The 205468-nt window shown below is 40.3% G+C and overlaps 4 protein-coding genes across 6 annotated transcripts in view; 2 read left to right on the top strand and 2 right to left on the bottom strand.

The window, feature by feature from the left end:
- The window catches only part of LOC133616398 (desmoplakin-B-like), a 58742-nt gene extending 55096 nt beyond the window's left edge, over positions 1 to 3646 (bottom strand). The window contains exon 1 of the mRNA XM_061975596.2: positions 3348 to 3646. Coding sequence (XP_061831580.2) covers positions 3348 to 3556 — 209 coding nt within the window. The 5' untranslated portion in view covers positions 3557 to 3646. The remainder of the gene's footprint in view (positions 1 to 3347) is intronic.
- Positions 3647 to 62499: 58853 nt separating this feature from the next.
- LOC133616400 (solute carrier family 22 member 23) lies at positions 62500 to 116889 on the top strand. Its single transcript, XM_061975600.2, has 10 exons — positions 62500 to 63465; positions 73714 to 73817; positions 77847 to 78001; positions 92125 to 92311; positions 96654 to 96781; positions 100379 to 100481; positions 100790 to 101016; positions 102743 to 102775; positions 102888 to 103011; positions 113562 to 116889. Exons 1-10 carry the CDS (start codon positions 63055 to 63057, stop codon positions 113980 to 113982), a joined length of 1893 nt encoding a protein of 630 aa, XP_061831584.1. The 5' UTR covers positions 62500 to 63054; the 3' UTR covers positions 113983 to 116889.
- Positions 116890 to 116901: 12 nt separating this feature from the next.
- psmg4 (proteasome (prosome, macropain) assembly chaperone 4) lies at positions 116902 to 122918 on the bottom strand. Its single transcript, XM_061975601.2, has 3 exons — positions 122742 to 122918; positions 120069 to 120144; positions 116902 to 117699 (listed from the first exon to the last, which is right to left on the bottom strand). The coding sequence occupies exons 1-3, from the start codon at positions 122916 to 122918 to the stop codon at positions 117578 to 117580; spliced, it is 375 nt and encodes a 124-aa protein (XP_061831585.1). The 3' UTR covers positions 116902 to 117577.
- LOC133616399 (serine/threonine-protein kinase MAK-like) lies at positions 122905 to 190630 on the top strand. 3 transcript variants are annotated; one of them, XM_061975598.2, is made up of 16 exons: positions 122905 to 123052; positions 125183 to 125338; positions 125456 to 125598; positions 154860 to 154914; positions 157960 to 158081; positions 160201 to 160283; positions 163638 to 163770; positions 165509 to 165680; positions 174920 to 175087; positions 178780 to 179094; positions 181640 to 181836; positions 181905 to 182026; positions 184957 to 185067; positions 186622 to 186723; positions 186880 to 186957; positions 190149 to 190630. In XM_061975598.2, the coding sequence occupies exons 3-16, from the start codon at positions 125498 to 125500 to the stop codon at positions 190298 to 190300; spliced, it is 1911 nt and encodes a 636-aa protein (XP_061831582.2). In that variant the 5' UTR covers positions 122905 to 123052; positions 125183 to 125338; positions 125456 to 125497; the 3' UTR covers positions 190301 to 190630. The 3 variants fall into 3 exon arrangements, with proteins under 3 accessions (XP_061831582.2, XP_061831583.2, XP_061831581.2); XM_061975599.2 differs by having other exon boundaries at positions 122914 to 123052; positions 125267 to 125338; XM_061975597.2 differs by lacking the exons at positions 125183 to 125338; positions 125456 to 125598 and having other exon boundaries at positions 122914 to 123052.
- The last annotated feature ends 14838 nt before the right edge of the window (positions 190631 to 205468 follow it).

Below are 205468 nucleotides of genomic sequence, written 5' to 3'. Positions count from 1 at the left end.
AATATTGAACATTACCCACAGCGCTCAAAAATCTATCAACATGTTTTCGTACGACTTTGGTAAGCTATGTAGCCGCACCACTTGAAGGATTGTCGGCGCATTAAACATACGAGTATTATTATGGTGTGTGTATACGATAAGACATATTATCCAGTGTTTTGTTTTGCAATATTATGCAGAAGCAACTTTTCTTACTTTCTGGTACATGCTGATCTGTATTTGGGATCTGTATAAGTCCTGAAAAATTGCGTGCGTCACAGTAAGTTTCTTCTTTTTCTCTATCTTCTTGTTATGGGACATTGATCCTCCCCTGTTGCCATTTCTAATATAAAGTAGTGTAAAGTTCTTATTTATATCTGTCAGTAAACTTGCCATGAAAGCGCTAAAACATACCGGTGTAGTGAGTTTATATTATTCACCCAAGGATCTTTAGTTATTAGAGTTCCGGTCGGACGGTTTTTCACGGGACACATTTCCGGTGTTGTTGTTTCCGGATGAGGAGATACTGCTCCGTTGTTGATTTAAGTAAAGTCTGAATGTCATTAAAACAGTTAGCTCCATCTTTTGACACTTCTTCCACTCCCGTCCTTGCACGCTACACCGCTACAACAAAGATGACGGAGAAAAGACGCTGCCGAAGGTGAGCCGTGTAAATAAGACCGCCCACAAAACGTCACATCCAGAAGCGACTGTCAGAAAACGGCTTGGTCTGTAAAACATAATCTATGCAACATTTTGACCAAAGAACCACAATTACATGTTATGTAGAACACAAGGAAGTGTTTTACATTTAGAAAAAAATTATGATAATATGACTCCTTTAATGCGCCCTATAATCCTAATATATGAAAAAAGATTTTAAAAAATTGACCATTCATCGGCAGTGGGCCTTATAATACGGTGCGCCCTATGGTCCGGAAAATACGGTAATTATATGTTAAATGTTCATCAATATGGATTTTCCATTTTTAAGTAAACTCAATGTAGTTTTTTTCTGCATTTACAAGACTTACATGAATGAACTTGGTATCAAAGTAAAGGGGGATGTTAATTCTTACTGTAACTATTACAATGTAGATATCTATACTACTGTGTAAGTGTAAATGCAACTTTTTCAAAGGGTTTTAGGGGTAGAATAATGATACTTGACAGATTAACTAAGTGTTAGTTATCAAGGTAGGCCAAGTTTGTTGCATTACTCTTTGTTTTTTTATGAAATTATTCATAAAACATGCACAATGGTCTAAGAATGTACATATGGTTTCTACTTTAGCCTGTGGTTTGAATTGCCTCATCTGGTTTCCCACAATACCCCAAAAATGTAACTTTTGGCGATATACTTTTGGTTATGGTGACATGTGTTTGTTGACATTGAGCAATTATCTCAGCATCAACGCAACCGCCCGTCAGTGCTGGGGTTAATAATCATGTTAGTCCTAAAACGTATGTCTAATACTTTAATATTTAGAGCCTGTGGCAAAGTGGCAACAAAAAAATCCTGCCTAATAAACTCGATGTAAAGTTCCTGTATGTGTTGTTGTAAGAAAATTAATAGTCTAACATAATTTTCAACCCAAGAGAGAAAAGTGTCAGGTTGTCAAACTACAGTAGTGTCTCCACGAATCATTTTAGCTTCAACAAATGAGGTATTAGTCACTGAGAGGGATGCCTCAGTGAAGGAACACAAATCATGTCAGCACATTAGAGGAAAGACATGCACAATTTGCATCTATATAACAACAATGGCAATGCTTTTCAATTTGCAGATTTACATGGGCAAGATATGGTTTGATTCAAAATTGTACTTTCAATATGGGATTCCTTTGGAACTGTGTGTGTCTGAAAGTACTTCACTTTTGTAAAATTCACTCTGTGCCCTATTTGTGTGCCCTTGTGTGCATTATCCGTTCCATCCTTTGTAACTGAGCTACTGTGTGGAACAATTTCCCTTGTGGATCAATACAGTTTGTCTAAGTCTAAGTCAGGGGTCGGCAACCCGTGGCGCTAGAGCCGCATGCGGCTCTTTAGCGCCGCCCTAGTGGCTCTCTGGAGCTTTTTCAAAAATTTATGAAAAATGGAAAAAGATGAGGGGAAAAAAGTCTATTTTTTGTTTTAATATGGTTTCTGTAGGAGGACAAACATGACACAAACCTCCCTAATTGTTATAAAGCACACTGTTTGTATTAAACATGCTTCACTGATTCGAGTATTTGGCTAGCGCCGTTTTGGCGGTCCTTGAACTCACCGTAGTTTGTTTACATGTATAACTTTCTAGGACGTGTTTTATGCCACTTCTTTTTCTGTCTCATTTTGTCCACCAAACTTTTAAGGTTGTGCATGAAAGGTGAGTTTTGTTGATGTTATTGACTTGTATGGAGTGCTAATCAGACATATTTGGTCACTGCATGACTGCAAGCTAGTCGATGCTAACATGCTATTTAGGCTAGCTATATGTACATATTGCATCATAATGCCTCATTTGTAGCTATATTTGAGGTCATTCAGTTTTCTTTAAGTCCTCTTAATTCAATGTATATCTCATGACATACTATCTGTATGTAATATGGCTTTTAATTTTTTGCGGCTCTAGACAGATTTGTTTTTGTATTTTTGGTTCAATATGGCTCTTTCAACATTTTGGGTTGCCGACCCCTGGTCTAAGTCTAAGTCTAAGTCTAAGTCTAAGTCTAAGTCTAAGTCTATCTTATACCTTTACATGTCCATAGAATTAGATAAGAACCTGAAAGGGGACATTTGTGTTACATGTGTTCTGTTTAAAAGGGGACCTATTATGCAAAACAAACTTTTCTTACCTATTAGTACCTGTTTTTGTGTATTTGGAATTTGCATAAGTCCCGAAAGTTTGAAATCAAACAATCTTCCCTTCTTTTATACTTCCTCCAAACGAGCCGTTTGGAATTCACCCAATTTGTAAAATGTTTTAAATTGCTGACATTAGCTGATATCTCCATATATCGAAAAGTTTTACTCGAAGAGCTTTGCATGAGTCCGCCATTACGGTTCGACGCTGTAGTCAATAAGTTCCTCCCTTTTCTCTATCCTCTTGTTGTGGGGCGGACTGGCTCGTACATGCACGTGCTTCCTCCATTGTCATAATTCCTAATACAAAGTAGCGTAACGTTATACAGTAATTAATGTATATCTGTCAGGAGACTAGGAAGCACTAACAATTAGTCACAGTCAGAAAGCAGCTCGAAGATGGTCTGTAAAACATAACCTATGCAAAATTTTGACCCAAAAAACATTGTTACATGCTTTTTTATACCGGCATTTAACACTCTGTGGCCCATTATAGATGGCTAAAAGTAAATCTTATTCAAACATACCTCAGTCCGCCTTTAATGGCACCTGCCGTTCTTCCTGGGTCTAACGGCAGTCCTCCAACTGAAGACTTGGAAAAGGTGTTGTATCTCTCCATGGAGTTGTATCCATTACCACCTCCGTGCACGAACTCGCTCCGGGAGTAGCGGACGGACCCGCCGGCGGCCAGGTCGCCTCTTTGAGTCAGCGTGTTCTGGGAATCGTACTGACTCATTCTGGTGAGCCGGTCGAGGCCTTGGGACGATACACTGGGAAACGACAGGACCAGAGGCCATGCAGGTCACTTCCTTTGCTGCCAGCTGTCAGCTCATGTTCCCAGGAGCAGACTGCACCCAAGCTCCGGGAGGCTCGGTTTTTTTGGAGCCTGCAGTAACCACACCTTCTACTCGACCTGCACAGCCAAAAAAAAAAAAAAAACTCCCTTTCCCCGGGGAGCCACTCCTAAGCCTGCTGGGGGCAGAAATGTTTTCCTATTTGTTTTGTTTTTCATTTAAATGCATAATACTGTATTTAAAATTTGCTCTGGCGGTGTACGACGGCTTTGTATACAGTAGGCTCTGATATGAGTATTGGAAGAGGGACGCCCGTGACTGTAACTTTACGATGTTGCATTCAATTTCCATGAAGTTTGGGATACATTTTAAGATGACTGACAAGCACATGTGTGCCAAATTTGAGCAAGATTGGTTGGAAAACATGGCCGCCATCAAGTGGTATTGCAACAAAATAAATACATAAATTCCTGCTGATATCGTGTCTGATCAATAATATATTGGCCAATACTCTACACTCTTAGAAATAAAAGTGCTAAGTAGAACCATATAAGGTTCTTTGGCTCGTCCTCATAGGAGAACCCTTTTTGGCTCCTTGTAGGACCTTTTTATAAAGGTTCCACCTGGAACCCTTTTGGAGGGTTCTACCTAGAACCCAACATGAAGGGTTATACCTAGAACTGTGTGTGTAAGGTTCCGCCCAGAACCCCTCATGAGAGGTTCTACAAAGAACCCACGCAGGGAGTTCCACTAAGAACCCTTTCATGTTTCAAGGGTTTCATCTAGAACCCACACAGGGAGTTCCACTAAGAACCCTTTCGTATTTCAAGGGTTTCATCTAGAACCCACACAGGGAGTTCCACTAAGAACCCTTTCGTATTTCAAGGGTTTCATCTAGAACCCACACAGGGAGTTCCACTAAGAACCCTTTCGTATTTCAAGGGTTTCATCTAGAACCCACGCAGGGAGTTCCACTAAAAACCCTTTCTTCGGGAAAGGGTTTTTCAGAAGTAAATGGTTCCAGTTAGAACCTCAGCCTTTGTAGAAGAACCCTTTTGGAACCCTTATTTCTAAGAGTGTAGGGCAGTAGCCATACAACCATTGAGTGAGAAACAATCACTTTGTTTACATTTTGTAGAAGAGAAAATGTTTTACTTTTTTCTACAGGCTTTTTCGATTAAGGTTTTTCTTATTTTTGCTTTCTCCAAAATCATTCGAGATTAACTATAATGCTTTATACGGGGTTACCTCCATTTTGGAGTGCCTCAACTCAGTGTTTTGAGATAAGAGCTGGCTCTCGGCTTATTGTCATGCTTTCATTTCCGAGCAAAAATTTGGGATACAAGCATCCCCACCATTAGCTAGCTTAGCAAATGCTAAAGTGAACTCGAAATGGTATTTATGGCTCTCTGAAAGGATCGGGATCTTGAAGAGCCATTCCGTTCAAAAGACTGGCTCGTTGTTATACAGTATTTCGATTTTAGAATATTTTCAGAATTTACTCGTTTTTATGAAGGAAATAATCACTGGCAGAGGTTATGCAATAATTCACTGGAATTCTGAAATCCAGATTTTCATCAATGTATACTCTATTTGTGGGAAATATTGTAAAATATGGTAACATTTTAGTATGGGGAACATATTCACCATTATTGAGTTGCTTATTAACATGCAAATTAGTAACATATTGGCTCTTAACTAGTCATTATTAGGTACTTATTAATGCCTTTTTCTGCATGGCCTTATTATACAACCAGTAAGCCATTAATTAAGACTCTTCCCTCAATAACCTCAGAATTATTGCTTATTAGTAACCCTAACTCTAACCTAACCCTAACCCTTATATGTTCCCTTAGTTGCTTATTAACATGCATATGTTCCCCCTACTAAAGTGTTACCTAAAATATTATTATAATTTCATCTGGGTTGTGTTTTCACAGTAAACGTTCTATAAGGTGGTACTTTCTCTCAATGCTGTGACAGTGACATCATTATTTTGAATTATCTCTCACCAAGAACCTTTGTGGCACAATAAAAACGATACAGGCTACCGATAACCTTCATTTTAACAATACAGGAAGAAATATGAATGCAGCAATTTACAGAGACATCCTGGAGGAAAACCAACGCTTCCCATCCAACTCAGTGAAGCTTGAGAGGTGCTGAAAAGAGGAATGGGCGAAACTGTCCAAAGATAGGTGTGCCAAGTTTGTGGCATCGTATTCAAAAACACTTGAGGCTGTAATTTCTGCCAAAGGTGCATCAACAAAGTATTGAGCAAAGGCTGCAAATATGTTGTGTAGTATGTAAATAAAAACAGAATACAATGATTTGAAAATCATTTTCAACATATATTCAATTGAATAGACTGCAAAGGCAAGATATTTAATGTTCGAACTGAGAAATTTCATTTTTGATTGCAAGTAATCATTAACTTACAATTTAATGGCAGCAACACATTGCACAAAAGTTGGCACGGGAGCATTTTTACCACTGTGTTACATGGCCTTTCCTTTTAACAACACTCAGTAAACGTTTGGGAACTGAGGAGACACATTTTTTAAGCTTCTCAGGTGGAATTCTTTCCCATTCTTGCTTGATGTACAGCTTAAGTTGTTCAACAGTCCGGGGGTCTACGTTGTCGTATTTTAGGCTTCATAATGCGCCACACATTTTCAATGCGAGACACGTCTGGACAACAGGCAGGCCAGTCTAGTACCCGCACTCTTTTACTATGAATCCACGCTGTTGTAACACATGCAGAATGTGGATTGGCATTGTCTTGCTGAAATAAGCAGGGGCGTCAATGAAAAAGATGTTTCTTGGATGGCAACATATGTTGCTCCAAAACCTGTACGTACCTTCCAGCAATAATGGTGCCTTCACATATTTGTAAGTTACCCATGCCTTGGGCACTAATACACCACCATACCGTCACAGATGCTGGCTTTTGAACTTTGCGCCTATAACAATCCGGATAGTTATTTTCCTCTTTGTTCCAGAGGACACGACGTCCACAGTTTCCAAAAACAATTTGATATGTGGACTCGTCAGACCACAGAACACTTTTCCACTTTGCCTCAGTCCATCTTAGATGAGCTCGGGCCAAACGAAACCGGCGGAATATCTGGGTGTTGTTGATAAATGGCTTTCACTTTGCATAGTAGAGTTTTAACTTGCACTTACAGATGTAGCGACCAACTGTAGTTACTGACAGTGGTTTTCTGAAATGTTCCTGAGCCCATGTGGGGATATCCTTTACACACTGATGTTGCTTTTAGATGCAGTACCGCCGAAGGTTACGTGCAGTATTTTCTCCAGAATCTGTGAACCTTTTGATGATATTACGGAGCGTAGATGGTGAAATCCCTAAATTCCTTGCAATAGCTTGTTGAGAAATGTTGTTCTTAAACAATTTGCTCACGCATTTGTTCACAAAGTGGTGACCCTCGCCCCATCCTTGTTTGTGAATGACTGAACATTTCATGGAAACTGCTTTTTTACCCAATCATGGCACCCACCTGTTCCTAATTAGCCTGTTCACCTGTGGGATGTTCCAAATAAGTGTTTAATGAGCATTCCTAAACTTTCTCTGTCTCTTTTGCCACTTGTACCAGCTTTTTTGAAACATGTTGCAGGCATCAAATTCCAAATGAACTAATATTTGCAAAAAATAACAAATTGTTCCAGTTCGAACGTTAAGTATCTTGTCTTTGCAGTCTATTCAATTGAATATAAGTTGAAAAGGATTTGCAAATCATTGTATTCTGTTTTTATTTACAATTTACACAACATACCAACTTCATGGGTTTTGGGTTTTGCACATTCATTTTTATTTTTTTTTCTATTTTTAATACATTTGCAAAATTTAAAAAAAATAAAACTTTTTCACATTGTCATTACGGGGTATGGGCTGTAAAATTTTGAGAACAAAAAATGATGTATACCATTTTCAAATGAGGCTGTAAAATAACAAGATGTGGAAAATGTTTTCTGGATGCACTGTACATGAATATTACAGTCACCCACAATAATTATTTGATCTATATAAACAAACCGGATTCTTCATTCCACCAAGATGTGGTATGACACATCTTGGACTTTTACTTCCTAAATAAGAGCAGGATGTAAAGCAAAGTAGGGAATTTTCACAAAACAGAATACCTACCTTTTGTTGTTTGAGTGTTAGAGATAGATAGAAGGTACAATAATGCATCTGAAGAATGTAATTAAATAAACCAACACCCTGCATGCCACTACTCTCCACCACAGGTATTTTCAAACCTTTACTTTAGCTCCACACACCCAGATCATCCACTATTTGTCACATACGCGCACAAACACACACTTGCCTCCAGCCAATGGGTGTCGCCCTGAGGAAAAACAAGTTTGTCAACCATACACAATAGTGTCTTTGGGTTGGATATATAAGAGCTGAGGCAATTACAGGATAGCAGGTACTACTAGATTGAAGTTTTCTGTGTGTAAATTATGCAAGCACCTTATCGGTTTTCTTTCATTTCGTTGTTACAGATTGAGTACCTTTTGTATCTCATAAACAAAAATTCTGGATAATGCTTGTTTAACCTTGTCGCTCATCACCAGGAATCACCAGTCCTGGAGGATGTTCATTTACAAAACACAAAACCAGTGAAGTTGGCACGTAAATCGTAAATAAAAACAGAATACAATGATTTGCAAATACGTTTCAACTTATATTCAATTGAACAGACTGCAAAGACAACATATTTAACGTTCGAACTGGTAAACTTTGTTATTTTTTGCAAACATTAGCTCATTTGGAATTTGATGCCAGCAAAATGTTTCAAAAAAGCTGGCACAAGTTGCAAAAAAAACTGAGAAAGGAATGCTCATGAAACACTTATTTGGAACATCCCACAGGTGAACAGGCTAATTTGTAACAGGTGGGTGCCATTATTGGGTATATAAGCAGCTCCCATGAAATGCTCAGTCATTCACAAACAAGGACGGGGAGAGGGTCACCAATTTGTGAATAAATGCGTGAGCAAATTGTTTAAGAACAACATTTCTCAACCAGCTATTGCAAGGAATTTAGGAATTTCACCATCTAAGGTCCGTAACTTCATCAAAAGGTTCAGATAATCTGGAAAAATCACTGCACGTAAGCAGCAAGGCCGAAAACCATCATTGAATGCCCGTGACCTTCGATCACTCAGGCGGTTCTGCATCAAAAACTGACATCAGTGTGTAAAGGATATTACCACATGGGCTCAAGAACACTTTAGAAAACCACTGTCAGTAATTACAGTTTGTCGCTACATCTGTAAGTGCAAGTTAAAACTCTACTATGCAAAGCGAAAGCCATTTATCAACAACACCCAGAAACGCCGCCGGCTCATCTAAGATGGACTGATGCAAAGTGGAAAAGTGTTCTGTGGTCTGACAAGTCCACATTTCAAATTGTTTTTGGAAACTGTGGACTTTGTGTCCTCCGGACCAAAGAGGAAAATAACCATCCGGATTGTAATAGGCGCAAATAATAGCCAGCATCTGTAATGGTATGGAGGGTGCATTAGTGCCCAAGGCATGGGTAACTTACACATCTGTGAAGGCACCATTTATGCTGAAAGGTACATACAGGTTTTGGAGCAACATGTTGCCATCCAAGTAACGTCTTTTTCATGGACGCCCCTGTTTATTTCAGCAAGACAATGCTAAGACACATTCTGCATGTGTTACAACAGTGTGGCTTTGTAGTTAAAGAGTGCGGGTACTAGACTGGCCTGCCTGTTGTCCAGACATGTCTCCCATTGAAAATGTGTGGCGCATTATGAAGCCTAAAATATCACAACAGAGACCTTAAGCTGTACATCAAGCAAGAATGGGAAATAATTCACATGAAAAGCTTCAAAAATTGGTCTCCTCAGTTCCCAAACGTTTACTGAGTGTTGTTAAAAGGAAAGGCCATGTAACACAGTGGTAAAAATGCCCCTGTGCCAACTTTTGTGCAATGTGTTGCTGCCATTAAATTCTAAGTTAATGATTATTTGCAAAAAAAAAATTAAGTTTCTCAGTTCAAACATTAAGTATCTTGTCTTTGCAGTCTATTCAATTGAATATAAGTTGAAAAGCATTTGTAAATCATTGTATTCTCTTGTTATTTACGATTTACACAACGTGCCAACTTCACTGGTTTTGGGTTTTGTAAGTTTTCTGTTTTGACCCTGAGATGTTTTCCCTGGTCAACCAGTATGTTTGCCTTTTATAACCTTCCCATGTTGTTTGTACTGGTTCTAGATTTTGGACACAGCTAACTGGACAATCAAGATCTTTCATCAACACTGCATGATGAAGAAGTTTGATAATCATTTATTTTGTTTCAATCGACATCTTTTGTGTTGGAGCCATGATTCATGTCAATCCACCTGGTGCAACAGCTCTCCAAGGTCTTGAAAACTACATTTTAATTGCTAATTAATGACCGCATTTAATCTGTAGCAGAGTAATTACTTATACTTCCTCAGAATGGAGTATTCCATAATATTCACTCTGCTTGATGCAAAAACAAAACTGTTGCAAACTACCATTTATTTTCTTGATTTCTTTCAGATTGTTTTCTGTTCTTCAAGTCAGAAAGTCACCTTTTGAAATTATTATAGTTCTATTTCATGTCCGTTGTCTTTTTTTTACCCACAACATTAAACAACTGAATGGACATTCTCTAAGTCTGGAGAATGTCTGGAATTGACAGGTATTGTGACTTGTTATTTATTCCCTCTACAGCAGGGGTCCCAAACTCAATTTACCTGGGGGCCACTGGATGCAGAAACTGGGTGAGGCTGGGCCGCAAGAAAAGATTTAAAACAAAATATAACATGCACTTTTTAATGAATTCACCTTCTTTGAATGGCTTTCCTGCCCTAGCAACCATCTCACTCACCATGTAGCTAGCTTTGACTGCTGCATCGCTCTTTTCGCTTGCTTTCTTGTAGAAATCTTGTTGCCTCAGTAGACTGGTTTTAAAATGTACAACCCGGTTCACTCTCTCATCTCCCTGGTATTTTGCATACTCCTCAGCATGTCTAATTGTATAATGACGTTTCAAATTGTATTCCTTGTGCACCGCAACTTTCTCTGTGCAAATAAGTTGCGGTGCCCCTGTGCTCAACAAAGAAATATTGCATCTCCCACTTTTCCTGGAATTGTCTTTGCTCATCACTAACCTTTCTCTTCACTGCAGGCTTTGAAAAAGACATGTTTGGGGTTGTGGAATATATTTGTATTTAGCCAACGCACGGAGAATAATGTTATTTCCGCAATGTGTGTCGTTCCGCTTTTCCTCCCTACAGCAATACGGTGGTCGGCGGAAAGTACCGGGATCGTGAGCGCAAAAAAGTGACGGCTACCGGAGTGTTATCCGGCATCATATAAAAATATATGTAGTGTTCATCGTGTGAGGCAATGCAAATTAATCAATAAAAAAAACAAATAACGGTTTGAATTGGTCCAGGTTATCAGGGACTTTATTACTGATGGACAGGTGTCGCGGTGTGACTGCAGCCAGGCACGTAAGAAAACCCTCATCTCCATGGCAACATGGGGTATTTTGGACCCAAAATAACAAAAATCGTCTCTGTCTGAAGCCAACGAGAGGTGGGGTATGGGGCTTGCTGTGGAGTTTACAGTTACGGTAGCACAATTAGCCCCGAACGGGAGAGAGAGACTCCCGATATTCAGTACCCCTGCCGAGAATCTCCCGGGGCAACTATTCTCCCGACTTTCACCTGTACAACAATGTTGGGAGCGTGCCAGGATGGCGTACCGGCCAAGTCACATGTTGTATGCAGGTTCTGCAGACACACGCAGGTAACTGCAAGACATACTTGGTCAACAGACATACAGGTCACACTGAGGATGGCCTTATAAACAATTTAACACTGTTACAAATATGCGCCAAACTGTGAACCCACACCAAACAAGAATGACAAACACATTTCGGGAGGACATCCGCACCGTAACACAATATAAACACAACAAAACAAATACCCAGAATCCTTTGCAGCCCTAACTCTTCCGGGCTATGGAGATTGGGGGTGTGGGGGGGTTGAGGGGTGGGTGGGGCGGGGTTTGGTGGTAGCGGGGGTGTATATTGTAGCCCGGAAGAGTTATTGGTACAAGGGATTCTGGGTATTTGTTCTGATGTGTTTATGTTGTGTTACGGTGCGGATGTTCTCCCGAAATGTGTTTGTCATTCTTGTTTGGTGTGGGTTCACAGTGTGGCGCATATTTGTAACAGTGTTAAATTGTTTATACAGTCAGCCTCAGTGTGACCTGTATGGCTGTTGACCAAGTATGTCTTGCAGTCACTTACGTGTGTCTGCAGAAGCCGCCTATATTATGTGACTGGGCCGGCACGCTGTTCGTGTGGTGAGAAAGCGGACGCGACGACAGGTTGTAGAGGACACTAAAGGCAGTGCCATCACGGCACACCCTTAATAATGTTGTCTGGGAGAAATTCAGGAGAATGGTTGCCCCGGGAGATTTTTGGGAGGGGCACTGAAATTCGGGAGTCTCCCTGGAAAATCTGGAGGGTTGGCAAGTATGCTCGCGGGCCGCACTAACATTAAACTTCATATTAAGGTGGGGGCAGCAAAATAACGTCTCGCGGGCCTCAATTGGGCCGCGGGCCGCGTGTCTGAGACCCCTGCTCTACAGTACCTGGATAGTTGCAAAAGAAGAAGCAGTCCAAAATCATAATTCTCACCATTTCTGTAGGTATGGTGTACAGTACTTTAAGTTATGTTTGGTGTTGTTTTTGCACAAAGTATTTATTTTGGAATGATGGCCAAACGGCAATAAACTCATCTAATTCAACGATATATTAAAATGTTCGCTGGGCTCCTGCTGTCTTGTTAGATTGATCGTCACATCCCCTCAGTGGCGGGCTGTGCATTTCCCAACCTACGCCTTCAGTGATGTCCTACTTGGTCTGACTTTAATAAATACCCCTCAAAATATCATAATTTATGTCACCACATAACCACGGCTTGAGAAATACTATACAGAAACATACTCGTGCACTACTGCATATTGAATCCCCTCAACAGTGTACAAAACAGGCTATATTTCGGCACATTTTAAAAATCAATGAACCCGCATCAACATTTAAAACATACCTTACGTGGCACTGTCAAAATGTAAATAATTGTAAAGAACATATTAAATGTGGAAAAATAAATAAATAAAATATTTGAACTTTTTCTTTGTGAGTTAAAAAAGTGAGAACCGATGATTTCTCTGAAATCACAACTTGTGATTGGATTCTCACTTGGGAGTGACAAGTGAAAATCCAATCACAGTCACGTTTAGTGTAAGGCTACCTAGATGGGCTACTGTCAACAACTCGTGATCTGATTGGCTATCGCAACTGTCTATCAACTGTCTACCAAGCTAGCTGAATTCTGATAGGATAAAAGCTCTAACGTAAAAACAGGCAACACTGGAGCCTAACAAGACATGAAGAAAATATGATGAATACTTTATGGAAAGTGGATTAAAATTAACTTTTATTAATCTATGATCATGATTTATGTTCGGCCAGCAGAGAAGGCCTTGCTGGCCATAACAGCACACCACTAATATAATGGTGGAGGAGACCCTGATCTAGTAAAACCAACCACTGTCCAGGAATGTGCCATGTAAGTGTGTGGGATCAGGAGTTATGCATTGGCATCAACTCTAAGCAAGGGTGTGTGAAATAGTGTTTTTAATTTATTATCAAGCAAAATTTGAAGCTCTTATGAGGCGTGCAGACTCATTTGAACCATTATACAAACCCTGTTTCCATATGAGTTGGGAAATTGTGTTAGATGTAAATATAAACGGAATACAATGATTTGCAAAACCTTTTCAACCCATATTCAATTGAATGCACTACAAAGACAAGATATTTGATGTTCAAACTCATAAACTTTTTTTTTTTTTTGCAAATAATAATTAACTTAGAATTTCATGGCTGCAACACGTGCCAAAGTAGTTGGGAAAGGGCATGTTCACCACTGTGTTACATGGCCTTTCTTTTTAACAGCACTCAGTAAACGTTTGGGAACTGAGGAGACACATTTTTTAAGCTTCTCAGGTGGAATTCTTTCCCATTCTTGCTTGATGTACAGCTTCTGTTGTTCAACAGTCCGGGGGTCTCCCTTGTGGTATTTTAGGCTTCATAATGCGCCACACATTTTCAATGGGAGACAGGTCTGAACTACAGGCAGGCCAGTCTAGTACCCACACTCGTTTACTATGAAGCCACGTTGATGTAACAAGTGGCTTGGCATTGTCTTGCTGAAATAAGCAGGGGCGTCCATGGTAACGTTGCTTGGATGGCAACATATGTTGCTCCAAAACCTGTGTATACCTTTCAGCATTAATGGTGCCTTCACAGATGTGTAAGTTACCCATGTCTTGGGCACTAATACACCCCCATACCATCACGGATGCTGGTTTTTTAACTTTGTGCCTATAACAATCCGGATGGTTCTTTTCCTCTTTGGTCCAGAGGACACAACGTCCACAGTTTCCAAAAACAATTTGAAATGCGGACTCGTCAGACCACAGAACACTTTTCCACTTTGTATCAGTCCATCTTAGATGAGCTCAGGCCCAGCAAAGCCGACGGCGTTTCTGGGTGTTGTTGATAAACGGTTTTCGCCTTGCATAGGAGAGTTTTAACTTGCACTTACAGATGTAGCGACCAACTGTAGTTACTGACAGTGGTTTTCTGAAGTGTTCCTGAGCCCATGTGGTGATATCCTTCACACACTGATGTCGCTTGTTGATGCGGTACAGCCTGAGGGATGGAAGGTCGCAGGCTTAGCTTCTTACGTGCAGTAATTTCTCCAGATTCTCTGAACCCTTTGATGATATTACGGACCGTAGATGGTGAGATCCCTAAATTCCTTGCAATAGCTGGTTGAGAAAGGTTTTTCTTAAACTGTTCAACAATTTGCTCAGGCATTTGTTGACAAAGTGGTGACCCTCGCCCTATCCTTGTTTGTGAATGACTGAGCATTTCATGGAATCTACTTTTATACCCAATCATGGCACCCACCTGTTCCCAATTTGCCTGTTCACCTGTGGGATGTTCCAAATAAGTGTTTGATGAGCATTCCTCAACTTTATCAGTATTTATTGCCACCTTTCCCAACTTCTTTGTCACGTGTTGCTGGCATCAAATTCTAAAGTTAATGATTATTTGCAACAACAAAAAAATGTTTATCATTTGGAACATCAAACATGTTGTCTTTGTAGCATATTCAACTGAATATGGGTTGAAAATGATTTGCAAATCATTGTATTCTGTTTATATTTACATCTAACATAATTTCCCAACTCATATGGAAACGGGGTTTGTATGTTGGGAAACTACTCTAACAGCGCTGCTAAGTCTTCATGGCATTTTAACCCGGGCATACATTATTTACAGAAATGATTCCTAAATAAAGCAAAGTGCTGTATTTTTCTTTCTCTGCACCTAAAGTCTCACCTTCCCATCAGATTTTGCCCAGAGGCAAAAGATACAGGAGAACTCACTTTTTAGCAGCTTGTGAAATCACACGGATGCCAACATTTGCAGAACAGCATTCCACTGCAGCTTCACCTTCTGAAAAGCTCCACTCTCTTTCTGCACTGCAAAAACTGAAATCTAAGTAAGATTAAATATCTCAAATAAGGGTGATATTTGCTTATTTCCTGTCTGATAAGATAATTCTTCTCACTAAGCAGATTTTATGTTAGAGTGTTTTACTTGTTTTAAGTCAGGGGTGTCAAACTCAAATACAGAGTGGGACAAAATTTAAAACTGAACAAAGCCGCGGGCCAAGGTTGAACAAAATTAACCTTTTAATAGGGACCCAAACAAGTTTTGCATTGAATATTGAACAAGCAAGGCTTATATAACTTTATAGTGACATGCAAAATCGAGTTTCAAATAATAATAATTACAAAATATCAATGGCATATCAAATACAATTTAAATAAAAATTGAATGCCTCTTTTCTATTTGCAGCCTTCTGAGGTAAATATCAAAATAAACTTTTTCCACAGGCTAATAATACATTTGAAAATGAAATAACAATAATGAATGAATCAAACATTCAAGACTTCAAGTAGCAAGAGAAAGTGCATGAATAAAACGTTAATTATTGCTCACTTTGCTACACTGATTTGCTTTAACACCGAATATGAAACAATCAACGCTTATATAACTTAATAGTGCAAAATCAACTTTCAAAAAACAAACGAAAAAATATCAATGGTATATTAAATAAAATGTTAACAAAAAATTTAATGCCTCTTTTCTATTTGCAGCCTTCTGAGGTAAATATCAACATTTGGTGGTAGCGGGGGGTGTATATTGTAGCGTCCCGGAAGAGTTAGTGCTGCAAGGGGTTCTGGGTATTTGTTCTGTTGTGTTTATGTTGTGTTACGGTGCGGATGTTGTCCCGAAATGTGTTTGTCATTCTTGTTTGGTGTGGGTTCAGAGTGTGGCGCATATTTGTAACAGTGTTAAAGTTGTTTATACGGCCACCCTCAGTGTGACTTGTATGGCTGTTGACCAAGTATGCTATGCATTCACTTGTATGCGTGTAAAAGCCGCATATATTATGTGACTGGGCCGGCACGCTGTTTCAATGGAGGAAAAGCAGACGTGACGACAGGTTGTAGAGGATGCTGAAGGCAGTGCCTTTAAGGCACGCCCCCAATATTGTTGTCCGGGTGGAAATCGGGAGAATGGTTGCCCCGGGAGATTTTCGGGAGGGGCACTGAAATTCGGTAGTCTCCCAGGAAAATCGGGAGGGCTGGCAAGTATGAGTACTGGCGGTGAATGCGGTGTTACAGCGGTACCGCTGATGTATAATACCTGCGGGCCAGCTCTAATATTAATTTGATATTGCCTCAAGGGCCAAATTAAATTACACGGCGGGCCAAATTTGGCCCGTGGGCCAGAGTTTGACACCGATGTTTTAAGTGTTTTGGTCCTAAATGATCTCAGTAAGATATTACAGCTCGTTGCTGAGATTTGATTACCTATATTGAGTAAAACATGCTTAAAACTAGAATATCAACTGATGCAAAGCTGTGTCATCAACACTCACAAGTATAAAAGTACTTTTTTAAAGTAATACTTTCTTATTTATAGCATGAAAAAAATATCATGATTTTGACACAATTGTGTCTCATAATTAAAACAGTTGACAGCCCAATGGACTTTGTTTTATTTTCAATGAAACAATAGAAAATACGTACTCATATATACAGTACAGTTGGCACAGTACAATAAACTTACAGTTAATATTTAAACATTTAACATGTGACATGTCTAACAATTTTGAACAGAAATAGTTCATGCACATTCAGATGAATTCTTCAAAATTTCAATTAAAAATTTTTTGGCCGGGGGCCAGGCTGTATATATTGCACTAATTGACTGAAAGAGCACGCACTTGGCGCAATGATGTCATGTTATCAATGGAAAAATGCATTTTTAGACCATATGATTTGCCAGAGCGGCTAGTAGACCCCGAGAGTAACAAGCGGTTGCCTTGTTGCCTTTCCATTAAGAACAATAAATTAGTTTTTAGTATAAGTTTGCTGGTTCCAAGAAATGTAATGCAGAGTGCATATCATTATGTCAAGATAATGGCACTAGCATTTACTTAATTTAAGAATATTTTTCAACATATTGAGCAAAAAGGTCTCATATTTGTTTTTTCTATCAAGAAAAGTGCACTTGTTATTAGTGAGAATATACTTATTTTAAGGTATTTTTGGGTTCATTGAAGTTAGCTGATTAGGGACCGCAATGTCCCTTTGGGACAGAGGACCCTATTGTATTTTGTGCGTTTTATTATTATTATTATTATTCCGCCGCCTCTTTGAGCTGTAATTTGACCCCCTTAACATGCTTCAAAACTCACCATATTTGACACACACATCAGGACTAGCGAAAATTGCCATCTAATCAAAAAAAAACCAAAACTCAAAATTGCGTCTTGCGCACCCTAGGAAAAAACATAGACAAAACTACTTGTAACTTCCGGTAGGAATGTCGTAGATACATGAAACAAAAACCTTTATGTAGGTCTGACTTAGACCTAGATTTCATCAACAATCAACAGGAAGTTGGCAATTCCCCCTTCAAAACAAAAGTTTACTAAAAACAGTAACTTTTGCCTCTTTGAGCTGTAATTTGACCTTAACATGCTTCAAAACTCACCAAACTGGACACACACATCAGGACTGGCAAAAATTGCGATCTAATAAAAAAAACAACAACCCCAAAACTCAAAATTGCGCTCTAGCGCCCCCTAGGAAGAAAACATAGACACAACTGCATCTAGGAAGAAAACTCAGACAAAACTGCCTGTAACTTCCAGTAGGAATGTCTTAGAGACATGAAACAAAAACCTATATGTCGGTCTAACTTAGACCTACATTTCATAGATTGACAACCCCCAGCAAAAATCAACAGGAAAATTGTAATTCCCCCTTCAAAACAAAAGTTGTTATCACAGGAGAGAGATTGAACCCTTCTGATTAAAAGTTGACCAAAGAGTTTTAATTACTGCTCCGGTTTGGATTTTATGTGCCGTCAAAGTCGGTCCCGTCCATCGCTGCTTGCAGCTTTAATTTTACTTGTTTTGGAAAGTCTTGACAAGCCGAATTTTCTTGTTCTATTGGCAGATAATTTTGCTTAGTTCAAATAAAATACCCCTAATTTTTGTATATTTTTTTCTTGTTTTTGAACACTGACTTTTTGCAGTGTAGTCCGTCTTATGTAAAACTCTGACAGCTGGGGACTAATAATGTTAAGTTTTCAACTCGAATGGTGTCTGTGTAAACATGTTTTAATAACCGGCTGTCGGCCATAATAAAAGAGCACTTGGGGAATGAGTCAGATAATGTCTAGGGGTGTATCCATGGGCCAGGTTTGCCACCTTTCATTCCTGCATTCAAGATACAGGATAGGGCTTGTATATTGGCCAATAACATAGGATAGTATATTATTATATGCAACAATGATAATGGATTAGATTTATATAGCCTTTTTCTCAACAGTCAAAGTGCATCACAATGAAGTGAGAACCCATCATTCATTCACTCCACTGCAAAAAGTCAGTGTTCAAAAACAAGAAAAAAAAATACAAAAATTAGGGGTATTTGATTTGAACTAAGCAAAATTATCTGCCAATAGAACAAGAAAATTTGGCTTGTCAAGACTTTCCAAAACAAGTCAAATTAGCTAACCTCAATGAATACCTTAAAATAAGTATATTCTCACTCATAACAAGTGCACTTTCCTTGGTAGAAAAAAAAAAGAGACCTTTTTGCTCAATATGTTGAAAAATATTCTTAAATTAAGTAAATGCTAGTGCCATTATCTTGACATAATGATATGCGCTCGGCATTACATTTCTTGAAACCAGCAAACGTATACTAAAAACTAATTTATTGTTCTTAATGGAAAGGCAACAAGGCAACCGCTTGTTACTCTTGGGGTCTCCTGGCCGCTCAGGCAAGTCATATGGTCTAAAAATGCATTTTTCCATCGATAACATGACATCATCGCACCAAGTGCGAGCTCTTTCAGTCAATTAGTGCGCAAGGAATATATATACAGCCCGGCCCCCGGCCAAAAATTTGTTAATTGTAATTTTGAAGAATTCATCTGAATGTGCATGAACTATTTCTGTTCAAAATTGTTAGAAATGTCACATATTAAATGTTTAAATATTAACTGTCAGTCTACTGTACTGTGCCAACTTTACTACTTTATGAGTACGTATTTTCTATTGTTTCATTGAAAATAAAACAGCAAAGTCCATCCGTTTTAATTATGAGACACAATTGTGTCAAAGTCATGATTTTTCTTTTCCTGCTTGAAATAAGAAATGATTACTTTAAAAAAAGTAGTTTTATACTTGTGAGTGTTGAAGACAGCTTTGCAATACTTGATATTCTAGTTTCAAGTATGTTTTACTCAATATAGGTCATGAAATCTCAGCAACAAGCTATAATATCTTACTGAGATCATTTAGGACCAAAACACTTAAAACAAGTAAAAACACTCTAACATAAAATCTGCTTAGTGAGAAGAATTATCTTATCAGACAGAAAATAAGCAAATATCACCCTTATTTGAGATATTTAATCTTACTTAGATTTCAGTTTTTGCAGTGTCCACATGGACGGTGGTAAGCTACATTTGTAGCCACAACTGCCTTGGGGTAGACTGACGGAAGCATGGCAGCCAATTTACGCCGACTGCCTCTCCGCCCACCACGAATCTGGAACCCTCAAGCTGGTGGCACGACCACTTTTTCCACCACGCCATGTCAAGACTTGGACTATGGCTTGGTTTGTTCTCCCGAGGTGCAAATGAACATTTGGACCGGATGTGGCGTGAAGGTAAATACATTATTTATTTAACACTATAACTACAAAGAAAATGATCAAACAAAAGGCGCGCACAGGGGCGGAGGTACAAAACTAGACTATAAACACAAAACTTGCACATTGGCAGAAACTATGAACAATTAAACAAAACACTAACTGTGGCATGAATCGAAACAAAACTTACTTGACATGGCATGAAGTGCGCAGAGGTACATAGAGTGTGACAGGGGTAAGAATGCGGGGGTGTCGTCAGGACGAACAACAGAAAATGAAAAGCTTAAATAACACAGACATGATTAACGAAAACAGGTGCGTGACTCAAAACGTGAAACAGGTGCGTGACGTGACAGGTGAAAACTAATGGTTGCTATGGTGACAAACAAGAGTGCACAATGAGTCCAAACGTGGAACAGGTGAAACTAATGGGTAATCATGCAAACAAGACAAGGGAGTGAAAAGCCAGAAACTAAACAAAACATGACTTAAAACAAAACATGATTACACAGACATGACACGCCACGCCGTCGTGTTTTCAATAATAGCAAAGGAAAGCAAAAGTGTAGCTGTAAAGGTCCCTTAATACAGTATGCAAAACAACATACACATCATTTGGTGGTCATATGTGACCACCAAACATACTCCACCCCTGCAAAAAAGTATTTACTTTATTTTCATGCTGTGAAAATGTAATAGTGGTTGTAGTGTAATGATCCTGACTGATTATTGCATGTAATGGCAACTCATTTCTTGTCTTTTGACATGATTAGGGAGGACGTGTTTAATTGTTTTCCTTTTCACAGTCTGACAGAACTAATCATGCCAGTTCTCAGACAACCAGCAAGTCCTGCAGGTGTGTGAATGCGTGTCTGCGCACGCAAGTGTGTGTGCGCGTGCATATATGTGTCAGGAGAAAGTTTTCAATCATCTTGGTGTTGCTGAGTTATGCTGAAAATTGCTGTGTGCTGCGGCTGCTTGTGTAACATTGCATTCAGGCATCTGTTCCCTGAAATATTTGAAATGTCAGTTTTCGAATTTTTACTTTTTAAGGTCAAGGCCTCAAGGAGGGCTCATACTTTAGGGCACCAAGGCAAACATTATTATCTTTGGATGCAGGGGCTCCGAAGCATGCATGTACATATATATACTGTGTATATATACTGTATATATACGTTAGGTCAGGAAAAAACACAGAGGCTATTTCATCCATACACTGCAAAAAGTCAGTGTTCAAAAACAAGAAAAAAAAATACAAAAATGAGGGGTATTTTATTTGAACTAAGCAAAATTATCTGCCAATAGAACAAGAACATTTGGCTTGTCAAGACTTTCCAAAACAAGTAAAATTAGCTAACCTCAATGAACCCAAAAATACCTTAAAATAAGTATATTCTCACTAATAACAACAGCACTTTTCTTGGTAGAAAAAAAATACCTTTTTGCTTTTGAAAAATATTCTTAATTGAAGTAAATACTCGTGCCATTATCTTGACATAATGATGTTTTTTCATGCTTGAAGTAAGAAATTATTACTTTAAAAAAGTAGTTTTATACTTGTAAGTGTTGATGACACAGCTTTGCATCAGTTGATATTCTAGTTTCAAGCATGTTTTACTCAATATAGGTCATAAAATCTCAGCAACAAGCTGTAATATCTGACTGAGATCATTTAGGGCCAAAACCCTTAAAACAAGTAAAAACACTCTACATTAAAATCTGCTTAGTGAGAAGAATTATCTTATCAGACAGAAAATAAGCAAATATCACCCTTATTTGAGATATTTAATCTTACTTAGATTTCAGTTTTTGTAGTGTACAAGCCTGTTTCGCAGGTTTCCCTGCTCTTCAGGGGATTTTATTTATTTATTTATTTATTTATTATAATAAAATCCCCTGAAGAGCAGCAAAACCTGTGAAACAGGCTTGTAGGGATGAAATAGCCTCTGTGTTTTTTCCTGACTTAACGTATATTCTGCTCTACCTCGGTATTGAACGCTGTATAACGGATAAACCACAGAAACCTTGACTATATATATATATATATATATATATATATATATATATATATATATATATATATATATATATATATATATATATATATATATATACACAGATATATATGCACACATACAAGTATATGAAATACAAGTAATCAAATGTCAATAAATTAAAATAGTCTATCATATAGTGCAGTGTTTTTCAACCTCTGTGCCGCGGCACACTAGTGTCCCGTGAGATACAGTCTGGTGTGCCGTGGGAGATTACCTAATTCCACCTATTTGGGTTAAAAATATTTTTAGCAAACCAGTAATTATAGTTTGCAAATTATGTGTTGTTGTTGAGTATCGGTGCCGTCCAGAACTCGGCAGAGTAACCGTGTAATACTCTTCCATATCAGTAGGTGGCAGCCGGTAGCTAATTGCTTTGTAGATGTCGGAAACAGCGGGAGGCAGCGTGCAGGTAAAGAAGTGTCTAATGCTTAAATCAAAAATAAACAAAAGGTGAGTGTCCCGAAGAAAAGGCATTGAAGTTTAGGGAAGGCTATGCAGAACAAAACTAAAACTGAACTGGCTACAAAGTAAACAAAAGCAGAATGCTGGACGACAGCAAAGACTTACTGTGGAGCAAAGACGGCGTCCACAATGTACATCCGAACATGACATGACAATCAACAAATGTCCCCATAAAGAAGGATTAAAAAAACTGAAATAGTCTTGATTGCTAAAACAAAATAGATGCGGGAAATACCGCTCAAACGAAGACATGAAACTGCAACAGGAAAATACCAAAAAAAGAGAAAAATCCACCAAAATAGGAGCGCAAGACAAGAACTAAAACACTACACACAGGAAAACAGCAAAAAACTCAAAATAAGTCATGGCGTGGTGTGGCAGGTGGTGACAGTACACCTACTTTGAGACAAGAGCTATAGTCATGCATGCTTGGTTATGGTTTAAAGTCATATCCAACAATTGTGACAACAACTTTTTACTGTCAGCCGAGTTTCGTTTTTTAATGATTTCTGCTGGTGGTGTACCTTCGGATTTTTTCAACGCAAAAAATGTGCCTTGGCTCAAAAAAGGTTGAAAAAAACTGATATAGTGTATGACCTAACTTGTACTAAACTTTAGTAAAGTTGTGTACAAACGAATATATAAAACGCCATGCAATTTTCATTCCATTATTGTTTACATCAGCGATTTATGTTCAACGTTGACAAAAAAGTAAACAAATCGTGGTCTTTGACAGCCACGAATCAAAATAAACATTTACGATACAGCACATAAACAACATTGACGGGTCTAGAACTGCTGAGTTTCGAGGACAAACGATCGACTAATTTAGCACTTCATTTAAACTGTGAACCTAAAGAAGTTGTGGAGCTTGCTGCATTCTTTCCCAACAGCCTGTAATTGTTGATGTTTTCTATATTTGTTTCTTTCCTTACTCGGCATTTTGAGAGCTGCCTGACCTAAATTCACCGAACACCTGCCGTCCTTCCAGACCCTGATGCAACTACCGGTAGTGTATCTCTCGGAAAATCTCGGAACAACTCGGCTGTTCTCGTTGTCGGTTAACCCTTGATACACCCTGCGCCCATGTTGCGTATACCGATTAACGTTAATTATGCAATATTTTAAACAGTTGAAAATGTAAGAAAAAAAGTAATGTCGGGGTGTTTTTATCACATTATTCGACAAAACAATTACGTTACAATTATCCATTGACACATAAAAAAGTCAAGGGCGGTCACGGCATGTTCTTGTCGTTGATGCTGGTCAAATTTTTAGGGCATTACGGCAAGTGACAAGGGCTGCCGCGGCACTTGTCGCTGTTGCCATGGTTAAATTCAAACCCTGGAATGTGTCACATTGATGCTATTCTTTAACAGTCTGCATAATGAACAGAGTTGGTGCATCCCTTCATTGTGTTAACCTAAAGGCATTGTGTTAACACCTTTGCATGGAGGCTACTGTTCCTGCAGCACTATATAATTATGTGCAGAGGGTGAAAAAAACAGGGATTTTTTCAATAGGCCTGCCTTTACACATGTCCAATGGCAATTCATTCCATCAGTGCATAAACGTATTGCTCTTAAAAGCCTACTGAAACCCACTACTACCGACCACGCAGTCTGATAGTTTATATATCAATGATGAAATCTTAACATTGCAACACATGCCAATACGGCCGGGTTAGCTTACTAAAGTGCAATTTTAAATTCCGCGCCGAAATATCCTGCTGAAAACGTTTCGGTATGATGACGCCTGCGCGTGACGTCACGGATTGTAGAGGACTTTTTGGGACAGCATGGTGGCCAGCTATTAAGTCGTCTGTTTTCATCGCAAAATTCCACAGTATTCTGGACATCTGTGTTGGTGAATCTTTTGCAATTTGTTCAATGAATAATGGAGACAGTAAAGAAGAAAGCTGTAGGTGGGAAGCGGTGTATTGCGGCCGGCTGCAGCAACACAAACACAGCCGGTGTTTCATTGTTTACATTCCCGAAAGATGACAGTCAAGCTCGGAGTCAGAGACTCTTACCAGGAGGACTTTGAGTTGGATACGCAGACACGGTACCGTGAGTACGCATGCAGCTGCGGCTTCCAAACATTTGATCGCTTGCCCGTACGTGCGTGCCGCTATGTGCATGTCACGTATGTAACTTTGGGGACTTTGGGGAAATATATGTGCTGTATGAACTTTGGGGAGGTAAACAGTACTTTGGACTGTGGGATTGAGTGTGTTGTGCAGATGTTTGAGTTGTATTGGTGGGTTATATGGACGGGAGGGGGGAGGTGTTTGTTATGCGGGATTAATTTGTGGCATATTAAATATAAGCCTGGTTGTGTTGTGGCTAATAGAGTATTTATATATGTCTTGTGTTTATTTACTGTTTTAGTCATTCCCAGCTGAATATCAGGTCCCACCCGCCTCTCACAGCATCTTCCCTATCTGAATCGCTCCCACTGCCCTCTAGTCCTTCACTCTCACTTTCCTCATCCACAAATCTTTCATCCTCGCTCAAATTAATGGGGAAATTGTCGCTTTCTCAGTCCGAATCGCTCTCGCTGCTAGTGGCCATGATTGTAAACAATGTGCAGATGTGAGGAGCTCCACAACCTGTGACGCGCATATCGTCTGCTACTTCCGGTACAGGCAAGGCTTTTTTATCAGCGACCAAAAGTTGCGAACTTTATCGTCAGTGTTCTCTACTAAATCCTTTCAGCAAAAATATGGCAATATCGCGAAATGATCAAGTATGACACATAGAATGGACCTGCTATCCCCATTTAAATAACAAAATCGCATTTCAGTAGGCCTTTAAACAGCAGCATTAGCAATTAGTTAAATCTAACTGTATGAAAGTGTACAGTTCCTGAAGCTTTGAGGTTTACAATCCTTTTCATTTAACTTATTTAAACCGATGAAACAATCAGCCAGCTAATAGTAAAACTCAGTTTTCAGTATTTTAGACACTAAAATGTATTCTTGACAGGTTGGAGTGTAGCTCAGCTAAAACAGGGATAAAGCGGAGTGGCAATATGGTGAGCCGTTTGTGGTAGCTTCTTTATGAAGCTCATTGACTCGGGACTCAATTGCAGTCATAGTCGGGTAATAATTTGCACGTGTCGAGGCTTGTTGGTAGAGAGTAAGAACTGGTCTTTCATACAAAGACAAGACTTAATTACTGCTCAAGGCACCTAAATCCACATTGAAGGCAGTCACAGTTCAGATCACTGGTGGGAAACGAGACACTCTGCACACTTCTTCACACGCTCATTACGTAAACATTCTTTTATTTATTCTTTTGTTTATTAATCTTACTTTTCCGTGTATCGACTTTTGCAAAGTTCCCATTCAAGCAGAAAACAAACAAATAATTCAATGATTTAAAAAATAATAATACAAGATGGCATGAGCTGCACTGGAACTTCATGCATATAGATATAGTCACCTAAAAATTGAGGATTGAGGGCCGAGAGTTCACCCTGATCAAAAAGACACATGTATGTACAGGCCAACCTGAAGTTTGTCGCTAGACACCCAACTCAGAGAAGTCTTAAGGAGAATGTGATGTGTTGAGATGACACCAAAATTAAGCTCTGATGCATCATCTCGACTTGTTTGATGCAGACAAATGCTTACAAAACCACTATCCTTACTATCAAAACATTTGGACTTGGGGCTGTTTCTTTTGGGGCCATTAGGCATTGAAACTTTCATGAGAACCTTCTAGCTATAGCCAGACATGAAGAGGGGCTGCGGAAGGGTCTTCCATCATGACAATGTTCTCAAACAAGGCAACAAAGGAGTGACTCATAGAAAAAGCACTGTAAGATCCTGGTGTGACGTACCCACTCTGTGGGTCTTAATATCATTGAACATATATTGGGAGAGGTTTGATTGATTGATTGATTGATTGAGACTTTTATTAGTAGGTTGCACAGTACAGTACATATTCCGTACAATTGACTACTAAATGGTAACACCCGAATAAGTTTTTCAACTTGTTTAAGTCGGGGTCCACTTAAATTGATTCATGATACAGATATATACTATCAGATATATACTATCATCATAATACAGTCATCACACAAGATAATTATCAGGTATATACTGAAACGACGTGGTCGCATCGTGATGCGGATGTGGTTCTCCCTAGGATGCAGACGGCTTCGGACACAGCTTGCAGGTAGGAAAATGATTTATTGAAAATATAAATCGTACGGGGATCAAACAAAAGACGTGCAAATAGCAAAAGGCAAAAACAAAAGGACTAGCGTGGGAGCTAGCAGGAAAAAATAGCATAGCATGAAATCTAAGTTGTCGTTATCAGTTGTATGGGAACAAACTACGAAGCCAGACAGAGTGAGGCCAGAGCAAAGACTAAATAGCCCTCTGATTAGCGCCTGGGCAACAGGTGCGCGTCCCGAACACTAACCAGAGGCAGGTGCGCACAATCTGCCGTCATGGCAACAGAAACAAACTAAACTCAAGGTGCTGAAAACACGTGACACAAACATAAACAAACTATGATCCGTGCAGCGGATCGTAACAGTACCCCCCCCTTAAAGGACAGATTCCAGATGTCCCTTGACACTAAATAAAACTAGAACCCAAAAAACAAGAAATAGTTCGAGAGTCAAGGGAGGGTGGAGGGAGGATTTGGTGGTGGGTCGCCAGGCCACGTGTCCCCGAATCCACCGGGGAAGAGTCAGGTGGCGGCGGCGAGTGGAACGCCGCTGCCGCAGGCGAGGCGAGCGACCACGGAAAGGCCACATTCGTGGCTGCCGAGAAGGTGGGCGTGAGTGGCGCCAGAAGTTCAGCAGCCGGAGAGTTCTACGACTACGTCTCGGGTGTCGCTGCTGTTTGCGCCACTGGCGTCCATAAACAAACCTCCGAGAGCGCCGCTTGCGCAGCCAGACCACTCGAGGTCGCTGAGACGAAGACGAGGAGAGAGCAGACGTCGCCGTAGAAACAGGAGGAGCCGACGTCGCCGTGGAGGCAGGAGGAGCCGACGTCGCCGTGGAGGCAGGAGGGGCCGACGTCGCCGTGGAGGCAGGAGGAGCCGACGTCGCCGTGGAGGCAGGAGGAGACGTCGTCGCCGTGGAGGCAGGAGGAGACGTCGTCGCCGTGGAGGCAGGTGCAGGTTCTGGTACCAGCCGTGGAGCAGGTGCAGGTTCTGGTACCAGACGTGGAGCAGGTGCAGGTTCTGGTACCAGCCGTGGAGCAGGTGCAGGTTCTGGTACCAGCCGTGGAGCAGGTGCAGGTTCTGGTACCAGCCGTGGAGCCGGTGCGGGTACCAGCCGTGGAGCCGGCGCTGGTGTGGGTACCAGCCGTGGAGCCGGCGCTGGTGTGGGTACCAGCCGTGGAGCCGGCGCTGGTGTGGGTACCAGCCGTGGAGCCGGCGCTGGTGTGGGTACCAGCCGTGGAGCCGGCGCTGGTGTGGGAACCAGCCTTGGAGCCGGCGCTGGTGTGGGAACCAGCCTTGGAGCCGGCGCTGGTGTGGGAACCAGCCTTGGAGCCGGCGCTGGTGTGGGAACCAGCCTTGGAGCCGGGACAGGGGTTGGTCTTGGAGTCGGTGCTGGTGTGAGAACCAGCCTTGGAGCCGGCGCTGGTGTGAGAACCAGCCTTGGAGCCGGTGCTGGTGTGAGAACCAGCCTTGGAGCCGGCGCTGGTGTGGGAACCAGCCTTGGAGCCGGCGCTGGTGTGGGAACCAGCCTTGGAGCCGGCGCTGGTGTGGGAACCAGCCGAGGAACTTGGCATTGTGGAGCTTGGCGTGGAGGAGGTACAGGAGACGAAGCTTGGTGTGTCAGCCGAGGTGCAGGAACAGGTGCTAGCCGAGGTGCAGCTGGAGGTGGCCTAGCTGGCGGTTGTGGCTTAGCAGGACGAAGGACTGGTGGCGGTGGCCGTGCAGGAGGTTGCGGTTTAGCACGCCGGAAGACTGGTGGCGGTGGCCTTGCAGGAGGTTGCGGTTTAGCACGCCGAAAGACTGGTGGCGGTGGCCGTGCAGGGGGTTGCGGCTTAGCACGCCGAAAAACTGGTGGCGGTGGCCGTGCAGGAGGTTGCGGCTTAGCACGCCGAAGTTGTGCCACCGCACTAGCACAGTTCCCAGTACTAGCCCCCCCCTCAAGACGCGGATACCAGACGCGCTCTTTGCGGTTTGGAACTGTCTTCAAGGGTGGGTGGGGAGGTATGGAGGGGGGTATACTCTTCTTCAAATTGTCCAAATTGACTATTATCATCCCCCACTTGAGATTGGGTGGGAGCACAGGGGGAAAAAATATGTGCAGTGGGCGGAGCAATAGTCACTGGGGGCGGAACCAAAGTCACTGGAGGTGGAGTCTGAAAATCAGAACGTGACTGACTAGACTTACGCTTAATAAAAATGTCCTGATAATGTCTTATCTTACAATGAAAGTCATTTGGTATTGGCTGACAGAAAGAATTAGAAGATGGAAAAAAAAAATCTTGTTCAATGATGTCATCAGAAGTGGGCGGAGTTACCTCTTCGGGAGGCGCCAATGACATGACATTACTGTTGCAACTGTCCATGTGACTTACAGCCCAATCGGAGAACTTTTTGGCGAAGTGGTCGATGGGGTTGCCAAACATCTGAGGAGGGGGAGTTTGGGCTGAATGTAGCTTGCTTCGGTCCGAGGGAGGAGTTTGCAGGAGCGGCGCGTCTTGGCGGCGAGGGAAAGACCTCCTGGCCGGCTTCCGTCTTTGACGGCGCGCACGGTACTGCGGTGTAGCGGCGATGTCTTCCGACCAGAGGGAATCGATGGGGATAAGAGAGCCTCCAGGTCCCCACATGAGATTCGACCTCTCCTCCGTCGAATAGCGAAGCGTCTCGGCTTCCATCGCTCGCAACACCATGAGCGTACCTTCGTCCAACTCCTCGTTAGCCAGTGCGGGAGAATTGTTTTCTGCTGGCTTCGTACTGAAACGACGTGGTCGCATCGTGATGCGGATGTGGTTCTCCCTAGGATGCAGACGGCTTCGGACACAGCTTGCAGGTAGGAAAATGATTTATTGAAAATATAAATCGTACGGGGATCAAACAAAAGACGTGCAAATAGCAAAAGGCAAAAACAAAAGGACTAGCGTGGGAGCTAGCAGGAAAAAATAGCATAGCATGAAATCTAAGTTGTCGTTATCAGTTGTATGGGAACAAACTACGAAGCCAGACAGAGTGAGGCCAGAGCAAAGACTAAATAGCCCTCTGATTAGCGCCTGGGCAACAGGTGCGCGTCCCGAACACTAACCAGAGGCAGGTGCGCACAATCTGCCGTCATGGCAACAGAAACAAACTAAACTAAAGGTGCTGAAAACACGTGACACAAACATAAACAAACTATGATCCGTGCAGCGGATCGTAACATATACATTGAATTATTTACATTATTTACAATCCGGGGTGTGGGATGTGGGGGGATGGAGGAGGGGGCGGGGGGGGGTAGGTTTGGTTGTTATCATCACTTCAGTCATCAACAATTGAGAACAGAGAGAGAGAGAGAGAGAGAGAGAGAGAGAGAGAGATCAGAAGGCATATGATTATTTACATTTGATTATTAACAATCCGGGGAGGGTGTTAGTTTAGGGTTGAAGTTGCCTGGAGGTGTACTTTTATTGCGGTTTTGAAAGAGGATACAGATGCCCTTTCTTTCACACCTGTTGGGAGCGCATTCCACATTGATGTGGCATAAAATGAGAATGAGTTAAGACCTTTGTTAGATCGTAATCTTGGTTTAACGTGGTTAGTGGAGCTCCCCCTGGTGTTGTGGTTATGGCGGTCATTTACGTTAAGGAAGTAGTTTGACATGTACTTCGGTATCAGGGAGGTGTAGCGGATTTTATAGACTAGGCTCAGTGCAAGTTGTTTTACTCTGTCTTTCACCCTGAGCCAGCCCACTTTGGAGAAGTGGGTAGGAGTGAGGTGTGATCTGGGGTGGAGGTCTAGAAGTAATCTGACTAGCTTGTCCTGGGATGTTTGGAGTTTAGATTTGAGGGTTTTGGAGGTGCTAGGGTACCAGGAGGTGCATGCGTAATCGAAAAAGGGTTGAACGAGAGTTCCCGCTAGAATCTTCAAGGTGCTTTTGTTGATAAGAGAGGAGATTCTGTAGAGAAATCTCGTTTGTTGGTTGACCTTTTTGATTACCTTGGTTGCCATTTTATCACAGGAAAGATTAGCCTCTAGAATGGAACCTAGGTAGGTGACCTCATCTCCACTTTTATAGTGAAGTCATTGACTTTCTTAAGGTTGATGTGGGACCCAAACAGGATGGATTCTGTTTTACCCAAGTGTATGGATAGCTTGTTGTCAGCGAGCCAGGTGCAAGTTCTTCAGAGTTCAGCACTGAGGATTTTCTCCACCTGTGACTTGTTCTTGTCTGATACCAGCAGGGCCGAGTCATCCGCAAACAAGAAGAATTCACAGTTGCATGCTGATGACAAGTCGTTTATGTATATTAGGAACAGTAAAGGCCCTAATATACTGCCTTGGGGGACTCCACAGCTTACTGAGAGAGGGGGGGACACGATGTTGAAAGTGTGAACTGCCAAGCGACAATATCGAAACTTGGTAGGACGAAGAGTATTTGTAATGACGAGTGGACTACAATCTCCCAATCTGTGACCTGTGTACACGACAACAATGGCTTCTCCACCAAGTGCTAAATAGAGTTTTGCTTTGGGATCAAATAAAAATGATCAACCTTTACTTATTGACTTTTTTTCTGGACATATTTTTTTTATAAAAAATGATAAAACGGAAATAAAACGTACAAAACTCAAAACAATTGAAGTTGGCATGTTGTGAAATTTGCAAATAAAAACAGAATACAATGATTTGCTAATCTTTTTTCATTTATATTCAATTGAATAGACTGCAAAGACAAGATATTTAACGTTCAAACTGGTAAACTTTGTTATTTTTTGCAAATATTACCTCATTTGGAATTTGATGCCTGCAACATGTTTCAAAAAAGTTGGCACAAGTGGCAAAAAAGACTGAGAAAGTTCAAGATTGCTCATCAAACAGTTATTTGGAACATCCCACAGGTGAACAGGCTAATTGGGAACAGGTGGGTGCCATGATTGGGTATAAAAGCAGCTTCCGTTAAATGCTCAGTCATTCACAAACAGCGATGGGGCGAGGGTCACCACTTTGTGAACAAATGCGTGAGCAAATTGTTTAAGAACAACATTTCTCAACCAGCTATTTCAAGGAATTTAGGGATTTCCCCATCTACGGTCTGTAATATCATCAAAAGGTTCAGAGAATCTGGAGAATCACTGCACGTAAGCGACAAGGCCGAAAACCAACATTGAATGCTCGTAACCTTTGATCATTCAGGCGGTACTGCATCAAAAACCGGCATCAGTGTGTAAAGAATATCACCACATGGACTCAGGAACACTTCAGAAAACCACTGTCAGTAACTGCAGTTTGTCGCTACATCTGTAAGGGCAAGTTAAAACTCTACTATGCAAAGCAAAAGCCATTTATCAACAACACCCAGAAACGCCGCCGGCTTCGCTGGGCCCGAGCTCATCTATGATGGACTGATGCAAAGTGGAAAAGTTTTCTGTGGTCTGACGAGTCCACATTACAAATAGCTTTTGGAAACTTTGGATGTTATGTCCTCCGGACCAAAGAGGAGAAGAACCATCCGGATTATTATAGGCGCAAAGTTCAAAAGCCAGCATCTGTGATGGTATGGGGGTGTATTAGTGCCCAAGACATGGGTAACTTACACTTCTGTGAAGACACCATTAATGCTGAAAGGTACATATGTTGCCATCCAAGCAATGTCTTTTTCATGCTTATTTCAGCAAGACAATGCCAAGCCACATTCTGCACGTGTTACAACAGTGTGGCTTCGTAGTTAAAGAGTGCTGGTACTAGACTGGCCTGCCTGTAGTCCAGACCTGTCTCCCATTGAAAATGTGTGGCGCATTATAAAGCCTAAATTACCACGGACTGTTGAACAACTTAAGCTGTACATCAAGCAAGAATGGGAAAGAATTCCACCTGAAAAGCTTCAAAAATTGGTCTCCTCACTTCCCAAACGTTTACTGAATGTTGTTAAAAGGAAAGGTCATGTAACACAGTGGTAAAAATGCCCCATGTGCCAACTTTTTTGCAATGTGCTGCTGCCATTAAATTCTAAGTTAATGATTATTTGCAAAAAAAAAATATGTTTCTCAGTTCGAACATTAAATATCTTGTCTCTGCAGTTTATTCAATTGAATATAAGTTGAAAATGATTTGCAAATCATTGTATTCTGTTTTTATTTACGATTTACACAGCGTGCCATCTTCACTGGTTTTGGGTTTTGTACAAAATTAGATAAGTGCACAGAGCTATGTCAGGATGCTGTTCATTGATTACAGCATTGCATGCAACTCCATCAATTCACGCAAACTCATCATCGAACTGCAATCACTGATTCTAGGGATACCTCTACGCCGATGGATTGAAGATTTTCTCACCAACAATAGGGACAATTAAAGACATCTAATCCAAATACTTACTCCACTATATGCTGCAGGAGAGCAGACAGGTTCCAGCCAGATAATCCTGTGACAGTGCTGTACCTGTGCAGTAAGGTGACATGAATATGCCTCCTGGGATGTGGAGTCAGTGGCTCGGAGTAGAAGAGGGGGTGGAAGAGGTTGATTGAAAAGAAGGGGCCATCAGAGTAGTTCAATGATACCTGAGCCTGCCTGGGGAAATAATGTGTGCTGCGCCACCTCCAGGTACACCAAAATAATGTACTTACATGAAAATACATTTGCATGACTGAATTTCTTTGTCGATATTGTATCTCCATATTTGTGTCTTCACATTCAACCACATAGATTTAATATGTAGCTGTTTACATATTCACACAAGAAGCCTACTCAGTTGCCAGGGTTGAACTGTCCCCCTAAAATGTTTACTTTGTGTATGATTTTTTTTCAGTAAGCCTTATTGGCTTGGACCAGATATGAAGACACACCCTGAATTAGTGTGTGTCAAAATGGTTTCAATTACAGAAGGATCCTGACATGAAGTCCTTTGCATATACCCATAAGCACTTTCATAAACAAAAATCACTCCGCTTGGTACCTCTCCTCACCCATATCCCAACTTACCTTCAACGTACAGGTCATTCCTCTCTCCTCCTCAGCAACAAACCTGGGAGTTCGGCTTGACCCCTACTTGACCTTTAAAGGCCTACTGAAATGCAATGTTTTTATTTAAACGGGGAGAGCAGGTCCATTCTATGTGTCATACTTGATCATTTCGCGATATTGCCATATTTTTGCTGAAAGGATTTAGTAGAGAACATCGACGATAAAGTTCGCAACTTTTGGTCGCTGATAAAAAAGCCTTGCCTGTACCGGAAGTAGCAGACGAGTAGCGTGACGTCACAGGTTGTGGAGCTCCTCACATCCGCACATTGTTTACAATCATGGCCACCAGCAGCGAGAGCGATTCGGACCGAGAAAGCGACGATTTCCCCATTAATTTGAGCGAGGATGAAAGATTTGTGGATGAGGAAAGTGAGAGTGAAGGACTAGAGGGCAGTGGGAGCGATTCAGATAGGGAAGATGCTGTGAGAGGCAGGTGGGACCTGATATTCAGCTGGGAATGACTAAAACAGTAAATAAACACAAGACATATATATACTCTATTAGCCACAACACAACCAGGCTTATATTTAATATGCCACAAATTAATCCCGCATAACAAACACCTCCTCCCTCCCGTCCATATAACCCGCCAATACAACTCAAACACCTGCACAACACACTCAATCCCACAGCTCAAAGTACCGTTCACCTCCCCAAAGGTCATACAGCACATATATTTCCCCAAAGTCCCCAAAGTTACGTACGTGACATGCACATAGCGGCACGCACGTACGCGCAAGCGATCAAATGCTTGGAAGCCGCAGCTGCATGCGTACTCACGGTACCGCGTCTGCGTATCCAACTCAAAGTCCTCCTGGTAAAAGTCTCTGTTGTCCCAGTTCTCCACAGGCCAATGGTAAAGCTTGACTGTCATCTTTCGGGAATGTAAACAATGAAACACCGGCTGTGTTATCCGGCACAACAGTCAGGGGGTGCATTCTACGGCGGGGGTGCGTTATCCGGCACAACACCTGCCACAATACACCGCTTCCCACCTACAGCTTTCTTCTTTGCTGTCTCCATTGTTCATTGAACAAATTGCAAAAGATTCACCAACACAGATGTCCAGAATACTGTGGAATTTTGCGATGAAAACAGACGACTTAATAGCTGGCCACCATGCTGTCCCAAAATGTCCTCTACAATCCTTGACGTCACGCGCAGGCGTCATCATACCGAGACGTTTTCAGCAGGATATTTCGCGCGAAATTTAAAATTGCACTTTAGTAAGCTAACCCGGCCATATTGTCATGTGTTGCAATGTTAAGATTTCATCATTGATATATAAACTATCAGACTGCGTGGTCGGTAGTAGTGGGTTTCAGTAGGCCTTTAACGACCACATAAAACATCTGTGCAAAACCTTATTTCACCACTTTCGCATCATTTCAAGTCTCTGTTCCACTTGATCCCTCCCAGAAGCAGAATAATTGGTCCATGGCTTCATTTCCTCAAGGCTGGACTACTGTAACGGACTCTTCTTCGGGATACCTGGCAAGACCATCCAGAAGCTGCAATACATCCAAAACAACGCCACCAGGGTCCTGATGAGAGCCTGTAAACATGAGCACATCACCCCCATTCTCGATCATTACAATGTGCTCCCAGTCTCAGTCCAGATCAACTACAAAATTATGCTATTCACTGATAAATGCCTCCATGGACAGGCACCTACTTAGCTTCAAGAACTCATCACCCTACAATACACCACCCGCACCCTCAGATCCACAAACCACCACCGTGGTCCTCCAAGTCCCCAGCACAAGGCTCTCCACCATGGGAGACCGAGCTTTCTGCTTGGCCGCACCACGCCTATGGAACAGCCTCCCAATCCAGCTGAGGACTATCAGAGACTGGACTCTTAAAGTAGACCTGAAAAACTTTTTTATTCAGAGAGGCATATGATTGCTAATTACTAATATCATTTTCAACCTTGTCTTTTATTGAGTATGTTTTGTCTCCTCCACCCTATTTTTTTATTTGTAGCACTTTGAAATCTTGTTTGACGAAAAGTGCATTGGAAAGAAAATGTATTATTATATGTACTAAGTCTGTAATCCTCCATGTTTGGAGGTTTTATAAACAGAACAAAAAACAATTACCTTCCAACCTCTCTGGATCATTTAGGCACAATTTGAATGGAGGCCCCAAATTTGCAGAGTGCACCATATTTTCCGGACTATAAGGCGCACTTAAATCCTTTTTTTAATTTTTTTTTTTTATCAAAATTCGACAGTGCGCCTTATAACCCGGTGCGTCTAATGTAAGGAATAAGTTTGGTTGAGCTTACCCATCTCGAAGCTATTTTATTTGGTACATGGTGTAATGATAAGTGTGAACAATAGATGGCAATCAAACATCAGAGATACGTGTAGGCTGCACTATGATGGCAATATGTCTCAAGTAAACAACACCAACATTTTATATGTTCCATTGAAAATATAAAACATTACACACGGCATTCAAAAATCTATCGAAATGTTTTAGTTCAACTTTGGTTAACTATGAAGCCGCACCGCTCAATGGATTGTGGGCGCATTAAACACACGAGTATTATTATGGTGTGTGTATAAGGTAAGACACTTTATCTGGCGTTTTGTTTTGCAATATTATGCAAAAGCAACTTTTCTTACCTTCTGATACCTGCTGATCTGTATTTGGGATCTGCATAAACCCTGAAAAATTGCGCGTGTCTGCGCCAACGCCGTAGTCAATAAGCTTGTTCTTTTTCTCTATCTTCTTGTTATGTGACATTCATCCTCCGCTGTTGCCATTTCTAATATAAAGTAGTGTAAAGTTCTTACTTATGTCTGTCAGTAAACTCGCCATGAAAGCGCTAAAACATACCGGTGTAGTGAGTTTACATTATTCACCCAAGGAACTTTAGTTATTAGAGAGTTCCGGTCGGACGGTTTTTCACGGGACACATTTCCTGTGTTGTTGTTTCCGAATGAGGAGATGCTGCTTCGTTATTGATTTAAGTAAAGTCTGAATGTCATTAAAAGAGTTAGCTCCATATTTTGACACTTATTTCATCCCGTCCTTGCACACTACACCGCTACAACAAAGATGACGGAGAGAAGACGCTGCCAAAGGTGAGCCACGTAAATAAGACTGCCCACAAAATGGTGCATCCTGAAGCGACTGTCAGAAAACGGCTTAAAGATGATCTGTAAAACAATCTATGCAACATTTTGACCAAAGAACCACCATTACATTTTATGTAGACCACAAGGAAGTGTTTTCAATTTAGAAAAAAAAAATAATAGTATGACTCCTTTAATGCGCCCTATATTCTGGTGCGTCTAATATATGAAAAAAGATTAGAAAATAGACCATTCCTCAGCAGTGCGCCTTATAAGCCGGTGCACCCTATGGTCCGGAGAATACGGTAGTTATAAAAAACTGTAGTATCTTAAATATGTACAACAAGAAAAACAGTCATCTCTTTCCGGACATACAAAAGCGAGTTTTTCCTCTGTGAGCCATACAACCAGAGGCATACTTGCCAACCTTGAGACCTCTGATTTCGGGAGGTGGAAGTGGGGGGTGGCGGGGGGCGTGGTCGGGGGTGGGGCGGGGGCGTGGTTAAGAGGGGAGGAGTATATTTACAGCTAGAATTCACCAAGTCAAGTATTTCATATATATATATATACATATATATATATATATATATATATATATATATATATATATATATGTATGTGTGGGAAAAAAAAAAATCACAAGACTATTTCATCTGAGATGAAATAGTCTTGTGATTTTTTTTTTTCCCCACACATACATATATTGCGCTCTACTACGGTATCGAGCACTATTTTTTGGATAACCTTATTAAGACATATATATATATATATATATATATATATATATATATATATATATATATATATATATATATATATATAAGAAATACTTGACTTTCAGTGAATTCTAGCTATATGTATACATATATTTATTTTATTATATATATATATTTATTTTATTATATATACATATATATATATATAAATATATATATATATATATATATATATATATATATATATATGTGTGTGTATATATATATATATATATATATATATATATATTATTATATATACATATATATATATATATAAAAAGAAAATATATATATATATATATATATATATATATATATATATATAAATAACAGAAATACTTGAATTTCAGTGTTCATTTATTTACACATATACACACACATAACACTCATCTACTCATTGTTGAGTTAAGGGTTGAATTGTCCATCCTTGTTCTATTCTCTGTCACTATTTTTCTAACCATGCTGAACACCCTCTCTGATGATGCATTCTGCTTCGTCTCCTGATGACAATACTATTTGTAACAACTAATCTATACTTTACACTATAAAGTAAAGGGAAATGTTGTATAATGGTCGATCGTGTCACAGTCACTCTCCCAGGACAGAGTGACTGTGTGCTGCGTGATGAGCCAAGAAGACACCAAGAGGAATCGTCAAACAAAAAGTCATTTGTTTCAGCGAGCCTCAGACAGGAACTGCAGTTTCTAGGAGACGGAATGGGCAGAATCTCTTCTGATGTCCTCTCGGACAACTGTTCTTAAATACCTTTTTACATAAAGACCCTTACTCTTTGTGGTTCTAGCCTTGATGCCAGTCAGTCTGGCCAATCAATCTTTCCTTGACATTATTCCTCTGATCAGTTTGAGTCGGGTGACCTCCGAACGCTATCCTCTACCCTATCTGTGGGGCTTCCTACCAGATGTTGCTAACTTCTTCATTATCTCTCCTAAAATCCAACTACTGCAATCCCTTAAGTTCCTCAATGTCCTGGGGGCAAGAGCCCACTCTCTGGAGCGCTGGTGCTGGAACTACTGCAATCCCTTAAGTTCCTCAATGTCCTGGGGGCAAGAGCCCACTCTCTGGAGCGCTGGTGCTGGATATGTGCACTTTTGACCTTAGTACAATAATCCTCTAAAGCATGGGTGTCAAACTCTGGCCCGCGGGCCAATATTTGGCCCGCCGTGTAATATCACTTGGCCCTTGAGGCGATATCAAATTAACACTAGAGCTGGCCTGCCAATTATATTCAGTGGCGGTGCCGCGGTAATACCGCATTCACAGCTAATTCTCATACTTGCCAACACTCCCGGGAGAGTCCCAGATTTCAGTGCTCCTCCCGAAAATCGTCACATCCGCTTTTCATCCAGTCCAACGTGTGCTGGCCCAGTCACATAATATGTGCGGCTTCTGCACGCACACACAAGTGAATGCAAAGCATACTTGATCAACAGCGATACAAGTTACACTGAGAGTGGCCGTATAAACAACTTTAAGTTTTGTTAGAAATATACGCCACACTGTGAACCCACACCAAACAAGAATGACAAACACATTTCGGGAGAACATCCGCACCGTAACACAACATAAACACAACAGAACAAATACCCAGAACCCTTTGCAGAACTAGCTCTTCCAGGAGGCTACAGGTCGGGGGGGTTGGTGGTAGCGTGGGTGTATATTGTAGCGTCCCGGAAGAGTTAGTGCTGCAAAGGGTTCTGGGTATTTGTTCTGTTGTGTTTATGTTGTGTTACGGTGCGGATGTTCTCCCGAAATGTGTTTGTCATTCTTGTTTGGTGTGGGTTCACAGTGTGGCGTATATTTCTAACTTCATATGGGCACCCTCAGTGTAACCTGTATCGCTGTTGATCAAGTATGCTTGTATTCACTTGTATGTTCATTCAGAAGCCGCACATATCTTGTGACAGGGCCAGCACGTTGTTAGAATGGATGAAAAGCGGACGTAACGACAGCTCGTAGAGGACGTTAAAGGCAGTGCCTCTAAGGCACGCCCTAAGACTGTGGTCCGGGTGGACTACGAGATATAATGACTGATGAACACCTTCGGTCGATAATGAAGGTTGCCTCAGCTCAAAGCCTGAACCCCGACATTAATGAACTGGCATCCATGAAAAGATGCCAGGTATCTGGCTTGGGCACATCAGATTAGATCAGTGTGTTGCAAACTGAGCAGTTTAAAGTCCTGAATGGTTGGTTTATTCATTGTTATTTTATTTTCAAATTTATTAGCCTGTGGAAAAAGTTAATGTTGATATTTACCTCAGAAGGCTGCAAATAGAAAAGAGGCATTCAATTTTTATTTAAATTGTATTTGATATGCCATTGATATTTTTTAATTATTATTATTATTATTATTTGAAACTGGATTTTGCATGTCACTATAAAGTTATATAAGCCTTGCTTGTTCAATATTCAATTCAAAACTTGTTTGGGTCCCTGTTAAAAGGTTAATTTGTTCAACCTTGGCCCAGTTGCTCAGTTTAAAATGTTGGCCCATTCTGTATTTGAGTTTGACACCCCTGCTCTAAAGGATTCTGTGACCAAATACATGCTACCGGTACTTCACATTCATATAAGACAACTATATACGGTATAATTTACCTCAGAAACTTGACAGATTTATGGTAAATGGTAAATGGGTTATCCTTGTATAGCGCTTTTCTACCTTCAAGGTACTCAAAGCGCTTTGATTGATTGATTGAAACTTTGATTGCATAATACAGTACATATTCCGTACAATTGACCACTAAATAGTAACACCCGAATAAGTTTTTCAACTTGTTTAAGTCGGGGTCCACGTTAATCAATTCATGGTAACGCTTTGACACTATTTCCACAGTCACCCATTCACACAAACATTCACACACTGATGGCGGCAACTGCCATGCAAGGCGCTAACCACGACCCATCAGGAGCAAGGGTCAGTCAGTCAGTCAGTACAGATTGGTGTTCTATTGCATTTCCTACCGTTTGTCCCTCTCAGGATCGCAGGCTTGGCTGTAGCCTGTCCCAGCTGCATTCAGGTTACAAACTCAGAAGCCATTCAGCAGCTGACGCAAGAAGCTAGCTTACCTCTTGCCGTAGCCAGCTCACGGCTAATGTCGTAGCATGCCGTCCAAGGCGATGTGTTACTATGCTAGAAAAATAGTTCCTCAATGTTTGCTCTAACATCCAACAATGTCGCTACAGCTTGGTTATTATACAGGTTACGGAATGTAAATGAAGTATTGTTGGCGGTTTATAGATGCATGTTTAAAGTGATTTAGTGGTAGAATTGAGTTGTCCCATTAGCTGCACTGCTAGCCACCTAGAACGAGCCGATTATTACAAATTAGACCTCTTGTCTTCTTATCTCTGAAAAGGATTTGAAAAGGATAGGCAAAATTCTAAAAAAAAATGTTTTAAAAAGTGCAGTTCCCCTGCTATCCTCTGTTTAATATTTGATCTGTTATGAACGAGGTTTGAACCCACTTTTTCTGCTTCAAAAACATCAAGAGATCACGTGACGTAAAGGTAGGAACCACAGATTCCTTCCCCATCAACAACATTGCAAATCATGCAGACTTTGTGAGAGCCAACAACGATTACTTCGGGAAAATGATGATCCAGAACATTCTATTGTTGATCCTGAATATAAGGAGGATGGTCTTCAAGTTTTAGAAGCTCTGCTAACCACACCTCCCGCCACCTGAACAGCTTTTTCCCCTCGGCCATCAGGCACATGAACAATAACAAGATCTGATAGCTCAGTTGCAGCTGTTTTTATTACCAAATCTGTGTTATATGTGTTTTATGTTGCACGATTGCACCAAGAAAAATTCCTAGTTTGTGAACCCGTTCTCAAACAATAGCAATAAAAACTATTCTGATTCTGATTCTGATTCTGAAACAGAGCCAGCTTCAGTGAATCACTAAGCATCATGTATTGTTAAGTGCTAAACAAGAAATACAAACATAAGAAAACAAAAGCTTACTGTACAATTTATGCTCTCACTGCGATGACGACTGATAGGATGTCCATATCTTCCCATTTAGATCATCTTGATTCACACGAAGGGTTAACAAGGAAAGGTCTACCTGCAGACCTCGTCTTCGGTTGTGTGTGTTTATCTCCATGTATGAATTGAATGTCACAAATGAACAACTTCTAGATTTATGGCTAAATAGCTGGAATCGTGCACCTTGGACCACTCAACCCCTCAAGCAACTGAATGAAACAAAGGAGCGCAGCACAACCCATGGTATGTGAAACTCAGTTCATTCATACTGTGAAGTATACTTGCCCGGACATAGTTGATGCTGGATACTGCTGCACATTGGATAGCTGTGGCAGTCATTTCATGTCATTATTGCTCGGGATTTAATTAACCTGTGAAAAAGTGGATCGCTTATTTGTGCACATTAAAGGAGTGATGTTGGATGTGGAAGTTTGATGCATTTATTGCTGATGGTCAAGCCTGAAATAAAGTGTGGATTTGGAAGAAACAGTAATGACTTCATGTTGCATCCTTGGACCCAGCGTGTCAGACAGAGCCCTGCTTTCCACTCTCAGTGACTAATTACTTTCTGATAGTCACACAACACCTCCTATTATCCAGGTGAGAGGCATTTAATCTAAAATAACTTTGACGAACCGGGACTCGATGATGCCGCAGAGGGGTACTAAAAAAAGGTTTGTCTGCGTTAGCGCTTATAATAACATCATCGCTAATACTTGGTTAATATTCAGGTCCCGATATGCATAAATAGTATCGTTGGCGGGTTTTGGATGGTTATTTCGAGGATTTTGTGGGCGAAATAGAGAGCACCCATTGACTACATTGTTAGCGGACTTTTTATGTATTTATTTATTTACGATTTAGAATGCATTAAAAAAAAGAAAACATATGTGTTCATGTCTTGTATAGGGATTGTGAATTATAGACAGCACACCTCTGTCTAATATTTGTGTATTTCTATTATGACTGATCTGATACTATGGTCAGGGTTCAGAAGTGTTGCTCCAGTGACGTCAATCTACGTTAATAGCCAATGGTATCAATCAATCAATGTTTATTTATATAGCCCTAAATCACAAGTGTCTCAAAGGGCTGCACAAGCCACAACGACATCCTCGGTTCAGAGCCCACATAAGGGCAAGGAAAAACTCACCCCAGTGGGACGTCGATGTGAATGACTATGAGAAACCTTGGAGAGGAACGCATATGTGGGTAACCCCCCCCCCCCATCCCCTCTAGGGGAGACCGAATGCAATGGATGTCGAGTGGGTCTGACATAATATTGTGAGAGTCCAGTCCATAGTGGATCCAACATAATAGTAAGAGTCCAGTCCATAGCAGCGCAGAGATGTTCCCAACCAATGCACAGGCGAGCGGTCCACCCCGGGTCCCGACTCTGGACAGCCAGCACTTCATCCATGGCCACCGGACCTGTGTGTCTCCCCCTCCACAAGGGAGAGGAGAGCAGAGGAGAAAAGAAAAGAAACGGCAGATCAACTGGTCTAAAAAGGGGGGCTATTTAAAGGCTAGAGTATACAAATGAGTTTTAAGATGGGACTTAAATGCTTCTACTGAGGTAGCATCTCTAACTGTTACTGGGAGGGCATTCCATAGTACTGGAGCCCGAATAGAAAACGCTCTATAGCCCGCAGACTTTTTTTGGGCTCTGGGAATCACTAATAAGCCAGAGTTCTTTGAACGCAGATTTTTTGTCGGGACATATGGTACAATACAATCGGCAAGATAGGCTGGAGCTAGACCGTGTAGTATTTTATACGTAAGTAGCAAAACCTTAAAGTCACATCTTAAGTGCACAGGAAGCCAGTGCAGGTGAGCCAGTATAGGCGTAATATGATCAAACTTTCTTGTTCTTGTCAAAAGTCATGCGGAGCAAAATATTTTAAAAATGGCTGAATTTGTGGCATTTTTTTATGTTTAAACAGTGTTTGTACATACTTTGCGGATCGTAAATATGATTGGATATGGTTTATTGGATACAATGAAACACAATTAACAGTGACGTGCGGTGAGGTTGATGGCTGGTGAGGCACTGACTTCATCACAGTCAGATTTACAAACATATGAACCCTAAAGAATATCTTATTCACCATTTGATTGGCAGCAGTTAACGGGTTATATTTAAAAGCTCATACCAGCATTCTTCCCTGCCTGGCACTCAGCATCAAGGGTTGGAATTGGGGGTTATCACCAAAAATGATTCCCGGGCGCGGCGCCGCTGCTGCCCACTGCTCCCCTCACCTCCCAGAGGGTGATCAAGGGGATGGGTCAAATGCAGAGGACACATTTCATTACACCAAGTGTGTGTGTGACAATCATTGGTACTTTAACTTAACTTTAGCTTTACACATACAAACTGTAGCACACAAAAAAGCACATTTAATTAAAAAAAAACGTTATTATGGTCTTACCTTTACTTATGAAATAAGTCCATGAGCCGCTGTTGTGCTGGATTAATGCACCCCCTGACGAGAGTATTATATCAACTAAAGCCCTCACTTAAACTTTCCACGTGCAAGATTGAATCTATTTAAAAAAGTGTAACAGAGGGTTTATAAATGTCGCCTATACTGTATGAAATTACAAAATAACAAACACGGAGGCTCCAGTATACACGAGGATCACTTTATTTACCTTCTTTCAAAAACTTCCGCTCAACTCTAATGTGTCATCACTTCCGCTCTTAGCGCCTTCAAAATAAGAGCTCAAGGCATATACTGTATAACAGCGCATAACAGGAACTTAACATCACAAAGAGAAAAGCCCATAAAAATAGGTTACAAAAGTTATTTAATAAGAAGCCAAAAAGTGCAAAAACAATAATGTTCGTGTTGGAGTTGTGGCCCTGCAGTCAGTCACAACTCCTCCAACACGAACATTATTGTTTTTGCACTTTTTGGCTTCTTATGAAATAACTTTTTTAAATAGATTCAATCTTGCACGTGGAAAGTTTAAGTGTGGGCTTTAGTTGATATAACACTCCCGTCAGGGGTTGCCGTGCATTCTACAGCGGGGGTGCAGGAGGCGAGCCTCAGCCAGTGCGTCTTTTGCAGCCATTTTATGATCGCTCAGCACAAGAAATACTTTACACACATACAGTTGTTGACAAAATACACTGTACATTATATACCTCAGCTAACTAAACTATGGAAATGTATAATATAGTTCATATAGCAATACGGTCTCACTGCACAGCAGGCCAGCAATTAGCCGAGTCATTGAGCAATCCATGGTGAGGCACAATTGAGTGACGTGCCTCAACTGGCTACTGATCACCGCACCGTCTCTTCTCAGTATTTGAACGGCAAATGTGAAAATTCAGCGATTTTAAATAAAAATAATCTAAAACGGGTGAAGTTAAATGGAAAATAACTTTATAGTATAATCACTGGATACATATAACAATTTAATTAAAAAAAAATATTTTTACATTTTTTTTCTTTCCATGATGGCAGGTGAGGCCCCGCCTCACCTGCCTCTAGTGACTGCACTTCACTGACAATTAAGCATATAAAGTCAACTTATTTTTCCACTATACTGGTAGTTTAAAGTATAGAGTCATATTTAGAAGTTTTTCTCTACACTGAAAACACTTCCTTGTGTACATTTTATGTAATGGTGGTGCTTTGGTCAACATTTGCATAGACTTTGCTTTACAGACCACGTTCAAGCTGCTTGCTGACCTTATTTACATGCTGAAGTCCTCCTCCAGGCCAACCCCCCTTCGACTATGTATTCACACCGTCAGCCATGTTGTAGTTTTTAGCGCTTCCATATCCAGTCCACTGATAGATACAGTATAAGAACTATATGCTACTTTTTATTAGAATTGGCAACAGTGGAGGATTTTAGAATGCATCTGCATGCACTAGTCTACCTCAAAACAAGAGGATTGAGAAAAATAAAGAACTTATTGACTACAACTTTGGACTACAACCGAATAACAATGGCGGACTCGCGCAAACCTTTTTAGGTAAACCGCTACCATAAAGGGAGATATTCACTGACATAGCTGAGGCCAAATACCATATTTTTCGGACTATAAGGTGCACTTAAAATCTTTTAATTTTCTCAAAAATGAACAGTGCGCCTTATAACCCGGTGCGCCTAATGTACGGCGTAATTCTGGTTGTGCTTACCAACCTCGAAGCTATTATATTTGGTACATGGTGTAATAACAAGTGTGACCAGTAGATGGCGGTAACACATAAGAGATACGCCAGTAAACAACACCAAAACTTTAAATGTTCCATTGAGAATGTAGAACATTACACACGGCTCTCAAAAATGTGTCAAAATGTTTTTAGTACGACTTTGGTAAGCTATGAAGCCGCACTGCTTGATGGATTGTCGGCGCATTAAACATACAAGTATTATTATTGTGTGTGTATAAGGACCGCAAAATGACACCTATTAGCAGACATTATCTTCCGTTTTGTTTCACAATATTATGCCAAACCGACTTTTCTTACCTTCTGGTACCTGCTGATGTGTATTTGGGATCTGCATAAATACTGAAGATTTGCGCGCCCCCACCATTGTAGTCGATAAGCTTCTTCTTTTTCTCTACCTTCTGTTATGTGGCACTCATCTTCCACTGTGGACATTTCTAATATAAAGTAGTGTAAAGTTCTTACTTATATCTGTCAGTAAACTAGCTATCAAAGCGCTAAAAACTATAGTGGGTTTACAAAATTCACACATGGAACTTTAGTTATTAGAGGGTTCCGGTCAGACGTTTTTTCACGGGACACATTTCCGACGTTGATGTTGCATTATTGAGCCACGGATGAGGAGATGCTGCTCTGTTATTGATTTAAGTAAAGTCTTCAGACTTTCATGTCATTAAAACAGTTATCTCCATATTTTGACACTTCTTCCACACCCGTCCTTGCACGCTACACCGCTACAACAAAGAGAAAAGACGCTGTCGAAGGTGAGCCACGTAAATAAGATCGCCCACAAAACGGCGCATCCTGAAGAGACGCTCAGAAAGCTACTTGAAAATGTTCTCTAAAACATAATTTATGCAACATTTTGACCAGAGAACCACCATTACATGTTATGTAGACCACAAGAAGTGTTTTAAATTTAGAAAAGAAATCATAATATGACCCCTTAAATGCACCCTATAATCCGGTGCGGCTTTTGTATGAAAAAAAAACCTGAACAGACACGCTCATCGGCAGTGCGCCTTTTAATCCGGTGCGCCCTACGGTCCGAAAAATACGGTAAGTCACTAAATTCTCAAATTCAGAATATTTCGTTTGGAGCAAGTTTTAAACAAGGCAAGATTGTTTAATAGATATCTCTGCCATGCCTCCGTGGTTTGATTTCTAATTTCCGGGATTTATTGGAATCCCTAATACACAAAATCAGGTCACAACAGTTATAAAAAGTTGGTTTTGCATAATAACAGCCCTTTTAGGCGTCCCTGCCTATTAGGGGTGTGGGAAAAATCGATTCGAATTTGAATCGCAATTCTCGTGTTGTGCGATTCAGAATCGATTCTCATTTAAAAAAAATATATTTTCAAAAAAATATTTTTAATTTTTTTTAATTTTTTTTCAATTAATCAATCCAACAAAACAATACACAGCAATATCATAACAATGCAATCCAATTCCAAAACCAAACCCGACCCAGCAACACTCAGAACTGCAATAAACAGAGCAATTGAGAGGAGACACAAACACGACACAGAACAAACCAAAAGTAGTGAAACAAAAATTAATATTATCAACAACAGTATCAATATTAGTTACAATTTCAACATAGCAGTGATTAAAAATCCCTCATTGACATTATCATTAGACATTTATAAAAAAAATTTAAAAAGAACAATAGTGTCACAGTGGCTTACACTTGCATCGCATCTCATAAGCTTGACAACACACTGTGTCCAATATTTTCACAAAGATAAAATAAGTCATATTTTTGGTTAATTTAATAGTTAAAACAAATGTACATTATTGCAATCAGTTGATAAAACATTGGCCTTTACAATTATAAAAGCTTTTTACAAAAATCTACTACTCTGCTTGCATGTCAGCAGACTGGGGTAGATTGCTGAAATCCTATGTATTGAATGAAAAGAGAATCGTTTTGAATCAGGAAAAAAAAAAAGTTTTTGAATCGAGAATCGTGTTGAATTGAAAAAAAATCGATTTTGAATCGAATCGTGACCCCAAGAATCGGTATTGAATCGAATCGTGGGACACCCAAAGATTCACAGCCCTACTGCCTATACAGCTGCCCCAATCTCATTATTCACCCATAATCACTTTTATAAATAGCAAAAATATTTTAAAATACACACAAAAAAGTGACATGTTGCACTCATTTAATAAAGCAGCATCAGGAAAATGTCGTGCTCTGTGTTTTAGGCTATTGCTTAGCAAAAGGTCATTCTAAGACATCTTGAAGATACAACTTATTTTGCAAGGTGAAGGTGCAGAAATAAATGTCGTTTCTGTGACTGCCAAATAGGGCTGTTTATAGGTTGGTTGATCTTTTTAACACAGCTGTGTTACAACTCAATTTTCTTCTTAGCTCTGGTTGACTGTAAAAACTCTGCATGCTCTTTGCCGAAACGATTTTGCAAATGTTTGATCAAATTTGAGATGTTGAAATGTCCAATGTTGCTGCCACTGCTTGAAACGCAATTGTTGCAAAAATTGCATTGTGATGTTTTCTGTTCTGTGCACGTATTTGCACCATAATAGCCAACCCTCCTGAATTTTCCGGGAGACTCCCGAATTTCAGTGCCTCTCCCGAAAATCTCCCGGGACAATCATTCTCCCGATTTCCAGCCGGACCTGAGTGAGGACAGCCTGTCGTCACGTCCGCTTTTCCTCCTTATAAACAGCGTGCCGGCCCAGTCACGTTATAACATCTACGGCTTTTGGAGCTCAGTGCGCAACTGCACACACAGCAAGAAGGAGACTATTATATATGTCTCCGTTATCCATAGGTTTATCTATAACCCATAAAGTAGGCAGGCACGGAGCTATTGCTCAGCGTGTGTTTATTCCAGTCGGCACGTTAATACACTGACACACAACATCCGGATTCCCATCATGCATTGCTTCAAAACTACGGCAAGTAGTAATGTCCAAAAACATAACAGAGACGAAGCAGAAGAACGAAGAAGTGACAGTCATGGCGACGACGAGTAAGAAAAGAAGTACGCTTGCAAGTTCCAAAATGATTGGAAACAAGAATTTCAGTTCATCCAGGACATCTCGAAGGGGAAGGGGTATGCTAGGGAGAGATGGAAGATTCCAGACTCCGCTGCATTTGATGAAGGCACTTTTGTGCGTGCCACACAACAATGCATCATCAGAGACAGGGTGTCCAGCATGGTTAGAAAGATAGTGACAGAGAATAGAACGAGGATGGACAATCCAACCCTAAACTCACTCCTTTCCTGCAAATTAAATTTCACAGATGCTGCCCATACCTATGCTCTTTCAAAGGCTGTGCTACTGGCTGCAAAGCATTGCACTTTCAAATACAACAATGAGTAGAGGAGTGTTATGTTTGTGTATATGTGTAAATAAATGAACAGTGAAATTCAAGTATTTATTTTATATATATATATATATATATATATATATATATATATATATATATATATATATATATATATATATATATATATATATATATATATATATATATATTTATATATATATATACATATATATATATATATATATATATATATATATGTATATATACTGTATATATATATATATATATATATATATATATATATATATATATATATATATATATTTATATATATATATACATATATATATATATATATATATATATATATATGTATATATACTGTATGTATATATATATATATATATATATATATATATATATATATATATATATATATATATATATATATATATATATATATGAAGTACTTGAATTTCAGTGAATTCTAGCTATAAATATACTCCTCCCCCCTTAACTCTGCCCCCTGGACTGCCCCGCCAACCCTGACCCCGCCAACCAAAAAAATCTCCCGAATTCGGAGGTCTCAAGGTTGGCAAGTATGATCTCCACACAGTGAATATGACAATGCCACAAAGTTGATTGACTCACGTTGCAGCAACAATTGATTGGTTTGCGCTCCTCTACTGCAGTGGTTCTCAAATGGGGGTACGCGTACCCCTGGGGGTACTTTAAGGTATGCCAAGGGGTACGTGAGATTTTTTTTAAATATTCTAAAAATAGCAACAATTCAAAAATCCTTTATAAATATATTTATTGAATAATACTTCAACAAAATATGAATGTAAGTTCATAAACTGAACATCAAATCAAGTAGGCTATTCCATTCATTACCATAAAGCCAGAGTTTCCCCTATGCCATGATGGTTTGACCCTCACTAAAATGTCTGTCAAAAAGAACTGTGAAAAGAAATGCAACAATGCAATATTCAGTGTTGACAGCTAGATTTTTTGTGGACATGTTCCATAAACATTGATGTTAAAGATTTATTTTTTTTGTGAAGAAATGTTTAGAATTAAGTTCATGAATCCAGATGGATCTCTATTACAATCCCCAAATAGGGCACTTTAGGTTGATGATTACTTCTGTGTAGAAATCTTTATTTATAATTGAATCACTTGGTTTTTTTTCAACAAGTTTTTAGTTATTTTTATATATTTTTTTCCAAATAGTTCAAAAAGACCACTACAAATGAGCAATATTTTGCACTGTTATACAATTTAATACATCAGAAACTGATGACATAGTGCTGTATATTACTTACTTATCTCTTTTTTTCAACCAAAAATGCTTTGCTCTGATTAGGGGGTACTTCAATTAAAAAAATGTTCACAGGGGGTACATCACTGAAAAAAGGTTGAGAACCACTGCTCTACTGGCCAATACTATTTTAGTCATGATAGTTTTAGTTTTTTACTGTTACTGTAAAGTTTTACTGTTTACAACATATTGAACATTCACGTCATAGTTTGGGGTTTTAGATCGGATCGGACTGGTAATATTTTTCTTATATTATCTGAACAAGTACATTTGGCCTACAAAATAAATATAGCAACAAAATCATTGTACTATAAATACTACAATATGATTGATGTAGTTATAGGAATACTATCACGGTCCAGCCAAACTGAATGCCATTCTGTTTGAAGCACCAGGAATGCCTCAGCTAGCTTTGGTATGTGTTATAAGGGTGTGGTTGACTAACAGATGACAGCACACAGCCATCTTTCTCCTCAAGCTAATACGTCCCTGAGAAGCAGGAAGACAAGACTGACAACACAATTTGTAGCATCTCGGTGACCCTCTCAGACAGGTTAAATAATTCAGAAAAATAAACAGTAACTTACCAGTCAAGATTAGGAATGGGTCCCAGAATGGCAGGGTCGTGTCTTTATGCAACACACCATTCACACTCACACGTTTGGAGCTAACACTTTTAAAACTATTAAACTTTATTGGTATTAATTTGTCATTAAGGATCTGTCATGTTTCCTTCTTACGCAGTGAAAAATATGTTGAAGTGTCCTGCACTGAGAGGCAGAGATGTTAAAGTTAAAGTTAAGGTGTGGTGAAATTACTCTCTGCTTTTGACCCATCCCCTTGTTCCACCCCCTGGGAGGTGAGGGGAGCAGTGAGCAGCAGCGGTGGCCGCATTCGGGAATCATTTTGGTGATTTAACCCCCAATTCCAATCATTGATGCTGAGTGCTAAGCAGGGAGGTAATGGGTCCCATTTTTATAGTCTTTGGTATGACTCGGCCAGGGTTTGAACTCACAACCTACCTACCAATCTCAGGGTGGACACTCTGACCACAAGGCTACTGAGCAGGCTGTGGGTGTGTGGGCGTGTTTTTGCGGCTAAGAGGCATCTGAATGGTGGAATATTGACATTCTATACATATTCATCTTTACACTTGGTGAAACATGTAGTGCTCACATTTAGATTTAAATTTAAGATTTGGATCTAGATTTAACATTTAGATTTAGATTCAATATTCAGGTGTAGATTCAACATTTAGCACTCACACTTAGATGTAAAGTTTATATTTAAGATTTAGATTTAAGATGTGGATATAGATTTAACATTTAGGTCCAAATTTACATTTCAATTTAGATTTAACATATGTATTTAGATTTAAGATTTGTCTTTAAGTGAAAATTAAATGTTGACTTTAAATGTCAACAATTATATTTAGATTAGGTTTAGATTCAACATTTAGCGCTCACATTTAGATGTAAGATTAATATTTAGATCTAACCATTTGGTTTAGATTTAACATTTAACTTTCACATTAACATTTAGATTTAAGTTTTCGATTTAACATTTAAGTTTAGATTAACATTTACATTTAAGATTCAGAGTTAACATTTACATTTAAATTGAACATTTAGGTTTAGATTTAATATTTAGATTGCAATACATCAGTTAGGTTTAACATTTAGATTTATAAGTAAAATTTATATTTATATTTAAGATTTGGGTTTTGATACAACATTTAGATTTAAGATTTAGATTTAACATTTAGATTTAGATTAAATATTCAGGTGTAGATTCAACATTTAGCACTCACACTTAGATTTAAAGTTTATATCTAAGATTTAGATTTAAGATTTACATATAGATTTAACATTTAGGTCTAGATTTACATTTGAATTTAACATTTGTATTTAGATTTAAGATTTGTGTTTAAGTTTAACATAGGTTTGGATTCAACATTTAGCGCTCACATTTAGATTTAAGATTAATATTTCGATTTAACATTTTGGTTTAGATTTAACATTTAGCTTTCACATTAACATTTAGATTTAAGTTTTTGATTTAACATTGAGGTTTAGATACACATTTAGATTTAAGATTTAACATTTACATTTAAATTCAACACTTAGGTTTAGATTCAACATTTAGTGCTCACATTTAGATTTAAGATTGATATTTAGATGTAACATTTTCATTTAGATTTAATATTTAGCTTTCACATTAACATTCACATTTAAGTTTAGATTAACATTTACATTTAAGATTCAGATTTAACATTTACATTTAAATTGAACATTTAGGTTTAGATTTAACATTTACATTTAGATATATCAGTTAGGTTTAACATTTAGATTTATAAATAGAATTTATATTTAGATTTAAGTACAATTTAGATTTAGATTTAAGATGTGGGTTTAGATGCAACATATAGATTTAACATTTAGATTTAGATATATCAGTTAGGTTTAACATTTAATAAGTTTAAATTTTTTATAAACTTTTAATAAGTAAAACATACTTGCAACCCTCCCGAATTTTCCGGCAGACTCCCGAATGTCAGTGCCTCTCCCAAAAATCTCCCGGGACAACCATTCTCCCGAATTTCTCCCGATTTCCAGCCGGACTTAAGGCACGCCCCCTCCAGGTCCGTGTGGACCTGAGTGAGGACAGCCTGTCGTCATGTCCGCTTGGCCAACCAAAAAGTAACCACAGAACACTATAGTGTTCTGTGGTTACTTTTTGGTTGGCCAACAGTTTACGTTGTATTGCGCACCCTGACGGCAAGTGTGGGAGTCGGTTCTGAAGTATGAAGTAAAAAGACGTAACTTCATCACCTCGCCTGGTTATTGACTCCAACCCAGAATATTACACTGCTCCTACCTATGCTCCTTCAAAGGCTGTGCTACTGGCTGCAAAGCATTGCACTTTCAAATACAACAATGAGTAGAGAGGAGTGTTATGTGTGTATATGTGAAAATAAATTAACACTGAAATTCAAGTATTTATTTTATTTATATGTATATATATATATATATATATATATATATATATATATATATATATATATATATATATATATATATATATATATATATAGTTATAATTCACTGAAAGTCAAGTATTTATTTTATATATATATATATATATATATATATATATATATATATATATATATATATATATATATATATATATATATATATATATAAGAAATACTTGAATTTCAGTGAATTCTAGCTATAAATATACTCCTCCCCCTTAACCCCGCCCCCAAGGTTGGCAAGTATGAAGTAAAATGTATATTTATATTTAAGATTTAGGTTTGGACACCCCATTTAGATTTAAGATTTAACATTTGGTTAGAAACTTTAGATTTAACATTTAGATATTATATATAGAGTGAACATTTAATTTAAACCTGCATGTGATGAAAAAGAGCTAAATGTTTCAAAAGTGTGTCAAACGTGAGAAAAGTGTGTTAAATGTGAGAAATATATCTCCTAGAAAATTGTGACTGAACGTTTACATTCGGCACCCTATATTTGGTGAGCTCAAGAGCAACTAAAAGGTTTTTTTTTTTTTTTTTACCAAATAATTAAAATAGGCTCCAGCCACCCCCGAAACCCGAGAGGACCAAGCGGTGAAAAATTAATGGGTGTATGTGTAAATGTGTCTTGAAAACGCTTCTTTGACGTCAGTGTAAATCTCAAGGTCACGCACAATCAATCATTACAGGATCGAGCTCCGTCACATGCACATACATTCCCCTCCCACTCTAAATGCATGTCTTCTGTTCCCTGTAACATAGTACAAACGCTCCTTAATAGCTTCATGTGTCAAAAAGGTCTAATAAACCATAATAAACTGCTTCAAAACATGAGTAAGGGGGTGTTTGCGTGTTGTGATTGTTTGTCTCCCCCTAGTGGCTAAATGCGAGGTAACATTCCCCCCAAACACTTAAACGCCCCTCTATTGTCTCCTCAAATCAGCAAATGTTGCCGTGAACGGAAAAGGTAAAAAAAAAAAAAAAAAAAAAAAAAAAAAAACACGAGTGAAAATGGAGGATAACAAAATAATACAACACCTAATCGTTACAATTTGGTAACGAGGCTGCTTGATTGTTTGCCGGGCAAGAAGCCGCACAAAGAGGGTCATTGTTGGCTGCAGAAGTCTCCCTTTGCAGACTATCCAATCACAGCGCATAGCGCGACCAGGGAGGGCGGGGCTTGATGACCCCAACCCATTGGGCCGCCTGCGTAGGGGTGGGTGATACTGCACATTTTGGTATCAACTTGATACCAAGTCAATACGGTACTGATACCATTGTTTTGGGTTTTTTTTAAACTTGAAAGACTTCAAGATCTTTAAATGAGTTTTGTGATTTTGCGTTTAATTCGAAGCTGGGGATTGAATATTTGGCAACAAAATATTCATGAGGGAACTCTCTTGAAAGAATCAATAAAGGACTATCTATCTAACAGGGAAAAAACAGCCAGCAATAAATGTTCAAAGTAACTCTCCACACACGATCCAGAATCAAAGCTGTGAACGCATACACGTGGGGGTATAAGTGGGGACCTAGTTGGGCTTTTGTAAAGTTAGAATATTTTTCATCCGCAATTTAAATATGTAATTTATTTAAAAAAAATACTTAATAGATGTTTATCCATCCATCCATCCATCCATCTTCTTCCGCTTATCCGAAGTCGGGTCGCGGCGGTAGCAGCCTAAGCAAGGAAGCCCAGACTTTCCTCTCCCCAGCCACTTTGTCCAGCTCCTCCCGGGGGATCATGAGGCGTTCCCAGGCCAACCGGGAGACATAGTCTTCCCAACGTGTCCTGGATCTTCCCCGTGGCCTCCTACAAATCGGACGTGCCCGAAACACCTCCCTAGGGAGGCGTTCGGGTGGCATCTTGACCAGATGCCCAAACCACCTCATCTAGCTCCTCTCGATGTGGAGGAGCAGCGGCTTTACTTTGAGCTCCTCCCGGATGGCAGAGCTTCTCACCCTATCTCTAAGGGAGAGCCCCGCCACCCGGCGGAGGAAACTCATTTCAGCCGCTTGTACCCGTGATCTTGTCCTTTCGGTCATAACCCAAAGTTCATGACCATAGGTGAGGATGGGAACGTAGATCGACCGGTAAATTGAGAGCTTTGCCTTCCGCCTCAGCTCCTGCTTCACCACGACGGATCGATACAGCATCCGCATTACTGAAGATGCCGCACCGATCCGCCTGTCGATCTCACGATCCACTCTTCCCTCACTGGTGAACAAGACTCAAAGGCAATGTTCCCTCTAATTGTTCATGTGTGTGGGCAAACGCAAAAACTCCCTGAGCAACATCAGACGTGCACACTGTGGCTACACCAGCAGCACACCTGTCCCAAACCTGACTAAATAACAAGTTCAATCTCCATCCATCCATCCGTTTGCTACCGCTTGTCCCTTTCGGGGTCGCGGGGGGTGCTGGAGCCTATCTCAGCTGCATTCGGGCGGAAGGCGGGGTACACCCTGGACAAGTCGCCACCTCATCGCAGGGCCAACACAGATAGACAGACAACATTCTCTTATTATTATAATCAAATGACAGCAGTCATTTCCATTAGGTTATTTTCTAATATAAGTGTTTAAGCCCACTTACAATGACAATAACAAAAAATATAGTTTTTCATGAACTGTGTACTTGTATTGTTTGTCTGGGTGGAGGTCCTGCTTTGGAAATAGTTTGTACCCCTTTCAGACATTGCATTTAGTTCCCATTAAAACATTCACATGTTGCACAATGAGATGTAAGCAGGATATCATGTGTACATTACTGCAACTTCCTGTTTGTAAAAAATATTTTTTTATTAGTATTTATTTAATATACTAATAGCATTTCATGATTAATATTTATAAATTAAGATTCCTAATAAATGACACTAGAATAAGCACACATTTGATTGGTAAATCATAGTGTAATGACCTGGAATGACACTTTATGTGTGGTGTTGGAGTTGTCCGACCTTTTGTGTGGCTGTAAACGCATCACTGGCTGCTTGTGTTGGCGCAAGTGAGAAAGAGCGAGCAGCTGCTGTTGATATAACAAAGTTGCTTTTGGTCTGGTTTGTACTGCAGAAAATGACCAGTTTTGCTAGATATCATTTTTTTTACTAATGTTTTGGTGATGTGTTTATGGCCGACAATAAAGAGTTTTGCTCAGTAAAGTGATCGATGGAATTCATGTCCTCAAAGCGTCTCGACAGACGTTACAATATTTGAACAATGATGACGAAAACTGTTATCTCTATCGTGTCCGTGTGTCGAAAATTGTAATGCGCTTATTTTTTCATTTGATTTTGTGCGTGGCATAGATTTGCCGGGCACAGAGTATGCTTGAGCAGTGCGCAATTGCACAGGCGCGCACCTTAGAGGGAACGTTGCTCCAAGGTACTTGAACTCCTCCACTTGGGGCAAGATCTCCTCCTCAACCCATAGATGGCACTCCACCCTTTTCCGGGCGAGAACCATGGACTCGGACTTGGAGGTGCTGATTCCCATCCCAGTCGCTTCACACTCGGCTGCAAACCGATCCAGTGAGAGCTGAAGATATTGGCCAGTTGAAGCCATCAGGACCACGTCATCTGCAAAAAGCAGAGACCTAATCCTGCAGCTACCAAACCGGATCCCCTCAACACGCCTAGAAATTCTGTCCATAAAAGTTATGAACAGAATCGGTGACAAAGGGCAGCCTTGGCGGAGTCCAACCCTCACTGGAAACGGGTCCGACTTACCGCCGGCAATGCGGACCAAGCTCTGACACTGATCGTACAGGGAGCGGACCGCCACAATCAGACAGTCCGATACCCCATACTCTCTGAGTACTCTCCACAGGACTTACCGGGGTTCACGGTCGAATGCTTTCTCCAAGTCCACAAAGCACATGTAGACTGGTTGGGCAAATAGATGTTTATTTAAAACTAAAATACCCATGAAAGTTCAGTAATAAGGTTGCTCAAATCAAATAAAGAATGTCTTGGACTACCTACAACAGAGGAGTCAAAGTCGTTTTCACTGAGGGCCACATCACAGTTATGTTTGGCCCCAAAGGGCCGTTTCAAACAGTGAATACTATTATTACACAATTTTTTTTAAAGCTTTTTATTAGTAGATTTAAAAAAAACTAAAACGTAAAAAAATATATGGTAAGTTGCAATTATTCCACCTCAAAATTGAGTGTATATTACTGTAAATGGAAAAACAGTACTGCTGTTTTTATGGTTTAAAAAAAAAAGGCAGCTCAGTTGCCAGAATTTTACTGTAAAATTTACATTTGTTTTTTACTGTAAAAAAATAATAAAACAATTTACAGTAAAGTAGTGGGCACCTGAAAAAGTAGCAATATATTTCATGGTAAAATTGTGAAAATTTACTGTGGTTTTTAAATTTTACTTTGGGAACTCTCCTGAAGGAATCAATAATGTACAATTTATCTATCTATCTATCTATCTATCTATCTATCTATCTATCTATCTATCTATCTATCTATCTATCTATCTATCTATCGAAAGCATTTTTCTCTAAATGAAAAAAACTGTACTTTCTTTTACTGTAATAAACTGTGGTGCCACTTTGGCATTTACAGTAATACACAAAACAATCTACAGTTGTTTATTTGAATTAAAAAATAAAAAAACTACAGAATTCTACTGTAACATTTACTTTTTTTTACTGTAAATAAAAAAAACTGCAATTTTACAGTAAAATTTTGGCACCTGAGCTACAAGTTTGTTTGTTTGTTTTTTTTTAAATCACAAATCAGCAACTGTAGATTTTTCGGTGTATTACTGTAAATGCCAAAAAGGCACCACAAGTTATTACAGTAAAAAAAAGTACTGTTTTTTTTTTCATTAGAGAAAAATGCTGTATAAATTCCAGTAAATTTCACAATTTTACCATGAAATGTATTGCTACTTTTACATTGCACAATTTGATGGATAACTTGCTTTGAAATAATTATTAGTATTAGTATTTATTTCTATTTAAAAAAATGTTTGATAATATATTTTTGCATAATTATACAATATTTAAGCGAACATCATTTGTGATTACATAGAGTACATATATGTATTTTTTTTCCCAAAATAGAAAGAAAGAATACATTTAGCAAAAAAAAAAGTTACAATACTTTATTGATACATATTATTTCCAGGCTTTCGAGGGCCAAATAAAATGAAGTGGCGGGACACATCTGGCCCCCGGGCCTTGAGCTTGACCCCTGGGACCTACAACATCCCCTATCGAAAATACAAAATTGCTCATTGGAACTGGATAGAGGCAAAGCCATCATGACATATTTCACTCAACACTGCCATAACGTCGCCATAACTCACATTGAAGTATTCACACACAGCAGCATTTTGGAACAAAGATGAGTTGGATAGAAGAAAGGTAATAACATAATTCATCTATTTAGCAGCATGGGAGGAAGTCATATGAGAATGTTCTTCTGCATCACATTGCACATAAATGTGTTGAGTTCAAAGATCTCTACTTTACACTCCGATCATATTTGAGTGAGTATATGATTATTCTGTCCACTTTATATTGAATTTGTTGGCTTTTTGTAAACTACTTTTTTTTTTTTTTTAACTAGTGGTATGCCAAAGAGTAATTTGACACAAGTACAGTGTTATGTTTTCTTATATTCAAACACAGTGTTACTGTTAAAACTGTGTGGCCAAAAATATAAAATGTTATTGTTAAATAAATAATATGCCGTAATCATGTGCCGTAATGCCCAAGAAATTGATCAACATTTGACTTTTTACTTGTTAATGGACAAGGGATGTAACAATAAACGGTATAATGATAATTTGCAATAATTCCCGACGGTTAGTGATACCGTTTAATTTTTTAATGACCGAAAAAACATAATTTATTAATGCATTTTCGGCAACACAAAGTCAGGCGCATGCGTACTACCGTCGTTTGGCTTGATAATCATGGCAGACCAACGACACCGACTTTGCTGCGGAGATTTCCCCTCGGATTAAAAGGAGCCAAGCGCTTGGTTTAACGTCATTTTCCCTCGCTTCCCGTCGTGTGTTTAAGAGCACACTGCTGTGTTTGGATGGAGACAGGTGTGGACAATATTGGCGACACTTGTCCCTACACTAAAAGTATACAGCGAAGGAGAAAACTATTTGATGTTTTGCAGCAGGCGATGTGTCGTGAATGTTGTCACAACTTGTTTTTAAAGTCTTTACTCAGTTTACTGGGATGTTCACTCCTCCTTTATTTAACTGCAAACTGTATCAGTGTTCAAAAAACATCAATACTAGCTCAAATGTTTTAACATCTCATTGAATTGAACGCAGGCTGTGAAGATTGTTTGTTCGATGTGTGAGGTATCACTCCGGGTTTTTTTTTTGTTGTTGGCCAAACTATTGTACTGAAACACTAGGGAGGCGTTGGAGAACAACAAAGCTTGTTTATTAGACTTCATCTTCATTAGCCAAACTGTTTTGTGTTTTATTTTGATATCAAAAAGTAAACACCAGGTTGTTTTTTTCATGTCACTTCAAAAATCATTCATGTGACATAATTGTGTTAACGTGTATTCCTATACGACATATTTCTGCTCAAACTCATAATGAATCTGTCCCGATACATTATCTACATCAGTGTTTTTCAACCTTTTTTGAGTTAAGGCACATTTTTTGCGTTGTAGAAATGCGGAGGCACACCACCAGCAGAAATCATTAAGAAACGAAACTTCGTTGATAGTAAAAAGTCGTTGTCGCAATTGTTGGATATGACTTTAAAGCAAGCATGCATCAATATAGCTCTTGTCTCAAAGTAGGTGTACTGTCACCACCTGTCACATCACGCCATGACTTATTTGGAGTTTTTTTTGCTGTTTTCCTGTGTGTAGTGTTTTAGTTCTTGTCTTGCGCTCCTATTTTGGTGGCTTTTTCTCTTTTTTTGGTATTTTCCTGTAGCAGTTTTTAAGTCTTCCTTTGAGTGATATTTCCCACATTTACTTTATTTTATAAATCAAGAATATTTCAGGTTTTTTTTATCCTTCTTTGTGGGGACATTTTTGATTGTCATGTCATGTTCGGATGTACATTGTGGACGCCCTCTTTGCTCCACAGTAAGTCTTTGCTGTCGTCCAGCATTCTGTTTTTGTTTACTTTGTAGCCAGTTCAGTTTTAGTTTCATTCTGCATAGCCTTCCCTAAGCATCAATGCCTTCTCTTAGGGTCACTCACCTTTTGTTTATTTTTGGCTTAAGCATTAGACACTTTTTACCTGCACACTGCCTCCCGCTGTTTCCGACATCTACAAAGCAATTAGCTATCTGCTGCCACCCACTGATATGGAAGAGTATTACACGGTTACTCTGCCGAGCTCTAGACAGCACCGACCCCTCAACAACAACACATCATTTTCAGACTATTTTCAGACAGCTACCTGCTGTCACCTACTGATATGGAAGACTATTACACGGTTACTCTGACGAGCTCTAGACAGCACAGACACTCAACAACGGCACATTTGCGGATTATAATTACTGGTTTGCAAAAAATATTTTTAACCCAAATAGGTGAAATTAGATAATCTCCCACGGCACACCAGACTGTATCTCACGGCACACTAGTGTTTTTATTAGACATTACAAATGACATGATGATATTACGTTCACACCCCAACACTGCTTTACTTAACAATCAGTAATCATAATTTCATAATTGATAACAATAATCATAATTATTACTTTGGCCATAATTGTAAATATATATATATATATATATATGTATATATATATATATATATATATATATATATATATATATATATATATATATATATTAGAGATGTTATCGGCCGATAAATGCTTTAAAATGTAATATCGGAAATTATCGGTATCGTTTTTTTTTGTGTTTTTTTTATTTAATCAACATAAAAAACACAAGATACACTTACAATTAGTGCACCAACCCAAAAAAACTCCCTCCCCAATTTACAGTCGTTCACACAAAAGGGTTCTTTCTTTCTGTTATTAATATTCTGGTTCCTACATTATATATCAATATATATCAATACAGTCTGCAAGGGATACAGTCCGTAAGCACACATGATTGTGCGTGCTGCTGGTCCACTAATAGTACTAACCTTTAACAGTTAATTTTACCCATTTTCATTAATGACTAGTTTCTATGTAACTGTTTTTATATTGTTTTACTTTCTTTTTTATTCAAGAAAATGTTTTTAATTTATTGATCTTATATTATTATTATTATTTTTTTTTTAAAAGGACCTTATCTTTACCATACCTGGTTGTCCAAATTAGGCATAATAATGTGTTAATTCCACGACTGTATATATCAGTATCGGTTGATATCGGTATCGGTAATTAAAGAGTTGGACAATATCCGAATATCGGATATCGGCAAAAAGCCATTATCGGACATCCCTAATATATATATATATATATATATATATATATATATATATATATATATATATATATATATATATACATATATATATATATATATATATATATATATATATATATATATATATATATATATATATATATATATATATATATATATATATATATATATATATATATAGGCTCCAGCACCCCCCGCGACCCCAAAGGGAATAAGCGGTAGGAAATGGATGGATGGATATATATATATATATATATATATATATATATATATATATATATATATATATATATATATATATATATATCCATCCATCCTTTTCCTACCGCTTAATTATTCCCTTTTGGGGTCGCTATATATATATATATATATATATATATATATATATATATATATATATATATATATATATATATATATATATATATATATATATATATAGCAATACTTGCCTTGACCTTAAAAAGTTAAAATTCGCCTATTTCGCTACGGTCTTTGAATGTCGGTCATATCACTTGGTGAAAAAAGTTTGAGAACCACTGGCATAGGGAAACATAGTTTCCCCCAAACCCCCCTGTGCCCAATGTAATACCCCTCGAATATAGTTATTGTTTGTATGCATATGAGAATAAACAAAAGAAAAATGTCGAGGCCGGCGCTGTAATTATCGGTATGATACCGATGCTACCCTTGTGTCGATATCCCCCTCCTCGCCAACTGTGTGCCATTGGCTCGACAGTCGGCACCAACATATTCCTCCGCGTCTCTTACTTTATCACGCAGACATGCAAGGGGAGCGCGCAATCTGAGGTCCAGCCGAGGTACTCCGGATTTGAGGACCGAGTAGACGCGCACCTTCAGGGGTCATAAAGGAGAGCCGTTCCGGTGCAATATGGATCGTATGCCCCGCATTCCACGTCCGCGCCGAGGCTCGGATTAGAACCGCATGGATGGTCGGCGCACACATGGAGTACAAAGCCGATGTTGACGAGCATGCTTGCCTTTCCGAGCCCGATTCTCTCAGGGAGATTTGTCCTTTCGGATTCGGTCCAGGACCCTTCACCATGAGGGCGACTCTTGGGTGAATTGGTGCACTTTTTTTTTACTCGGCGACGCGGGCTCTCCTTTGTGTCCGACCAGGGCTTAACTCGGAGGCGCTTTGCTTCGCCCAGCTGTTCCCGGGGGTCGGCAGTGATGGCAGCCGGCCGCCCCCAGGCACAGAACCACCCGCCCGAGAACGGCTTTGCCCAACTGGACCTCCCGGCACCCAGGCTGCTGCAGCACGTCGACGGCTCGGTTCTACCGTCTCTCGGGGGGTTCGGGAGGCATCAAAAGCAGCTTGTAGTTCTGACCTGGATACCAGCGTTGTTCATCGGCTTTAGCCAGTTCTCGGATTATTTCCTCTTGGCACAACCCAACGGCACGTGTTTGCAGCGTTTGTCGAACGAGAGCAATGTGACCGTGGAATTCCCCGCGGTGACCGGTACCGACCTCACGGTCAACATTACCGGGGAGGGATACGGTGACGGTAGTGGTGTGCTTTGCGCCTGCAAGGAGAGGAGGCTGGAGCTGCAAACTGGGCTAAGTCAGAATGTGGTTACCAAGGTAACGACAGAGCACGACATACACCCACCAAAAAATGATAATAATATCTTTATTATATAATATGCAAGTGTTTGTGTGAACGTTGACTACAGCAGCATCTAATACAACTCACCCACTGACCTCAATCTCAGTGTGTGTGTGTGTGTGTGTGTGTTCTTGTATTTCTACCCTTCTTGAGACGTCAACAAGGAAAAGTACCTTCCATATGAGGACCGGTGAACAAGTTAGGACCGAAGTCATGGTCCCAATACGGACAACCATTGCGTCTAATAGGGCAGTGTTTTTCAAACACTAGTGTGCCGTGAGATACGGTCTGGTGTGCCGTGGGAGATTATGTAATTTCACCTAATTGAGTTAAAAATATGTTTTGCAAAACAGTAATTATAATCCGCAAATGTGCCGTTGTTGAGTGTCTGTGCTGTCTAGAGCTCGTCAGAGTAACCGTGTAATAGTCTTCCATATCAGTAGGTGACAGCAGGTAGCTAATTGCGTTGTAGATGTCGGGACATGGTTTGTCGTGATCACAATATGCGGGAGGCAGCGAGTAGGTAACAAGGTATCTACTAACACTTAAACCAAAAATAAACAAAAGGCGAGTGCCGCCAAGTGCCGCTAAAAAAGGCATTGAAGCTTAGGAATGGCTATGCAAAACAAAACTAAAACTGAACTGGCTGCAGAGTAAACAAAAACAGAATGCTGGACGACAGCAAAGACTTACAGCGTGTGGAGCAGACTGCGTCCACAAAGTACATCCGTACATGACATGACAATCAACAATGTCCCCACAAAGAAGGATAGCGTCCGCGCAATTTAAATTGTCTTGATTGCGAAAACAAAGCAGGGGCGGGGAATAGCGCTCAAAGGAAGACATGAAACTGCTACAGGAAAATACCAACAAAAGAGGAAAAGCCACCAAAATAGGAGGGCAAGATAATAACTGAAACAGTACGGTACACACAAGAAAACACCAACAAACTCAAAATAAGTCACGGCGTGATGTGACAGGTCGGGACAGTACATCTACTTTGAGACAAGAGCTATAGTGATAGATGGTTGGTTATGGTTTGAATTCATATCCAACAATTGCGAGTACGACTTTTTATCGTGAATATCGGCTACTGAGTTTAATTTTTTAATTTTTTCTGCTGGGGGTGTGCTTTAGAATTGTTTCAATGAAAAAAATGTGCTTTGGCTCAGAAAAGGTTGAAAAACACCGTAATAGAGAGCCAAATCCTAGAGTCCGTGAACATTGCTCCAAAGTCAGGATTTTTTGTTGATTTAATGTGCATACAAAAGTAAACATTGACAGGTGCAAAGGCAGCAATATATGATAAAACAAGACGGCAGCTAAAGAAGGACTTCCCTATTCCTCCCCGAAATAACCCGCCAGTTGAACAGCTGAATTTACGACTTCCGGTGCTGACATAAGTGACCGTAGGATGAACAAATACACTACGGTCCTAAGACTATAGTGGCCATTGACAGTTAGCTTCTACAGCTGGGTTGCCCAAATTTTGGCACAGGGGCCATCTGTGTTCCGTTACTCGTTTGTCATTGGCCTTAAGCACATTACAAAAAACAAAAAATAGAGAGCTCATTTGCACCCCTGGTGGTGAAATCTATCAAAATGAGGGTGGTCCCAAAAAGGAGAGAGTTTTCCAATTGACTGTGTGTCGGTTTTAAAAGTGCTCCCCCTCTGGACAACATATGAAATAACAAGTGTATGTAAAAATTAGAAGTGCTCCCCCTCTGGTCAACATATGTAATAAGTGTGTGTACAAAATTTAAATGTGCCCCCTTTGGCCAAAATTAATACAAAAAAAAAATATATATATGATAAAGACATAATGTAATAACTTGAAGTAAATAATGAAGATTAAGAACCAATTACAAACAAACAATAAATAAATTACCGTATTTTTCGGACTATAAGTCGCAGTTTTTTTCATAGTTTGTGAAAGTTGCATAATGTTTTTTTCCTTCTTTATTATGCATTTTCGGCAGATGCGACTTAAACTCCGGTGCGACTTATACTCCGAAAAATACGGTAACTAAAAGCAGTCTTTTTCTCACAATGTGTCGACTTTTTTCCTATACAATTGGGAATAATTTCTCATTTGTTTCTGTAATATTGCAATAGCTTCTCGTAAAATTATTACTTTTCAATGCAAAATGGTAACATTTGTAATATAAAATTCTGACTTTTATCACATTTTTTTGAGTAAAATTATGACATTTGTCACAATTTTGCCAAGTAAAATTCTGATTACTATTATAATATTGCCAACATTTTTAAGTTCTCTAATAAAATTGTGACTTTTGTCGAGTAAAATTACGACTCTTTTCATAAAATTGCCAAAATGTTAAGATTTTCTTGTAAAATTGCGACTGTTATTGAGTAAAATTCCAACCTTTATCATAATATTGCACAAATGTTCAGTTTTTCTTGTAAAATTTTGACTTGCGTTGAGTAAAATTACGACTTTTATTATAATACTGCCAAAATTCTAAGTTTTTCTTGTGAAATTGTGAGCCTTTTCTTGTGAAATTCCAACTAATTTTTAAAAGTTTTTTTATATTTGCGTAGTATGTATATATTATTAATGTTGTATATACAAATCTTTATATATCAAGAAAGGGTGGTCCTAAAGAGGTAGGCATTTTTCAGAGGTCTCAAGAAGGTAAGAAATACAAAAAGGTGTGTGTGTGTGTGTGTGTGTGTGTGCGTGTGTGTGTGTGTGTGTGTGTGTCTCCTAATGTTAGGAATAGGAAGTGCGTGTGTATATGGATGCTAAAGCAGGGGTTCTTAACCTTTTTGACCTCAGGGCACAACTTTTCCACTACAGAAGGGCTCGGGGCAGACTCAAATATGAACAGTGAATTAGTAATCTTACTCTTGATTTGAATCATATTCAGTATCTAACCTACACATGATATGAAACCATGTGTCAAGGGGCTCATAAATAACTGACCAAAAATACATTTACATTCAATTATGTCGTGCTAAAATACATAAAGTAAATTTTTGCACTGAAGAAACTCCTGTTTGACTTTGGCTCCAGGCTTCTTCTGTTTGTTTGAGATTTTCTATACTGCCGTTTGTGGTAGAAAAGTGTATTACAACTAGGGATGTCACGGTATGAACATTTATTATCACGGTTATTGTGACCAAAATGATCACGGTTATCATTATTATGGTGGTATTTTTAAATGCGTTCAAAAAATACTTTCTGTATTTTCCGGACCATAGGCGCATTGCCAATGAATTGTCAATTTTTTAAATCTTTTTTCATATATTAGGCGCACCAGTTTATAGGGCGCATTAAAGGAGTCATATTATTATTTTTTTTTTCTAAATTGAAAACACTTTCTTGTGGTCTACATAACATGTGATGGTGGTTCTTTGGTCAAAATGTTGCATAGATTATGTTTTACAGGTCATCTTCAAGCTGCTTTCTGACAGTCGCTTCCGGATGCATCGTTTTGTGGGCGGTCTTAATTACGTGGCTCACCTTTGGTAGCTTCTTCTCCCCGTCATCTTTGTTGTAGTGGTGTAGCGTGCTGGGACGGGAGTGGAAGAAGTCAAAAGATGGAGCTAACTGTTTTGATGACATTCAGACTTTACTTAAATCAGCAACGGAGCAACATCTCCTCATCCGTGGCTCACTAGTGCAACAACGCCGGAAATCCTGTGAAAAACCGTCTGACCGGAACTCTCTAATAACTAAAGCTCCTTGGGTGAATGATGTAAACCCACTACACCGGTATGTTTTAGTGCTTTCATGGCGAGTTTACTGACAGATATAAGTAAGAACTTTACACTACTTTATAATAGAAATGGCAACAGCGGAGGATGAACATAACAAGAGGATAGAGAAAAAGAAGAAGCTTAGCGACTACGGTTTATTAGGATTTATGCAGATCCCAAATACAGATCAGCAGGTACCAGAAGGTAAGAAAAGTTGCTTTTGCATAATATTGCGAAACAAAACGCCAGATAATACTCGTATATTTAATGCGCCGACAATCTTTCAAGCGGTGCAGCTTCATAGCTTACTAAAGTCGTACTAAAACATTTTGATCGATTTTTGAGCTTTGTGTGTAATGTTCTATATTTTCAATGGAACGTATAAAATGTTGGTGTTGTTTACTTGAGACATAGTGCCATCATAGTGCAGTCTACAATTATCTCTTATGTTTGTCTGCCATCTACTGGTCACACTCATCATTTCACCATGTACCAAATAAAATAGCTTCGAGGTGGGGAAGCTCAACTTAACTTATTCCTTACATTAGGCGCACAGGGTTATAAGGCACACTGTCGAGTTTTGAGGGGAAAAAAGGATTTTAAGTGCGCCTTATAGTCCGGAAAATATGGTATACTGAAATCTTTTATCTATGTTTTATTTTAAAAACAAATAACACAGTCAAAATTATGTACTTTGTAGACTAAACATTATTGTAGATACCTGTTACATTTACCTCAAGTAAAAATTAAATGTGCATATGAAAGCAACACAATCATTATTAACAGAGTATTATGGCAGAAACTAAATAATGTAAAACATGTGCAAGATGGCATATGATGGCCATAAAATGTGACTATGAATTGATTGATTGATTGAAACTTTTATTAGTAGATTGCACAGTACAGTACATATTCCGTACAATTGACCACTAAATGGTAACACCCGAATAAGTTTTTCAACTAGTTTAAGTCGGGGTCCTCGTAAATCAACGAAATCCTTCATGACTAGGACTGCAACAACTAATCGATTAAAATCGATTATAAAAATAGTTGGCGATTAATTTAGTCATCAATTCGTTGGATCTATGCTATGCGCATACGCAGAGGCTACTTTTTTTTTTTTATTCTTTTTTTTAAATTTTATTTTATTTTTTATAAACCTTTATTTATAAACTGCAACATTTACAAACAACTGAGAAACAATAATCAAAATAAGTATCGTGCCAGTATGCTGTTTTTTTTCTCAATAAAATACTGGAAAAGGTAGTTTGTCTCTTTTATCCGATTATCAATCGATTAATCGGAGTAATAATCGACAGATTAATCGATTATCAAACTAGTTGTTAGTTGCAGCCCTATTCATGACATATGCTAATCTCACATTGCTAGCTTGTTTCCCACATTAAGCGTTTGTAGTTTAAATGGCTTTCTGTATTCTGTTCTCCTACAACTAATTTGGTTGAGCTTTCAGCTGATGTTCTTCTGCTAACATAGGTGTGTGTATGTTGATACAAGCGTTGTGTAGCAGTTACTATATGCAGTGTTGGGCACGAGCAAGCTACATGTAGCGAAGCTGTGTAGATAACTACATTTCTCAGTAGCTTGGTGGTAGCTTCACTACTTTTTGACCGAGTAGCGATTCCTGTAGCTTAGTTATTTTTAGACCCATGTAGTGAGGTAGCTTACATCAAAGCTACAAGCTAGAAAAAGGTTTGCAAATCCAGTCCAAAAAAATATAGATAAAATCCAATGACCTGGATAAATGAGAGCATCCATTAAGGGTGTAACGGTACACAAAAATTTCGGTTCGGTACGTACCTCGGTTTAGAGGTCACAGTTCGGTTAATTTTCGGTACAGTAAGAAAACAACAAAATATAAATTTTTTGGTCATTTATTTAGCAAATTTGTAAACAATGGCTTTATCCTTTTTAATATTGGGAACACTATAATAATTCTGCCCAAAATAGCTCTGTGTGTGATGGATGTGAGCCACCACTAGGCTGATCAGTGCAACAGCAGGCAGTCATGAATGCTAAGCATAACAATAACATAGATATACACACAGGGTCCATTGCCAGGGTTAATGCGGTCAACATATATAAAATAAAAACTAAATAAGATAAGGCTCAGAATGGTTTCTTTACAAAACCTTTCTACATATAAAGTGCTTTTTTTGATTGATTGATTGAGACTTTTATTAGTAGATTGCACAGGACAGTACATAGCAAGAGGGTCTTCCAGCTCTGGCTTTTACATGTTGTAGTAGCCCGGTCGTTGCTAGCATGCCGTGTGTTGTGCATTGTTTACACAACGTGCGGTACGCTACTTAATATGTCCGTGTGGAAACTCGTTCGGTACACCTCCGAACCGAACCGAAAACCCCCGTACCGAAACGGTTCAATACAAATAAACGTACCGTGATGATAGGTTGGTGTTCATTTGATGAGTCACAATTGGCTAAGATTAGGGTGAAACATTATGGACTGGCCAATCAGAGGCAAGATAAGACCGGCCATTAAAACAAGGAAGCAAAATCATAACAGACATGCACTCATGTTACATGACAACGAGGGAGTCAGAGACAGAGGGATGCTTCAAGCAGACGACTAAAAACAAAGAAACATACCTGAACATGGCAGAGGGATTCTCTCCCGCAGAATAGACTTTCCTTTAGTGATTAAGACGACGTCCAGGAAACCTATAATAATGTGTGTCCTCATTTGGCCAAATGTATGGGTTTGAGAAAACAACACCCCAAACCTTAGTTTTTAATTGTTTACTCTGTAAACCAAAATCATAACTGCTCTCTTCATCTAAGAAGTCTAACACAAATTTAGGAACACACATTAAGGTGGGTTGAGTTCATTAAAAGTTTTACTGCACATACACCGTTACCAATTGTTCCCAAAAAACACACAAGGCATCGTTTTTTTTTTTTTTACTGTAGTCAGAGAAAATAAATAACATTATAGGGGTGGTCCAAAAGGCAAACTAAAATAAATACGTAGACCCATTAAATTGACCCTAGTGTGTGAATGTGAGTGGGAATGTTGTCTGTCTGTGTTGGTCCTGCGACGAGGTGGCGACTTGTCCAGGGTGTACCCCGAGTGCAGCTGCAATAGGCTCCAGCCACCCATGCGACCTAGAGAGGGACAAACGGTGAAAAATGGATGACTGGATGGACTTTACATAACAATGTTAATTTTAACATCCATCCATCCATTTACTACCGCTTATTCCCTTTGAATATTTTATTTATTCTAGGTTGAAGAGGTTCAATTTGAGAAAATAACTACCGGTATTCAAAAAAGATATATTGATATTCCCCACAGAGAAAATCATTTTGAAAGATTCTGCAACATCCAGAGGATGCTTACCGTATTTTCCGCACCATAAGGCGCCCTGGGTTATAAGCCGCGCCTTCAATGAACGGCATATTTCAAAACTTTGTCCACCTATAAGCCGCCCCGTGTTGTAAGCCGCATCTAACTGTGCTAAAGGAATGTCAAAAAAACAGTCAGATAGGTCAGTCAAACTTTAATAATATATTAAAAACCAGCGTTCTAACAACTCTGTTCACTCCCAAAATGTACGCAAATGTGCAATCACAAACATAGTAAAATTCAAAATAGTGCAGAGCAATAGCAACATAATGTTGCTCGAACGTTAATGTCACAACACACAAAATAAACATAACGCTCACTTTCTGAAGTTCATTCATAAATCCCTCGAATTATTCTCCTTCGTTGTCCGAATTGAAAAGTTGGGCGAATGTGGGATCCAAAATGTCGTCTGGCGCTGTCTCCCTGTCTCCCTGTCTTGGTGAACGTCACGTGTGTTTGCCTTCTGTCATCCACTGTTCCCACGCAGTTAGCAGTCTAGCTTCGAATGCCCTGTTGACACCAATATCTAGCGGCTGGAGGTCTTTTGTCAATCCACCCGGAATGACGGCGAGTATTGAATTAAGCGCGTAAGCGTGTCTCTTAATGTGATGTTATGAGCTAGCAAATATAACAACTACACTACCCAGCATGCAACGATAGTGACGAGCATGCGCGGTAGCCCTGAGAAGCGTTGTTGTATGCTGGGAGTTAGAATGTGGTTATGAGCACGCTGTGAGTAAATGTTGAGAACTCAGTTAACACGCCTCGTCTGCATTATTTATAATTAGACAGACAACACACTTAATAGGAGCCATTTTGGGGTCTTTACATAAACACACAAATGGAAATGAAACGTCACATATCCCAGCATGCACCGCGCGCTTCTTCTACGGGGAAAAAAGATGGCGGCTGTTTACCAAAGTTGCGAGACCGAAACTTTATGAAAATGAATCTTAATATTTATCCATATATAAAGCGCACCGGGTTATAAGGCGCACTGTCAGCTTTTGAGAAAATTTGTGGTTTTTAGGTGCGCCTTATAGTGCGGAAAATACGGTAATTTAAGAGTTGCAAGTTGAATACTGCTTGTTTTTAGGGCTGCAACTAACGATTAATTTGATAATCGATTAATCTGTCGATTATTATTTAGATTAATTGATTAATAATCGGATAAACGAGACAAACTACATTTCTATCCTTTCCAGTATTTTATTGGAAAAAAAACAGCATACTCGCACCATACTTATTTTGATTGTTGTTTCTCAGCTGTTTGTACATGTTGCAGTTTATAAATAAAGGTTTATAAAAAAAAAAAAAGATTGCCTCTGTGCATGCGTATAGCATAGATCCAACGAATCGATGACTAAATTAATCGCCAACTATTTTTCTAATCGATTTTAATCGATTTAATCGATTAGTTGTTGCAGCCCTACTTGTTTTCACAATAAAATATTAATTTCTGTCTTTAAAGTCTTGCTCATTTTAGATACCATTCCAGATATACAAATTTTAATCTAAGATGTCTTATCAAGTAAAATAAACTAGTCTTTTTCTCTTATATTTTGTCAGCTCTTTTTTGCAGTGATGTATTAGATATACTTCCTGCAGTATTTAGCTATCATTTAAAAATCATATTGGTCACAGGTGTCTAAAGTCTGGCCCAGATCAGCAGGTACCAGAAGGTAAGAAAAGTTGCTTTTGCATAATATTGCGAAGCAAAACACCAGATAATATGTCTTACCTTATACACACACCATAATAATACTCGTATGTTGAAGCACAGTACAAGCCATCAAGTGGTGCGGCTTCATAGCTTACCAAAGTCGTACTAAAACATTTTGATAGATTTTTGAGCGCCATGTGTAATGTTCCATATTTTCAAGTTGTTTACTTGAGTCATATTGCAGTCTACACGTATCTCTTGTGTGTGACTGCCATCATATTGCAGTCTACACGTATCTTTTATGTGTCACTGCCATTTACTGGTCACACTTATCATTTCACCATGTACCAAATAAAATAGCTTCGAGGTCGGTAAGCACAACCACAATCATTCCGTAAATTAGGCGCACCGGGTTATAAGGCGCACTGTCGAGTTTTGAGAAAATGAAAAGATTTTAAGTGCGCCTTGTAGTCTGAAAAATACGGTACTTTGGATTGGTTTTAGCATTTTTAATGTACAAAATGTACCAAAGTGGCCTCAGCTTTCTTCAGGTTTTCTGGTTGGAAAAAAATTAGGGCTGCAACAACTAATCGATTAAAATCGATTATAAAAATAGTTGGCGATTAATTTAGTCATCGATTCGTTGGATCTATACTATGCGCATGCGCGGAGGCTACTTTCTTTTAAATTTATTTATTAATTCATTTTTTTAATGTTTTTTTTATTTTATTTTTTATAAACCTTTATTTATAAACTGCAACATGTACAAACAGCTGAGAAACAATAATCAAAATAAGTAGGGTGCCAGTATGCTGTTTTTTCCCCAATTAAATACTGGAAAGGATAGAAATGTAGTTTGTCTCTTTTATCCGATTATTAATCGAAGTAGTAATCGATTAATCGAAGTAATAATCGACAATAAAATTAGTTGTTAGTTGCAGTCCTAGAAAAAATTCAGCCCACCGCCTTGTTTGTGCATGCATGGTTCAGAATAAGTATATTTTATCACTACCACCAGCCATGTTATAGTTATAATAATCATGTTCCTCTCTCTCTGCATCACCTCTTTTGGTGTGGGGGTATATTGCGCAAATCTCTGCCGAACTCCATCACAAATTTCACACGCAGCGTTTTTCCCCCACACTTGTCCTTGACTGACTTTCAGATGCTGAGAGCTGCAATGTGTGTGAACTGACCCATTGGTTTGGAAGAAACTACTGTATTGATTTTTGATATGCCCACATTGCGGAAATGTGTTTGTCCGACTCCCTGACATGTCCATGCTAAGGATACACATCCAAATTTAGTAATTCAAAAGTGTGGGAGCAACTGAATTTGAACTGTTTAATCAGCAGCTTTTAAATGCACATTGTTTATCTGCCAATGTTTCCCTTTCATCACACAGGGATAGTGATGAAAAACCTGACAAATATCTTGTGGTTTTTTTTTACAGTGGAATCTGGTGTGTGACTCAGCTTGGAAGGTCCACATTGCCAAATTTTCTTTGCTGGTGGGCTCAATATTTGGCTACCTTGTGATGGGTGTCATGGCTGACTGGTAGGCTTTCATTACTGTTTTTTGATTGATTGCTTGCTTTCTGTGACGCTTGTGTTGGGTTTCTGTAAATACACTAAAAAACAACACAGCTCAGTTATTAGAATTTTGCTGGAAAGGGTACATGTTACAATTAAAGCTTAGTTTTCGGCAGTAAATTTTTAAGACAAATATTATGAATCCATTTACAATAATTGTCTGTAAAAAAGTAATAGCTTTTTTATCAGTTCACAGGAGATTGTAGTAACAGCATTGGCAGGCCAACAAAATACCGTATTTTCCGCACTATAAGGCGCACCGGATTATTAGCCGCACCTTCTATGAATTACATATTTCATAATTTTGTCCACCAATAAGCCGCCCCGGACTATAAGCCGCGCCTACGCTGCGCTAAAGTGAATGTCAAAAAAACGCTGCGCTAAAGTGAATGTCAAAAAAACAGTCAGATAGTTCAGTCAAACTTTAATAATATATTGAAAACCAGCGTTCTAACAACTCTGTCCCAAAATGTACGCAAATGTGCAATCACAAACATAGTAAAATTCAAAATGGTGTAGAGCAATAGTAACATAATGTTGCTCGAACGTTAATGTCACAACACACAAAATAAACATAGCGCTCACCTTCTGAAGTTATTCTTCATTCGTAAATCCTTCGAATTCTTCGTCTTCGGTGTCCGAATTGAAAAGTTGCGCAAGCGTGGTATCCAAAATGGCCGGTTCCGTCTCGTCGAAGTCATCGGGAGTCAGTGTCGCTGTTGTTCTGTGAATCCTGCCTTCCGGAAAGCTCGGACCACAGTTGTGACCGAAATATCTGCCCAGGCATTTACGATCCACTGGCAAATGTTGGCGTATGTCGTCCGGCGCTGTCTGCCCGTCTTAGTGAAGGTGTGTTCGCCTTCGGAGCTGTGTGAAAAAAGCCACCCGGCCTCTTCGCGTAAACTTCCCTTAACCACTCGCTCATCTTTTCTTCATCCATCCATCCCTTCGAGTTAGCTTTTATGATGACGCCGGCTGGAAAGGTCTCTTTTGGCAAGGTCTTCCTTTTGAATATCACCATGGGTGGAAGTTAGCATGGCAAGCTAGAACCACAGTGAAGGATGACTTCTCATTCCCTGTGGTGCGAATATTCACCGTACGTGCTCCCGTTCCACAGTGCGGTTCACAGGAATATCAGTTGCTGTGAAATACGGTAGTAATCCGTGTGCGGATGGAGAGATTGCGTCTTTTTATGAACCGGATCGCTTAGTAGGAGCCATTTTGTGGTCTTTACAGATGTAAACAGGAAATGAAACGTACGGTGATATCCGCGCGTTTTTTCTTCTTCTTCCGGGGGCGGGCGGTAGCTTACAGTAGAAGAAGAAGCGCTTCCTGTTCTATGGGGGCGGGTGCTTACCTTGGCGGTTGCTTGCGTAGAAAAAGAAGCGCTTCCTGTTCTACCGGGAAAAAAGATGGCGGCTGTTTACCGAAGTTGCGAGATCGAAACTTTATGAAAATGAATCGTAATAAAGCGCACCGGGTTATAAGGCGCACTGTTAGCTTTTGAGAAAATTTATGGTTTTTAGGTGCGCCTTATAGTGCGGAAAATACGGTAATATAATAGCTCACAATTTAATTGCAGTGAGTTTGTAGTGATCTTTTAGCTAGGATTGACAGAAAATTACTGCAGATATTACAGTCCAGTCGTCCCTTGTTTATCACAAGTCCCTTGTTACGGAGTTGACCATGATTTGACCATTTTCGTGAAGTAATACCTATTAATACATCAAATATTTTCATATTTCTAGCCACAAAACAGTTTATGACTTTCTAAATATAATTTTGGCATTTGACTTGGTAGAGCGGCCGGCCATAAACTTGAGGGTTCCCAGTTCCAGCTTTCGCCATCGTAGTCACTGCCATACATGTTCTGAGCAAGACACTTCACCCACCTTGTTCCCAGTGTCACCCACACTGATGTAAATGTACACAACCCAAAACCAGTGAAGTTGGCACGTTGTGTAAATCGTAAATAAAAACAGAATACGATTTGCAAATCCTTTTCAACCTATATTCAATTGAATAGACTGCAAAGACAAGATATTTAACGTTCGAACTGATAAACTTTGTTATTTTTTGCAAATATTAGCTCATTTGGAATTTGATGCCTGCAACATGTTTCAAAAAAGCTGGCACAAGTGGCAAAAAAGACTGAGAAAGTTGAGAAATACCCATCAAACACTTATTTGGAACATCCCACAGGTGAACAGGCTAATTAGGAAAAGGTGGGTGTCATGATTGAGTATGAAAGCAGCTTCCATTAAATGCTCAGTCATTCACAAAGAAGGATAGGGCGTGGGTCAACACTTTGTGAACAAATGCGTGAGCAAATTGTCGAACAGTCTAAGAACAACATTTCTCAACAAGCTATTGCAAGGAATTTAGGGATTTCACCATCTACGGTCCGTAATATCATCAAAAGGTTCAGAGAATCTAGAGAAATCACTGCACGTAAGCGGCAAGGCCAAGACCTTCGATCCCTCAGACGGTACTGCATCAAAAAGCGACATCATTGTGTAAAGGATATTACCATATGGGCTCAGGAACACTTCAGAAAACCACTGTCAGTAACTACAGTTTGTCGCTACATCTGTAAATGCAAGTTAAAAAAAACTCTACTATGCAAAGCCAAAGCCATTTATCAACAACACCCAGAAATGTCGCCGGCTTTGCTGGGCTCATTTGTTTTTACGGTAGAAAAACTGGCAGCGAAGTTGCCAGAATAAAAAAAATAACTTGTACTGTTTTTCCAATAACAATATAATGTTGTAAAAACCAATGTAAATTTATTAGTAAAATTCTGGCAACTAAGCTGCCAGCTTTTTCCGTAAAAAACAAACAACAGAACAGTGGTACTGTTTTTATATTTACCGTAAAATGTTGTAGGAAATAAAAAAACACTATTTTACAGTAACATTTTGTAAAGGTAAAGTTTTTACTGTAAAATCGACAGTCTACTTAAAACAATTTATATATCTAATAATGAAATCCAGAGGCATATCCATACATTATTCGCTGTTACAAGCGGCCTTCTGATGACAGCCATAACTGCGATGTGGCCCTCAATGAAACCCAGTCGACTAAAAATAATTAGTTGCAGCCCTGTTGAATAGGCGTATTTTTTGACTAATCAAAACATTTGACGACTGGTCGTAGTCAAATGCAAAACAGCAAGGACAATAATGTATTTATAAATATATGTATTATTTTTATGATTATTATTACTAAAAAAAATTAAATTGAAAGTGTAAGTGTGATGTGGCAAAGGACACCTGTAATTGAAATCCTGTAATGTCTGGCATTGTTTTTTTACAGTGAACTACCAATACTATACAACCACTGAATACAGATCTTTTAAACCAAGGCCTTGACCATTACTAAACTACTAAAACATTTTTGTGTTTCCATTTTTATGAAACAGATCAAACTGTCAAGTAAGTTCACAATTGAATTATTCAATTTGATATTCGTGAAAACAACACAATAAATACATACAATGCCTGGTCCATGCCTGATTGACCGCAAACATAATGTTCAAGAGTCTAAAGTTGAGAATTATAATACGAAAATCCAAGTTGGTCAAACTAGGTAGTTTTCAGTTAAGACCTGTCTATTTTATCTACAGTACAACTATATTTTGGAAAATTGCTGTTTATTTTGGGTTGACATCAGTCATCATCACAACATTGTATTAGATTAGCAAAACATTTGTTTCTTAATTAATTGAAGTGAACTTTTAAGTCAGATCATTGTGGGAAACCAACCAGACTCCCTCGTGGGAAAAAAAGCATTTGCATTGTGTTATGGATCAGTAACCATGGAAACTATGTAAAGACATTTTCAGGGCACCAGGGCTTTGCGCTAACCTGCCGTACTGACCCAATGACCCCCTTAAACCAGAGAGGCAACAATGGCAACAATGCTCTTGTTTAGATGACTGACTTCTATTCTCAATTTGAAACTCTTTGTCTTTCTTCTTCTCTCTGATTCGAAGGTTTGGTCGACAGCCAGTGTTGATTCTCTCTGTGCTCTTCATGCTGGTGTTTGGTTTGAGTGTTGCCTTCTCTGTAAACGTCACCATGTTCAGCACCTTGCGCTTTTTTGAGGGTTTCTGCTTGGCGGGCCTCGCTCTCTCTCTCTACGTGCTAAGTAAGTACACGCCTCACACCTGTCTGCTTCTCTGCTTTCTTACAATTCCTTGTCCATTTCCCCTCTTTGCTTGTGTTAATTATATGTACATGTATAGAAAATACAAAAAGACAAAGGTTAGATCTGTAAGTGCTTGCAATATTTTGTTTGTTTACCATGAAAAAGTTAAATGTCACTTATTTCAGGGAGTGAAACCCATATTTTTTATAGACTCATTGCACTATGAGCCTTCATGAATATGCAGAATATATGCTGATTATCAGTACCCCAACAAAAGTTTGAGAACCACTAGTCGAGAATTCCGACTTTTTAAACAGCAAAAAATTGATCGCAACATGGCTGAAACTTGGCCACAATTGGGTGTTGCAACAAGACAATGATCTTAATCAGAAATCCTTTCGGACTGGATGAAGCAGGCTAATATTAAGCTGTATTAGGCTAAAAGCTAGATATCTGCCAGGAAACCAACCGATACAAGAACTCCACCAATTCTGCCAAAAAGAATGGTCATAGAAATAAAAGAGATGTTTACATAAAAGGGTCTGGTCGAGGTGAAACTTCCTCAGGGACATTTAACATACAGTACAGGCCAAACGTTTGGACACACCTTCTTATTCAATTCAATGTGTTTTCTTTTTTTGCATGACTATTTACATTGTAGATAGTTACTGAATGCATCAAAACTATGAATGAACACATGTGGAGTTATGTACTTAACATACAAAGGTGAAATAACTGAAAACATGTTTTATATTCTAGTTTCTTCAAAATTGCCACCCTTTACTCTGATTACTGCTTTGCACACTCTTGGCATTCTCTCCATGTGCTTCAAGAGGTAGTCACCTGAAATGGTTTTCACTTCACAGGTGTGCTTGAAGCTCAACGAGAGAAGGCCAGGAGTGTGTATATAAAACATGTTTTCAGTTATTTCACCTTGTTTTTGTTAAGTACATAATTCCACATGTGTTCATTCATAGTTTTGATGCCTTCAGTGACAATCTACAATGTAAATAGTCATGAAAATAAAGAAAACGCTTTGAATGAGAAGGTGTGTCCAAACTTTTGGCCTGTACTATATATACATTTGAGCCTTTAATAATTGTGACTCTATGCAATTAAAAAATACAATAATATGTGTGCGCCTAAATAAATAAAAAAACACTAATGATTCATGTTGTATACCAGGGGTGTCAAAGTCAAATACAGAGTGGGCCAAAATTTAAAACTGAACAAAGCCGCGGGCCAAGGTTGAAACCGATACCGATAATTTTAAAACCGATACCGATAATTTCCGATATTACATTTTAAAGCATTTATCGGCCGATAATATCGGCAGACCGATATCATCGGACATCCCTAGTATTAATGCCCATGATGAGTAAAGTTTATGTAAACTTATTGCGACTTCTGAGGGATATTTATTATGCTTTGTAATCAAAAGACAGCTCAAAAGGATTTGCCTTTTTCTACAGCAGCTGTTGTCACAGCATGTACAGTGCATTCCATGGCTGACCTACATTTATGACAACAAAACACATTAAAACCTGCAGAAACCAAATAAACCTATCCTCTGCTGGTGTACACCCCAAAACAAAGCCAAACTCAATTCCTTTGTGTCACATTTACAGTATGGTATACACAATAAATACCTGAAGTCAGTACAATTTTGGTATTGTACTCTATATGCTGCATCACCCGACAGAACTACTTGTACGAGTTGCACAAAACATTTTATGCTAGTAATGGTAAGTGTAAGTAAGTGTTCTGTGTAGTGATCCTACCACAGTTTAATTGTAATGACAGGATTGTTATGAGTTCAGTGTTGGCCATTACTTGCCCAAATAAAAGAGCACATTCCTTTAAGCAAGCTGTGGAGTCTCTACATCTGCTGTGACTAAGATCACAATATGTTACTGTGGAAATAATAACTGCACCGAGTCGGTTCTGTACTCTCCTGGATTGTTTTACATACAATAGAGTGAAAAAAAAAGTAATGATGCCATGTAAATGTTGGAAGAATAAGTAGTGCTGCTGATTCCAATACCGATCATCCTTGAGTGAGATCGGCCGATACCAATATCGATACTGATCACATGTGTTGACTGTCATTTTTTAAGATTAATTAATGGTGAGTGCTATGGACAGTTTAACAATATCAACACAGTATTTAAACTAGCTTCTCATTTTCCTTTATCACAATTGTTTGAGAAAAACTAAGTCAATAGTTCCCTGAGTTTGTTAACATAAGCAAAACATATACTGTATACAGTTCAGGCCAAAAGCTTGGACACACCTTCTCATTTCAATGTGTTTTCTTGATTTTCATGACTATTTATATTGTAGATTGTCACTGAAGGCATCAAAACTATGACACCTGTGAGGTGAAAACCATTTCAGGTGACTACCTCTTGAAGCTCATCGAGAGAATGCCAAGAGTGTGCAAAGCAGTGATCAGAGCAACGGGTGGCTATTTTGAAGAAACCAGAATATAAAACATGTTTTCAGTTATTTCACCTTTGTTTGTTAAGTACATAACTCCACATGTGTTCATTCATAGTTGTGAGGCCTTTAGTGACAATCTACAATGTAAATAGTCATGAAAATAAAGAAAACGCATTGAATGAGAAGGTGTGTCCAAACTTTTGGCCTGTACTGTATATTTTGAGAAAACAAAAATATCAACCTAATCACTGATACTACATTTAGTATCAACTCTACCAATTTATAGATTGATCGGCCATCTTCTTACGCGTCATGTACTGAGTGAGAATGCTGACACACCAGCAATTGTTGTTATATTATCCTCTCTTAACTGGTCTAGACTCTTACTTACAGTATCTACTTGTTAATGACTTTTTAATATCCGCTTATTTTCTGCAATTTTTTCTTAGTTTAAAGCGAGCATAGCAGTTAGCATTTTTGCTCCTGGCTTGCTCTTGGTGTGCCTTATCCTCCAGAGATAAGGTTTTTTGATAATGACACTTCAGATACTAAGAAATTTTGTTTATTTGCCACAATGGAGTTGCTTATTATTAGGTCCACACTCACATAATTAGCTGATAGCCAGGGGCACTAAAAATAAATACAGTTTCAGCCAGATGGTGGAATTCAATTATTGGTGTTCATAGCTGTCAATCACAGACAGCTCTGCTTCGTGTAGAGATTGTGTACTCCTTGGCTGGATGTTCAAACTTGGGACCCAGGGTTTGTTGAGGTTTGGGGGCCCTCCACCCTTAAATTAAGGCAGTCCTGGGCACATCCCTATATAGTCGTAGTGTGTATAATCTGCTGTAAAACCTGTATATTCACATGACCGTTCCACTTACAGTAGTATTGTAAACATCTTCTTTTTACACACCTTTATGTTATTTGTCCATCTTAAATGTGTATACAATTAGAGCATTGTTAATGTGCAAACAAAGGCTTTCTGTTGGCTTCCAACAGAATATGAAACAAGTCTTTGTGTTGTGTAAAGAAAAAAAAACAGTCTTCTTAAAGCTGTAATATATTGTCTGTGTATTTGCTTAACATAATATCAGGGATGAACGATAATAGAAATTTGAACCAATAACGATAACCGATATTTATTTGTGTGTACTGTATTTACATAAGATTTTGTTAGATCAAATTAATTTAACTGTCCATACTTTTGCCCAAAATGTACACACTTTAACAAAAACATAACAAATCCATTGTAAGGATAAGGTCAACTGATATTTTTGTACGTAATTAACTGTAATTTGAGTACAAATACACTTCCTACTATAATTCTGACCCGTGCAAACAACTAGAATCGTTGCTTAAAGTAAATACTTTTTGGAATGTATTATTCCTCAACTTTTCAATTATTTCATTAATAGACAAAAAGCATTTCAAATATTTTGATTAATATTTCATAAAATGAAAACAAATGTCTCCAACACAGCATATATAAGGAAGGCCAATAGAACTAAGACAATAAGATTATGTGTTGCAGTTAACAACAACACTAAAACAAGTGGAGTCCAATCTCTTGTTTGTTGACAAAAATAAAATAAATACAATTCTATTTTTCCTGACAGTAATAAAGTAAGTAAAAAAGTAAGTAAAATAATAAAAATAAAAGTGCCTGTCACTTAGAAAGGCAACATTCAATGCTATGGTGAGTTCGAGAACCGCCAAAATTAGTAGGACAAAACGATGTTCACTAAATACTGTCATCAGTGAAGCATACACTCAAACATATTAAACAGTGGGCTTTCTAAAAATTCGGAAGATTTGTGTCATGTTTGTCCTCAAACAAAAAACATACTAAAACAAAAAATATTTACAAAAAAGTGGGACCCCAAAAATGTACTGCGGGACCCCATTTTTATGATTTGATTGATTTAAATGATCTTTTTCCATTTTTAATCTTTTTTTTTAAATGCTCTAGGGAGCTACTAGGGTGGCACTAAAGAGCCGCATGACCCCCGAGCTAGACTAATTACAAATACCGACAAGCAACGTAAATTCAATATCAGTAGTAATTGTGAAAAATATGAATATGTTAAATTACTATGGTAACATTTAGGGATATCCGATAATGGCTTTTTGCCGATATCTGATATTCCGATATTGTCCAACTCTTTAATTACCGATACTGATATCAACCGATACCGATATCAACCGATATATGCAGTCGTGGAATTAACACATTATTATGCCTAATTTGGACAACCAGGTATGGTGAAGGTAAGGTACTGTTTAAAAAAATTAATAAAATAAGATAAATAAATTAAAAACATTTTCTTGAATAAAAAAGAAAGTAAAACAATATAAAACAGTTACATAGAAACTAGTAATTAATGAAAATTAGTAAAATTAACTGTTAAAGGTTAGTACTATTAGTGGACCAGCAGCACACACAATCATGTCAAGATTGTATTGATATATATTGATATATAATGTAGGAACCAGAATATTAATAACAGAAAGAAACAACCCTTTTGTGTGAATGAGTGTAAATGGGGGAGGGAGGTTTTTTGGGTTGGTGCACTAAATGTAAGTGTATCTTGTGTTTTTTATGTTGATTTAATAAAAAAACAAACAAACAAAAAAAACGATACTGATAATAAAAAAACGATACCGATAATTTCCGATATTACATTTTAACGCATTTATCGGCAGGCCGATATTATTGGACATCTCTAGTAACATATGCTAGCTCGTGGTCTTCTTGTATATTTTTTGTATTTGAAAAATTTAACTTTAAGCAAGTTGCAAACAGTCCCTTAAAAGGGGTCATATAATGATTTTTTTCCACATTTAAAACATTTCCTTGTGGTGGTTTGCCCAAAATGTTGTATTGACTTCGTTTTACAGACCATCTTTAAGCTGCTTTTTGACCGTCTGTTAAGAATGCACCGTTTTGTGGGCGGTCTTATTTACATGCCTCCACTTCAACGGTGTCTTCTCCCCGCCAGCCATGTTTTAGTTTTTAGCGCTTCCAGATATAAATTAGAAATATATGCTACTTTGTAGAAACGGCAACAGCGGAGGATTTCAGCATGTATGTGCATGTCAAGCCAGACTGCCTTACGACAAGAGGATAGAGAAAAATAAGGAACTTATTGACTGCAGCTGAATAAAAATGGCAGACTTGTGCAAATCTCCTCAGGTAAACCTCTACCATATATGGAGATATCCACTTACCTAACGAAGGCAAAATATGTCACTAGAGACTCAAAATCTGAACGTCTGGTTTGAAGCAAGTTTGGAAGAAGGGAAGATTGTTTTATAAACAACTCCACCAAGCCTCCATGGTTTGTTTTCAAATTTGCGGGACTTATGGGGATCCCAAATGCACAAAAAAACAGGTACCAACAGATGGTTTGGCATAACAGGACCCCTTTAAGTTAAAACTGAACATGAGCTACAATTTAGAAAAACACAATCCCCTTTTACAACGGCATTAAAATGCCTATCTTTTTCAGTCACTGTTCTTTGCATACTGCACCAACATGCAATGTTCCTGATGCAGAATAGTATTAGAGCCATAAAAGAGGTGGGACTTATTCTCCAATGCTGAGACACACTTCTCCCATTGATTGATTGATTGATTTAAACTTGTATTAGTTGATTGCATAGTGAAGTCCATATTCCGTACAATTGACCACTAAATGGTAACACCCGAATAAGTTTTTCAACTTGTTTAAGTCGGGGTCCACCGTGCACGTGTTTTTATACATCACACACTAGACATCAAAGTACCTAACTGTGGGAAGCAGAATCTCAGTTACAGCATAATCCCACTTTGTGTTCTGTGTAAAAGGCACAGCCAATGAATGCAGAATCTGTTGTATTTGTACAAGAGAGTTTACAGAAAGTGGTTCTGCCTTAAGGTCCGCCAAAGAACAACAAACAACACAAAGAGGCTGTGTCTCAAATCCAATAAATCCCTCTGTACATTTCAACATGTACACTGTGTTCTTTGTCCCTCCATCCATCTATCCACTTTCTACTGCTTGTCCCATTTTAACAGCTTGAATTTTGACAATGTCGTTTTGTCAGAAATCTATTTCTCCCATTTAGTGGCAATGTTGATCGCAATATTTACCTGCTCTTTCTTCTTCTTTTCACTACTTTTCTTTAATAGAGGTTGCTCCTCGGTCACCATTATTTAAAGTCAGTCTATCCTGTTACACTACTTAATAAAGCAAAACATGTTCTAGACCAAAAATCACTTCATATTCTCTACTGCTCGCTAGTGTTACCATATCTGAGTTATTGTGTAGAATTATGGGGAAATAACTACAAAAGTACACTTCATTCATTAACGGTGTTACAAAAAAGATCAGTTAGAATAATACATAATGTTGGATATAGAGAACATACAAACCCTTTATTTATTGCATCAAAGATACTGAAATTCCACGACATAGTGAATTTGCAAACAGCTAAAAGTATACACAAAGCAAACTATAACCTGCTACCAAAGAATATACAACAATTATTCTCAAAAAAAGAGGAGAAATATAATCTTAGAGAAAAATGTAATTTAAAACATTTGTATGCACGTACAACACTTAAGACTTTCAGTATATCTGTATGTGGAATTAAATTATGGAATGGATTAAGCAAAGCAATCAAACAATGTACTAATATGATCCACTTCAAGAAACTCTTCAAACTTAAAGTGTTTACAAAGTACAAAGAAGAAGAACCATGATAAACATTCTGAATTTATTTCATCCATCCATTCATTCATTCTCAAAATAATCTTACTCATCTCATCATATGAAATGTAACTTACTTCACCGAGTATTATTTATTTATTTATTTATTTTTATTGTGATTACTTATGCAGTATATTGTGAATAAATTGAGAACAGGAAGTGAACAAAAGTTATAGCAACTGTTATGTAAAAGAAAAGGGGTAGGATTAAATAAGCTCTGCTTCTTCCTACTCCTTTTTGAACATGTTGAAAAGAGAAACTGGAAATTGTGATGTGTCATGTTGTATGCTTGCATGTTCGAAATAAACTCAAACTAAGATTGCAACTACTGATGTCCTTCATTGTACACATCTTTGGCAGTTTCGAGTGTAAAATTCGGGTACTATCAGCACACTGCATTTTGTCATACTTTACAGTGTGAAAAAACTTATGCACTGAAAATGCTAAGTCTAATAAGTGCAGAAATGCGCTAAGTGGTAGTCAGCTATTTGTCGTCAAAGATGGGTTGGATCAGGGGTCCCTAAACTTTTTGACCCAGGGGCCGCATTGGTTTAAAAAAATTTGGCCAGGGGCCAGGATGTGTGTATATATATATATATATATATATATATATATATATATATATATATATATATATATATATATATATACCGTATTTTTCGGACTATAAGTTGCTCCGGAGTATAAGTCGCACAGGCCGAAAATCCATAATAAATAAGGAAAAAAACATAAATAAGTCGCACTGGAGTATAAGTCGCATTTTTGGGGGAAATTTATTTGATAAAACCCAACAAAAAGAATATACATTTGAAAGGCAATTTAAAATAAATAAAGAATAGTGAACAACAGGCTGAATAAGTGTACGTTATATGATGCATAAATAACCAACTGAGAACGTGCCAGGTATGTTATGTAACATATTTTGGTGAGAGTCATTCAAATAACTATAACATGTAGAACATGCTATACGTTTACCAAACAATCTGTCACTCCTAATTGCTAAATCCGATGAAATCTTATACGTCTAGTCTCTTACGTGAATGAGCTAAATAATATTATTTGATTTTTTACGGTAATGTGTTAATAAGTCGCTCCTGAGTACAAGTCGCACCCTCGGCCAAACTATGAAAAAAACTGCGACTTATAGTCCGAAAAATGCTTTGTATATATATATATATATATATATATATATATATATATATATATATATATATATATATATATATATATATATATATATATATATATGCATACAGGTAAAAGCCAGTAAATTAGAATATTTTGAAAAACTTGATTTATTTCAGTAATTGCATTCAAAAGGTGTAACTTGTACATTATATTTATTCATTGCACACAGACTGATGCATTCAAATGTTTATTTCATTTAATTTTGATGATTTGAAGTGGCAACAAATGAAAATCCAAAATTCCGTGTGTCACAAAATTAGAATATTACTCAAGGCTAATACAAAAAAGGGATTTTTAGAAATGTTGGCCAACTGAAAAGTATGAAAATTAAAAATATGAGCATGTACAATACTCAATACTTGGTTGGAGCTCCTTTTGCCTCAATTACTGCGTTAATGCGGCGTGGCATGGAGTCGATGAGTTTCTGGCACTGCTCAGGTGTTATGAGAGCCCAGGTTGCTCTGATAGTGGCCTTCAACTCTTCTGCGTTTTTGGGTCTGGCATTCTGCATCTTCCTTTTCACAATACCCCACAGATTTTCTATGGGGCTAAGGTCAGGGGAGTTGGCGGGCCAATTTAGAACAGAAATACCATGGTCCGTAAACCAGGCACGGGTAGATTTTGCGCTGTGTGCAGGCGCCAAGTCCTGTTGGAACTTGAAATCTCCATCTCCATAGAGCAGGTCAGCAGCAGGAAGCATGAAGTGCTCTAAAACTTGCTGGTAGACGGCTGCGTTGACCCTGGATCTCAGGAAACAGAGTGGACCGACACCAGCAGATGACATGGCACCCCAAACCATCACTGATGGTGGAAACTTTACACTAGACTTCAGGCAACGTGGATCCTGTGCCTCTCCTGTCTTCCTCCAGACTCTGGGACCTCGATTTCCAAAGGAAATGCAAAATTTGCATGGTTGGGTGATGGTTTGGGGTGCCATGTCATCTGCTGGTGTCGGTCCACTCTGTTTCCTGAGATCCAGGGTCAACGCAGCCGTCTACCAGCAAGTTTTAGAGCACTTCATACAGGTATACATATATCCATCCATGTTCTACCGCTTATCCCGTTCGGGGTCGCGGGGGTGCTGGATCTCAGCTGCATTCGGGCGGAAGGCAGGGTACACCCTGGACAAGTCGCTACGTCATCGCAGGGCTAACACAGATAGACAACATTCACACTCACATTCACACACTAGGGCCAATTTAGTGTTGCCTATCAACCTATCCCCAGATGCATGTCTTTGGAGGTGGGAGGAAGCCGAAGTACCCAGAGGGAACCCAAACGCCACACAGAAAGATCCCAAACTCAGGACCTTCGAATTGTGAGGCACATGCACTAACCCCTGTTCTACCGTGCTGCCCTGCCCTTGTTTTACCCTCTCTTTCATAAGCACTGAAAATGCTAAGTCTAATAAGTGCAGAAGTGTGCTAAGTGGTAGTCAGCTAGTTGTCGTCAAAGATGGGTTGGACCATACAGTATGTTGACATCTCTTGCCTTCTGTTCTCTTAACTCCCCTTTCTTTAATGACAGTTTTTGTTTTCTGTTCAAGTGGCTAAGACAATGACAAAGACCCTGGTAATGAATGAGGGGTAGATGACCAAAGAGGATTGGTAGATGTGGGGGTTGGGAACTTGGAGTCTGAGCCACCTTAGAAGCAGTAAGTTAAGGCTGGTTTATAGCAACAGTGTACACGCAGGCTTTCTCCCTCGCCTCCAAATCCTACAGCGTCGCATGACGTGCACTTTGCTAAAAATCTGTGCACCTGCGACAAAGGAAGCCAACAAGATAAATAGTGTCATGGTTAGGGGTGGTGAGATAATCAGCACAAGGAGGACCATTCTCCAACTCGGTCAGAACAAAAGTGTGTGTTTGCATTTTTTTTGGCTGTGTGAGCGCAATATCCCAGTTGAGTTTGCAGCAGAGAAAACCTCCACAGGGAGTTGGGGATTGTTTTTTGTTTTGTGAGGTCGGTGTAAAGTACATTTGATTTCTCTTGTGTGCGTCATGCTCAGTCTGATACGTAACCGATCTTTCCAAGATGTGAAACAACAGTATCTGTTACACCACAGAGGCAGGGTAAACAAAGCGAAATGAATAGCGCGTGCATTCTCACAAACAATTTACATTTTATAGTCTTTCAGAGAAAAAATAGCCCTAACCCTCAGTATGTTCAGTATTATTAAAAACAAGGTTAGACGACATTGAAGTATTGCTCACTCAGCAATAAACGAGCATATAATGAATAGTTGTGAAGTCAGCAATATTTTAGCAAAATCATTTAACATCTTATAAGAGTGGAACGGGTCTTATACAGCTCATGTCTGAATATACTATGCTATTGTGTAGCTATATACTATTTTTTTGCGTAAAATTCTGGAAGGTGTTTTATTCATCAATAAACAGGCATACAATTACAGGTAAATGGCTTACAGCAGTGATTCTCAAACTGTGGTACGGGTACCACTAGTGGTATGCGGGCTTCATCTAGTGGTACGCCTAAGAATCACTTAATTCATACATGCCAACCCTCCCGGATTTTCCGGGAGACTCCCGAAATTCAGCGCCTCTCCTGAAAACCTCCCGGGACAAATTTTCTCCCGAAATTCAGGCGGACCTGAGTGACGTGTCGACAGCCTGTTTTCACGTCCGCTTTCCCACAATATAAACAGTGTGCCTGCCCAATCACGTTATAACTGTAGAATGATCGAGGGCGAGTTCTTGGTTTCTTATGTGGGTTTATTGTTAGGCAGTTTCATTAACGTCCTCCCAGCGCGGCAACAACACACAACTACAGCAGTCATGTTTTTGTCTACCGTAAAGCAGTTCGTCTGCCGTAAACAGCAATGTTGTGACACTCTTAAACAGGACAATACTGCCATCTACTGTACATGCATATGTGACATTAACATCTACGGCTTTTAGAGAGTGCAGTGCACAACTGCGCACACAACAAGGAGACGAAGCAGAATGCATCATCAGAGAGGGTGTGCAGCATGGTTAGAAAAATAGTGACAGAGAATAGAACAAGGATGGACAATTAAACCCTTAACTCAACAATGAGTAGATGAGTGTTATGTGTGTGTATATGTGTAAATAAATGAACACTGAAATTCAAGTATTTCTCTTATTTGTATGTATATATATATATATATATATATATATATATATATATATATATATATATATATATATATATATATGTCTTAATAAGGTTATCCAAAAAATAGTGCTCGATACCGTAGTAGAGCGCAATATATGTATGTGTGGGGAAAAAAAAATCACAAGACTATTTCATCTCTACAGGCCTGTTTCATGAGGGGGGGGTACCCTCAATCATCAGGAGATTTTATCATCTCCTGATGATTGAGGGTACCCCCCCTCATGAAACAGGCCTGTAGAGATGAAATAGTCTTGTGATTTTTTTCCCCACACATACATATATATATATATATATATATATATATATATATATATATATATATATATATATATATATATATATATATATATATATATATATATATAGCTAGAATTCCCTGAAAGTCAAGTATTTCTTATATATATATATATATATATATATCTGAAATACTTGGTGAATTCTAGCTGTAAATATACTCCTCCCCTCTTAACCACACCCCCCCAACCACAAAGTTCCTGAAATTAAATGAGCAGAACAAACACAAAGTCGTCATAGCAGCAGCAACGAGCGTATTTACAAACGAAGCCTTCCAAAATGGCCAACAGCAATGCATTGTGGGAAATGGCGAAAAATCCGCAGCCATCTATATGATGTGCAGTACCATTTTCAAATTTCCGCTAGTCTTGAACAAAACAAACTATTCCAATGTTTAGAATCTGCGCTTATGAGTGACATATTGGTTGTTACGATAGTCATAGGGCAGTGGTTCTTAACCTGGGTTCGATCGAACCCTAGGGGTCCGGTGAGTCGGCCTCAGGGGTTCGGCGGAGCCTCCGCCACGGAGGTAAAGAGACATCCGACTTATCGGTATCCAAACATTGTTTGGATACCCCCAAACAATGTTCCCTCTAATTTTCCATCTGATTTGCAGGTTTTTTGATTGATTGATTGAAACTTTTACTAGCAGATTGCAAAGGAAGAGAATACACAGTACAGTTTACACAGTACAGTACATATTCCGTACAATTGACCACTAAATGGTAACACCCGAATAAGTTTTTCAACTTGTCCACGTTAATCAATTCATGGTAATGTGTGTAAGGTGTGTAATTTGTTGTGAGTTCATGCACTGTGTTGGTTTTGTTCTTTGAACAAGGTGATGTTCATGCACGAATCATTTTGTGCACCAGTAAAAAAACATACAACTTTTTGTTGAATTTGAAAAAAATATATACCGTATTTTTCGGAGTATAAGTCGCACCGGAGTATAAGTCGCACCTGCCGAAAATGCATAATAAAGAAGGAAAAAAACATATATAAATCGCACTGGAGCCCGGCCAAACTATGAAAAAAACTGCGACTTATAGTCCGAAAAATACGGTATATATATTTTTTTCACTAAAGAAGGGTTTGGTGAATGCACATATGAAACTGGTGGGGTTCGGTACCTCCAACAAGGTTAAGAACCACTGTCATGGGGACTCTGTCACAGCAGCACCACGCAGACTAGGCATCGAAGAGTGAGCGAGGTTTCTTTTCAGAGCAACCAGCACGAGATGCGAGTGCCAGGGAGAGACATGGAAGCAAAATTGAGCAGAAAAGTGTTTTTTACACTTTGAGTACATGTTTTGTCATGTTTGTTGCATTTTTGTTGTGTTTTGCTTGATCATAAAAAAAAAGTCAATCCAGGAGGGAGGGCGTCTGGGATGTAAACAGGAGCGACATTCATATGTTCTTAATATTTTATTGCTCATAGCTAATATTGTTAATCCAACATTCTTTATTTTCATGTACATTCTGGGTATTTTATTCAGTAAAAACTGTAACATTCCATTTTATGGTGGTCTGTCATAACGGTTTAGCTGTCAATCAGTAATTTCTGTGAGTTTTATCCTTATTTACGACATCTTAAGAATGTTTTTAACCAATGCCCAGCAACCTCCTCATGTTTAAAGCACATACATGCATGGTCTGATGTAGTAATGCTACATAAGCTGCGTCTTTGCTGCTTCGCAAGACCCGTGTCACGTGACTACAAACTTGACACCTCATTGGTTGGTTCTGAAACAGCAGTGGGTCTTAAGTTTTAAAGCAATGCATGTGTCTGCACTGAATTTTTCGACACTGAATTTCACTAAATTTGAAAACACTGTATTCAAATTTAAAAACATTTAATTTGTTTTTTAAATTTTTTAAATACAGAATTTAAAAAACACATTTTCTCACAAATGCAATTGACAGCATCATTTCAGTTCATAATGCAGCTGGGATAATATCCAGCCCTCCCGCGACCCCGACAAGGACCAGCGGCAGGAAATGGATGGATGGACGGAATTTCAGCTCATTCATTCCACAGACTGACAAACACACGTCTGCCAAATCTGAGCAAGACTGTTTGAGAACAATGACAGCCATCAACCAAAGCATCTTTGCAACATTTTTCTATTGACTATAAAACTTTGAGGATCTCTCGGTACCATGTCTTTCAATGCATTTTGAGCACAATCCATAAAGGCCCATGACGTTTTTTTTTCTTTTTCTACATGACTTTAATCGTCACAATTTCTGACAATGTTTCTCTTCTGGCTGTCTCTTTATTTCAGGGGTTGAGCTTTGTCTGCCTGGCTGGCGTTTCTCCATGACCATGGTGGCCAGTTTCCTGATGGTGGGCGGGCAGCTACTGATGCCAGGGGTGGCAGCTTTGTGTCGCAACTGGCCAAATCGGGATGACTGGCAGGTCCTGCAGATTGTAATAATAAGCCCCTTTGTGTTGATGCTGCCCTACGTTTGGTGAGTTCACTGAACCAGCTTGTACCTCACACACATTACATACTGTACTACACAGCCTCTTTGAGCACAGGATACGATTTCTGCTAAACAGTACCCTATTCTCTTTCCTTCACTTGCTTCAGAAACACATTTTGTTGCTGTTCCAATTGTGCAACAGTGGGATATCTACGAATATCAAAAAGCAATAGGCAAAGTATTGTGTTTAATGTATGTGCATCATGTGACCAGAACATGTTATAAAACAGCAGTTAAGAGGTCCCACGTCCCTAATACCATTTATAGTGATGTTATAGCTTTGGAATAGTTATATCTGAATACCGTATTTTCCGCACCATAAGGCGCCCTGGGTTATAAGCCGCGCCTTCAATGAACGGCATATTTCAAAACTTTGTCCACCTATAAGCCGCCCCGTGTTGTAAGCCGCATCTAACTGCGCTAAAGGAATGTCAAAAAAACAGTCAAATAGGTCAGTCAAACTTTAATAATATATTAAAACCAGCGTGATGTGGGCGCGCATGGAATCGTATATCAACATGGACGGAGCTGCGTGAAAAAAGCCACCCGGCCTCTTCGCGTAAACTTAAACTTACCTTAACCACTCGCTCATCTTTTCTTCATCCATCCCTTCGAGTTAGCTTTTATGATGACGCCGGCTGGAAAGGTCTCTTTTGGCAAGGTCTTCCTTTTGAATATCACCATGGGTGGAAGTTTCTGGCCATTAGCATGGCAAGCTAGAACCACAGTGAAGGATGACTTCTCATTCCCTGTGGTGCGAATATTCACCGTACGTGCTCCCGTTGTATCCACAGTGCGGTTCACAGGAATATCAAAAGTCAGTGGAACCTCGTCCATGTTGATAATGTTCTCTGGCCGGATCTTTTTTTCAGCTATCTTGTTTTTACAATATGCACGGAAAGTAGCCAGCTTTTCTTGAAAGTCTTTAGGCAGTTGCTGTGAAATAGTAATCCGTGTGCGGATGGAGAGATTGCGTCTTTTCATGAACCGGATCCCTGTCGCTTAGTAGGAGCCATTTTGTGGTCTTTACAGATGTAAACACACAAAGGAAATGAAACGTACGGTAATATCCGCGCGCTTTTTCTTCTTCTACGCGGGCGGGTGGTTGCTTACAGTAGAAGAAGAAGCGCTTCCTGTTATATGGGGGCGGGTGCTTACCTTGGCGGTTGCTTGCGTAGAAGAAGAAGCACTTCCTCTTCTACGGGGAAAAAAGATGGCGGCTGTTTACCGTAGTTGCGAGACCGAAACTTTATGAAAATGAATCTTAATATTAATCCATATATAAAGCGCACCGGGTTAAAAGCCGCACTGTCAGCTTTTGAGTAAATTTGTGGTTTTTAGGTGCGGCTAATAGTGCGGAAAATACGGTAATTAAAGACAGTGTTTGGTTTAACATTTCACACCAAGTGCTGTTTTTTGGTTTTAACAACAAAAAAAACTACTTAATGAAACAAGAATGGCAGGAAGACAAGGACTCTGTGGGAGAATTAAGCTTAATATGCTGGATTTTCTGTACAATAAACCGCACCGGTATATAAGCCATACCCACTAAATAGTAGAAGAAAAAAATATGTTTTCGTATATTAAGTCGCAGATTTATACCGGTACATTGTAAAATGCGACGTTAACATAGAAATATTTTGTAAATGTTTATTTACGTATTTCAATTGTTTCCACACGATGCCTGTAACATTGCAGTAAAACGGCTAATCAAACAAAACAGAAAAGTAATTGATGTTTTTATTCATCCTTTATTAGATGAATCAGTTGTTCTTTTTTGATAGGGTCTTCTTCCTTGCACTTTGTAAACACTTTAAGTCTGAACAGCTTAAAGTGGATCATTTTAGTACAGTGTTTGATTTCTTTGCTTAACCCATTTCATAATTTAGCCATTGGCAAAGAGAAATCAATAGATTAGCCGCACATTTGTATAAGCCGCAGGGTTCAAAGCGTGGGAAAAAAGTAGCGGCTTATAGTCCGGAAAACACAGTAAGCTATAAAAAAAAGTACAAAAATATTAGACCTCAGTAGAAGACACTTCAGGAAGATGAGAACAAGATACAATATTCACAGTTCTTGACAAAGATGAACAATCGAGCATCGTTCTGCCATAGCGCTTTTCAACACCAGCAATTGGGAAGAGGCTGCAGGTGTGCCAGGATACTCCATTGCAAAAACATTTCTTGAAGCATCACCTAATAATTTGACGACAAGCTCAAACCACATAATTGATATACTTCAACATATTATTTTGTGCTGGTATGTACAGTATTTTCCGGACCATAGGGCGCACCGGATTATAAGGCGCACTGCCGATGAATGGTCTATGTTCGATCTTTTTTCATATACACACGCACCGGCTTATAGGGCGCATTAAAGGAGTCATATTATTATTTTTTTTTTTTCTAAACGGAAAATACTTCCTTGTGGTCTACATAACATGTAATGGTGGTTCTTTGGTCAAAATGTTGCATAGATTATGTTTTACAGATCATCTTCAAACCGCTTTCTGACAGTCGCTTCCAGATGCGCCGTTTTATTTACATGTTATTTATTTACGTCTTATTTACAACTTTGTTGTAGCGGTGTAGCGTGCAAGGACAGGAATGGAAGAAGTGTCAAAAGATGAAGCTAACTGTTTTAATGACATTCAGACTTTACTTAAATCAATAACGGAGCAGCATCTCCTCATCCGGAAACAACAACACAGGAAATGTGTCCCGTGAAAAACCGTCCGACCGGAACTCTCTAATAACTAAAGTTCCTTGGGTGAATAATTTAACTCACTATACGGGTATGTTTTAGCGCTTTCCTGGCGAGTTTACTGACAGATATAAGTAAGAACTTTACACTACTTTATATTAGAAATGGCAACAGCGGAGGATGAATGTCACATAACAAGAAGTTAGAGAAAAAGAAGAAGCTTATCGACTACGTTGTCGGCACGGACTACAAAGGCGAACGCGCACAATTTTTCAGGATTTATGCAAATCCCAAATACAGATCAGCAGGTACCAGAAGGTAAGAAAAGTTGCTTTTGCATAATATTGTACAACAAAACGGCAGAAAATGTCTTAGCTTATACACATACCATAATAATACTCATATGTTTAATGCGCCGACAATCCATCAAGCGGTGCGGCTTCATAGCTTACCAAAGTCGTACTAAAACATGTTGATAGATTTTTGAGCGCCTTGTGTAATGTTCTATATTTTAAATGGAACATATAAAATGTTGGTGTTGTTTACTTGAGTCATATTGCCATCATATTGCAGTCTACATGTATCTCTTATGTTTGACTGCCATCTACTGGTCACACTTATCATTACACCATGTACCAAATAAAATTGCTTCGAGGTCGATAAGCAAAACCAGAATTATTCCGTACATTAGGCGCACCGGGCTATAAGACGCACTGTCGAGTTTTGAGGAAAAAAAAGGATTTTAAGTGCGCCTTATAGTCTGGTAAATACGGTAGTCGTATCTTGTCCTTTTTGTTTGTAGTCAAGGAGGTTTTTAGTCATGTCCAGTAAATTGTATTGAGACAATCTCATCTTTGGGTTATTTAGGGATAGTTAGTTGCACAGGACAATGTTTCGGTTTGGAATACAATTTCTTGATCGGTTTTGTTACTATTAACTGGTAAATGGTGAATGGGTTATAAACTACCTTCAAGGTACTCAAAGCGCTTTGACACTATTTCCACATTCACACACTGATGGCGGGAGCTGCCATGCAAGGCCCTAACCACGGACCATCAGCGGCAAGGGTGAAATGTCTTGCTCAAGGACACAACGGATGTGACTAGGGTGGTGGAAGATGGGGGATCGAACCAGGAACCCTCAGGTTTCTGGCACGGCCGCTCTCTCAACCGGGCCAAGCCGTGACGTAGTTTCCGTCATTTGGGTTTTGCAAAGTAAGCCTACATAACATGCGTTACTGACCAATTTGTGGATCCCCAGAACATTGTTGCATTCAAATATAACTACAACACACTCACTTCTGTTAATACTGCAATGCTTGAAATGCGCGGCGTTAGCCTTGCTTGTGCATAAGCTCTGTTTGAGGTTTTGACTATACCGTAACTTAGTAGCATTGGGCTAGCATGTACTCGCTGTGACCCATCCATCCATCCATTTTCTCCCGTTTGTCCCTTTTGGGGTCGCGGGGGGTGCTGGAGCCTATCTCAGCTCGCTGTGACCAAAGAACATTATTTGGATGTTTGTTGTTTTTCTTCAAAATATCTGGTTTAGTTTTTTTATATGTATTTTTTGCAATTGACAGAGAATGTTAAGCCCTGTGTACTGTTTCTTTTCCTCTCGGCAGGATCTTTCCTGAGTCTTTACGCTGGCTGTTGACCACCCAGCACTACAGACGCTCAAAAGCTATGATGCTTCGTATCGCAAGAAAGAACCAAGTTGACATGACAAGCGAACCAAGCGGCGTTCTTTCAGGTAAAACAATATTTTAGGCAGGGTCAACAGTGCTACAAAGTTCAATGCACAGCTTTCGAGCAGTAAAGATGTACTGCTTACTAAAAATTAAATTAGTGCTGCAGTTTATTGAGGGAAACATTAAGGACCCTGGATTTTTGGGCCTTGTTTTGAGAATATTGTGGTCCTAAATGCCTGATTTTGCAGGAGCTTTTACAAAATAAATTACAGAGGGAGTTTTAACATCTGCAATACAATTGATTGATGTAACAAATAGAATAACACAGAAGTTGCATATCCCTGTTCTAAAATATGCACCGAGATCCCTAAAAGACAATATATTTACTGCTTTCTGAGCTGTACACGGACTATGTTTTATCTAAGTCTCCTTTCTGTAGTATTGTCTTTTTTGAAGATATAAAATGGTTGAAATATTAATATGTACTCACTTCTGTGAGATTATATATATATATATATATATATATATATATATATATATATATATATATACATACACACTGTATACAGTACAGTACACACAAGATTCAAGATGTTTTATTATTGTCCATTCTTTAACATGTACAAGACACATAAGGACTGAAATTAAATTTTCGGCACAGTCCCACTAAGAGCAGACAAGGGGGGACAAGATGGGACCGCCAACGGATCAGCCACTTACGGCGCTCCTTAAAAAAGGTGGGAAAAAGGTGACATTGGGAAAGGGGGTAGAGTAAAAAAAGTATCAGTCTAAGGCTGGACCCTCGGGAGGGGTCCAGACTGAGTCCAAGGAAAAAACCTCACATAGAATAGCACACATAAAGATGATACATTTAATCACAACAACTCGCAACAGAGGGGGGGGATTTGAGGCCGGCTGTCGCTATAAAGCGCTACTCAGCCGTCCACAACCCCGAAGAGGAGTTAAGCAATGGTGAAGGCGTTGATTGGGGCAGGGGCCGGTGCGTGCATGTATGCCCAATTAACTTGGGTGAGATGTTGAAAAGTTTTTGTGGACTGGGGCCGATCTCAAAGTTCGACACCAGGTGTAATTGAAAAAAAGGAAGGTCAAAAGCGTCCATCATTGAGGAGTCCTAGGGGGAGTTTTTCAGAACAGCCTGATCCTGATAGCATCAAGGCCATTCGAGGGAGTCAAATCGTAGATTAAGATGTTGTTTTCTTCGAGCAGTCAAAACAATGACATTCCTGCTCTGTGTCCATGCTGGCTCTCTCAAGTTCAATTTAATTTATCACCTTATCATTTCAATGCGTTTTCTTTATTTTCATGATGAGGGATTCTTTTCCTTAGACTTTTCTTTTAGCGATGTAGACGAAGTCCAGGAAACCCACAATGCGTCTACTTGACCACATTTGGACAAATGTAAGCGTCTGGATAAAACAATGCCCAAAACATTCATTTTAATTGTTTACCATGTAAGCCCAAATCAAAACTGCTCTCAGCATGGAAGATGTGGAATACACATTTAAGAACACACATGGTTGTGGCAGACATGTGATGACTTTTGCTACAGCCTGTCTAAATGCTACATTTCATTTTCATTGGTGTTTTAGAACAGGACAGTAGCTGACATTTTGTTCATTAGTTCTACTGTTTATATTTTGACATTGAATAGCTGAATCATTTTGAAACATAAACAACATGACTGCAAAAATATTTGTTATTTCATGCTATAAATCACCAATGGCTATTCAGATAAAGGAAGTTTGTTAATAGAATAAACATTGTTTGTACTCATTATGATTTTTGCATTTGGAGCAGTTAGAAGTGGAGAGGGAGTCAAAGAGACAGAAATTGGCTATACAATCCAAGGCAGAATCCACTAAATCAGAAAGAAAAAGGAAAATGCAAGCTGCTCAGAAATTTGCCAGGAAGGCTCATGTCAGAGCCATCAAAGCAAAAATGCCAAAGTGATGTGTGAATGAACCAAAAAAATGTGTAAATAATATAAATAACTAGATCAGGGGTCGGCAACCTTTACCAGTCAAAGAGCCATTTTGACCAGTTTCACAAATCAAAGAAATCAATGGGAGCCACAAAAATCTTTTGAAATTTAAAATGAAATGACACTGCATAGGAAGTTTTTTTTTTTGCTTTGTGCTATGTATAAACCAAGGAATTCGAGTTGGTATGAATGGCGCTTGACAGCGTCATACTTGTCAACCCTCCCGATTTTTTCAGCATACTACGAATTTCAGGGCAACTATTCTCTCGAACGTGCCGTGAGAGTATAGCATTTGGCGCCCACTACATCCAGCATGCCGGCCCAGCCACACGTGGTACGGGACTTCTGCTTGCTCACGGAATCGACAGCAACGCATACTTGGTCAACAACCACATAGGTTACACTGACGGTGGCGGTATAAACTTTAACACTCTTACTAATATGCGCCACACTGTGAACCCACATCAAACAAGAATGACAAACACATTTCGGGAGAACATCTGCACCGTAACACAACAGAACAAATACCCAGAATCCCATGCAGCCCTAACTCTTCCGGGCTACATTATACACCCCTGCTACCAAACCCCGCCCACCTCAACCGACGCACGGAGGGGGGGAGGTGATGTGTGGGGGAGCAGGGTTGGGGTGGGGGCGGGGTTTGGTGGTAGCAGGGGTGTATAATGTAGCCCGGAAGAGTCAGGGCTGCATGGGATTCTGGGTATTTGTTCTGTTGTGTTTATGTTGTGTTAAGGTGCACATGTTCTCCCGAAATGTGTTTGTCATTCTTGTTTGGTTTTGGTTCAAAGTGTAGCGCATTATTAGTAAGAGTGTTAAAGTTGTTTTATATGGCCACCGTCAGTGTAACCTGTGTGGCTGTTGACCAAGTATGCCTTGCTGTCACTTACATGTGCAAGCAGAAGATGCATACAACAAAAGGCTGAGCTACACGCTGTTAATACAGATTGTAGAGTGCGCTAAATACTGTACCATCATGGTACGCCTTAATTATTAATGTAAGGTTGAAAATCGGAGAATATTAATCCCGGGAGGTTTCTGCGAGAGGCACTGAACTCCGGAAAATCGGGGGGGGGTCGGCAAGTATGATCAAAGAGTGATCAAAGAGCCGCATGCGGCTCCGGAGCCGCGGGTTGCCGACCCCTGAACTAGATGAACCATCTGTGGCTGTGAAGTGAACACTAGTAAGGGTTCTGAGTAGGCTAAATGTGGTTTCTGTGGATGTGAACACAAGTTGTTGGACCTGGCTGGGGACCTGCGGCCCCAAGACCCCCGGCTTAGTTTCAGTCTTTTTCATTAAGTTCAAATGACATGCCTGTCAAGGACATAACAGACGTGACTAGGATGGCCGAAGATGGGTATCGAACCAGGAACCCTGAGGTTGCTGGCACGGCCGCTCTACCAACAGCCTATAAATACACCCCTAATTTATATACATTATTTTCTTTAGACTGCACGACCAACTGAACTCTGAGGGACTGAACAGACATAGATGATGTCAAAGTGAAGTTACGTTACTAATTATAAGCGGCCATGGCCTCTCTTAGGTAGAGTAAAGTTGTGTCTCTCAGTGGTCACAGCCTCATTTCATTCTGAAAAGAAAAATGTCTCAAGGTGTGAGTGTCATGTTTCCTACCAGAGCTGGAGCAAGAACTGCACAAGAAACCCCAGAGAGCCTGCATTGTGAAGATGATGAGCACCAGGAACCTGTGGAAAAACATTGTAGTGCTCTGTGTAAACTCGTAAGTGTGCTTTTTCACTTTGTTTTGCTTCCCACTTGGATTGTAGCAACGCAGTCTTGCCCAGGGTGTCCAAGGCTAAAGGGGACTTGTGACTTTTTTTTTTTTTTAGCATTTAAAGCGATTGATGAAACATGTTTTGGATAAGCTTTGTGTTTCAATTTTGCATACATTTTGCTCCACAGTTACTTCTTTTTTGAGTCTGTCTGTGAGCTGGTCGGTTGTCTGTTACATGACTGTAATTAATTAATTGTGATAAATTAATAAACAAATATTGCCTTTTCGTTGTGTCTGTCTTTTACTTTTTGCAGGTTGACCGGCTATGGAATCCACCACTGCTTTGCACGAAGTATGATGGACCCTGAGGCCCAGCCGACTGCTTTATGCCACACAGACTACTATACAATGGCTGGCATCGCCGTGGCAACTTGCCTGGCACTGTGTCCCATGGTGGGACTCATGGGTAGACGTGGAGGGCTTCTAACCTTCATGATCATCACGGCCCTTGCATCACTACTGCAGCTAGGCTTGCTCAATCGTGAGTTATCATATAGACATATATTTATACTGTTAAAATTGGTGAGCGTCCTTGAAGTGAGGAGACATGCTAACTACAAACCCCAAAACCAGTGAAGATGGCACGTTGTGTAAATCGTAAATAAAAACAGAATACAATGATTTGCAAATCCTTTTCAACTTATATTTACCGTAATTGAATAGACTGTAAAGACAATATATTTAATGATCGAACTGAGAAACTTCTTTTTTTTTTTTTTGCTAATTATCAATTTAATGGCAGCAACACATTGCAAAAAAGTTGGCACAGGGGCATTTTTACCACTCTGTGTTACATGGCCTTTCCTTTTAACAGCATTCAGTAAACGTTTGGGAACTGAGGAGACCAATTTTTGAAGCTTTTCAGATGGAATTCATTCCCATTCTTGCTTGATGTACAGCTTAAGTTGTTCAACAGTCAGGGGTCTCCATTGTGGTATTTTAGGCTTCATAATGCGCCACACATTTTCAATGTGAGACAGGTCTGGACTACATGCAGGCCAGTCTAGTACCCGCACATTTTTTTTACTATGAGGCCACGCAGTTGTAACACGTGCAGAATGTGGCTTGGCATTGTCTTGCTGAAATAAGCAGGGGCGTCCATGAAAAAGACGTTACTTGGATGGCAACAAATGTTGCTCCAAAACCTTTCAGCATTAATAGTGCCTTCACAGATGTGTAAGTTACCCATGCCTTGGGCACTAATACACCCCATAACATCACAGATGCTGGCTTTTGAACTTTGCGCCTATAACAGTCCGGATGGTCTTTTTCCTCTTTGGTCCGGAGGACACGACGTCCAGAGTTTCCAAAAACCATTTAAAATGTGGACTCGCAGACCACAAAACCCTTTTTCACGTTGCATCAGTCCATCTTAGATGAGCTCGGGCCCAGCAAAGCCGGCGGCGTTTCTGGGTGTTGTTGATAAATAGCTTTGGCTTTGCATAGTAGAGTTTTAACTTGCACTTACAGATGTATTGACCAACTGTAGTTACTAACAATGGTATTCTGAAGTGTTCCTGAGCCCATGTGGTGATATCCTTTACACACTGATGTCGCTTTTTGATGCAGTAACGCCTGAGGGATCGAAGGTCACATTTCTCCAGATTCTCTGAACCTTTTGATGATATTAAGGACCGTAGATGGTGAAATCCCTAAATTCCTTGCAATAGCTCGTTGAGAAATGTTGTTCTTAAACTGTTCGACAATTGGCTCACGCATTTGTTCACAAAGTGGTGACCCTCGCACCATCCTTGTTTGTGAATGACTGAGCATTTCATGGAAGCTGCTTTTATACCCAATGTATATGTTGTGTATGTTCCCAATTAGCATGTTCACCTGTGGGATGTTCCAAATAAGTATTTGATGAGCATTCCTCAACTTTCTCAGTCTTTTTTGCCACTAGTGCCAGCTTTTTTGAAACATGTTCCAGGCATCAAATTACAAATGAGCTAATATTTGCAAACATTTACAAAGTTTACCAGTTCGAACATTAAGTAGCTTGTCTTTGCAGTCTATTCAATTGAATATAAGTTGAAAAGGATTTGCAAATCATTGTATTCTGTTTTTATTCACGATTTACACAACATGCCAACTTCACTGGTTTTGGGTTTTGTACATGCACCGTATGTTCTGTTTGCAGTATGAGGATGTACTGTATGTTGCCATCACTGTAATCGTTTCTTTTTTGTCCTCAACACGTCAACCAGTGATTGGGAAATACAGTCTCCGACATGACACGGGTAAGTTGGTTTGGACCGAACATTATGAGAACCTTTAGAAATGAGTCAGATTGAAGTGGATGTATTGCATGTGTTGATTGTTTCTTCCTTGTTTTCATCCTTCTTTGGACAGTTTTGAGAGACTCTCTTAACAGAAAATGTTCTGTGGCCTTCTCCATCATTGGCATGTTCTCTTCTCATGCTGTCAGCACCCTCAGCATTTTCTTTTGTGCTGAAATCACACCGACAGTTATCAGGTAAGCCTCGAGTACTCATCTTTAGGGGCCACGTAGACATTTTGTAAAAACTCAAAAGGTCCATTTGTCAAAGCTGTTCATGTGAGAGAAGCCATAATAGTGTATATTGGAAACAAAAATACATTTTCATTCAAATATGTATTCTGAAATAAAATACAATGAAATGCTGTTCCTCAGGAATTCAAAAATACTAGCTGAGATAGGCTCCAGCGCCCCCGCGACCCCAAAGGGAATAAGCGGTAGAAAATGGATGGATGGATGGATAAAACAAAATATTGCTCAACCTTTTATTTGGAACTCCAATGTTTTGGCCAAGCTTGGCAACTGCTAGTCAGTCCTTAAAATAATTTACAGCTGTTGTTGCGTGTACTAAACGAGTACCGTATTTTTCGGAGTATAAGTCGCACCGGCCGAAAATGCATAATAAAGAAGGAAAAAAACATATATCAGTCGCACTGGAGTATAAGTCGCATTTTTTGGGGAAATGTATTTGATAAAACCCAACACCAAGAATAGACATTTGAAAGGCAATTTAAAATAAATAAAGAATAGTGAACAACAGGCTGAATAAGTGTACGTTGTATGAGGCATAAATAACCAACTGAGAACGTGCGGGGTATGTTAACGTAACATATTATGGTAAGAGTCATTCAAATAACTACAACATATAGAACATGCTATACGTTTACCAAACAATCTGTCACTCCTAATCGCTAAATCCCATGAAATCTTATACGTCTAGTCTCTTACGTCCATCCATCCATCCATCTTCTTCCGCTTATCCGAGGTCGGGTCCCGGGGGCAGCAGCCTAAGCAGGGAAGCCCAGACTTCCCTCTCCCCAGCCACTTCGTCCAGCTCTTCCCGGGGGATCCCGAGGCGTTCCCAGGCCAGCCGGGAGACATAGTCTTCCCAACGTGTCCTGGGTCTTCCCCGTGGCCTCCTACCGGTCGGACGTGCCCTAAACACCTCCCTAGGGAGGCGTTCGGGTGGCATCCTGACCAGATGCCCGAACCACCTCATCTGGCTCCTCTCGATGTGGAGGAGCAGCGGCTTTACTTTGAGCTCCTCCCGGATGGCAGAGCTTCTCACCCTATCTCTAAGGGAAGGACCCGCCACCCGGCGGAGGAAACTAATTTCGGCCGTGATCTTGTCCTTTTGGTCATAACCCAAAGCTCATAACCATAGGTGAGGATGGGAACGTAGATCGACCGGTAAATTGAGAGCTTTGCCTTCCGGCTCAGCTCCTTCTTCACCACAACGGATCGATACAGCGTCCGCATTACTGAAGACGCCGCACCGATCCGCCTGTCGATCTCACGATCCACTCTTCCCTCACTCGTGAACAAGACTCCGAGGTACTTGAACTCCTCCTCCCCAACCCGGTGGCACTCCACCCTTTTCCGGGCGAGAACCATGGACTCGGACTTGGAGGTGCTAATTCTCATCCCAGTCGCTTCACACTCAGCTGCGAACCGATCCAGTGAGAGATGAAGATCCTGGCCAGATGAAGCCATCAGGACCACATCATCTGCAAAAAGCAGAGACCTAATCCTGCAGCCACCAAACCGGATCCCCTCAACGCCCTGACTGCGCCTAGAAATTATGTCCATAAAAGTTATGAACAGAATCGGTGTCAAAGGGCAGCCTTGGCGGAGTCCAACCCTCACTGGAAACGTGTCCGACTTACTGCCGGCAATGCGGACCAAGCTCTGACACTGATCATACAGGGAGCAGACCGCGACAATCAGACAGTCCGATACCCCATACTCTCTGAGCACTCCCCACAGGACTTCCCGAGGGACACGGTCGAATGCCTTCTCCAAGTCCACAAAGCACATGTAGACTGGCTGGGCAAACTCCCATGCCCTCTCATTCTCTTACGTGAATGAGATAAATAATATTATTTGATATTTTACGGTAATGTGTTAATAAGGGAAGCACGGTGGCAGAAGGGTTAGTGCGTCTGCCTCACAATACGAAGGTCCTGAGTAGTCGTGAGTTCAATCCCGGCCTCGGGATCTTTCTGTGTGGAGTTTGCATGTCCTCCCCGTGACTGCGTGGGTTCCCTCCGGGTACTCCGGCTTCCTCCCACCTCCAAAAACATGCATCTGGGGATAGGTTGATTGGCAACACTAAATTGGCCCTAGTGTGTGAATGTGAGTGTGAATGTTGTCTGTCTATCTGTGTTGGCCCTGTGATGAGGTGGCGACTTGTCCAGGGTGTACCCCGCCTTCCGCCCGATTGTAGCTGAGATAGGCTCCAGCGCCCCCCACGACCCCGAAGGGAATAAGCGGTAGAAAATGGATGGATGGATGGATGGATGTGTTAATAATTTCACACATAAGTCGCTCCTGAGTATAAGTCGCACCCCCGGCCAAACTATAACAAAAATTGCGACTTATAGTCCGAAAAATACGGTACATTAAAAATTGACATGCACTAAAAAGTTATATGTTATCAAAACGCATGAAAACACCTAAATTGAATTGTTTGACTTTTTAACGGTCAGGGACGAATGGGTGGATGAACACATCTCAAACTAGTACGTGTACCACTAGTGCAGGCCCTGGGCAAAATATGGCCCGTGGGCCACATGCGGCCCATTAAGATTATCACTCCGGCCAGCAGGATGTTTTATATCATTTTTTAGACCTTTAACATCAAGACTGTAGCTGCCTTTATGATGTGCAGTGCTGTTTTTAAATGACCGTGAGGCTTGAACTATAGAAAGTATTTTAATGATGGAAATCTGCGCTTTTGAGTGTTAAACAAGTTAATACGGTAATTTACGTCACAGCAGCTCAGACCAGGAACAAAGCAGAGTGGGCGGGGTTTGTTTTTAGAGCAGCCAGCCCGAAACGCATGTGTCAGGAACAGATGCAGAAGCAGATTTTTACAACAAATTTCTGCATAAAACTGATAATATATCATATTGTAGGTGTTTATTACACTTTGCATTCATATTTTGCTGGTTTTACATTTGTGTTGTGTTTTGCTTGATTGTAAAAGATGTATCTGGAGGAGCTGGTCTGAGAAGTAAAAGAGGAGCTATGTTCATATGTTGTTAATATTCAGTGTTTTATTGTTCATAGTTACCGGTAATATTGTAAATCCCACTTTCTGTGCAAACCCCGTTTCCATATGATTTGGGAAATTGTGTTAGATGTAAATATAAACGGAATACAATGATTTGCACATAATTTTCAACCCATATTCAGTTGAATATGCTACAAAGACAACATATTTGATGTTCAAACTGATAAACATTTTTTTTTTTGCAAATAATCATTAACTTTAGAATTTGATGCCAGCAACACGTGACAAAGAAGTTGGGAAAGGTGGCAATAAATACTGATAAAGTTGAGGAATGCTCATCAAACACTTATTTGGAACATCCCACAGGTGAACAGGCAAATTGGGAACAAGTGGGTGCCATGATTGGGTATAAAAGTAGATTCCATTAAATTCTCAGTCATTCACAAACTAGGATGGGGCGAGGGTCACCACTTTGTCAACAAATTGTTGAACAGTTTAAGAAAAACCTTTCTCAACCAGCTATTGCAAGGAATTTAGGGATTTCACCATCTACGGTCTGTAATATCATCAAAGGGTTCAGAGAATCTGGAGAAATCACTGCACTTAAGCAGCTAAGCCCGTGACCTTCGATCCCTCAGGCTGTACTGCATCAAAAAGCGACATCAGTGTGTAAAGGATATCACCACATGGGCTCAGGAACACTTCAGAAACCCACTGTCAGTAACTACAGTTGGTCGCTACATCTGTAAGTGCAAGTTAAAACTCTCCTATGCAAGGCGAAAACCGTTTATCAACAACACCCAGAAACGGCGTCGGCTTCGCTGGGCCTGAGCTCATCTAAGATGGACTGATACAAAGTGGAAAAGTGTTCTGTGGTCTGACGAGTCCACATTTCAAGTTGTTTTTGGAAACTGTGGACGTCGTGTCCTCCGGACCAAAGAGGAAAAGAACCATCCGGATTGTTATAGGCGCAAAGTTGAAAAGCCAGCATCTGTGATGGTATGGGGGTGTATTAGTGTACAAGACATGGGTAACTTACACATCTGTGAAGGCACCATTAATGCTGAAAGGTACATACAGGTTTTGGAGCAACATATGTTGCCATCCAAGCAACGTTGCCATGGACGCCCCTGCTTATTTCAGCAAGACAATGCTAAGCCACGTGTTGTATCAACGTGGCTTCATAGTAAAAGAGTGCGAGTACTAGACTGGCCTGCCTGTAGTCCAGACCTGTCTCCCATTGAAAATGTGTGGCGCATTATGAAGCCTAAAATACCACAATGGAGACCCCGGACTGTTGAACAACTTAAGCTGTACATCAAGCAAAAATGGGAAAGAATTCCACCCAAGAAGCTTAAAAAATGTGTCTCCTCAGTTCCCAATCGTTTATTGAGTGTTGTTAAAAGGAAAGGCCATGTAACACAGTGGTGAACATGCCCTTTCCCAACTACTTTGGCACGTCTTGCAGCCATGAAATTCTAAGTTAATTATTATTTGCAAAAAAAAAACAAAGTTTATGAGTTTGAACATCAAATATGTTGTCTTTGTAGTGCATTCAACTGAATATGGGTTGAAAAGGATTTGCAATTCAATGTATTCCGTTTATATTTACATCTACCCCAATTTCCCAACTCATATGGAAACGGGGTTTGTATTTCAATGTACATTTTCGATGTCCCATTCAGTAAAAAACTGTAAAATTCCATTCCGTTTTCTTTGAGGTGGTCTGTCATAACTTTTTTAGAACTCTATTGGACATTGTGACTTTTGGTATTAGTGTTCCTGAAAAAAAGGGACCCAAACATACATACTGTACAGTAGATTTTTACAGCTAAATGTGTGTATATCATTTATACACTCATACACATTGGCCCCCCCCAGACACATTATTTCTCCCAATGTGGCCCCCGAGTCGAAATATTTGCCCAGCTCTGCACTAGTGGTATGCGGGCTCCATCTAGTGGTACGCCAAATAATCACTTAATTAAAGTACAGTCTTTTGTTTTTCTATATTCAAACACAGTGTTAGTGTTCAAACCATGTTAAATATTACTTTGGCCAAAACTATTAAATATACCTGTTTAAAAAAACTTCTGCATTGATTTTCATGAATATTTAGGCCTACCACGCTACTGTATTTTAATGTTGGTCATTACGGTTGTATGTGGCGAGTCACATTTTTTTTCTGAAGGGGTACTAAAGTTTGAGAACCACTGATCGAGACGATACGATTGGAGGCCAGATGACTTTTGCATTTATGCACTTTTATCAATCGATCATCGGAGCGGGTATGCTCATCTCTGTGGAGGACTCACAATGCACCCCTAACATTAAATTCACAAAAGAAAAAAGATGACATGTTAACACCAACAAGGAGGGAAATTCATTTCACAAGTCAACATTTTTGAAATGTAAATAAGAGTGTTTTAGATGGAGCCAGTGCTAATGCGTAAAACGACCCATTGGGTGTAATTTTTACCCAAAATGTAATAAAATAGACATTTTATTATTACCGTATGCTTCTTTTCCTCTCTTCTTAAATACAGTTGCTAAAATATTTAGAAGTGAATATAAGTTACTAAAAGCCCTATTCTCACGTGTTTAATTGAAAAATTGTGTGGATTCTGGCCGCATAGCACTTCCCCCTCTAATTAAGTCTATCACTACGCACCTTCATCTAAGATGCTCCCTTTGAGTGGAAAACCCCTTAAATGTGAAATCTGGCCTTCCGCGTATTCTCCCATCAACTTAAGTACTTTTGTTAAATGCGCCTCTGAGGTTACAGTAAGAACAAAAAACATTATGTTGCACTTGAGGTTTGGATGCAGCGTACATCACAAAATAAAATGACAAAAGAAACTTACAGAAAGCTATCAAATCTATTTTAATTGCTTCAATTGAGACACCAAAAAAATGTCCATTAAGATGAGGATAAAAGTTAAAAAGTTAAAGTACCAATGATTGTCACACACACACTAGGTGTGGTGAAATTATTCTCTGCATTTGACCCATCACCCTCAGGGACCGCATGGAGGAAAATCTATTCACAAGTGGGCCGGAATGGTAAAATCATGGCATGATAACTTAAAAATAAAGACAACTCCAGGTTATCGAGGGTAAATCACACTTAACTTTATCCTTTTCCACACACAACAATGCCATCCTTTAAAGGGGAACATTATCACCAGACCTATGTAAGCGTCAATATATACCTTGATGTTGCAGAAAAAAGACCATATATTTTTTTAACCGATTTCCGAACTCTAAATGGGTGAATTTTGGCGAATTAAACGCCTTTCTATTATTCGCTCTCGGAGCGATGACGTCACACCGGGAAGCAATCCGCCATTATCTCAAACACATTACAAACACCTAGTCAAATCAGCTCTGTTATTTTCCGTTTTTTCGACTGTTTTCCGTACCTTGGAGACATCATACCTCGTCGGTGTGTTGTCGGAGGGTGTAACAACACGAACAGGGACGGATTCAAGTTGCACCAGTGGCCCAAAGATGCAAAAGTGGCAAGAAATTGGACGTTTGTTCCGCACACTTTACCGACGAAAGCTATGCTACGACATAGATGGCAAGAATGTGTGGATATCCTGCGAGGGTATGTCTACAGAATATATTAATTGATGAAAACTGGGCTGTCTGCACTCTCAAAGTGCATGTTGTTGCCAAATGTATTTCATATGCTGTAAACCTAGTTCATAGTTGTTAGTTTCCTTTAATGCCAAACAAACATACCAATCGTTGGTTAGAAGGCGATCGCCGAATTCGTCCTCGCTTTCTCCCGTGTCGCTGGCTGTCGTGTCGTTTTCGTCGGTTTCGCTTGCATACGGTTCAAACCGATATGGCTCAATAGCTTCAGTTTCTTCTTCAATTTCGTTTTCGCTACCTGCCTCCAAACTACAACCATTCGTTTCAATACATGCATAATCTGTTGAATCGCTTAAGCCGCTGAAATCCGAGTCTGAATCCGAGCTAATGTTGCTATACCTTGCTGTTCTATCCGCCAAGTTTGTTTGTATTGGCATCACTGTGTGACGTCACAGGAAAATGGACGGGTGTATATAACGATGGTTAAAATCAGGCACATTGAAGCTTTTTTTAGGGATATTGCGTGATGGGTAAAATTTTGAAAAAAACTTCGAAAAATAAAATAAGCCACTGGGAACTGATTTTTAATGGTTTTAACCATTCTGAAATTGTGATAATGTTCCCCTTTAAGACCCCCGCCACCCTCCGTCCGCCGGCGCAACGCAACCTAGTACGCATGCGCGGAAAATGCGCACGTCATAGTCATCTCCAGTGTTGCTTTGTGTGCAAGTTCTTAAATTTAACTTATCTGAACAATATCCAGTGTTGTGGTATTTCAATTAACTGGCATCCAGTGTGCTGTGGGGCCCTATTGTAGTGAATCACACCTGAGCCATCATAAATTGATCAAATCTTTAATGGACATCTAAACAATTTGATAAAGAACATTTGACATCAATCAAACTAGGGATCTAGATATCTGGTCAGGACACTCCTCACTCTTTTGCCTTCACCTTCATTGTCCATTCGTTTTTGGTGACTTTATATACTCTGGATCTAGACGTTGAGTCCGCGACATACATGGCGGACAATAACTGATACGGTCTGCTTTGCCAGTCCAAATGCATTCGCTGTTTTCTGTAGTTTTCCCTCGTCTTCCCTCGACGACCAGGTAGTACAAAGCACACGCTACCTTTTTTTATCACATCCACGAGAGCTCGCATTTTCGTTGTCTCTCCTTCGACAAATGGACAAAGTTTTTCGCTAAGTAGAATCACAGCTGACATTTGAAAGTTCTCTTGCCGTATTAAAAGTGTTGTATCCGAAATAGCTGCAATCGCTTTCTCTTAAGTAGAGATGTCCGATAATATCGGACTGCCGATATTATCGGCCGATAAATGCTTTAAAATGTAATATCGGAAATGATCGGTATCGGTTTCAAAAAGTAAAATGTATGACTTTTTAAAACGCCGCTGTGTACACGGACGTAGGGAGAAGTACAGAGCGCCAATAAACCTTAAAGGCACTGCCTTTGCGTGCCGGCCCAGTCACATAATATCTACGGCTTTTCACACACAGTGAATGCAGTGCATACTTGGTCAACAGCCATGCAGGTCACACTGAGGGTGGCCATATAAACAACTTTAACACTGTTACAAATATGCGCCACACTGTGAACCCACACCAAATAAGAATGACAAACACATTTCGGGAGAACATCCGCACCGTAACACAACATAAACACAACAGAACAAATACTCAGAACCCCTTGCAGCACTAACCCTTCCGGGACACTACAATATACACCCCCCGCTACCCCGTACCCCCCCCCCCCCTTCCCCCTCCCACCTAACCCTGCCCACCTCAACCTCCTCATGCTCTCTCAGGGAAAACATGTCCCAAATTCCAAGCTGCTGTTTTGAGGCATGTTAAAAAAAAATAATGCACTTTGTGACTTCAATAATAAATATGGCAGTGCCATGTTGGCATTTTTTTCCATAACTTGAGTTGATTTATTTTGGAAAACCTTGTTACATTGTTTAATGCATCCAGCGGGGCATCACTACAAAACTAGGCATAATAATGTGTTAATTCCACGACTGTATATATCGGTATCGGTTGATATCGGAATCGGTAATTAAGAGTTGAACAATATCGGATATCGGCAAAAAAGCCATTATCGGACATCTCTACTCTTAAGGTATTCATGTGTGATATCCAGAAGCGTCTGCACATGTAGAAGAATGAGAAACACAGGTATGTCTGGTTGACTTGCCTTCATATTTCCAGTGGTTAGCTCCGAGCTACGAAACCGCTTTATTATTATTTATCACTTCCTGTGTGGGGGCGGTCTTTCTGGCGTCACTTCCTCTCCGAACTCACTCTGTAAAGGATCAATGAGTCCATACAAAGCTAAGTGACGGAGATTCAAGAATTACCCTTGTAAAAATTTGTCTGAGGAGGAGGAGGACTTTAAACGCTGGTTTAGTGTGGCTGAAACGGGCCTTAGCCTAAACAATTATTCGTTTAAAGGCCTACTGAAACCCACTACTACTGACCACGCAGTCTGATAGTTTATACATCAGTGATGAAATCTTAACATTGCAACACATGCCAATACGGCCGGGTTAGCTTACTAAAGTGCAATTTTAAATTTTGCGCGTAATATCCTGCTGAAAACGTCTCGGTATGATGACGCCTGCGCGTGACGTCACGGATTGTAGAGGACATTTTGGGACAGCATGGCGGCCAGCTATTAAGTCGTCTGTTTTCATCGCAAAATTCCACAGTATTCTGGACATCTGTGTTGGTGAATCTTTTGCAATTTGTTCAATGAACAATGGAGACAGCAAAGAAGAAAGCTGTAGGTGGTAAGCGGTGTATTGCGGCAGGTGTTGTGCCGGATAACACACCCCCGCCGTAGAATGCACCCCCTGACTGTTGTGCCGGATAACATAGCCAGTGTTTCATTGTTTACATTCCCGAAAGATGACAGTCAAGCTTTACCATTGGCCTGTGGAGAACTGGGACAACAGAGACTCTTACCAGGAGGACTTTGAGTTGGATACGCAGACGCGGTACCGTGAGTACGCATGCGGCTGCGGCTTCCAAACATTTGATCGCTTGCCCGTACGTGCGTGCCGCTATGTGCATGTCACGTACGTAACTTTGGGGACTTTGGGGAAATATATGTGCTGTATGAACTTTGGGGAGGTGAATGGTACTTTGGGCTGTGTGATTGAGTGTGTTGTGCAGGTGTTTGAGTTGTATTGGCGGGTTATATGGACGGTAGGGGGGAGGTGTTTGTTATGCGGGATTCATTTGTGGCATATTAAACATAAGCCTGGTTGTGTTGTGGCTAATAGACATATCTTGTGTTTATTTACTGTTTTAGTCATTCCCAGCTGAATATCAGGTCCCACCCGTCTCTCACAGCATCTTCCCTATCTGAATCGCTCCCACTGCCCTCTAGTCCTTCACTCTCACTTTCCTCATCCACAAATCTTTCATCCTCGCTCAAATTAATGGGGAAATCGTCGCTTTCTCGATCCGAATCGCTCTCGCTGCTGGTGGCCATGATTGTAAACAATGTGCGGATGTGAGAAGCTCCACAACCTGTGACGTCACGCACATATCGTCTGCTACTTCCGGTACAGGCAAGGCTTTTTTATCAGCGACCAAAAGTTGGCAACTTTATCGTCGATGTTCTCTACTAAATCCTTTCAGCAAAAATATGGCAATATCGCGAAATGATCAAGTATGACACATAGAATGGACCTGCTATCCCCTTTTAAATAAGAAAATTGCATTTCAGTAGGCCTTTAAGGGGTTAATCGACTTAGTGTAGACATGGCTTAACCCTGCCATATACTATACTGCGATTTGATGCACACGTCAAATTTTGCATACTGGTTCCATCTTTTGGCATATACATAAATGACACGTTAGTAAAACCTTTTTTGTCTTGGATCAGGGGTGGAGGTCTCGGCCTGGTCCTGGCAAGTGCCGGCTTTGGCATGCTCACTGCGCCCATCATGGAGCTCCACAACCAGAAGGGCTACTTCCTGCATCATGTGATCTTTGCTTGCTGCACGCTACTATGTATCATCTGCCTCCTGTTGCTCCCCGAGCCACGCGGTCAACCTTTGCCCGAAACCTTGGCCGACGGAGAGACGTTTACTCGTCGAACGTTGCTCCACCCCGGCGAGCAGCACCTTCTCCTCGCCAAGAGTGACAGGGACTACTCCCGCGTCCACGACACACCACTTCACCTGTCCGCCACCGGGAGTGCTACTGTTGCAGCAGCGACCGCTCTGGCAGCGGTACCCGCCTCATACTCCTTGGCCACTGGCGGGGAGGTCATTGGCAACCACACAATAGCCAATGGGGTATGAACATAACCACGATTTGTTGGGCAACCACTAAGAAGACTGGAGCCCTAAAATAAATGGGGCTGTGTCCTAACTCGCACACTTCCATACTTGGTCTTTTGAGTGCAGAAAGTAGTGCACAGTCAGTACCAGATGTCGCACTTAAAATACCATCTTGGCTAAGTAGCGAAGAGGAAAAAAGTCGTACCAATAAAATATTTCTTGTATCCTTATTTTAACTGTACGGCATATTTTGCAACTGCCAGGTGTCTAATGACGATAAATGATAAATGCACAATTTGGGACAACACTACTTTGTCAAAATTGGCACCCTCAATATCTACAATGTGGACGGAAGTATTTGATTTGAGACACGGCCTGTATTTTGATTTGGAAAACGTTCTGCTAAAGGCCTGATAATAGGTTGTAATAGTAAGGCTGAAATGGAGATATTTTTTTATGATTTGTGGAAAAAATGACAAATGAAGAGTTGCCAAAGTTCCAGTGCAGAAGTCAAGCTGATTTGAGTTTATCTGAAGTCTCCTGCGGCCAACTTTTTTTTAAGAGTCTTTCAGGTCGAAGCCGTCAATGAAGGCAAATAGAACAGTTATCAGTAGATTATGTTTCTTGTATAGTACAAGTTTGGACACGCCTTCTCATTCAATGTGTTGTTTTTATTTTCATGACTATTTACATTGTAGATTGTCACTGAAGGCATCAAAACAATGAACACATGTGGAGTAATGAACTTAACACAAAAAGGTGAAATAACTGGAAACAAATTGGCCCTAGTGTGTGGATGTGAGTGTGAATGTTGTCTGTCTCTGTGTTGGCCCTGCAATGAGGTGGCGACTTGTCCAGGGTGTACCCCGCCTTCCGCCCGATTGTAGCTGAGATAGGCTCCAGCGCCCCCCCGCGACCCCAAAGGGAATAAGCGGTAGAAAATGGATGGATGGATGTTTTATATTCTAGTTCCTTCAAAATAGCCACACTTTGCTCTGATTACTGCTTTGCACACTCTTGGCATTCTCTCGGTGAGCTTCAAGAGGTAGTCACCTGAAATGGTTTTCACTTCACAGGTGTCAGGGTTGATTAGTGGAATTTCTTGCTTTATCAACAGGGTTGGGATCATCAGTTGTGTTGTGATTGAGAAGGTGTGTCCAAACTTTTGGCCTGTACTGTATGTTCTAATTATGAATGCTGAAGAGCGTCCCAAAAATTTCTACTTTTCCCATAATTGCACAGTTGCGTAGGTAACACAAATTCCCTTGGATTTGGAGAATTCAAAGTACTCTACTTCCACTTAACTTAACTGATTCAAACCATTTCAACGTCAAAACCGTTGAAATGGGGACATTTATTTTCCACATTTCAATAATTCCCAGTTTTTTCAGAATTCCATATTAATCAGGCAAAAATATCGCCATTGGAATGAGTGGGTATTTCCTAGGGGTGTAACGGTACACAAAAATGTCGGTTCGGTACGTACCTCGGTTTAGAGGTCACGGTTCGGTTCATTTTCGGTACAGTAAGAAAACAACAAAATATAAATTTTTTGGTTATTTATTTACCAAATTTGTAAACAATGGCATAACATGCATATACACACAGGGTCCATTGCCAGGGTTAATGTGGTCAACATATATAAAATAAAAACTAAATAAGATAAGGCTCAGAATGGTTTCTTAACAAAACCTTTCTACATATAATGTGCTTTTTTTTGATTGATTGATTGAGACTTTTATTAGTAGATTGCACAGTACAGTACATATTCCGTACAATTGACCACTAAATGGTAACACCCCAACAAGTTTTTCAACTTGTTTAAGTCGGGGTCCACGTTAATCAACATTAAACTGCCTCAAGTTGTTGCTCAGATAAAATAAAATGACAAAACTTTTCTTCTACATATAAAAAGTGCAACATTAAACAGTTTCAAGTCAACCTGGCAGTAAGAGGATATATGGGCTCATTGTTCTTCCACCATAGAAGTGGGTCAAAATCTAGTTTTTAATGCAATATGGTCTTAAATCTGCTGCTATAAAATTTTTTATTGCTTTAGCCCTTCCTGACTCGCCGAGGAGAGGCTGCTTGAATGGGATGGTGACGCTTTAAATGGGTTAGCATGTTTGACGTGTTGTCAGAAGCAGCTGCTGAACAATGTCGGCAAACCTCCGTCCTCCATTGTTGTATCACACCGCGAGCCGAAATGTTCCCAAACGGGAGATCTTAACGAGGCAAGAGGGTCTTCCAGCTCTGGCTTTTATATGTTGTCGTAACCCAGGCGTTGCTAGCGTGCCGTGTGTTGTGCCTCGGTGTGCATTGTTTACACAACGTGCGGTCCGCTACTTAATATGTCCGTGTGGAAACTCGTTCGGTACACCTCCGAACAGAACCGAAACGGTTCGATACAAATACACGTACCGTTACACCCCTAGTATTTCCCCAAATTCCGTTGCCCTCCTGTCAAACTCATTGTAGCATCAAAGCTAACAATTTTTCACCAGCCCAAACTTCCGAATTTTCTCGTAATTCCAGATTTTCTATGCAGCATGTCAGTTCAGCCTCAGCTCTTCAGCAGTCATACCCGATTCTTTATTTTGCACTAAATGTCAGGGGACACGATTAAGTGTTTGTGTTTTTCAAGCAATGTGGCAATGCAGGGATTGGCCTAACCACTACCACTGTTTTTGCATGAATGGGCACAAAGTTTAACATGTTTTTTTTCCTTGTTATTTGTGGTCCACAGTGGCACTTTATCCTCTTGACAGGTCACGGGGAGGTCAGTGAAGACATTTTCTTTTCTTTTTTAAAAGTAAGCATTACAGCTGTTTGTGAGGGTGTATGATGGTTGTGTGCCGTGGGCGAACAACCGGAGACCTTAATGCACACAATATGTGTCGCATGCTGGGAATGCTAACAGACCTGAGAGTTGATTGGACATTGAAAGTATATTTTCGATGTCTTATGAAGCATCTCAACATTTTTGAATTTTGTTATTAGTCATTTTGGAAAACCAGTATTTTTTCCTTCACGCTAGCAAGGACAATTTTGTCATCTGAATTGCATCCTTTTCTTGCAAATATCCCACTCCAAATCTCACTGTGTTCTTTGTACTGTGGTAATGATGTAACCCAGCTCCTTTGCTAAACCTAGACAGGAAGCACAATCTTTCTGATTAGACTAGACCAGTATGCCTAGGTTTGGGCTCACTGTTAAGTGTTTATTTATACAAAATATCCCTTTGGACTGCATACAGGTGTGTCAATGTACCTTTTAATGATAATGTGTGAAACATCCACCTTATAGTTAGATATAGTATATAAGCACATTACATAGTAACAGCAAACATTTTGTCTTAGGGTCCACCATCTTTCTTCAGCATTTACTCACATTTTAACCAACCTGTACAATTTGCTAGTTTGTAACTTTTCAATGGAAACAAAAAAAAATACTCAGCCACTAATACTGTTTTGTAAGTGTTATTTTGTTTAATGATACATTTGTACAAAAGCCATAGGCCTACATGTTTTGATAATAAAAAAAAATCACCTAATTTATTATGTCAATAAAAAAAAAAATCACTGAATGCGACTGTGTGGAAGATCTTACTAATGGATCAAAATTTATCCGGATGAAGATCAAGCTCCTTTTTTATTCTATTTTCAACAAGCAGAGAGAGGCTGGAGTCTGTGGCTGCAAGACTGTAACTCACGAACACTTGCTTTTTGGTCTTCTTTGCTGCAAAATATGGCAGAAACAGAGAGCAAGTTTTACATTTGAGTCAAGTTTGGTTCTCAAAACCTACATTTCTATTTAGGTTTGTATTTATATGTTTTCTCCAGGTTGTTTAAGACATTTGAAGTAAACACTATTGAATGTGGACTAGGGATGGGCAAAATCTAAATTCCAAGTCAAATTCCTTGTGTGTTAAACAATAATTCTGATTCTAAGTCTGATATTGCTACCTCCTGCAATAACGATATATATCACAAAATATTATTTGGTATGTAAATTAAAATAGAATCACCTTACTATGGGTTACAAAGGCTCATAATTTTGCTCCTGACGTATGCAGTAATAGATTTATAATAATCATTTCCAGTTGTATTGTTTTCTCAAAAATATTATTAATCTACATGTTAATTTACTGTTAAAAGCTGGTTACTTTCTGCTGTTCAAATGTAGTAAGTAGGTATCTTCTGTTGTTCTATACTTTACATTAGTTTTGAGCGATACTCCAAATGTGACTGTCGATCCAGTAGTTACAGGGTCAGATTTTCAAGATCATTAAATGATTCCTTTTTTGATCTAAAAAAAAAATAAAAATATAACTTTATCAATTAAATATTTCATTAGAGAAGTTTTTCCTATTGGTGACATCAGCAAATTACCCATATATGGTAAAGTTTTACCCAAAAAGCATTGCCCGTGTCCACCATTGTAATAATAAGTTCCTTCTTTTTCGCTATCTTCTTGTTGTGGAGCAGACTGGCTCATAAAATGCACACGCATCCTCTGATGTTGCCATTTCTAATACAAAGTAGAGTATTGTTCAAACCTAACCTATAAAGAGACTACCTATGGAAGCGCAAAAAAATACAACAAAGATGGCGGGAGAAGAAGACGTCAATTTAGAGCCCTGTAAATAAGACAGCCCACAAAACGGTGCATCCTGAAGAGACAGTCAGAAAGAAGCTTGAAAATGGTCTGTAAAACATAATCTATGCAAATTGTTGACAAAAAAAACACCATTACGTGTTATGTAGACCTCAAGGAGGTGTTTTAAATGTAGAAAAAAAATGGTAATATGACCCCTTTAAATGACGCCTCCCCATCTGTGGGTGTTAGTTCGGACTTTTGGAGTTATTAGGAGGCCTGTGCCTCATTCAGACTTGACTTAAATCAATAATGGAGCAGCATCTCCTCATCCGTGGCTCACTAGTGCAATAACAACGCCGGAAATGTGTGCCATTTATAACTGTCCGACCGGAACTCTAATAACAAAAGTTCCTTGGGTGCATAATGTAAACTCACTACACCGGTATGTTTTAGCGCTTTCATGATGAGTTTACTGACAGATATAAGTTAGAACTTTACACTACTTTATATTAAAATTGGCAACAGCGGAGGTTCAATGTCCCATAACAAGAAGATAGAGGAAAAAGAAAAAGCTTATCGATTACGGAGGATGTGCACATTTTTCAGGACTTATGCAGATCCCAAATACAGATCAGCAGGTACCAGAAGGTAAGAAAAGTTGCTTTTGCATAATATTGCGAAACAAAACGCCAGATAATACTGTATGTCTTACCTTATACACACACACACACACACCATAATAATACTTGTATATTGAAGCACAGTACAATCCATCAAGATGTGCGGCTTCATAGCTTACCAGAGTCGTACTAAAACATTTTGATAGATTTTTGAGTGCCGTGTGTAATGTTCTATATTTTCAACGGAACATGTAAAACGTTGGTGTTGTTTACTTGAGTCATATTGCAGTCTACACCTATCTCTTGTGTGTGACTGCCATCATATTGCAGTTTACACGTATCTCTTATGTTTGACTGCCATCTACTTGTCACACTTATCATTACACCATGTACCAAATCAAATAGCTTTGAGGTCGGTAAGCAAAACCAGAATTATTCTGTACATTAGGCGCACCGGGTTATCAGGTGCACTGTTGAAGAAAAAAAAGCGCCTTATAGTCCTGAAAATACGGTAATTTAGCTGTAGAAAAGAACGCTACTTACATGTCTCGTTCTAATACCAAGTCAGGCTGCATGAATTAGTTTTAACATCTACTGGTATTAATTATAAACAGCAGTAAAACTCTTGACGGTTAGTACTGTTTCAAATAAAAATTATCGAAAACATTGCTGGTATAGGTAACGTTTTTTTGGTGAAATGATAGTTCAACACTAGAACAGTTTTATTTTTTTTTACAATTGATCCCTATAGGAAAGATATAAGCCTTAAACTGGATTGGTAAATAAGAAGTGGACCTGTGTTATGGAACAAATAAAGGTCAACTTTGGACATTCTACTATGTAACTTTCCTGTGTAGTTAAATAAAACAATAAAGCACCCAGCAATACCTAATCTCTGTGCCAAAGAATTTGGAGCAGTGTTGGAAGGGTCCCCCATCACTAATGTCGATAATGGCATGGAGTCCTGTAGAAAAGACAGACACGTTTAAGTTGGACTCAATCAAGCTTTATATCAATGTTGTGCATTTCATTTTTTGATACCGACAGTAGTAGACAGTTATAATGATCAACACTTTTAGAGAAGATGCCTCTTCTGTGGACACATTTTTGTAATTTGCCCATACAATAATAAACAGGTTAAATTACATTGTATTAGCTCATATACTTTATGCATATCACAATGCAATGCAAATGTATAATATGTATCATTGTAATTAACAATTCACTTGATCTTTTAATAGCTGGATATAATACATCCGAATATGTCCATCCATCCATCAATTTTCTACCGCTTATTCCCTTCGGGGTTGCGGGGGGGCGCTGGAGCCTATCTCAGCTACAATCGGGCAGAAGGCAAGGTACACCCTGGACAAGTCGCCACCTCATCGCAGATAGACAGACAACATTCACACTCACATTCACACACTAGGGCCAATTTACTGTTGCCAATCAACCTGGTGCATGTCTTATCCGAATATGTAATCCAAAAAATAGAATCGGTTTTAGGGCAGGATGTATTTTATTTAGCCCATAAAATCCCAGACTCTTTTGATGTGTGTTGTACCACGGATCAAATTGAACACATTAAACACATTTGGGTTTATTTTAAAATACTTACAATTGGTGTTAGTCGAAAATGTATTTATTTTACAATTAATAATAATAATAATAATAATGACTCAGTAACTAAGTAACACATTTACTGAGTGGCATATTACAAATTTCCATTTAACGTATTATGTAAATCGTTTTATATTAATTAAAGAGATACAGTGAGAACAATTTGAATGTTATTAGTAACACTAAGAGTGGATCGGGAGATCGACAGGCGGATCGGTGCGGCGTCTTCAGTAATGCGGACGCTGTATCGATCCGTTGTGGTGAAGAAGGAACTGAGCCGGAAGGTAAAGTTCTCAATTTACCGGTCAATCTACATTCCCATCCTCACCTATGGTCATGAGCTTTGGGTTATGACCGAAAGGACAAGATCACGGGTACAAGCGGCCGAAATGAGTTTCCTCCGCCAGGTGGTGGGGCTCTCCCTTAGAGATAGGGTGAGAAGCTCTGTCATCTGGGAGGAACTAAAAGTAAAGCCGCTGCTCCTCCACATCGAGAGAAGCCAGATGAGGTGGTTCTGGCATCTGGTCAGGATGCCACACAAACGCCTCCCTCGGGAGGTTTTTAGGGCACGTCCGACCGGTGGGAGGCCACGGGGATGACCCAAGACACGTTGGGAAGACTATGTCTCCCGGCTGACCTGGGAACGCCTCAGGATCCCCTGGGAGGAGCTGGGCGAAGTGACTGGGGAGAGGGAAGTCTGGGCTTCCCTGCTTAGGCTGCGGCCCCCGGCGACCCGACCTCGGATAAGCAGAAGAAAATGGATGGATAGTCCTGCCTGTGTCTTTTAGAGTCCATTTTAAAAGTATCTTACTCGTTTTTAAATCCTTACGTGGTCTTGCCCCACCTTACCTCTCTGAGTTGCTCCACCTCTATGCACCCACCCGGTCCCTCAGGTCAGCTGATCCTGGAGGAACCCAAATCAAAGCGCAAGCTCAGAGGAGACAGGGCCTTCTCTGTTGCGGGTCCCAAACTCTGGAACGATCTCCCTCTCCATGTGAGACAGGCCCCTTCTTTGGCTATTTTTAAGATCCTTCTTTAAAACCAATTTTTATTCACTGGCTTTTAACCCAGCATGAGACTTTAAACTGTTTTTAACTTTTTTAACTGCTTTTTATCTAACAAATTGTTCTTAGGGTAATTTGTATTTGCTTTTTCAATGTGTATTTTACTTCTGTTTTAAATATTATTTTTTAGTCTGTACTTGGCCTCTATTTCTTTGTGGTGTACAGTTTTATTCACTGGCTTTTAACCCAGCATGAGACTTTACACTATTTTTAACTTTTTTTTAGCTTTTTACCTAACAAATTGTTCTTAGGGTAATTTGCTTTTTCAATGTGCATTTTACTTCTGTTTTAGATGTTATTTTTTAGTCTGTGCCTCTATTTCTTTGTGGTGTACAGCCCTTTGTTCTTCAACTGTGGTTGTTTTTAAAGGGCTTTATAAATAAAGTTGGTATGGTATAGTAACACTATTAAAGCATTAAAATTGATTAATTGGCTTAAAATTATATTTAATGGCAAAAGTAAGTGGCAATTCGCTAGCATGCTTCCTTTTATCCTCAATATGTAGTGAAAATGATGTCCTTGTATCATCAATTTGTAGTGAAAATTATGTTTTGCAAAGGAATTTGAAATACATTTAAAATTAAATATAAATCAATATGTCCCTTGAGGAAGTTTTAAATTGCGTACATTTATATAAAAAAACGCATATAGGATAATACAAATGCGAATACAACTTTGCATGGATGCACTGTAAATCTATACTTAGTAATATAATGTAGTTTGGCGTTAAAGGAGAACATACAATAGTTATTATCAAACGGTCATTTAGTATTTCCTTAATAGCATATCAAAGGCAACACATTTGTGTGACGGCCTCTTGGAACGTCGTCGTTAATCAAAAACAAAAACGTCAAAAACAACCGACGTGTTTCCTCACGTATTTGCTGCTCATTGAAACCGCCAAGTTGGACAAAAGTGGGCTCGAACCAATCCACAGGAAAAAGCCGCCGCTGAGCTTCATAATGTGAAAGTGGACCGTCTGCTCCAGGATCCTCTCAGAAAAATTGTGAACTGAAATGGGATTCAAACTCTCACCGTTGCGTACTTCATTCATTTTCCTCGAATGTTTATTATTTACGAAGGCAGAGACGACAAGTTACAGCGGGAGAAACAACTTCCGGGTTGGGAACAGAAAAGCAGGTCAAAGCCGTCGAAGCATCCGGTGCTCGGGAGAATCTCATCTATGAGGTGAATTGCCGCTCCCTACTGGTCTTTGTACTGCATTGCACTTATTCATACTGTACACGACGTTTCGGGCTTTAAACTTGAAAACGGCTGTGGAAATATTGGCGTGACGTATGTTTAGATATGCTCCTTTACAACGAAGCCAAACACACGATTTCTGGGGCGTTCGTGTGGCAGCCATGGTTTAATTTTTCCAACAGTGCCTCCCTATGGCCACAGGTTGTATTACATACAACAACACGAGTTAATCCAAGCGAACATACACTATATTGCCAAAAGTATTTGGCCACCCATAAATATGATCAGAATCCATCCATCCATCCATTTTTCTACCGCTTATTCCCTTCGGGGTCGCGGGGGTGCTGGAGCCTATCTCAGCTACAATCGGGCTAGTTGTCCGAATCACTGAGCCCGGCCACAGGTGTATAAATTTATACACCTGTGGCCAGTCTCCATGCCGAAGTGCTTGATTTTAATCAAGCACTTAGGCATGGAGACTGTTTCTACAAACGGGTTATACAAACCCCGTTTCCATATGAGTTGGGAAATTGTGTTAGATGTAAATATAAACGGAATACAATGATTTGCAAATCATTTTCAACCCATATTCAGTTGAATATGCTACAAAGACAACATATTTGATGTTCAAACTGATCAACTTTTTTTTGTTGTTGCAAATAATCATTAACTTTAGAAATTGATGCCAGCAACACGTGACAAAGAAGTTGGGAAAGGTGGCAATAAATAATGATAAAGTTGAGGAATGCTCATCAAACACTTATTTGGAACATCCCACAGGTGAACAGGCCAATTTAAGAACATGTGGGTGCCATGATTGGGTATAAAAGCAGCATCCATGGCAATCACACACAAACAAGGATGGGGCGAGGGTCACAACTTTGTGAACAAATGCGTGAGCAAATTGTCGAACAGTTTAAGAACATTTCTCAACAAGCTATTGCAAGGAATTTAGGGATTTCACCATCTACGGTCTGTAATATCATCAAAAGGTTTAGAGAATCTGGAGAAATCACTGCACGTAAGCAATGATATTACGGACCTTTAATCCCTCAGGCGGTACTGCATTAAAAAGCGACATCAGTGTGTAAATTATATCACCACATGGGCTCTGGAACACTTCAGAAAACCACTGTCAGTAACTACAGTTGGTCGCTACATCTGTAAGTGCAAGTTGATAAAAGCCATTTATCAACAACACCCAGAAACGCTGCCGGCTTCGCTGGGCCCAAGTTCATCTAAGATGGACTGATGCAAAGTGGAAAAGTGTTCTGTGGTCTGACGAGTCCACATTTCAAATTGTTTTTGGAAACTGTGGACGTCGTGTCCTCCGGACCAAAGAGGAAAAGACCCATCCGGATTGTTATAGGCACAAAGTTCAAAAGCCAACATCTGTGATGGTATGGGGGTATTAGTGCCCAAGGCATGGGTAACTTACACATCTGTGAAGGCACCATTAATGCTGAAAGGTATAGACAGGTTTTGGAGCAACTTATGTTGCCATCCAAGCAACGTTATCATGGACGCCCCTGCTTATTTCAGCAAGACAATGCCAAGCTATGTGTTACAATAGCGTGGCTTCATAGTAAAAGAGTGCGGGTACTAGACTGGCCTGCCTGTAGTTCAGACCTGTCTCCCATTGAAAATGTGTGGCGCATTATGAATTGTAAAATATGACAACTGAGACCCAGGACTGTTGAACAACTTAAGCCGTCATCAAGCAAGAATGGAAAATAATTCCACCTGAAAAGCTTAAACAATTGGTTTCTTCAGTTCCCAAACATTTACTGAGTGTTGTTAAAAGGAAAGGCCATGTAACACAGTGGTAAAAATGTCCCTTTTTTGCAATGTGTTGCTGCCATTAAATTCTAAGTTAATGATTATTTGCCAAAAAAAAATAAAAATGTTTCTCAGTTCGAACATTAAATATATTGTCTTTAAAGTGTATTCAATTGAATATAAGTTGAAATGGATTTGCAAATCATTGTATTCTGTTTTTATTTACGAATTACACAATGTGCCAACTTCACTGGTTTTGGTGTTCGTAATTGCATTACAACCAGTTTTCAAGCTTGGCAGACTTAACAATCACCACTTCTCCGACCCTACTTCTAGTTTGTTTCCTGACCCGCGCATTCTGAACCACATGTCAACTTAATCCACTTCCCTTCATTGGGGATTTTCTGTCTGCTGTGAAAGGCTTATCTTCGGTTGGATAAGAGCAACTGGAACCTGCAGCCAAGAACAAGCCTACATCTCCAGGGAGAAAAGGTAGATTAAAAAGGGCTAGAGTTTTTTTTATTCATTAATTGAGTAAAAAACATTAGGAAGTGCAGTGTATTAACATACTTGCTAGTCTGAAGACATACTTTGTTGCAATGCTTATAGGGATTATTTGCTGGACTGCCAAGGAGTGACAGTCTATGGAAAATGAACCGCTATGTCATGCTCAAACAACTGGGGGACGGTACCTATGGAAGTGTGCTCCTAGGCAGGAGCAATGAAACCGGGGAGCTGGTTGCCATAAAAAGGCAAGTTCAAACCACTAATGTGTGCACAATAGGAAGATGTAACAGGGTCTGACTGTGTTCTTTGCAGCTAATTTGAAAAGTCAGTGCAGCAGTTCGTGACAAAGCAAGTTATTTTAAGGAGTGACAGTCAGAGAGCTCACATTTAGAAATACAAACATAGTTATACCTCAAAGTGTGGTATAGCTTCTGTATTTTTAATAAATGATCACTTTAAATCTTCTCGTTTTAAGGGTTTGATTATTGCTTTCATTTTTCTTCATTGCTTTTGCAAGACTAGGCAAATGGGGACAGCTGAATGTTTTTCGAGACCTCTAACACACAGGTTGCATACCCCTGGAACTAGAAAATGGCAAATCAAAGAAACATGTTCAAAACAGGTTGTAGAAAAAAATGGAAGCATATTTAACTTAGTTTAAAGGGATAGGCGATCTCTCTCTAGGGGTCTGCCCGAAGGTAGGTCCAGTCCTTAAAGCATCCGCTTCACTGCTCTCCTCTTGACATGTTCGTAGGACATGTAGCTTTCTGGATCTTCTCCCCCCCGGAGGCCTCTTGCCCTCCACTCTACTTTCAATCATGAACACTAGCAGATCTACGGGACGTAGCGCTTGGCTCTCTGCCTTCTGTGGACGATGTACACTGTAGCCTTTTCTTCTCCAACCTGCCATAGCACTTCATTACTTATCTTTGTGACCACTGTATGTTCATGATGCTCGCTCCTCCACGTCCACATCTCGCAGTTTTTCAGTTGTCTGATCTCTTCTTTGTGAAGTGTCCATGTTTCTGCACCGTACAGCAATGTACTCCAGACCACCATCTTCACTATTCACCTTTTCAAGGACATACTAAAGGTCTTTGTCAGCAGTTCTTTTCTCATAGAAAACGCATCTTTACCACTTACGGTCCTTGACTTGATCTCTTTGTCACAGTATCCATCTTGGACAGTTATACTGCCAAGTTAGGAAACGATGTCACTTGGTTTAGCTGTACACCACCAAGGCAGATCATAAATTCCTCCCCCAGCTGCTTTGAGATCTTCATCACCTTTGTTTTATTCTTCTGCGGTGTCATGTATCTTGGTCATCATGAGTTGTAACGTTACCGGGCCAGCTACTGTTGCCTGGTCATCCGCATATCTCACTGTCTTGATGACCGTCTCCTACAGGAATGCTGTCATCCACCTGACGTGAGGCATCCCTCAGCATGGCTTCAGCATAGATAGACATTAAACAGCAAGGGTGAGGAACAAAGCCTGTCTGGTTACACGTCCGATCACAGCAGGATCTGTCATACTATCCTTCAGCCTGACTGTTTGGGTGGCGATAGCTGAAAGTCTAATTTGTTTAGAGGACTAACTCTAGGAAAGATGGTGTGTCCATCAGAACACAGGAGGAAGGGATGACATAGGCATATGTTGATAGCACTGATATATTTTTATAAACTGTCAAAGTTAACGCGATAATCAAGCGCTACTATACATTTTAATAACGGCACTCATTTTTTTAACAGGCGATTAACGCACACATGTCCTTTTTGACCATCGGGCGGTGCCGTAGCGGGGGGGAACTTGGCTGCAGTTCTCTTGCAACTTATGAGCCACAAGCGAGCACAAATTGACAAAGAAAAGTTGTCTACCTTGTGGAAATATCAGGTTCAAAGCCATAGCAAGTTGTTCTCCTGACAAGAAAGGAATATTTTTCTCCGTGAGAAGAGATGACATCCCTGCAGCAGAGGTGGGTGGTGATTCACTTCCGTGTTCAGGTTACGGTTAAGGCATACTTGCCAACCCTACCGATTTTCCCGGGAGACTCTCAAATTTCAGTGCCCCTCCCGATAATCTCCCGTGGCAACCATTCTCCCGAATTTCGCCCGATTTCCACCCGGACAACAATATTGGGGGCGTGCTTAAAGGCACTGCCTTTAGCGTCCTCTCTCACCTGAAAACGAGACTATTATATATGTTTCCGTTATCCATAGGTTTATCTATAACCCATAAAGTAGGCGGGCACGGAGCTATTTCTCAGCGTGTGTTTATTCCAGCCGGCACGTTAATACACTGACACGAAACATCCGGATTCCCATCATGCATTGCTTCGAAACTACGGCAAGTAGTAATGTCCAAAAACATAACAGAGACGAAGCAGAAGAACGAAGAAGAGACATGACGACGACGAGTAAGAAGAAGAAGTACGCTTGCAAGTTCCAAAATGATTGAAAAAAATAATTTCAGTTCATCCAGGACAGCCCCCCCCGCACCCCCCCATCTCCCGAATTCTAAGATCTCAAGGTTGGCAAGTATGGTTTAAGGTGCAGTGATAACATAACATTTAGATCGTTGCTGTGACTGATTTAGTAAGTAAGATGACATAAAAGCGCAACAGAAATGAAAGACGGTCGGCAGGAAGTCGAAAGGAGACTTTTTTTTTAATTTTTTTTTTATTGCTAACAGTCCATCCAACATCAAAACATGTCGAGACCCTTTCTTAAACCAGTCACTTTTCCGGCTTCAAAATAAAAGCGCTACGCTATACGTCCGGTTTAACGACATTAACAAAATAAAAATGTCTTACACTACGATCATGCTTTGTCAATAGGGATGGGCACCAGATCTGGTACTTTTTTGGCACCGACCGAAACCAGCCGATACTATGTCACGTTTGTTTGAATCAACATCTGCGAGTAGCAAATACTTGTCTTAAAGATGTACTATTTGGATTTCCACTATATGAGAAAAAACTTGAAAGGGAATTTTACATTTGCAACTTCATTATACTATTGGCTAAGTTTTATATTCATAAATTTAATGTTGTCAATACCCAACCTGTTTTTTGTGCCTTTAAAAAAAGAGAACTTTACTGTAAAACGCTATCTAACTCTAGCAACCAAAAATGGTTTAAAAAACTATAATGCTATGCTCCAAATTTAAAATATTTACAGAACGTGTGTGAGCTTATAACTATACACATTACTATATATATATATATATATATATATATATATATATATATATATATATATATATATATATATATATATATACAGTATATATATATATATCTACAGTATATATATGTTTTATATTCTACTATAATTACTTTATTGAATTAACAATCCCCTGGCGCTGTGTTGTATTGTTTATGTACGTGTTTTAATTGTCTTTGTTATAATTTCATGTTTTCGAATGTTTTTAAATGTTGAACTTTATAAATAAAGTTTTTTGTTTTTTTTAAAGAGTGGCAAGTACTTGCTAGCACTTGAGAGGAAAACAGCCGATTTTGAAGCCGACATACTCTTGGTAATCTTGCAACCCATCAATGTTTCATGACAAAAACCCAACCATGCCAAATAGAAAACGCTCTAAAGTGTGGCTCGTCTTTTCCAAATGCGATGCATATTACGCTCTCTGCAATATTTGTGACGCCAAAATCAAGGCAAGTGGCGGGAATACTTCCAATCTGGTTATACACAGGATTTTTCTCATGGCTGAAGAGTGCAGCCGAGTTAGATGTACGACTGCAACTCCTGCATTTGGCACCTTTAGTGACTCGACTGCAGCCAAAAACACGGAGGGAAAAATGGCGTTAACATTTGGTGACGATAACAGCGACATCATCATCCTCTACGTCTGCTCCAGGTAAAAAGCCTACTGTATAGGAATACGTTAGCTTTGCATTTTAACTATCAATGGTTATCATAATCAGTTCGGTTCCTTGTACTGTAATGTGAAGTTTTTGCTTAAATTTCATTTGTAGTTTAATACTTTTGAAAATAAAACAAAAAACAAGTGAACTTTATTTTTACTCCCTCTTTTGCTTATTTGTTTTGAACTTAATTGCCTTAATTGCTTCCTTGGACCCCCATCACATACCGTATTTTCCGCACTATAAGGGGCACCGGATTATAAGGCGCACCTTCAATGAATGGCCTATTTTAAAACTTTGTTCATATATAAGGCGCACCACATTATAAGGCGCATAGAATAGACGCTACAGTAGAGGCTGGGGTTGCGAGACCTGTTGTGGCTCAATAATGGTCCATATATAAGGCGCACCGGATTATAAGGCGCACTGTCAGCTTTTGAGAAAATTTGAGGTTTCTAGGTGCGCTTTATAGTGCGGAAAATACGGTATTTTCCAGATGGAAAAAGAAAGGAGTACATGGAGCCAGGTTTTATTTTCTGCATGACTAAAAAAAAACAAAAAAAACAATTGCAAACATGTTATTATACAAATAATTGGATATTGTTTTGATATATTTGATGATAAAGATAAATAAATATGTTACATTTAAACATTTTAACATTTCATTATTACACAAATAAACATTTTTTTTACCACATGAACTCAGACAAAAGTACCAAAAACTGGTACCATTGAGTACCGGTATCAATTCCCAGGTACCAGGCGTACGGTATCGATTTAAATGTGAAAGTCACCCATTGTAACATCTGTTAGGTCTGGACCCCAGATGCAGAGGCGGAACAGCAGGTGAAAGGCTAGAGACAACTGGGCAAATATAAAGTAGCCAAAAGTAACAAAGGTGAACACTGGAAACAGTGGAGTGCTGGCAGGTTTCACAGGAAGGCGTGACGAAGTCAAAGAACCAGCAACAAGTTGCCCGTTCCCCTCAGCTTAATAAGCAACAATACTACATGAATAATGGGGCGGCATGGCATAGTGGGTAGAGCAACCGTGCCAGAACCCTGAGGGTTGCAGGTTCGCTCCCCGCCTCTTACCATCCAAAAAAATTGCTGCCGTTGTGTCCTTGGGCGGGACACTTCACCCTTTGCCCCCGGTGCCACTCACACCGGTGAATTGAATGATGAATGATAGGTGGTGGTCGGAGGGGCCGTTGGCGCAAATTGCAGCCACGCTTCGGTCAGTCTACCCCAGGGCAGCTGTGGCTATGAAAGTAGCTTACCACCACCAGGTGTGAATGATTGATGGGTTCTACATGTAAAGCGACTTTGGGTACTTAGAAAAGCGCTATATAAATCCCAGTTATTATTATTATTATTAAGGTGTGCCCAATTGTCTCGCCTCCAGCTGCAACCAAGTCTGTAATCAACAGAAGAGAGAGAGTGAGAAACTGCCAAGGGGAAAAAGCAGACAAAACAATGCAAACATGGGAAATGTAAAACATGACACGACCCCCTCTCTTAATGGACGCCTCCTGGCAGCCGACCTGACTTTTCTGGAAAACGGTTATAAAACTTACGCAATAGAGAGAGGGTCAAGAATGAACGCGCAGCAGATCCAAGACTTGTCCTCCGGGGCGTACCACTCCCAGTCGACCAGATACTGAAAACCCCTTCCCCTTCTCACGTCAAGAATGGCCTTGACAGTAAATGCTGGGTGGCCATTGAGCAGCCTAGGAAGGGGAAGAGGCACAACTGGAGGGCTCACGGTGCTGGAGGCAATTGGTTTCAAGAGAGAGATATGGAACGTGGGGTGCATCTTGGGTAGTTGGATCTGGACAGAAGAAGGGTTAATAACATGCTCCACAGTGTATGATACAATAAACCTGGGTTGCAACTTCTTCCATTCTGTGTAGAGTGGCAAGTCTCGAGAAGATTGCCATACCTTCTGACCAGTTATATAGTTTGGCGCCGTGGTGCGATGGCGATTGGCAAGCCGCTGATTTCGCTAAAATGTACAAAACAGTGCTGTCTGGGTGTTGCACCAGGCTAGGCGGGCATCATGCAGGTGGGCGGTCACAGAGCGAACAGCTGACTCTGACTCCAATGAAGAAAAGGCTGGAGTTGGTACCCATAAGCAGCATGGAATGGAGACAAGCCTGTGGCAGCGCAAACCAGAGAGTTATGAGCATATTAAATTCATGCAAGATTGGACGACCACAAGGAAGGCTGCTGGTGGCCCACAAATTGAATGGTTTAGGGTTTTATGGAGGGCGACAAAGTGAGCCATCTTAGAAAAACTGTCCACGAAAGTAAGGATTAGAGTATTACCATTAGAAGGCGCGAGGGCTGTGACAGAATCTAATGGGACTACGGACGAGCAGGAGTAGGAAGCGGGTGCAGGAATCCAGCGGGAGCTTGATGGGAGGACCTATTGCCCGCACAAACCGTGCACGCGGCCACAAACTCCTTGACGTTTGCTCGCAAGGAGGGCCACCAGAACCTCTTTAGGATCTCCAGGAGTTTTATACTGTTAAGGGCTTTCTCATAATCCACGCAGCACACATACAAGTCCTGGTTGTGGTCGATACATCTCTCGCTTAGTAATCTCCTAACCGCTATCTTCCATAGTGTCAACACCTTTCTGGAATCCAAACTGGTCATTGCTGGTAAAAGCTCTGGCCTTTGGTTCTATTACTAGTCAAGGCATGCAGAATGACCTTTGAGGCATGGACCACCAGACCAATGGTTTGGTGTTCGTCGCATCTAGCTGTTTCTCAATGCGTACTAGGACCGATCTCATCCAGTCCTCTGGGCACACACCAGTAAAGCGGCTCTCTGTGTCAACTTCCTCCTCCAACTCTACGGGAAGACTGTCGGGCTTGTCTTCACTGGTGTACAACTCCTGTAGTTTCCATCTGTTGCTGATATCACTTGCGTCTGTGAATAGACTGCCGTCCTTGTTGAGCACACTATGCTGTTTGCTTTATTCCACGGTCTTCCTGGTAAAGCTCCTAACCTTTACGTATATCAGATCCGACCGGCTTATTCTTTCCAAGTCTTCTAGTTCGTTACATTGATTCACCTACCAGTTGGCACAAACTCTGTCGATTTCCCTTTGTAGCTCATTATTTAATTTCCTGTATATCTCTCTGCCATGCTCAGTATTAGTGTTCTTCCATGTCATCTTCTCTTTCTGCTCCTCGATAATCTTTTTAGTCTTACTTTAGCTTCCGTGACAACCAAATTATGATCGGAGTCACAATCGGCTCCTGGGTAGGCCAACTATTCTTCACACTGTTCTGATACCCCTCCAACGCACTTTGGTAAGTCCAAAAATCTGTACCTTCATCCTACTCATCTATTGTTTCACACTCTCTAACTTCTTTTCTCTCGTCATCGTTCGGATATTCCAATTCCTAATATCATATTGAAGGGATTTTGCATGTTGATGACCTCAGAGGCCCTCCTTCTTCTCCTTCTGCTGTCCGACGTAACACCTTGCATTGCTAAGGTCCTGTCTACGTTGTTACTTCTCAAATCTTTTGTAATATCACTCATGGATGTTATAAGGTATGAAGGGCAAACAAAACTGAGGTGGTTTCCCGTTGCTTTTCTCAGACACTGTGGTCACCTCACTAGACCGTGTCTAACTGGCTAGCTTTCTGCTGCATAACCGTTGGCCGAAATCGGCTCATCCGCCACTGTAACTATCGGTCACGCTGCTGCCTGTAACTTCTGGGGAGCTACATCTGGGGACATCTTCACTGTATCCCTGGCTCGGGAGGCAAAGGGAGTACTGTCAATTGCCTAAGGCGAGCTCCCAGACTAGCAGAGTGAAGAAGCCATCTAACTTCTCTATTGTGACGAGGAAGCAATATGGCCTAAAATCTATATCGAGATATATATTGCAGCCTCCTGCGATAACTATTTACAAATCCCAAAACCAGTGAATTTGGCACGTTGTGTAAATCGTAAATAAAAACTAAATGCATTCATCCATCCATTTTCTACCGCTTGAATACATCCATCCATCCATCCATCTTCTTCCGCTTATCCGAGGTCGGGTCGCGGGGGCAGCAGCCTAAGCAGGGAAGCCCAGACTTCCCTCTCCCCAGCCACTTCGTCCAGCTCTTCCCGGGGGATCCCGAGGCGTTCCCAGGCCAGCCGGGAGACATAGTCTTCCCAACGTGTCCTGGGTCTTCCCCGCGGCCTCCTAACGGTCACACGTGCCCTTAACACCTCCCGAGGGAGGCGATCGGGTGGCATCCTGACCAGATGCCCGAACCACCTCATCTGGCTCCTCTCGATGTGGAGGAGCAGCGGCTTTACCTTGAGCTCCCCCCAGATGACAGAGCTTCTCACCCTATCTCTAAGGGAGAGCCGCGCCACCTGGCGGAGGAAACTCATTTCGGCCGCTTGTACCCGTGATCTTGTCCTTTCGGTCATAACCCAAAGCTCATGACCATAGGTGAGGATGGGAACGTAGATCGACTGGTAAATTGAGAGCTTTGCCTTCCGGCTCAGCTCCTTCTTCACCACAACGGATCGATACAGCGTCCGCATTACTGAAGACGCCGCACCGATCCGCCTGTCGATCTCACGATCCACTCTTCCCTCACTAGTGAACAAGACTCCGAGGTACTTGAACTCCTCCACTTGGGGCAGGGTCTCCTCCCCAACCCGGAGATGGCACTCCACCCTTTTCCGGGCGAGAATCATGGACTCGGACTTGGAGGTGCTGATTCCCATCCCAGTCGCTTCACACTCGGCTGCGAACCGATCCAGCGAGAGCTGAAGATCCTGGCCAGATGAAGTCATCAGGACCACATCATCTGCAAAAAGCAGAGACCTAATCCTGCAGCCACCAAACCAGATCCCCTCAACGCCTTGACTGCGCCTAGAAATTCTGTCCATAAAAGTTATGAACAGAATCGGTGACAAAGGGCAGCCTTGGCGGAGTCCAACCCTCACTGGAAACGTGTCCGACTTCCTGCCGGCAATGCGGACCAAGCTCTACACTGATCATACAGGGAGCGGACCGCCAAAATCTGACAGTCCGATACCCCATACTCTCTGAGCACTCCCCACAGGACTTCCCGAGGGACACGGTCGAATGCCTTCTCCAAGTCCACAAAGCACATGTAGACTGGTTGGGCAAACTCCCATGCACCCTCAAGTACCCTACCGAGAGTATGGAGCTGGTCCACAGTTCCACGACCAGGACGAAAACCACACTGTTCCTCCTGAATCCGAGGTTCGACTATCCGGCGTAGCCCCCTCTCCAGTACACCTGAATAGACCTTACCGGGAAGGCTGAGGAGTGTGATCCCACGATAGTTAGAGCACACCCTCCGGTTCCCCTTCTTAAAGAGAAGAACCACCACCCCGGTCTGCCAATCCAGAGGTACCGCCCCCGATGTCCACGCGATGCTGCAGAGTCTTGTCAACCAAGACAGCCCCACAGCATCCAGAGCCTTAAGGAACTCCGGGCGGGTCTCATCCACCCCCGGGGCCCTGCCACCGAGGAGCTTTTTAACTACCTCAGCAACCTCAGCCCCAGAAATAGAAGAGTCCACCACAAATTCCCCAGGCACTGCTTCCTCATAGGAAGACGTGTTGGTGGGATTGAGGAGGTCTTCGAAGTATTCTCTCCACCAATCCACAACATCCGCAGTCGAGGTCAGCAGAACACCATCCTCACCATACACGGTGTTGATAGTGCACTGCTTCCCCTTCCTGAGGCGGCGGATGGTGGTCCAGAATCGCTTCGAAGCCATCCGGAAGTCGTATTCCATGGCTTCCCCGAACTCCTCCCATGTCCGAGTTTTTGCCTCCGCAACCGCTGAAGCCGCACACCGCTTGGCCTGTCGGTACCTGTCCGCTGCCTCAGGAGTCCTATGAGCCAAAAGAACCCGATAGGACTCCTTCTTCAGCTTGACGGCATCCCTCACCGCCGGGTCTAAGATTACCGCCACGACAGGCACCAACTACCTTGCGGCCACAGCTCCAATCAGCTGCCTCGACAATAGAGGCGCGGAACATGGTCCACTCGGACTCAATGTCCAGCACCTCCTTCGTGACATGTTCAAAATTCTTCCGGAGGTGGGAATTGAAACTCTCTCTGACAGGAGACTCTGCCAGACGTTCCCAGCAAACCCTCACAATGCGTTTGGGCCTGCCAGGTCTGTCCGGCATCCTCCCCCACCATCGCAGCCAACTCACCACCAGGTGGTGATCGGTTGAAAGCTCCGCCTCTCTCTTCACCCGAGTGTCCAAAACATGAGGCCGCATATCCGATGACACAACTACAAAGTCGATCATGGAACTGTGGCCTAGGGTGTCCTGGTGCCATGTGCACATATGGACACCCTTATGTTTGAACATGGTGTTCATTATGGACAATCTGTGACGAGCACAAAAGTCCAATAACAAAACACCACTCGGGTTCAGATCCGGGCGGCCATTCTTCCCAATCACGCCTCTCCAGGTTTCACTGTCGCTGCCAACATGAGCATTGAAGTCCCCCAGTAGAACGAGGGAATCACCCGGGGGAGCACTCTCAAGTACTCCCTCGAGCGAATCCAAAAAGGGTGGGTACTCTGAGCTGCCGTTTGGCACGTAAGCGCAAACCACAGTCAGGACCCGTCCCCCCACCCGAAGGCGGAGGGAAGCTACCCTCTCGTCCACTGGGTTGAACTCCAACGTGCAGGCTCTGAGCCGGGGGGCAACAAGAATTGCCACCCCAGCCCGCCGCCTCTCATTGCCGGCAACGCCAGAGTGGAAGTCCAGCCCCTCTCGAGAGAACTGGTTCCAGAGCCCTTGCTGTGCGTCGAAGTGCGTCCGACTATATCTAGCCGGAACTTCTCGACCTCGCGCACTAGCTCAGGCTCAGGCTCGCCATAGTGCCCCGCCTCCGGGCCTGGCTCCAGAGGGGGGCCCCGGTGACCCGCGTCCTGGCGAGGGAAATCTGGGTCCTTTATTTGTATTCGTCATGGAGGTCTTCGAGCTGCTCTTTGTCTGATCCCTCACCTAGGACCAGTTTGTCTTGGGAGACCCTACCAGGGGGCATAAAGCCCCCGGACAACATAGCTCCTAGGATCATTGGGACACGCAAACTCCTCTACCACGGTAAGGTGGCAGCTCAGAGATAATAAATACAATGATTTGCAAATCCTTTTCAACCTATATTCAATTGAATAGACTGCAGAGACAAGATACTTAACGTTCGAACTGGAAAACTTTGTTATTTTTTGCAAATATTAGTTAATGAAAATTTGATGCATGCAACATGTTTAAAAAGAGCTGGCACAAGTGGCAAAACAGACTGAGAAAGTTGAGGAATGCTCATCAAACACTTATTTGGAACATCCTACAGGCTAATTGGGAATAGGTGTGTGCCATGATTGGGTATAAAAGCAGCTTCCATGAAATGCTCAGCCATTCACAAACAAGGATGGGTTGAGGGTCAACACTTTGTTAACAAATGCATGAGCAAATTGTCCACAACAGTTCAGAACAACATTTCTCAACCAGGTATTGCAAGGAATTTAGGAATTTCACCATCTACGGTCCGTAATATCATCAAAAGGTTCAGAAAAGCTGGAGAAATCACTGCACGTAAGCAGCCTGCCTGTGACCTTCGATCCCTCAGGCGGTACTGCATCAAAAACCGACATCAATGTGTAAAGGATATCACCACATGGGCTCAGGAACACTTCTGAATACCACTGTCAGTAACTACAGTTTGTCGCTACATCTGTAAGTGCAAGTTAAAACTCTACTATGCAAAGCGAACGCCATTCATTAACAACACCTAGAAATGCTGCCGGCTTCGCTGGGCCCGAGCTCATCTAAGATGGACTGATGCAAAGTGTAAAATTGTTCTGTCGTCTGACGAGTCCGCAATTCAAATTGTTTTTGGAAACTGTAGACGTCTTGTCCTCCGGAACAAAGAGGAAAAGACCCACCCGGATTGGTATAGGCGCAAAGTTCAAAAGCCAGCATCTGTGATGGTATGGGGGTGTATTTGTGCCCAAGACATGGGTAACTTACACATCTGTGAAGGCACCATTAATGCTGAACGGTACATACAGGTTTTGGAGCAACATATGTTGCCAACTAAAGCAACGTTATCATGGACGTCCCTGCTTATTTCAGCAAGACAATGTCGAGCCACGTGTTACAACAGTGTGGCTTCATAGTAAAAGAGTGCGGGTACTAGACTGGCCTGCCTGTAGTCCAGACCTGTCTTCTATTGAAAATGTGTGACGCATTATGAAGCCTAAAATACCACAACTGAGACCCCGGACTGTTGAACAACTTAAGCTGTACATCAAGCAAGAATGGGAAAGTATTCCACCTGAAAAGCTTAAAAAATTGGTCTCCTCAGTTCCCAAACGTTTACTCAGTGTTGTTAAAAAGAAAGGCCATGTAACACAGCGGTAAAAAGGCCCCTGTGCCAATTTTTTTGCAATGTGTTGCTTCCATTAAATTCTAAGTTAATGATTATTTGCAAAAAAAAATATGTTTCTCAGTTCGAACATTAAATATCTTGTCTTTGCAGTGTCTTCAATCGAATATAAGTTGAAAAGGATTAGAAAATTATTGTATTCGGTTTTTATTTATGAATTACACAATGGGCCAACTTCACTGGTTTTGGGTTTTGGGTTTTGTATATTGCACCCTCCTGCGATAACTATATATATCATGTATCATTTGGTATGTAAAAGACAATAGAACCTAATTTAGTAGCTGAAATATGTGATAACATATTATATTATTTACAGTTGTATCATTGTCACAAAACTATTATTCTACTGTCATGATCCGTGGTCTGGATCATGTTTTTGTGTTTTCTGTTAGTTTTGGACTCTTTTTGTTATTGCTTGTGCACCTGTGAGTTTGTTTCGTCACCATGGTTACTTATAATTTTCACCTGCCGTTTGTGTTCCCGACGCGCACCTGTTTTCCATCACTGACACTATTTAAGCCTGTCTTTCTGTTCACTCGTCCTGTGCTCCTTGTTTGCGGTAAGCTACAGTCACGTTGATTTGTTTCATGTTCCAGAGTCCTGTGCTAAGTGTTAGCTTTAGCTTCCCGTGCGTTCGGCATGCTTTTCTTTTGCTTGTTTTCTGTTTTTTATGTAAATAAATCACCTCATACCTTGATGTTTTTGTCCGGAGTGTCCGTGTTGCACTGAAGGAACGATCCCGCTAGGGTGACCATTTCCATGACACCAAAAAGGAGGACATTATGCGGCATATCAATAAATTACTATGGTGTACATAGGACTCTGGTATACTCTTTTTTATAGTACAATTTTGAGTGGTTTAAAGATGATGTTTGTGTGGCTGAATAGGAAAAAATATTAAAGTCAAGTGTTTGTTAACAGTATTTGTATTTATTCAATACATTGTGGTGTTCAAAAAGTGACCACTGAGATGAATCTTTTCAAGTGCAGAGTGCCACAAAGCATAACATGTGTGGACTTAAATGTAGTTAACATATATAATTAAAAAAAAAATGCCACAAAAAATTTTCCACATCAACATCAAGGCTGCTTGCTGCATATCTGGTTGCGTTATGCAGAATATGGGCCAAACAGTTTGCAGGGAGCACATCTTTTTGGCTCAGTTTCAGCTTCTGATACACACTGTTATGTTTGCCACAATTGACACTGGCATTGTATGCTGCATATGCAGACATGTTTTTCACCTCTAAGCCAGACATCTCAAGTTTTGCCAGCAGCTGGTTTGTTATGGCTTCTGACGTTTCGTTGCTGTCACTATAAAAATCCAACAGGACATGTTGGATGCCTTCATCAAAGTGAAAATACCTTACCACAATGGGAAAACACTTGTTTGTTCCTTTATTTGAGGCGTCGGTTGCCACGGAAAAGGGTAGGTTGTTTTCTTTTATGTAGTCGGTATGTTCCTGTACCGAATAGTGAGCGATGACGTTCTCGCACAATGCCTTGGCTTTTGTTCGGCCACAGGCCATCCCTTTAGCTGTGGGATAGTCACTGAAAATCTCCCGGTCCACTTTCATGCCGCAGTCTAAACTTCTGTAGGACTGGTGATGCTTTACAGCAGTGGTTCTCAACCTTTTTTCAGTGATGTACCCCCTGTGAACATTTTTTTAATTCGAGTGCCCCCTAATCAGAGCAAAGCATTTTTGGTTGAAGAAAAGAGATAAAGAAGTAAAATACAGCACTATGTCATCAGTTTCTGATTTATTAAATTGTATAACAGTGCAAAATATTGCTCATTTGTAGTGGTCTTTCTTGAACTATTTGGAAAAAAATATATAAAATAACTAAAAACTTGTTGAAAAATAAACAAGTGATTCAATTATAAATAAATATTTTTACACATAGAAGTCATCATCAACTTAAAGTGCCCTCTTTGGGGATTGTAACAGAGATCCACCTGGATTCAGGAACTTAATTCTAAACATTTCTTCACAAAAAAAGAAATCTTTAACATCAATATTTATGGAACATGTCCACAAAATATCTAGCTGTCAACACTGAATATTGCATTGTTGCATTTCTTTTCACAGTTCTTTTTGACAGACATTTTAGTGAGGGTCAAACCATCATGGCATGGGGGAAACTCTGGGTTTATGGTAATGAATGGAATAGCCTACTTGAATGAACTTACATTACATTCCCCCAGGGTACCATTTGAGAACCACTGCTTTACAGCATGGTACACCTTGCACAGCTCCGCAGCGGTTATCTTGTCATCCAGGGGCGACGAAACTTCACGAAAAAATGTCCTCATTGAAGAAGTACCTGCCGCACGTTTATTACTTTTATGTTTATCCGTACCCGCATGCCGTTCAATTGCAGCTTTCCCCTGACTACTTACGTCGACATCACATCGACGACAAAGTGTGCAGAAGCCATGGAATGAGTCTCGACTGCTTTTCGTTATAAATTTGTGCTCTTTTATCCATTCAGAATTAAACGAGGCCTTGTTTACTTTTTTAACCAATGATAAGCAGATTTGTATCCGACACCGCTCTTAGCCAATCATTTGATACGTTACTGCGTTGGGCATTTTTTACGGTCTTTGATTGGCTATTGCGCTGTAGCCCAGCAAAGATGAAAAAACTCTGCTCTTCAAGCCTAGTGCCTCAAAAAGGAGGACAAATACGTGTCCGGCTTGATGCTGCGCCGGACGCCGGACAAGGCATTAAAAATCCGGACTGTCCGGCCTAAATCCGGACACCTGGTCACCCTAGATCCCGCATCAATATGCGACCCCCTCGTGACATCTACTTGTTAATTTACTGTTATTATCTAGTCAAATAGCAATATCTAATGTGATAAGCACTTATCTATCTCTTGTTTGGATATTTTACATACATTTTGGGCAATACTACACATATGGGTTTTCTCCAATACCAAATTGTTACAGGGGCCAGTATTGTTCAAACCAATACTGATACTTCAAATGTTCAAGATCATTGAATTATTAAAAACACAGGATTGTGGTGTAACAAAATAATTTGCTGATTCTAAATTAAATATTTAAAATATTTCCTACTATTGGCTCTAATTGAAATCATCTGGTTTTTGGCTGACACCTCTCCTCTGTACAGGGATTAATTTCCTGAGTTTGTAAACAATAGCAAAAATGACAAAAAATGTTTTCATGGTAAAAAAAAATAATCAATATAATCACTGTGGTATCGACCTGATACTATACTACTTGGTATCGTCAATGTCAATATTTGTATCTATCCACTTACCTTTGATTACATTCAAGAGCGCTAGCTTGCGGTTAGAGGTTAGGTTAGCATATCCTCTCACAGTGTGTGTAGTGCATATTTAGCTATTCCTCGTTCTCCAGTGATGATGCTTGTAAGAAACAGTGTAATTGCCACCATGGAGGCGAGCATTGCTAACTTAGAAGTGACTTTGCACTCTGCAAATGTTGTATTTGTACCTACGTGGACCACAGATGCAAAGACAACACAAGAAACAGCAACAAAGAGTCTTTCATAAACACTGGCTAAGGATAGCAGGATAGTCTACAAAAAATACAACTTAAGAAAATAGAGAAATGACAAGAAGCCAAAGCGCTTTTAAATGGCACCGTGAAATAACGTAACAAGAACAAGCAATAAAACAAACCGGGACGAAGCTACAGGTCCCCCAGGAGAACAGGACAAGCAAAAATGGTGTTAGAATATCCATCCATCCATTTTCTACCGCTTGTCCCGTTCCCGAAGGTCGCGGGGGAGCCTATCTCAGCTGCATTCGGGCGGAAGGCGGGGTACACCCTGGACAAGTCGCCACCTCATCGCAGGGCCAACACAGATAGACAGACAACATTCACACTCACATTCACACACTACGGCCAATTTAGTGTTGCCAATCAACCTATCCCCAGGTGCATGTCTTTGGAGGTGGGAGGAAGCCGGAGTACCCGGAGGGAACCCACGCAGTCTCGGGGAGAACATGCAAACCCCACACAGAAAGATCCCGAGCGCAGAATCGAACCCAGGACCTTTGTATTGTGAGGCAGACGCACTAACCCCTCTTTCACCGTGCTGCCCGGTGTTGGAAAAATTGTTTCTAAATTATCACAAAAACTTTGTGTTACATTGAGGGTCTGGTGAGAAGACAAAAGCTGTCTTTGAAACCTACCAAGAGTTAGGCTCGTAAAATTCCACTGTGTGTCGGGGGGGCAGGGGGGGCAAGATGAATGTGTTCCTGTGTTTCTGCATGTTTGGTAATCAACAGAAAGATATTGTTCTAACCCAAGGACTTCAAAGCGGAGAGAAGACAAGATCTGCCCAATTTCCAGACGACCTCTTTTTGAACCTCCTTTTTGAACTGGTTTACAAACGTCTTTTTGAACTATTTTACGAACCTCTTTTTGAACTATTTTACGACCTCTTCTTTTGAACTGTTCGGTAACTAAAGGCAACGCTGTTTACGACCCACTTTGTCATGATCCGTTACCCGGATCATGACATGATTTATGTTGGTTATGCTTCTGTTTTAGTCTGTTTCCTGAGTGCACCCTCTATCCCTGTTAACTGTTGGTTTCCATGGGCACTGATTCTCCTCACCTGTCTTAGTTTTGCAATTAGTGTTCTCACCAGGTGTTTTGGTTAATCACTCCCCTTTATAGTTTCCTGTCACCCAGCAGTAGTTGCTGGGTCAATGTTTGCAATAGGCAACATTTACGTTCTCCTGTTTTTTCCTCCTCGCTGTAGTAAGTTTGTACACGCTAGCATTCCTTGTTTATCACCCTTGGTGACATTTTATGTTTTGTTTAGCTCCACGCTTGCTAGCGTTTTCAGTCTTGTATTTTTGATCCTGTCTTAAAACAATTAAATATACTTCATCTTACCTCCACGATACTCCTGCTTGTCTTCGGTATTGGAAGGGACGCTACCAGCGCAGCTATGCGTCCCCGAAGACGTAACACACTTCCCTCTGGAAGTGGAAGCTGTGGTCATGTGGTCGGAGAAAGTCAAATAAAAAAGGAGTACAATCTTTTGCCAGAGCGTGCTGAGATACTGTATAAGGGTACAGTGTACAGACGACTCTACTCAATATTGAGTCCAAATTGAATTCTGTCTTTGTTTAATTCTTTGCCTCTTGTCTTGTTTAATAGATGTCATCAGTGTTTGAACCTGACACATGGCAGGTGATCTGAGAAGAAAACATAAATAACAGCAAGGGAAAGTAACTAAACCTAGGGTTGTACGGTATACCGGTATTGGTATAATACTAATGAATACTAATGAATCATATTCACTACTATATCGCCTCTAAAAATGACCGGTCCCCCGTCCCCCATCGTCATCACATGTCATTGTTGGTTTTATGAGCAGAGGAGCATGTTCGACAGCGCACAATCATGGAGTACTTACAAGAAGACACAGTGTGAAGACAGAAAAGGGTGAATGAACGCATTTTGGCTTAAAAACTAAAGATAAAAGTTAATTTATAACACTGAAACGCCCTCAGGAAGAGGTGCTTTAAGACATGGCCAGCTAGCTAGCGGCTAAAGACCAGCCACAGTCTGCAGTGTTGTAGCTACTTCTAAATCACTAATCCTCGCCTCCATGGTGACAAATAAAGTAAGTATCTTACAAGTATCATCCCTGCAGGACGAGGAATAGCTAAACATGCTTCACTACACATCGTAGCTCACCGGCTTCAAAATGTAAACAAACGCCATTGGTAGATCTATACCTAACATCCACTGTAATGATACCAAGTACAGGAGCGTATCTAGTCGATGCTACTATGATTACATCGATATGTTTTAGCATCACAAAATCTTCTTTCGTTTTTAAAAAATGTATATTATGTTTATAAACTCAGGAATTACGTCCCTGGACACATGAGGACTTTGAATATGACCAATGTATGATCCTGTAACTACTTGGTATCGGATCGATACCCAAATTTGTTGTATCATCCAAAACTAATGTAAAGTATCCAAACAACAGAAGAACAAGTGATTATTTCATTTTAACAGAAGTGTAGATACAACATGTTAAAAGAGAAAGTAAGCAGATACAGATACAGTAAATGAACAAGTAGATTAATAATTAATTTTTTACCACTTGTTCTTAATAATTTTGACAAAATAATAGAATGATAAATGACACAGTATGTTACTGCATATATCTGCAGACTAATTAGGGGCATTTGTTTGTTTACTTACTACTAAAAGACAAGTTGTCTTGTATGTTCACTATTTTATGTAAGGACAAACTTGCAATGAGAAACATATATTTAATGTACCCTAAGATTTGTTGTTCAAATAAAGCCAATAATGCAATTTTTTTGTGGTCCCCTTTATTAAGAAAAGTATTGAAAAGTATCGAATACTTTTTTTTTTTTTTTATGAATTTATAATCAATCATCAAAACAATACACAACAACACCACAACAATGCAATCCAATTCCAAAACCAAACCCGTCCCAGCAATAAAGAACAACAATAAACAGAGCAATTGAGAGCAATTGAGGACACACAAATCCAAATGTAGTGAAACCAAAATGAACATTAACGACAACAGCATCAATATTAGTAACAATTTCAAGATAGCAGTGATTAAAAAAACAACATGTTGATATCATCATTAAAAACATTATTAAAAAAATAATTTAAAAATTAGAAATGAACAATAGTGTGTCACAGTGGCTTACACTTGCATCACATCCCATAAGCCCGACAACACACCGCGTGAAACATTTTCCACAAAGATATAATAAGTCATATTTTGGTTCATTTATTAGTTGAAAAAAATTTAAATAATGGATCCCATATTCCAATATATGACTCATTATTATCTAAACTAAATGCAGTTTGTTCTACTGATATCATCTCCATAGCTTGTGTGTACCAGTCAGTATGTGTTGGACTATCAACAGCTATCCATTTTTTAAATATTACCTTTTTTGTTATTATGCATATTGAAAGAAAAGCATTTTTACTCTTTGATGACACATTACTAAATTGATGTAGATCCCCAAGAATACAAGTTAGCAGTGTCATTGGGATGTTTATATTAAGGAATGTGATTGCTTCTTTTGTTGTTTTCAACCATAACTCTTTTATTCTCTGACATTCCCACAATGAATGAACAAGAGTTCCCTCAGCTGCCCGACACTTCATACATAACTTGCTATCTACTACACCAATTTTAAACAGCTGAGAAGATGTCAAATACAATCTATTCAATATCTTAAATTGAGTCAGCTTATCTTTAATGCTTCTAAAGGGCTTATTGGCATTTTTCCAAATATCATTCCATGATATGTCTCGTTCATCTAAAATGTTTAAGTCCATCATCCATTTCCGAACACATGCATCATTTGCATTTCTAGTGTGGTGTTCATTTATTATTCCATAAAATAGTTTAATTAATTTCTTAATTGTATCTTGATTAAAAAGTGCATCTTCCAGTTCATGGCTATTTAAAGACATACTTTCAGAAGATAAGCATTTATTTACAGCGTGTTTTAAAGAGATAAAATGTAAAAAATGATTTCTGGGTACATTATATTGATCAACTAAATCATTGAATGGTTTAAAAGAGTTTTTATTAATAATATGATGAGGTTTAGCAATACCTCTGTCTTTCCATGTTGTCCATTTAACCACATTTTTATTAATGATAATATTAGGATTGTACCAAAGCGGTTGATTGACAGATGTCATTGGGTTGATTCCTAGTATTTTCTGGCACAGTTTTAGAATGTTAAAGGTGGCTTCAATTGGGCTCTGCCTCAATTCATTAGGTATTGTTTTAATATAATATAAGCTCCCCACATCAATGTCCAAATTCATTAACATCTTTTTTTCTATGTTGATCCAGTCCTTATCTGCAGAAGAATGGAATAAGTGGCTTGCTTGTTCACAACCGAAGGAGATATAATAATGTAAGAAGTTTGGTAATTGTAGTCCTCCTTTATCTTGTGTACAAGACAGAGAAGGCTATGAACATCTAGCCTTCTTTCCACACCATATAAAATGTGATATCATTGTATGTATTTTCTTAAACCAACTTTTATTAATTAGGACAGGCATCATTTTCAGTACATAATTAACTGCTGGCAGTATACTCATTTTTACTATGTTCACCCGACCCCAAAGTGATATTTGGAGACGTGACCAGCGTTCCATTTTGGATTCTATCTTATTTTTTAAATGTTTAAGATTTAGATGTCTACTTACATAAAGGTTTGGTGTAATATGTAGTCCTAGATATATGATTTATGCCTCTTTCCATTTAATTTTGGAGTTCTGAACTTGTGATTTCTTGCAGTGTTTATTAAGTGATAATATTTCACATTTGTCCCAATTGACTTTACACCCTGATAAACAGCCATATTCAGTGATGACATTATTGATATAGTGAAGAGAGGAGTTAACATGTGACAGGTAGAGAATTATGTCGTCACAATACATCGATAGCTTATTATACTGAGAGGCAATTTTTATACCATGAATATTATTTTCACTTCTTATTTTTGCAGCTAAGGGTTCAATAACCAAATTAAATAATAATCCAGATGCAGGACATCCCTGTTTAACTCCTCTTTTTAACAAAAAAGGTTCTGAAATATGATTATTGGTTTTGACTGATGCCATGGGCCTTGTATAAAGCATCTTAATCCATTGTATAAAATTATCTCCAAATCCAAATTTACGTAATGTGCAAAACATAAATGACCAGTTTATGCGGTCGAATGCCTTCTCCGCATCAACAGTACACACTGCTGTGGGATAAGGGAGACTTCTAGCATAGTAAATAACATTAAACAATTTCCTTGTATTGTCTGAAGCTTATCAACCTACCATGAAGCCAGTTTGGTCATTATGAATTAATTTTCCTATTACATTTGATAATCGTGTGGCTAAGATTTTTGCCAAGATTTTATTGTCCATATTGGCTAGGGATAAAGGACGATAATTACTGCAATTCAATGGGTCTTTATCCTTTTTATGTATCAATGAGATATGAGAAAAATTGAAGGTTGGAGAAAACAATTGTTTATTAAATGAAGATTGGTACATTTGTAATAATAGAGGAGACAAATCTTCACTGAATATTTGATACAATTCTGTATTGTAGCCATCAGGGCCAGGAAATTTATTTTTTGCAAATGAATTTATAGCTTTTTGAATTTCCGTTAATTGTATAGGTTCCTCCAGTGATTTTTTGTCATGCTCTGATAAGGATGGCAGTTGTATTGCGTTTAAATATGACTGCATAGCTTCTATGCTACAATCTTTCTCAGGCTTATATAAATTTGTATAAAATGTTCTAAACGTTTCATTGATTTGCTTGGGATCAACAGAAATATTTCCATCTGAAAGTTTAATATTAGATATATGATTTCTAGTCATCTGCTTCTTTAATCTTAACGCAAGGAGCTTTCCAGCTTGCTCGTCGTATTCATGAAACTTTAATTTTGCCCTATTAATTTTATATTCAACCTTCTGCTTTATTATATTATCACGGCGTGGCGCAGTGGGAGAGTGGCCGTGCGCAACCCGAGGGTCCCTGGTTCAATCCCCACCTAGTACCAACCTCGTCATGTCCGTTGTATCCTGAGCAAGACACTTCACCCTTGCTCCTGATGGCTGCTGGTTAGCGCCTTGCATGGCAGCTCCCGCCATCAGTGTGTGAATGTGTGTGTGAATGGGTAAATGTGGAAGTAGTGTCAAAGCGCTTTGAGTACCTTGAAGGTAGAAAAGCGCTATACAAGTACAACCCATTTATCATTTATAATTTATATTCCATTCTTTGTTGGCAAAGTTTGATCCATGCTTCCTGATTATACTGTTTGGACAATGTGTCCTGCAATTGTTTGATTACATTCAATAATTCATTTTCTTCAGCACGTTGTTTTTTATTCTTAAAGCTTGCAATCCTAATACGTTCTCCTCTTACACAACATTTAAGTGCTTCCCATATTGTGGAGATGTCAGAGACAGAATCCTGGTTATTTTTAATAAAATCTGAAATAAATTCTTTAATTCGTAATTTATTTTCCTCACTTTCTAATAAAGAAATATTAATTTTCCATTGTTTGAATTGGAAAGCGACAGTAGGAAAGCTTACGTCAATTTGAATTGGACTATGATCAGAAATAATTATTGGGTGAATTTTAGCCTGCACGTTTTCTACAATTGCCTTAGGAACAAAGAACATATCAATTCTTGAAAATGACTGATGTCTGTTTGAATAAAAGGTGAAATCCTTCTCATATGGATTTAAGGTTCTCCAAATATCTATTAGGTTAAGAGTTTGCATTAATTTCAGAAGAGAAAAAACAGATTTCTTGGGTTTAACAATCTTACCAGTTTTATGAATATTTGGATTTATTGTTAAATTTAGATCTCCACCCATAATAATATCAGAATCAACATAATCTGCCCTCCTCTCTGAGCTGCCACCTTACCGTGGTAGAGGAGTTTGCGTGTCCCAATGATCCTAGGAGCTATGTTGTCCGGGGGTTTCTATGCCCCCTGGTAGGGTCTCCCAAGCCAAACTGGTCCTAGGTGAGGGATCAGACAAAGAGCAGCTCGAAGACCTCTATGAAGAACACTAACAAAGGACCCAGATTTCTCTCGCCCGGACGCGGGTCACCGGGGCCCCCCTCTGGAGCCAGGCCCGGAGGTGGGGCACTATGGCGAGCGCCTGGTGGCCGGGCCTGTCCCCATGGGGCCCGGCCGGGCACAGCCCGAAGAGGCAACGTGGGTCCCCCCTCCAATGGGCTCACCACCCATAGCAGGGGCCATAGAGGTCGGGTGCAGTGTGAGCTGGGCGGAAGCCGAGGTCAGGGCACTTGGCGGTCCGATCCTCGGCTACATAAGTTGGCTCTTGGGACGTGGAACGTCACCTCGCTGGGGGGGAAGGAGCCTGAGCTAGTGCGTGAGGTGGAGAAGTTCCGGCTAGATATAGTCGGACTCACTTCGACGCACAGCAAGGGCTCTGGAACCACTTCTCTTGAGAGGGGCTGGACTCTCATCCACTCTGGCGTTGCCGGCAGTGAGAGGCGACGGGCTGGGGTGGCAATTCTTGTTGCCCCTCGGCTCAAAGCCTGCACGTTGGAGTTCAACCCGGTGGACGAGAGGGTAGCTTCCCTCCGCCTATGGGTGGGGGGACGGGTCCTGACTGTTGTTTGCGTTTAGGCGCCAAACGGCAGCTCAGAGTACCCACCCTTTTTGGATTCACTCGAGGGAGTACTGGAGAGTGCTCCCCCGGGTGATTCCCTCGTTCTACTGGGGGACTTCAACGCTCATGTTGGCAGCGACAGTGAAACCTGGAGAGGTGTGATTGGGAAGAATGGCCGCCCGGATCTGAACCCGAGTGGTGTTCTGTTGTTGGACTTTTGTGCTCGTCACAGATTGTCGATAACAAACACCATGTTCAAACATAAGGGTGTCCATATGTGCACTTGGCACCAGGACACCCTAGGCCGCAGTTCCATGATCGACTTTGTAGTTGTGTCATCGGATTTGCGGTCTCATGTTTTGGACACTCGGGTGAAGAGAGGGGCGGAGCTTTCTACCGATCACCACCTGGTGGTGAGTTGGCTGCGATGGTGGGGGAGGATGCCGAACAGACCTGGCAGGCCCAAACGCATTGTGAGGGTTTGCTGGGAACGCCTGGCAGAGTCTCCTGTCAGAGAGAGTTTCAATTCCCACCTCCGGAAGAACTTTGAAAATGTCCCGAGGGAGGCGCTGGACATTGAGTCCGAGTGGACGATGTTCCGTGCCTCTGTTGTCGAGGCGGCCGATTGGAGCTGTGGCCGCAAGGTGGTTGGTGCCTGTCGTGGCGGTAATCCTAGAACCCGTTGGTGGACGCCGGCGGTGAGGGATGCCGTCAGGCTGAAGAAGGAGTCCTATCGGGTTCTTTTGGCTCATGGTACTCCTGAGGCAGCAGACAGGTACCGACAGGCCAAGCGGTGTGCGGCTTCAGCGGTCGCGGAGGCAAAAACTCGGACATGGGAGGAGTTCGGGGAGGCCATGGAAAAAGACTTCCGGACGGCTTCGAAGCAATTCTGGACCACCATCCGCCGCCTCAGGAAGGGGAAGCAGTGCAGTGTCAACACCGTGTATGGTGGGGATGGTGCTCTGCTGACCTCGACTGCGGATGTTGTGGATCGGTGGAGAGAATACTTCGAAGACCTCCTCAATCCTACCAGCACGTCTTCCTATGAGGAAGCAGGGCCTGGGGAATCTGTGGTGGGCTCTCCTATTTCTGGGGATGAGGTTGCCGAGGTAGTTAAAAAGCTCCTCGGTGGCAAGGCCCCGGGGGTGGATGAGATCCGCCCGGAGTTCCTTAAGGCTCTGGATGTTGTGGGGCTGTCTTGGTTGACAAGACTCTGCAACATCGCGTGGACATCGGGGGCGGTACCTCTGGATTGGCAGACCGGGGTGGTGGTTCCTCTCTTTAAGAAGGGGAACCGGAGGGTGTGTTCCAACTATCGTGGGATCACACTCCTCAGCCTTCCCGGTAAGGTCTATTCAGGTGTACTGGAGAGGAGGCTACGCCGGATAGTCGAACCTCGGATTCAGGAGGAACAGTGTGGTTTTCGTCCTGGTCGTGGAACTGTGGACCAGCTCTATACTCTCGGCAGGGTCCTTGAGGGTGCATGGGAGTTTGCCCAACCAGTCTACATGTGCTTTGTGGACTTGGAGAAGGCATTCGACCGTGTACCCCGGGAAGTCCTGTGGGGAGTGCTCAGAGAGTATGGGGTAACGGACTGTCTTATTGTGGCAGTTCGCTCCCTGTATAATCAGTGTCAGATCTTGGTCCGCATTGCCGGCGGTAAGTCGGACACGTTTCCAGTGAGGGTTGGACTCCGCCAAGGCTGCCCTTTGTCACCGATTCTGTTCATAACCTTTATGGACAGAATTTCTAGGCGCAGTCAGGGCGTTGAGGGTATCTGGTTTGGTGGCTGCAGGATTAGGTCTCTGCTATTTGCAGATGATGTGGTCCTGATGGCTTCCTCCGGCCAAGATCTTCAGCTCTCACTGGATCGGTTCGCAGCCGAGTGTGAAGCGACTGGGATGGGAATCAGCACCTCCAAGTCCGAGTCCATGGTTCTCTCCTGGAAAAGGGTGGAGTGCCATCTCTGGGTTGGGGAGGAGATCTTGCCCCAAGTGGAGGAGTTCAAGTACCTCGGAGTCTTGTTCACGAGTGGGGGAAGAGTGGATCGTGAGATCGACAGGCGGATCGGTGCAGCGTCTTCAGTAATGCGGACACTGTATCGATCCGTTGTGGTGAAGAAGGAGCTGAGCCGGAAGGCAAAGCTCTCGATTTACCGATCGATCTACGTTCCCATCCTCACCTATGGTCATGAGCTTTGGGTCATGACCGAAAGGACAAGATCACGGGTACAAGCGGCAGAAATGAGTTTCCTCCGCCGAGTGGCGGGGCTCTCCCTTAGAGATAGGGTGAGAAGCTCTGTCATTCGGGGGGAGCTCAAAGTAAAGCCGCTGCTCCTCCACATCGAGAGGAGCCAGATGAGGTGGTTCGGGCATCTGGTCAGGATGCCACCCGAACGCGAGGCGTTTCGGGCACGTCCGACCGGTAGGAGGCCACGGGGAAGACCCAGGACACGCTGGGAAGACTATCTCTCCCGGCTGGCCTGGGAACGCCTCGGGATCCCCCGGGAGGAGCTGGACGAAGTGGCTGGGGAGAGGGAAGTCTGGGCTTCCCTGCTTAAGCTGCTGCCCCCGCGACCCGACCTTGGATACGCGGAAGAAGATGGATGGATGAATGCAACATAATCTGCCAATTTGAGCTCCATGTCACCAAAGAAAAAAGGTTTATCATCATTGGGTGCAAATAAGTTTACCAGTGTGATATTGTTATTATCTATATGGCAGTTAATAATCATATATCTACCCTCTGGATCTAAAAATACACTATTTATAATATAGTTAATCTTTTTGTTAAACATTATAGCAACACCAGATTTTTTGGAGGACAGTCCAACACCAACTATCTCACCAACCCACCCTTTTTTCAGATATTTTAAATGTTCAGTTTTCAAATGGGTTTCCTGTAGAAAAGCAATATCAGTACAAAGATTGTTTAGATGCTTCAAAATTTTTATTTGTTTCACCTGTTCATTTGCACCTTTTACATTCCAAGATATAATTCTCAAACATATTCTAGTCATTGCAATATATTATGTTTGTGTTAACTGGTTTTCTTCCTTATGTGACAAAAATTATCAAACATAACATTTAGTAAATGTGTCCTCTCAATGTATAATTTAACTGGGTTATTTTTTCTTGTTAATCCCCCTACCATCCCCCTCCCATTGCTCTTTACCACAAAATGTAATAATTTAAATAGCAAAACAAACATGTTTAAAGAAAGTAAAATAACTTAGAGAAAGAAAAAATATATATAATGGAAACAAAATCATAAGAGAAGGAGAAAGCTAGAAAATAGAACAGTAGAAGAGAGAAAAAAACTAAGAAATAACAAAACAAAACTGAACAAATATCACCAATCAATCAAGTAGTGGTATAAAAAGGAAAAACAGAACCAGGCCAGGCCAGAAATACTTTTTGGTATCGGGACAACACTACTAAACACATAATTAAGTACAGGAACAGAAAATACAGAACATGGAATTTTTTCCATTAATGGGTGGCGACTTGTCGGGTGTACCTGCCTTCCGTCCGAGTGCAGCTGGTATAGGCTCCAGCCCCCCCTGCTACCCCAAGAGGGACAAGCGGTAAAAAATGGATGGAAGGATGTTTTGCCAGCAGCTAAAAAAAAATAAGCTGGGGACTGAATTTGGAGCAACTTGGCTCATGTGAAATTCTAATAATCTGCCACCCAGGTCACAGTTCAAGACAAGTCTTTCTGCAAAACTACAGAGGGAAGCTGTTACCCTTGAAACACAGACTCTTTAAGGCTTCATTCAATTTGACTGGACTATTGTTGTCCCGATACCAAAATGTATTATGATACTTTTTGGTACTTTTCGATGCTTTTTTAAATAAAGGGGACCACAAAAAATTGCATTATTGGCTTTATTTTAACAAAAAATCTTAGGGTACATTAAACATGTTTCTTATTGCAAGTTTGTCCTTAAATAAAATAGTAAACATACAACACAACTTGTCTTTTATTTGTAAATAAGTAAGCAAAAAAAGGCTCCTAATTTAACTGCTGACATATGCATTAACATATTGTGTCATTTATCATTCTATTATTTTGTCAAATTTATTAAGGACAAGTGGTAGAAAATGAATTATTAATCTACATGTTAATTTACTGTTAATATCTGCTTACTTTCTCTTTCAACATGTTCTATCTACACTTCTGTTAAAATGTAATAATCACTCATTCTTCTGTTGTTTGGATACTTCACATTAGTTTTGGATGATACCACAAATGTGGGTATCAATCCGATACAAATTAGTTACAGGATCATACATTGGTCATATTCAAAGTCCTCATGTGTCCAGGGACATATTTCCTGAGCTTATAAACATAATGTGAATTTAAAAAAAATGAAAGAAAGATTTTGTGATGCTAAAAAAAAATCGATGTAATCATAGTAGTATCGATTAATTACGCTCCTGTACTTGGTATCATTACAGTGGATGTCAGGTGTAGATCCACCAAAGGCCTTTGTTTACATTGTGACGCCGGCCAGCTTTTGATTGATTGATTTAAACTTGTATTAGTAGATTGCACAGTACAGTACATATTCCGTACAATTGACCACTAAATGGTAACATCCGAATAAGTTTTTCAACTTGTTTAAGTCGGGGTCCACGTTAATCAATTCATGGTACAAATATATACTCTCAGCATAATACAGTCATCACACAAGTTAATCATCAGAGTATGTACATTAAATTATTTACATTATTTACAATCCGGGGGGTGGGATGTGGAGGGGGTTGGGGCCAGGGGGTTCGGTTTGGTTGATATCAGCACTTCAGTCATCAACAATTATATCATCTGAGAAATGAACATTGAAACAGTGTAGGTCTGACTTCGTAGGATATGTACAGCGAGCAGTGAACATAGTGAGTTCAGAAAGCATAAGAACAAGTATATACATTTGATTATTTACATTTGATTATTTACAATCCGGGGAGGTGGGATGTGGTGGGGGGAGGGTGTTAGTCTAGGGTTGTAGTTGCCTGGAGGTGGTCTTTTAGTGCGGTGTGTAGTGAAGCATGTTTAGCTATTCCTCGTCCTGCAGGGATGAAACTTGTAAAAAACGTACTTTATTTGTCGCCATGGAGGCGAGGATTAGTCATTTAGAAGTAGCTAAAACACTGCTGACTGGGGATGGACATTAGCCACTAGCTAGCTTGCCGTGTTTTAAAGCACCTCTTCCTGAGGGCGTTTCAGTGTTATAAGTTCACCTTTTTCTTTAGTATTTAAAGCCAAAATGTGTCCGTTCTCCCTTTTCTGTCTACACACTGTGTCTGTTTGTAAGTACTCCATGATTGTGCGCTGCCGAACATACTCCTCTGCTCGTAAAACCAACAATGACACGATGTGACGACGACGACGGGGGGTTTGGGGAGATGGGGGACCTGTACTTTTTAGAGGCAGTATAGTACCGAATATATACTAGTATCACGGTACTATACTAATACCAGTATACTGTACAACCCTAGACTGGACTATAACTGTATGCTTCAACTTTATTCGTCTCTATGGTGGGTTATTTGCAGCCGTAGTCAGTACAATGCGTGTTTGTTTTTTAGCGGGTTGAAAAAATTGCGTCCACACACGTGTCAATTAATACAGCCAGATGGGAATGGTGAAATCTAAATAATGCATGTAAGACCACAAAATATCAGGAGAACGCTGACTTGGAGTCTTTCGTCTTCTTCTGATCATGTGACAACGACATCATTCTTAACCGTACTGACCTAAAAATGCTCCCATGTGGACAGGCACTGAGTCAACAAAGTGTGTATAATCAGACATATTTTTGGTGAATATTTTTGCCTAAAACTGAATCATACTAAAACCAGGTCATATACAAACTAAGATATCATTGTACTTGTTTGAGATGTGTAAATAAGTCTGTAATATTGATAATGATGTTTGAAATCATGTCATTTTACAGGATGAAGAGGAAATTTTACTCTTGGGAAGAGTGCATGAATCTGAGGGAGTTAAAGGTGACATTTCGAACAAGTTATTACATTTTTTCACCACTTTTGGCTCTTTGAGCACTATATCAGATTGACCTTCACAATCTATAGAGACCCTTTCTTATGTATTATCTTACTTTCAGGTGTGATGCAACAAACTGAATGTTTCATTTTTCACCCTTCACGGTGGTAGCCTCTGAGTTCCACACCATTAGACTTAGACTTAGACTTCCTTTTATTGTCATTCAAATTTAAACTTTATAGTACAGCTAAGAACGAAATTGCGTTGCATTAGGTCATTGTAGTGCAGGATAAAAGAGCAATAAGGTGCAGATATAAATAAATAGATTACTGTACAGATAAATACATTGCACTTTTGCATATGCATCCACGTTTATGGATGTATGTTATATTGTCTTTATATTCCGGCGAATTAATCCATTTTGGGGGGGAATTGAGGGGATTACCGGTAATATGATGCGTTCAAGAGTCTTACGGCCTGAGGGAAGAAGCTGCTACAGAACCTGGAAGTTCTGCTACGGAGGCTGCGGAACCTCTTTCTACAACTTATAACCATAATAATTCACATACTGTATTGTTAAATTCATACTTTTTCGGCAATATAAATATTGTCATTTGTTTCTATAGGCCGGGGGTCAGCAACCCGAGGCTCTCGAGCCGCATGCGGCTCTTTAGTGCCGCCCTGGTGAGAATTTATTAAAAGAAAGCAGGAAAAATAATTAAAAATAAAAATAATGAAATATATATATATATATATATATATATATATATATTTATTTATTATATATATTATATATATATATATATATATATATATATATATATATATATATATATATATATATATATATATTTATTATATATATTATATATATATATATATATATATATATATATATATATATATATATATATATATATATATATATATATATATATTATATAATATGTATTATATATATTATATAATATGTATTATACATATACATTTTTAGTATTTTTTTTCTTTGAGGACAAACATGAAACAAACCTTCCCAATTGTTAGAAAGCCCACTGTTTAATATGTATGTGTGTATGCTTCACTGATGACTGTATTTGGTGAACATCGTTTTGTCCTACACATTTTGGCGGTTCTTGAACTCACCATAGTGTGGACTGTGACGCAACAGTTTGTTTACAAACCCCGTTTCCATATGAGTTGGGAAATTGTGTTAGATGTAAATATAAACGGAATACAATGATTTGCAAATCATTTTCAACCCATATTCAGTTGAATATACTACAAAGACAACATATTTGATGTTCAAACTGATAAACATGTTTTTTTTTGCAAATAATCATTAACTTTAGAATTTGATGCCAGCAACACGTGACAAAGAAGTTGGGAAAGGTGGCAATAAATACTGATAAAGTTGAGGAATGCTCATCAAACACTTATTTGGAACATCCCACAGGTGAACAGGCAAATTGGGAACAGATGGGTGCCATGATTGGGTATAAAAGTAGATTCCATGAAATGCTCAGTCATTTACAAAAAAGGATGGGGCGAGGGTCACCACTTTGTCAACAAATGCGTGAGCAAATTGTTGAACAGTTTAAGAAAAACCTTTCTCAACCTGCTATTGCAAGGAATTTAGGGCTTTCACCATCTACGGTCCGTAATATCATCAAAGGGTTCAGAGAATCTGGAGAAATCACTGCACGTAAGCAGCTAAGCCCGTGACCTTCGATCCCTCAGGCTGTACTGCATCAACAAGCGGCATCAGTGTGTAAAGGATATCACCTCAAGAACACTTCAGAAACCCACTGTCAGTAACGACAGTTCGTCACTACATCTGTAAGTGCAAGTTAAAACTCTCCTATGCAAGGCGAAAACCGTTTATCAACAACACCCAGAAATGCCATAGGCTTCGCTGGGCCTGAGCTCATCTAAGATGGACTGATACAAAGTGGAAAAGTGTTCTGTGGTCTGACGAGTCCACATTTCAAATTGTTTTTGGAAACTGTGGACGTCGTGTCCTCCGGACCAAAGAGGAAAAGAACCATCCGGATTGTTATAGGCGCAAAGTTGAAAAGCCAGCATCTGTGATGGTATGGGGGTGTATTAGTGCCCAAGACATGGGTAACTTACACATCTGTGAAGGCACCATTAATACTGAAAGGTACATACAGGTTTTGGAGCGACATATGTTACCATCCAAGCAACGTTACCATGGACGCCCCTGCTTATTTCAGCAAGACAATGCCAAGCCACGTGTTACATCAACGTGGCTTCATAGTAAAAGAGTGTGGGTACTAGACTGGCCTGCCTGTAGTCCAGACCTGTCTCCCATTGAATATGTGTGGCGCATTATGAAGCCTAAAATACCACAACGGAGACCCCCGGACTGTTGAACAACTTAAGCTGTACATCAAGCAAGAATGGGAAAGAATTCCACCTGAGAAGCTTAAAAAATGTGTCTCCTCAGTTCCCAAACGTTTACTGAGTGTTGTTAAAAGGAAAGGCCATGTATCACAGTGGTGAACATGCCCTTTCCCAACTACTTTGGCACGTGTTGCAGCCATGAAATTCTAAGTTAATTATTATTTGCAAAAAAAAAAAAAAGGTTTATGAGTTTGAACATCAAATATCTTGTCTTTTTAGTGCATTCAATTGAATATGGGTTGAAAAGGATTTGCAAATCATTGTATTCCGTTTATATTTACATCTAACACAATTTCCCAACTCAAATGGAAACAGGGTTTGTACATGTAAAATCTTCCACTCCTTCTTGGTCTCATTTTGTCCACCAAACGATTTATGCTGTGCGCTTTGTTGATGTTATTGACTTGTCGGAGTGCTAATCAGGCATATTTGGTCAGTGCATGACTGCAAGCTAATCAATGCTAACATGCTATTTAGGCTAGCTCTATGTACATATTGTATCATTATGCTGCATCTGTAGGTATATTTGAGCTCATTTAATTTAATTTCTTCTTTACAGATTTTGTCAATTGAGTTTATTGGAGATGTTAACTGTTTTTAATTGTTTCATTGTCCTTTCCGTACAGTCACTGAAGAAACTGAATCATCCCAATGTAATAAAACTGAAGGAGGTCATAAGGGAAAATGATCATCTCTTCTTTGTTTTTGAATATATGAAAGAAAACCTCTACCAGCTCATGAATGATAGGTAAGATTAATCACCAGTGCTGTTATTGAAATTTATAGTTAACGCGGTACTATCTCCTTAACTTTGACAGCCTTAATTAAAACAATAAATATTTACACGAGCGATTGTGCAGCATTTTTTTTTGATGGTCAGGTCGCTTTCACGTTCATCGTGTGCATTTTGTCAACTTGCGGGCGAAAAAAACATATTTGACTGTGCACATTAGAGGACGGAGGTGCTTTGTCACCCCGGAAAAACACATAAATTAGCCGCAGTATTGTACAAAGAGCAGGGTTGAAAGTGTAGGGAAAAAAGTAGCAGCGTTTAGACAGAAATGATGGCAATAGCCCAGAATTTGCAAATACTTGAAATAGGAGTATTTTAAATGGTCAATTATGCAATTCGATTCGGAGGAGTCTGTTTTGACTATCAACCTCACAGTCATCTGACATTAAACACCATACCACCCTCTGTGGGATATAGCAGGTGTGTTGGGAGGATGGATAGATTGCATTTTTTTCATTTCATCTTTTAACATTAGTGACATCATCTTGTGTGCAGACAAATGAATGGCCAATATCTAGATTTGTATTTCCGTGTGCGCCAGAATTTTATGGGTTCTTGCCATGCAAATATGGCACTATTCCCAATTGTTATGTGAATCTGTGGTATTTTATATTGCCTATTGTCGGTGGAAATGTACAATATGGAGTAATTGAAAACTGCCAAACATCTGAAGTAGAGATGTTTGATAATATCAGACTGCCGATATCATCGGCCAATAAATGCTTTACAATGTAATATCGGGAATTATCGGTATCGGTTTCAAAAAGTAAAATGTATGACTTTTTAAAACGCCGCTGTACGCAGTGGTACACAAACATAGGGAGAAGTACAAAGCACCAATTAACCTTAAAGGCACTGCCTTTGCGTGCTGGCCCAATCACATAATATCTACGGCTTTTCGCACACACAAGTGAATGCCCTCCATACTTGGTCAACAGCCATACAGGTCACACTGAGGTTGGCTGTATAAACAACTTTAACACTGTTACAAATATGCGCCACACTGTGAACCCACACCAAACAAGAACAACAAACACATTTCGGGAGAACATCCGCACCGTAACACAACATAAACCCAACAGAACAAATACCCAGAACCCCTTGCAGCACTAACTCTTCCGGGACGCCACAATATACAACCCCCCGCTACCCCCTATCTCCCCCCCACCTAAACCCCGCCCCCCAACCCCGCCCACCTCAACCTCCTCATGCTCTCTAAGGGAGAGCATGTCCTAAATTCCAAGCTGCTGTTTTGAGGCATGTTAAAAAAAAGAATATAAACCTGGGATTTATATAGCGCTTTTCTAAGTACCCAAAGTCGCTTTACATGTAGAACCCATCAATCATTCACACCTGGTGGTGGTAAGCTACTTTCATAGCCACAGCTGCCCTGGGGTAGACTGACGGAAGCGTGGCTGCAATTTGCGCCAACGGTCCCTCCGACCACCACCTATCATTCATCATTCAATTCACCGGTGTGAGTGGCACCGAGGGCAAAGGGTGAAGTGTCCCGCCCAAGGACACAACGGCAGCGATTTTTGGATGGTAAGAGGCAGGGAGCGAACCTGCAACCCTCAGGTTTCTGGCACGGTTGCTCTACCCACTACGCCATGCCGCCCCATGCACTTTATGACTTCAATAATAAATATGGCAGTGCCATGTTGGCATTTTTTTCCATAACTTGAGTTGATTTATTTTGGAAAAACCTTGTTACATTGTTTAATGCATCCAGCGGGGCATCACAACAAAATTAGGCATAATAATGTGTTAATTCCACGACTGTATATATTGGTATCGGTTGATATCGGAATCGGTAATTAAGAGTTGGACAATATCGGAATATCGGATATCGGCAAAAAAGCCATTATCGGACATCTCTAATCTGAAGGGAAAAAAATGCATGAAGACTATTATTTAAAGATATTTAAAGCTGCTGATGTAATTCGCTCTTTTAGTTTCTTGAGCTTATATGTCTTTCTGTCATTTTCTTTTCCATACAGCATGTGTTTCCACTGAATATTCTTTTGAACTCAAATCTCATTGTATTTGTTGTCTTTTGACACTTTGCTTCCAGGAACTGCGCAATGTTTTCTGAAAACGAGATAAGGAACATCATGTTTCAAGTGCTTTCCGGCTTAGCGTTTATGCATAAACATGGTAAGAAAATCCTTTTCTTTGCTTTTATATGATATTAATTGACCAAATACTTAAATCATTTAGGAATGCATACATACCTCAGCCTTCCCGGTAAGGTTTATTCAGGTGTACTGGAGAGGAGGCTATGCCGGATAGTCGATTCTCGGATTCAGGAGGAACAATGTGGTTTTCGTCCTGGTCGTGGAACTGTGGACAAGCTCCATACTCTCGGCAGGGTCCTTGAGGGTGCATGGGAGTTTGCCCGACCAGTCTACATGTACTTTGTGGACTTGGAGAAGGCATTCGACCGTGTCCCTCAGGAAGTCCTGTGGGGAGTGCTCAGAGAGTATGGGGTATCGGACTGTCTGATTGTGACGGTCCACTCCCTGTACGATCAGTGTCAGAGCTTGGTTCGCATTGCCGGCAGTAAGTCGGACACGTTTCCAGTGAGGGTTGGACTCCGCCAAGGCTGCCTTTTGTTACCGATTCTGTTCATAACTTTTATTGATAGAATTTCTAGGCGCAGTCAAAGCGTTGAGGGGATCTGGTTTGGTGGCTGCAGGATTAGGTCTCTGCTTTTTGCAGATGATGTGGTTCTGATGGCTTCATCTGGCCAGGATCTTCAGCTCTCACTGGATCGGTTCGCAGCCGAGTGTGAAGCGACTGGGATGGGAGTCAGCACCTCCATGGTTCTCGCCCGGAAAAGGGTGGAGTGCCATCTCCGGGTTGGGGAGGAGACCAAACCCCAAGTGGAGGAGTTCAAGTACTTCGGAGTCTTGTTCACGAGTGAGGGAAGAGTGGATCGGGAGATCGACAGGCGGATCGGTGCGGAATCTTCAGTATTGCGGACGCTGTATCGATCCGTTGTGGTGAAGAAGGAGCTGAGCCGGAAGGCAAAGCTCTCAATTTAGCGGTCGATCTACGTTCCCATCCTCACATATGGTCATGAGCTTTGGGTTATGAGCGAAAGGACAAGATCACGGGTACACACGGCCAAAATGAGTTTCCTCCGCCGGGTGGCGAGTCTCTCCCTTAGAGATAGGGTGAGAAGCTCTGCCATCCGGGAGGAGCTCAAAGTAAAGCCTCTGCTCCTTCACATCGAGAGGAGCCAGATGAGGTGGTTCGGGCATCTGGTCAGGATGCCACCCGAACGCCTCCCTAGGGAGGTGTTTAAGGCACATCCAACCGGTAAGAGGCCACGGGGAAGACCCAGGACACGTTGGGAAGACTATGTCTCCCGGCTGGCTTGGGAACTCCTCGGGATCTCCCGGGAAGAGCTAGACGAAGTGGCTGCGGAGAGGAAAGTCTGGGCTTCCCTGCTTAGGCTGCTGCCCCCGCGACCCGAACTCGGATAAGCGGAAGAAGATGGATGGATGGATGGATGGTTGAATGGGAATGCAAACAGAAACATCTACAAATCTGGTGGTCAGGTTAACTTGATCACTTTAAATGTCACTTTAAAGGGAAATTCCACTTTTTGGGGGGAATTTCGCCTATTATTCTCAATCCTTATGTAAGACAAGCTCACATATGTTGTTCTGTTTTTAATGAATTGAAACGAGTATATAAATGCGAACAAAAGTCCGCTTACAATGGAGCCTCTGGGAGTCTCTATTCTGCCTGTTAAGCCCTTAAACAACATCCAAACACCCCCTTTAAGGTTTTATGCACACGCTGTAAGTATGTAATGTAGTAAAAGGCACATTTACTACTGTTTACTACTGACTGCAGACTTCAACATCACCTACTGTACGATGTCTGCTCTCACTGGGTTGTCGACTGTTAGGATGTTGACATATTCCTATTTGGATGAAAAATGACTCATAATCCTCGCAAAGAAAAAAGGGTGTAGAACTCAACATCTTTTTGCGTCTTTCTTGCCATTACCCGGTCTAAATCAGATGCCAAAGTTTACCAGCTTGTCGTTTCATGTCCTCATCCTTCTACTATCCTGGTGAGAGGCATTATTTATGAGCTAGAATAAACTTTCACAAGCTCCGAGGCGAGAAAGTAGCTCAATAGATCACGGTGGACGCTTGATTGAGTTGTTCTGCGTTAGCGCTTATAATAACTATCACTAACATGTGGTTAATATTCAGGTTACGAAATGTAAATGAAATATTGTTGGTGCTTTTTGGACGGTTATTTAGTGGGCTTTATAGGCGGAATAGGCAGCATGGTGGCAGAGGTGTTAGTGCCTAACAATAAGAAGGTCCTGGGTTCGATTTGCGGGCTCTGGGTCTTTGAGAGTTTGCATATTACTAGACCTATATATTACAGGCTAAAAAAACTCCTTTGTCCCACACGCCATTAGACTGTACAACTCCTCTCTTGGGGGGAGGGAGGGTACTAGGATGACAGGGGATGCAAAACAATAACAGTGCAATACTTTTTCATAACATGGTCACTATTGCCTAGTTTCTTTGTTACATTCTTATTTTACTGTTGTATTTTTATTCTCATTGTTGCTTTTTATTTTTATTCTATTGTAATATTTTTCTATTTTGTTTCCATTTATACCCCCATTATTTACTTTATATGTTTTACTTTTTAAATTCGATCTCAATTTTGTACACTGCTGCTGGAATTTTAATTTTCCTGAGGGAACTCTCCTGAAGGAATCAATAAAGTACTATGTATCTATCTATCTATCTATCTATCTATCTATCTATCTATTCTCCCTCTGACTGCATGGGTTCCTTTTGAGTTTTTGGGCTTCCTCCCACCTCCAAAGTCATGCACCTGGGAATAGGTTGACTGCCAACACTAAATTGGCGCTAGTGTGTGAATGTGAGTGTGTCTGTCTATCTGTGTTGGCCCTGGGATGAGGTGGCAACTTGTCCAGATTGTGTACCCAGTCTTCCTCCCAAGTACAACTGGGATAGGCTCCAGCACCCTTGTGATGCCAAGAGGGACAAGCGCTAGGAAATGGATGGATGGATGGATGGATGGATATGGGAGAAATAGATGACCTTACATTGACTCCATTGTAAGAGGACTTATATGTACGTTTATTTACGAGTTAGAATGCATTAAAAAAAATACATCTGTCTTCTTGTCTCTCATTATGATTGTAAACAATAGGCAAAATTTAAAAAAAAAGTGCAGTTTCCCTTTAAAGCTGCTCTATGTCACTGGCTCACATTTTGTAAGCCAAAAATCCTATTAAAACACATTATTATGAATTAATTTGATTATTTTTAATATGCCAAGGGCCAACAAAACACAAGCTGTGTGCCAAAACGGCACTTTTAACACCCCTATTTAAATGGGATACAACGGGGAAGTGGACATGATTAGTGTAGGTTGGAATCAAAAGGGCAATAATTTCTTGTCAAAATGCAACCATTGTACTTTCTCATTTTGATAATGCAGGCTATTTCCACCGTGACATGAAACCGGAGAATTTACTCTGCATGGGCCCGGAGTTGGTTAAGATTGCAGATTTTGGACTTGCCAGAGAAATTCGCTCCCAGCCACCATACACTGATTATGTGTCCACCAGATGGTGAGACTCAAATTAGATAGCACTTGGCTAGTTTGACAATATTGATGGTTTGATGGTTGATATTGTTGTACATACAAAACCCAAAACCAGTTGGCACGTTGCGTGAATCGTAAATAAAAACAGAATACAATGATTTGCTAATCCTTTTCAACTTATATTCAATTGAATACACTGCAAAGACAAGATATTTAATGTTCGAACTGAGAAACATTTTTTTAGAATTTAATGGCAGCAACACATTGCAAAAAAGTTGGCACCGGGGCATTTTTACCACTGTGTTACATGGCCTTTCCTTTTAACAACACTCAGTAAACGTTTGGGAACTGAGGAGACCAATTTTTGAAGCTTTTCTGGTGGAATTATTTCCAATTCTTGCTTGATGTACAGCTTAAGTTGTATTTTACGCTTCATAATGTGCCACACATTTTCAATGGGAGACAGGTCTGGACTACAGGCAGGCCAGTCTAATACCCGCACTCTTTTACTACGAAGCCACGCTGTTGTAACACTCACAGAATGTGGCTTTGCATTGTCTTGGTGAAATAAGCAGGGGCGTCCATGAAAAAGACGTTGCTTGGATGGCAACATATGTTGCTCCAAAACTTGTATGTACCTTTCAGCATTAATGGTGCCTTCACAGATGTGTAAGTTACCCATGCCTTGGGCACTAATACACTCTCATACCATCACAGATGCTGGCTTTTGAACTTTGCGCCTGTAACAGACCGGATTGTTCTTTTCCGCTTTGGTCCGGAGGACACGACATCCACAGTTTGCAAAAACAATTTAAAATATGGACTCATCAGACCACAGAACACTTTTCCACTTTGCATTAGTCCATCTTAGATGAGATCAGGACCAGCGAAGCCGGCGGCGTTTCTGGGTGTTGTTGATAAATGGCTTTGGCTTTGCATAGTAGAGTTTTAACTTGCACTTACAGATGTAGCGATGAAATGCAGTTACTGACAGTGGTTTTCTGAAGTGTTCCTGAGCCCGTGTGGTGATATCCTTTACACACTGTTGTCGCCTTTTGATGTAGTACCGCCTGAAGGATTGAAGGTCATGGGCATTGCCGCTTACGTGCAGTGATTTCTCCAGATTCTCTGAACCTTTTGATGATATTACGGACCATAGATGGTGAAATCCCTAAATTCCTTGCAATAGCTGGTTGAGAAATTTTGTTCTAAAACTATTTGAATACTTGCTCACGCAGTTGATCACAAAGTGGTGACCCTTGCCCCATCCTTGATTGTGAATGACTGAGCCTATCATGGAAGCTGCTTTTATACCCAATCATGGCACCCACCTGTTCCCAATTAACCTGTTCACCTGTGGGATGTTCCAAATAAGTGTTTGATGAGCATTCCTCAACGTTCCCAGTCTTTTTTGCCACTTGTGCCAGCTTTTTTGAAACATGTTGCATGCATCAAATTCCAAATGAGCTAATATTAGCAAAAAATAACAAAGTTTACCAGTTTGAACATTAAATATATATTCTTTGCAGTATATTCAATTGAATATAGGTTGAAAAGGATTTGCAAATAATTGTATTCCGCTTTTATTTACGATTTACACAACGTGCCGACTTCACTGGTTTTGAGTTTTGTAATATAGGATTTATATTTAGTATGTGATTGTAAAAAAAAACACAGAACCTATATTTGAAGAGAAATATGTGAAGTGTGAAATGTTGTTAATTATGTGAGAATGTTATAAGTATAGAGCTGTGTTTTAACAGGTACAGAGCTCCAGAGATTTTGCTCAAGTTCACCTCATACAGCTCACCCATTGACATCTGGGCATTAGGGTGCATCATGGCAGAGTTGTACGCTCTTCGACCATTGTTTCCCGGCAACAGTGAGGTGGATCAGATCTTTAAGATTTGTCAAGTGCTGGGGACTTTGAAAAAGGTGAGCCAACATAAAATAACTTCTGTTTTCACATAGGGCTGCACAATTAATCAAATTTTAATTGTGATCACGATTTTGGCCGCTACGATTAAATGAGGGTGATCGTCGGCGATATCAACCTTTAAAAAGCAGGCTGCGCTGTATATCAGTTCAAGTACTTTCACAACCAACAGTCAACCAACCACCGAGGGGTGACCGAAAGACAGTGGACTCATGGGAGTGCGAGTAAGAATGAGTGAGAGGGTAACTGACAGTTGATCATCCGCCCGTCTGCAGCTCCCGAAAAGATTTGGAAAAATAAATGCATTATTCCATTGGTGCCCTTCTCTCCCATATAGCAGACCTTGGCAACCCGCTGAACATTCCTCAATTATTATTTTTTTATCTTTAAGATGGAAACTGTAGCTGCCATTATGATGTGCAGTGATGTTTTCAAATGACCGTAAGTCTTTAACTATACAAAGTATTTCAATGGTTGGAATCGGCGCGTTTGCATGATATACTAGTTACTATGGTAATCTAATTAGTTTCTATGGTAATCTAAATCACAGTAGCTCAGACAAGGCACCAAGCAGTGTGGGTGGGGAGCATTTCCACAGAGTGTTTTCAGAGCGGCCAGCCTGAAAATGCGGATGTCAGGAAACAGACGCGGAAGGAGATTTTTACAACAAAGTTCTACAGCTTAGTGATATATCAGATTGTAGGTGGGGTTTTTTTTACCCATCGCGTTCATATTTCGCTGTGTTAGTTGCATTTTTGTTGCGTTTCGCTTGATTTTAAAATATATCGATCGAGAGGGGGTGTGACGTTGATATGTTGTCAATATTCAGTGTTTTATCGTTCATAGAAAAATGTAAAAGTCCATTCTGTTTTTTAAGGCGGTCTGTCATAACGTTTTTAGCATTCAATCAAACATTATTGTGAGGTTTTGTATTAGTGTTCCTAAAAATCAGATATACCAGCCCGAAGACATTTTTTCCTCTAAATTTGGCCCCCGAGTGTTATAGTTTAAAGAGGGGAGATGACGGCTCAGACACCAGGGGGTTTGCCCAATGATTTATATAAATATACATATATATATATATATATATATATATAGTTAATAAATATAAATAATAATAAACAATACTACTAACCAATAGAATGGAGTGTGTGACCAAGATACAAGAGTGTGTGGTGTAAGACGATGTGTGCAATTGATTGTCGTGTATTACCGTGATGTTGAGGAGAGAGAGAGGAAGGACAAAGCAGTAGGACAGTCCGTGAACAGGCAAGGGGGTCGAGGGTAGAAGCGAGGCAGCGTAGTCCGTGTCCGAGTAGGGGTCGAGGATCGAGGAAGGCAGTCCAAATCACAAACGCGGAACGACAAGAGATCACAACGGGGAGACTCGGGAAGGCACTGCGGGAGAACAAACAAGGACGTCAGACACGGAGGGAAAACGCAGAGAGAAAGAGAGAGAGAGAGCATAAGGCTTTGGCACTGTTCAGAAACTAAGTTCCCGCCTGGATCCTTGGGTCCACTGGTCCTTTATACAGCTCCCTCTCATCAGGTCCAGGTGCGCTGATTGCTGATCGCCCACAGTCTTGCCGGCATGTGGGCGTGACGCGGCCGTGGGCGCGGCACGAGGCGCGGCAAGCAGAGCGCAAAGATGGGGCGCATTGGAATGCGCCCCATCTTTGCGCTCTGCTTGCCGCGCCTTGTGACGCGCCCACGCCTTACCGTTCTCGAGGCATCCTCCTGCTCGTTCCCACAAACCTGGAAAAACTCCTGCGCGTATAAACAAAGCGACGGCAAAGCTGCGTTGGTGTGCACATGTCAACAAATTAATGGGTTGCGGCGACAGGTTAAGCCAGTGGTTCTCAAATGGGGGCACGCGTACCCCTGGGGGTACTTGAAGGTATGCCAAGGGGTACGTGAGATTTTTTTTAAATATTCTAAAAATAGCAACAATTCAAAAATCCTTTATAAATATATTTATTGAGTAATACTTCAACAAAATAGGAATGTAAATTCATAAACTCAGTGAAGCACAAGCTCAGGTTTCTCACTAAAATGTCTGTCAAAAAGAACTGTGAAAAGAAATGCAATATTCAGTGTTGACAGCTAGATTTTTTGTGGACGTGTTCCATAAATATTGATGTTAAAGATTTATTTTTTTGTGAAGAAATGTTTAGAATTATGTTCATGAATCCAGATGGATCTTTATTACAATCCCCAAAGAGGGCACTTTAAATTGATGTGTAGAAATCTTTATTTATAATTGAATCACTTGTTTATTTTTCAACAAGTTTTTAGTTATTTTCATATCTTTTTTTCTAAATAGTTCAAGAAAGACCACTACAAATGAGCAATATTTTGCACTGTTATACAATTTAATAAATCAGAAACCAATGACATAGTGCTGTATTTTACTTCTTTATCTCTTTTTTTCAACCAAAAGTGCTTTGCTCTGATTAGGGGGTACTTGAATTAAAAAAATGTTCACAGGGGGTACATCACTGAAAAAAGGTTGAGAACCACTGGGTTAAGCAATAAAAACACCCTCCCTTCTTTCCTCAACCGCCATCGTTTGCCAGCGACGTGAAGCTAATAATCCAAACAGAGTTATGGTTGCTCACATAGCAGTCCAATGGCGCAAAACCCTGACGTACAGACTACCGTGACAACAACCGTGCACCGAGAGACCCCATATCCATCCACCTCTCAAACACACGCATTCATAACGAATGTAATACCATTTTATTTAGCAAAGACACAAGCGGTACACTGCAAAAAGTCAGTGTTCAAAAACAAGAAAAAAAAATACAAAAATTAGGGGTATTTTATTTGAACTAAGCAAAATTATCTGCCAATAGAACAAGAAAATCTGGCTCGTCAAGACTTTCCAAAACAAGTAAAATTAGCTCAATGAACCCAAAAATACCTTAAAATAAGTATATTCTCACTAATAACAAGTGCACTTTTCTTGGTAGAAAAAAAAGAGACCTTTTTGCTCAATATGTTAAAAATTATTCTTAAATTAAGTGAATGCTAGTGCCATTATCTTGACATAATGATATGTGCTCGGCATTATATTTCTTGAAACCAGCAAACTTATACTAAAAACTAATTTATTGTTCTTAATGGAAATTCAACAAGGCAACCGCTTGTTACTCTCGGGGTCTCCGAGCCGCTCAGGCAAATCATATGGTCTAAAAATGCATTTTTCCATCGATAACATGACATCATCGTGCCAAGTGCGTGCTCTTTCAGTCAATTAGTGCGCATATATACAGCCCGGCCCCCAGCCAAAAAAATGTTTATTGTAATTTTGAGGAATTTATCTGAATGTGCATGAACTATTTCTGTTCAAAATTGTTTGGAATGTCAAATGTTAAATGTTTAAATATTTACTGTCAGTTTACTGTACTGTGCCAACTGTACTACTTTATGAATACGTATTTTCTATTGTTTCATTGAAAATAAAACAGCAAAGTCCATTTGGCTGTCATCTGTTTTAATTATGAGACACAATTGTGTCAAAATCATGATTTTTTTTTCATGCTTGAAATAAGAAATTATTACAAGCTGTAATATCTTACTGAGATAATTTAGGACCAAAACCCTTAAAACAAGTAAAAGACTCTAGCATAAAATCTGCTTAGTGAGAAGAATGATCTTATCAGACAGAAAATTAACAAATATCACCCTTATTGGAGATATTTAATCTTACTTAGATTTCAGTTTTTGTAGTGTAGAAAACGGATGGATTCATGGATGTCCTATATATCCTGTGAGCAGAACAGTGTGTCCCTTGTATGTGTCTTTTGTGCATAATCTTATTTGTTCACTTGTTTTACATAACATAGTAATGTTGTCCCGATACCAATATTTTAGTGCCGGTACCGGTACCAAAATGTATTTCGATACTTTTCGGTACTTTTCTAAATAAGGGGCACCACAAAAAATGGCATTATTGGCTTTATTTTAACAAAAAATATCTTAGGGTACATTAAACATACAGTATGTGTATTATTGCAATCAAAGAACAATTGTGTCCTTAAATAAAATAGTCAACATACAAGACAACTTGTCTTTTAGTAGTAAGTAAGCAAACAAAAACTCCCAATTTGTCTGCTGACGTATGCAGTAACATATTGTGTCATTTCTCATTCCATATTGTCAAAATTATGAGGGACAAGCTGTAAAAATTGATTATTAATCCACGTGTTCATTTACTGTTAATATCTGGTTATTTTCTGTTTTAACATGTGCTATCTCACTTCTGTTAAAATGTAATAATCACTTATTCTTCTGTTGTTTGGATACTTTACATTAGTTTTGGATGATACAAATTTAGGTATCGATCCGATACCAAGTAGTTACAGGATCAGACATTGGTCATATTCAAAGTCCTCATGTGTCCAGGGACATATAGTATTTCCTGAGTTTATAAATAGGAATTTAAAAAAAAAGGAAAAAAGATTTTGTGACGATAAAAATATTGATGTAATCATACTAGTATCGACTACATACACTCCTGTACAGTGGATGTCAGGTGTAGATCCATTCATGGCATTTGTTCAGAGTGCTAGCTTGCTGTTAGCGGTTAGCTATCGTATCCTCCTACGGTGTGTAGTGAAGCATGTTTAGCTATTCCTCGTCCTGCAGGGATGATACTTGTAAGAAAATCACTTTATTTGTCACCATGGAGGCGAGGATTAGTGATTCAGAAGTAGCTAAAGCACTGCCGACTGCGAATGGACGTCCGCCGCTACCTAGCTAGCCATGTCTTAAAACACCTCTTCCTGAGGGCATTTCAGTGTTATAACTTCACCTTTATCTTCAGTTTTTCGGCCAAAATGTGTCCGTTCTCCCTTTTCTGTCTACACACTGTGTCTTCTTGTAAGTACTCCGTGATTGTGCGCTGCCGAACATGCTCCTCTGCTCCCAAACCAGCAATGTCGTGACGTGACGACGCGCCGTCATACCCGGGAACCGCTAATTTTCAAATAGAGTATATACCATTTTTTATTCATTACTACCGCGATACTATACCAGTACTGGTATACCGCACAACCCTATAACATAGTAAATAATAATGATTAATAATCGTGATTTCATTATTGATAAAAAATAATCTTGATTATTATTTTGGCGGGTTCTCCCCGTGACTGCGTGGGTTCCCTCCGGGTACTCCGGCTTCCTCCCACCGCCAAAAACATGCACCTGTGGATAGGTTGATTGGCAACACTAAATTGGCCCTAGTGTGTGAATGTGAGTGTGAATGTTGTCTGTCTATCTGTGTTGGCCCTGTGATGAGGTGGCGACTTGTCCAGGGTGTACCCCGCCTTCCGCCCGAATGCAGCTGAGATAGGCTCCAGCACCCCCCGCAACCCCGAACGGGAAAAGCGGTAGAAAATGGATGGATGGATTATTTTGGCGATAATCGTGCAGCCCTATCTTCACATCTGTGGGCTTAATTGTGGTTTTCACACTATCAAATACTCTCCCGAGTAGAGTAGTCTGACAAATTCTAAGTGTTGTTTCTGTGTTGCTATGGTAATTTCTGTGTTGCTATGGTCATTTCTGTGTTGCTATGGTCATTTCTGTGTTGCTATGGTCATTTCTGTGTTGCTATGGTAATTTCTCAAGAAACATTTCCACAAGATGTAACAAGAAGAACGTCAGCTACAAGCTAAACGTAATCGATTGTAGGAAAACATAGGACAATTCAAACCACAAAGCTATAATATAAGCAGTCTTGAGGTCAGTATAAGTCATGAATAGTTTGACAAGACAAAATACTAAAGGGACAAACTTGGCCGAGCTTGGAAGCCACACTTTGAATAGCTTTCGTCTTCCGCTATAACTCACTGAACAATCAGCATATATGGAGTAACATAGATTGTCATAGCTACCAGGGGTGTGAATCTCAAAGGGGTCGTATTAGTATTACTTTTCCACATTTAAAACACTTATTTGTGGTGTTTATACATACTTGCCAACCTTGAGACCTCCGATTTCGGGAGGTGGGGTGTGGAGGGCGTGGTCGGGGGGGCGTGGTTGAGGGCGTGGCTAAGAGGGGAGAAGTATATTTACAGCTAGAATTCACCAAGTCAAGTATTTCATATATATATATATATATATATATATTTATATATATATATATATATAAAAGAAATACTTGACTTTCAGTGAATTCTAGCTATATATATTTATTTTATTATATATATGTATATATATATATATATAATATATATATATATATATAATATATATATATAATATATATATATATACATATATATGTATATATATATAATATATATATATATATATATATATATATATATATATATATATATATATATATATATATATATATATATATATAAATAACAGAAATACTTACATTTCAGTGTTCATTTATTTATACATATACACACACATAACACTAATCTACTCATTGTTGAGTTAAGGGTTGAATTGTCCATCCTTGTTCTGTTCTCTGTCACTATTTTTCTAACCATGCTGAATACCCTCTCTGATGATGCATTGCTGTGTGGCACGCACAAAAGTGCTTTCATCAAATGCACTAGAGTCTGGAATCTTCCATCTCTCCCTAGCATGGCCCAAAAACAGTCAATCTTTGCTTCCTGAGGAAGATCTTCACTGCCAAGCACTTGGTAGTCCACTACTTCTTCCCGGAGGCTATCCAGGTCCAATCGCAACTGCGGCTTGGATCTTACAAGTGTATTTCTTCATCTTACTCGTCGTCGGCGTCGCCATGGCTGTATCTTCCTCGTTCTTCTGCTTCGTCTATTTGTTGTGTGCGCAGTTGTGCACTGCACTCTATAAAAGCCCTAGATGTTATTGTTACATATGCATGTACAGTAGATGGCAGCATTGTCCTGTTTAAGAGTGTCACAACATTGCTGTTTATGGCAGACGAACTGCTTTACGGTAGACGAAAACGTGACTGCTGTTGTTGTGTGTTGTTACAGCGCTGGGAGGACGTTAATGAAACTGCCTAACAATAAACCCACATAAGAAACCAAGATTTTGCCCTCCATCATTCTAGTTATAACGTGATTGGGCAGGCACGCGTTTATACTGTGGGAAAGCGGACGTGAAAACAGGCTCACTCAGGTCTGCATGGAGCTGGAGGGGGCGTGGCCTCCAGCTCCGCCTGAATTTCGGGAGATTTTCGGGAGAAAATTTGTCCCGGGAGGATTTCGGGAGAGGCGCTGAATTTCAGGAGTCTCCCGGAAAATCCGGGAGGGTTGGCAAGTATGTGTTTATAACATGTAATGGTAGTTTTGCATAGGTTATGTTTACAGACATTTTCAAGCCGTTGACCATCTCTGTTACACGCTGTTTGACAATTCAGTCCAGATTTTGCGGTTTTCCGTGTTTATGTTTAGTTCCTGTCCTTTGCTCCTATTTTCTAGTCGTCACTTCCTGTTTGCTTGTCCTTGTAGCATCTTTACTTTGTGGGCCAGAGCACCTGTTTATTATTTGTAATCAAGGCGATTTAGGTTCCGCCATTGCTTCATCTTGTGTCGGAACATATGTTTTGGAAATGCTTTGTTTGCTTCCCAGTGAGAAACTTTTGCTGTCCTTGTTTACTTTGTAGCCTGTTTAATTCTATTGTAGCTCTATCTGCTGACGTCACATGTGGGACAAATGTCACAAAATGGATTACTCATAAAAAGGCAATGTATAAACCCCAAAACCAGTAAAGTTGGCACGTTGTGTAAATCGTAAATAAAAACAGAATACAATGATTTGCAAATCCTTTTGAACTTATATTCAATTGAATAGACTGCAAAGACAATATACTTAACGTTTGAACTGGTAAACTTTGTTATGTTTTGCAATTAGCTCATTTGGAATTTGATTCCTGCAACATGTTTCAAAAAAGTGTCAAAAAAGACTGAGAAAGTTGAGGAATGCTCATCAAACACTTATTTGGAACATCCCACAGGTGAACAGGATAATTGGTAACAGGTGGGTGCCATGATTGGGTATAAAAGCAGCTTCCATGAAATACTCAGTCATTCATAAACAAGGATGGGACGAGGGTCACCACTTTGTGAACAAGTGCGTGAGAAAATTGTCGAACAGTTTAAAAACAACATTTCTCAACGAGATATTGCAAGGAATTTAGGGATTTCATCATCTACAGTCCGTAATATCATCAAAAGTTTCAGAGAATCTGGAGAAATCACTGCACGTAAGCGAAGATATTACGGACCTTCGATCCCTCAGGCGGTAGTGCATCAAAAAGCATGGTGGAAAAGTGTTCTGTGGTCTTGACGAGTCCACATTTCAAATTGATTTTGGAAACTGGATGTTGTGTCCTCCGGAACAAAGAGGAAAAGAACCATCTGGATTGTGCAAAGTTGTGCAAAGTGCCCAAGGCATGGATAACTTACACATCTGTGAAGGCACCATTAATGCTAAAAGGTACATACAGGTTTTGGAGCAACATATGTTGCTATCCAAGCAACGTTATCATGGACGCCCCTGCTTATTTCAGCAAGACAATGCCAAGCCACGTGTTACAACAGCGTGGCTTCGTAGTAAAAGAGTGCGGGTACTAGACTGGCCTGCCTGTAGTCCAGACCTGTCTCCCATTGAAAATGTGTGCCGCAATATGAAGCCTAAATTGTGACAACGGAGAACCCAGACTGTTGAACACTTAAGCTGTACATCAAGCAAGAATAGGAAAGAATTCCACCCAAAAAGCTTCAAAAATTGGTCTCCTCAGTTCCCAAACATTTACTAAGTGTTGTTAAAAGGAAAGGCCATGTAACACAGTGGTAAAAATGCCCCTGTGCCAACTTTTTTGCAACATGTTGCTGCCCTTAAATTCTAAGTTAATGATTATTTGCAAAAATAAGTTTCTCAGTTCGAACATTAAATATCTTGTCTTTGCAGTCTATTCAATTGAATATAAGTTGAAAAGGATTTGCAAATCATTGTATTCTGTTTTTATTTACGAATTACACAACATGCCAACTTCACTGGTTTTGGGTTTTGTAGGTTGCGACTTGATATCTACAACAAGCATCAAAGTATTTAATTTAAATTGTTAGCAAGATCATTCTTGTAGATCTTGTACATGCAGAGAAGAAAAAAAATACTATTTTTTTTAGCAAAACCGTCTTGAGTTTGAAAGTTTAACTTGGATTTGTGACAGAATCACTTATACTGACTACTGTCTTTCGATCATGTGTCTCACCGCATTAAGGCAGAATGGTCTGAAGGCTACACTTTAGCCACTCGAATCAACTTCCGCTTCCCAAAATGTGTCCCGACCTGCCTCAGCTCTCTGATTCCCAACGCCAGCGAAGAAGCAATCACATTGATGAAAGACATGCTGCAATGGGATCCGAAGAAAAGGCCAAGTGCTGCTCAGGTAAATTGAAATGTTTTGGTAAATTACCGGCAGTTTAAGACAGAAACCTGCAAAAAGATCTAGAAACTATGTATGTCCGAACCAACAGAACTTCACATGAGCAAGTATTAAAAACAATGTTCCCTCTAAGGTGCGCGCCTGTGCAATTGCGCACTGCTCAAGCGTCCTCTGCACACGGCAAATCTATGCCACGCACAAAATCAAATAAAAAAATTAACGCATAACAATTTTCGACACGCGGACACGACAGAGAAAACAGTTTTCGTCATCATTGTTCAAATATTGTAACGTCTGTCGAGACGCTTTGAGGACATGAATTCCATCGATCACTTTACTGAGCAAAACTCTTTATTGTCGGCCATAAACACATCACCAAAACATTAGTAAAAAAAATTATATCTCGCAAAACTGGTCATTTTCTGCTGTACAAACCAGACCAAAACCAACTTTGTTATATCAACAGCAGCCGCTCGCTCTTTCTCACTTGCGCCAACACATGCACATATGGCACTTAGCCAGTGATGCGTTTACAGCCACACAAAAAGTTGGACAACTCCAACACCACATATAAAGTGTAATTCCAGGTCGTTACACTATGATTTACCAATCAAATGTGTGCTTATTCTCGTGTCATTTATTAGGAATCGTAATTTATAAATATAAATCATGAAATGCTGTTAGTATATTACATAAATACTAATAAAAATAGGAAGATGCAGGAATGTACACATGATCCCGTGCTTACATCTCATTGTGCAACATGTGAATGTTTTAATGGGAACTAAATGCAATGTCTGAAAGAGGTACAAATTATTTCCAAAGCAGGACCTCCACCCAGACAAACAATACAAGTACACAGTTCATGAAAAACAATATTTTTTGTTATTGTCATTGTAAGTGGGCCTAAACACTTATATTAGAAAATAACCCCATGGAAATGACTGCTGTCATTTGATTATAATAATAAGAGAATGTTGTCTGTCTATCTGTGTTGGCCCTGCGATGAGGTGGGGACTTGTCCAGGGTGTACACCGGGTTCCGCCCGAATGCAGCTGAGATAGGCTCCAGCACCCCCCGCGACCCTGAAAGGGACAAGCGGTAGAAAATGGATGGATGGCTGGAGATTGAACTTGTTATTTAGTCAGGTTTGGGACAGGTGTGCTGCTGGGGTAGCCACAGTGTGCACGTCTGATGTTGCTCACATGGGCTCCACTGAATGCTCAGGGAGTTTTTGCGTTTGCTCACACACATGAAAAATTAGAGGGAACATTGATTGGAAACACACGAGCGAGTATTGGGAACAGAGGCAAGGAAACATTTCAAGTAAGGGTGGGCCAAAATGCAAGTAGCTAAAAACAGGGCCAGTTTTGCCGATACTGATACTTTTTACATATTTATTAAGATCATTTTAATGATATATGATTTTGCCTTTAATTTGTTGATCATGATTAGACACAATAAAACACATATTTAAGTGCTGTCAAAATTAACATGTTAGGACATGCAATTAATAGAAATATAGGGTATTAATCATTTATAAACGCAGATTAATCACAAAATGTATTTATGTTTACCGTACCTGAAAGGCGCTATACGTTCACGTATATGTTCACGTCAATGCATACGCCAGTGCAAAGATGAGTGCCATTTAGACAATACTGTTACCAAGTTTTGAGGAAGAACATAGATGCATTTAGGTAAACCATCCAAACATTGTTTGTGTATGACAATTTGGACAATACAATTGCATTTTTGTCAAAATAATTGGATGTTTTTTGTGTGTGTTTTTTTGTTTTTTAATATTGGGATCTTCTGTGAAGCTAATTTGAGTTATGTGACCAAGTAATTTTCTGCAAATGTTTTACAATTAATCAAAATTCAAGCGTGATTAATCAGATTTTTATAATCTGAAAATTAGTTTAAAAAAAGGCTGCTACAGCATCAAAAAGTGAAATGGTCATCAAAAGGGTCATCAAGAAAAGAGATGGTCGTTGTAATTTACTGCAAAACATAACTAAAGCACTCGCTAATTCAGTTGAAATTTCTTTAATATTCACGGTATGTCTTAATGGACCTTAAGCCCCAATGTGTTTCAGTTAGAGATGTCAGATAATGGCTTTTTTGCCGATATCCGATATTCCAATATTGTCCAACTCTTAATTACTGATACCGATATATACAGTCGTGGAATTAACACATTATTATGCCTAATTTTGTTGTGATGCCCCGCTGGATGCATTAAACAATGTAACAAGGTTTTCCAAAATAAATCAACTGGAAAAAAATGCCAACATGGCACTGCCATATTTATTATTGAAGTCACAAAGTGCATTATTTTTTTTAACATGCCTCAAAACAGCACCTTGGAATTTGGGACATGCTCTCTCTGAGAGCATGAGGAGGTTGAGGTGGGCGGGGTTGGGGGGTGCAAGGTTGAGGTGCGTGGTGGTGGTGGTGGGGGGGGGGGGGGGGTAGCGGGGGGTGTATATTGTAGCGTCCCGGAAGAGCGGAAGAGTTAGTGCTGCAAGGTGTTCTGGGCATTTGTTCTGTTGTGTTTATGTTGTGTTACGGTGCAGATGTTCTCCCGAAATGTGTTTGTCATTCTTGTTTGGTGTGGGTTCACAGTGTTTGTAACAGTGTTAAAGTTGTTTATACGGCCACCCTCAGTGAGGTCACACTGGTCAACAGCCATACAGGTTATGGCTGTTGACCAAGTATGAATTGCATTCACTTGTGTGTGTGAAAAGCCGTAGATATTATGTGATTGAGCCGGCACGCAAAGGCAGTGCCTTTAAGGTTTATTGGCGCTCTGTACTTCTCCCTACGTCCGTGTACACAGCGGCGTTTTAAAAAGTCATACATTTTACTTTTTGAAACCTAGACCGATAATTTTGAAACCGATACCGATAATTTCCGATATTACATTTTAAAGCAATTATCGGCCGATAATATCGGCAGTCCGATATTATCGACATCCCTAGTTTCAGTCCTTCAGACCTTCATCAAGGGTACCAACAATTTTCAAAGTACAAATTGCAAAAAAAAAAAAAATAGTTTGACAGCACTAATAATGTAAAAACACACTGTATAAAAACTAAATAAGACAATGATTCCCTTTATTACATTCTATGGCTTTTTGCACCCGGAGCTCTTCTGTGTCCACGGATTCCTTTCCCGATACGTTTAGATAGGTTTTTGTCTGTAAACAATATAACAATAATATAAACGTGTGTACAAATGTGAGCGCAACAACAAAACATACACAGATATTTATGACAAACATAGAAGAGAGCAGAATAATATGAATTTCCTCATGCTAGCTTTGATTCAATACTGATACTACCTGTGATACTATTGATATTTGCCCCACCTTGAGCAGTAAGCCTCAAACAAAACTCAAGAATTGGTGTAGGCCGGCTGCCAGCGTTGACCGGGTTTAGGACCGGGCGTCACAGTACTGTAGAGGCACAGTGGATAGATAGAGACAGTGGGATTGTAGAGGGATGGGAAAACAATGATTAAATAAGTAATGCTTCTTAAATAAGCTCTCCTTGGTCTTAATACTTTTCGGATATGCTAAACTATGCAAGTGTAAACGTGCTGTTCCCTAAAGTATATTGCAATATACATGTCTAAAACAAATCAGTGTCAGTCCAAACCATTTATGACTCAACATGGTTTGTGTTTTTCAGGCTCTGCGGTATCCATATTTCTATGTGGGCCAGGTACTTGGAGGCCCACTCAAGTATTCAAAGCAGAACAATGTCCAGGCAATGACAGCCCAAGGAGCCGTGGAAGCAAAAGCTTTGTCTCTGTGTAAGACAAGCAAGTTGGAGCCCAGAAAGACCCAATTAGAGTCTCAAATCTGCAGCCAGCCTCTCCACCCGCCCCTTCAGCCTATCCAACTGTGCCAGCAGCCAGACGCACAACAACAAATGTGTCCGAGCATAATGTCAGAAGAACAGCAGGAACCTCTCAGCTTGGTTAAAAACAGGCAGTCGATGCCGGTACGTATCACTCAGGGCCTACTCACAGCAGGCAAATGGTTCCGTCCTCAAGCCTACTGTCAACCTAAAGTATGACATACTTCCTGTCCTCTGGCAAGAGACGAGGGTAACCACGGCACGATTACATGAACACGCACTCACGCAACCCATTCAAGTCAAGCCAAAAACGTACGTAATGACTGTAAAGCTTTTAAAGATATGGTATACCATCCATATTAGAAATAAAATATTAAGACTCAAAATAATCCAAAAAGCCAAACCCGACAGCATACCCGCTTGCCTGCAACTACAGTCATGGCCAAAAATGTTGGCACCCCTGCATTTCTGTCAGTTAATCCACCACTTCTCCCAGAAAATTGTTGAAATTACAAATGCTTTGATATTCACATGTTTATTTCTTTTGTTTGCATTGGAACAGCACACAAAAAAGCCAAATCTGATATTTTACAGATTTTATACAGAACTCCAAAAATGGACTGGACAACATTATTGGCACCCTCAACCTAATATTTGAAAATAAGTGAAATCAATCGCTTCCTGTAACCATCAATGAGTTTTTTACACCTTGCTACTGGAATTTTGGACCTCTCTTCTTTTGCAAACTGCTTCAGGTCTCCCAGATTTGAAGGGTGCCTTCTCCCAACTGCTGTTTTTAGATCTCTCCACAGATGTTCTATAGGATTTAGATCTGGACTCATTGATGGCCACTTCAGAACTCGCCAGCACTTTGTCTTAAGCCATTTTTGTGTGCTTTTTGAAGTACAGGACGTTGTCCTGCTGGAAGACCCATGACCTCTGACAGACACCCATTTTTCTGACACTGGGCCTTACATTATGCCCCAAAATTATTTGGTAGTCCTCAGATTTCCTGATGCCATGCACACAGTCAAGGCATCCGGTACCAGAAGCAGCAAAACATCAGTGAACCTCCACCATGTTTGACTGTTGGGAGGGTGTTATTTTCTTTGAAGGCCTCATTTTGTTTTCTGTAAACAGTGTGATGATGGGCTTTACCAAAAAGCTCCACTTTAGTCTCATCTGTCCACAGGACGTTCTCCCAGAAGGATTTTGGCTTCCTCAGGTAAGTTTTTGCAAACTCCAAACTTGCTTTTTTAGGTCTCTGTGTGAGCAGCGTGGTCCCCCTGGGTCTCCTACCATAGCGTCCCTTTTCATTGAGATGGCGACGGATATTGCGAGCTGACACTGTTGTACCCTGTGTCTGCATGTCAGCTTGACTTTGTTTGGAAGTGGATCGAGGTTCTTTATCCACAACTCTAACAATCCTTCGTCCTTCCGTCCACGTCCAGGGAGGTTAGAGCCATGGGCTTTAAACTTCTTGATGACGCACAGTAGACACAGGAACATTTAGATCTCTGGAGATGGACTTGTAGCCTTGAGATTGTCCATGCTTTTCCACAATCTTGGTTCTCAAATCTTCTGAGAGTTCTTTGCTCTTCTTTTTTTTCTCCATGCTCAGTGTGGTACATACAACACAAAGATTGAGTCAACTTTTCTCCTGTCACAAAGCGTTGGCGGTGATGAACCCCAAGATGCAGAGATGGCAGGCTCGGTGCAGGAAAACATGATTTAATGTCCAAAAATTAAGAAAAAAGCACAAACCAGAAATCAGGAACAGCCAAACTGGAAACAGGAACCAGCAAACAGAAAAACTGGAAACAGCTATTGGCTAACAGGATATAGCTAATAGGAAAACAAGAAACAAGGAGCTAGGAGACAGCAAACTGCAAATAGCTATCATTAACCAGCAAACAGGAACACCTTACCGCAAACAGCGACAGCGACAATGACAATACTAGGCAAAGCAGGTCTAAATAGCAGCTGGCTGATTGACACCAGGTGCCAATCAGCCGCAGCTGAGGGAGACTAGCAGGAAACTGAACCAAAATAAGAGCGCTGACAGGAAATAAAGACAAACAGAGGAAAAACTAAAACATAACTAAACTGTCAGTGACAAACCTGACATCTCCATTTTAACTGGCTGCAAGTGTGATTTCTATATTGCCAGCACCTGTTACTTGCTACAGGTGAGTTTAATTACAAATTAAAGGAGCATCATATGCTTAGAATACAACTATTTATTACAATTTTGAAAATGTACCAATAATTTTGTCCCGTCCATTTTTGGAGTTCTGTGTAAAATAATAACAGATTTGGCTTTTTTTTTTGCATTGGGGGGGGGGGGGGGGGTTGTTCCAATGCAAACAAAAGAAATAAACACGTGAATACCAAAGCATTTGTAATTTCAACAATTTTCTGGAAGAAGTGGTGCATGATCTGACAGAAATGCAGGGGTGCCAATATTTTTGGCCATGACTATCAATAAATCATTCAATTTCTCACAAGTAATTAATGACAGCGTGACCTTGCAAAACATAAATAATCAGACTGGAAAGAATCCGCAAAGTTAGGGAGCCCAAGTCCAGCACGGTACGAATGGCCTAGTGTGAGTACGCCTGCAGTTTCCTATCATACAGAGCAACATGATTTAAAATAAGTAATTCCATCCTCCAATAAAATATGAAAGACTACGAAAGTAGCTGCCGCAGGGACAGAGAACAGTGTTACCAGGGTGAGGGCTGGACGAAGACGATGGGGCCAGACGTCGATCAAGTCAAGCACCAGTTGGGACATTGCTGATGATGCCGACATTGGAGTGTCCATCTCCAAAAAACCAACAATTAATTCTTTGAGGGATGGAACCATTGATGTTGCCAGCAGTTGGTATGTACCAGGAGCTCACTGTTACATTTTAGTAACCATATGGAGTATATAAAAACACTGCTGTCTAGTTTTCCAGAGTCCAAGACGTCGCCGCCATTAAAACAAACAAGCAGGAATAGATTGGACAGAGGTGATTCCGCAACACTGTCACCTAAGCAACATTATCTGCGGCAGTCCAGATATCTACCAGGTGAGAAAACGCTATCAGGTCCTCCCATGATGCTTGTCTTACTTGAGTTATCAAATTTTCTCATGGTCTTAGTTTCTCTGTCGGGCTCACGCGACCCTAATAAGTACAAACGATGTATAACAAATGGGATATTGTAAAACTTAGCAAAATGTGCAAACCGATGTGTCAGACCGCGGTGAGGGATGTCTTGTCTTGGTTTTTCTGTGTCTTGTGAATTTCATGTTTTAGTTTGAAAAATAACTCTCCTCTCGTTTCAGGTCAAAAATAGGACTCAGATGCAGAGGTGGGGAATAATCCGGCAGGCTTTTATTTTGAACAGTTCACTTTTCACCTCTTTAGTCGGGGCAATACAACAACGGCTATAAACTTTAAAGGCCTACTGAAATGCGATTTTCTTATTTAAACGGGGATAGCGGGTCCATTCTATGTGTCATACTTGATCATTTCGCGATAATGCCATATTTTTGCTGAAAGGATTTAGTAGAGAACATCGACGATAAAGTTCGCAACTTTTGGTCGCTGATAAAAAAAGCCTTGCCTGTACCGGAAGTAGCAGACGAGTAGCGTGACGTCACAGGTTGTGGAGCTCCTCACATCTGCACATTGTTTACAATCATGGCCACCATCAGCGAGAGCGATTCGGACCGAGAAAGCGACGATTTCCCCATTAATTTGAGCCAGGATGAAAGATTCGTGGATGAGGAAAGTGAGAGTGAAGGACTAGAGGGCAGTGGGAGCGATTCAGATAGGGAAGATGCTGTGAGAGGCGGGTGGGACCTGATATTCAGCTGGGAATGACTAAAACAGTAAATAAACACTAGACATATATATACTCTATTAGCCACAACACAACCAGGCTTATATTTAATATGCCACAAATGAATCCCGCATAACAAACATCTCCCCCCTCCCGTCCATATAACCCGCCAATACAACTCAAACACCTGCACAACACACTCAATCCCAGAGCCCAAAGTACCGTTCACCTCCCCAAAGTTCATACAGCACATATATTTCCCCAAAGTCCCCAAAGTTACGTATGTGACATGCACATAGCGGCACGCACGTACGGGCAAGCGATCAAATGTTTGGAAGGCGCAGCTGCATGCGTACTCACGGTACCGCGTCTGCGCATCCAACTCAAAGTCCTCCTGGTAAGAGTCTCTGTTGTCCCAGTTCTCCACAGGCCAATGGTAAAGCTTGACTGTCATCTTTCGGGAATGTAAACAATGAAACACCGGCTATGTTTGTGTTGCTGCAGTCACCCTCAATACACCGCTTCCACCTACAGCTTTCTTCTTTGCTGTCTCCATTGTTCCATCCATCCATTTTCTACCACTTATTCCCTTTGGGGTCGGGGGGGGGGGGGGGGGGCTGGAGCCTATCTCAGCTACAATTGGCCATTGTTCATTGAACAAATTGCAAAAGATTCACCAACACAGATGTCCAGAATACTGTGGAATTTTGCGATGAAAACAGACGACTTAATAGCTGGCCACCATGCTGTCCCAAAATGTCCTCTACAATCCGTGACGTCACGTGCCGGCGTCATCATACCGAGACGTTTTCAGCAGGATATTTCGCGCGAAATTTTAAATTGCACTTTAGTAAGCTAACCCGGCCGTATTGGCATGTGTTGCAATGTTAAGATTTCATCATTGATATATAAACTATCAGACTGCATGGTCGGTAGTAGTGGGTTTCAGTAGGCCTTTAACGAGGCAAAAAGGTTTCACAAAATGTGAACAAACCGAAAATCACTCCAAAAGGAGGAAACAAAAATATCTATCTCTAACTACACTAACGAGGAATATAACTATGAAATTTAAACAACAAAAGACGCTCCAAAAGGAGGGAAAAACAATGGGCTATCAAGCTTCTGCACTGATTATTATCTAGAGAAATAAGTAACAAAAGGTCACTCAAAAATGAGGAAAAGAAAAGACGGTATAAGTAAACTGAACTCACCACTGCGACTTGAAAACCTTACAAACAAAAATTCACTCTGCTTAAGAGGAGAAAAGGAAAACTCAAAAAATACCAACTTGGAAATTCAGGATCTGGATAACAAGACGAGACAAGGCTTGGGTGTGACGCTGGAGATGCACGAGACGTTCTGGCCCATACTTGCCAACCTTGAGACCTTCGAATTCGGGAGATGGGGGGGGGGTTTGGTGGTAGTGGGGGTGTATATTGTAGCCCGGAAGAGTTAGGGATACAAGGGATTCTGGGTATTTGTTCTGTTGTGTTTATGTTGGGTTACGGTGCGGATGTTCTCCCGAAATGTGTTTGTCATTCTTGTTTGGTGTGGCTTCACAGTTTGGCGCATATTTGTAACAGTGTTAACGTTGTTTATACGGCCACCCTCATTGTGACCTGTATGGCTGTTGATCAAGTATGTCTTGCAGTCACTTTCGTGTGTACGCAGAAGCCGCAAACAACATGTGACTGGGCCGGCACGCTGTTTGTATGGTGAAACATACAACATACAACTGAACAAGTTGTAGAGGACGCTAAAGGCAGTGCCATCACGGCACGCCCTTAATATTGTTGTCCGGGTGAAAATCGGGAGAAATTCGGGAGAATGGTTGCCCCGGGAGATTTTTGGGAGGGGCACTGACATTCGGGAGTCTCCCGTAAAAATCGGCAGGGTTGGCAAGTATGTTCTGGCCCAGAACAAAGGGAGGCGTGGGCTTATAAGACACATGGGGGTAATGTGGAACAGGTGGAAACAATCAGGGATCAGGGATGACGTCAGACTGATGACACATAAGGAAGGGCAAGTGACCTGAAATGAGAGGAGAGTTATTTTTCAAACTAAAACATGAAATTCACAATACACAAAAAAACCAAGACAAGACATCCCTCACCGCGGTGTGACACAATGAAGAAGCATAGCAAAATTGGATTCACGCTGACCCTTTTTGCAGGCATTGATCCAAAGAGTAACTCATCGACCGGGAAACAAGGAGTCAGCACAACCCTGCGGCACATCCTGGGTTTAGCTCAAGATCAAGAAGGGAACCTGCCTATTATTAAAGGTAAGTTTTAGACAAGTTCAATGGCAAAATGTACAAACCCCAAAACCAGCGAAGTTGGGACGTTGTGTAAATCGTAAATAAAAACAGAATACAACGATATGCTAATCCTTTTAAACCTATATTCACTTGAATAGACTGCAAAGACAAGATACTCAACGTTCAAACTGGAAAAGTTTGTTATTTTTTGCAAATATTAGCTCATTTTGGAATTTGATGCCTGCAACATGTTTGAAAAAAACTGGCACAAGTGGCAAAAAAGACTGAGAAAGTTGAGAAATGCTCATCAACCACTTATTTGGAACATCCCACAGGTGAACAGGCTAATTGGGAACAGGTGGGTGCCATGATTGGGTATTAAAGCAGCTTCCATGAAATGCTCAGTCATTCACAAACAAGGATGGGGCGAGGGTCACCACTTTGTGAACAAATGCGTGAGCAAATTGTCGAACGGTTTATGGAACAACATTTCTCAACGAGCTATTGCAAGGAATTTAGGGATTTCACCATCTAAGGTCTGTAATATCATCAAAAGGTTCAGAGAATTTGGAGAAATCCCTGCACGTAAGCGGCTAAGCCAGTCACCTTTGATCCCTCAGGCGGTACTGCATCAAAAACCGACATCAGTGTATAAAGGATATCACAACATGGGCTCAGGAACACTTCAGAAAATCACTGTCAGTAACTACAGTTTGTCGCTACATTTGTAAGTGCAAGTTAAAACCCTACTATGCAAAGCGAAAGCCATTTATCAACAACACCCAGAAACGCCGCCGGTTTTGCTGGGCCCGAGCTCATCTAAGATGGACTGATGCAAAGTGGAAAAGTGTTCTGTGGTCTGACGAGTCCACATTTCAATTTGTTTTTGGAAACTGTGGACGTTGTGTCCTCCGGACCAAAGAGGAAAAGAACCACCCGGACTGTTATAGGCGCAAAGTTCAAAAGCCAGCATCTGTGATGGTATGGGGGTGTATTAGTACCCAAGGCATGGGTAACTGTGAAGGCACCATTAAGGCTGAAAGGTACATACAGGTTTTGGAGCAAAATATATTGCCATCCAATATATAAGCCCCAGCTTATTTCAGCAAGACAATTCCAAGCCACGTGTTACAACATCTTGGCTTCATAATAAAAGAGTGCGGGTACTACACTGGCCTGCCTGTATTCCAGACCTGTCTCCCATTGAAAATGTGTGGCACATTAAGAAGCGTAAAATACGACAACGGAGACCCCGGACTGTTGAACAACTTAAGCTGTACATCAAGCAAGAATGGGAAAGAATTCCACCTGAAAAGCTTCAAAATTTGGTCTCCTCAGTTCCCAAATGTTTACTGAGTGTTGTTAAAAAGAAAGGTCATGTAACACAGTGGTGAACATGCCCCTGTGCCAACTTTTTTGCAACATGTTTATTCTGTTTTTATTTAGGAATTACACAACGTGCCAACTTCACCGGTTTTGGGTTTTGTACTTAGTTATTGTTTTAATGACACGGTGAAAGGAAGGAAGCAGGTACCTCTGGCTAAATAACTTACGCATGACTTGCATTATTCGTTCCAGACTCCTTGATGTCCAAGACAAAAATTTCACCTGGTGAGAAGTCAGAAACTAGAGATGCTAAACTGATAACCCCACTGACTCCGATAGGAGGCACCTGTGCTAGTAAGTTACTGTATATCAGCACGTGCTACTATCTTATTTACCGGTATTATAAATCAGCATACTAACCCCCTGGTAGTACAAAATGGCTAAAATGCTTAACAGCTGTTGTGTTCATTTGCTCAACTCCTCCAACTGACTTTTCATCTCCATGCTTAGTTGATTTGTCAACCCCTGCTGACCTCAGGATTGACTCAAAAATCAAACTGTCCAAGAATGTGATCTTCTCTCATCAAGGTAAAGAAAGTAAAATAAAAGTATATACTATGAATGTAATGGTAGATGTTCATTTTAAATCTGATTGTTCAGCACAGAACTTTGGATTTCTGAACAGAGGTGAATAAGTTCCTCACAGTGTACACATTGAGTTAGTGCAGGGGTCGGCAACGCAAAATGTTGAAAGAGCCATATTGGACTAAAAATACAAAAAAAAAATCTGTCTGACGCCGCAAAAAATTAAAAGCCTTGTATAAGTGTTATAATGAAGGCAACAGATGATGTAAGTGTCTATATTAGCTATATTAGCCTACTATTATTCGTTGGCAAAAAATTGTATTTATTTTTTTTCTACACCTTTTTACAACATTGGAAAACATTAGTAAAATGGAGGTTTCTCACGGGATGAGATAACTTCTGGAAATTACTGGCTCAGAATTGCCAAAGGCATAGATGTTTGTGTCCAAGTTAAAGGAAAAGGCAGGCAGTCTTCTTCTAATGGATTTATTTCAACTTTTGCAAGCTGGGTAACGTTTGCTGTGGTCTGGAACAACATGGCACACAAACAACTATCATAAATGCAGCCAATATTACATACAGATAATGTGTCATGAGACATGCAAATATAAATTAAATACACAGAGGACATAAGTAAAGGAAATTAAATGAGCTCAAATATACCTACAAACGAGGCATAATTATGCAATATGTACACACAGCTAGCCTGAATAGCATGTTAGCATCGATCAGCTTACAGTTATGCAGTGACCAAATATGCCTGATAAGCACTCCAGCAAATCAATAAAATCAACAAAGCTCACCTTTGTGCATTCACGCACAGCATTGAACGTTTGTTGGACAAAATGAGACAAAGAAGGAGTGGCATAAAACACATCTTTCTGTGGCAGCATCGGAGAAAGTTGTACATGTAAACAAACTACGATGAGTTCAAGGATCGCTGAAATTAGTAGGAGAAAACGTTTCTTGCCAAATACTCTCATCAGTGAAGCATGTATAACATTAATAGTGGGATTTCTAACAATTAGGAAGGTTTGTGTTATGTTTGTTTTCCTGCAGAAACAATATAAAAATAAAAATGTTTTTTTCTTTTTTTTCCATTTTCTCACATCTCTGGAAACGGTCTAAGGAGCCACTAGGGCGACCCCGAATTAGAGGGACAGAAAAGTGCCTCACTTTTTATGTCGACTCGGTAGAAAAAGACTGGACAGTGCAGCATAACGTGTGGTAGCAGAAGTCATGACTAAGCAATAGTATTAAGGAGAAACCAGAACCTGGACAGTATTCTCTTGTCTTTGTCTGTCACGAAGGTCGTGACAGACAAAGACAAGAGAATACAATGAAAGCAGTCTGTCGGCATTGTTCAGTAGAGATTGGAAATGGGGCTAAAAGCTGGAATTAATAATATTTAGATTCAAGCAATAAGGATTTCATGTCTTAAGAATTCAACAATCATTGCGATTTTTAAACTATTACTACTTATCTGCATGGTTAAAAGCTCCTATATAGAAATGCTGTTAACTAAGCACAGCCAAAGTGAAGGCATACCCATCGAAATTTGCATTTAAAGATAAACATAATTTTTCACCAAATAAGGGGACATGGGGAAAAATTCAATAATTTCTCCAAGCATAGATAGTGACAGATAGCTAAAGATATATTGACCGACAATGGGGGTTGGACATGTATTAGAGTGCACATCCTACATTTTTCTGGATGCTTAAACACCTACAAATAATTATGAAATCACCAGACTTGGAGGATGCTTATTCAATTGTTTGAATTGAATTGTTTACATATATATATATATATATATATATATATATATATATATATTTTAAAAAAAACATTTGTAATTGAATTATATATCTCATATATATATATATATATATATATATATATATATATATATGTATATATATATATATATATATATATATATATATATATATATATATATATATATATATATATATAAACAATTCAATTCAAACAATTGAATCAAGTCTGGTGATTTCATAATTATTTGTAGGTGTTTAAGCATACAGAAAAAATTTAGGATGTGCACTCTAATCCATGTCCCCCACTGTAGGTCAATATATAAAAATATAAAATATAATACATAAAAACAAACAAACAAACATTTGTAATTTAATTGTTTGTGTATATACAATTCAATTACAAATGTTTTTAATTAAAAAATGTTTACATACATACATACATATACATATATATGCATATATATATATATATATATATATATATATATATATATATATATATATATATATATATATATATATACCGGTATGTATATATATATATATATATATATATATATATATATATGTATAAAACATTTGTAATTGAATTGTATATATATAAACAATTCAATTACAAATGTTTGTATATTTGTATATATACATATATACATATATATATATACATATATATATATATATATTATATATATATATATATATATATATATATATTATATATATTATATATATATATATATATATATATATATATATATATATATATATATATATATATATATATATATATATATATATATATATCTCCTTCATACAGAGGCACAACGGCGCCGAACACACATTCAAAATGATAAGGATTCATTCAATTACAAATGTTTTTAATAAAAAAATGTTTACATATATATGTATGTATGTATGTATGTATGTATATATATATATATATACATATATATATATATAACTTATGGTCCCAACCCCATTGATAAAGCAAGACATTCCAATAATCAACCCTGATAAGGCACACCTGTGAAGTGAAAACCATTTCAGGTGACCTCTTGAAGCTCATCGAGAGAATGCCAACAGTGTGCAAAGCATTAATTAGAGCAAAGGGTGGCTATTTTGAAGAAACTAGAATATAAAACATGTTTTCAGTTATTTCACCTTTTTTTGTTAGGTACATAATTCCGCATGTGTTCATTCATAGTTGTGATGCCTGCAGTGACAATCTACAATGTAAATAGTCATGAAAATAAAGAAAACGCATTGAATTAGAAGGTGTGTCCAAACCTTTGGCCTGTACTGTAATAAAATAGTTCCTAACATTTGACATGCTGTACTTAACTTTGCATATGTATAAGTACAATGTTTTAAAAGTCTAAACTGTTGCAATAATCTACCTTTCCTTGTTTTCAGAGATTCAGAGAGACCACAATGTCTTCAGATCTCCTCAAGTCCCTTGTCCAAATGCAGGCTTCACAGGAATAAATCCGCTCTCCAGAAAGACAAACATCCCACCAGTGCATGGACGAGTGGACTGGACTGCTAAATATGGAGGCAATCGATAGAATAGGGTTGACTCATGTACAGGACTGAATGTTACTTGAGTTGGGTTTAAATATTGTCAACCACAGCGATATACTTTTGCAAAGCAGTTCAAAGTGTGTCTGCAGCAGTAACTTGTTAGTGTAGTGTGACCAGGGCCGGCTTTCCCGACAGGCGAACTGGGACGCCATCCTATGGAGGGGGTGCCAAAATGCAGAATGTAAAAAAAAATATTCCAAAAAATAAATTAATAATAACAAAAATACATAAATAAAAATATATGTATAATGCACACTCTGTACACTTACCGTATTTTCCAGACCATAGGGCGCACCGGATTATAAGGCGCATTAAAGGAGTCTATATATATATATATATATATATATATATATATATATATATATATATATATATATATATATATAAAAAATTATATATATATATATATATATATAATTTTTTTTTTCTTTTTTTTTTTTTTTTGTGAAAAATCCTTCCTTGTGGTCTCCATAACATGTAATGGTGGTTCTTTGGTCAAAATGATGCATAGATTATGTTTTACAGATAATCTTTAAGTAGCTTTCTGAGCGTCTCTTCAGGATGCACCGTTTTGTGGGCGGTCTTATTTACTTGGCTCACCTTCGGCAGCGTCATCTTTGTTGTAGCGGTGTAGCGTGCAAGGACGGGAGTGGAAGAAGTGTCAAAAGATGGAGCTAACTGTTTTAATGACATTCAGACTTGACTTAAATCAACAACGGAGCAGCATCTCCTCATCCGTAGCTCAATAATGCAACAACTAGGCCGGAAATGTGTCCCGTGAAAAACCGTCCGACCGGAACTCTCTAATAACTAAAGTTCCTTGGGTGGATAATGTAAACTCACTACACCGGTATGTTTTAGTGCTTTCATGGCCAGTTTACTGACAGATATAAGAACTTTACACTACTTTATATTAGAAATGGCAACAGCGGAGGATGAATGTCCCATAACAAGACGATGGACAAAAAGAAGAAGCTTATCTACTATGGTGTCGTCACTGACTACAAAGGCGGACACGTGCAATTTTTCAGGACTTATGCAGATCCCAAATACAGATCAGCAGGTACCAGAAGGTAAGAAAATTAGCTTTTGCATATTATTGCAATGTTCTATATTCTCAATGGAACATTCAAAGTTTTGGTGTTGTTTACTGCCATCATATTGCAGTCTACACATATCTCTTGTGTGTGACTGCCATCTATTGGTCACACTTATCATTTCACCATGTACCAAATAAAATAGCGGTCGGTAAGCAAAACCAGAATTATTTCGTACATTAGGCGCACCAGGTTATAAGGCGCACTGCAGCAAATCCAGAATTATTTTGTACATTAGGCGCACCGGGTTATAAGGCGCACTGCAGCAAATCCAGAATTATTTTGTACATTAGGCGCACCGGGTTATAAGGTGCACTGTCGAGTGTCGAGCAAAAAAATGATTTTAAGTGCGCTTTATAGTCCAGAAAATATGGTAATTGGAACGCTTTCTTTAAAAAAAATAACAATCAAACTATGACCTATAACGTGCTGCTACCTGCGCAATAAACCTGAAACATCACGGTCGGTTATTTGATTAATAATCTTTTACAATGAAATGGGGGACATGGTAAATGGGTTATACTTGTATAGCGCTTTTCTACCTTCAAGGTACTCAAAGCGCTTTGACACTATTTCCACATTCACCCATTCACACACACATTCACACACTGATGGCGGGAGCTGCCTAACCACGACCCATCAGGAGCGAGGGTGAAGTGCCTTGCTCAAGGACACAACGGACGTGACTTGGAGGGGATCGAACCAGGAACCCTCAATTTGCTGGCACGGTCGCTCTACCAACCGAGCCACGCCGTCCGGTGCGGCCTATAAAGCGAAGGAAGAAGTAGGAGAAAATACAGGGTCAGAGCAGAGGTATGTATGTACATTTAGCTAATTATATTTTAAAAGTTAAAGTACCAATGATTGTCTCACACACACTAGGTGTGGCGAAATTATTCTCTGCATTTGACCCATCACCCTTGATCACCCCCTGGGAGGTGAGAGCAGTGAGCAGCAGCAGTGGCCGTGCCCGGGAATCATTTTTGGTGATTTAACCCCCAATTCCAACCCTTGATGCTGAGTGCCAAACAGGGAGGTAATGGGTCCCATTTTTATAGTCTTTGGTATGACTCGGCCGAGGTTTGAACTCACAACCTACCGATCTCAGGGCGGACACTCTAACCACTAGGCCACTGAGTAGGTTTAGCGTAAGAACAATGTATTTTCTAATGTGGGCTAACAGCAACAGGCTAGCGAGAGTGGTTTGCATACGCTCAGTTCGGTGAACTTCTTAAAGGGCAACTGCACTTTGGAATGTTTCTATCGTTCACAATCATTATTGTGGTGATGTTAGTTGTTGTACATAATAGAGCCACTAGAGGGCACGCTAGGATCATGTGTGTGGGTTTTGATTGATTGATTGAGACTTAATGTCCGATAATGGCTTTTTGCCGATATCCGATATTCCGATATTGTCCAACTCTTTAACTACCGATACCGATATCAACCGATACCGATATCAACCGATATATGCAGTCGTGGAATTAACACATTATTATGCCTAATTTGGACAACCAGGTATGGTGAAGATAAGGTACTTTAAAAAAATAATAATAATAAAATAAGATAAATAAATTAAAAACATTTTCTTGAATAAAAAAGAAAGTAAAACAATATAAAAACAGTTACATAGAAACTAGTAATTAATTAAAATTAGTAAAATTAACTGTTAAAGGTTAGTACTATTAGTGGACCAGCAGCACGCACAATCATGTGTGCTTACGGACTGTATCCCTTATAGACTGTATTGTTCTACATTGATATATAATGTAGGAACCATCCATCCATCCATCCATTTTCTACCGCTTATTCCCTTCGGGGTCGTGGGGGGCGCTGGAGCCTATCTCAGCTACAATCGGGCGGAACCAGAATATTAATAACAGAAAGAAACAACCCTTTTGTGTGAATGAGTGTAAATGGGGGAGGGAGGTTTTTTGGGTTGGTGCATTAATTGTAAGTTTATCTTGTGTTTTTTATGTTGATTTAATAAAAAAAAAAAAAAAAAAAAATTAAAAAAAAGATACCGATAATAAAAAAAAAGATACCAATAATTTCCGATATTACGTTTTAATGCATTTATCGACATCTCTAATTGAGACTTTTATTAGTAGATTGCACAGTACAGTACACATTCCATACAATTGACCACTAAATGGTAACACCCAAATAAGTTTTTCAACTTGTCGGGGTCCACGTTAATCGATTCAGGGTGACTGCTTTAGAATATATAGCAAAGAAGAACAAACCACCAGGTGTCTGTCATTAGCTGATGTCCTTCCTGATGGCCTTAAAGGGGAACATTATCACCAGACCTATGTAAGCGTCAATATATACCTTGATGTTGCAGAAAAAAGACCACATATTTTTTTAACCGATTTCCGAACTCTAAATGGGTGAATTTTGGCCAATTAAACGCCTTTCTAATATTCACTCTCCGATGTGACGTCTCGTTGTGACGTCACATCGGGAAGCAATCCGCCATTTTCTCAAACACCGAGTCAAATCAGCTGTTATTTTCCGTTTTTTCGACTGTTTTCCGTACCTTGGAGACATCATGCCTCGTCGGTGTGTTGTCGGAGGGTGTAACAACACGAACAGGGACGGATTCAAGTTGCACCAGTGGCCCAAAGATGCGAAAGTGGCAAGAAATTGGACGTTTGTTCCGCACACTTTACCGACGAAAGCTATGCTACGACAGAGATGGCAAGAATGTGTGGATATCCTGCGACACTCAAAGCAGATGCATTTCCAACGATAAAGTCAAAGAAATCTGCCGCCAGACCCCCATTGAATCTGCCGGAGTGTGTGAGCAATTCAGGGACAAAGGGCCTCGGTAGCACGGCAAGCAATGGCGGCAGTTTGTTCCCGAGCTAACCCCCCTGGATGTCTTGGCTCACACCGTCCCTTTTGCCACCGAAGATGATCAAGATTCCCTGGCCTGCTGACATTAACTCCAAAACTGGACAGATCAGCTTTCAGGAAAAGAGAGCGGATGAGGGTATGTCTACAGAATATATTAATTGATGAAAAATGGGCTGTCTGCACTCTCAAAGTGCATGTTGTTGCCAAATGTATTTCATATGCTGTAAACCTAGTTCATAGTTGTTAGTTTCCTTTAATGCCAAACAAACACATACCAATCGTTGGTTAGAAGGCCATCGCCGAATTCGTCCTCGCTTTCTCCCGTGTCGCTGGCTGTCGTGTCGTTTTCGTCGGTTTCGCTTGCATACGGTTCAAACCGATATGGCTCAATAGCTTCAGTTTCTTCTTCAATTTCGTTTTCGCTACCTGCCTCCACACTACAACCATCCGTTTCAATACATTCGTAATCTGTTGAATCGCTTAAACCGCTGAAATCCGAGTCTGAATCCGAGCTAATGTCGCTATAGCTTGCTGTTCTTTCCGCCATGTTTGTTTGTGTTGGCTTCACTATGTGACGTCACAGGAAAATGGACGGGTGTTTATAACGATGGTTAAAATTAGGCCCTTTGAAGCTTTTTTTAGGGATATTGCGTGATGGGTAAAATTTTGAAAAAAACTTCGAAAAATATAATAAGCCACAGGGAACTGATTTTTAATGATTTTGACCATTCTGAAATTGTGATAATGTTCCCCTTTAAAGTCGTGTTTGTGAGTAATCAAATGATTGTCCTACATATGTTTTCACTGGAAACATAACATGGTACCAGGAGTGAACTACTTGAAGTCATGGAAAGTGTAAAGCCGCCTGACGCTGTGAATTGGAGCGGGAATGTTGACTGAGTGGCGCACCTTTAAACAGCGCTTCATGCTGTATTTACAAGCGACCGGACTGGATGACAAACCAGAGGCAAGGAGAATAGCACTGCTATTCACTGTGGCTGGACCTCAGGCTGTGGAGGTATACTAGACTGTGCGGGCTGTCCGGGCGGAGTTTCTTAAATGCCTCAAATGTCCGGCATTTTGAGTTAGGGTTGCGTGTATTTTCAATGTACGTTCAGGGTTAAGAAGGGGTTAAAAACAAAACAAATTGTGAAGTGTGCGCACGCAGCAGCATTCGTGAGGGAGGGGCAGAGACAGAGAGAGAGAGAGAGTTATGATAAACGCGCATGCGTTGCCAGGCTCTGCTTTTTATTGATAGATTTATCAGATTTAATTTTTTATTATCTATAGCAGGGGTGTCAAAAGTGTGCCCCGGAGGCCATTTGCGGCCCACAGCTAATGTTTTAAAGGCCCACGGCACATTGTAAAAATACTATTAAAATAAACAAAAACATAATAAAAGTGAAATAAAAAAGCTTAATGGTGAAATGTAATTTAGAAAAAGTTGCAATGTTGACTAATAAAACAAAGCTGTTTTTTTTTCTTTCAAACTGTCATTGCTCAAAACATAATATTGAATCAAAATCAATGTTATTATTAATTATTGACCTATCCAAGGTTCCGATGACTTCACATCAAATATTCCACTTTGAAAAATAATTTTGTTGGAAGATTTTGCATATTTTGTGTGTTTGCCATTAAAAACAGTTTTGTTTGACAAAAAAGGGCAGAAAACAAACAAACAAAAAAACAACATAAAAAAAAAACTAAAACATTTTGAAATGAGGAATAGATCTGAAGTGGATGTAGACTCCAGTGATTTAAGCGTTAAATATCAAATGTATGTATGCCCTGGCACACCATTATCATCATTTCATGACCCAAGCAAAACACTTTTTACACTGAAATAAATACACCTACAACTTACTAAATAAAAACATAGAAAAAACTACCAGCAGCGGTAAGTTTAGATCCATGAAGGAAAGAAGAAAGTGAATGAATGTTTATAACTGAATACATTTACATATGCATACACATTTTTTTTTTTTTTAATGAATTAAGTAACGTTCATGACAACCTTTTTCCAAAACACAATATAGAATGCGAGATATAACAGGACAATGCATACGTTTATAATTTTTTTTCAAAACGCTTACAAAAAGGTGGGACCCCAAAAATTTACAGTCGGACCCCATTTTGAAAATTCCTAGCGCCAACACTGCTGTCAACAGAGGAGAAAAAATGCTTTATGTAAATAAATATATTATTTATGAAGCAAGTTCGAGTATCATTGGCAAAATTTCACCTAGTCCCGGCCTTGGCGTGCTGCCCGCCTTGGCACGCATATATGTGTCCTCTTTCAGAATATGGTCAGCCTAGGTATACAATACCTTTGTGTTTGCTGACGGCGAAGGTAGGAACGCATTTGACACCATCATCCGAAAATTTGATGAACATTGCTCACCGAAGAAAAATGAAACTTATGAACGATAAGTTTTTTCGCTCACGCATACAACAAGGAGCTGAAAGTTTTGACACTTTTGTGACTGATTTCAAACAGGAGCTAAAACCTGTAATTTTGGAGAGCTGCAAGAATCGATGATCCGTGACCAGATAGTTTTTGGAGTTACGGACAAGAAAGTGAGGGGAGAGGCTGCTGCGGGAAGCAGAGCTAACGTTACCAGCCGCAATTAAAATTTGCCAGGCTAATGAATTAGCCCTGCAGCACGTCAGAACCTTTGGTGACACCGCGCGCTGGACCGACCTGGATAAAGAAATGGCAGCAGTTGCAGCGGTGTCTAGGCGTTAGAGATGCGCGGATAGGCAATTATTTCATCCGCAACCGCGTCAGAAAGTCGTCAACCATCCGCCATCCACCCGATGTAACGTTTGATCAGAACTGCACCCGCCCACCATCCGCCCGTTGTTATATATCTAATATTAATAAAAAAAATTAAAAAAGGGTGAAAACTACGCGAATTGCACCTTGTGCAGACAAGATTTTTCGATCGGACACGGAGGAATTAGCGATGTAAAGACCACGTTGGGACAAAAAAACACAAGTCTAATGCCGTTGCTAGCGATACAAGTGGAAAACTTTCAACGTTTTTCGTCGCCCAAACAGATTCTTTGGATGTGATAAATGCCAAAGTTTTATTTACGGAGGCAAGAATTGAGCATGGACTTCCAATCGCACTGGCTGATCACATGGGACAGTTAATAATGTAATGCAACCTTTAAAAATCATTACGCGGTGATCGCGATCCCAAAAATAAACTTTTCTTGCATGATAATGTCCAGAAAAATTCGCTTTATATTACTATAGAGTCCTTTTAACGAATGAGTTTGATGGTTTATCACAAACCTTAAATGAAAGAAGTCCTTTGTTCTCCTGCACCATGCATGCGCAATCCTGTCGGCTGTATTTCACAGCACGACATACTGTAAAAAGTGTTTATACTATTTATACTTTCAATTAACAAATTGAAGTCTTGTGAAAGGTTGACAGGATAACTGGCATTAACTGTCAAAATAATTTCAAACTATTGAAGTTAGCTTACAGAATAAACATGTCAATCAACCCATATGATTTTTGCTGTAATATTTTTGTTTTGAAAAGTCACTGTGACTGATGGAAAAGTGATGGTTTTAGCAACATTTTAACCTGTCTGAATGCTAATAGTCATTTTGCGTCGGGGGGCGAAGCCCTGAACCCTCCACCAGGACTTTGTCCTGGACCTACCGGGGCCTGCGGCCCTTGGACCCTGGCTACTAGGTTTTTCTGATTTAAAAGTTGGCAGGTATGGTGAGGTTATAAAGCTTTTGCCTGTTAAAGAAAGGAGACTGATCCAATGCACAGACATTCGCGTGCCACGCTGTCACGACCCAGACGCACACCAGTGCGCAATCATATGGGAGCCGCGCTGAGCGCACCTCCAAGCGCGTCTCGCTGCCGGCGACGGCCAGATATGGGCCCACGCTCCAGCGCCATCCATTTTCAGGGCTAGTTGATTCGGCAGGTGGGTTGTTACACACTCCTTAGCGGGTTCCAACTTCCATGGCCACCGTCCTGCTCTCTATATCAACCAGGGTGAGCCCCACCCCTTTCATGAGCGCACTACGCGCGGAGTGACCCCTGTTACGCGCCCCCGGCAACAGGGGTGGCAAGCAGGTAAGCTGCGCGGGCGGAGCGCGCGGAGTGACCCATGTTACGAGCCCACGGCCACGGGGGTGGCGGGCAGGTAAGCTGCTTACCTGCTGCGCGTGACGCCGGCCGCGGCGAAAGCGGACGAGGCGGGGTGTCGGTGCGGTGGGCGCGGTAGTGACCCTGGACGTGCCTCGGGCCCTTCTCGCGGATCGCCTCAGCTACGGCTCCCGGTGGGGCCCTCTCGGGGGAAGGGGCCTCGGTCCCGGACCCCGGCGAGGCGTCCCTTCTCCGCTCCGTAAGAGTGTCCATCTCTTTTCTTTTTTTTTCTTCTGTTGTGGCATATGCAGCAGGTGCCTGCTCGTTTTTCGTATGTGGGTAACAACATTTAACTATGTATATATATTTCCGAATTGATTTAACTGCCACCCGCAAAAAAAAAAAAAAAAAAAAAAAAATTAATCCGCCCGACCCGACCCGCGAGCGGATAAAATCTTAGTTTTTTTAATTTCATCCGCCCGATCCGCGGACTCCGCGGTTGTGTCCGCAAACCGCGCATCTCTACTAGGCGTGCAATAAAGCAAAACAAGATGAAATACCAAAATAATTCAGGAGCATTTAACTGCAAAAGATGTGGAACAAAACATGCTCAGAGGCAGTGCAGTGTCCGGCCTATGGAAACATCTGCAACGCATGTAAAGGACAAAATCATTTTGAGAAAGCAATGTTTTTCCAAAGTGAAAATGACAGGCGAATGCGTACAAGCAGTGGAACAGATCACTCTGTCTGACACATTCTTTGTGGGTATGGTGACAGAAGATTGTTAGAATAATCATGTATATATTATCACACAAAGGGCCGTTGCTTTAGTTATTATCAATTGTGCTGAAATGTTATTTTTCTTTGTCTGCAAAGCTGGCAATCCAAAAGATTGCAAGCCAGTCTCGTACCAGTGTCTTTGTCCAGGAACGGCCTGCTGACTGCCAAGGCTGAACACCACCGTGACGCAGACAGAGCAGAGACAAGGCGATATCACGACTGTCAGAACATTTGCATTTTTGTATAATATAACTGGAGCTGTCGAGATTACCCCCTTCCCTCAGCGACAGCTTCAGTGATGTAACCAGGGACCTCCCAAATAGTGGAAGCACTTGGGCTGGATTTTTAGAACGTTGTTTGGATCTGTAACTAGAGTACAGCCCAAAACACGTCTCCTCAATTGAGCAAAATTTAACTCTGTCTCTGCATGATTCCTTGCTTCTCGTCTGTTTAATAGATGTCATCAGTGTTTGAACCTGACAAAGATCATTCTGGGAATGAAGGAACAAGACAACAGTGTGAACGTAGTTGAGCAAGATCAGTGGATGCAGCCTATCTAAGTGAATGGAACTGTGGTTACTTTTAAGCTGGACACAGGTGCAAAAGCTAATTTGATTAGTGAGTGTGACATAAAAGCAATGAAAATAAAACCACAAATGTATCCCAATCATAAACCACTGAAGGCTTACAATGGTCAACTCATAAAGACTCTGGGGAGAAGCACGCTCAAAATTAAAGTAAAAGGGAAGGTGCAATACCGCACGTTTGCTGTAGTCCAGAGGGGCATGATTCCTTACTAGGAGACGAAGCGTGTGAATAAACTAGGCCTGGTGAAGAGGGTGTATAACATTAACAGAAATACATCTAACAGCATAAAAGGGATTGTGAACCATATTTAAAGGGTTCGGTGTAATACCGTTCACGTATAAGATCCAGCTAAAAGGGAATGCGCAATCTGTTATTCATGCGCCACGACAAGTTCCGGTACCGTTAAGAGAAAAGCTGAAACTGGAACTACAAACCCCGTTTCCATATGAGTTGGGAAATTGTGTTAGATGTAAATATAAACGGAATACAATGATTTACAAATCCTTTTCAACCCATATTCAATTGAATGCACTACAAAGACAAGATATTTGATGTTCAAACTCATAAACTTTATTTATTTTTTTGCAAATAATAATTAACTTAGAATTTCATGGCTGCAACACGTGCCAAAGTAAATGATGGGTTATACTTGTATAGCGCTTTTCTACCTTCAAGGTACTCAAAGCTCTTTGACACTATTTCCACATTCACCCATTCACACACTGATGGCGGGAGCTGCCATGCAAGGCGCTAACCAGCAGCCATCAGGAGCAAGGGTGAAGTGTCTTGCCCAAGAACACAACGGACGTGACTAGGATGGTAGAAGGTCGGGATTGAACCCCAGTAACCAGCAACCCTCCGATTGCTGGCACGGCCACTCTACCAACTTCGCCACGCCGTTGGGAAAGGGCATGTTCACCACTGTTTTACATGGCCTTTCCTTTTAACAACACTCAGTAAATGTTTGGGAACTGAGGAGGCACATTTTCTTGGGAAAGGGCATGTTCACCACTGTTTTACATGGCCTTTCCTTTTAACAACCACTCAGTAAACGTTTGGGAACTGAGGAGACACATTTTTTAAGCTTCTCAGGTCGAATTCTTTCCCATTCTTGCTTGATGTACAGCTTAAGTTGTTCAACAGTCCGGGGGTCTCCGTTGTGGTATTTTAGGCTTCATAATGCGCCACACATTTTCAATGGGAGACAGGTCTGAACTACAGGCAGGCCAGTCTAGTACCCGCACTCTTTTTCTAGGAAGCCACATTGATGTAACACGTGGCTTGGCATCGTCTTGCTGAAATAAGCAGGGGCGTCCATGGTAACGTTGCTTGGATGGCAACATATGTTGCTCCAAAACCTGTATGTACCTTTCAGCATTAATGGCGCCTTCACAGATGTGTAAGTTACCCATGTCTTGGGCACTAATACACCCCCATACCATCACACATGCTGCCTTTTACACTTTGCACCTATAACAATCCGGATGGTTCTTTTCCTCTTTGGTCCGGAGGACACGACGTCCAGTTTCCAAAAACAATTTGAAATGTGGACTCGTCAGACCACAGAACACTTTTCCACTTTGTATCAGTCCATCTTAGATGAGCTCAAGCCCAGCGAAGCCGACGGCGTTTCTGGGTGTTGTTGATAAACGGTTTTCGCCTTGCATAGGAGAGTTTTAACTTGCACTTACAGATGTAGCGACCAACTGTAGTTACTGACAGTGGGTTTCTGAAGTGTTCCTGAGCCCATGTGGTGATAACCTTTACACACTGATGTCGCTTGTTGATGCAGTACAGCCTGAGGGATTGAAGGTCACGGGCTTAGCTGCTTACGTGCAGTGATTTCTCCAGATTCTCTGAACCCTTTGATGATATTACAGACCATAGATGGTGAAATCCCTAAATTCCGTGCAATAGCTGGTTGAGAAAGGTTTTTCTTAAACTGTTCAACAATTTGCTCACGCATTTGTTGACAAAGTGGTGACCCTCGCCCCATCCTTGTTTGTGAATGACTGAGCATTTTATGGAATCTACTTTTATACCCAATCATGGCACCCACCTGTTCCCAATTTGCCTGTTCACCTGTGGGATGTTCCAAATAAGTGTTTGATGAGCATTCCTCAACTTTATCAGTATTTATTGCCACCTTTCCCAACTTCTTTGTCACGTGTTGCTGGCATCAAATTATAAAGTTAATGATTTTCAAAAAAGAAAAATGTTTATCAGTTTGAACATAAAATATGATGTCTTTGTAGCATATTTAACTGAATATGGGTTGAAAATGATTTGCAAATCATTGTATTCCGTTTATATTTACATCTGACACAATTTCCCAACTCATATGGAAACGGGGTTTGTAGATGGGATGACATCATTAGGAGTTATAAAACCAATAGAAGAACCCACAGAATGGGTGAACTCAATGGTGATCGTCAAAAAGCTGAGTGGTGATCTTCATGTGTACATGCATTCTAAAGACTTAAATGCCAAAATAAAGAGAGAGCATTATCAGATTCCTACTAGAGAGGAAATTATGAGTGCAGGTGCAAGGTTCTTCAGTAAACTGGATGCATCTCAAGGATTTTGGCAAATTAAACTGCATGAAGAAGGTAAAAAAATACTGCACATTTAATACACCATTTGGCCATTGTTGCTTTTTGAGGATGCCTTTTGGAATCTGCTCTACACCAGAGGTCTTTCATAGAGCCATGGAGCATATCATAGGGAATCGAAGGCGTCCGAGTTTATGTGGATGACATTGTGGTCTGGGGCTCTACACTTGATCAACATAATGAAAGACTGTTAAAAGTATTGCAAAGCATACATACATATGGAATAAAGCTCAATAAAGCAAAGTGTCACTTTGGTTTCACGGCAATCACGTTCCTTGGAGACAAGCTCACAGCTGCTGGAGTGGAACCAGACAAGGAAAAAATAAGCGCAATACTAGATCACACCTCACTCCTACCCACTTCTCCAAAGTGGGCTGGTTCAGGGTGGAGGACAGAGTAAAACACTGAGCCCATCCATCCATCCATCTTCTTCCGCTTATCCGAAGTCGGGTCGCGGGGGCAGTAGCCTAAGCAGGGAAGCCTAGACTTCCCTCTTCCCAGCCACTTCGTCCAGCTCTTCCCGGGGAATCCCGAGGCGTTCTCAGGCCAGCCGGGAGACATAGTCTTCCCAACGTGTCCTGGGTCTTCCCCGTGGCCTCCTACCGGTCGGACGTGCCCTAAACACCTCCCTAGGGAGGCAATCGGGTGGCATCCTGACCAGATGCCCGAACCACCTCATCTGGCTCCTCTCGATGTGGAGGAGCAGCGGCTTTAGTTTGAGCTCCCCTCGGATGACAGAGCTTCTCACCCTATCTCTAAGGGAGAGCCCTGCCACCCGGCGGAGGAAACTCATTTCGGCCGCTTGTACCAGTGATCTTGTCCTTTCGGTCATAACCCAAAGCTCATGACCATAGGTACATAGGTGCACTGAGCCTAGTCTATAAAATTCGCTACACCTCCCTGATACCGAAGTACATGTCAAACTACTTCCATAACGTAAATGACCGCCATAACCACAACACCAGGGGGAGCTCCACAAACCACGTTAAACCCAGATTCCGATCTAACAAAGGTCTTAACTCATTCTCCTTCTATGCCACATAGAAGGAGGCAGAAATTGACAAATCTCCAAATAAGGCAAAAATCTAATTATGATAAAACTACAAAAGATCTGGTGCCACTGACTAGACATGATACAGTGAGAGTAGAAGATGCAAATATCTGGAATAGGAAAGCCACTGTCCTCGAAGAAAAAGCTCAGAGATCTTACATTGTCAAAACTGAAGACGGACACATTCTGAGAAGGAATCGACGAAGTTTGCTCAAAACTAAAGACACAACTGGAGAAGATTGGACTACTGCTCTTACGGAGACTGCAAAGGACACCACGACTGGTAAAGATGTGACTGGGTATAGATAATGGTAAAAAAAAAAAGGGATGTGGTGATAGTTGTTGTACATAATAAAGCCACTAGAGGGAACGCTAGGATCATGTGTGTGGGTGACTGCTTTAGTATATATAGCAAAGAAGAACAAACCACCAGGTGTCTGTCATTAGCTGCTGTCCTACCTGATGGCAATAAAGACGTGTTTGTGAGTAATCAAATGATTGTCTTACATATGTTTTCACTGGAAACATAACAATGAATTGATTACCATGAATTGATTAACGTGGACCCCGACTTAAACAAGTTGAAAAACTTATTTGGGTGTTACAATTTAGTGGTCAATTGTACGGAATATGTACTGTACTGTGCAATCTACTAATAAACGTTTCAATCAATCAATCAATCAATCAATTAATTATGAGTGACGAGAATCTCGTTCTAGGTGGCTAGCAATGCAGTTAATGGGAGCTATCAATTTGACCTTTAAATCACTTTAAAAATGCATTCAAAAACCGCCAACAATACTTTATCTACCTTCCGTAACCTGTATCATAACCAAGCTGTAGCGACAAAAAGATAGCTTCAGAGGGTGTGAATCCTCATTTGTCCAAAATATGTTGTCTGTTACCAACATTCTAGTCACAGCCGTTGTGTCCTTGGGCAAGACACATTACCCAACCACACCGGTTAAATGTAACTTAAAGGTGTACATAATGGGTTTCACTATGTAAAGCGTTTCGAGTCAATAGAGAAAGGCGCTATATAAATATAATTCACTTCACATAACTACATTGCCCATTGCACTGCAAACAAAAATGACTTGTTGAAGACTTAAAAAGCAGGTGTTGATAAAAGGCTTCCCTGCTGTGAGATGCTGCACTCTATAATTTTTTTTTTTAGTGTTGTAATCCATCCATCCATCCATCTTCTTCCGCTTGTCCGAGGTCGGGTCGCGGGGGCAGCAGCCTAAGCAGGGAAGCCCAGACTTTCCTCTCTCCAGCCACTTCATCCAGCTCTTCCCGGGGGATCCCGAGGCGTTCCCAGGCCAGCCGGGAAACATAGTCTTCCCAACGTGTCCTGGGTCTTCCCCGTGGCCTCCTACCGGTCGGACGTGCCCTATACACCTCCCTAGGGAGGCGTTGGGGTGGCATCCTGACCAGATGCCCGGACCATCTCATCTGGCTCCTCTCAATGTGGAGGAGCAGCGGCTTTGAGTTCCCCCCGGATGGCAGAGCTTCTCACCCTATCTCTAAGGGAGAGCCCCGCCACCCGGCAGAGGAAACTCATTTCGGCAGCTTGTACCCGTGATCTTGTCCTTTTGGTCATAACCTAAAGTACATGGCCATAGGTGAGGATGGGAACGTAGATCGACCGGTAAATTGAGAGCTTTGCCTTCCGGCTCAGCTCCTTCTTCACCACAACGGATCGATACAGCGTCCGCATTACTGAAGACGCCGCACCGATCCGCCTGTCGATCTCACCATCCCCTCTTCCCTCACTCGTGAACAAGACTCCGAGGCAATCAGACAGTCCGATACCCCGTACTCTCTGAGCACTCCCCACAGGACTTCCCGAGGGACACGGTCGAATAACTTCTCCAAGTCCACAATAGTGTTGTATTGTTTATGTATATATTTACCTTTTTTTTTTTTAATTGTGAGCCACGTAGGCTTTGTGAAACATGACAACCTGTTGCTCAAATTGAATTGCCCCTTGAGGGATTAATAAAGTTGTTTGAATTGAATTGGAATTGAGATGTTAC

This window comes from Nerophis lumbriciformis, linkage group LG14 (assembly GCF_033978685.3).
Source record: "Nerophis lumbriciformis linkage group LG14, RoL_Nlum_v2.1, whole genome shotgun sequence".
NCBI classification, from domain to species: domain Eukaryota; kingdom Metazoa; phylum Chordata; class Actinopteri; order Syngnathiformes; family Syngnathidae; genus Nerophis; species Nerophis lumbriciformis.
Note: the sequence above shows the minus strand (reverse complement) of the source record. Positions and strands in the feature narration are given on the sequence as shown.

Coding starts and splice junctions, on each gene's coding strand:
- LOC133616400 (XM_061975600.2), top strand. CDS start 63,055: ATGGCAGCCGGCCGCCCCCAGGCACAGAACCACCCGCCCGAGAACGGC. Junction 63,466..73,713: donor GTCAGAATGTGGTTACCAAG/GTAACGACAGAG, acceptor TTTTTTTTACAG/TGGAATCTGGTGTGTGACTC. Junction 92,312..96,653: donor TTGATGCTGCCCTACGTTTG/GTGAGTTCACTG, acceptor TCCTCTCGGCAG/GATCTTTCCTGAGTCTTTAC.
- psmg4 (XM_061975601.2), bottom strand. CDS start 122,918: ATGAATGAAGTACGCAACGGTGAGAGTTTGAATCCCATTTCAGTTCAC. Junction 120,145..122,741: donor TTTCAATGAGCAGCAAATAC/GTGAGGAAACAC, acceptor TCTTTTCTACAG/GACTCCATGCCATTATCGAC. Junction 117,700..120,068: donor TTCTTTGGCACAGAGATTAG/GTATTGCTGGGT, acceptor CATATTTTGCAG/CAAAGAAGACCAAAAAGCAA.
- LOC133616399 (XM_061975597.2), top strand. CDS start 122,928: ATGTTTATTATTTACGAAGGCAGAGACGACAAGTTACAGCGGGAGAAA. Junction 123,053..154,859: donor GGGAGAATCTCATCTATGAG/GTGAATTGCCGC, acceptor GTCATTTTACAG/GATGAAGAGGAAATTTTACT. Junction 175,088..178,779: donor AAAGGCCAAGTGCTGCTCAG/GTAAATTGAAAT, acceptor TGTGTTTTTCAG/GCTCTGCGGTATCCATATTT.